This window comes from Triturus cristatus, chromosome 6, assembly GCF_964204655.1.
Source record: "Triturus cristatus chromosome 6, aTriCri1.1, whole genome shotgun sequence".
Taxonomy (NCBI): Eukaryota; Metazoa; Chordata; class Amphibia; order Caudata; family Salamandridae; genus Triturus; species Triturus cristatus.
Window position 1 is genome coordinate 1,607,620,358 of NC_140589.1, and position 288,358 is coordinate 1,607,908,715.

Consider the following 288,358-nt stretch of genomic DNA (forward strand, 5'->3'; position numbering starts at 1 on the left):
CCGAGCCCCCCGTAAGTTCTCAGAATCAAGAGAGAAATCTTGCAAGCTCCCATATCCCATCTGCCATTGAGAGGGTTTCCCTTGCGATCCTGCATTAAGGCCATCAGCATGGATGACTTATTATAAGCCTCTCTCAAAATAGGGTCTGGTATTTTTATGACAGCAACAGATAACATTCAGAGGATGGGAAACTTTATCTGTCTCGACACACCACTTTATCAAGACCTCCAGTGGCTATTGCAGCTCAATGTAGGAGCTGTTGCAACTACTGCAAAGCTACTGACTGCTCAAACAGAGGTATATCACTGTTTGTCCCCATGTTGCAAGTGTTGGTACAGCGAGCCTCCATAGTATAAACTAAACTCATCTGCACAGCTAACAGGAAGGAACTTTCATCCAAATCCAGTCCCTAAATTCTTAAAACTTTAGCAATTTGAAGTTTCTAAAAGGCACGATGACATAAACGTCCGACCACTAGATTTCCTAGCAGCAGTGTCACTGTTTTGGGGAACGCGTAAGTACATGCTTCTCTCTAAGATATCAAATCTTTTGATTTTTAGAAAAGTAGTATTTACTTGCACACTCAAATTTGTCTGTCAGCGGTAATTTAATGCTTTTTTTTTTTAGATGCTGGTTACCAAAGTTTTCCTTAACATTCATAATATTGAACCTCTCCATGATCAGCATACACGTCTAACCACCTCACCTGAGCTGCCTCACGAATGAAGGTTGTTTTTAAGCTTATGGAGGCACCTCTCAAATTATTCTTCAATATTTATTCAGTTGGCTTGAAATATGGTATTTGTGGCTTTAGCTTCGTTTTCACCTGCACTTTCTGCTCAATAGGTTTCCCTTCTAAACCAAGTTATGTTGGAACTACCTTCCTCTTTTGCTAATCAAATGTTTACATAGAAGTGAATTTCTGAAGTACTTTATCACCTTAAGCCTAGCGGGTATTGTTTGTTTGTTGCGTTTGCAAAGTCTCAAACATTGCTAAAGTATTCAATGCAGTGACAATTTAAAACTTGAAGATGTAAGCTCTATGCACACTCCAAAAAAAGGCACGTTCCTGGGGAAACTTTCTGTTAACTGACAAGTTCCAGAGCCACCTGCTCCGAGAAGCATTTCTTTACACACACTCTCTAAACAGACACTGTTCTCCTTCATCTTGCCCTGAATGGCAGAGGAAAAGGGCATCGCACACACATTTCAACTTCTCTGTTTTGCATTTTCCTTCCATTGGATTTTATGAGCCAATGAAACTATGCTGATTTTAATTCTATTTACTCGTCTGTGATAGTGGTGCGTGCATGTGCTGTTCTCGTGGTCTATCGCGGTATTGCAACACATGTAAATGTTTCTTTCTACAGTTCTGCATACAATCTCAAAAGACTACACAATATTGCTAAAACCTGTGCAAGAAAAAACTTCCACTTTCAACTTCTGATTGTCGCCTTTTTTTGCTTCTTTCTAATGTCTGCTTCCTTTCCATTCTCAGCATGCCTCACGTCCCTGAGCACAGCCTACTCCTAAGTGACATGCATGTGTGCCGTAATTCCTATGCAAACTGGCACTTCAGTTTCATAATACTGCCAACCATTGCACAAATTCACAAAGTTCCTCTCTCCCCAAAAAAGATCATACAACTCCTATAATTCAATCTACCACATAGAAACTGGAGTAAATGAATGGCATGCTTTCCTAAAGATTACAATGATTTAAAAAAACATTACTAACCTAGGGTTCTGGAGCAGCGTGCTGCCTGGCATCAAGTGCTGGAACACCTCGTCGGGTAGTAAGTGCTATGGAATGCAATTACAATGTACTTTAGAAGCTACACTAATAATACCTTAAAACTCAGTGGTTGGGTAGTCAATTGTAGGCCATGCAGGCTCGTACACTCACAAAGGATTAAAAAAACTGCTATGGGTCACGTCCATCACCCAGCACTGTACTAGTCCACAGCAAATAAACTAAACACTGCAGAAGTAAGTTGGAAAGTAAAATTGACTTTCACTGGCTATCAACTGATGCCTGTACCACCAGTGCATCATGTTGCAGGTGACTATCTCTCTCCCTTAATCCTAGTGTTTTGCTTTATTTACTCTACTGACCTTCACAGACTCTTTACAGGCTAATGTAGCTACGCTGGAATCCGAACAGGCTGCGACCTAGAAATTAAGCTGTGGTTTACATAGTTTTTCCTTTTTTTTTGTATCCTCCTTCAACTTTGCACCTTCCGCCCACCTGAACTGCTGCAGTTTGTGTGGTGCAGACTGGCATCGTTTTGAAACCAAGTCTGCATTATACAAAGCACAAGTTGGTTAGAAGATTTAAAAAACATAATCTTGTGGCAGCCATACCAATAAAGTACGATGGGACTATATGTGCTGCTAATAAAATAATTTGAACCTGCAACAGTTTGTTTACAGCTTGTCAGGCCGAGTCTAGGCAGTGCTTGTGCTCTCCGTGAGACATGTTATGTATACTTTGTAGGTGTACAGATCACCGATTGCTTTTCTTTTGTTTCTTCCAGTGTCCTTTAAAAAGACTTTGTTCAAAGTAACTAATTTTTCCTATTTGTCCCTCGTTTCTGTGGGTTGGTCCCTCCCACGGAGCACGGCCCCATTACTTGTAGCCTTACACTTATCCCATTTAGGAAATGTTTTCTGGACTACTTGTTTCTTTGTTTAACAGAGCTTTTCACGAGCGCTCGTGTTTTATCCCGCTCCCCTATCTGCACGCACACTAATTGACACAGAGCCACTGTTGTCTTAACGCTGGCTGTGTGGGCTCAAAGCCATACTCTCTGCTCTTTCGGCCCCTTTAGGATGGCACATTCACAGCCTTCTTTCCTCCGGCAGGCTCTCGGTACAAAGTGGCTCCGACTGACTCGCCACTCTGGCCTTGTGACACCCTACCTTCCCCCCTTCTAAACTCTTGTGCAGTCTTCTGCAGGGGGATGTGAAACACTGCCACTCGCTTGCAGGTGTGGGAATGTCCATCGTAGTTGCCACAGTGAGGTCAGGCAAGTAACATGGTACCTCCTTTACATAAATCAACAGACAGCTGATACATACATCACTTAAATCAGCGTGAGGTAAATCTGGCTACTTTATTGGCGCATATAAACAAAGTGGTTGTCATATTTTATAACATGGCAACCAAAAAAAGGCGAGAAACAGATGACATCAGCATACTCTTTTTATCTCTGACGTAATCACGGCCATTGTCTCTTATGGTGACTTACCCGCCATCTTGAAAGAGTATTTGTTACATGCTGTACCATTAGTGTTTCTGCTGTGGTTATTGCACTCCACTGCCAGTGGCGTAACGAAGGTTGAGGTGGCCCCCCTGCAAGGTACACGGAGGGCCCCCCGCTCGGTATTTAGTCCAGAGCTCTCAGGCCTGAGAACTGTGTTGAGGGGACCCCTGCAGCTTGGGCCCCCCACACTGCGGGGGCCTGTGTTACTCTCCTGTCCACTGCACTGGGATTTCACAGCAAAATGTTATGAGTGTATTTATAGACAATTTGCCTGTCTCACTTTAGAGATAAGCAGTCCTGTTGGCTTCAGTATTTGTTGCTTTCTATAGTTTTTGTCAGATATTTATCATCAGGCAGTAGATGAATGTGAATTGTGTTTTTTTATTTTCTGAAGCACTGAGAGAGTGCATGTTCACTAGCTCTAGAGAACAGATTATAGAGGTAAATTAGGAGAATGCATTTGGAGGGCTGGAAGTGTACTCCCCTCAGTATACTCTGGAGCTTGGGTTGCCACTGCTCCGGCTGTATAGCAGTTAGATGCCTGCTGCCTCTTCCTATTGTTCTCCTCCTCTCAGAGCTCTGATTTCAAAGCACATTCATGACAGCTTCCCTTGGACTGTGAAGAATTTCTTGGCTGTCTGCTCTCACCCCCTTTGCAACCTGCACACAGAGCAGCTGAGGTTATGTCTTGGTGTCAGCCGTGTCCTGCTCCCTAAGGTGCACCATCCACACTGACCATGAAGTGGTCTCTAGCTGCCGGCTCCACTATATCACAGTTGAAGTTAAATCTGTACCGTGCATGCAAACTACTTTGGGAATCTTTGAAGGGAAAAGTACAGCATTGTTAATTTGGACATTGTTCTAACTTCTTCGCTCCTCTGTCACACATTCTTCCAGTTTAAAGCTCTGTTAGCATCTGGTTCCTGTTGCTTTTTGCTATGCTGTATTAATACATGCTCCATCTCTTTATAACATGTATCAAGGAAATCACTTCAAGATGACTGCACACAGAATGTTATATAGCTGTTGACTTGCTTTGAGGCACTTGTCTTTCTGCCTGCGCGTTAAGAAGTATTGGAATGTGTCCATGTATGATTCCTGAGGCAAGCATGTATTCCTGAATCAGACTGCTTAACACAGTTTGTAGTAATTGTATAGCTCTTCAGTCCCTGGTGGAACTGTACCCAGGATAAAGCGCAGTAGGGCTAAACCTTTTTAAGGTCCAAAAGGCGAGACCTATTGGTTATGCCAATGCTTATTTTTGTATGGCTGCATGAAACAGTCCATTTTCTGGAGTAGGGGGCGTCAGGAAAGCAGAAAAGCACGTGTCCGTTGGGGAAAAATGAATTTAATTTGAAGTGGCTCTTTGTCCCTGCGCATTGTTCTGGGGAAATTGGTCACAAGGCATATGCACGCTTCAAACTGTTGTAATATCCAGAGCAATCACATATGACAGGAGAACTCACATTTGAAGGAATACATTTACAGGTCCTGCTTTTCTTCTAAAGGGGGTTTTCAAGCAAAACTAGCAACTGTTCATTTACTACTCATCCAGAGGCTCCCCAACAAACGAATACACTGCCCCAGTTTGAACATCACATTGTAAGCTAAAGTCTGCCCAGTTTCTGATACAGGTAAACTCATGGTATACAAACCCCTAGTTTAGAAGTGTCATGTGCATCATGGTTGCTAGTGAAGGCCATTTATTTTGTAAACTGAAATGCTTGAGGTCTGGCTGTCATTGCTCTATATTGTCTGTTTGACTTGTGGCCTTGTACTTGTATCAAACTTAACTTGTTCAGTGCTTGTTCTTACACAGCTCTCCTACATGATTGTAAGTGCAGAGCGCTTTAACGCACAACATGCACATTCCATCATGCCAGGGACTACTGGTGTAATGCGTTTCTACAAACAACTGTGTCTGGATAACAATGTTTAGGCTTGTGTAGTAACATAGTAACAAGATAGATTGTCTGATGTGCTCAGACTTGCTGGAGCTCACACTTTTTTTTTCTCTTTAGGATTGAAACAGCTGCCTTAGTGCTGCAGAGCTTCGTCATGTGATGACCCATCTCAAGGAGGTGCTACCATCGGAGCAAGATATAATGGGATTTTATAAGACACTTGGACTGTAGGACTTCGAGGGCTATTAATCTTCCTGGAAGATCTGTAGCAGCAGCCAATAAAGACCTTTACTGCTAAGCTTGTGGTACATTATTGAGAAATATACAAGGATGAGATGTAGGAGGGAACCCAAATTAGAGAGAAGAAGAGACAATGTCATTAACTGCAGGATGGAAATAGAGGCAAGATGTTTGGAGCTTGCCATCATCATGGAGAATCTTTCAGGGATAGCATTTTGTGATAAATACTTCTGTGGATATGAAGACTGCAGGGGGATTAAGGAAACAAATACTCTTAGGACAGTGAGTAGCCAGGCGATTTATGGGTGGCCAGGGCTTTCCTTAGGATATTTTTTTTGTGGTATGAATTAATAGAGAAAAAGCACCACATTGAGATCACGTGAAAGACTGGAAGGTGCAGAGAAGCAAGACAGAGCAAAGAAGAAGCGGGTTGGTGTGAGACTGAGGAGTTTGGAGAGGGGAGTATCTACCAAGTGTTGCCATTAAATGATTTTGGACTTTCGATGCAGCTGCAATGTGAGAGTGGTATGCATTGTTTATAACGTAGAAAAGGAGTAGAACAAAGAAAGGACACTTTTTGAGTGATGGTGAAATCCATTAGGGAGTGAGGTTTAACACAGGGAGATTTATGATGCTATTTGTTTAGAATATGTGCAGCAACACTGGGTTATGGCCTCGACATGAGTGTGAGAAGGCATAAAGAACTGAGAAGGTGGAAGTTAGGGAATTTTCAGAGGAAACGCAGGAATTTAGAAGAATGAAACGATGGACACTCCATTGTTAAAGGGGCTGGACCTGAGGCCGTTTTTTCAGTTATTAATTGAGTATGGCTGATGACAAGGTTACTGTGCACTGGTGTTGAAAAAAAAATCCTCACTTGTCTACAACTGATTGAAATTGTTAAAAGAACTATGTCCACAATTTGTGACAAGTGGAATGGGGTAGTCTAAGGAGGACCCAGTTGGTACCAAGAAAGGCCTGGACAAGAGGCAGGAAAACAACAGTACTAAACTGAGCAAGGAAGAAAGCGAATAAAAAACAACAGGTGTCTGCAACACCAAGTGTATTGGCTGGGTTTGCCATGAGGACATACAATACAAGAGTCCGGTTACATTTGGACAGGACAACGCCCATCCCTTACTATTACGACATAGAATACAGCTGATTAAGTTAATGGAGGGGCGGTTTGTCAGAATGAGAACAGTTCTTGGAGAGAGAAAGAACACCTCTAGGGAGGATTTTCTGGCGATGGAGAAAAGGCACTGGGAAAGTAAAATGTGTACACATCTTTGTCTAGGATAAAGGAGAAAATTGAATTGAAGAGATTGGGAGCCCTGGGCCTAGAAGAGCAGGTAGGATGGCCTGGAGGCAGAGTTGATTGGCTCAGAAGAGCCACATAGATGGTTGGTATGTTTGGGCAAAACAGGTGGGTAGTAAAAGTTAATGCAATAATGGATGTAATTAGAGAAGGAAAAGGGAGAGGGGATGTTAGGGTGGATTCAGTGTATAGGCACCAGTCTCTAATTTCTTCATAATCAACACCTTGTGATGCACCCAGTCGCCAATTATAAAGTAAAGACATCAGAACCCGATTATTATCAGTTATTGCAGTCAAGTTCTGAAGTCACAATGCCTGCTGCCAGCAGCTAAGGAGAGAGGTAGGTTAGGTTAAGGAGCATAAATGAAGCAGCTGTTTAAAGCTACAAAAACACAACATTGCTTTTCTTTCTTATGCCCCATTATTTAGCATACAATGACAAGTAGAGAGAACATGTTTATTTTTTTAAATCCTTAGATAGTTGGAGAAAAACTAGAACCTTTTTGCATCTTTTTACACATTCCGCAGGAATTTAGAAGAATGAAACGATGGACACTCCATTGTTAAAGGGGCTGGACCTGAGGCCGTCTTTTTCAGTTAATTATTGAGTATGGCTGATGACAAGGTTACTATGCACTGGTGTTGAAAAAAAATTCCTCACTTGTCTACAACTGATTGAAATTGTTAAAAGAACCATGCCCACAATTTGTGACAAGTGGAATGGGGTAGTCTAAGGAGGACCCAGTTGGTATCAATAAAGGCCTGGACAAGAGGCAGGAAAACAACAGTACTAAACTGAGCAAGGACGAAAGCGAATACAAAACCACAGGTGTCTGCAACACCAAGTGTATTGGCTGGGTTTGCCATGGGGACATGCAATACAAGAGTCCGGTTTCATTTGGACAGGACAACGCCCATCCCTTACTATTACAACATAGAATACAGCTGATTAAGTTAATGGAGGGGTGGTTTGTCAGAATGAGAACAGTTCTTGGAGAGAGAAAGAACACCTCTAGGGAGGATTTTCTGGCGATGGAGAAAAGGCACTGGGAAAGTAAAATGTGTACAAATCTTTGTCTAGGATAAAGGAGAAAATTGAATTGAAGAGATTGGCAGCCCTGGGCCAAGAAGGGCAGGTAGGATGGCCTGGAGGCAGAGTTGATTGGCTCAGAAGAGCCACATAGATGGTTGGTATGTTCGGGCAAAACAGGTGGGTAGTAAAAGTTAATGCAATAATGGATGTAATTAGAGAAGGAAAAGGGAGAGGGGATGTTAGGGTGGATTCAGTGTATAAGCACCAGTCTCTAATTTCTTCATAATCAACACCTTGTGATGCACCCAGTCGCCAATTATAAAGTAAAGACATCAGAACCCGATTATTATCAGTTATTGCAGTCAAGTTATGAAGTCACAATGCCTGCTGCCAGCAGCTAAGGAGAGGTAGGTTAGGTTAAGGAGCATAAATGAAGCAGCTGTTTAAAGCTACAAAAACACAACATTGCTTTTCATTCTTATGCTCCATTATTTAGCATACAATGACAAGTAGTTAGAACATGTTTATTTTTTTAAATCCTTAGATAGTTGGAGAAAAACTAGAACCTTTTTGCATCTTTTTACACATTCCGAGCTAGTACAGCTTTTGATTTTCTAAAAAATCTGACTTGAATTTAACTGTTTCTATTATCTGTTTGCAAAAAATAATTAACAGGCTTTTAATGTGTTTAATTTTGCACTTGATGTTTTTATTGTTATTCTTCATGTTTGTTAACATGCTCACTCTTTCATGTGAAAGAGCTACACACCAAGGCTTTAAGTGGTTTGTGGGAAAGGGTGTGTGACTATGTATTATATGCCATAAAGTACCCCCTTGCGTACATGATAAGGATATTTCATGTCACCTTGTAGTTCCATGATCTTATAAAAGAACTCAGCCTTTGGCCGCGTTCCTCTGTATTGTTATGGATCTCCTAAGTGATTTGCAATATCCATATAATGTGTGGCAGGGGATACTTTATCTCTTATATAACAATATTCCCTACTCAATATTCAGTTCCCAAACCTCTATGGATATGGGCCGGACTACAAGCTAAAATCAGCCTAGGTAAGAATGTTCAAATCTGCCCCACCTTGCAAGAAGGTACAACTGAAATGTGGGCATCGTTGGGTCCCCACCGTTGTTTTCTGAGAGCTCACTTTGCTCTGAAAGCAGCCCCTTGAGCTGTAATCCTCCTGGAAAATGCCAGATCAGCAGAATGACCACTCCGGCCCAGCTATCAATTATGAACCTGTAGTTGGCAATATAAATGAAGCTGTACGAAACATGTTCTATGCCATGTCACACATCTCTATAACACTGGCAGTGACAAGCTCACAATGACACAACTATCCTTTGGGTCACACCCTCCTACATAACCTTCAACCTTTCCCATGGATGACAGATTACAATGAAGGGCTCACATTCCCTCAACCACACCATACAGTCAGCCTCTGCTTGCTCGGGAATGTATTGTGACCTATGATATCACTCTAGAGGTGGTTATGTGTTAAACAAATGCTAGAAAACACAACACAAGTGAACAATAAAAGAAGATTAAAATTTCAAATATTGCTCAAACATTATCAGTCTCCATAGAGTTGTGATGCTTTTGTGACTATACTGCTGTTTAAATTACTAGACGGTCAATAATCTAAATGAAATCACAAACTAGAAGAGATGATCAACCAATTATTGTACAATAATATTAACATTGGGCGCTATACAGAGCTAAAACCTTATAACAGTGTCAAAATGATAAGATTAAAAAAAAAAAAAATCCAGGCAAAGTAAAATAATATGATCTTCCACTGTGATTCCTAAGTAACTTGCAGTCAATTCTGAAAATCTGCAACCTAGCTGAAATAGAACCAAATATTCTTTAAACGCAAAAACCCTTATGTACAGAACTGTTTTGTGGTTGTAAAAGGTAAACTCGCAGTCAGTTTGCAACCACAAAAAAGCATTTTGGGTTGTATAAAGCACAAACTGCGATTCAGTAATATATTACCGAATCGCAATTTGGGAAAGTGATTCTGTATCTGGAAGGGCAGTGATTAGGGCATCTCTAACGAATACTCAAGCGCAGCGGTATGTATTAATGTTATGCAACCAACACCTGGTTGCAAAACATTAATATTTTACCAACACCTCGAAGGAGGTAGTAGCCATTTCACAAATGCAAAGGGGTCTCTTATGGACCCCTTCCCCTTTGAGAATGTAAAAAACATTTTTAAAGACTAGTACCCACTCCTAAATAATGAAACTTCAAAGTTTCATTTTTCTTTTTAAATGCAGCCCTTTTTCCTTTATGGAAAAAGGGCTGTATTTAAAGAAAAAAAGTTTGCTTTATTAAAAAGCAATCACAGACATGGTGTTCTGCTGATCTAAACAGGCCTTCATCTCTGTGGTGGCAGCGATTTGTAATGGGTCGCAAATTATAAGATGTAAGTTTTCTTACATCAGGAATTTCAATTTCATAATTGCAATTCAGTAAGAATCGCAATTAGGAAATTGCATTGTTAGATTTTAGTACATCTGGCCTATAGAAAGGAAAATGGCATATTTTGAAGTTTTTTCCATGATGCCAGTTGTCCACATGCACTTCGTCATGATTACTCCTTCAGGAAGTATTGAAACCCAATGACAAACAGTATCTACTGCAGAGGAGGGCACGGTTATTGGAGAATGAACTTAATTGTGAATCTTATACATTTAATCCTTGCACTCTTTCCTTTAACCTTTTTTGGGAATCAGAGTCATACCAAACCAAAAGCAGCACTGGCTAAAATGTTTCCACCATACATTAACTTTCTCTCCTTGTGCAATTTCTCTCAGAATAGGAGGAGCGAACCCACCCATGCTTTACTCAGTTGACTCAGAGGTGATCAATAATGGGCTTAAAAGCCTTCAATTTAGCTGGGGTCCCTGTTGAAAAGTCTTTGAAGATCTGCAGTTGCTCTCATTTGTAGGAGAGGCGCCCCCTCCATAATGTCCATAATTATCAATCAACCAATGAAAGAAGAGGCCTTCTACAAGGATGTCTATGGAAAGTTCATACCATGCGTCATTAGCGGCAGTCTGCAAGATTAGTAGATCTTGATTGGGACATGTCCAACTCTTCCTAGTATGTTGTCAAAAAGTGCTATCACCTATTGGTCTATATTGTCTCCTCTCAAGGATGGGACCTTAGATATGGACACTGTTCCTCTAAGTCTTACCATTTTCCTTAGAGGATTATATGATGCTGACACAGATGCAACATGCATGCACTGAGGTGCTTATACTCAACCATTTGCTCAAACCTGCTCTCGTATAGGATATTTACCCTGTCTTTCACCCCAGAGACTTGTTTGCATCTCTCCTTCAAGCTTTGCTGTTGATGAGATTTGATCTCTATTATTTAATCTCTAATTTCTTTAAAGCGTTGGGCAAGAAATGTTTGGTGATAGCTCTGTTCAAATTTTGGACTGTGGTTTCGATACCTGTTGGTTATTAGCTCACTGTGGAGCTTACCCGGATGGATTTGTCTTCAGTGGTTTTAGAAATGGTTCCCTTTTAAGACAGGTATTTAATGTTTGGGTCTTTTTTTGCATCTTCTCCCAGTCAGTGCAAGAGATGCATGGATTAGGGAGATGGGGCAAGGGACTCAGATGTGACAGGTATAGAAGAACATTTTTGTCTTTAGCTGACCCAGTCGCTAGAGTGTGCTGATGCCGCCTGCTGTCCAGCTCAGATTTAGTATTGAAGTCAGACAGAGACTGCCTTGGAAGCAGGGGCCTTTCTAAAACAGATAGCTGTAAGTCGCAGGCAAAAGCCACCCGTATTCTCATCCTCCTCTCCTCCAGCTAGTTGCAGGGAATCTACTATAGCAGTGACAGCTAGGTAAATAATCAACTTTAGTATGTGAAGTATATGTTCTGTCTTCTAGTGAAATGAACACTGTGCACTAATCGTCATGCTCCCTTTTCAGTGGATGCTCTCCATGTTCTAATAGCACCACGTTATTTAAGTCACTAAGAATGCGTCTGACGGATGATGAGCTTTTAAGTCTATCAGGCTGTATCTTTGAAGCAAGGAGTAAACCAGTCCTTAACCTTCCACTTCAGCTGTACAGCAGTTACCAGGAAGCTAGGGGGCTAATTACAACTGTGTGACCAGGTTTTTAGTACACTGGGATGTATGACCAGTCTAATAGTAAATGTTTTTAAGTTCTTTCTCTCACCCTTCTGTGATTCTAATTTCACTTCTTGAGCACCCCTCACTTACTCTCTTTGCACGTTCCTATTGGAGCAACCTATCCTCCCCAATTTGCTTCAAACAAGATACAGTAAATATTTAACTGTGCACCCTGTGAAATATATATAATAAATACCGGGTGTGAGACATAAGCAATGTGATTGTTGCACTTTCTTCTCCCTCAAAACTAAATTCTGTATAGTATTGATTACTGTGAGCTTACGCATTGAGGCTCTTGAATTTGTTTTTGTACTCGTTACTGTGAAGTTGATATATATCAGTACTAAAAACAGAGGTCCAGGACCATTGTATTCTGTATCATATTGAACCCAGGTCCATGACCATGATTGGGTAACCCCATTTTTGTAATGGACCATGACAGAGTGGCTTATATTATTTTTCTAACTCCGCTGAGTGCAAAATTCAAGACAGGTGCTGGACCATGACGGGTGGGGGGGGGGATATATTACTATTCTAACTCCGCTAGGGGCAATATTCAGGGCAGGTGATGGACCAAGACAGAGGGGCATATATAACTATTCTAACTCCGCCTAGGGCAATGATCCAAGCAAGTGCTGAACCATGAAGGGGGGGCATAAACTACTATTCTAACTCTGCTGGGTGCAAAAATTCGGGGCAGGTGCTGGACCACGATAGGTCGGCATATATTACTATTCTAACTCCGCTCTGGAAAAAAGCTCAGGGTAGGTGCTGGACCATGGCAGGACTCATACATTACTATTCTAACTCCACTGGGGGCTAAATTGAGGGCAGGTGCTGGAAGATGACAGGGCAGCATATATTACTATTCTAACTCATCTTGTGGCAAAATTCAGGGGAGGTGCTGGACTATGAGAGGGGAACATACATTATTATTCTAACTCTGCTGGGGGCAAAGTTCAGGGCATGTGCTAGACCATGACAGGGGGGCATATATTAATATTCTAACTCCGCTGGGGGCTAAGCTCAGGGCAGGTGTTGTAACATGAAAGGGGGGTATATATTACTATACTAACTCCCTGAGCGCAAAATTCAGTGCAGGTGCTGGACCATGACAGGGGGGCATAAGTTACATTATTATTCTAACTCCACTGCGGGTGAATTTTAGGGCAGATGCTGTATCATGACAAGGAGCAATATCTTACTATTCTAACTCCGCTGGGAGCAGAGCTCAAGGCAGGTACTGGACCTTGATGGGGGACATAGATATCTATTCTAACTCCTCTGGGGGCAAAATTCAGGGCAGGTGCTGGACCATGACAGTGGGGCATATATTACTTTTCTAACTCTGCTGGGGGCAAAGCTCAGAGCAGGTGTTGGACCATGATGAAGGGAACGCTTATTCATGATCTAACTCCGCTGGGGTCAAAATTGAGGGCAGGTGCTAAAAAATGACAGGGAGGCATATATTATTATTCTAACTCTGCTGGGGGCAAAATTCAGGTCAGGTCTTGGACCATGACTGGGGGAAATGTTACTATTCTAACTCTGCGTGGGGCAAAGCTCAGGGCAGGTGCGGACCATGACAGTGGGGCATAAGTTACTCTTCTGACACCACTGGGAGCAAGAATTCAGGACGGGTGCTGTAAAATGACAGGGAGGCATATATTACTTTTCTAACTCTGCTGGGGGCAAAGCTCAGAGCAGGTGTTGGACCATGATGTGGGAGCGTATATTAATAATCTAACTCCGCTGGGGTCAAAATTGAGGGCAGGTGCTTGACAATGACAGGGGGGCATATATTATTATTCTAACTCTGCTGGGGGCAAAATTCAGGGCAGGTCTTGGACCATGACTGGGGGAAATGTTACTATTCTAACTCTGCGTGGGGCAAAGCTCAGAGCAGGTGTTGAACCATGATGCGGGAGCGTATATTAATAATCTAACTCCGCTGGGGTCAAAATTGAGGGCAGGTGCTTGACAATGACAGGGGGGCATATATTATTATTCTAACACCACTGGGTGCAAGAATTCAGGACGGGTGCTGGACAATGACAGGGAGGCATATATTACTATTCTAACTCCGCTTGGGGCAAAGCTTCAGGGCAGGTGCTGGACCATGACAGTGGGGCATATTTTACTTTTCTAACTCTGCTGGGGGCAAAGCTCAGAGCAGGTGTTGGACCATGATGCGGGAGCGTATATTAATGATCTAACTCTGCTGGGGTCAAAATTCAGGGCAGGTGCTGGACCATGACAGGGGGGCATATATTACTGTTCTAACTCTGCTTGGGGCAAAGCTCAGGGCAGGTGCTGGACCATGACAGGGGGGTTTATATTACTATTCCAGCTCCGCAGTTGGAAAAATTCAGGGCAGGTGCTGGACCATGACAGGGGGAAATAAATAACTATTCTAACTCTGCTGGAGGTAAAATTCAGGGTAGGTGCTGGATCGTGACAGGGGGCATATATTACTGTTCTAACTCTGCTGGGGGCAAAGCTCAGGGCAGGTGCTGGATCATGACAGGGGGGCTTATATTACTATTCTAACACCGCAGGTGGCAACATTCAGGGCAGGTGCTGGACCATGACAGGGGGCTTACATTACGATTGTAATTCCACTGGGACAAAATTCAGTACAGGTGTTGGGCCATGACAGGGGGGCATATATAACCATTCTAACTCCGCTGAGGACAGAATTCAGGGCAGGTGCTGGACCATGACGGGGGGAATACATTACTATTCTAACTCTGCTGGGGAAAATACATTATTATTCTAACTTTTCTGGGGGCAAAGTTCAGGGCATGTGCTAGACCATGACAGGGGGGCATATATTAATATTCTAACTCCACTGGGGGCAAAGCTCAGGGCAAGTGTTGTAACATAAAAGGGGGGTATATATTACTATACTAACTCACTGAGTGCAAAATTCAGTGCAGGTGCTGGACCATGACAGTGGGGCATAAGTTACATTATTTTTCTAACTCCACTGGGGGTGAAATTCAGGGCAGATGCTGGATCATGACAAGGGGGCATATATTAATATTCTAACTCTGCTGGGGGCAAAGCTCAAGGCAGGTGCTGGCCCATGATGGGGGACATAGATAACTATTCTAACTTCTCCGGGGCCGAAATTCAGGGCAGGTGCTGGAACCATTACAGTGGGGCAGAATGCCTGGAAATCTTTCGACCCCGAACCTGAAGCTGAGATTCTTAAACTGAACTCCTCCTCCAAGCCCGCATCCCACATCCTTGATCCTGTACTCACCCAATTGACCAAAAAGCTGAAACTCTCACTCGCCCCACTCTGGAGAGAAATCATAAACAGCTCCTTGAAAACCGGCATTATACCAGAGTGCCTCAAAGTTCGCCAAGTCACGCCACTATTGAAAAAGCCAGGCCTAGACAACACCGATCTGAACAACTTCAGACCTGTTTCCTGCCTCCCCTTCCTATCCAAATCTTTAAAAAGTGCTTTCTCCTACAACTGACTCAGCACATAGACAACATCAACCAGCTAGATCACCACCAATTGGGCTTTAGAAAAGGCTGTAGCACTGAAACCGCTATCCTTATCATGGTGGATGACATCCACAAGTCTCTTGATACTGACAAGTGCTGCCTACTCATCCTCCTGGACCTATCGGCAGCCTTTGACACGGTTGATCACAATCTGTTCATCAAGGCTCTTCAAGACAGAGTACGTGTGGACGAGGTGGTCCTACAATGGTTCTCCTCATTCTTACACAACCGCTCCCAAAGGATAAAAATCAAAACCTTTACGTCCGAGCTACACCCCGTCAACAGAGGTATCCCCCAAGGCTCAGTGCTTTCTCCTCAACTGTTCAACATATACATGGAACCCCTCACCACCCTTATCAAAAAAGCCAACATCCCCTTTCACCTATATGTAGATGACACCCAGATCTACTAGGAAACCTCCTCCATTAACGATATTCTAAGACTCAACAACACTCTTAGTGAAGTTCAACAGTGGCTAGCAACAAACCACCTTAAACTCAACCAAGACAGAACCGAAATCCTCCTCATCTCCAACAAAGAAGAAAACCCTCAAATCGTAGAGTGGACGAAAGCAATTGGTGCTCTCAGCGGTAATCTGACCCTGGCTACCTCGGTAAAATCTCTAGGAATCAGCCTCGACTCAAAACTGAACATGACCATACACATTAAGATCCCCGCGAAGAGTGCCTTCCTCAATTTGAAGCTTTTCAACAAAATTAAGCCCTTCATCCTGCCCAAGGACCTCAAACAAGACACCCAATCAGTGGTGCTATCTAGACTTGACTACGGGAACGCAGTCCTCACTGGTACAGATCAATCCCACTTAGAACCACTCAAAACAACTCTTAATGCAGCTGCCAGAATGGTCACTGGAGTTACGAAATATGACCACTTATCTCCCGCACTCACAGAACTAAAATGGCTCCAGTCGAAATGCTTGCCAGCTTTAGAACGGCCTGCCTCACGCACAAAGCCCTTTACACAGGGAAACCAGAATACCTGGCCTCCAAACCCAAGAAAGCTGGCCAGACAAGAAACCTCATGAGCTCCAGCACCCTCTTACTCATCCCTATGAAAACACGCAAACAAAAAACCGCTGCATGATCATTCACTGGAAACGCACCCAAAATCTGGAACTCCATCCCAGCCAATATCAGGACTATCCCTTCTTTTATAAAATTCAAAAGACTCCTAAAAGTCCTCTACCTCAATAGTGGCCTCCCAAACCGAGAATCGCCACAGAAACACACAAGCCTGCATTCTGCAGTCACCTAACTCGGTCGGACTGCAGGACTCCGGCTCGGTCGCAAAACACTCCGGATCCGGCTCGGTCGGAGTGCTTTCCGACCCGGATCAGAATTGGCCCCTTCGTTTCAGACTAAAGTTACTGAAAAGGGAAGATCTAATTACTGCAGGAAGAACAGGATGGAGCATCAAGTACCGTCATTTTGAAGAGGAAGAATGATGTTAGGGAAAGTATTTCCAAAGTTCATTTAAATATAGGTTAATGTTTCAACCTTCAACTGATGTATTTTATGTACATTTAAATTTTAGGGCTTTGAAAAGAAATGTATGTGTTTTTTAAATAAATCCATAAACTCAGGACTATTTCTTCGGACAACTGTATTTGGGAAGAGAAGGTTAGTGAGTACAAACAATAGATTTATCTTTTGGCAAACGTAAGAGAGGCCATAGAGCGTGATTTACAATGAAAGTTCAATAAGGCCTGAACTAAATTGTGCCTGTAAAGAGTAGTTAATTACTTTTGGATACGTTTCACAATATTCAAAAGAGTTAACAAAATGGCTGAAGTTAGTGAAATGAGTGTCTAACTAACTCACTCATGTGTGTGTGATTTACACACTCTTATGCCATCTCTTCAGTTTGACTTGTGGGCATTCCTAGGTGTATGGCTGAGGAGTGGTCAAGGAAAGCCCATGCAAATGTGGTGTGCGCCAAGTCAGGTGTTCGTTTTTGTGTATTTAACAACATTTGTAAATGTATTTGCTGCACTTACCTACAAACAAAAGTTATACCTGGAAGATTCAGATGTAACTGCTGAAGAGAGTGTGGGGAGGAACACTAATCACCTAGTTTCCACAGAGGGGATGATGGAAGAAAACATATTTTGGGAAAAATACTTTTAAGTGTGAGAAGACAAGGTTTCTATTGGTAATTATAGAATAGGTGAAAGTTCGTAAACTATTGTACTTTACTCATTGTCTGAGGCAAGAAGCTGTAGGGCTAGAAAATCATAATTAAGTCTGTATGTTTAGTAAACCCTACTGCCATGTCTATTTGGGAAGGAACTTTTAGTTAGTATCCCAAATGGCCTCCATTTGAACATATGTAGATGTAATATGCAAGCATAGTAAGTTCCATCTATTTTCGTCTATTGAGCCCTCACTTTCAAAATATTGTGCCTGACTTATTTAGTTAACTTGATTCTGCCTTGAAGAAGTTTTAATACTGGGTGGCTCTGATGTAGAAAGGGTTTTGCCATGCCTCAAGACAGTCCTAAAAGTATGTTAAGGCCATAAAAAATACTGACTACTAAGGACCCGATTCTGATTACGGTTGGAAAAGCTTCCAGACCGAATCGTTTGGGAAATAGTTTCTTACCCACTCGAATCGGGAGAGTCCGACCGGAGGAGTACGATGCATCTGGATGCTTCCAGATACAATTTGGTTGGACTCCCATTGACTTCAATTGGAGCATATGTTCCTAACCGCATCATAATTGGGCCCTCGGTTGGGAAAACACGTTCCCGATCCGATTTGGAAAGAGCAAATGCCGTTAGGAGGCCTTCCTAACTGCATCAGAATCATGCCCTAGATGGGAATGCTTTCCTAACCGCATCAGAATCAGGCCCTTAATGGGAAGGTATTCAATCGTGGAAGCTGTCTTTCAGGTACCCCACAATGCTTACCTCTGCTTGTGGAGGGATTCCGCAGAGATGACAAGAGCGCCCGCCCCTGTACCCACCTACCCCTTGTGGACAGTAGAACCCAGCAGGGATGAGATGGACGCAGGGAAGGGAGCCAGAAAGAAGGTAGTAGGCGGTGTGTTGGGTCTTTTGACGGTGACTGGAAGACAGGGAAAAGATCCAGTTAGCAAGTAACCCCCACTCCTACTCGTTCTACACCCCGTAATCCACACACACAGAAGAACCCCGTGTTTCCTCTTCTGAGGACTCACCAGTGCTGTACAGACTACGGGTTTCAGTCCACTTGCAGCTCAGGTTGAATAGCGTCTAAGCGAGGTGCTGTAACGCTTGGCTCCTCTGGAAGGCGCACGACCTGAAGTATGCTGTGGTCCTCTGTCCCACCTCAGCGTGAATGCGCGATGGGGCACGACTCGCTCCTGAAGGCGCGCTTCAGCGCTAGGGAAGCAAGCAGGGACGGACACCTCCCCTTGTGTTGTGGTGGAGCTAGAGGACCCCTCAGTGCTCCTGCGCAGTGGAATCTAAAGGTCTTCAGAAAGCGTAGCAAAACAACTGTAAAGCGCTTCCAGCGCGAAGCTAAACAAATAACTATAAAGCGCTCCTGCGCGGTACTAACAAAATAACTATAAAGCGCTCCTGCGCGGTAATAAACAAAACAACGGTAAAGCGCTCCTGCGCGGTGTAAACAAAGACAAGCCCCACAACACTCCTGTGTATGCAAGGCTCCAGGTGCGATGTAGAAATAATACCTCGACTTGGTGTTCAGCGTCGAGATGACAAAAACCTTTCCAACGTTTCTGCAGCAGGGAGAGTCTGCTCGTAATCGACGCGGCTGGGCTCCGGAAACAATCCTCGCGACTCGGGAAACATCCAAGAATTCGAAGCAGTGAGTCGGCGGGAAAACGCGAAGATATGCGTTTTTCCCCGTAAGTGTTTCCCATGACCTTACGTCCTTGGTGAAGACTAGACCGGGACTCAACCTCCACCCGGAAGCGAGTTTCCCGATCGTTTCTGTGTGTGTGTGTATGCGGGAGCACTGGCAAGCGCCGTGAACACGACAGTATCCCCCCCGAAACAGGTCCCCCACCCGTGCCCCCGGAAACCCAGAAAGAGGAAGCAGGACGGGGGCTCAAGGGGTGACTCAGAAGGAAAGCACGGACTAGAACGGGAGCATGGCGAACATGAGACAAAGGCTCCCAAGACCGCTCGTCCAGGCCATAACCCTTCCAGTCCACCAGGTAGTACAGCTTACCCCTTGTACGACAGGACCCCAGGATGGCCCTGACCTCGTACTCAACATGATCCTCCACTACCACCGGAGAAGGAGGAGAGAGAACCGTGCCACCAGAGCGGACCGGCTGAAGAAGGGATACATGGAAGACAGGGTGGATCCTCATGTGCGGAGGCAGAGAGAGCCTCATAGCCACGGGGTTAATCACCTTTTCAATGACAAAGGGACCCACGAAACGGGACAACAGTTTCTTGGGACCATGCACGTTGAGATGCCGAACAGATAGCCACACCTGATCTCCCACGCCGTACACAGGCTCTTTTTGTCGATGAGCGTCAGCACGGGTCTTGTAGGTGTCTTTCGCCTTGGCCAACTCAAACCGCGCTTGCTGCCAAAGGCTGCGCAGGGAATCGTGGTAGGCACGCACTGTCGGCAACAGGCTGGCCCGGGGTACCTCCCACGATGAGGTGCGAGGGTGATGGCCGTGGAGACAAAAGAAGGGAGACATGCCGATGGCCGAATGTTTGCCGTTGTTGTAGGCGTATTCCGCCATCCAGAGTACCTCGGACCATTCCTTCTCGACCATTAGTAACAAACAACGGAGGTACTGCTCCATGGTGTGATTCGTTCTTTCGGTCTGACCGTCGGTCTGGGGGTGGTACGCTGAGGACAAGCGCACCTCCATTTCGAGGATCCTGCACACCTCCCTCCAAAAGCGGGACACAAATTGCGATCCCCGGTCCGTTATAACGATCGAATGGATGCCATGGAGGCGCACCACCTCGTGCACGAAGATCAAAGCCAGTTCCGCAGCCGTGGGTACCTTTGCCAAGGGCACGAAATGCGCCATCTTCGAGAGTGATCGACAATGGTGAGAACCGTGGTATGCCCCGTCTTGGTGAGAGGCAGGTCCACCACGAAGTCCATGGAGACCGTGTGCCACAGGTATGGCGGCACAGGGATGGAACGCAGAAGACCAACCGGGGGTTCCGATCTATTTTTACTCAAAAGACAAATGGTACAGTTCTTTACATGGTTCTTCATGTCGGACACCATAGGCGGCCACCAAAACTGTCTTCGTACGAGCTCAAGCATCTTATGGAAACCGGGGTGGCCTGATAAGACATGATCGTGGCACAGACTGACTGCCTTCTGCTGGCTGGGAGACCCAGGAAGGTATAACCTTTCTCCTCGATACAGCAATCCATCCACGCAAGTTATCCCATTGTTCTCTTCCGCCAGAGCCTCCCGGTTTGACTGCTTCGTGTCCTTTTCCACCTGAGCCATAAACTCCGAGGATGTTACAACGCCCTGGAAGTGTTTCTCCGAGAGTATGGGACCTGGCTCGGTGTGTTCAACTTCCTCGTCGGACTCCCCTAGGCGTGATAGGGCATCGGCTTTGGCGTTTTCTTTCCCGGGGCGAAACGTGATGACGAAGTCGTATTCATTGAAGAATAGGGTCCACCGAAGCTGTCGGGCAGTGAGGGCACGTGCTGATCGTAGAAACTGGAGGTTCCTGTGGTCAGTGTAAATGGTTACCGTGTGTTTTGCGTCTTTCAAGAAGTGGCGCCATTCCTCGAACGCGGTCTTGATAGCCAGAAGTTCCCTGTCGGACACTGTGTAGTTGCGTTCCGCGGGTTGGAGTTTCTTGGAATAAAAAGCCACCGGATGCAATAGTCCTGTGCTGGTGTTCCGTTGGGAGAGTACGCCCCCTAAGGCGTCGTTAGAGGCGTCTGCTTCCACCACGAAGGGCTGTTCGGTGTCAGGGTGCATTAGAACAGGGGCTATGGTAAAACGTCTCTTTAGTTTTCGGAAAGCGTTGTCAGCTTCCTGATCCCAACCAAATGGCACTCCTTTGCGCAACAAGCGTGTAATCGGAGCTACCATCTCCGAGAAACCTGTGATAAACCTCCGGTAGTAGTTGGAGAAACCGAGGAACCGTTGAACCCCCTTTACGGATTCTGGAGGAGGCCAAGATAGGATGGCTTCCCCCTTCTTGTCGTCCATGTGGATGCCCGCCGGAGTGATGATGTGCCCCAGGAACTCAACAGAGGTGACGTGAAAAGCGCTCTTTTCCAGTTTTACATACAAACGGTGTCTTCCCAGTTGTTGAAGGACGGAACGGACATGCTGTATGTGTTCTGCTGTGGACTGGGAAAAAATCAGGATGTCGTCTATGTAGACAACACAGAAGATGTCTATGAAGTCCCTCAACACCTCGTCTATAAAGTACTGGAATGCCGCGGGGGCATTACAGAGTCCGAAAGGCATGACCTGGTATTCGAACAGACCGAACTTCGTCCGAAAGGCGGTCTTCCATTCGTCACCCTTTCAGACTCTGACAAGATGGTAAGCACCCCGCAGGTCAAGCTTCGTATATATGGAGGCGTTTTTCACCTGTTCCAGCAGGTTGGTAATCAGTGGTAGCGGGTAACGGTTTTTTACAGTAATGGCATTCATTGCTCGAAAGTCAATGCAGGTCCTCAAGTCACCCTCCTTCTTCGACACGAAGAAAAGAGGAGAGGAAACCGGAGACCTGGAATGGCGAATGAACCCGTTGTCCAGATACTCGTCCAAGTATGACTGTAGGTGGAGATTCTCTTTCTCTGTAAGGGAGTATATTCTGCTGCATGGCAGCGTAGAACCGGGGATCAGGTCTATTCGGCAATCGAACGACCGATGCGGTGGCAGAGTGTTGGCCCCCTTTTTGTCGAACACCTCGGCTAGGTCCAGGTATTCTTCTGGTATAGCTGCTTGGGAAACCACCCCCATACCTTGTAATGGCAGTGAGCGTGCTTGTATGGAGCGATCCCCCAGGATGTTGTCCGTAGCATAACAGGTTCCACAACAATGTTCTGAGTCCAAACGTATCACTCTGGTCACCCAATCAATGCGGGGGTTGTGTTTCACCAACCATGGTAAACCCAATATCACCTTGAATTGATGAGCGTCAATGACGTCAAAGCTGATGGACTCGGCGTGGTGATTTGCAAAGGACATAGTCATGAGCTCGGTTTGATGTCTGATAGGGCCGGAGGTTAGGTCCGTTCCATCAACAGCCTTGACGTTTTCGGGTTGGGCCTTCGACACTTTGTTCATGCCCAAAGCCCTCGAGTAAACGGTATCAATAAAACAGCCTGTAGCACCGGAATCCACCATAGCAGTTACCTGCCAGGTTCTGCCCGCTTGATTCTGTAATGTAACTTCCACCCCCACGTGGTGACTGCCGTCGAAAATGGCAGGGATCGCTATGGTGCAATAAGGAGAACCCAGAGGACGGATCCCTTTGTCTACTGGGTTACCTCGTTTCCATTCTGGTCGACCTTGGTGATGGGCAGAGCAAAGGGTCTTCGACCCCGAGGTTTCGATGGCTTCACTAGACATTCCCTGACGAAATGACCGCTTTTGCCGCAGTACAGGCATTGGTTCTGCTTCCTCCTCCGTTCTCGTTCTTGACTAGTCAAGGGCCCCCTTACGCCCCCGATTTGCATGGGTTCTGTCGCCTCTCCCTGGGGAACGGGTTCCTCCCTGGTCTTGTCCATTCCTCTGTCCCCAAGGGCCAAGAACCGGTTGTCACTGCCTTTTCCCTTCTCTGTTCTTCGTTCCTGGAGTTGGAAATTAATTTTCACTACAAGATCGATGAAGGGGCAAATTTCGTCCGGTGGGTTGGGTAATTGCGAGATGAGATCCTTCAGGTCATCGCGCAATCCCCGATAGAACACCGATACCTTCTTATCCTCAGGCCAGCGGGACTCAATCACCAGTCTGCTGAACATGGTGATGTAATGAAGCAGATCCTGGTTGCCTTGTTTTAGGTTCAGCAACTCATTGTCCGCTGCTTGCACAAAGGTGTGACGAGCGAACATACGTTGCATGGCTTCTTTGTACGTTGGCAGGTGGTGTAGCATGGGATCATCATGTTCAACCAGCGCTATGGACCATTGAGCAGCGTCTCCGCCCATGTACGACAGGATGTAGGCTACTTTTGATGTGTCATCAGGAAAGGCTGCATTTCTGGCCATGAAATGCAGGTGGCATTGATGGATGAAGATACCATACTTGGTGCTGTCCCCGAAGAAGCGTTCGGGTGGTGCCAGCTGTACGGGATGAGGGGCGATGACTTGAATGGCATTGTTCGGGTTGGTGGTAGTGGAGGACCCCCCAAAGGTGAAAGTGGGCTGTCTCAAAAGGCCTTCCTGCACGACCCTTGGACTAGGGGTGGTCCCCCACGGGCTGGTGAACCCAGCTGCCACCTGGCCCTGTAGGGCGGTCATGTCTTGATGTAATTTGAGGTTTTCTGCCTGCATGGCAGCCAGCATAACGGCTATGTCTTTTAACGTAACCTCCGGGTCGCCCATGTCGTCCAGGCGGAATGGTAAACGTGGGCTTCGAATTCTGTCAGGTACCCCACAATGCTTACCTCTGCTTGTGGAGTGATTCCGCAGAGACGACAAGAGCGCCCGCCCCTGTACCCACCTACCCCTTGTGGACAGTAGAACCCAGCAGGGATGAGATGGACGCAGGGAAGGGAGCCAGAAAGACGGTAGTAGGCGGTGTGTTGGGTCTTTTGACGGTGACTGGAAGACAGGGAAAAGACCCAGTTAGCAAGTAACCCCCACTCCTACTCGTTCTACACCCCGTAATCCACACACACAGAAGAACCCCGTGTTTCCTCTTCTGAGGACTCACCAGTGCTGTACAGACTACGGGTTTCAGTCCACTTGCAGCTCCGGTTGAATAGCGTCTAAGCGAGGTGCTGTAACGCTTGGCTCCTCTGGAAGGCACACGACCTGAAGTATGCTGTGGTCCTCTGTCCCACCTCAGCGCGAATGCGCGATGGGGCACGACTCGCTCCTGAAGGCGCGCTTCAGCGCTAGGGAAGCAAGCAGGGACGGACACCTCCCCTTGTGTTGTGGTGAAGCTAGAGGACCCCTCAGCGCTCCTGCGCGGTGGAATCTAAAGGTCTTCAGAAAGCGTAGCAAAACAACTGTAAAGCGCTTCCAGCGCGAAGCTACAAAAATAACTATAAAGCGCTCCTGCGCGGTACTAACAAAATACCTATAAAGCGCTCCTGCGCGGTGATAAACAAAACAACGGTAAAGCGCTCCTGCGCGGTGTAAACAAAGACAAGCCCCGCAACACTCCTGTGTATGCAAGGCTCCAGGTGCGATGTAGAAATAATACCTCGACTTGGTGTTCAGCGTCGAGATGACAAAAACCTTTCCAACGTTTCTGCAGCAGGGAGAGTCTGCTCGTAATCGACGCGGCTGGGCTCCGGAAACAATCCTCGCGACTCGGGAAACATCCAAGAATTCGAAGCAGTGAGTCGGCGGGAAAACGCGAAGATATGCGTTTTTCCCCGTAAGTGTTTCCCATGACCTTACGTCCTTGGTGAAGACTAGACCGGGACTCAACCTCCACCCGGAAGCGAGTTTCCCGATCGTTTCTGTGTGTGTGTATGCGGGAGCACCAGCAAGCGCCGTGAACACGACACTGTCCCATTTGGACTGCTTTCACCTTGTGACAGTGGTATTTTAGCATTGGGCTCAGAGGCAGTAGTCCAGGGAAACGCTGTCTACTGTCCTCAATGCAATTCACAGATTACTGACCTTTGTTTTTGAAAGCAACCTCTGTTCATCTGAGGGTTCTGTGATGGGAATGCAGGGCTAGAGTTCTGGCAATCTCCTGTGCCTCACCGGCATGCATGCCTACGATTGCAGTCTGTTAGAAATGGGATCTCTGGTTGGCTAAGGCTTGCGCCAAAGCCAGACAGAGACCACCACGCCAAAGATAACTCCTGCTCACCCCCTTGGTAGCTTGGCACGAGCAGTCAAGCTTATCCCGGAAGCAATGTGTAAAGTATTTGTGTAACAAACACAGCAACAACATACTAGGCACACCACAAAAGGAACTCCACACAAGGTTATATCAAAAATAGCCTTTGTATTATCATAAAACACATTAGAATAGTAATCACACAATATACACTGTGCCAACTGGCCCTGGGCAATATTTACAGGGGATTATTTACACATGACAGGGCCACTTGGACCACTGTCAGAACCATCACTTAGTAAAAATAGTAAATGTAGATATATAATAAACATAGAACACAGCCAGTACTCACTGGCAAGCACTGTACTCAGGATTCCTGTAACATAAACCACATTATGCACAGTATCACATTAGGCGCCAAACACAATGTACGCCAACCTCATCAGTCTAACACATTGGACCCTAACCTAAGTATACTCACATTAGGAAATAATCTCACTAGCATAAACACCTTAGAGAATAAACTTAAACATAACACAGTGTGCCAAACCTCATAATCATAAAACCACATCTAGAGGCATAAAACAGGGTGCGTAACTCATACCATATAAATCACATTTCCTAGCACCACATAAATCACATTAGGGCCTGTGCCCTATAAACTTAACAGTCCCCCTGGCCAACTGGCCATCTCAAAAGGGCTCAAATAACCTATGTCCAAAGTGTCAGGGCGGCTGCCAATGAAGCAGAAGTCAAGAGTGCGCAATTGCGGTGACCTAAACGTTGCAGCTGGCACTAAGTGCTGCGAAGCTGTGCAAGTATGGGGCAAAGGAGTGCATCTCACTCCTAACTCAATGAGAACTGCCCCCAAGGAATAAATGGCCTAAACGTTGCAGCTGCCCACTACTTGCTGGGCAGCTGTGAATAAAAATAAAGGCCGTGCACTCACTGTGCCCTCTGAACAAATGTGTGCAAGCGTGGCAGCTGCCCGCGCTGGTGTGATGCAGCTGAGGATCATGGGAAGGGGCGCTGGCACGACTGTGCCTTCGGGGCCCCACTGGGGCTCTCTCAACAAACATGCCCCCAAAACGTGGAACCTGCCCTCTAGCAAGTGGGGCGGCTGTAGATGACAATAGGGGCCCAGCACTATGGTGCCCTCTGGCCCCCATGGGGCTTGTAAATGAACTGGCCCAAACAGGAAGGCACGGGCCCCTCTGGGCCTTGTGTTACCAATTGTGCCAGCAACGTGAAAGCGGCCCGCTCTCCTGGCGGGACCGCTCAGACTGTGCCTCGAATGGGCAGCAAAGAGACATTACTCACCAGCTCTCAGGATCAGCATTACTTCTCCCGGTAGTCTTCATGCTTGTTGGCACCTGCGGGGCTCTCGATCACTCTCGGGAGCCCTGCACAGGCAGGCGCCATCCTCTTCACCCTGGCGCCCTCCTGGGACCCGGCACTCCAGCAACAGCAATTTCCAGCACGGGGTATCCCTTCCTCGCGGGAGCCTCGCTCTGCTCTCGCGTCTCCAGCGGCTGGAACTTCCTTTCCTGAGGTGGAAGCCCTGGCCCGCTCTAGGCATCGCTCTGCCTGACTTCCTTTCCGGCATCCGGCTACGGCGGTGAGATGCAGGGTGGGCTCAGGCTTTAACATAAAAGCATAAGCGGACAATTAAGGGTAGGCTCCCTCCTAATTTCAATTAATAAGCGAGGTGGGCACCCGCAAAAACGATCAATAAGCGGGGTGGGCTCCCGCTTGGCAGCCATCACGGGGGAATCCCTCCGGTGGGGGATTCCCTCTATACAGAAGGCAGCTCAGCGCTGCGGAGCATACACGCTCCTCTTCTTGGACAAATAAAAGGAAGCACAAGTACAGCGCTCCCAGGGCGCAAAATCAGGAACAAGCTCCTCCAAGGTCCTGGGCCCTCTAGCAGGGAGGCAGCCCCCATGGCTGTTCCTCCAGGGCTCCAGCAGCAGCAAGCCCCCCTCCGTCAGGAACAGCACACCAGAACAGGACTGAACATTTTCATGGTGTGACAGCCCCTATATGTATACTACATTTCCCTTTGTGTAAAAGTGCAGGGCATGGGGAACCAGATGCAACTGGTTCAGGGGGGATTTGGAGCACTTTGTTTTGCCCAGATCCTCTCCCCTTTGTCAGGTGGGGTCTCAGTGATCAGACACACCACAGGGGGCGGAGTCAGCATTATACTAGGCAAGCAGCATCCTATTCAGAGTCAGTGGATTGCTCCTCCCACCACTCTTCCTCCTGATGTCCCATTCAGCTCAGCGCTGACTCAACCTGCCCCTCCTGAAGCCACCCACACCTCTCAGCTCCGGTCACTCACAAGCCAGACATGCAATTCACATCAGACAGGCAGTCACGTAGCGCACAGAAATGACAACTTCTAAAAGTGCATTTCTCCACCAGTCACCATAAATCTGCACAAACCATTGTGCAGCATTTATCCTCAAGAGTTCATACATACTAAACTAGACCCTGCACTCCTCTCATACAGGGAATTACCATGGACACACTTATCCCCCATGCATTCTTATGGTAGGGCAGGCCAATCTCATCACATTCACTTAGAGAGCGTGCGCACTTTACACTGGGCCACAGCGCTAAAGTACCCAGGGGCCTAAAACCAATACCACTATGTCAGAGCTTAAGGCAAAAAGTTCAGGGTGAACCTGCCAAAACGGGCCAAGTCCAACAAAGTCTTTCAGAAGGAGTTGTACATTAGGAATGTGCCTTAATGAGGCCGACATTTTGCCAATCCTTGGGAATTGGAATTTTGCTCTGCTACTGCTTTGTACATTAGCTGCAGCTCAAAACTAGGGGGCATATGTACAATTCCCTTACGCCACTGGAGTTCACTTTTTTGATGGTGGTATGCCCTGCATCATATTTACAGAGTGGTGTTAAGGCATATTTTGTGGCTTACTGCAACTTGGTAGATATACTACCGTGAAAGGGGCGTGCAATGGATATTGCTGTGGACGTTCCATCGCTAACCAATGCCATGCAAGTGCAGGCGTTAAAATGGCGCAGGAGGAGAACTGCTTTTATTTCACCTAATTGTTGCTTTTTCTGTATGTGCTGCATTCAGCAGCACACATGCAAAGAGCAAAAAACCATTAATGATTGTTTATGTGCAGGAGGTGTTCCTTCCTGAACATAAACAATCATTAAATAATGGCGATTTGCAACTTCTATGTGTGCTGCAGAATGCAACACACATAGAAGTAACAAATAGCCATTATGGATTGTTTATCTGCAGCAAGGGACACCTTACTGCGCATAAACAATCATTGCCTGCAAAGCAGGCATCCTTGCACTATGGTGCAAGGGCACCTGGATTGGCGCTAAGCAGCTAAGTTTAGCACCAGGGAAAACACAGGGGTGCGCCATATTGTAGTAATACGCTGCATCCCTGTGTTTTGAAAATGTCAGTGCGTGTCACTGCCAGATTTGGCACAGCTCTGCCCTCTGTCATTTTGTTGTATCTATGCCCCTCAGTTCGGGTCGCAAAGCAGTTGGTGTACATAAAAGACCCACTGATATGCGACCACTCCTCAGGTCCTTAAATTCTCGCACTCCATAAAGAGCAGATCATTAGTGTAGTTAATGGTTTAGTACAGGAATCTGGCAACAGCAGCTAACATCTGCAATAAAATTATCTATTACTAGAGACATGGAAAAAATTATCAGGTGCTTTTCATCGTGCAAATTATAATGGTGCCATAAACCTAATGTTTTAACCAGAGCCTGACTTAAATACTACAATAAATAATGCAAAAGCAGCAATCATTTTAGTAGAAATGAAAGAAATAGATACGCTGCTCTAGATAAGCTGTTCCTAATTTTATAACATTTACTATTAGAGGTAACCTCAAGATTGTATGTAATGGAAGAAATTAAAGTATGTGCCAGTGTTACACAAATGTTATTAAATACACTAGCAAGTGACTTTACATTTAAATATATACAAGTCTGTTTTTCAGTATTGTAAAGAGTTGCATTGTTTTATTCATGAAACTCAACTCTTAGAAAGGCCACAGGCTCTGTCACAAAGTAAGCCAAGGGGTGACAGTCTACCTCTTTATTTCTAGAGCCTGGCTCTGGCTGAATGTTTGGCTCTGGCATGGTCCTTGTCTCCTGTGGACTGGTCCACCAAACCACAGCTGAGCCAAGCATTCTAGGCGCAAAACCAGTGGATGTATGATGGCCAGCGGCAGCCGTGCAGGTTAGAGCAGTGGGGCCGTGTTGGGCAGGATTCAACAGATGACCACTCTTACCTGCATGGCCACGGCTGATGACCATGACAGAATCTAAAAATAAGTGTTTCTACTGTGTCTGCAGACGAGCAGAACTGTTAGTCACATGTGCCTAACTGAAGATTTTTCTGGAAGTCAGAGTCCTCTATCTCTGTTAATCAAAGTCAATGCTTTCATTGAGGTGCTCTCCCTCTTACTGTTTAACCAGAGTAAGGTAGTGAAATCACCATAAAACAGTCTCCTGTCATCTTGCTCTTTTTTCAAGAAAGACATGTTGACATGTTATAGTTATATTTTGTCATACTGAAGTGATACTTGGAATTATTAAACACACCACACTAATTGAACTCATGAGATAACTGAATGTTTAAAACTATTTTTAGAGGTAAAATGTAGGGAGAAGGAGATATTTGTCCTGGCTAAATAGCAAAGGAAATGTGGGATCAAACCCTCCCTGCTGTCCCACTTGACTAAACGCAATGCAATGCAAATCAATGTACTTTGCAGACCTCAATTTAATTGATCATCAAATCTGAGAACATCACAAAGAATCCAGTTCAACATGTGAGCTATATAAAAAAAGCACGTATGTAAGATATACATAAACATTTATTAATCTTGTTCAACATAAATCAACATTGGCCATGTTAAGAAAATGGGTTATTGATTGTGGAAGTGGCACCGTTACCAACCTAATAAACACACCCAGGTAAGGTCTTAACAGAAATCTCAGAAAAAAACACTCTACTCAACGCCTGGTAGCTAACGAGTGGGCACAGGCAATTAGCAAGACAAATGTGTCTTAAGGACAAGCAGAACAAACAATGTTGAAGTCAAGAAAATTGCTTTGAATTATTTTTCTCAGTTTTCCCTTTACGAAGATGTGAAATAAATATTTTAATTACCCGTAGGTCTTTCAATGGGAAATCAAAATTACACAGTGAAAACCGTTTTAGAGCTTTAGTCACTGTGAGGGCACCTTTTTCAGAGATATAGGGTGCCACTTTATTATATAATAAACTCTCTTGCCTGTTGGCTTACAAGGCACACTTTGGAGGTAACTTATCAATCTATACAAATATTTTTTCTTACATGGCCAAGGCACTTTTACTATCCTTTTTCCCCACTCCATCCAACTGGCCCTGGTCACTGTCCCACATATTGATAAGACCACAGCCGGAGGAAAATCCATCCCCCTCCTCACAGCAAAGGTCTCTCCAACTCAGGCAATCACCTTCACTGCCTCAATTCAATATGGATCTCAAGACCTGGCTCTTCGACTCTTCGACTGAACCACATCGCTTTTAATGGTTCCACAGCTCCCCCCCATCCCAGTACCTTAAGACCCTTATGGGTGTGTAGTCATGCTTTACAAGACTCCTGATTGATTGATGAATTACTGCAGTGCTTTTAAACTGCAGCCCAGCCAGAGCCCAGTGGTGCTCCTGGAAAACTATGGGCCTCATTAACATGCAATGACACATCGCTGCCACAGCAATGTGTCAAATTAAAATTGCACCTTTGTATGTCATCTTAAAATGCCATGGATGTGCCATATTTACTGTTTGGTGCAACATGACGTAGGGTGGGTCCCTGCATAAAAAATAAATTAAGCAGGTGACTTAAAAGTACTGTAAGGAAAACTGACACATTAGTTGGAAAGCTGACTTAAGGCTGCCTTGTGTCATGCAACGCGAGGCGGACCACCCAAACGTCAGTTTGCACTGCAGCAAGCATCAAAAATAAAAATAACATTACACATTTTGTTAAAAAAAACATTTGGGAGACTACAGTGGAAGTAGCAATGGCAGTCAGTCAGGACAACAACTCCAACAGCCGCAGTTCCAGCCGGGAAGCCCAGACAGGCTTCCAGTGGAAGAGGAGTCCAACTTCAGTGAGGAGGAGAATTAGATCCTGATCAGTGAGGTGAAAAAGCATCGACATCAGCTCTGTGTCTCCTCAAAGTTGCCATAATGGAAGAAAAAGGCCAAATGGCAGTCCATTGTGCAGAAGATTAGCAGTGTGGGGCATGCCAAGAGGACAGTTACCGACTGTAAGAAGCACTGGCATGACTAGAAACGCAGAACAAAGGAAAACGTGCTAATAATCTCAAGGCATCATTGTAAACCGGAGGAGGAAGCCCAGCAAACCAGAAGGTATTGGATACCTTGGAGGACCAGGTGGCAGCTGTCATCCCAGAGGAGTTGGTGACAGGAATTCCAGGACACAGCAGTGCCAGCTCCGAGGACCATCAAGACCTACAGGGTAAGTTGAAAAAAGGGGCAATCTGAGGGAAAAAGTCATGTTGTGTAGTGCAGCTAGCTATATCCCAGCACTCCACTGCACTGTGTGCTTGACAAAAGGTAGGAATCTTGCTCATATACTGTTAAACATCACATAAATGTAAGTCCAATCAAATCAAATGAAATGTTTATTGTTTCAGTTAATAAAAACCATTACAATTTGTCCCCTATATAAAAGAAGTCAACAGTAACATTTTTGTTATTTGCTTAAAACCGTAAAAAGCCTTTTGTTGTCACTTATTGCTATTCAAGTATATACAAGTGTTAGAATTGGGAATCTCTGGTTGGCAGAGGTATGCACTTGTGACAAGCAGGGACTCTTACTTCTAAGTCAGGATAAGGGGATCACCCTTTCAAATAACCCCTGCTCACCCTTCAGGTAGTGTGGCGCAAGCAGTCAAGACTATTCTCAGGGCGTCATAGGTTAAGCATTTGTGAACACATACAGTACTACAATGATACACCACAAATGGACACCAGTCAAGGTTGTATAAAAATAGGTTTCTTTATATAAGGCATAGCACAAGATCAGAGTAACGAGTAAAAATGACCACAGTATTATCTTAAAGTTCAAAGTTCTTGTAGAAAGGCTTAAAATACAAAAATAGGCTTCTTTTACTTAATTACGCTTCGTTCAAGGCTCTGTACGGTTCGTACCTGGATGTGCGACTCGTTGGCATTAAAAACAAGGAAAGTACGAGTCAAACAATCGTACCGGACTCTGGAGTCCGTAGCGTGCACGCTGCGGTGCGAACAGAACAAAGTACCTTGGTTTTGTGGGGTCCGCGACGGACAGTGCGGGACAAGTCGATGGGTCCGGGTCGTAGCTCGGCAGCGTATTCAGATGCTGGTCGGGTCGCGGCGTCGGGACACGGCGTTGGTACGGGACCTTCAGGGATACGTGCCGATGGCCCGGATCGGCTTGCAGAGTCCGTGGCGTTCGACGTTCGAGCCGTACCTTCGGTGCGGATAGGCGGCGACACTTCTCGGCGAGCCATACAGTGTATGGGGAGGATCGGTGTGATGCGGCGTCTCGGCTCTGAGCACGGCACAATGCAGTACATCTAGCAGCGTACGGACCGTACCTGCGGGACAATGAAGCTTGGGTCCGGCGTACAGGGTTCGGCAGTCAGGGCTGTACGACTCGAATCGGCGGGGATGGGTAGGTGCGATGCGGCCGGGAGGGATACGGTGCGTACTAACGCTTTTAAATCAGTGTAGACACACGGTGCCGGGCGGCAAAGACACGGCTTCACAGCGGATGGGGTACGAGTCGTACTGGGGCCAAATCCAGCGGGAAACAAGCAAGAATTGTCCAGGCAACTCAGTTTGGGAAGGCAGATGAGTCCAATGGTCCTGGGACTCAGTTCAGGGGGCCAGCTCTTCCAAGCCCTTGGAGATTGTCGAAAACAAAGTGCAAAGTCTCTTTCAGTCTTTTCCTCTCCTTTCTCAGCAAGGCACCAACTGCAGGCCAATCCCCCAGGTTAGGGAAAGTCACTCCTCCTTCAGCTTCTTCCAGGTCCTTCTGGTCAGGCAGAGTTTCTTCGTGGTTCAATCAGGATCTGATTTCTTAGGAGCAGGGCTCCTACATTTATACCAAGTTTCTTTTGTATTTACAGGCCAGGGGGGCCTTTGCATAATCCCAGTCCAGTTCTTTCCAGTGAGGAGCACTTTGTTGTTGGGACTCTGGCTTCTTCTTTCAGCAGGCAGGGCAGAGACATCAGAAGCTCCCCAGGGGGTGGAGCCAGCATTGTGGTGGCAGACCACAGCCCTATTCAGAGTCAAGATGCACTCCTCCCGCCCATCCTGGTGTAATCACTCTATTCACCACCTGGCAGCCCCAGCCTGTCTCCTGGAACTTCCCAGCCCTGTCACTCAAGCTACACACAAAGAAGATAGCCCCGACCCTCCAGAGGCGGACTGAAATGGTTAGGCACGCAAAGGCTAACTTTCTAAAAGTAGCATTTGCAAACCCAGGATATTAAAATAACCTTTGCTAAAAGATGTATTTTATTATTCTGAGTTCAGGCATACTAAACATGAATTTCTACCATGCTTCCTGAGCCTGCTAGGATTATAGAGTGTTATAATCTAGCAGCCCATTCTGGCCTATGGAGAGCAGGTATCCTTACAATAGTAAAACACGAAAATGGCTGTAATTCACTATTAGGACATGCCACACACTTCAGGGCATATCCTACCTTATCCTTACAATGCACCCTGCCCTAGGGCCTACCTTAGGGGTGACTAACATGAAGGTAAGGGAAGGTTTAGGGACTGGCAAGTGGGGACACTTGCCCAGTCAGCATGACAGTACCAGACTGCATGCAGGTTCTGCAATGGCAGACCTTAGACACATTTTACCAGGCTGCTTCTGTGGGTGGCACAACCAGTGCTGCAAGCCCACTAGCAGCATTTGGATATACAATCCCTTGGCACCCCTGGTGCACTCTACTAGGGACTGATAGTAAACCAAATAAGCCAAACATGGAAGTCAATTCACATAATTCACTTTCTCCTAGGGAGCACTTGCACTGTGGCACTGGATGGCAGTGGCACAGTGCCCTGAGCAGCTAACACCAGCACAAAAATACATTGAGGCACAGACAAAACTTGAAGGGTGACCCACGCCAATGGTGCCAGGTGTAACATGTGTCCCCTCCAGCTGAAATGTGGGGAGAACTACCCTACCCCAGGGAGTTCTCATCACTAAGGCGGAAAAATCTGGAAAGACCATCAGCGTTGGCGTGGTCTGTACTGGGGCGATGTTCCACCGTGAAATCCATCCCCTGTAGGGAAATGGACCACCTCAACAACTTAGGATTCTACCCCTCATCTGCATCAACCACCTGAGGGGCCTGTGGTGTGTTTGAACCTGGAAGTGAGACCCAAACAAGTAGGGTCTTAGCTTCTTCAATGCCCAGACCACAGCAAATGCTTCTCGCTCAATCGCACTCCACTTTTGTTCCCGGGGAAGTAACCTCCTACTAATAAAGGCTACGGGTTGGTCAAAGCCCTCCTCAGTGATCTGTGAGAGAACAGCCCCTACACCATGCTCTGATGCATCTGTCTGCACAAGGAATTCTTTGGAGAAGTCAGGAGCCAAGAGCACGGGTGCCGTGCACATGGCAGTCTTCAGGGTGTCAAAAGTATTCTGACAGGTGTCAGTCCATTTCACTTTTTTGGGCTGCTTCTTCGAAGTCAGCTCTGTCAAGGGGGCAACAATGCTGCCATACCCCTTTAAAAACCTCCTGTAGTACCCTGTGAGTCCTAAAAAGGCCCTCACCTCTGTCTGGGTCTTTGGGGGCTCCCAAGCCAGGATGGTTTCAATCTTGGGTGGTAGGGGCGCCACCTGTCCGCTCCCTACTTGGTGTCCCAAGTACACCATGGAACCCTGCCCGATCTGACACTTGCTTGCCTTGATCGTGAGGCCTGCCTTGCACAGTGCCATCAACACTTCCCAGAGATGTTGCAGGTGTTCTTTCCATGTGCCACTGAACACTGCGATGTCATCCAGGTATGCGGCGCTGAACTCGGTCAGCCCAGCCAACACCTGGTTGACCAACCTCTGGAAGGTGGCAGGGGCATTCTTCATCCCAAATGGCATAACCCGGATCTGGAAATGCCCATCTGGTGTGGAGAAAGCGGACCTCTCTTTGGCCCCATCAGTCAAGGCGATCTGCCAGTACCCAGACGTTAAATCAAACGTGCTGAGGTACCGTGCAGCCCCTAACCGATCGATGAGCTCATCAGCTCTGGGGATGGGGTGCGCGTCAGTCTTCGTGAATGAATTGAGTCCTCTGTAGTCCACACAGAACCGGAGTTCGGGTGTGGCACCCGGCGCTGCAGCCTCTGGGACCAAGACCACTGGGCTGGCACAAGGACTGCTGGAGGACTCAACCACCCCAAGAGCAAGCATCTTTGAGACCTCCTCTTTGATGTAGGCTCTGACCCTGTCAGTTGCCCTGTAAGCCTTGTGCTTCACAGGTAAGCTGTCTCCTGTATCCACATCATGGACTCACCAATCTGTGATAGCAGGAACCAGGGAGAACAGGTCAGGAAACTGCCCCAGCAGCTGGCGGCAGTCATCCTGTTGCTCAGGGGTCAGGGTGGGTGAGAGGTTAACTCCATCCACTGACCCGTCTCGCTCTGAGGCTACCAGGAGGTCAGGAAGAGGCTCAGACTCCTCCTCTGTCCCATCATCTGTGGCCAAGAGCATGCCCACTTCGGACCTCTCCAAGTGGGGCTTCAGTCGATTGACATGGAGGACCCTCAAGGGCTTCCTAGGAGACTGCAAGTCCACCAAGTAGGTGACAGAACTCTTGCGCTCCACAATCTCAAAGGGTCCTGTCCACTTGTCCTGGAGTGCACAGGGCTCCACAGGGGCCAGGACCCATACCTTTTGACCAGGTTGAAGCTCAACCAGAGTGGCATTCTGGTCGTACCACCGCTTCATTTCCTCCTGGCTGGCTTCCAGATTTGCCTCAGCAAGTTGCCTGAAACGCCTAGTCTAGTTCCGGAAAGCCAGCATGTAACTATATACATTCTGGGGAGGTTTCCTGGGAGATTGCTCCCAGCCTTCCTTGACCGGACTAAGAGGTCCTCGTACTGGGTGGCCATACAGAAGCTCAAAGGGACTGAACCCCAGAGACTTCTGTGGCACCTCATGGTACGCGAAGAGAAGGCATGGTAAGAGGACGTCCCACTTACGCCTCATGGGCTCTTCAAGGCCCATAATCATGCCTTTTAGGGTTCCGTTGAATCTCTCAACCAACCCGTTTCCTTGGGGATGGTAAGGGGTGGTGAACTTGTAGGTCACACCACACTCTTGCTAAAGGGATTTCATATATTTCGATATGAAATTGGTCCCCCTGTCAGACACCACCTCTAGAGGGAATCCTACTCGTGAGAAAATTCCCATCAGTGCCCGTCCCACCACGGGGGCCGTCACTGTCCTCAGAGGGATGGCTTCAGGGTACTGGGTGGCATGGTCCACCAAGACCAGGATAAACCTGTTGCCCATGGCTGTCTTGGGGTCCAGTGGCCCCACAATGTCAATCCCCACTCGCTGGAATGGGGTACTGACCACAGGGAAAGGTTGGAGTGGAGCCCTCAGCTTCCTTCCACTCTTACCACTTGCCTGGCAAGTCTGGCATGTCCTGCAGTGAGTGTCAGAACTCCTGCGCATTTTAGGCCAATAAAAGTGGGTGACAAGCCTTTCAAAGGTCTTGTCCTGCCCCAAATGCCCTGCTAACGGAACGTCGTGAGCCAGCCCCAGTAGGAAGGCTCTGAACTTCTGGGGTACCACCAGTGCACGGGCTGACCCAGGTTCAGCAACCTTAGGCTCTGAGTACAGGAAGTCGTTCTCCCAGTAGATTAAGTGAGTAACGGACTGATCACCATTGGCCTGGGCTGCAGCCTGCTGCCGCATACCCACTAGAGAGGGGCACTCCTTCTGCTCCCTGCAGAATTCCTCCCTGGTGGGGCCTCCTTCTTGCTGCCAATGTGTCAGCTCAGGCAGGTCCCCCAGTTTGGCTATCTGTTCCCCGGTAGGCTCCAGGGCTTCCCCCTCAAGGTCTGCTTCTCCTGGGCCGTGGGAACTTTAGGAGACGGTTTCCCGTGCCTCCTGCACCCTCTCCCTAAGGCCAGTTCCTGGGCCTCTCCCTCAGGCTCCAGGGTCCCTTCAACACCCCTACTGGCTGCCATAGACCGGGTGGTCACGCACGCCCAATCAGGTAAACCCACCATCCGCAGGTGAGTCGTCTTCTCCACCTTTTCCCAAGGGGAGCCCTCCAAATCATTACCTAATAGACAATTAACAGGCATGCCTACTCTCACTGCCACTTGCAGAGTACCAGAGACCCCCCCCACTCAAAGGGAACCTGAGCCATTGGACACTGACTCTCTGTGTTGTCGGCGTGGACAACACGGCAGAATGCGTGTGGGACAACCTGCTCTTAAGACACCAGGTGTTGCTTGACAGCAGTCACACTGGCTCCTGTATCTCTAAGAGCCCCCACCCTTTGGCCATTTATGGTCACCCACTGCCCATACTTTTGAGTATTGGGGGGCAGTTGGGCCTCAGCGACCATCCCACTGTCTCCTAATGAGACTAGGGTCATCTGTACGGGATCCCCCTCCCCTTGGACATCTACCTCCCTCCCAAAGGCTACACTAGCCACCTGCTTGGGGGGTGGAGCACCAGGGGGTGCTGGTTTACCAAACATGGGGCACTTGGGATCCATGGAATAGTGCCCCAGGTTGTTACACTTGTAACATCTGGGGGGCGCTCTTTGAACAGGGTTACCTGTCAGGCCCCGGTCTGCTTCGGGGGTGGGGGTGGCTGAGAACCTTTCCCTTGGTTCCCCTGGGAATTACTTTGGGGCCCTCTGTAGAACTCACTCTGTTTACCCTTGTCCCCCCCACTCTTCTGCTGGAGACCCTGACCACCTTTGGCGGGGCCTCCCACGGGACCCTTGTGGACCCTGGTGCTGATCCAGCGGTCCGCCTCCTCAGCAAGCTTCCTAGGGTTAGTCAGCTTGCTATCGATCAGGTGCTGGCCTAGCTCAGGAAAACAATTATCAGACAAGTGCTCCCATGCAATTATATCAAACAGCCCTTGGTAATCATTTACTTTGCTACCCTTCACACAACCTTCTAGCGTTCTGGAAAAAAAGTCACATATTCTACGTAAGTGGTACCAGGTTTCTTGGTGCATTCCCTATATCTCTGCCTGTACAATTCAGGAGTTAACCCATACCTTGTCATCAGAGCTTCCTTCATGTGTGGATAGGATATGGTGACATCAGAGGGGAGATCCAGCAGTGTGTCCCGCCCCTCACTCAGGAACCTTCCCCACAACCCCGCTCCCCAATCTCTCTCTGGGACCCGGTCGGAAGACATGGCTACTTCATAGGCCCTGAACCACTGCCCAATATCATCCTGCTTGTAATACTCTTTCACCACATCTTTAGGAATGTGCATCCTTGACTCTGTTAAATTGCTGCCACCAGAGGGAGAGCGGTCTCAACTCTTGGCCTTGAGATCTAACTCCCTCATTTTTACCTCATGCTCCATGGCCAGCCTTTGTCTTTCCATTTCCATTTGAAGTTTTGCCATCTCCACTTCATGTGCTCTTGCCGCACTCCTGTCGGCCATCTCCTCTGGCGACAGGCCTCTGCCAGGCTCAGAAGCACCTTCTGGGGGTATCACCTCCAGCACATTCTCTGGGAACTTGGATTCGTACCAGGTCCTCAGCGCCTTGGTATACTGCTCCTTGTTTTTCAATCCAGTTTGGTTAATTCTATACTTGGAGAGGTATCCTTTCAAGACTTCACTTGTGCACCTCAGCAGTGCCTTCTCCTCCCAATCTATGTCATTAACCCCAGAGAATATAGAGGCCATCCTGCCTCCATTGACTGAGCTAGGCATGGTTTCCTAAAGTGGAGATTCTTCAGCAAAAACAAAAATCAATACTGTGTGGCTGCGTTATCGGTCTGAACTCACTATGTGGTGTTCACTCAACTACTGTACATGAATCACAAATGCAAATTCAAATCCTCACCGCTGACCACCAATGTTAGAATTGGGAATCTCTGGTTGGCACAGGTATGCACTTGTGACATGTAGGGACTCTTACTTCTAAGTCAGGATAAGGGGATCACCCTTTCAAATAACCCCTGCTCACCCTTCAGGTAGTGTGGCGCAAGCAGTCAAGACTATTCTCAGGGCGTCATAGGTTAAGCACTTGTGAACACATACAGTACTACAATGACACACCACAAATGGACACCAGTCAAGGTTGTATAAAAATAGGTTTCTTTATATAGGGCTTAGCACAAGACCAGAGTAACGAGTAAAAATGACCACACTATTATCTTAAAGTTCAACGTTCTTGTAGAAAGGCTTCTTTTACTTAATTACGCTTCGTTCAAGGCTCTGTACAGTTCGTACCTGGATGTGCGACTCGTTGGCATTAAAAACAAGGAAAGTACGAGTCAAACAATCGTTGCGGACTCCGGGGTCCGTAGTGTGCATGCTGCGGTGTGAACAGAACAAAGTACCTTGGTTTTGTGGGGTCCGTGACGGACAGTGCGGGACAAGTCAATGGGTCCGGGTCGGAGCTCGGCAGCGTATTCAGATGCTGGTTGGGTCGCGGCGTCGGGACGCGGCGTTGGTACGGGACCTTCAGGGATATGTGCGGATGGCCCGGATCGGCTTGCAGAGTCTGTGGCATTCGGCGTTCGAGCCGTACCTTCGGTGCGGATAGACAGCGACACTTCTTGGCGAGCCGTACAGCTTACTAGGAGGATCGGTGTGATGCGGCGTCTCGGCTCTGAGCACGGCATAGTGCAGTATGTCTAGCAGCGTACGGACCGTACCTGCGGGACAATGAAGCTTGGGTCCGGCGTACAGGGTTCGTCAGCCAGGGCTGTACTACTCAAATCGGCGGGGAAGGTTAGGTGCGATGCGGCCGGGAGGGATACGGTGCGTACTAACACTTTTAAATCAGCGTAGACACACGGTGCCGGGCGGCAAATACACGGCTTCATGGCGGATGGGGTATGAGTCGTACTGGGGCCAAATCCAGCGGGAAACAAGCAAGAATTGTCCAGGCAACTCAGTTTTGGAAGGCAGATGAGTCCAATGGTTTTGGGACTCAGTTCAGGAGGCCAGCTCTTCTTCCAAGCCCTTGGAGATTGTTGAAAACAAAGTGCAAAGTCTCTTTCAGTCTTTTCCTCTCCTTTCTCAGCAAGGCACCAACTGCAGGCCAATCCCCCAGGTTGGGGAAAGTCACTCATCCTTCAGCTTCTTCCAATTCCTTCTGGTCAGGCAGAGTTTCTTTGTGGTTCAATCATTATCTGATTTCTTAGGAGCAGGGCTCCTACATTTATACCAAGTTTCTTTTGTCTTTACAGGCCAGGGGGGCCTTTGCATAATCCCAGTCCAGTTCTTTCCAGTGAGGAGCACTTTGTTGTTGGGACTCTGGCTTCTTCTTTCAACAGGCAGGGCAGAGACGTCAGACGCTCCCCAGGGGGTGGAGCCATCATTGTGGTGGCAGAGCACAGCCCTATTCAGAGTCAAGGTGCACTCCTCCCACCCATCCTGGTGTAATCTCTCTATTCACCACCTGGCAGCCCCAGCCTGTCTCCTGGAACTTCCCAGCCCTGTCACTCAAGCTACACACAAAGAAGATAGCCCCCCCCTCCAGAGACGGACTGAAAGGGTTAGGCACGCAAAGGCTAACTTTCTAAAAGTAGCATTTGCAAACCCAGGATATTAAAATAACCTTTGCTAAAAGATGTATTTTATTATTCTGAGTTCAGGCATACTAATTAAACATGAATTTCTACCATGCTTCCTGAGCCTGCTAGGATTATAGAGTGTTATAATCTAGCAGCCCATTCTGGCCTATGGAGAGCAGGTAGCCTTACAATAGTGAAAAACGAAAATGGCTGTAATTCACTGTTAGGACATGCCACACACTTCAGGGCATGTCCTACCTTATCCTTACAATGCACCCTGCCCTAGGGCCTACCTTAGGGGTGACTATCATGAAGGTAAGGGAAGGTTTAGGGACTGGCAAGTGGGGACACTTGCCCAGTCAGCATGACAGTACCAGACTGCATGCAGGTTCTGCAATGGCAGACCTTAGACACATTTTACCAGGCTGCTTCTGTGGGTGGCACAACCAGTGCTGCAAGCCCACTAGCAGCATTTGGATATACAAGCCCTTGGCACCCCTGGTGCACTCTACTAGGGACTGATAGTAAACCAAATAAGCCAAACATGGAAGTCAATTCACATAAAACACTTTCCCCTAGGGAGCACTTGCACTGTGGCACTGGATGGCAGTGGCACAGTGCCCTGAGCAGCTAACACCAGCACAAAAATACATTGAGGCACAGACAAAAATGGAAGGGGGACCCACGCCAATGGTGCCAGGTCTAACAACAAGGATATATAGTAAACAATTAATGAGTCAATTAATAATATTTAAGTATGCACAAGAATTGATGGTAAACAATGAATGGATCAAAGCAATAATTAGTCATATTTCCACTGTGAAGTTAAAAAGATACTTTCCAGACATGATTCTAAATTGGCGAATGGTCTCTGTCTTGATCCAACCATCCCATTACACATTACTGGGAAGAGACTGGAGATTCGGTTTTTAATGCCTGCTCATGTGAGGTGAGGAACTTTATCAGTTGGCAGTTCATTAAGGTATCAGTTGGATCCAACCCAGCTATGATGGCTGATCTGCACGTCTTTATTCTTCTGGTGTTCATTGCGTTGTTTAATAAAGTGACGCGTGCTTATGAAAGTTTGGGATATATACAGATTAAATGAATAAAGTACGCTTTGCTACTGCAACATAGTCTGCATTCTTTAGGACCTTTATGGACCCATGTTAGGTGATCCACGATGGATGGTAATTTGGCTATCAGTTGTAACTTACGATGGACCGAGAATGTAATGTTTAGGTATGGTGGTGGGGTAAGGGTCTTATAATTAGTAATTACCATCCAGGCATGCTTACTCTTGCTGAAGATGTTTTTATCTACTAGCATTGAGTGAAGTTTTGCAGATTTAATTATGGCTTGTTTGAAGGATGAGTACGACAAGTTGGTGTTCCAAAGCTCTCCTGTAAAGGTTGCTGATAAAGCTTTTTGTAAATATTGATTATAGGGAGACTTTTGTTTCTCTGATTTTTCCACAGAGCTTTATGCAATTCTGATTCTGCTGTGTTTAGTTTCAGTCTGTACCATTGCTTAATGGTTGTGTACATCCTCCCCAATGTTTCGTTGTTTATGCCAAATTCTAATCTCACCTGAGCTGGAGAAGCGGACTGATTGATTTGAAAGATCCTTTATATGTTGAAACTTGCAGTTTATTTAGCAGGTCAGCGTCTTTCCCATGTAGTGCAATGCTACCATATGATAGCATTGGAAGCATTCTGGCTGATATTACTGCTAGTAAGGGTTTAAATGGTGGCCCTTTCATTTTTTTTGCTAGTGTACTGAAGGCAAACAATAGGGCATTTGTTCTCTGCATCATGTATGCTTTTTGCTCTCGATGGTTCTGCCTGTTGTCGATGTAAAAACCCTGGTATTTATAATTATAGACTTCCTCTAGCATTTTGCCCTCAAGTTGAAAATTCTGTTGTCGGGTATCTGCTAACTAAAATTGTCTTGCTTTTAGATGTATTTATCTCTAGCTTGTTATCAGCTATATATTCCAGCATACCTGTGAGCGACCTACAAAGGCCAATCTTAGTTAGGCTCATCAGGACTACATCGTCTGCATATGATAGGTGAGATAATGACAGAGTGCCCATTTGAGGTAGTTGGGAGCTAATCTTGTTGAGTTTATAAGCCGGGTCTACAATAAAGAGATTAAAAAGGTGCGGTGCCAGCACACACCCTTTTTGCAGCCCTTTTGTGGTGGTAACCTTCCTTGATAATTTTGAACCATCTCCCAGTTTAACTCTCATCCATGTATTGGAGTAAAGAAGTAATATTCCTCTGAATACTTTTAGGGGAATATTTCAAGCTCGCTTCTTTTCCCATAGGATATAACGATCCACACTGTCGAAAGCCACCTTTAAATCGACAAAAAGGAGGAGCAGTTGTTGTTTCCTCCATTTGTATTTGTCGGCGATCAACGAGAGTGATAAAATATTTGTAATTGTTCTGATTCCTTTTGTGAAACCTGTCTGATTGACCGGTATCAGTTTTAGCTTTTCTGACCAGGTAATCAAATCTACCAGTATCAACGATGCGTAGTACTTTGCATCTACATCCACTAGTGCAATTAACCTGCAATTGGATGGGGACGTTCTATCAACCCCTTTGCGGATCTGTGAAATTACTGATCCTTGCCTGCTAGGCAGAATTTACTTTATGTTCTCCACTTCTTCAAATACATTTTTTAATCTCCCACCCCAGAAATCTGATGCAAGTTTATTGGGAGGATTCCATTAGGTCCTGGAGCCCGGGTTCCTTGTCTCTTCCAGATTATTCTTTTTATCTCCTCTAGTTGATAGGCTGGGCTTTCAGGCATGGCCCCTAAGCCACCTGCGCTCATCACAACTCCATTCCTTTGTACTTCTTCTGCTTTCAGCGCAGTGGTAGGGTATCTGGGCATAGTGCTGGTGTTTTTTGTTCAGAGAACATGTCATTGTTCTTTTGGTCCACTTTATCTCGAACATTTACATGCTCCTTCTCCTTGCCTGCTAGAAAGTTTGGGAGTTTGGAGTCTGTAAATCTTTCTGTTAGAAGCCTGGCCCAGTCTTGTTCTTGTACACTTGAGGCAAAAGAGATGACGGCCGATTCAGATTGTTTATCGTTTACCAGAATGTGTTTGAATTTTTTTTTCAAATTAATTAATAATGTAACCCAGAAGTTATCCTCATATCTTTTTTTATGTTCCCATATCTTCTTTTTGTATTCTTTCCTAACGTTACATATGGCTTCCCAACCTATGGCGCTCAACTCAGTTCTTTTTTGGTCCTTTAGAGTTTTTTTAGTTCTCGTTTGAGTTTGAAAGCATAAATCGATCTTGGCATGTTGTTTTTAAGTCCCAGGACCCGTTTTGATTTGCCAGTCATGATTGTTATTAATTTATCCGTGAAGCTTACCCACTTTTGCATCTTGTTTAGATCACTACTTTCACTTTCCATTTTGAACCTAGGTAATTTGGCTTGAAGTTCATCAATGTTCTCAGCCGTTTCAAGTCAATTGAGAATATGCTTTCTACTGTTCTCTGATGCTTTGGTAGATTTATACAAAAAGTGAATATGTTAGTACGAGTGGTTGCTTTTGGTTGTAAATTTGATGACAAACCGGGTAAGAAAGGGAATTAATGGTAGTGATATTGCTGTGTAATCAAGCCTTGATTGAGATTTCCCTCCGAAGTAAGTATACATTGGCGGGTAGTCTTCAGAAGTTCTGCCGTTTATTACTCGCATGTCAAGGTATTCAAGTGTTTTCACCAGTTGTTGCCCCACTAGATCGGAACGAGCCCACTTGAACTGACATTGAGGTTGTACATTCCAGGACTTGTCTGCTGGAAGTTTCTCTTCCTCTTCTGGTGTATAAATTAAGTTTGAGTTAAAATATTCAGGTATGATGATATTCTAGGATGGTTTAGTGTTTCGTATGTTGATGATTATGTTTGTTAGCAAGGTAATATGGGCTCCTTTTTTTTTTGCCGATGGATGTGCATAGGTGTTGATTAACAGGACAACTCTAGGTTCCTCTTTCATTGGAAATGAACATTTTATTGGTTGCACATTTGATCCATAGGGGGCTATATGTTCTGATTGTATGTTGATTGCTGTTGACACATAAACAGCTGGCCCGCCTTTCGGACGCCCGTGCCTCCTGTGTTTTTCATAAGGTGTAATGAAGTGTTTAAATCCCGCAAGATTCAACTCTTCCAGTGCCCATGTCTCCTGAAGGGCAATTATGTCACATGTCACTCTTGTAGAGGTCTTTCATCTTCTAGCCATTTCTTCGCTCCAGCTATATTCCACGAGATAGGGTGTATCTATGGAAGAGAGAGAGTTCCTATTGTTATAGGGACATTGAATAAACATGTGCCTTGTTACATTGTATTTGATTATGTTTGTTGCTTTCAAGGCGTTATGTATATTTTGTTAAAATATGTCTATGTAAGTCATACTGCCCAGTTACATGTTGCACAGCTCAGTCAAGCTCCGTTACATTTCTCCCTTCCATGTGTGAAGTCTAGCACCAGTCCATGTTCACTTTTGAATACTGCTCCTTGTAGTGGAATGTACAACACGAATGACCAGAACTAAAAGTCCCAGAATACAAAGCAAAAAACACAGAGTGGAACAACACATCATGTATTGACACTTCAACCCTACCTAATCGACAATGACAATGCAGGCCACCTTGCACCATGAGGCCACTGTGTCTAACTTGGGCCCATGCACACAAATCAGGACTGTAAAGCTATGGAATAGACTAGGTTTGCCAGAGGTGAAATTCCACATATGAAAGGGGGTTCAGCAGTAGACCATGGGAAGCAGCAAAACATAGGAACATCCGAACAGACACCAGCATAGGACAATATTGATTCCAGCAGTACCACTATGGTCTTTGTGAGCACGCAGGTGATAGCAGCCATAGTAGGGGCTGTCTGAACTTCTGCCAGCTACTCAGTCTGACTGGGCAGTGGGAGTGCAATGGAGGCTAATTTTTGGAACATGTGTGTTGCAAACAAAGATGGAGCGGGGCCCAGGAGGGAATATGCATAGTAGAGCTTTGTAGCTGCATGCTATTTACTCAGAACTGCCACTGTGTCCCAAAGGCCATACATTGCATAGCAAGGAGGGGAGAAGGGAAATGTGTACTGCAAGGTGGCCTAACCAATATACAAGTTCTGCTGCCTCTGACTGTGTCACACTTGTGTTGGAACTAGGAAGCGTTGACAGAGAACAACCTGTTGGGGGACTACACATCATTGTAACATCAAGGCCTGTGTGAACATGTTCATGTGGCAGGAGGGAGACTATGGGAAATATGACTTACCATGTTGCATGGGTTGAAGTGTGAGGATGTCAAATAGGGCTCTGTCAAAGGGTAGGAAGAACTACCATGTCCCCACAAATGGCACAAGTCAAGGATGGTTACTGACTGATGAGGATGTGCCCAGTTGTGTGTCCAATCTAGGCATGGACATGTACACACACACACAACTCCTCTTCCAGGTGAGTTACTGTCTGACCCATAATCCACAAATAAATGCTGCCTCTGAAGTCCATTGGTTACTGTCATGCACAGTGTTGTGGATGGAGTCATGTGACAGAGAATGCTTGTTCTGGATACCTACACTGTGGGGTATATTTACAAAAAAGTGGCGGAGTGTGTTGTTAGCCTCCTTGGCTTAACGCCCCTCCGTCACTCCTGAAACGCAGTGCTACAACAATATGGTGCAGCCCTGCGTTTCCCCCTGCGCCGGCGCTAAGTTTAGCAGCCTAGCGCCAATGCAGGCACCCTTGCACCATAGTGCAAGAGTGTCTGCGTTCAGGGGAAGATTGTTTATGTGCAGGAAGGTCACCCTTCCTGCACATAAATAATCTTTAAATGCCACTCTGTAAGTTGTATGCGTGCTGCTTAATGCAGCACACACAGAGGTTGCAAAACAGCATTTTTGTTTAAATGATTGTTTATGTGCAAGAAGGGAGACCTTCCTGTACATAAACACTCATTGGCCTCTTGCTGTTTCCATGTGTGCTGCACAACCCAGCACACATGAAAACAACAAAAACGAGGAGAAATTTAACATTTCTCCTCGTTGTGCCAGGATAATACCAGGTTTTCCCTGGTCTTACTTTTGGCGCTGCCTCTTAGTTACGCCTCATTTGTAAATAGGAGGCAGTGTCAGAATCAATGGGTGTTGCGGTGGAATGCCCACAGCAACATCCATTGCCCTCCCCGTTCACGCTAAGCATAGTGTGAAAAGGGCCCTTATTTACAATGCAGCATTAAGCCACGTTAAGTGGCTTCACGCTGCCTTGCAAATAAGGCAAGTCCCCTATCACCATCACAATGTCGCTAAAAGTGACATTGTGATGGCGATAGGGGATTGTAAATATTCATCTATGTGCCCAAAATTTGCTTACCTGGGCCAAAAAGGGGACGGGCAAAGGAGGCACTAATTTGTCCAAGTCTGTGCCCTGGATCCAAAGGAGTGGGCACACGTTGCAGATAGCCAACTCACGGAATGACGACATGGGCTGAATGTCACTGCAAGTCAGCTGACTAGTTGGAATGGGCGTTTCCCAGCAGAATGTTTCCATAGTGATCCCCTAAACAATATAAAGATATTGCCATCAGAAAGGGCAATACGTGGAAAGTAGCCCTTAATACCTATGAGTAACAGAGATCACAGGCATACCTGTTGAATATGAAGGAATCAATTGAAAAGCCTGATTGTAAACGGTAACTCATAGCAAAATCCTTCAGCAATCACCAGTGACCTATCTCTATCTCTTTGCTGAGGATGTTTCCACACCTACTGGTCAGCTGCCTGTCCCATTGGAATCTCTGACATGGATGACAGCCTGTTGACCATCAATTAGGTAATTACCTACCAAATCCTGGACTCTATATGGACACCTTTTCTGGTCACAGGGAAGGTCAACAGCATCGCAGGATCTCTACATGAATGTACACAATCCCACAAATAGCACCTGTCAGCACACAACTGCCACTTGCCTCTGAGGACACACAACTCGTTTTCCAACTGCATGCTGAAGGACTCCAGCGTGAGCTGGTAGATGAGGGGCATGTGGGATGGAGACCGTGGCAGGCACCCTAGTGGAGGTCCATATGTGGATGATGTCATCAGTGATGTCATTTGAGATGTCATCAGTGATGTCACTGGCCATGTCATGAATGATGTAATATGTGACATCATCAGCAGTGCATTGCGGGGGCGCGAGTTATAGTTAGCTGAACTAACTATAATGCTGGAATTTCTATGGTTTTGTACGAGTGAAATGTCCAACTAACTATAACGTTCCTGAAAGCTATGGTTTTTTCAGTTAATTTCTATGGTTTTTTAAATTCTAATTTCTAACTGTAACGTGCCTGAAACCTATGGTTTTTCCAGTGAATTTCAAAGGTTTTTTAAATGAAAATGTGTAAGTCTAATATACCTCAATCCTATGCTTTATTATTTTATATATATATATATATTCACTTAAAAAACCATAGGTTTCACACATGTTATAGTTAGCTGGACATTTCACTCGTAAAAAACCAATGAAATTCCCCCGTTATAGTTAGTGCAGGCAACTATAACACACGCGACCGCAATCCTCTGCTGATGACGTCAGATATTACATCACTGTATTTAGACACTTATTTACCCATGTCTTCTTCCATTAATCTTTAGCTATACATATATTACAAATATTTATCTTTCATAAAGACACATATGTCATCAGTGATGTAATATCTGACGTCATCAGCAGAGGATTGCGGTCGCGTGAGTTATAGTTGCCTGCCCTAACTATAACAGGGGAATTTCATTGGTTTTTTACAAGTGAAATGTCCAGCTAACTATAACATGTGTGAAACCTATGGTTTTTTAAGTGAATTTGCAAGGTTTTTTAAATGCTAATTCGTAACTATAACGTGTGTGAAACCTATGGTTTTTTCAGTGAATTTGTACGTTTTTTTAAATGCTAAGTTATGTATTTATTAATAATAATTAATGCGCACCGAGCACCCACGGTTCGCAGTGCGTGCCGTGCGCGTGCGGTGCGCGCACCTCGCGATTTAAAAAAAAAAAAAAATGTTTTTTTCTCCCTTGGGGGTCCTTCTGTGACCCCCTGACCAAGGCTAGGGGGTCAGGAACTGTCCACTCTGCCCCTTTTTCACGTTCTCCAACTTTTTTTTTCACCCCCTCAGACTGCGAGAGACAAAATGGCGGCCGACACTTCCTGGTTTCGACCGATTCGAATGTTTACCGACATCTAACAACCAATCAGAATTGCACTCGAGCACGGCAGGGTTCGCGCACAGTGCGCGCACGGTGCGCGCGTATAGATATTGATATGCTTTTAAATGCTATTTTCTCAGGAAATACTGAACAGATTTACACCAGATCTGCAAAAGGCACTTCCTTGACCTTATGGCTACCTCTCTGCCAAATTTCACGTAATTCTGTTCAGCCGTTCGGGCTGTAGCTGCGACTCAGCCCCCGCTTGACGAATCACCCCGAGACTTTCAGGGTAGGAGCTGAACGGAGCGCCCCATTTGTTTTGAAAATTTCGCGAGGATTCGTCAACCGGCGCCAAAGTTATTCAAAGTAGAATTGTGAGATTTCCTATGGAAACTAGGTTGTAAGAATAACTATCTACTGGCGACAGCCAGTAGATAATATATATATATATATATATATATATATATTATCTACTGGCGGTCGCCAGTAGATAGTTATAGTTAGGACCGTGTTTCCATGGGAAATATGCAACATTCTATTTGGAATAACTTTGGCGCCGGTCGACGAATCCTCGCGAAATTTTCAAAACTAATGGGGCGCTACGCTCCGCTCCTACCCTGAAAGTCTCGGGGGGATTCGTCAAGCGGGGGCTGAGAAAAAAGGGGGGTCCCAAAACGCGTTTTCCCCATGCATTTTCCCATAGGACCTTTAGTCCGAGCTACAGCCCGAACGGCTGAACAGAATTACTTGAAATTTGGCAGAGAGGTAGTCCTCAGGTCAAGGATGTGCCTTTTGTAGGTCTGGTGTAAATCTGTTCAGTAGGTCCTGAGAAAATAGCATTTAAATCAATATATATATCTGTAAGCGCGCTCCGTGCGCTTACCGCAAGCTTACCGTACGCGTACGGTGCCGTGCGCGAGCTCAGTTCTGATTGGTGGTTACATGACTGTAAACATTCGAATCGGTCGAAATCAGGAAGTGTCGGCCGCCATTTTCTGTCTCTCGCACTGAGAAACAAAGGTGGGGAACGTGAAAAGGGGGCAACGAAGAGAGTTGCAGACCCCCTAGTGATTGTCAGGGGGTCCAAGAAGGACCCAAAAGTACGGAAAATACATTTAATAATTTTTGCGCACAGTGAAAAACCAGAAAAAAAAAAATACATAACATACAGCCTCATGCATCAACCCAAAATCCAGTCGGTAAAATACCGATTCGGTAATAGCTCCCGGTATTAAGTGAAAAATACCCAATCCCAATGCATCAACCCAAAAGCAGAAATCGCTATTTAAGGAATCCTTATATAGCGATTCTTTAAATAGGGATTCCTTAAATACCGATTCCTTAAATAGCGATTGCATTTAAGGAATCCCAAAGTGAGATTCCTTAAATGCAATGCATCAAAGTTAAAAAATTAGCGTTTTCGCTAATAGGGGGAGCAAATTACCATGAAGATGAACTGCATGGTAATTTGCAAAAACTTTGAAAAATGCACTTTTGTGCATTTTTCAAAGTTTCATGTTGCGCACACACATGCCCTTAGAGCATGTGTGTGTGCAACATATGTGCACATATCATTTTCAGGGGTGCAACAGGGTGTCCTTTTGACACCCTGGCACCCTTGAAAGTGCTCCCGCTATTAGCGATTCGGTAATACCGAATCGCTAATACAGACTGGCTTTACATTCATTCCTATGGGCCTCCAAGCCCATAGGAATGAATGGGTAGGTATTCCTTATTACCGATTCGGTATTACCGATTCGGTAATAAGGAATATTAAGGAATCGCTATTTGAATAGCGATTCCTACATGCATAGCCTTTTGCTATTCCTTATTAGCGATTCCTTATTTTTCGCTAATAAGGAATCGCAAATGGCATTGTTGATGCATAGGCCCCTTAGCATTTAAAAAAACGTACAAATTCACTGAAAAAACCATAGGTTTCACACACGTTATAGTTAGGAATTATCATTTACAAAACCTTGCAAATTCACTTAAAAAACCATAGGTTTCACACATGTTATAGTTAGCTGTACATTTCACTCGTAAAAAAACAATGAAATTCCACGTTATAGTTAGATCAGGTAACAATAACTTGCGCGACCGCAATCCACAATGTGTAATTTCAGATGTCATCATTGATGTCATGAGTGATGTCACTGACCATGTCATGAGTGATGTAATATGTGACGTCATCAGCAGTTTATTGTGGGTGCGCAAGTTATAGTTACCTGATCTAACTATAACGTGGAATTTCATTAACTTTTTACGGGTGAAATGTACAGCTAACTATAAAATGTGTGAAACCTATGGTTTTTTAAGTGAATATATATATATATATATATATATTCACTGAAAAAACCATAGGTTTCAGGGGTGTTATAGTTAGCTGGACTTTTCACTTGTACAAAACCATTGAAATTCCCCTGTTATAGTTAGTTCAGCTAACTATAACTCGCGCGCCCGCAATGCACTGCTGATGACGTCACATATTACATCACTCATGACATGGTAGGTGACATCACTCATGACATCACTGATGACATCTCAAATGACATCACTGATGACATCATCCAGTGAATGTGTGTTTTTCTGAAAATTAAATATGTTTTATATATGTATATCTTAAGGTCGATGGAAGAATAAATGGGTATATAAGTGTCTAAATGGATGATTTGTTTTTGAAAAATTGATTGTGTAACTGACTGATTAAGTGTATCATAGTGAATACATGGCTTAGTGAGTAATGTTTAAATATGTAAATATCTGTATCAGTCTCTCACTTTGTGTATAAGTGGCTGCATGGGTTGGTGAGTAGCTACATGGGTGTCTATATAGGTTATTAGTTGTTTTTTAGAGTATCAGTCTGAGTGTCTGCATGGTTCGGTGGGGGGTATTACATAGTGCATAGGTGCATGAATGAGTGACTCACTGTTTCTATGTGTTGAAGACAGCATGTGTGCAGGACTGTATGGGTGGATGAGTGTGTGTATGGGTGTGTTACTGAGTGAATGACTGTCTCAATAGTGTCTTTATGAGTAACTACATATGTTTTAAACTAGTATATGTGACTATTGGTGTATATAAGTGAGTATATGTGAGTGTGAGAGATTGAAAGAGTTCCTGTATGAATAAGTATGTGTTTCTATAAGTGATTGTTTAAAAGACTAAGGGCCATATGTAGGTAGCCCAATACCGGTCGGTAACGGCCGATTTTCGGTAAATATACTGTTACCGACCGGTATTTAGGCTTTTGCTATGTAGGGGGATCATTTCTGTATTCGGTAATTTACCGAATCGGTAAAATTACTGAATCGGTAATTTTACCGATTTGGTAAATACCGAATACAGAAATGAGATGTAGGGGGAGTGTGTGGTGGGTGTGGGGATTCGTTATTTACCACCAACCAAAAGTTGGTGGTAAATGACGAATAGGTGTACAAATGCATTTTTGTGCACTGTGAAGTGTGCAATGTGGCAGACATACATGCCCCTAGGGCATGTATGTGCGCCACATGTGCACACATGGACGAATCAGGGGTGCAACAGGGTGTCAATGTGACACCCTGCCACCCATGATGATGCCTCCCCCCATTACCGAATCGGTATTTACTGATTCGGTAATGGTAACTGGCTTCCCATTGATTCCTATGGGCCTCCTGGCCAATAGGAATCAATGGGAAACAAGTTACCATTACCGAATCGGTAAATACCGATTCTAACATACCGACACTTACCGAATCGGTATTTTTTTACCTACATTACATTTACCGATTCATAAATACCGAATCGGTAAAATTCGGTATTTAAGAATCGGTAAATGTAATTTACCTACATAAGGCCCTAAGTATGTGTAAGTTTCCGTAGAAGTAAGTGTGGTGGTGTGTGTATAACTGTATATGCAAGTAAATGTATGTTTGATTCTTTATTAGCATGAGTGACTATGTGTGTGAGTAACTCTATGGATGAGTGGCATTGTGTAACAGGATGTATAGGTGTATGAGTACATATGATGAGTGAGTACATGTATGAGTGACTGTATAGGACTGTTGGTGAATGAGTGGATGTGTATGTGGATCTTAGAATTACTGAAGAGGTTGTTGTAACGGGTATTGGTATGTCCATTGTTTTGAAAATTTTAGTCTCTATTTTTGAATGTGTGTATCAAAGGTTATATTAGGGTGAGAGGAGGTCTGCCACTCTATCACAAAGATGATGTCATCAGTGATGTCATCAGTGATGTCATTTGAGATGTCATCAGTGATGTCATGAGTGATGTCACTGACCATGTCATGAGTGATGTAATATGTGACGTCATCAGCAGTGCATTGCGGGCGCGCGAGTTATAGTTAGCTGAACTAACTATAACGGGGGAATTTCAATGGTTTTGTACAAGTGAAAAGTCCAGCTAACTATAACACCCCTGAAACCTATGGTTTTTTCAGTGAATTTCTGAGGTTTTTTAAATGCTAATTCCTAACTATAACGTGCCTGAAACCTATGGTTTTTTCTGTGAATTTCAAAGGTTTTTTAAATGCTAATTTCTAACTATGCCTACAGAGATAGGACATGTGAAGAAAGAAGAAAACATGCACAGAAAGAAAAAAAAGAAGTGCAGAAAGAAGCAACAGAAGTCCTCAAAGACGAAGAAAAGTGCAGGAAGAAGGATAACGTGCAGAAAGAACAAAAAGAAGAGCAGAAAGAAGCCTTGTTGCAAAATCATCCTGTACCCTCAACTTCTTCAGACGGATACTGGTGGTAACTGAGTCTGACTAACCAGTCCTAGAGCCAGTGCTATGTTAAAAGACACTTAGAATACAGTGAAAACACCTACATACACTAGGGAACATTATGCGTTGGGGTCCCCCTGTGATTAGCATGACCTCCTCTGTAAGCCCCTAGTATATAATAGGGCAGGGGGATTAAAACTACCTCTTAAAACAGGCCACAGGGCGTTTTTGCACACGTTAACTCAGGCCCCGTCCCCTCCCTTCACCACTGTGTAAACACGCCCTGTGTCCGTTTTTAGTTGGGAGATTAAGTTCATTTGAATCCTGAGGGTCCCTAGGGTCCAACTAGCCCACTAGGTACCTCCAGTAAGTGCCACAGAGCTGCGTTGCAGAGAGGTGTAAAAAGTTGCACGGCCTGGACCACCTCTCTGCAATGCAGCTCAGTGGCGCTTACTGGAAGCACTTGGTGGGCTAATTAGCCCCCAGGGGCCCTCAGTATTGAAGGAAGATTATATCCCTAATTTAAAACGTGCCATAGTGCGTGTTTGCACACGTCACCTCAGGCCCCGTCCCCTCCCTTCACCACTGTGTAAACGCGCCCTGTGGCTGTTCTAAGTTGAGAGAGTAAGTCCCCTTGAATCCTAAGGGTCCCTAGGGTCAAACTAGACCACTAGGTACCTCCAGTAAGCGCCACAGAGCTGCGTTGCAGAGAGGTGTAAAAAGAGGCTTGGCCTCAGAACACCTGTCTGCAGCGCAGCTCCCTGGCGCATACTGGAGATGCCTGTTGGGCTAGTTGGCCCTCAGGGACCCTCAGTATTGAAGAGGAATTAATTCCCCAACTTACAACTCACCAGGGGGCGCGTTTGCAGAGTGCTGCAAGGAAGGGGCGTGGCCTCCGGCACGATGCCAGTCTTTTATTTATTTTAATTTTTTAAGAAGGGGGGCTGTGAGGTTCCCCTTCTTATTCTAATTTATTGGCCCTGATGACCCCATCCCCCAGGGCCTGTCTCCTAATTATATTTTTTTTACCCCAATCCCCAGGGCCGGCCACTGTTTTTTATTATTTTAAAAAAATATATATTTATAGACACACCTAGGACATGCTGGACAAACCGTACGTACCTATCACCATGACGATTTGCGTGATATTCATTAAAAGGTGACTATGCATACAATGAATCCACGTGGAATGTATTTACACCACTAGTGAAGCTCTGACATGTCTGATGCCCTACCGTGCCTAATCCCGGTAGACACCCTTGTCGTTTATTTATACAAACATGGGTAGCTATTGACGGGCACATTTAATACACATGCACACCAAGCCATTCAAAGGGGATTCGACAAAAATTCGACCAAAACTATGCAAGAAACCCCCCTCACGGTTAATAAAACACACATCCACTGCCGGATGTGTAATACTTTTTATTTTACTCTCTGGAAAGGGGTCGAACATCACTTGAGAGTCACAGCACGCTCCTGGCAGAGCCCAATGCTGTGTTACACCCACCATTGCCTGCTGAGTGCCACACACCTCTGTGTTGTATTCCACTAGCTAGTGCATATGCTATGACACTCTCTAGCCCATGTGCACTGTAACACCACCCCGTGAACATGTCATGCCACACTTGTCTTCGCACGGGTTATATTGCCCCATCTAACGTGCCTTCCTCGATGCCTATGTTATAACGCACAGTGCTATGCCATACATATTACAATTTGGGATCCATATCTTTGTCACAGTGCATATGCAACGTTACACTCCCCAGCAAATATTTTATATTACAATTTTAGAGACTAGTTAGGTTACACAACACTGCCCTGTGCATATTACACTCCAAGGCGCATATCGCATAGCACGCGCTAGTGCCTGTGCTATCTCGCGCTCTCTAATGAATCTGTCATCGCGCACAATATATTGCATATTATATTTCACGCCCAGTTCATCTTATATCACACTTTTTGGTGCATAGTTTATACCATACACTATATCTAGTTTTCATTTTCAATCGTGCTCTCAGGACTATGTTCAATATAACACTGTGTTCACCTACCCTTTTCACGGGCATTACATTTTGCGATAGGGGGTGGAGGGTCAGGGGGTGTTTCTGCCAAGTGAGCCCGGAGTCACAGTCACAAACGTCCTCTTCTTCCTGAATAAAAGTGAGATTATGCTGCATACTTGTTCATATTTTAAGTAGTTCGCACAGACACACGTTTTAAAAACAATAAAGTTCCTAATACCCGCCTTCTCTGAACAGTTAGCTTGCTGCCCCATCCCCCTCCTCCCTATCCTCTGTTGTGTGAATCCATGGACTAGCCTCCTCCCTTCTGCCATGCATGGTCTGATGTGCTGCCACTGCCCTCAATTTAGTATGATGTACCAGTCCACTCCTCCTGCCCTCCATTGCCCAATTCTATGCCCCATCATTGACTTCCTGCTTAAACTCTGTGCTTAGCTTGCTGCCCCTATTCTCCTTCCCCCTGCCCTCCGATGTCTTTGTGCATGCCCCTGCTCTATCCTTTTTGCCCACCATGTTCCATGGACCTGCCACTCCTATCGACTCTGAGTGTTCTGTTGAGCTGCCACTCCCCTCCCACCTGCCTAGCATTGTCAGATGACTGTAACCTGTCCCTGCCACCTCCACCCTTCCTGTCCACATGCCATTCCCCTATCCTCTTCCTCCTGTCCTACATGGTCCAATGTACTGCCACACCCTTCTGCCCTCCCTGGTCTGTTGTGCTGCAACTGCTCCTCCTGCCTGCCCCGTGCGGTCTGTTGTGAGGCCCCTTCCCCTGAACTTTCTTGTCTGTGCACAGGTCCTGACCCTCCCTTCTATCCTCCATCGTCCTTTGTGCATGCCCCTGCACCCTCCTTCTTGCCCATCATAGCCATTGTGCTGCCACCACTAACCCTCCCACTTGCCATGCATGGTCTTCTGTGCTGCCATGGCCCCTCCCACCTTCCCTGTGTGGTCAGTTAGCTGCCCCTGACCCCTTCCCACCTTCCCTCCATGGTCTGTGTGTATGCCATCACAGTCTCACTGTTGCTCTTCATGGTGTGTCTTGCTTCTAGTGCCCATCCTGCCTGACCTCCATGGCTATCTTGCTGCTCCTGCCCTGCCCCCTTGCCCCCAGCCCTCTGTTTACATGTGCAGAGCCCTACTCCCTCCCTCCTGGCTTGTCTGTTCCATTGTAATGCCCCTGATCCGTCCCTCCTGACCTTTATGGTCTGTTATGCTGCAGCTTTCTCTCCTGTCTGTCCATTATGGTCAGCTAGCTACCATTGCCTCTTGCCCCTCTGTTCTCTGTTGTCCATGTGCATGGTCCTGTCCCCTCCCTCTTGCTTTCTATGGACTGTTGTGCTGCACTCCCGTCCTGCATGCCCTGTGTGGTGTATTGTGCTGCTGCAAACCCTGATGCCTGCCCTGCAGGGTCAGTTTGGTGCACCTCTCCATGTCCCTCCTGTCCTCTGTTATCCAAGTCCATGTCCCTACCCCATTTCCTTCCATGATCCAATGTACCATACTTGCGAACATTTTGAACTTGGTAAGAGGGAGATTTTGAAAAAAAACTGGGGTATTGATTTTCCCCTTTGAGTTACATTGAAAAAGAGGAGATTGTAGACAGGAGACAGATCAAATAAAGCCCATTTGAGCTTAAAAACATTGGACGTTTCCTGGCTGAATCGGGTCTGTTGGCATGTATGGTTGTACTACCATTGCCTCTTCCTTCTGCCCACAATGGTCTATTACATTGCCACAGCCTCTCTTGCAAGTCCGGTATTGTTGGTTTGTTGCCCCTGCCTCCCTTTCCGCTGCCCTCCATAGTCTGTTGTGCTGTCACTGCCCTTCCTGCCTGCTCAGTGTGGTTAAATTGTTGCCTTGGCACCCTCCTACCTGCCTTCAATTTTCAGAGTCCGTGCCCCTGGCCTCTGCCTCTCAACAGTATCCTAATTAACACCTAGATTGCTAACATTCTATATTTATTACAAAAGTGTGGAACGCCTGACGTCATCTTGATGTAATCAAAACTGTAATACCTAGAGCATTTCCTTTAGAAATTACATATATGAGAGGGTCTTATTGGCATCAAAATTATGGTTAGTGCTCTAAAAGACTAAAATAAGGACATATTTTCTGAGTTTTCAAATAGCGACAAAGCACTTTTTAATTATTTGTTATCTTTATGTTTTTTTATCCAGTTGACCACTTGATTAAATGTTGCACTTAGGGGAGAGGATGTGGTGTTACTTCCAGAACTGCAGACTTTGCAACTGGGGAACCAGGTTGGAGTTTCTGCTTCAGCTCGACATTCTGTGATTCTGGTCAAATCACTTAGTCTCCCCATGTCTACAACCAAAATGAATTTGTTCTTGTGTGATGTAACCAATGCTCATGTAAAGCACTCCAATACCTGACAAGTCGGCACTATATAACACTGCAAACACACAAAATAATAAGTGTTTTGCACACTTCTGTCATTGGGCTATATTTGGGCTACATCTGGGTGATTTTGGGCTACATTTGGGCTCTTTTGTCTCCGGTGGCCATCTTGGGAGATTTATTTGTTATGAAGTTTCCTAATTTCCTCATGTACTGCAGTCTCCTCAGTAGGAAATGCTTTCAGTTTTTTTACTTTGATTCCATCATGAAGGTATTCAGATATGTCACACATTTGCCATAAATTCTGAATGTTAGCACTCTAGTTGCTCATTAGATCACTGTAGTAAAACTACTGTTCACCATGGAAGTCTGCTCCTGGTATTAAAAGTGCATGTTTCAGTCTGCATGTCAGAATGTTTTAATGAAATAGAAGAGGATTTGAGAAGTCACTCAAAATGTGCCCTCATTTTCTTTCTTCAGCATTAATCATAATTTCTATGGCAAAATGAACCCCCTCATTGTGTTCCTTTTTAAATTAAATGTTTTAAGTGTTACCAGTTTATTCCAATCAAGATGGCTTCAGGTGTGCCATACTTTTGTCATAATGAAGACAGTAAGCGCTCTAGTTGTTTTTAACAACACTCTGGGACATTCTGTCATTGGGCTATACTTGGGCTACATCTGGGTGATATTTGGGCTACATTTGGGCTCTTTTGTCTCTGGCGGCCATCTTGGGAGACTTATTTGTTATGAAGTTTCCTAATTTCCTCATTTACTGCAGTCTCCTCAGTAGGAAATACTTTCAGTTTTTTACTTTGATTCCATCAAGAAGGCATTCAGATGTGTCACACATTTGCCTAAATTTCAGAATGTTAGCACTCTTTTTTCTCATTAGATCACTGTAGTAAAGCTACTGCTCACTAGGGAAAACTGCTGCTGGTAGTGAAAGTGCATGTTTCAGTCTGCATGTCAGAATTTTTTAATGAAATAGAAGAGGATTTGAGACATCACTCAAAATGTGCCCTCATTTTTCTTTCTGCAGCACTAATCATACTTTTTATGGAAAAATGAACCCCCTCATTTTGTTCCTTTTTAAATTAAATGTTTTAAGAGTTACCACTTTCATCCAAGCAAGATGGCTTCAGGTGTGCCATACGTTTATCATAAGTAGGACTGTTAGCGCTCTAGTTGTTCTTTGGAACACTCTGGGGAGCTGCAGTAGAACACAAAGGAATCAACTGACAGTCTCTGCCCTTGTTGGATGTACATGTTTTACTGAGAATGTCAGACTTCATTCTCACATGACTGAGAAAGATAATGTGAATTTACAGAAAATAAGCTCTCAGTTTAGCTTATAGATCACCTTCCAAACCTCTGTGGGAAAAGCATGAGAACATTTTTTTCTCTCAATCATGATATCCCAGCAGAAGGCTTTTTCACATGGTGAAATCACCTTAGAACATACCACAATTCCTAAAATGAGTATGGTACCATCAACAAATGATTTATAATGTAACTAAAGTCTTAAAACCTTCTATTAACTGCAATGCTTTTTAATGAGGTGCTATCATGTATATTGGTCGCAAGATGGCTGCCAACACTTCTTGGATGAAGTGCTGACAGCCAATCAGATCTCAGGATGAGATGTGTGGTTAGGCTCCGCCCACATATATATATGATTTTACTTTTGATTTTCTCAGGAACTACTGAACAGAGTGACACCAGACCTGCAAAAGGCACATCCCTGAGCTGAGGACTACCTCTCTGCCAAATTTCAAGTAATTCTGTTCAGCCATTCGGGCTGTACCTTGGACTAAAGGTCCCTATGGAAAATTGCATGGGGAAAACGCGTTTTGGGACCCCCTTTTTTCTCAGCCCCCGCTTGACGAATCCCCCCGAGACTTACAGGGTAGGAGTGGAGCGGAGTGCCCCACCTATTTTGAAAATTTCGCGAGGATTCGTCAACCGGCGCCAAAGTTATTCCAAATAGAATGTTGCGGATTTCCTATGGAAACACGGTCCTAACTATAACTATCTACTGGCGACCGCCAGTAGATAATATATATATATATATATATCCCAACGTAGAAGTAGACCGAAAGAGAAGTGGCCGCAGGCAGTTAATTTTGTTCCGCTTTATTTGTGGCAAACTTGCAAGCTGGTCACAGACAGGTTTCAGCATTCATATTAAAAGATGGCCAGACGCGTTTCAGGAAATAACAATCCTTTCTTCAGTGGCACAACTGCTGATGTGGTCGGGGAGTATCCACAATGCACTGTTATACACAAAGTTCCGCCCATGTGGGCGTGGCCACCCCAGTGGCTTCTTGGATCTCGTAGTGCAAATAGGTAATACTCAAGTGAGTCCCAGTACCATTCAAGCAGTACATTTTGAAAGAGTCTTACCCCAGTGGGTTGATGTTGAAAACTGCTGCCGCACCGCCCCGCTTCAACAGTTGACACAGGGAACTTCGTGTTCGCACCGGACTAGCGCTCACACCCTGCCTCTCATGGAGTCAGCTCCACCTGTTACACCGAGCCTGCTCACCAGCAGTGGGCCTCTTCTCGCGGCTGGCAAAGCCGCTAATATCCCAACGTAGAAGTAGCCCGAAAGAGAAGTGGCCGCAGGCAGTTAATTTTGTTCCGCTTTATTTGTGGCAAACTTGCAAGCTGGTCACAGACAGGTTTCAGCATTCATATTAAAAGATGGCCAGAAACGTTTCAGGAAATAACAATCCTTTCTTCAGAGGCACAACTGCTGATGTGGTCGGGGAGCATCCACAATGCACTGTTATACACAAAGTTCCGCCCATGTGGGTCAACCTGTCTGTGACCAGCTTGCAAGTTTGCCACAAATAAAGCGGAACAAAATTAACTGCCTGCGGCCACTTCTCTTTCGAGCTACTTCTACGTTGGGATATTAGCGGCTTTGCCAGCCGCGAGAAGAGGCCCACTGCTGGTGAGCAGGCTCGGTGTAACAGGTGGAGCTGACTCCATGAGAGGCAGGGTGTGAGCGCTAGTCCGGTGCGAACACGAAGTTCCCTGTGTCAACTGTTAAAGCGGGGCTGTGCGGCAGCAGTTTTCAACATCAACCCACTGGGGTAAGACTCTTTCAAAATGTACTGCTTGAATGGTACGGGGACTCACTTGAGTATTACCTATTTGCACTACGAGATCCAAGAAGCCACTGGGGTGGCCACGCCCACATGGGCGGAACTTTGTGTATAACAGTGCATCGTGGATGCTCCCCGTCCACATCAGCAGTTGTGCCACTGAAGAAAGGATTGTTATTTCCTGAAACGCGTCTGGCCATCTTTTAATATGAGTGCTGAAACCTGTCTGTGACCAGCTTGCAAGTTTGCCACAAATAAAGCGGAACAAAATTAACTGCCTGCGGCCACTTCTCTTTCAGGCTGCTTCTACTTTGGGATATTAGCGGCTTTGCCAGCCGCGAGAAGAGGCCCACTGCTGTTGAGCAGGCTCGGTGTAACAGGTGGAGCTGACTCCATGAGAGGCAGGGTGTGAGCGCTAGTCCGGTGCGAACACGAAGTTCCCTGTGTCAACTGTTAAAGCGGGGCTGTGCGGCAGCAGTTTTCAACATCAACCCACTGGGGTAAGACTCTTTCAAAATGTACTGCTTGAATGGTACGGGGACTCACTTGAGTATTACCTATTTGCACTACGAGATCCAAGAAGCCACTGGGGTGGCCACGCGCACATGGGCGGAACTTTGTGTATAACAGTGCATCGTGGATGCTCCCCGTCCACATTAGCAGTTGTGCCACTGAAGAAAGGATTGTTATTTCCTGAAACGCGTCTGGCCATCTTTTAATATGAATGCTGAAACCTGTCTGTGACCAGCTTGCAAGTTTGCCACAAATAAAGCGGAACAAAATTAACTGCCTGCGGCCACTTCTCTTTCGGGCTACTTCTACGTTTGGGATATTAGCGGCTTTGCCAGCCGCGAGAAGAGGCCCACTGCTGGTGAGCAGGCTCGGTGTAACAGGTGGAGCTGACTCCATGAGAGGCAGGGTGTGAGCGCTAGTCCGGTGCGAACACGAAGTTCCCTGTATCATCTGTTAAAGCGGGGCTGTGCGGCAGCAGTTTTCAACATCAACCCACTGGGGTAAGACTCTTTCAAAATGTACTGCTTGAATGGTACGGGGACTCACTTGAGTATTACCTATTTGCACTACGAGATCCAAGAAGCCACTGGGGTGGCCACGCCCACATGGGCGGAACTTTGTGTATAACAGTGCATCGTGGATTATCCCCGTCCACATCAGCAGTTGTGCCACTGAAGAAAGGATTGTTATTTCCTGAAACGCGTCTGGCCATCTTTTAATATGAATGCTGAAACCTGTCTGTGACCAGCTTGCAAGTTTGCCACAAAGAAAGCGGAACAAAATTAACTGCCTGCGGCCACTTCTCTTTCGGGCTACTTCTACGTTGGGATATTAGCGGCTTTGCCAGCCGCGAGAAGAGGCCCACTGCTGGTGAGCAGGCTCGGTGTAACAGGTGGAGCTGACTCCATGAGAGGCAGGGTGTGAGCGCTAGTCCGGTGCGAACACGAAGTTCCCTGTGTCAACTGTTAAAGCGGGGCTGTGCGGCAGCAGTTTTCAACATCAACCCACTGGGGTAAGACTCTTTCAAAATGTACTGCTTGAATGGTACGGGGACTCACTTGAGTATTACCTATTTGCACTACGAGATCCAAGAAGCCACTGGGGTGGCCACGCGCACATGGGCGGAACTTTGTGTATAACAGTGCATCGTGGATGCTCCCCGTCCACATTAGCAGTTGTGCCACTGAAGAAAGGATTGTTATTTCCTGAAACGCGTCTGGCCATCTTTTAATATGAATGCTGAAACCTGTCTGTGACCAGCTTGCAAGTTTGCCACAAATAAAGCGGAACAAAATTAACTGCCTGCGGCCACTTCTCTTTCGGGCTACTTCTACGTTGGGATATTAGCGGCTTTGCCAGCCGCGAGAAGAGGCCCACTGCTGGTGAGCAGGCTCGGTGTAACAGGTGGAGCTGACTCCATGAGAGGCAGGGTGTGAGCGCTAGTCCGGTGCGAACACGAAGTTCCCTGTATCAACTGTTAAAGCGGGGCTGTGCGGCAGCAGTTTTCAACATCAACCCACTGGGGTAAGACTCTTTCAAAATGTACTGCTTGAATGGTACGGGGACTCACTTGAGTATTACCTATTTGCACTACGAGATCCAAGAAGCCACTGGGGTGGCCACGCCCACATGGGCGGAACTTTGTGTATAACAGTGCATCGTGGATTATCCCCGTCCACATCAGCAGTTGTGCCACTGAAGAAAGGATTGTTATTTCCTGAAACGCGTCTGGCCATCTTTTAATATGAATGCTGAAACCTGTCTGTGACCAGCTTGCAAGTTTGCCACAAATAAAGCGGAACAAAATTAACTGCCTGCGGCCACTTCTCTTTCAGGCTACTTCTACGTTGGGATATTAGCGGCTTTGCCAGCCGCGAGAAGAGGCCCACTGCTGGTGAGCAGGCTCGGTGTAACAGGTGGAGCTGACTCCATGAGAGGCAGGGTGTGAGCGCTAGTCCGGTGCGAACACGAAGTTCCCTGTGTCAACTGTTAAAGCGGGGCTGTGCGGCAGCAGTTTTCAACATCAACCCACTGGGGTAAGACTCTTTCAAAATGTACTGCTTGAATGGTACGGGGACTCACTTGAGTATTACCTATTTGCACTACGAGATCCAAGAAGCCACTGGGGTGGCCACGCCCACATGGGCGGAACTTTGTGTATAACAGTGCATCGTGGATGCTCCCCGTCCACATCAGCAGTTGTGCCACTGAAGAAAGGATTGTTATTTCCTGAAACGCGTCTGGCCATCTTTTAATATGAATGCTGAAACCTGTCTGTGACCAGCTTGCAAGTTTGCCACAAATAAAGCGGAACAAAATTAACTGCCTGCGGCCACTTCTCTTTCGGGCTACTTCTACGTTGGGATATATATATATATATACATATATATATATTTATAAAAAATTGAATAATTCTTAGTTAGGAAAAATATTCATTCTTTTTTTATTTTAAATATTATACAGAAGTCGGGCACCCTTAGCGCACCCTACACAATGGCTGCGTGCATTCCGGTAGCCATTTTGAAAAGTCGCGCTGGGGTTGCGACTTCAGCGTAATTTGTAAAGTATGAAATATCTTGAAATTAATTATAAATAAAAGTTTTCACCCCTTAAGTGTTTGTCTAAATTTATTAATAAAATTATTTTTAAAGTATTATTTTCAGTATCATTTCGACTAAAAATGATTTGAATATTATTGGGTTCGGAGGTTAGGAGGGGTGGCCATTTTGCTCGATCTGTTTTGCAAGATTTTTTGGTCTAGTCAGGTGGATACCCTCCTCCGGGTGAGGTATGGCTTGAGGATTCTATTCAAAAGGTGAGGAATCAACAGGCAGAAGTATCCATCAGAGGAGAAAGTTACTAACCTTCGGTAACGCTTTTTCTGGTGGATACAGTATCTGCCTGTGGATTCCTCACTGTCCTACCCGCCTCCCCATTGTCCACCTGTTTCTACCAAAAAGATGCTTTTAGTGTTTGGCATGAATGTTTTTAATATGTTTTAATCATGCTTATATTTTAATAGTGAGAAATGCTTGATCTGTTGCTATTTCTTTATGCCTTTATTAGTTATGCATTTGTGCGTGTGTATATATATATATATATATATATATATATATATATATATATATATATATATATATATATATATATATATATAAGTCAAACTCCACTTTCGTTCTCCCAGTCTCGTAACAGATGGAGCGTGGACCACAGGATTAGCAATTTGAATAATTTATTATTCGTCAGCAAAAGGTAAAGCAGCCATTACGCGTTTCAGCCCCGAAGGGCCTTGATCACATATATATATATTTATTTACTATACTATGTATGCATGTGAAAATGTGTTGGTCCACTTGTTTACCTCGGTGGCACGGAAAAAATGGGTGGAACTGACGTCAGTATGCCAACGAGGTCCTCTTATGGCTCCTATGACGTCATATAGTGTCGCAAGCGGAGCTGTGCTATTATGACATCGTCATCGGCATGGCAGAGCGCAGTGACAAGCACCACTACCCACAGAAAAGGTAACGAGGGCACTGAATAACACAAGATCTTCTCTTTGAATCCGGCAGGAACAACAAGGTTAAAATGCCCTAGTTTCAAAATGTAGAATTAGTGCTACAGCGTTCTTCAAGAGGACCTGCGATGGATGACACTTCAGCCTTCCGTACACTGGAGGCGGCACATGGGTCACACGGTACAGTCATACTAAGGTGGGACGCACACTTGTTGACCTCTCATGGCATTGCTCCAGACTTCGGGGACAACGCTTTCCATTAGCTGTGTTTTCTGATGATGTCTTGCACCGGCCCCGTCCAACAGCAGAACCCCTTTAGATCCAAACAGACTCTTCCATTCTCTCACTGGAAGTTAAACCACGCCACGCGGACACTTTCACAATACAACAGCCGGGAATGCACTTTTCGGTACAAAAAAACACATTCCTTCCACCTAATTTATTAAATAAACGACTCACTGAAGAACAGGGGCCAGCTTCGATCGGTAAATAGCCGTAACAACGACTATTTTAATTTGTGATACCATTACAACGCATGCATTACCACGCATGCGCTGTACATCGTGAAGTCATTACTATGCATTTTTTTAGAACACATGGTCATTTACCATGCATGCATGCCTTTAAAACAAATTTAGTTGTAAAGGCATGTATGGTAAATGGTTCCTCTGGGTGCCGATGCGGGTCCTGGATTAGGCACAACAGCCGATTTTGTTCCACACACAATTGTGGTAGGAACGAGTTCCTTGACCTCTGCACCCATGAGGCATGCTAACCTAGCTCCGCAAGCTTTTTCCTTTCTAGAATTTCAAGAAAGGAACTATCCCCACTGTGAGTACATGATGGGCTTTCACATTAACCAAGGGTAGGGTACACCTTAGCGTGTGTAGACCGCCCTGGTTACTATCACTGGTCCTGACGAAAACTTGGAGAATTTTCCACAAGGTTGAAACATGTAGACCACTTTTATCTTTCACTTCACCTTTAGATACCTCTGGCCAATCTAACCTCGTATGGTATCCCCTGAATTTTTTACATTGTTCAGTTGCTCCAGAATAAAGAGTTTTATCCACAGAGAGTTAAAACTAGCCAATTTTTAAACCACTTCTTTTCACTTGCACACAACAAAAGAAAATACCAGCTCCACTGTAATCAGGTGTCGCAGCACACCCGAGTGGCATTCGGCTATCCGGGTGGGACCCCGATGATGAAGCATGACACCAACTAGGTTGGTGAGTGAGGGGTCTTCTAAAAGGGACTAATCTGTCCTTTTGGTGCACCTCTCTCTTTATTACGGAGGCATTGAGGTACCTCCAGGGTGTACTCCTCCTATTGTTTGGCTATATTGATTAAGGGGACCAGGGGGCAGATTTATGTTGCACTTGCGCCACTTTTGCGCCGCCGTTGCGTCACTTTTGTGACGCAGCAGCGGCGCAAATCCTGCGCCATGGTGCGGGGTATTTACAACGTGACGCATCTGGGAGATGCGTCACGTTGTAAAGCCCTGCGCCACATGTAGGCGTTCCAGGGCAGGTGGGGGCGTTCCGGCGCAGGAACGCCTCCTAAAAGTGGCTGAGTGAAATCTACAAGATTTCACTCAGTCACTTTTAGGCCCATGCTGCGTCAAAACCCTGCGCCTGCTTGAAGCAGGCGTAAGGATTGACGCAGCATTGTAAAGATAGGGCCCCCCAGATCATTGCTGGAGCTGCGTCGCGCTTGCGACGCAACTCCAGCAATGCGCCACTTTTCGGCACAGATGCGTCACGCATCTGTGCCGTTTTTGCCCCATGGTGCGCCGCATTATAAATGCGGCGCATCCATGGTGGCGCAGCTGTGGCGCATAACAACTGGCGCATCCCTGCTGATATGCAGGGATGCGCCAGTCGTCATAAATCTGCCCCCTGGAGTATTCCCATGCAGAATACCCTTTCTCTCTCATTGTTTTTCTATGTATGTTAAATGACCATGAGTTCTAAAAAAATGTAGATGATCCACGTCATTGTAAGGAAACATAGGCTGTTCCGTGTCCTCACAACGACGTGCACCGCCCCTCAGAGACGACATGAAGCAGGAACCACGAGGAGAGAGGAACCATGAGGAGTGAGAGGTAAAGGGGATTGGGCATGGGGTGCTGGCTACTTTTATAGGGTTTAGGGTGGTGCAGTGGTGTTTGGGTAGTGTAGGGGGTCGTGCTGGGGTTAGTGTTTCAGGGTTTAGGGCAGTGCAGTGGTGTTCGGGCAGTGAGGGGGTCATGCTGGGGGCGGTGTTTCAGGGTTTAGGGCAGTGCAGTGGTGTTCGGGCAATGTAGGGGGTTATACTGGGGGTGGTGTTTCAGGGTTTAGGGAGGTGCAGTGGTGTTCGGTCAGTGTAGGGGGTCATGCTGGGGGTGGTGTTTCAGGGTTTAGGGCAGTGCAGTGGTGTTCGGGAAGTGTAGGGGTCATGCTGGGGATAGTGTTTCAAGGTTTAGGGCAGTGCAGTGGTGTTTGGCCAATGTAGGGGGTCGTGCTGGGGGTGTTGTTTTAGGGTTTAGGGCAGAGCAGTGGTATTCGGGCAGAGTAGGGGATCATGCTGGGGGTGGTGTTTCATGGTTCAGGGCGGAGCACTGGTGTTTTTAGGCAGTGTAGGGAGTCGTGCTGGGGGTGGTGTTTCAGGGTATAGGCCAGTGCATTGGTTTTTGGGCAGTGTAGGGGGTTGTGCATGGGGTGGTGTTTCAGGGTTTAGGGCAGTGGTGTTTGGGCAGTGTAGGGGGTCTTGCTGGGGCTGGTGTTTCAGGGTTTAGGACAGTGCAGTGGTGTTTGGGCAGTGTAGGGGGTAGTGCTGGGGCTGGTGCTTCAGGGTTAAGGGAAGTGCAGTGGTTTTCAGGCAGTGTAGGGGGTTGTGCTGGGGCTGGTGTTTCAGGGTTTAGGGCAGTGGTGTTCGGGCAGGGCAGTGTAGGGGGTTTTGCTGGGGGTGGTGCTTCAGGGTTCAGGGCAGTGCAGTGGCGTTCGGGCAGTGTAGGGGGCTGTGCTGGGGCTGGTGTTTCAGGGTTTAGGGCAGAGGTGTTCGGGCAGTGTAGGGGGTCTTGCTGGGTGTGGTGTTTCAGGGTTTAGGGCAGTGCAGTGGTGTTCGGGCAGTGTAGGGGGTCTTGCTGGGGCTGGTGTATCAGGGTTTAGGGCAGTGCAGTGGTGTTCGGGCAGTGTAGGGGGTCATGCTGGGGCTGGTGTTTCAGGGTTTAGGGCAGTGCAGTGGTGTTCGGAAAGTGTAGGGAGACTTACTGGGGCTGTTGTTTCTAGGTTTAGGGCAGTGCAGGGGTGTTCGGGCAGTGTAGGTGGTCGTGCTGGGGGTGGTGTTTCAGGGTTTAGGGCAGTGGTGTTCAGGCAAAGTGGGGGGTCGTTCATGGGTGGTGGTTCAGGGTTTAGGGCAGTGCAGTGGTGTTCAGGCACTGTAGGGGGTCATGCTGGGGGTGGTGCTTTAGAGTATAGGGCAACGCAGTGGTGTTTGGGCAATGTAGGGGGTCATGCAGGGGGTGGGGTTTCAGGGTATAGGCCAGTGCAGGGGTGTTCGGGCAGTGTAGGGGGTCATGCAGAGGGTGGTGTTTCAGGGTTTAGGGCTGGGCAGTGGTGTTCAGGCAGTGCAGGGGGTCTTGAAGGGGTGGTGTTTCAGGGTTTAGGGCAGTGGTTTTCAGGTAGTGTAGGGGGTCTTGCTGGGGCTGGTGTTTCAGGGTTTAGGGCAGTGGTGTTCGGGCAGTATAGGGGGTCTTTCTGAGGGTGGTGCTTCAGGGTTTAGGGCAGTGCAGTGGTGTTCGGGCAGTGTAGGGGGACTTACTGGGGATGGTGTTTCTAGGTTTAGGGCAGTGCAGGGGTGTTTGGGCAGTGTAGGGGGTTGTGCTGGGGCTGGTGTTTCAGGGTTTAGGGCAGTGGTGTTCAGGCAAAGTCGTAGGTCGTGCTGGGGTGGTGTTTCAGGGTTTAGGGCAGTGCAGTGGTGTTCAGGCACTGTAGGGGGTCGTGCTGGGGGTGGTGTTTTAGGGTATAGGGCAGTGCAGTGGTGTTCGGGCAATTTAGAGGGTCGTGCAGGGGGTGGTGTTTCAGGGTATAGGGCAGTGCAGTGGTGTTCGGGCAGTGTAGGGGGTCGTGCAGAGGGTGGTGTTTCAGGGTTTAGGGCTGGGAAGTGGTGTTCGGGCAGTGCAGGGGGTCTTGTAGGGGGTGGTGTTTCAGGGTTTAGGGCAGTGGTGTTCAGGCAAAGTAGTGGGTCGTGCTGGGGTGGTGTTACAGGGTTTAGGGCAGTGCAGTGGTGTTTGGGCAGTGTAGGAGGTAGTGCTGGGGCTGGTTCTTCAGGGTTTAGGGCAGTGCAGTGGTGTTCAGGCAGTGTAGGGGGTTGTGCTGGCGCTGGTGTTTCAGGGTTTAGGGCAGTGGTGTTCGGGCAGTGTAGGGGGTCTTGCTGGGGGTGGTGCTTCAGGGTAGTTCAGTGGTGTTCGGGCAGTGTAAGGGGTTGTGCTGGGGCTGGTGTTTCAGGGTTTAGGACAGATGTGTTTGGGCAGTGTAGGGGGTCTTGCTGGGGGTGGTGTTTCAGGGTTTAGGGCAGAGCAGTGGTGTTCAGGCAGTGTAGGGGGTCATGCTGAGGGTAGTGTTTCAGGGTTTAGGGCAGTGCAGTGGTGTTCGGGCAGTGTAGGGGGTCTTTCTGGGGCTGGTGTTTCAGGGTTTAGGGCAGTGCAGGGGTGTTCAGACAGTGTATGGGGTCGTGCTGGGGCTGGTGTTTTAGGGTTTAGGGCAGTGCAGTGGTGTTCGGGCAGTGTAGGGGGTCTTGCTGGGGCTGGTGTTTCAAGGGTTAGGGCAGTGCAGTGGTGTTCAGGAAGTGTAGGGGTCAGGCTGGGGGTGGTGTTTCATGGTTTAGGGCAGAGCAGTGGTGTTTTCAGGCAGTGTAGGGGGTCATGCTGGGAGATGTGTTTCAGGGTATAGGGCAGTGCATTGGTTTTTGGGCAGTGTAGGGGGTCGTGCAGAGGCTGGTGTTACAGGGTTTAGGGTAGTGGTGTTTGGGCAGTGTAGGGTGTCTTGCTGGGGCTGGTGTTTCAGGGTTTAGGACAGTGCAGTGGTGTTCGGGCAGTGTAGGGGGTAGTGCTGGGGCTGGTGCTTCAGGGTTTAGGGCAGTGCAGTGGTGTTCAGGCAGTGTAGGGGGTTGTGCTTTGGCTGATGTTTCAGGGTTTATGGCAGTGGTTTTCGGGCAGTGTAGGGGTGGTGCTGGGGGTGGTGCTTCAGGGTTTAGGGCAGTGCAGTGGTGGTCGGGCAGTGTAGGGGTTTGTGCTGGGGCTGGTGTTCCAGGGTTTAGGGCACCGGTGTTCAGGCAGAATAGGGGGTCGTGCTGGGGGTGGTGTTTCAGGGTTTAGGGCAGTGCAGTGGTATTCAGGCACTGTAGGGGGTCATTCTGGGGGTGGTGTTTTAGGGTATAGGGCAGTGCAGTGGTGTTCAGGCAGTGTAGGGGGTCGTGCAGGGGGTAGTGTTTTCAGGGTATAGGGCAGTGCAGTGGTGTTCGGGCAGTGTAGGGGGTCGTGCAGAGGGTGGTGTTTCAGGGTTTAGGGCTGAGCAGTGATGTTCTGGCAGTGCAGGGGGTCTTGCAGGGGGTGGTGTTTCAGGGTTTAGGGCAGTGGTGTTCGGGAAGTGTAGGGGGTCTTGCTGGGGCTGGTGTTTCAGGGTTTAGGACAGTGCAGTGGTGTTCGGGCAGTGTAGGGGGTCTTGCTGGGGCTGGTGTTTCAGAGTTTAGGACAGTGCAGTGGTGTTCGGGCAGTGTATAGGGTAGTGCTGGGGCTGGTGTTTCAGGGTTTAGGGCAGTGCTGTTCGGGCCGTGTAGGGGGTCTTGCTGGGGGTGGTGGTTCAGAGTTTAGGGCAGTGCAGTGGTGTTCGGGCAGTCTAGGGGTAGTGCTGGGGCTGGTGTTTCAGGGTTCAGGGCAGAGGTGTTCGGGCAGTGTAGGGGGTCTTGCTGGGGTGGTGTTTCAGGGTTTAGGGCAGTGCAGTGGTGTTCAGGCAGTATAGGGGTCGTGCTGAGGGTGGTGTTTCAGGGTTTAGAGCAGTGCAGTGGTGTTCGGGCAGTGTAGGGGGTCTTGCTGGGGCTGGTGTTTCAAGGTTTAAGGGAGTGCAGTGGTGTTCGGGCAGAGTAGGGGGTCGTGCTGGGCTGGTGTTTCAGGGTTTAGGGCAGTGGTATTCAAGCAGAGTAGGGGGTCGTGCTGGGTGTGGTGTTTCAGGGTTTAGGGCAGTGCAGTGGTGTTCGGGCACTGTAGTGGGTCATGCTGGGGGTGGTGTTTTAGGGTATAGGGTAGTGCAGTGGTGTTCAGGCAGTGTAGGGGGTCGTGCAGGGGGTGGTGTTTCAGCATATAGGGCAATGCAGTGATGTTCGGGCAGTGTAGGGGGTCGTGCAGAGGGTGGTGTTTCAGGGTTTAGGGCTGGGCAGTGGTGTTCGGGCAGTGCAGGGGGTCTTGCAGGGGGTGGTGTTTCAGGGTTTATGGCAGTGGTGTTCGGGCAGTGTAGGGGGTCTTGCTGGGGCTGGTGTTTCAGGGTTTAGGACAGTGCAGTGGTGTACGGGCTGTGTAGGGGTTCATGCTGGGGCTGGTGTTTCAGGGTTTACGGCAGTGCAGTGGTGTTCGGGCAGAATAGGGGTCGTGCTGGGCATGGTGTTTCAGGGTTAAGTGCAGTGCAGTGCTGTTCAGGCAGTCTAGGGGGTCGTGCTAGGGGTGGTGTTTCAGGGTTTAGGACAGTGCAGTGGTGTTTAGGCAGTGTAGGGAGTAGTGCTGGGGCTGGTGCTTCAGGGTTTAGGGCAGTGCAGTGGTGTTCAGGCAGTGTAGGGGGTTGTGCTTTCGCTGATGTTTCAGGGTTTAGGGCAGTGGTGTTCGGGCAGTGTAGGGGGTGGTGCTGGGGGTGGTGCTTCAGGGTTTAGGGCAGTGCAGTGGTGGTCGGGCAGTGTAGGGGTTTGTGCTGGAGCTGGTGTTTCAGGGTTTAGGGCAGTGGTGTTCAGGCAGAATAGGGGGTCGTGCTGGGGGTGGTGTTTCAGGGTTTAGGGCAGTGCAGTGGTATTCAGGCACTGTAGGGGGTCATGCTGGGGGGGTGTTTTAGGGTATAGAGCAGTGCAGTGGTGTTTAGGCAGTGTAGGGGGTCGTGCAGGGGGTAGTGTTTTCAGGGTATAGGGCAGTGCAGTGGTGTTCGGGCAGTGTAGGGGGTCGTGCAGAGGGTGGTGTTTCAGTGTTTAGGGCTGAGCAGTGGTGTTCTGGCAGTGCAGGGGGTCTTGCAGGGGGTGGTGTTTCAGGGTTTAGGGCAGTGGTGTTCGGGAAGTGTAGGGGGTCTTGCTGGGGCTGGTGTTTCAGGGTTTAGGACAGTGCAGTGGTGTTCGGGCAGTGTAGGGGGTCTTGCTGGGGCTGGTGTTTCAGAGTTTAGGACAGTGCAGTGGTGTTCGGGCAGTGTATAGGGTAGTGCTGGGGCTGGTGTTTCAGGGTTTAGGGCAGTGGTGTTCGGGCAGTGTAGGGGGTCTTGCTGGGGGTGGTGGTTCAGAGTTTAGGGCAGTGCAGTGGTGTTCGGGCAGTGTAGGGGTTGTGCTGGGGCTGGTGTTTCAGGGTTCAGGGCAGAGCTGTTCGGGCAGTGTAGGGGGTCTTGCTGGGGGTGGTGTTTCAGGGTTTAGGGCAGTGCAGTGGTGTTCAGGCAGTATAGGGGGTCGTGCTGAGGGTGGTGTTTCAGGGTTTAGAGCAGTGCAGTGGTGTTCGGGCAGTGTAGGGGGTCTTGCTGGGGATGGTGTTTCAAGGTTTAGAGCAGTGCAGTGGTGTTCGGGCAGTGTAGGGGGTCGTGCTGGGCTGATGTTTCAGGGTTTAGGGCAGTGGTATTCAAGCAGAGTAGGGGGTCATGCTGGGGGTGGTGTTTCAGGGTTTAGGGCAGTGCAGTGGTGTTCGGGCACTGTAGGGGGTCATGCTGGGGGTGGTGTTTTAGGGTATAGGGTAGTGCAGTGGTGTTCGGGCAGTGAAGGGGGTCGTGCAGGGGGTGGTGTTTCAGCATATAGGGCAATGCAGTGATGTTCGGGCAGTGTAGGGGGTCGTGCAGAGGGTGGTGTTTCAGGGTTTAGGGCTGGGCAGTGGTGTTCGGGCAGTGCAGGGGGTCTTGCAGGGGGTGGTGTTTCAGGGTTTATGGCAGTGGTGTTCGGGCAGTGTAGGGGGTCTTGCTGGGGCTGGTGTTTCAGGGTTTAGGACAGTGCAGTGGTGTACGGGATGTGTAGGGGTTCGTGCTGGGGCAGGTGTTTCAGGGTTTACGGCAGTGCAGTGGTGTTCGGGCAGAATAGGGGTCGTGCTGGGCATGGTGTTTCAGGGTTAAGTGCAGTGCAGTGCTGTTCAGGCAGTCTACGGGGTCGTGCTAGGGGTGGTGTTTCAGGGTTTAGGGCAGAGCAGTGGTGTTCAGGCAGTGTAGGGGGTCTTGCTTGGGGTGGTGTTTCAGAGTTTAGGGCAGTGTAGTGGTGTTCGCGGAGTGTAGAGGTTATGCGGGGGATGGTGTTTCAGGGTTTAGGGCAGTGCAGTGGCGTTCGGGCAGTGTAGGGGTCGTGCTGAGGCTGGTTTTTCAAGGTTTAGGGCAGAGCAGTGGTGTTTGGGCAGTGTAGGGAGTTGTGTTCGGGGTGGTGTTTTAGGGTTTAGGGCAGAGCAGTGGTGTTCGGGCAGTATAGGGGGTTGTACTGGGGGAGGTGTTTCAGGGTATAGGGCAGTGCAGTGGTGTTTGGGCAGTGTAGGGGGTCATGCAGGGGGTAGTGTTTTAGGATTTAGGGCAGTGCAGTGGTGTTCGTGCAGTGTAGGGGGTCATGCTGGGGTTGTGTTTTAGGGTTAAGAGCAGTGCAGTGGTGATCGTGCAGTGTAGGGGGTCATGCTGGGGTAGTGTTTTAGGGTTTAGGGCAGTGCAGTGATGTTCGTGTAATGTGCAGTGCATGCGCTGCGTCGCTAGGCGAGACCTAAAAAGCATTGCACCAAGATGGCTGCCAACACTTCCTGGATTGAAATGTTGGCAGCCAATTAGAGCCAAGCTCGTGCTTTTGTAGTTATGTCCCGCCCAGATACATAAATGTTTTTTTCCTTTAATATCTCGAAAACTACTGAACGGATTTACACCATTTAAAAAAAAAGTGCGCTTTCTGAACTAAGCACTACCTTTTTGCCGAATTTGGTGTAATTCCGTTCTGCCTTTTTGGCTGTAACTGTGTCTAAAGTTTCCTATGGGAAAAATGATTTTCTGACTGTTATTTGTTTAATTTCTCAGAAACTACTGAACGGGTTTACACCGTTTAAAAAAAGGTCTCTTTCTGAACCAAGGGCTAACTTCTTGCCAAATTTGGTGTTATTCCGTTCAGCAGTTCGGGCTGTAGTCGTATCTAAAATGTCCTTTGGGAATTAACATGGAGAAAACACATTTTGGGACTCCCCTTTTTTCTCAGCCCCCGCTTGGCGAATCACTCTGAAACATTCAGGATAGGAACTGACCAGAGCGGGACCAACGTTTTGAAAATTTCGGGAAGATTCGTCAACCAGCGCTAAAGTTATTGAGAAAAAAAAAAACGCTTTTTGAATAGAAACAACGTCCGTTAAGTCAAATGTATAGTTAACATTAAGCAAAAGGTAATTTAACTGAAAAGTTAAAGTAACATATGTAGATATTAATAAATACATAAAACAGTAAATCACATAGAAACACATAGAAAAGTCCCAACACCGGGGGGCGTTGCTTGCTGCCGATGAAGATGGCCGCAGCTTAGAGCGGCTCCGGCGCCTAACGCCCGATCACACATCCATCCTGTCACGGATCCTGGCCGAAATCGGCCAACATATTCCCGGTGACGTCCCCTGAATAGCGGAGGCGCCGGCCTGCAAAGTCACACGCCTGGCGGCGGACGTGGGGGCACTGAGCCGCGCACCGCCGAAAGTGCGGCCTGGGACGGAGAGCGACGCCGGGGCCTCGGGTGATGGCCTGTCGGCCCAGGAGAGTCTCGATGGGTGTGGCCTCCGCCTGAAACCCTCGAGTTGCGGACGCCGGCGGCCGGGCTGTTGGGGCTGCACTGGCCACGGGGGAGAGTAACCTGCGGCTGGACTCGCTGCGGCGCCCGGAGGGCCCTGCAAGGTGCTTTGGGGGCGGCCCGCGTTGTTTGGTGCTGGCGAGTAACACGGAGGCGGGGTGCAGGCCTGGACGTTGCACAGTGGAGATCCGGGGCGTCCCTGCCCCCCCTTCCCCCTCGCTTGCCCCTGAGACATGGTCCGGCGACCGGCACACAGCGGGCTGGTGTGCGAAGTGAACGGGGCGGCGCAGGTCCCAACTACGGACTGGGGTGTAGCTGGTGTGCATCGGTTACTTTGGGATAACGGCGGGAATCCAGTGAACCCGACAGGCCGCACGTGGACGGTCCAGTGGCAGGGGGCGGCGACAGCTGGATCCCTGCTGCACCTCCCTCTCGCCTGAAGACCCGGACCAGCGAGAAGACTCCCCGCCTGCACCGGCCATTATGGGCGGCAAGGGGCCCCGTGGGGGGCCGCACACCAAACTTGACAAATTCGCCTACCGGAAGGGCCAGGTGGGCTCCCCCTCCCCCGATGAGCCTAAAGAGATGACCCTGCAGGACGTCATGGCCACGCTGACTCAGATGCAGGTCTCCATAGGGACGATCTCAACGGACATAACGCTGCTGAGAGCCGATGTCGCTAAAATGAATACGAGACTGTCGGAGGTGGAAACGGCCGCGGCGACCCTTACCAGCGACACAGCGGAGTGTAAACAGCGGATACGGATGCTGGAACTTGTCCAAAAGCAGCTGTTGGACAAGCTGGATGACCAGGAAGGCAGGTCCAGAAGGAATAATGTCCGCGTCGTGGGTGTGCCGAGAGCGAGTGGGGGCCGGCGCTGGACCTCTTCATTGAAAAACTTATCACGGACCAGCTGCAGCCGCGTGGGCTGTCAAAATTTTTCTCCGTGGAAAGAGCACATCGGGTGCCCGGAGGACGGCCAAAACCGGGGGCTTCCCCCGCGACCGATCCTGGCACGTATATTTAACTTCCGGGACAGGGACGCTATCCTGCAGGCGGCGCGCACCGCTCCCCCGCTGAAGGTGGACAATTGCACAGTAACCCTTTACACCACAGCAGTGATGAAGCAGCGTCGCGACTTCCTGGCAGTCAAAAAGGAGTTGCGCGCTCGTGAACTCAAATACGCGATGCTCTACCCGGCGAAGCTACGGGTGGAAGCGGAGGGACGAACATGGTTCTTCACCACGCCGACGGAGGCCACAGAGTGGCTTGAGGGGTGGCGCCCGGCGAGAGCAGCGGGCCGCATGGGGCGTGAACGTCGACAGCATTCTGGGTCCACCGGGGCTTCGGACGACGCCGGCCCTGGGGGCATGGAGCTCACACCACCGGAATGAAGCAGAAAGGGGAAGGACTGGATTTTTTGTGGTAAGGTGGTGCGGGGTGTCGGGTGGGCCCCCGTGATTGCAGGGAGCATGGCAGAAATTGGGGCGCTGAAAGACTGAACTTTGATATCCTCAATGACTGGTTTCTCGCATTGACCCATATGTGATGCAGGGAAAGGGCGCTGGGCAGGGAGCAGCTACTCCCCCACACGCAAGTACCAAGTTATGGGATCTAAGCACTCTGCTAGGTTGGGGTGGTGGGTAGTTCCAAATCCACCAGGCAGGGAGGCAGGCAGGGGGGGTGGGGAAATGGGGGGACCACGGGAACGTTTTTTCATGTTTTGTTATGTATGTTGCAGCTATACATTGGCGGTTGTCACAACCTAGGCCTGTTATCACACGAAGGATAGTGTACATGTTCAGCCACATTTCTACTACCCTACATGACGGAAGCGGAACACAAGCCCACTTCGGAGGCAAATACTAGCTTAAATGTGGGGAGTACGCAACCACCCAGCCCCTTGTTCAGAATAATGTCCTGGAATGTGAATGGATTGGGGGATAAAATCAAACGGGACTGGTTCTCCAATACCTTAAGCGCAAGGGGCCAGCAATGGTTGCACCTGCAGGAAACACACTTGGTGGGCACGACTACGAAGGCACTGGATAGATGGGGGTTTAAAATGGTGATACACTCTGCATTCACATCAGGTTCCCGTGGGCTGGGCAAATTATTACATAAGCGCTTCCCCCTGATTATTGTTGACTCCCGTGGCGAGGATCAGGGTCGCTTCGCGGCACTGACCTGCCAGTGGGAAGGGAAAATGTATAACTTAGTGACGGTATACGTCCCCCCAGAGCTACATCAGGACACTTTCCGGGCATTGGGAGATTTTCTGTTGTCGCTCCCACACGGGGAACTAATCATAGGTAGGGACTTTAATGCGACGATGGATCCGCTAATGGACAGGTCGTCCACCAGGGATCATGGTAGTACTACTCCCAAACTACGCGAGTTCACGGAGAACCCGCAGCCCAGATGACAGGCAATACACATTTCACTCGGGGGTCCATAACAGTCTCTCTCGTATTGACTACATATTCGCACCAGCAACGGGGTTGAGGGGAATGACGGACGTCACGCACTTGCCCAGGGGCATCTCCGACCACTCCCCAGTCCTTGTTACATTTGCAACCTTCGCCCCACAGAACCGTAGAGTTTTTCTGATTCACCCTGGCTACCTCAAAATACCTAAAATCAATAAAGCCCTTCAGGTAACAACCAAACAGTATTTCGCAGAAAATAAGGACTCGGTGACCAGCCCAACGACACTGTGGGAGGCGTACAAAACGGTCCTTCGCGGGCAGGCAATCTCGATGGTGGCAGATCACAAGAAAACTCAACAAAGAGTGGTACTCGAACTGGAACAGGGGGTGACTGCGGCATAGGCCGACCATGCTATGCACTCGGACGACGACACCACACATAAAATGCTTCTGGCGCAACAAGAGTATAAATCATATCTTTGGGAGGCGGCACGGGCTAGACACGCTACAACACAGCACACGATCTATGAACTAGGGGATAAGTTGTGTAGACTGCTAGCCTGGCTGGTGAAAAAGGAACGTGCAGCACGATGGGTGGCACGGATCCAGTTGGAGGTGGGTGGCTTCACGTCGGAGCCTCGGCTGATCGCAGAGGCCATGTCAGCACACTACGAAAAGATCTACACTCCGGAGGCCTTGTCCACAGTTGTGGACAATTTGGCGTTCCTGCGGGACATTGCTATGCCAGTGCTGGCCCCGTCCGAGGTCGCGGCCCTAGAGGCAGACCTGACCGCGGAGGAAATTACACTTGCAATTGCCGCCCTCCGCACTGGGAAGGCACTGGGGCCCAATGGGATTCCAGTGGAATTCTGTAAGAAAGCAGCTACTCACATCGTTCCGCATCTATTGGCTATGTACACTGATAGCTTACAGAAAGGGATCCTTCCCTGAGACCAGAGACTGGCCACCATAGTGGCCATCCCCAAACGTAACAAACCACCGCATGTTTGCTCCTCCTATCATCCAATCTCGCTCCTAAACACCGAGGCGAAGATCCTTGCAAAGGTCTTGGCGACGAGGCTGCAGCCCCACCTTTCTGCCGGGATACACCCGGATCAGTCCAGGTTTATGCCTAATCGTAATACCGCCCTGAACATACGGCGGTTGCACGGGGTCCTTGCACATCGCTCCTCGATAGAAGAGGATGCGGTCATCCTCTCACTAGATGCGCGAATGGCATTCGATCTGGTGGAATGGCCTTTCCTCTTTGCGGTTCTTCGTCACCTGGGATTTGGCCCCAAGATATGCGCATGGATCCAGCTCCTATATACTAGGCCGCTGGCGTGGGTCGACGTCAATGGGCACATCTCTAATGCTTTTCCGTTGGGGTGGGGGACACGACAGGGCTGCCCCCTTTCCCCAATCCTATTTGTGCTGGCGCTGGAGCCGCTCGCGACCTGGGTGCGACAGGACCCGGTCATCCGTGACCTAAAGTGGATGATGGGATGGGAGGACCGCATCTCGCTCTATGCGGATGACGTCCTGCTATATCTAGCTTCGCCAGCGCGCTCAATACACTGTCTTCTGGACCTCTGTTCGGCGTATGGGAGGGTATCTTGCTACACGAGAAATTGGGAAAAATCCTACCTGTATGTACTTCAGGGCTCCCCGCCGCGGCTTCCTAGGGGATGCGACATCCGAGTGGTAGAGGACGGATTCAAATACTTGGGAATATATGTCACAGCGGACAGAGCGAAATTTGTTTCTGAAAACCTGGCGAAATCCCTGGCGCGGTTCCGTAGCGACGTCAAATACTGGCGTTCCCTGCCCCTGACACTGCTGGGACGGGCGCTCCCCAGATTTCTCTACTTGCTCCAGAATACACCTTTCCCGGTTGCCTCTGCTTACTTTACCACCATCAATGCAGCGGTGACGAGCCTCTTGTGGGAAGACAAGGCGCCACGGATAGCGCTCCATAAACTGACCAGAGGCTGGTACGACGGGGGTATCGCCCTCCCTAATATCAAGATCTGCTACTGGGCATCACAGCTTATGGTAATAAACCAGTGGCTCCATGTGCCAGGGGACGTGGCTTCACGGGCCCCACGGCACACACTCTGCTGATATGGTTTGAGGCGCAATGTGCTCTTGGTTGGGAGGGGAAGATCACCCAGGCCACACCACTATGGGAGTCGAAACAGTTGGGAGTGCTGCGCACCAACAAAGGGTTTTTACAATGGGATCTGATTGGGATATCGAGGGTAGGTGATCTCTGGAAAAAAGGTGACATTGTCACGTTTGCCCATTTACAAGCTGAATATGACCTGGCAGACGCTGAACGATTTCGCTACCTACAAATCAGGCACGCACTCCGGGCGGCGGTCCCGTCCGGGACTCGGCTGACGGAGTCCTCGCCGTTGGAAGGCAGGCTCCTCGTGGAACACCTGACTAAAAGAGCCACATCCCTGACATACCGGAAGGTGATAAATAAGCCTGGGCAAAGCACTACGCTACGCTCGCGTAGTTTGCGAAGTTCGCGCTACTTCGCACTACGCAAACTGCATGTAGCACAGTGCGAACACGCGTAGCGTAGTGTTGCATAGTGCTGCGGTCATTTTTTGCTTACTCGCGGTCCTCAACGTCAAGTTGGCGACCGCGAGCAAGCAAAATGACATCCCGGCGAGCTTTTTCCTTGTTCGCGATCAGCAACATCAAGTTGGCGATCGCGAGCATGGAAAATAAACCTCCCGGCGAGATTCCCAATGCGAGGAGGTCAGGTTTCTCATTGCGAGTGGTCGCGTAAGCTCGCGACCGCTCGCGATGAGAAACTACCAGTTTGCGTTGAGAAAGCTGCCGCTCGAGTAAAAATCTACTCGAGCAGCAGAAAACTACAGCTCGCACTGTGCAAGATGCCATTTTCAATGATTGCACAGTGCCGGTTGCTTGTCCACACTGTGCAATTATTGAAAACGACATCTGGCACAGTGCGAACAAGGTACTACGCAGTTCGCGAAGTGCTACGCGTAGCTCGCGTAGTGCGAAATGCACTTTGCGTAGCTTCGCGAAGTGCTACTTCGCGAACTACGCCCAGGGTTAGTGATAAACAACCAGCCAGACCCATTCTTGGCCCTTAAGGCCAAGTGGGAGACTGAACTAGGGGAATTCGACGAGACGGACTGGCAGGCGGCTCTTTCCTCCCCTAAGGAGGTTGGGATCTCGTCCAAACTGAAGCTTGTACAATAAAAAATTCTACACCGCACGTACTACACCCGCACACTCCTCTATAAACTTACTCGGGCCGACTCACCGCTCTGTCTCAGGCAGTGTGGCATGGACAGCAATCTTTTCCATACCCTTTGGGAGTGCCCCGTAATTGCCCAATACTGGAAGGCGGTCATGCGCACACTCTCCCAGGTGACAAAAGTTCCAACGCTTCCGGAGCCGAGGAGATGCCTCTTCAACGTGTGGGCGCCCACAGATCTTAGCCGCGTAGCGCAACTCTGGGTGTCATTGGGACTTCTGCTGGCAAAGCGCAACATAGCCCAAAAATGGGGGACTAGGCAGGCCCCTACCCTCGCCCAGTGGTGCAGAGACATGGACGCCACAATGGTTGTCGAAAAAACAGTATACATTCATAGAGGCTGCCCCAAAAAATGGTCCCAGATATGGGGGGGTGGAACGCTTACAGAGGGAATATATGTGAATCCCCGCGTGAGACTTCAGAATCTGAACAGAGTGACTGAGTTTCTATGGCCTAATGATACACCAAATGTGACATGCTAAGCTACTGCGTGATGCGGTAGAAGTCCAATGTGCTACTATATACCATTGATGTACCAATGTCTAATTAAGGTATTCTGTGAATCTATGTACGCTATGCAGACGAATGTGACACCGATGTATGCAATGCCAATGTACGTTGTTTTGTGTTTGAATTTCTTAATAAAAATATTTACCAAAAAAAAAAAATCCCAACACCTAGGCACATGATAACAAACGTTATATTATGCAATGGCCCTCATAAAAAATATAACACAAAAAATATAAAACTCATCAACATTTCCCACCCATTGCAGCTGAAGTCCATGAACTAGAAGTAGTCCTCAAAAGTAAAAATTCCTTAAAATAGCACACCCACCAAAAATGAAAAAACTGCAAATAAGAGGTAAATAATAGTAAAAAATAAAAATCCAAAACTGAGAAAAAGGAATATCTAGAAAAGCTAAGGAAAAAATGACAAATAGAGGACGATGAAAAGTTCTGAAAGTTAAGCAAAACAAAAAAACTGCAAAATAAATTAAAATACTCCCATGCAATATACAAAACATAACCATCACAGATGTAATAGTAACAACTCTAAAAACACATACATATATTAAGCTTCAATTAACATATCAAGTTCAAGTTCAGAAAACTTTATTCGGATAACTTGGTATTCATAAAAGCACAGCAACATGACAAATCCAATGACAAAACGAGAGTAATAATAAAATCCATTAGCAATAAACGATTTACAATTATATAAAATACCAGTTCAAGCGTCAGTTTATACAAAGTATTCATACATAAATATAAAAGCTCCGGGGATGGACATCGTTTTGCGTGCTCGAGTGGCAATTCTCAAAAATGTGCTTATGCGGAAAACCAGCTCTTCGTCGGCCAGAGTGAGTAACCACAAATAGGATTTATCCAGGCTAATAGGCCTTTTCTTTTTAAAAAATGGATTAAAAAGCCACTTAGTGAACTTCAGATAGTATTTATAAAGAAACAAAAAATGTAAAGTAGATTGGCAGCACACCCCATCACATGGACAGGGTACATGGTCAAGATTGGAATGGTAACCAAGAGGAAAACATAATGCAAATTTAACAGTTCCTGCTCTTAGGCGAAATAAAAGGCTCCTTTCCCAGTGACTAATAGGTAAGGTGAGATAGATAGGTAGGGTATGGCTATGCTGTTCTATAACAAAATCAGGGTGGGGGAGAAAGGACCACTTGTCCTGTGCACCAGGGTCTTTAGTTAACGTGGTTGGTCATCGTTAAAAACCCTCATATACGTACACAGGCGTTCGGCGGTATATCTTGATTCTCCGCCTTCGTGTATCGTAATAGCATGATCATTGGGCTTTTTTTTGTCCAAATGCTAACCTCCCCATGGAGGAAGACCAACTGGTTGTGCAGTAGTGGTCAGAAATATTAGGACGAGGGTGTGCTCGTGCTCCGTGAACTGTGATATTTAAAATTCCTTATGTCAAATCCCGTATCCTTTATTCTTGAGATGCATGACAGAGGGAAATTAAAAAATAGTGGTCGTGCATGTGAATAAACTTGATTATTAGTTTAATGCACTGGCAAGGGTCTAATGTGATCTGGTCAACATGTTTCAGCCTCGTGCAGGGTCTAGAGGCTTTCGTCAGGACCAAAAGAAGTATTGGGGGGCAATTTTTAGCTCACCACAAGTGTTCTGGAGGTGGGTATTTTTACTCACCACCTATGATGTAAGGAGTCAGACCCATAGTATCTGTTCCTGTAAAGACAATCATGAATATTATCACAACCTAACATATTACTGGTATATGTACCGTGCTAGAACGATTTTCAAGTGCAATTAGCCCCGTTTACACCGAACTCGGTGGTGGATTGTCGTGCGCATTACTTGCGCCTTATTTGCTGTTCTATAGACATGTAGCTAGAGGCAAGAGATTTTTTAGATTCCATACCAATCCTTCCTGTATTATATAATAAATAAAGTGCACTCCTGAACTCATTTTTGTGCAGAGTTCCATCTGTGCAGGGATTTTTCTGAAAATACAACCTTTATTAACGCTACATAGACTTTGATACACTCCAGACAGCCAGGGGATATCCATCCCTTTCTCACATTTAACACAGTCACTGATAATCTCTCTGGTTAAAGAAGCAGCCTGGTTTTTCCAGACCATTAGCCAAAAAAGAGCAGGACGGCCACTTATAAAATCTTTGATATAATTTAGATTAAGTTCCCTATGGCAAATGTACTGTGGAGTAGAGATTGCAGAACCTGTTCTCTTCCTGCTGAATGCAGGAACTGTTGGCATTACCCCAAATCTCAGCTCCATACGTGGCTACTGGGACACATTTTGATGTAACATTTTTTTAAATAGCTAAAATAGCACCTGTGCTCTTTGGGTGAGGAAGGCTAAGGATTGAATTGATGACCTTCGAGAACTTGCTCCTGGAGTGAGCCATATGCTCAGTCCATGAGCCGTTCACAGCAAAGACCACCCCAAGGTAGGGGAATGTGCTGGTACTCGTCAATTTTTGACTGCCCACAGAAATACAGCTAAGCTGGCGTTTCCCAGGGCCACACAACATTATGAATGATTTTTTTAAGTTGACACATACGTCCAGGCTATCCATATAGTTAACAAAAGTCTGTACTAGAATGTGCAGGGAATTCAGACCGCATCATCTGCGTATAATAGTACAGGAAGAGTTTTCCCATTAATTTTGGGGACGTATTGGGTCGTGGATTTTAGCGATTTATTCAATCCATTAATGTAGATAATAAAAAGGAGTGGGGCCAGGGCACATCCCTGTCTGACCCCCCTTCCTACCTTAATGGCTCCAGTGACCTCTCCCCCACAACCAATCCTCACCTTTGCCTGAAGATCTTTGTGGAGGTGCGCTAAAAAATGTACATATTAAACATACAATAAATTAAGGCCTACCGCACTCGTCTAACACAAGTAAAATATTATCTCAAGATTTAACTGATCCAGAGTGTAGAAATGGAGAACCACAACCACATGTGAACGACTAAACAAATAAATATTTTACAATTGTAAAAAATATAATACTTAAAAAAATATCAATTTGAATTATATATGTACATAGTAATTATTATAGAAAAAGTTATGTTTTTAATTAAATAATTATTATTACGAAACTATGGGCCTGGTTTAGCTCTCAGCAGACAGGTTTCTCCATCACAACGGTAATGGATATCCCCTCTGCCAAAATAAACAATCTCATTATATATTATGGAATTTATATTTCAGTGGGCGGGTTGTCAGTCACTGTTGTGATGGAGTAACCCACCCGGCAATATCTCAATCAGGCTCTAACTTTCATTGATTAGAGAAAAAAAGAATATATAAATAATTATCAAATAAATAAGAACATAAATAAATCAAAATCATCTCAAATATTTCCAATGTAAACTTCATTTTATTGTCATGAATGAATAATTGTTTACTGGGTATAAAAGATAATACAATGTAAAATAGCTATATAGTAATTTTAGTTTTCAAGTATTTGCTTTAAAAGGTTCCAGAATATGCAAAGAAAAATAGATGATCAATATAAATTTCAAAATATTATTTTTTCCAGATATGTAGTCCAAAAATAATTTAAAATCTCACTAATGTTTTATACCACACTGCCCACATTTTCCCTGTATAAACCCTAAATCCAACAATAAAAACATAAGCAAAATAACATTCGCTAAGCATAACAAAAAGCAAAAAGAATGAAAACTTATGTGAATGCTTTAAAAAAATAAAAATAAAAAAGAGTCAAAAAAATTGAAAATTACAAATTGTGTAAAAACATATCCCATACTGTTTTAAAACATCCTGTTCCTAAAACATTTAACCATTTGGAATAAGAATGAATAATATAAAAATAAACAAACATAAAACACATTATATATATAATTATTTTAAATAAAACACCCAACACATATTATTCTCTGTGATATTTAAAAACAATAATATTTGGATAAATGCATTATTTTGGTAACAAAGTATTTTTATTTGATATTTTGGTAACGTGTCAATACAATAGAATTATTATTTGCTGTAATGGAGGATACAAGATATGCTTCTGTCAGAGAGTTAAGCCATGGAAGGGTGATTCCAGAAGTATAAATTAGCAAGTGACAGTTCAAGGTAAATACGACGCTCCCCAAAGTGTAATTGTGGTAAAAGAACTAAAAAGGACAGGAAATGGTGATAAGCAGGAATAAGCAAAGAGAGACTGCTGACAGTTAAGAACAAAGTTTGATCAAAGTAAGGTATGTACTGATAAGAAAAGAGGTGTCTTAGTAGCATAGGGAAACCTTATTGGATTGACACCAGCAGATTTCTCTTAACAACAGTCATACAACGAATCCAAATTTGGGCCTGCTGGTGTGGATACTTTTTTTCTTACAGCAAGTTGGACCAAGAACACTGATACAGGTAAGAATCCAAAAGACCAGGGTGTAACCACCGAAGTACGTTATCTGATCAGAAGGGAAAACAAGATAAAGGATACACTATAGACAGGTAGGTACCTCGATTATAACGTTAGTAGTTGGACCGCCAGGCACAGCGGCGTTGGTCAAGAAAAGGCTGGCAAGCTGGGAGCATCCAGATGGCGATTCCAAACTCATAGTGCTGATGGCGGTGATGCAGTGGCAGTGGCAGTGCCATGGTGTTGGCATGCTTCAGCTCATGGAGCTCATGTGCCTGACATGCAGCGTATATTGCATGTCAGGCACAATATTGCCATGCACCATAATGTGCATGGCACACAGTGCATGCACAACAGTGTAGGCTACCACCATCACCATGGGCTAATTTGCCCTGGGGCCCTGTTTGAGGGCCCTTTCCTTCCTTTCCACCAATCTTTTTAAGGAGGTGGCCCCACCATGACAAGAACGGTGGGAAGGAAGGTTGTAATCACATGGTGTTGTCAATGCCAGCACGGCCTCCTTAGACCACCCATTTCACCACTGCTGCTGCAGCGGGACCCATGATTCTGGGGGTGGCAGTGGTTTTGCAGCAGTCTAACGGTAGTCGCACCTCCCACATCCAAATTTGTCAGTCAGACCGCCAGGTATATGGGCAGTCAGACTGCCAGATCACAACGGTATCCCAGGACTTCCAAAGTCGTAATCGGTCCATAGGGTGCAACAGAAAGTTAACTGAATTTGGGATGGAGGTGGCAACAATAGCGGGAAGAATAATCAGAATACAGGATAGACAAGACAGCAAGGAGATATTGGGAAAACCAAGAAAAGGAATTATAAACAGGTGGAACAAAGTGCTTGGAGTGTGAAGTAAGTAAGCAAGTTATGATTTTAAGTGCCAGGGATCCACTTATTTGTTATCAGCTATTAATTACCGCAGCACAGGAGGCAAGCAGCAGCAGCTGTAGAGGCTGCTTCTGAAAGAGAGAGCCCCAGCCCCCAGTGGAAGCAGCCCGGTTAGTACCGGGTGCGGCTTGCAGGGGTGCCAGGAGTACCCCGCTCGCCTCCGGGTCACAGACTGTAGATTCTTGCGGAAAACATCCATCAATAGCTACTGGTTACCTGCTATTTGCTGCCACTGTTGATACCAATGAACATCAAACAACACTAGCAACTTTGTAAAAACTCCACCTAACAAGAGGATCTACTGACACTGGTCAATGCAGTTGTCCTTGTCTGTTGTCACTTGGTGGCTGTTGCTGTTAGTGGTCTGCTGTCAATAAAATTGCAACACTACAGCTCCTGGCGATTAGCCACCCATTGTTATTAGCAACCGACAACCGGCTATCGACTACCAACTGATAGCAGCAGCCCCCAAAAAAACCTGCGGCACCATATTGGACACTGAAGTTTCATTGTGTGTTGGTTGCTCTTTGCTTCTGGCTATTTGCTTGTCAATACTGTCATCATCTTTAACTCAGGAGATAGATATGAAAAACTAAAGTGCTCAACAATGCGCTCTGGGAAAGCAGGAGCGTCCGTAGGGCAGCAAAGGACTAAGCTGGCAAAAAGAACTAGACAAAAACTCCAGAGCAATATGCCAGGATGACATTTCAGAGTTGGACACATCTATACCTACTACAACAGTCCCAAACAAAAAAAAAGGAAAATTTGCACTCTCCACAGTGAAAAAAGGGGACAAAATAACAGAATAATTAACTACGCAATCAAATGAAGTTCATTTATTAAATTCCAGAAGCTCTGACGTGAATCAACCAATAGCAAATAACACATTATGCAAAAGGTTTAATTGTAGTAAAATAAGCGGCGGGCGCCAAGATCCGCAACAAGATGGGCAACCAGTCAATTCAGGAATAATTGACCTAGACATTCATAATAATATTTTGACAGATTTGTTCTCAATTTTAAACCTTAGTAATCGTGAAACTCAAATGCCACATGGACGGACCAACAAGGCCAACAGGAGCATTTAGGAGGACCAGAGACATGTGAACAAACATTATTCAAATGATCAGTGATGGTTTATTCAATAAATAAAGCAAATATAGTACAGATTAATTATCCAATAGTACCTTTCATAAACCTTGTTGATGGTAGTAGGAGCCAAGGGGATGTTACTACGCCTAGTTTGAGTCCTTTCATGCACAAAATAACAGCTCTCAGTTACTGACAGAATTTATCGATGGAGAAAACACCAACAAACCCCTAGATAATGAAGATACTGATCAAACAGCTAGAGAAGTATCTGGGGATACCTGGGTGCCCTCTTGTCAACTACAGTTGCATTGTCAACGGCAATACATCATCAGGCGGATAAGCAGGAACTGCAGGTGGACCGTTTAAACATCTTGGCAGTCCAAGTAGTGGGTATAGACCAACCCTGGGCGTAGGACTACGCTACACTTGCGTAATTTGCGCAACTACGCGCTACATGAATTGCACATAGCACAGTGTAAAAACACGTAGCGTAGCGGGCATTTTTTGCTTGCTCGCAGTCCTCAACGTCAAGTTAGTGACCGCGAGCGAGCAAAATGATATCACGGCGAGACTTTTTCCTCGTTCGTGATCAGCAACATCAAGTTGCCAATCGCGAGCGTGGAAAATAAACCTCAATGCGAGAATCTCAATGCAGGGAGGTCAGGTTTCTCATTGCGAGTGGTCGCATATGCTCGCAACCGCTCGCAATGAGAAACTACCAGTCCGCGTTGAGAAAACTGCAGCTCGAGTACAAATCTACTCAAGTGGCAGAAAACGACCGCTTGCACTGGGCAAGAGGGTGTTTGCCATGATTGCACAGTGCGGACAAGCATCCGGCACTGTGCAATCAGTGCGAACAGCATTTTCCCTACCGCAATACGCAGCTCGCGTAGCTACACATAGCTTGCATAGTGCGAAGTGGACTTTGCGTAGCGCTATTAAGCAAACTACGCCCAGGGTTAGTATAGACAATAAATTGTAAGCCCTAAATGTTCTGATTCAGAGAGGGCAAAATCACAATTATAAACAACAAGTTATATGTCAATGTGCAATTTTAGGGGACAAGCCACACGTGTTGTCTAAGGGCCGGCGTAGTTGGCAGAGTACTATTATGCAGAACTCCACGAAGTTGAACAAAAACTCTGTGTATTCTGCAAGTGAATTCCACAACTTCACTCCGCCTACAAAGACCTCATATATTTTTGGTAAAATAACAAGTATCTCTGTCTTTAAATGACAAAATTCATATAGTCAGTTAACAAAAGCGAAACAGATAATTTAGCAAGCAGTGAGAGAGGTGATGATTTTGGGATCCTCCCTAACCTAGGGAGAGAACCGAGCAGATGCCTTGAAAACAAAGAGCACATCTTGCTGAACGATTCAGTGATGGTCCCATCCTCTTAGGATCACCCCAAGCACAGTGAATATGGGCAAAAATACAATCCCAACCAAAGGCCCTGCAAAGCATTATGGGACAAGATTAGCAGTGGGCAGTGAATATTATAGTATCCAATATAAAATAATTCTACAAAGAGCTGCAGTTCAACTCGTTGTTACTAGGTGTCCCTCACGAGTCACATGTGCCAAAAGCATTGAATCAAGCTGCAGTTTCACTAGTCGTTACTAGATCTCCCTCACGAGTCAAATGCAAAAGCATTGAAATTATTACATCAAGCTGCAGTTTCTACTAGTCGTTACTGTATGTACCCTAGATGTACCTCACGAGTCAAATGCAAAAGCTTTGAAACCCTGATCTGAGAGCTAATACTAGAAATTCTACAAAGAGCTGAACTGCAGCTTCATGAAAGGGTTTCAATGCTTTTGTATTTGACTCGTGAGGGACATCTAGTAACGACTAGTGGAACTGCAGCTTGATTCAATGCTTTTGCATTTGACTCGTGAGGGACACCTAGTAACGACGAGTTGAACTGCAGCTCTTTGTAGAATTATTTTGATATTGGATACTATAATATTCACTGCCCACTGCTAATCTCATCCCATAATGCTTTGCAGGGCCTTTGGTGGGGATTGTATTTTTGCCCATATTAACTGTGCTTGGGGTGGTCCTAAGAGGATGGGACCACCACTGAATCGTTCAGCATGATATGCTCTTTGTATTCAAGACATCTGCTTGGTCCTCCCCCTAGGTTAGGAGGGACCCCAAAATCATCACCTCTCTCATTGCCTGATATTTTTCAATTTCAAAGCTCACTTTTGTGATTTGGGTATATGTTCTTTAACATGTAAAGTTGCCTTATCAAAGTATTTGTGGGAGCAGTTTAGAAGCTGACTAGGTGTTTTTCATGGAATGCATTCATTGCGCAGGGTTAGTGTTGTTTTGAATTCTTACAAAAATCTTGACAGAGATAGGATCCTAATTGGCCAGTCGGATGGAAATGGTACCTGTGAATGATCATATAATGAAGAAAAAAACATTATGCAAGAAAAAAACAGAGAATCTTGTTTTAATGTCCCAGCTGCATTCGAGACAGGCAAACAGTCCAGTAAATGAGCAGTCATTGAGTGACAGAAAGATCACTCCGTCACAACAAGTAATTAAGGAAAAGGATGATGAGAACCAAACAGCTGAGAGTCAAGAAACAACTGAAGTTGAACAAGTCTTTACAAAAATGGCAAAGAAAAGGCACAGGAAAGGAAATCCATACTGCAATTGTTCTCGAAAAATAGAACATCGTAGTCAGAGCCCGAGAGAATGAAGGTGATGGAAGTAGATACAAAGGATGGTCTGAGGGAAAACACTAAGGACTCTAAGCACGGGAAATTAGGGATAGAAAGGCCCCAGAATAAGCAAATGGATTCCTCGCAGTTAGGCCAAAGGGAACCTTCATAGAAAACCGTGTAGGAATTAACAAAATTAAAGTCTTCACCACGTTTTAAGGGGAGAGATGACGAAGACATACCTAAAGAGGTGCAACAGGTATTAGACCAAGTGCCAAGAAACAAAGGCCAAACTGGAGTAGTTAATTGGGACAAAAGCCGACAACAATAGGAATACAAAGTTATAAACATCACATGGCAAGAGCGGGATAAGCTAAAGATAGGATCAGTCCCTGGTCCTTCTGTGGCAGAATCAAGGCAAAGGAAAGGTTTCTTCAAACTAATGAAACAGTACCCCAGTATCAGAAAGAATGTCAAAAAAACAGTAAATTAGTTCACAAGAGGATGCGAGGAAAAAGGCACCGTATATAAAGAGGAGATGACATTCAGGAAAATAGAGTGATGTTAATCCCTAATTATAATTAGATGGGGGCTTTTGATATCGTAAATAGAGGAACTCTCATAAAACTCACAAATGAAATTAACGACTTGGCACATATTCCCTCTTCAGATTTGACTTCGGTGGAATTTATGCCAAACCCACACAGAAGCAACATAGAGGTGACCCTTACAACTTGAGCGACGAAGGCTACAGCAGAGAGAATAATGGATAATCAAATCATCTTTAACTTGTGGAGCATTGAGCTACAAAAAAGTGTACCTCTGCAATATCCCGGACTACTCCTACCTGACAAAACAGGAGGAGGATCAGTCTTAAAAAGAAGTACGGTGCTAAAAGGAGCAGGTGCCAAAACAAGATCGTTTGAAAATCAAACTATTGCAAAGCCTTTGATCAAGAGCTCTCAAAGTCCCATCCAACATGGACAAAAAGACTCAACGTTTGCCTACAATCGGGGGGGGGGGGTCGGTGACATATGGATCTAATTTGCAATTGATTCTGACAATAAAACACAAAACGCCGGATTGGAGCCATCCTTTCTAATCATCTGTTCATGGAGCACACATGGGTTGAGTAACATCTTCCAAGAGGAAGACGCAAGATCTTTTCTGAAGAACTATGATCTTATTTTGTTTAAGGAAACATGGTGTCTGGAGGCACTACATATAGTAGGCTAAGTAGGGTTCCATTGTCCAGGAGACAAATCCATGAAATATGGTCACCCAAAAGGGGGACTTGCAACATATTGCTCCACCAAATACATCTGGGTTACAAAGCATCTGGACATGGGACTTAATTGGCTTCAAGTCATTAAACTGAACCCTAATGTGGTAAGAACGTTCTGCAAGGTATTGTTGCTTATAAACATTTATTGACATCCAAATAAAGCAAAGAAAGAGGCACATATGGCAATATTGATCAAAACAACAAACATCTTACAGCAGCAGTATAACCATGCAATAATATTGATCAGCGGTGATTTCAATACAGATCTCAGTAAAGTTAGTGCCACCAGGAACAATCGCATGGGGGCAAAATTTAGGAACAAACAAACTGGAGGAACTAGGATTTGGGATTTTAAATGGAAATTCAAAGGAGGATTCCCCAACATCGATCGCTTTCATAAGTGGTACTAAAAGCTTGAAAATCGACTACACCACAATTAACAAGGCAGCATTGTCCAAAGTAGGACACTTTCAAATTTACCAATGCTTTGAGAGTGATAACTTTCCGCAATCAATGTGAATCCTTTATAACGGTACTCAGATACAGTCGACAAACAACTTAGGGCCTTATTATGATGTCGGTCAGAAAGGCTCTGAACGGCATTCAGATTTTCCTAACCTGTGTCGGAACCCATGTTTTCGACCGACTGATTACAATAGGAGGTAACCAATCGGTCTGTCTGACACAGAACGACTGTCGTAAACTGACTTTGGGGGCCCGTAGCACACTCCCCTTTACCCAGAGGCCTCCGGTTGGGGTGTGTGGGGGTACGCATGGGACCCCTCTTTAAAACCATGCACAGTGTGTCAGGCACCATGGGGTGCCTGCGACAGGGTGCATGGTTTGTTTTCCGCAAACACCTCTTTTTTCAATGGAATCCAGGGTTGTGGGTCAGAACTAGGGGTGGGCGGAATTTGCGTGATTGCGTTACGCAAATCTCCGCGAAACGGTAAAAAATCTCCGCGAACACGCAGAAATTCCGCGAACACGCGGAATTGCTTGTTCGCGATGCTTTTTTCCTGTTAACAATTGCTGTTTGCGTGCTCGAGGAGAAATATCTCGCGAACATGCATTTTGAGAACGCGAACAAGCAAAAAATTCGCGAAATCGCGGAAAGCGGACTTTTGAGCAATTTCGCGTTCTCCGCGGAACGCGAAATTACGCAAATTACGCAAATTACGCAAATTCCGCGAGCGGAACGGAATTAGCCGCCCAGGCCTAGTCAGAACACAGGCTCCCATTAAATTCAATAGGCGTCCGACCGAACAGTGTTTGGAAACATTGTAATCGGTCGGACTCGCCACAATGCTTTCCGACTTACATCGTAATGAGGCCCTTAATGTCTCCACTGATATCATATAACTATAGCACTTAAGATGACAGGGTAAGGGGATTGAGAAGTTGATGGCAGAAGTCTATCACCGTGCCAGAACAATTGTGTCTATAAAACACAAGTTAAGAGCACAAGAGGCAACATCATCAGAAATCAACAAGTGTGTAAAGAGGTAGAAACACCAGTGAGTTTTACTATTAGCTAAATTTCTATTAAAATCCCCACAGTTGAAATACCTGCAAGGAGCTAAAACAGGAGGGGCCAGTAAAAGGAACCCTTGGAACAACAAGGACCTACTGAGAAAAAATCGCAAATAACGTGGGAAGCAAGACTAGTAGCTGAGGAGCAAAGACAAGGCAAGAGACCCAATAGTATCCTGCCACAAAAACTGAAAAATTAATATAAGAAAAGTTGATGGAAAGAAAAAAGAATATATTCAGAATCTCTGGGGAAAAAGCTTCTTGAGTCTAGTAAACAACAAAATAGTAATACATTATGGCAAATTGTTATTGGCCTGCTAATAGGAAAGGACAGGCAGAATAGTGCAGGGATTGATGCAGCATCCTGGAAAGCCCACATCCTTGCTATGTACTTAATGCCAGAAACAATGAACAATAATGACATACTGTTGTCCCAAGAAACTGGTAAAGCTACCCAAGGAACTAAAAAAGAAAAAGAGGAAACACATGCCCATATAAAGGAAAGCTTGAATAACCCTGTTGGGCAATGCAGAACAACTTAAAAGAATATTATTATTTTTTAAATCTGAGGTAGGACCAGGCCCAAACGTAATCCTGAAGAACCGGGCTATTTAAGCCCGGCGGCCCAGGGTACGCCTGAAATCTTCTGAGTTCGCCTTCCAAATTACAGAGACACGGAACACTCTGTCTGGCATAGGAACTTCAATTTATTAGCTGCAGCTAGGTACAGTTGTCCTAGAAATACATCATTGGTAGGTTCTCAGGAGACTGCCACTTCAATCCGTGGCTAACAGTCTTTTGTAGCACTTGAATCCCCTAAAGCAACAACCCCCTCCATGTGCAATAAAAATACAAATCATTCACAAGAAAACATTCTTTGTACAAGATACAGGATAATGGGCAATAGAAATTCCTTCCCTAAGGCCGTGTTCTCTACCCGACCCTATAAGTCAGGTGTCATTGCCATTCCTGGGTTAAATCAATTTACGACAGGACGTGTTTGCGTGTTGAAGATAGTGATTCGTAAAACAACTGGAGAGGCCGAGAACAGTCACCAAAGGTCAATAGATGGTTATCTGGGGAATTAGTTGCTTCGAGCCGGGTCTCAGAATGGACTTAGTTCAGGGAAACAGAAAAGGTCGTGTAATATGCGCAACAGTACAGAACGTGAAAGAAACGCTATAGAGATTGAAGGGGCCTGAGTGAGGGCAACAGCGTAATGGTGTTACAAGCAAAGATGGGGCGGTATCTGAATTTCCTCAGACCCTCCTTTTGCCATTACTCAGGCAAAGAAGCCAGAGGCTGTTGTTAATCTGAATCGACTTCAATAGCCATGAAATCTACAAACTGTTGTTGCAACATTACTTTTGTGTCCGCTGCTTTCTGTGCCACCGGATTTGGAACACACAGGGTGGCGCAGAGCCCGCATATAGATGGACCACATTGTAGGCAAAGGCAACATGAGAAGAGAATAGCCAAAGTCGCTCCGACAAAGGTAAGAATCTTCCATCCCCATGTAGACAGTAGTCCCCCAAACCATCCCATCACAGACCAATTCCCTTCATCCTGGTGAACTGACTCAGCGATCTTATGTAGCTTAGAGATGGCTTGGTGTACTGTAGGGGCGTTGTCTGGAATAAAAATGCAACAGCTAGATCCGATCAATCTGCATACGCCCCCACGGTCAGCAAGGATGATATCTAATACCATCCTGTTCTGAAGCGTGACAAGGCGGTCAGCAGCGAGTTCTGCAGTGATGTTACTCAAAGCTCCAGCTGTTTCATTGACAGTGGCTTCTACAACTCAAATTAGTTGTCTTATGTCTTTACTGTTGGCTATTGAGCCCCAGAATGGAAGGAGTCCTTTCAAGACATCCCGACTTCTTGTCCTGACGTATCCTGGCCAGACGCCACCCCTCTTTTCTGTAAATGATGCTTGGCATCTGCTATATATGTAGGGGGCAACAACCAAGCGATATTACAAGTGCCTCTCCAATTACCAGGTAGAGAAGTGTAAGCCTTATTTCCACACACGAAGTATGTATTACGTGAGGGAACCATACGAGGCCAATCTGTCCCATTCAATGTCACAATATGTTGGCAATTGCTTGTACCTTTATATTCTAACCCTCCTTTCCTAATACAGAATGGTGCTTGACCAGGTACCACTAGAAAAGTTTGTCCTTTTCGAGAGGTTCTATTAGAGGGCAGAAAATACAAATCCGTAGATTTGGTTTGGCGATCAGCATATTCTGACTTCTCACTATCCGTCCCATATATCCTTTTTCTGTCTCGCCAACATAAATGGTATAGATGTACTCCCAAGCTCCTTACTTCTCGAGTATCCCCATCTCCAGAAAATACCCAACTGGCGCTCAACTCCCACCATGCACTACAAGAGCCATTAAATGAAAAAGGAAAGGTAATGTATGGCATTCCAGTATTCACCGAACTTGGCAGAAGACCACAAACCCAACAGTTCGTCGCATTCGTGGCCAATTGATGTTGGTGTAGCATGGAAACAAATGTGTTGTTGCGGAATTCACTCCTTCTTGACTCAACATGAGGTGGTAGAGTGCCATGTGTAAGCATTTCAACCGTAATTTTGGGAGCAGGTTGTGAAAAAACGACGTGTAGTCCCCATCCTATACAAGACAATATAATACATATCAAAATCAATATCATTAAAACCACTATAAAACGATTATGCAATTGTTTACAATGCTTTGTGCTCCTTGTTTGTATTTTGTCCATTCCCTTGTTAACAGTCATTTCCAGCTCTAAATATTGCCCGTGATGGGAGGTTGCTTCACTCAGCTGTGATTGTCTGTAGTTCTTTATACTTTCCTACAAGTCCCACAGGCCTAGAGCCACATCTTGGGTCACAAGTCTGAGACTTACGATCACGGCCCTGCAATCATGTGGAAATCGCGGTAAAGACAAAGTCAGTGAAGCACTATTGAGGTATTTTGTTCAGTCTGGGCCTCAAATCGTACCTCCGGGAACCAGGTACAGTGTGCTCTTGGAAAAGGAGATGTGGTTTAGTAGTGTCCAATTTCACTGCCGGTGGTATAGCTGTCTGGAGGACCTCGTCGTCATCTTGTCCTGCTCCGGCAAAGTCTAGGCGCACATCGCTGAATAGTCCAGATATTGGTACTTTTCCGGTTTCAGAGTCCCTAATTCGTTTATGAACCCATTGATCATAAGGCAGTGGTAGGGGCACTTTCTTGCTATGTACCCCATGTACCCAGTTCTTTTTGCCGACCACCTTTACTGCAGTACGCGTTGTCAGTAGCACCTGACGAGGTTCTCGCCAGCGAGGTTCCAAGTTCTTTGACCTCTCGAAGTTTTTGACGCAGACCCAGTCTCCCGGCCGTATGGTGTGACCAGGAGCCGTTGAAGCCTGGGGCAAAGTATCTTGTACCTGTTGGTGAAGGACACGTAACTTAGTGCTTAGATCATGTAAATAGTCAATTAACAATGGATGCTCTATCTCTGAGTATTTCTTTGGCCTTGGGACTCCCCAAACATTTGCAGGGCGTCCAAAGACAACCTCATAAGGACTAAGCCCCATACGGGAATGGGTGGTTGTTCTGGTGGATAAGAGAGCCACGGGCAAGGCATCAGGCCAGGCAAGACCCGTGCTGGCTTGTATTTTTGCCAGTTTAAGCTTAAGGGTGCCATTATAGCATTCCACCAAACCTGCTGACTGAGGATGGTTTGCTGCGTGGAATTTTTGCTGAATGCCAAGGCCTGTACATACTTTCTGCATGGTCTGACCCACAAATTCACTCCCGTTGTCACTCCATATAATTCTGGGTAACCCAAATCTTGGCAGAGACTCCTTCAAAAGGACTTTTGCCGTAGATAGAGCAGTATTATCTTTCAGGGGATAGGCCTCTACCCATCGGGAGAAGGCACATATCACAACAAGAACGTAATTCAGATTGTTCTATCGTTCCATGTGGCTGTAATCTATTTGTAAAACCTCAAAACGGTAAGTTGGGGGAGCAAAGTGTCCTGCTGGTGTTGGTGTTCCCTTCCCAGGGTTATGCATCAAGCATACAATACAATGCTTAACTAGATTGTCTGCACATTTAGGGATCCCCATATTCTTCCATACCGGAGCCAGAAGCTTGCCTATACCTTTAGCGCTAATATGGGCTGGACCATGTGCCATGGTAACTACTGGGAGTACATAAACATCTGGTAACAACCAGCGTTGATGTTCTGACAAGTCTGTCCAGCACCCTGTCACATCCAATCTTCCTATACTTTCTTTCCACATACTCAATTCTTTCTCTGTGGCCTCTGCCTGGATCGTTTTCACACTGTCCACAGTATTCTCACACATCCCTCCTTGTGCAACCCATCTAGCAGAGCCCACAACATACATGCGGCTTGTAGTGTCTCTAGCTGTCTCTTTTGCTATGTGGTCTGCGAAAGCATTTCCTTGACCTACATCATCAGTGATCTTCTTATGTGCACGACACTTCACAAACGCTATCTGAGTGGGCAAGGTGAGTGATTCAAGGAGGTCATTTACCAATTGGCCATGCTGTATCTTAGTGCCATGGGATGTGAGAAACCCTCTTTCCTTCCACAGGCGGCCAAAACTATGGGCCACTCCAAACGCATACTGACTATCAGTATACACATTCACCCTTTATCCTTCAGCCAACACACAAGCTCTAGTCAGTGCTATCAATTCAGCTGCCTGGGCTGAGTTATGTATAATACGCGCTGTTTCTACAACAGTGTATAAGGTAGTGACTGCATAGGCTGAGGTCGTTTCACCATTGGGAAGCTTAAAACAAGAACCGTCCACCCATAAGGTCCCATCCGGGTCCGGGAGTGGAGTATCCTTTAAATCAACTCTGCCTTTTGTCTCTTCCTCCGTGCGGAGGAAGCAGTTGTGTTGCTCCTGAGTGTCATTTTCTACTGGAATTGGCAGCAATGTTTCCGGGTTCAAGGTATTACATCGCTTAATGTGTACGTGGCTAGCCAAGAGCGTCAATTCGTACCCCGAAAGGCGCGCACTTGTGAGATGTTGGGTCTTTGTTCTATTTAGGAGGGTGTCTACAGCATGCGGTACCATGACCAAAAGGGTATTATCTATTACCAATCCAGCAGACTGGCGAATGGAAACTGCTGCTGCTGCTGTAGCCCTCAAACAGCTAGGTAATGCCTTGGCCACTGGATCTAACGTGGCCGAAAAATAGGCACAGGGGCGTTGCTTGTCCCCAAATCGTTGCGTTAAGACTGCTAACGCGCAACCTTCTTTCTCATAAACATAGAGTGTGAAAGGCTTACTGTAATCAGGAGTACGTAACACAGGGGCAGAGCACAAGGCAGTGTGTAAATCAGTGAAACTTTTCTGACATTCCGCAGTCCATGGAAGCGGGTGTGGTGTATCTTTAAGAGTGAGTGCCAACAAAGGTTTTGCCAGGAGGGAGAAATTGGGGATCCATTGTCTACAATAAGAGGTAATACCTAAAAAGGCACGCACCTCTTTTTGCGTACATGGAATAGACATTTGGGCAATTGCTTGGATACGTTCTGGGGTCAATCGCCGTCCCTCCTTTGACAAGAGATGACCTAGGTAGGTAACCTCTTGGCAGCAATGTTGCAATTTTGATGGTGAAACCTTGTGGTTGTGGTCAGATAAGTGGCGTAACAGTGAAATGGTAGCCTTTTTACAAGTGTCTTCAGAATCTGCTGCGACCAATAGGTCATCCACATATTGAATGAGAGTGGCCCCTGGTGGTAAACACAAAGTATCGAGCTGTGATTTCAATGCTTGACTATAAATGGAGGGGCTCTCGCAATAGCCTTGAGGAGCTTGCTTGAACCGGAAGCTTCGGCCTGCTAAGGAGAAGCCAAAAATATCCCTACTTTCCTCTGCAATGGGAATGCTGAAGAAAGCATTCTTGAGGTCAATGACAGAAAACCAGGAAGCTGAGGCTGGTACCATTGTCAGCAGTGCATTAATATCCGGGACAACAGAGAATTGGGGTATCACAATCTTGTTGACCTCTCTGAGATCAATCACAAAACGATAGACAGGTGGCTGAGAAGGGTCGGTTTGTTTAAAAACAGGCAGAACAGGGCTATTGCATACATTTCCCCTAGTCTCTTCGACTACATCGTTTTGTACCAAATCATGAACTATAGTCAAAAGAGCCTTTTCGCCGTCACTGGAAATTTTATACTGTGGAATGCGAGGAATTTTAGCATTAGGCTTGAGTGTTACAATGTAGGAAGGAATCCGCAGGAGGCCCACATCATTTGGGCCGGTGGCCCAGAGGGTGGCTGGAAGAGATTTTAATTCAGGGGGAAGCTGATCTTTAGACAAATACATCGGTGAGGTCAATTTCTTACCTAAGGTAAGACGTACACCAGAAGGGGAACAGTGTAATGTTGCCTACAATCTCATCAATAAATCCAAGCCCAACAAATTTTCACCACAACCAGTTGTTAAAAGGAGCGGGGCCTCCAATTTGTAAGGGCCTATTGAAATGGGAAAAGGGCATGAAACGGGGTTCTGAACTGGGGCGCCAGAAAAACCTATAGAAACATTTGTACAGCCAGACAAAGGTGCCCCAGGGAGTTTAGAGTGAATCATAGAGCTCTTTGTTGCACCAGTGTCTAATAGGAATGGCTCTGTAACACCTAATGCTTCCACATCAACATAAGGCCCGCTTTGGTCCACGGGAACTGATACTACTCCCTTACTTTGTCCATGGCTGTCCTAGCTAGGTTGGGAAATCTGACTCTCATCCTCTGTATAGTAATCATTGTTGTAATAGTTGGTAGACTGAACATTTTGCTGATCAAAATAATTCGTGGAGTTTCCAGGGGGCATGGAACGTTGGTTATTAGGCGGCATACCTCGTCCTCTACCTCTTGGTGCTGACTGATAACCACCCTGGCCTCGTGACGCGGGAATACCGCTCGTGCGCTGTAACAAAACCGGGCAATTATACTTTAAATGGCCTTCTTCTTTACAGTAGGCGCATTGATTTTGGCCCAGTAGGGATCGGGGAACGAAAGGCCCAGGCCTCTGCAACTGTCTCTGGAATTGTGGAGACGGTTGATATTCACGTTGGGCAGGGCGAGGAGGATAAGCTTGTTGTAAAAGAACTTTTGTTTTCAACTCTTTGTTCTTTTTATCAATTTTCTCTCTTTCCTCTTTATCCCTATTTTCATAATACTGGGCAGCAGCCAATATCTGGGCCGAAGAGGAGACCGCCCACACGCTTTCGGAATTTTTCAACTTATTAGATATTTCCGGAACCAAATTTGACACAAATTTGTCTACAAACAATCGTTGGCCACCTTCCGTGCTCATATCCTGACCACTATGATCGATGAACGTCTCCTCGAAACGAGTGAAGAAATCAGAGACGTTTTCATCCGCTTTCTGCTTACAAGCTGCTAACTTATCCCAATTAACTCGCAGAGGTGGCATCATAGTTTTCAGTAAGGTAATGATCCTAGCTGGGAGTTCTGTACTTAGAGCCTCAGGTTTGGCACCACCCACTTGGAGTCTGTCCGCGGCTAGTATGGCAGCCCAATCACCCCCCAGTTCCCCCACATGGTCCTCATTCCGAATCCTAGCCCATAACGGTTGTGGGACCACATTACCCATTAGCATATCTATATCGCCCAAATTCTTAATACATGCATCGACAGTTTGGGACAACTATTTGTTGTACCCAGCAGGATTTTTACGGGGGTCCGGTAAGGACTGTTTAAGGGCCAATACCTCAGATCGTTTCCACGGAACGTGTACCCACACGCGTTGAAAGTGAGCAGGTATGATAGGATTAGCGCCCTGAGCTGCAACCTCCTCTCTCCACACTGGGGGAACCTCTCTCATGGGATAGTGTTTTAATTTTCGCCTGACGGAGGAATCGCGTTTTGGCAAGGACCGGCAGGCAAGCATCATTCTAAAAGTGGCAAGCGTTCCTACCGCGTCCTCAACCTCTGCGCCCACAATCAGCCCTTTATCCAACTCGGCCTGTACATCGAGCAGGCCCTGAGGGGCTCGTCCCAATCCCTTATCCTCCCACTCTTGACTTAAAATGTTACACATAGTATCAAAAACATATCTCTGCGTTGGCGCCTCCCACTGCCGAAAGGTTGCCATAATATCTTGCACACTATACTGGGGGCCATTCGTGATCCACCTTCGGGCTTGAAGATCTAGCACTTCCCGTTCCTCCGGGCCTGGTAGCTGACTACGAGTTTGTCTACGAGGAGGAACAGGGGTCATTTGAAATGTCCCAAAGAGAGGGGACAAAAGGCCAGAAACAGTATCGATCATTCGCCTCCGAGCGGAGGGAGAATTCGTCATTAGGACAGGAGACAGAATATTAGGTGGGCAGAAGAGGAAGTAACATTTACGGAGGGAGCCGAAAGTAAGGGAGAGCTCGGCAATGTCGGAAAAAGCTGTGGTGGGGGTGCGGGAACCGGTTGGGGAGCGACAGGTGGGACAACAGGCGGGACAAGCGGGGCAGGTGCTAACAATAAAGGTGCATTCGCGCCGGGGGCAGGTGTTAATCCAAAAGGTACATTAGCTCCCTGCGCATAGGGTGGGGGTAATCTCAACAGATGGGAAATTAAAGGATCCTTCTCAGGGTCCACATTTTTCTCCGTAGGGGAAGTTGGCAACACTGGATAACATTTATCTACCGCCATACGATGTTGCCTATCTGAGACCTCAATCGCATGATCGGTTTCATTATTTTTAAACTGTTGCGCAGCTTATAAAATAGACATACCCCTCCTCTCTATTTTAGCTTGTTTTATTTCTTTCTGTTTGGCCTCCTTACGCCATAGGCGAAAAGAGTCAAACATAGCCGGCCGGGCTTTTCGCTTAAACAAAGTGTTCTCCAAATTATCTAAAATATTGAGCTCAAAACTGCCGTTCTGTGGCCATCGTAAAACACCATCTTTCCTAGTATAGCGAACCCATGCCTCATTAAAAGCTATGGGGCCAATACCATGTTTAGAATATACTTCATAAGTGGGAGTTCCAGTCGGAGGAATTGGACAAGAGTCCTCCAGTCGGGAAGCCCTATCGCGATTACAACAAAACAATTTTCCAAACTTACTGAAACTAGGCATCGCTACCACAATAGTTTCTTTACAAACTTCAAGTGGTTAATTAGTCACTTTATAGTACAAAAAACTGGACTCACCCCTCGGTTTCGGCTTTTGCAAAAGTCGAACAAAGACAAAACAAAGACAAAGGAGTGGCCACTATACTTAACTTAACCAGATGTTTCCGTACGCCAACAGAGGTCCATCTGATGTCTCAAGATACCAATTACCAAGGGAGCCAAAGCGTGGCCGCAGTCAGGGCAGCAGGTCTTTGCAGCCATTGGAAGGGAGAAGCCACACGGTAAAAAACCTTCGGTCCACTTACGACATGCAGGGGTCGATCACGTGGTGCGCGTCCTCCGGAATTTCCTTGCGGGGCTCCTCGCGATCCTCGGGCTGGACCCACGACCTCTGAAGCGGCCTCACAGAGGGCACCAAATTGAAGAACCGGGCTATTTAAGCCCGGCGGCGCAGGGTACGCCTGAAATCTTCTGGTTCGCCTTCCAAATTACAGACACACGGAACACTCTGTCTGGCATAGGAACTTCACTTTATTAGCTGCAGCTAGGTACAATTGTCCTAGAAGTACATCATTGGTAGGCTCTCAGGAGACTGCCACTTCAATCCGTGGCTCACAGTCTTTTGTAGCGCTTGAATCCCCTAAAGCAACAACCCCCTCCATGTGCAATAAAAATACAAATCATCCACAAGAAAACATTCTTTGTACAAGATACAGGATAATGGGCAATAGAAATTCCTTCCCTAAGGTCGTGTTCTCTACCCGACCCTATAGGTCAGGTGGCATTGCCATTCCTGGGTTAAATCAATTTACGACAGGACGTGTTTGCGTGTTGAAGATGGTGATTAGTAAAACAACTGGAGAGGCCGAGAACAGTCACCAAAGGTCAATAGATGGTTATCTGGGGAATTAGTTGCTTCGAGCCGGGTCTCAGAATGGACTTAGTTCAGGGAAACAGAAAAGGTCGTGTAATATGTGCAACAGTACAGAACGTGAAAGAAACGCTATGGAGGTTGAAGGGGCCTGAGTGAGGGCAACAGCGTAATGGTGTTACAAGCAAAGATGGGGCCGTATCTGAATTTCCTCAATCCCATATGCCTTCTTTAAAGCAGATGTAGATTACTGGGCTCAATATTTAACCCCAATGTTCAATGATCTTTTTAACACAAATCAGATACCAGAGTCGTGGAAAGGCAACATTATATACCTTAAATTCAAAAATGGCAATCCAGCAATCCCTCTCAGTAACAGGCTTATAGCATTAAACGATGTTGAGATGAAACTCTATGCATCCTGTTTATCGCAGTATCTAAAAGCATGGGTAGAATAAAAACAACTAATATGAAAACTCCAAACAGGATTTAGAGCAGGAATGGGGACACTAACTAAGCTTACAGCCTTAACGTTACTAATAAAGAAGGCAAAACATTTAAAAAACCTCATCTATTTACATGTTTTTATTGACCTTAAATCTGCCTTCGACCATGTGTCTAGAGGTCACTTATGGAAAACACTGGAAGGATGAGGAGCTCCACAAGAACTCTTAAGGGTGATTATGGAACTATATATGCAAACATGGGCACAAGTTAAAATAGGGGATGAAAGCCGGGTAATATCCAAAATTAGGAAAGATAACAGCCTGCCTTAAACAAGGATGAGCCTTGGCTCCAAGCCTGTTTAACTTATATCTAGCTGATCTGGCCAATGCTTTGGATTTGGAAAACATCATTCACCAATTCTTGCTGCAGATAAATTGGGCTGTCTACAATATGCGGACGATATAGTCTTATTAATGAAAACACTACTTGGCGTACAATGGAGTATGTAAGCCCTAAAAAGTTCATGGTAAATCAAGGGCTATATCTGAATCCAAGCAAAATCAAAGTGATCTAGCTGGTTGATTTTAAGTTAAAAAACCAAGCATGGTTGTTGGAAGGGAAAAAACAGGAGGAAGTATGCTCATATAAATATCTGGGGTTCACTATGGATAAGCAAATGACTGGCAAATTCAATCTGTTATCCATTCAGGCCACAGCACAATCACTAACATATGGATTCAAAATACTAAAACTAAAATTTAATTGTCAGTCGTTAACTTATCTACTCAAGGTTATGGGGGCTCAGCTAATACCTTTGCTATCTTATGGAACAGTAATTATGCAGGGTTTGGAAATAGACACTTTGAACAGGAGCCAAATAAATGTTTATAGAGCCGTATTCAATATTCCAAAATTGGTCTCACTTACTCAAATTCGTTTAGAGTTTGATCTAAAAAATCGCGCACATCAGTGTGAAAATGCTTTTATGAAATTATGCTGGAAATTTCGAGAATCAGAAAGAGGATCTATTAGTAATTTATGCTGGAAGGAGATAGAAGAACAGAAACATAATAAAAGAAAAGAGTCCTGGGGAAGTTACTTAAGTCTGGCTATAAAGGATTTAGGCATACAAGAAGCTTAGGGACTAACAATGGGGAAAGCATCTTTCAATCAAGTGCAAAGAACTGGAACGTGAATTGCATCAAACCAAACAGATAAAAAAGCATTTGCACAAAGGAGACACACTTGGACAGTAATACATTTGGATTCCAATATAGACCTTCTGGGGTATTTGGTGGAACATTTTTCATTAAGATTAAAACACAAATTTATGTTATTCCGTTTTGGTATATTGGAATCCAAAGGTTGTATTGCATCCTGGAAAAAACAGCCACAGAATTTATCCTAGAGACTATGTGGATGTTAAAAAGAAACATGAACTCATTTACTATGTATCTGTCCTGTACCCTTGGTGAAAAGGGTAATCTCTTGAAATCACTATTAAGGAAGATAGCAATACGCTCATGTAGGCTAGCCGTTATCATCTGGCTTAGTGGATGCTCAGCTCCCCTTGCTTGTAGGGGAGTAAAGCTCATGATGCCATTATTCAAGGAAATTTAAATATAGGATCAAAGGACTAAGAACAGTGCTCATTAGTGGTACCATGCATACGCTTCATAATATTAACTCAATCCTGTTTCTATGTATACATTGTCCTTGAAAGCAGTCCCTTCTGGCTCCGCAGGATAGAGATTATAAGGACTAAGGCTCATTATAGCTTGTTTAATATATTAAGAAGAGGACATAAGGACATAAAAAGCTCCCATCTTATGATTTTATGCTTGGTAAAACGTGATAGAAAGAACAAAAGGGTTAATGCTGATAGCTCTGGGAGAAACTTAATAACTTATTACTTTAAAAATATGGTGGTTTTAGAGTTGTTTAGTTCAAATTGGTGACTGTGAATGTTAATTAAGAAAAAGTAAATAGTGTATATAATGAACATGTAGCTTAAGAAAACCATGAAATGAACTTACAAAAGTTGTAACAACTGTTGTAAAAGTTTTAAATAAACAAATACAATAAATACATTCTGTTTCCGATTTATGAACAGGGCTTCTAAAATCAAGAATAGTAATACTGTGATCAAGAACAGGCTGTACCAACAGGCACTGACACAGGTTAGGGCCTGTAAGTAGTAGGAGACTGAAATATGATTAGAAAAAAGGATTTCAAGCATTTGTGCAATAGGTGCTGTAACAATGAATGGTAATGGAATAACACGGGAATTAAGAAGAGGGCAGGAAAAGTAAATCAGAACAGGGAAGCAAAAGAAACAGCTGCCAACTTAGCAAATACGTGGTCAAAAGCCCCACAGCGAAAACACAGGTTTCAGGATATGATGACAGAAAGGATGGGCAGATAGAAAGGTGAGACTGTGAACCAAGGAAAACATATAAAACACAAAACAATGTGAGGATGTGGAGCAAGAAATCTTATAAAACACAAAGCTTCACAGGGCATTTGCCATAGAAAAACAGGACAGTGCAAAAATCAGCAGCAGGGAACAGGACTCCTCTCAGGATTTCAAAGGTTCAGCAGTGGAGATAACTGGAGAAAAAAGCAGGAGCTCTCTGTAATGGCAGGTGAAGATTACGTTTAAATCCCTTCTTCCAGCTCACACCCACCACGCAGGTTGATTGGAACTCAGAAAAGGTGCGACCAGTTGTAGCACACTGCAGGTGAGAGCAGTTAAAGTCCCTTCTCCACCGCTCTGTCTGAAGGAAAGCACTGAAGTTTCAGGAAGCAGCCAGTGGGCAGAAAAAAACTCGGATTTCAGAATATAGCAGAAATTCTTGCAAAGGAGCAGATGAACATGCTGGAATTGATAACACAGAGTTCAAAAGTATAATGGGATTCCCCAAAAAGCTCCTTTTCAAGTAATAGGTTTGGGGAAGGCATGCAACTACCATAATTCATTAGGAGTTGATAAATAAACCCTTGAATGGACTCTGGAGTGGATCTTATTTCTAAGAGGATTTGAAAAGTCTGTAAATTAGGTTGGAAGTGTAGCAGATGTTTCAAACTAGTGTTCGTGATTGAAACAAACTCACAGAATGTCTATAAGTAGCATCACCCAATGACTATCACTTCTGACAAGTTTTAATTCTAAAAGGCATGCTTTACATTTGAGTAACACATTGAAAGGATGAAAGTAAACTGCTGGTTGACCTTTTCTCAGAAAAGTAAGTCATTTCCTTTCGCTTTTTGGAAATCTGTGGGGTGTGTTACAAGATATCTACAGGTACATGCTATTAGCCCAGCTATGAAAACTACATGCTGATAACCAGATTAGGTTGGAGGGCAGAGCACCTTTCCTCCAGCCACAACATATTTCTACAGAGGTGTCCCCTGCAAACATATCACACATGCAGAGGGGCTCATTTCACTGGTTCTCTGGGACAACCTCCCTGTCAGGAGAGAGATACAATCCTAGGTCCACATGCTGAAGCGTGCACTTGAGCAAATATGTGCAAGCTCATGTTGAGTCATCTACCTGGGAAATTAAGGCTATAAGCAGAGCTTGCATGGAGAGTCACTGGCTTCTGACGTTTGAGAGTTAGAATGAAAGCACATATCAGGTGGCCTTAGCATTGAGGGGAACGTTTAGTACGAAATCATGCAATGAAGAGTTGGAACCACATTTGCTGTACTGCTTTGTGTAAAAGGGAGATAGAGGGACAGTGCTCTATCTACTAGAGTATTTTACTATTGCTCTATTCCCATCTCTGTCATACTTTGCCTCACTCATATACGGCTGCAAAATGTGTGTTGTCTAGTATGGGAATTGTACTGAAAGAGTACCCTTCCTTTTACAAAGTATTATGAATACACATAGTTTAAAAAGTTTATCAAGACTGTGCGCAGTTTTTGTTACTTTATGTGACACTGCAAAGGTAAACATCCTTGATAAATCCAGCCCCAGGCATGTGATTTTGATGGTCCCTGCAGCAGAACACACTTGAGATTTCTACAAGTGATATTAGTAGGGGTAGGCATTCCGTGTTGCATCATTACGCGGATTAACCTAGGAATTCTGAAAGATTACTCAGAATAACTTGAGAAGAGTTATTCTGGTTTTAACACTAACTCTTCTAAGAAATAGTGCTAACTGCAACATAACACAAATGGCAAATGCAAGCTGCCACTCATGCGCGCTAAATGTACTCTTAGGGCAGAATTTACCCAAGTGCATGAGATGGAAAAATATAAGTGCAGGTGCCCTTTACCAGAGTACCTGCTTGTTTCGGAGCTGTAACGGTACTCTCCAATCAAAAGTATTGCACCACTCTTGATAAGTGCAGGTACTCTCCCTCTCAAAATAGAAAAAGTGCTGGTACTCAGTACCAGTCCATTTGAAGCATTTATTTACCCCAAACTTACTTCTGGCATTTAGATCTATTTTCTTAGGGCACAATGGGGCATATTAACAAGCCAGGCGATAAAATTATCAGCGCTTTAGCGGCAGAAAACTGCCGCTAAAACGGCGATAATGGGCTTGATAATATGCTCTATGGAATTCCAATTGAAGCCCATGTTAGATGTCCTTCACATCTAACCTGAGCTTCAATTGGAATTCCATAGAGCATATTATCAAGCCCATTATGGCCGTTTTAGCGACAGTTTTCTGCCGCTAAAGCGGTGATAATTTTATCTCCTGGCTTGTTAATATGCCCCAATGTCCCTTGCATATAAACTGGATGTGAGGGTGTATTTTGCACTAAGAAATAGAGTGAAATGCAACTGAATACAATAGCAAAAGAGAGCAGACACTCACACTCGCCAAATGTGCTATTGAGTTAGGATTTCCACCAACTTTCTCCCAGCATTTAGTGCTGTTTTCTTAGTACAAAATGCACCCTTGTGTCCAAAATAAATGCAATGATGCATTTTGTGCTAAGAATTAGCACTAAATGCAACAGAACAGAAATAGCGAGAGCGACCTCTCGCACTCGCTAAATGTGTTGTCAGAGTTTGATTTTTTGCCCCAAATTACTATTGATTATAAGAGAAGGAGTAAATGCATAATTATTTGTAATTCAGCTTCAAGAGTAAAATGGAATTTCCAAAATTACTCTTATTACTCAAGCGTAGACAAAATCCTGACCAGTCCTAGATATTAGTATTCCATCAGAATATCAACTACAAAATATCATGTGCCAAAATAACAAATATCGAGTATTGTGAAGGTAAGGATAGGATTACTGTACCTAACTTCATATATGTGTACCTTACCCAATTGATATATTATACATACTAATTAACACTGCATGGCGGGGACATGATTTATAGTTACTTTAGGTGAGATGGTATAGTAACTTGAGATAACTATTACTGATTTCAAACACCAGAACCGTACTGGAATGTGCTAACATTTCCTACGGCTTGACTGTCGCTTGTAAAGGGGTCTCAACTAGCTTTGGGCTTGTTTTTTGCCATGATGCAAGTATCTGTCACATCATTAAAAGTGTCTCTAGCAAACCTGTCAAAAGCCACATTCTGTACGAGCAAAATTTGAAACTGTTTCTTTCCACAGGATTACATCCATCAATTGCATGCTAACAAAAATAAATCTCCGTCTGCTACATTCTTTACAATCCTGCATGAAAAATTTACCTTGAATAAAACTTTCTTTTACCATCTCTTCAAATTGTTTATTTTGAATGCACCTCAGATTCCCTTCTACGTTTTGAATTCCTCTCCTATATATAAACTAGGCCTAGGAGAAATTCTATTACAATAGAGTAATTTGAGTCATTTCAGTAATTAAGCATTACTCTTGTGATTCGAAATTATAGAAATTCTGTGATTACCCCAGCTTGAGAAATTAAGAGAAATATGGGGCAAAACTCCTCCAGCAGAAGTACAGGGACAACAAACTAGGGGCCTGATTTATTAAACCAATGTTTATTAATTTTACAGGTCTTGCAAGAGTCAATACACAGCTTACGCGCCTACAACCTGATAGGCCGGCAGCAGACAATCACCCTACCAGGTGAGGTGGCAAAACGTCTCTGGCTCAGGTGTTACCCCTTCCCAATGGTCAAGGCTCTGGAGCGACATTCCCAAAATCCTGCGCAGCATTCCCCAACAGGAATCAGCCTATAAAGTGATGACCCAATGGTACTACACCCCCGCTAGACTTCAAAGAATGTTCCCTAAGACATCCCCCCTATGCTGGCGTTGCACTCAAGCGCTGGGGGATTTCATCCACATCTGGTGGACTTGCCCTCTCCTGACTACCTTTTGGAAAGAGGTCCTTAGTCACATAAAAAAGGTGTTAGGGGCCTGATTTAGATCTTGGCATGACTACTGCTGTCCTGCCACAACGGCAGTTCCAAGTACTCCGCCGATCTGACAGCGATGCGCCCACTGTATTTAGGTGTTGTGGCAATAGACAGGGTCCCGCTGCTGGCTAAAAGTACTCTATCACCGTCAGGCCGACGGGGTTAAGCCCAGTCAATTTGGTTGTTCCCTTTGTAAGTAGTACTTATTATTATCCCAATACACATATATATGTAGTGAAAATGTCATAATGTATATGTAGGCAAAGTGTAATGCCCTTTGTCGCATAGCATTGCAAAGCAACAACATACATGCACTATTGAATGTACATTGTCAGGCACCACAAGCACAACACCCTCAACCACCACCACCATCAACAAAACATTTTAAGTGCCAATACAGGTGTGTAAATTTGACCACAATATGTTGTAACATGGTACACTCATGCATGACACTATGACACTTAGAAAACCTGCCTGTAAGAACACTGTAAAAATACACAAGGCGAAAGCTAATGTTACCAAAGGATACATTTTGAGACAAGTGATACATCAGCCTACCTTAAATTTCGGCGACAACGGGGTAGCTGAGCGTGGTGGTCAAAAGGTAACAGCAAAGCAAGGATCTAGAAAATGGGGTTCAAGTTGGAAACAAAAGTGGGAACCTGAAAAAAGGTGGGGTTTTTTCCTCTTTTTCATTGTTTACGCCAACCCGAGCTTGGCGGTTTCCGTGCCACAGTTGCCTCAACAGAAAGTCACACCGTAATCAGCACTGTGGGAATCTTGGTGAGACTCCCTCCAACAGACTGTCACAGAGAGTTAGGAATGACTTTTATTGGTGATTTAAACTTAATTGCCCCTCTTTTATTGTGGTATAATGTCTGGTCTTAACCAGAAGCTGAGTTACATCTGAATTTAGAGATCGTTTATCTCTGGATGATGTTAACAGCATCCCTTGGTTTAGTTCATTAAAACTCTCTGTATGAACTTGGGCAAGCTAGATTATTTTACTGACCCCCCAAGGTTTGCAGAAAATAGTGAATGAAGATGATTCTGCAGCAATCTTTGTTTGAGTTCAGGGACAATGATCATTTGAATGTTGAAATGAATAAAGCAACTAGTATTCGTCCACATCTTGAAACTCAACTAGATCTTTGTTAGGTGACTATCATGTTTCAGTGATTCCTGTTGATTAGGATATTCATATGCTTTTATGGATGGGGCAAGTTATCTTTTTAATTTACCAGTGTGTCCATGTGAAGATTTTTCTGAACAATCAGTTTTACATCTTGTATTCTTTTATGGTTGTTTTAACTTGCGTCAAGGAAGAAGCATATTTTACCCTCTTTGAAGGGCCTATCTTTTATCCAATGTAGGCCAGCGTTGTTATATCTAAAGCAGCTCTGTTGAGGCCCCCTCCAAGGGATTGTCCTGGAATATACAGGAAGCCTCTTAGAGCTATGTGATCTAAATAAGCAGTGGGTAGATCACACACACCAGCTTGTGGTGTAAATTGACAAAAAGATAGCCATTAAGATGTGCAAAGTTTAGGAGTCTCCTTACCATGACACACATGCCTACTGAATCCCCAGAAGCCAGGTGGGGATTTGTCCCAAGGCGCAAAGGGACAATGGCATTGGCAATCAGACCAAGCACACCCCAGGGCCACAGAATCCAACTTCTGTCACCTCTGACGCATCTCTACAAGTGAGGAAGTTGTGCAGACAAGGCAGCCTATGCCATGCCGTGCATTCCCTGCCCTGATAGCCCCCCACCTGTTACAGAACGCGATACCCCAACAAGTGACCACTGTGGGAATTTTGACCAGCTCCACAAAAAAAACAGCACCACATGTCACACCGAAGGATTCCCATGGACTAAGGGAGGTTGATCGACCTCCAAATCCCCCGTGCAAGGCCCCCCTTGTTAAGACCAAGAGAGGGGGCAAGTCTAAAGGAGCCCCTCTTGACCGGGCTCACAAAAGCATGGCAGGACCACCCTTAAGAAGGCTGCAGCGTTCAGAAGCATGCAAGCTGCACCCTGCCTGAAGAGGACTCAAACATGGAACATGGAACCTCTGAGGGCTCAAACAGAGTCCTGGCGCCAAAGGTCAGTGAGGCTGTCAGCCACCAGACCTAGGAAGATGCTACTTCTGCCAGCCGCCCAGTCCTAGCGGCAGAGGGGAGGGAAACGGGACACAGCCAAATCTCATACAATGCTAATATTGCCACAGAAAGGACCATGAGTCCAAACACTGCCACCTAAAAAAATATTACGAGCAGGAAGGAATCATCTCTGGACAGTTCCCATAGAATGCCCATCCGCAACATCAATTCCAGAACAACTCAAATGCATCGTACAACAAGAAGGGGCAGGGTGGTGGGTTAAGCGTGTGGCAACAGCTGCAACCATTTGAAGCCCAGCCCACAAAACATTCCCTGACTACCCCAGTATACCATTTTAAATCAGCATTGCCCAAAGTCCCTTAAACAAATGCCCAACAGACCCCGCACACAAATAGCCACAAACCCCAAAGTTTCCAGGAAAAGGGTAGGACCTAAACGCCCAATCCCAAAACAAAACCTCATTGCACGCCACGTGCGGAGACAAGAGGTACCTGCACATGACAACAAAAACTTTACCAAATTACCCACAAGCCCTAAAATCACTGCACACCCCTTTCCTTCAACACACGTAGGTCAAAAGCACTGCCCGTATCCATAAGCAACACACATATAGGTCAAAATATACACCAATAAATAAATAGCAAACACATGCATGCTCATAGGTACCAAGCAGTAGCAAACACTCACACACTTGTAGGTTAAAAAGCACCGCCTGTTGCAATAAGTAGCACGCCTCATGTACACACATCAGGCAACATAGGGGCCCAACTCATGAGCCCATAAAAACCCATAGAAAAGCAACTGCAATAATCCCCATGCCTGAATTATTTTTCCACAAACGGTCTCCTCTTCCTTGAGGGGGGAGGAACAAAAATGACCCCCAAATTAGAAAATCAAGGTGATCTGCAAGCCAAATTAACCCCTAATTAGAAAAACTAAGGCAAGCTTTAAACCAAATTCTTTGTTTAGTGAATCACAGCTCTAAATAGGATCCCCCTCTAGTACTCCACTAAATTAGTTTCACAAAATAAAAACTACAGAGTAGCTCCTTAAAATAGGAAGCACAGACATTTCCCAGAAATTGTATAACAATGTGTTTTTTTCCCAGCTAACCGACTAACCCCAGCTCTTATCCAACAGGTCCGTGATTGACCTGTATGCCAACCATCCTACAGCGGGCCACCAAATCTACAGCCGAGGCTCACAAAAGACTCCAAAGAAGCCCAATGGCTCAACCTTACAAATATTTCTGGATGTCCAGTCCTTTTCTACCCCAAGCAAAGACACCTCTGGGTACCCAGACAACACCTTTCCAAGACCATCCCAAACAACAGACCTTCTCAAGGTCCTCCCAGATGACAGACACCGTCCTAAGACCATCCCAAGATCATCCCAGCACCTACAAATGTTTTTTAAGTTATGTATTCTCATATTTTTGTACACCCTTTACTTAGTGTGGATATTCTCATGTCCTTCTAAAGCTAAAAGCATGCCTAGTCCAATGGAATCCATCCCAACCTTCTTACATCACCTGTGTCGGGACCCTTCCCACCTCACATAAACATACACTAACCCGAACTGTAGCATCCAGCATGCACTACATAGGGCACTCCTATAGACCAAACGTTATGAGCACATGACCTCCGTGGGCACACAGACAACTAACAGGTCATGCTATATATATTTGCTGATACCGCATTCCGTAGTGGCTGACAGGCTTTACTTATCACAAGAAATAGCGCCTATTAAAGCGACATGTCTCATCCTCCTGTACCTATGCAGGATTAGGGCCAAGATACAACCAAATAGAATAGCACCCCATAAAGCATTAGTAAACGTCACCCGGTATGAGAAAACCCTACAGCGCTGTACCTTTTTACTGAACTTAGCGACATTCGATCAGAGCTTGACAGGATGTGCAGAATGGGCACCGCACGGGAGGACACGGTTTGGCCACAAGATTTCATAGACAACAGGTTCTTGGAGGTAGCAAAACCACTGCATCTGTGCAAAAATATGTCTGCTCCAGTCTCCATCAGTGGTACTAGGTCAGCCTTTAACATTTTTGATCCAGCCTTCTTTAATGACAAATGGACCCCTAAAATAGAAATACAGTGCCGGGCCATTCACCTCAATAACACTAGGGGAAACAAGTCCCATAGGAGGGGGTCAAACTCTAGCAGAGACACCCCATGCCAGGAATTCTGGGATGCCAAACTAGATAGGTACACATGATTGGAAGGGAATGGGCAAGAACTAATTATACGGAAACTTACACTGTACTCTGTTTTTCAGAGGCAAAGGAACAATTGTGTTGTGCGTCAATGAGCACTGTGAAGTCTTACTGCATGTTCCGGATCTGCAATGGAGCACCTCCACACTGATGGATTTTTACTGACAGAGTGGTGACACTGCCTAAGCACAACTTGTCCCTGGATGGCGGGGCCTCTGCACCTTCATCCCATACACACCCATACTGTCAGACCTGGCATGCAGGATTTTGTTTTTGCTGGTTTAGGTACTCTAGGTACTTTTCCACTGCTGACCAGTGCCAAAGAGCAAGTGCTCCCTGTGTAAATTATGATTTTGATTGGTTATCCATGATTGGCCCATTTGATGTACTTTTAAGTCCCTAGTAAAGTGCACTGTGTGTGCCCAGGGCCTGTAAATCAAATGCTGGCAGGGTACAGCCAGTGCAGTCTAGGTGGAAGGTACACATTCCAAATAATCTGGCACAAAGTTTCAGGAGGGGGGATGAGATACATGCTTGTCTTTTAGCTTATGAGGGAGCACTCCACATGAATGAGATCCCTAGTGCCCAGTGGGAGGGGGCGTGGCCTGTGGAAACACATTGAGATAGAGGGGAGTGATACTTTGACAGTCCTATAAGACTCCTCAAACCTCACCCACGCTATCATGAAGTATGGCTTGTGCACCAGGTATGGTTTACCCCAGAGCAGTATAAGGAGAAGGTTAGGTATTTTAAGAAAACTGGCTCTCATACTTGGTTGGAATGTGGTAATTCTTTTTGTAGAACACTGGATAGTTGGATAAAGGGCAGCAGGATAACTGACGATCAGGGATTGGACAATTTGATTGCTTGGGATCACTTGCATAGTCTTTTTTTGCCAGAGTTCACCAGCATCTAATTGACAGCAAGCTGACTGGCCCCAGGAAGCTTGCTCAGGAGGCAGACTACTGGACGAGTAGCAGGGTCCACAAGGGGTATGTGAGAGACTCAGCCAAGAGTGAGCAGGGTCCCTACCAGAAGAGCAGGGGGGCAAGGGTAAATAGAAGGAGGTCTGTAAAAGGCCCCAAACTACTTTCTATGGTACAGGTTCCTATCCCCATAGTGGTAAAAAAAACTTTGGATCTCTACAGGGTAGCCTGCACAGGAGGCCCCACAAGTGTTTTGCATGTGGTCAGGAGTTCTTTTGAGGGCGGGACCCCAAGTGTGCCAAGTACACACCTACACCCACTGGTATGCAGTCACATGGGTTGGTCATTGTAGTAGCACATCAGGAGGAGTTGGTCCCAGGTGAAGGGTGGGAACCAGCTGAGATGAACCATGTCTCAGTAGGAGGCAGTGAGATGGTCCAGAGGGCCCTTGTACCTGAAAACAGTAAGAAATACAGGCAGTGGGTGACCATCAAAGGATGGAGGTTAGAAGCCCTGAGAGACACAGGAGCCAGTGTGACATCTGTTAGGTTTCAATGGGTGTCTGAGGAGCAGGTGGTGCCCAATACACTTTACCCTGTAATTGCAGTAGACAACTCTGAGCGCCTGTTTAAGGTTGCACATGTTGCCTTTGAATGGGGGGGGTCTCAGATACCTTGAGAGTAGTTGTGAGTCCAACCATGCCTGTTGAATAGCTGCTTGGCAATGACCTGGAGAGTTCCCCTTGGGAGAAGGTAGAACGCCGGTCTCATCTGGAGATGTTGGGTCTGCCTGAGTGGGTGTGTGTGACCTCTCAGTGAATGGCAGACAGTAGGGGTTATCAATAGGACCTGAAGCCTGTATCAGTGACCCGGGTGCCTGGCAGAAAGAGGACAAGCAGGGGTTGTGGGAGACACGGCCCTGAAGTTCCCACAGTCCGGCAGGGGGTTGACCGTGAGGGGGATGCCCCAGAACCTACAGGGGAGCAAGTGGCTAAACTTGGAGACTTACCTAAGCTGACCTATTGGCAGCAGGAAGGGGATTCCATCAGGGAGGAATTCTACAAGGAGCAGATGGAATACCCCACTCTTGTTAGTTTGAGGCAGCAGGCTGGAACCCAGGCGGCTGGTGATCAGTCTGGATCACATTGGATCTACTGGGAGAATGGCCTCCTGTACAGTAAGCCTAAGATTGATGAACCTGGGTCAGCCCATGTGCTGGTGGTACCCCAGCCCTTCAGAGTCTTCCTACGGAGTCTGGCTCATGATGTGCCTTTTGCAGGACATTTGGGGCAGAACAAAACCTTTGATAGAATTGTATCCCACTTCTTTTTTTTTTTTAAATACATTTATTTATTAACATTTTCTTTAGTACATTACAAAGACATTGATTAATAGCAGCACACAGTGGCACCTTCAGCGAGACATCAGCATCATACAAGAACAACAGTGGCAGATGATCTAGTAACTGTTCTAGAATCTTATACATTTGTTGGGAGCATCTTTCAGCTGCATAACCCACAAGTCCATCGCTAGAGATCACTGTGAACCAGAGAGCGACAACCCATAGTGTGTCAACCATGGCTTCCATATTTCCCAGAACTTTTTGGGGCAGCCGCATCCCACTTCTTTTTACCCCAATTGCGAAGGCACTCTGATGCCCATTGTAGGTCTTGCCAAACTTGCCAGACAAGTGGTTTGAGTGAGAGGAAGGCTAAGGCTCTTCTCCAACTTCTCCTCAGGTGAGCACCCCTTTTGGGCGGGTGGGGATTGACATTGTGTGGCTCCTGGAATCCAAGACAGCCCTAGGCAAAGGGTACTTCCTGGTCTTGGTTGACCATGCCGCCAGGTACCTAGAGGCTATCCCTCTCAGAACAATGGCGACCCCTGTGGTGAGACGAGTATGAATGCGGATCTTTTTCCGCATGGGTTCCACAGAGAGGGGTACCTGAATGGGGTACCAACTTCATATCCAAGTATATGACATCCCTTTTGGAGGAGTGTGGTGTAATCTACAAGTTCACCACTCCTTACCACCCCCAAGGTAATGGTTTGGTTGAGAGATTCAAGTGAACCCCGAAAGGCATTATTAAGGGTATAGCAGATCCCATAAGGTGTAAGTGGGACATCCTCTTACAGGGAGGTACCGTTGAAATCCTTAGGGTGTCAGCCCTTTTGAATTGCTATATGGGAATCCTGTAAGAGAACGTCTTAGTCTGGTGAAAGAAAACTGGGAGAAAACTCCCAATAAACTGCTCAGGATGTATTTAGCTCCAATCTGGCCATCAGACACCAGGCAGCGCGCTTCAGGAAAGTCACCCAGGTGAACTAGGAGCCAGCCAGGAAGAGATGAAATGCTGGTATGACCAGAATGCCACTCTGGTTAAGTTTCAACCAGGCCATAAAGTGTGAGTCATGCTGCCAGTAGAGCCTTGAGCTCTCCAGGATAATTGGACTGGACCTTTTGAAGTGGTGGAGCGCAAAAGTGATGTCACCTGTGCAGTGAACTTGCAGACTCCAAGTAACCTTTTGAGGGTCCTGCATGTGAACTGCCTCCAGCCTCACTTTGAGAGGCCTGAAGGGAACATGCTCTTGGCGACACACAATGGGGTGGAAGATGACCTCCTGTCATCCAAGGAGCAAGGTGGGTTGGTGGGAGGCGTTTACCTCTTCCCTGCACTGACCCAAGAACAGCAGAGTGAATGTCACTAGCTGTTGGAGCAGTTTGCCACTCTGTTTTCCCTGATTCCAGGTGTCACCCATTGGTGTACCCATGACATGGACACTGGGGACAGTCCTCCTGTAAACCACTAAATTTACAGATTGACTCACAGGGTCAAAGCCAGCATCAAAGAAGACGTTTCTAAGATGTTGATGTTAGGGGTGATAAAGCCCTCCAACAGTCCTATGGCCAGCACAGTGGTCTTGGTCCCAAAGGCTGCTGCACCTGGTGCCCCACCTAAACTGTGGATCTGTGTGGACTACCGTCGGGTCAATGCCGTCACTAGGACTCACACGCACCCCTTCTGCAGAGCTTATGAGCTCATAGATTGGCTTGGAGATGTCAAGTTCCTCAGTACTTTGACTTAATGTCAATGTACTGGCAGATTGCCTTGACTGATGGGGCCAAGGAGGGGTCTGCTTTCTGAATGCCAAAGTGGCACTACTGGTTCCAGGTGATGTCATTTGGATTGAAGAATGCCCCTGCCAACATTCAGAGATTGGTCAACCAGGTATTGGCTGAAAGGGAGAATTTCAGTGCCACCTCCCTGGATGACATTGTAGTGTTCGGTTCCAGCTGGGAAGATCACTTGCACCACCTCTGGGAAGTGTTGAAAGGTTTGCAGAAGGCAGGTCTCTTTATAAAGGTCAGTAATTTCCAGATAGGGCAGGGATCTGTGGTGCACCTAGGGCACCAGGTAGGAAGCAGCCAGGTGGTGCCCTACAATCTATGATTAACACTATTCTGGCTTGGCATAGCCCCAAGACCCAGACAGAGGTGAGAGTCCTTTTAGGTCTATTACAGGGGATTTGTCAAGGGGTTTGGCACAATTTTGTCCCCCTTGAATGAGCTGACGTCCATGAAGCTGCCAAGGAAAGTGATCTGGACTGATGTCTGTCAGACCGCTTTTGATGCAGTGATATCAGCCATGTACATGGCGCCCATGCTAAAGGCACCCAACTTCTCCAGAGAATTTGTTTTGTAGACAGATGCTTCATAGCATGATGTTGGTATGGTACTCTCACAACTGAATGATGAGGGCATGGACCAAACTTTAGCCATCATTAGTCGAAGATTACTTCCTAGGAAACAGAAGTGGAATGCAATTGATTGAGAAGTTTTTGCTGTGGTCTGTGCACTGAAAAAGCTAAATCCCTACTTGTTTTTGACTCACTCCCAGGCTCAGACAGACCACAGGCCCCTCAGATGGCTGATGCAGATGAGGGGTGAGAACCGAAAACTATTGAGGTGATCTATTTCCCTACAGGGGATTAACTTTACAGTGGAACACCGCCTTGGTACAGAACATGCCAGTGTTTATGGTCCAGATTCTTCCATCATAGTGATGAGAACTCCTAGGCGGATGGGTAGTTTTCCCCACTTTTCAGCTGGAGGGGAAACATGTTAGACCTGGCATCCTTGGCATAGTTTCCCCTGTCTTTTTGCCTCTACCTCCTGTATTTTCTGACTGTGTGCCGAATTTTGTTTTTGCTGGTTTAGATACTCTGGACACTTTGCCACTGCTGATCAGTGCCAAAATGCAAGTGCTCCCCGTACAATTATGATTATGATTGGTTATCCATGATTGGCCTATTTGATTTACTTGTAAGTCCCTAGTAAAGAGCAGTTTGTGTGCCCAGGGCCTGTTATTCGAATGCTACTGGTGGGTCTGCAACACTGATTGTTCCACCCATGCAAGTAGCCTTTCAAATGCATCTCAGACTTGCCACTGCAGTGTCTACACGTACAGTTTTTCACTGCCATGTCAACCTGGCAAGGACACCCCTTTGCAAGGACATAAATGTCCCCATTCTTACATGCAAGTAACTTCTAGGGAAGGCCTAAGGTACCACCTAGGGCAGGGTGCAGTGTATGTGAAAGGGAGGACAAGTACTGTTGTGTTTTACATGTCCTGATAGTGAAATACTGTCAATGTTGTTTCTCACAATTGCAAGCACTAGCACTCCCATAGGCTATCATTTTAGCTGCCTTGCAATATTTTAGAAGTGTATCTTTAAATTTGGAACAGCTAGAGATTTGAAGTTTGGGCTCCCTGAGCTCAGAATTTAATAACACATCTTTAGTGAAGGTGGTTTTTAAATTGTGTGTTTCAAAATGCCAGTTTTAGAAAGGGGCATTTTCTCTTATAGTCATCCTGTGCCTCTGCCTGCGGAATCAGTGTCTGGTTTAGACTGACAGGGTATTGTTTGTGCATTCACTCCAGACACTCACACAAAGGTAGTTGAGGTGTGCCCTGGATATGCTGATGAGTCTTCCTTGGCTAGAGTGGTAGGAAGAGCTGTCACAAACACCTGAATTGGTTGTGGCTGCTTTTCACATTGCTGTCTCCACCCCCTGTATCGTGGCTGGACCTGGGAGGACAAAATTGGTTTTCCTGAGCAAGAGAGTCCTTCATACAAAGACCTCAAAGGATTCAAGTGGTATAAGTATTAGGCCTAAACCCCCCAGGATTTTAGAACACTTCTGGATGAGGAGGACCCTGCCAAGAAGAAGAGCTGAAGAGCTGCAAGGAGGAGTACTACTCCTTTTCTGTGTGCTGCTTTGTTGGGTTGGCCTGCAGTTGATGCTTCTGTCTGTGGGCACTGGGAAGGACTGAACTTTTGCCTTGCTGTGGTATCCTGCTTATAAAGATTCTCCAAGTGCTTGAAGTAGAGCTCGCCTCCTGTTAAGAAGTGCAAAAAAGAGAAATTGTTGGACAGAATGCAGAACAATGTCATGCAGTACAGAGATCTGGGTCGAAATCCATCTTTTTTTGCTCCCCATACTATTCCAGTTTGAACCCTATATGCAAATTAGTCCTGGTCCTGTACCCAATGGGAGCAGTCCAGCCCAAAATGCCAACCAGACCCTCCCCAGACCGGAAACAAGCATCACCCCTCATCTGCCAGGATAGCTTGACTCCAGTGGCATAGAGAGCACGGGACCCACATCTGGACATACCCATCCCACTCAGGGTGACAAATGCAAAAAGAACTATTGATGGACAGAATGCAGAATAATGTCATACTTTCACCGTATGTGCACCGGGTATGCCCAGACATGGGTCCCGGGCTCACCGTGCCACTGGATTCAAGCTTGCTTGGCTGATGAGGGGTGAGGCCCGAAACATGCCCCAGGATGCTTGTTTCCAGTCCAGGGAGGACCTGGCTTGGCAGTTCAGGCTGGAATGTTCCCAAGAGGCTCAGGGTCAAGACTGATTTGCATATGACTGGGTCTAAACTGGTGTGGACTGGTGAGAAAAAGAACAATGGATTTAACCCAGAACTCTTGACTGGGGGTGAATGTTTAATTTTCTCTGAATTCTGTCCATCATCTGCATGTCTTTTGCTTTCTCTCCCTAAGTGTGCCGGGTATGGCCAGACATGGGTCCCAGGCTCACCGTGCCGCTGGATTCAAGCTAACCTGGCTGATGAGGGGTGATGCTCTGAAACTGTTCCCAGGATGCTTGTTTCCAGTCCAGGGAGGACCTGGCTTGGCAGTTCAGGCTGGACTGTTCCCATGAGGCTCAGGGTCAAGGATGATTTGCATGTGACTGGGTCTGAACTGGTGTGGCATGGTGAGCAAAAGAACAATGGATTTAACCCAGATCTCTTGACTGGGGGGTGAATGCTTGATTTGTTCTGCACTCTATCCATCATCTGTGTGTCGTTTGCTTTCTCGCCCTAATTGTGCCGGGTATGCCAGACGTGGATCCCGGGCTCACCATGCTACTGGATTCAAACTAGCTGGGATGATGAGGAGGTGATGCTCTGAAACCGGTCCAAGGATGCTTGTTTCTGGTCCAAGGAAGACCTGGCTTGGCAGATCGGCTGGACTGTTTCCATGAGGCATAGGGTCAAGACTGATTTGCATATGGCTGGGTCTAAACTGGGGTGGCATGGTGAGCAAAAGTACAATGGATTTAACCCAGATCTCTTGACTGGGGGTGAATGTTTGATTTTCTCTGCATTCTGTCCATCATCTGTGTGTCTTTTGCTGGCTACACCAAGACATGGGTCCCGGGCTCACCGTGTCACCGTGTCACTGGATTCAAGCTAGCCTTGCTGATGAGGGGTGATCCCCCAAAATCAGTTCCAGGATACTTCTTTCCAGTCCAGGGAGAACCAGGCTTGGCAGTTTGGGCTGGACTGTTCCCATGAGGCACAGGGTCAAGGCTGATTTGCATGTGGCTGGGTCTAAACTGGGGTGGCATGTTGAGCAAAAGAACGATGTATTTAATCCAGATATCTTGACTGGGGGTACATTTTTGATTTGTTCTACACTCTATCCATCATCTGTGTGTCTTTTGCTTTCTCGCCCTAACTACGCTGGGTATGCCAGACATGGGTCCCGGGCTCACCGTGCCACTGGATTCAAACTAGCCGGGATGATGAGGAGGTGATGCAGTGAAAACGGTCCCAGGATGCTTGTTTGCTGTCCAGTGAGGACCTGGTTTGGCAGTTCGGGCTGGACTGTTTCCAAAAGGTATAGGGTCAAGACTGATTTGCATATGACTGGGTCTAAACTGGGGTGGCATGGTGAGCAAAAGAACAATGGATTTAACCCAGATCTCTTGACTGGGGTCAATGTTTGATTTGCTCTGCATTCCGTCCATCTTCTGTGTGTCTTTTGCCTTTTCGTGTTAAGAAGTGTCAGGGACAGAAAGACTTTACCTGCAGCATCCTTGTACTCCACTGCTGGGAGTTCTGAACTACCTTGTGGTACCAAATCTAGTTCAGGGCCCTTAGAGTTTGTCCTGCTGCAAAGAACTACAAATAACTAAAGAACCTAACAAAAGTTAAGCTTCACCCTTCTTACTGCAGTTTTTTCTGATGCAGCACTGCCGTGTGGGAGAAAATTTTGAACACAGCCCCATGAAGCTGATAAGATCAACATAGCACCTGTCAGTGGCCTGAAGAACCACTGCACACCTCGTTCAGAGTACCAGTCTCCAAAGTCTGTGACACTTCACCGACTCAGACACAGGCCCTGCTGTGCGGCAAACTACACGTTGTGGGAACGTGGCTGAAGAAATCCTGTTGCTGCAGCTGCATCGACCTCCAGTGCACCCGGGACTTCCATACATCGCACCGGTATGCCACGCATCTCTGACGCACCACCGATGGACCAGAATATTGGAATCAACACATCACTTCCCCCTAGAGTCCTTATTCGATGCATCACCTGCAGCAGAACTGTAGCATCGCCTCCCCAAGGACTTGAGAACTGATGGATCGCTGTGCTTTTCAATGCTTCCCTCCTCTGTGGCTGTTTTGCTTTCTGGCTTTGTGTAAAAATAATGCATCCATAGATTTCTATAGACAGAATTGCCTGAAACCTTTCAAAAGTCATATTTGGAGTTGTGCATGTTTTGTTTAGGTCTTGTTTGGCTTTGACAAATATACTTTATTTTTCTAAACTAATGTGGTGTCCATTTGTAGTGTTTTGACTGTGTTACTGTGTGTTCTTTGTACAAATGCTTTACACATTGCCTCTGAGATAGGCCTGACTAAGGGGGTGTGTAATCCCCCTATCCTGACTCGAAGGAAGGGTCCCTATTTGGACAGGGTATACACCACTGCCCACTATGGACCCTCATTTCTAACACATACCCTGAGAAGATCTGTCTGAGTTGTTCCAACACCCGTTACAGAAGTAAACAACTCTGTTGCATCAGGCTTGAAGAAGAAGAACTGCTGATTATTTGGCTAGGTTCAATAGCCAAAATATGCACAATAACTACAATGTTGATAATTCAATCTCCATGATGTCGCTGTATGCCTCAACCAAAATATGCACATAGTCAACATACCTGTAATGCTGACAGTATATGATCCTGTGATTGCAATGATGACAATATATGTTCTCACAATATCAGTAATGACAATGTATGTATAGTATTAGTAATCATCATGCTTATCTATCCATAATGACAATCACCATGTTACATGTACTTGCAATATAGAAATCTTATCAATGTTGTTGAATCCACTCTTGATGACTTCCCCAGTAACCCTGAGTCTGAGATATGTGGTTAGGTAGGCCCTGTGACCAGCGCCCAAATTTACCAATTGACAAGCCACAGGTGGGGTTACACTTAGCCCAGAGACAAACGCGCAACCAGGGAAAACCCAGATTGATTTCCCAGATAGGCAGCTGCCCCCAAAACAGGCCCAAGGAGACTGGACCCAGTAAAACTTGTTTGAGGGGCTCGCATTCTCAAAATACCACAAAGTTAGATGCCACATGTAGGTAGGAATACTTAGCCAATCAGAAAACAGCATGCACAGCACACACACAGTGATCATGAACTCCCCATGCCCGACATCTGGACAAGCACACTGGCCCCCACCATGTCTGAGCAAAGCAGAGAGCCACCTTTGCCTCTTTTTAGATAATTGTATTTATGGTTGCAGAACTAGGTCCAGATTCATGTGATTTGCATTAATATATAATTGATTTATTGCCCTTTGAAACCTTTATAAGTCTGGCCCAAACGTCTGTACATCAAGACAGTTTTCAGACGCGACTCTGATCACTGCCTCCCAGCCGCTGCGTTTAATTCAACAAACTGTTTTCTATTTTGCCAAACACCTCTTGTCTTTTCATTTTTTAATATAAAATTACACCCCAGCAACATCTTTGAAATAGAAGGCAGTACATCTCAGGTCATGTTAGCACATGTTTACTTGCAAGCACAAAAGATAAAACGTTTACCACTGCCCCACTGATGAATTCGAAATCACCACATCTCCATCTTTATTATAAGACAGATTTCATCAGCTTGGGGTTCTTCTCCTACTTTTCTCCCAAATATTTCATAATGTTGTAGAGTTCACTTTCCATTTCTTCAACCTTTACATTAATTCTCTTTCTCCTCTTGTTGCTGACAGCTTCTTATATCCACACCCAAAAACATAGCTTGATCAAAATTTTGGGCAAAATCTCAGGGAAAAAAGTACAAATGCAATGCTGATTAATATAATCAAAAGAGGTTAAAAGCAATTTTAGTAATCCTCCACCTACACTACCTAACCACTCTCCTATCTTAGCAAACCGTATTCCAATAGATCCCAAAAATAATAAGTGCAAAATAAATATGTTATTAATTATATATTTGTTTTCATAATGATACATTGAAAATATATTAAAACATATCATGTAAAATACATATTTTTTAATCATGTTATTCTATCTATCCATCCATCCGTCCATCCATCCATCCATCCATCCATCCATCCATCCATCCATCCATCCATCCATCCATCCATCTATCTATCTATCTATCTATCTATCTATCTATCTATCTATCTATCTATCTATCTATCTATCTATCTATCTATCTATCTATCTATCTATCTATCTATCTATCTATCTATCTATCTATCTATCTATCTATCTATCTATCTATCTATCTATCTATCTGGCTGTCTATCATTACACTTAATTTATATATTAACATATTTAACATTTACTACTTTAACGCTGTTAAAAATTAAATACGTTTGTCTATTTTTTTCTGATTTTTTTGTACTTACCATTATTCGTGTGGAAGCACAATATTGTGGTAAACAATATTTTTGACACAATATTTTAGTCAATGATGTTTCCCACGTTATTGTGTTAGTGATCCTAACATAAGGATCCTTTTTTGGCAACATCAGTGCTCAACCTAGGGAGTGGTTCTTTTAAAATGACCTTTTCTTTCCTAATAATGTACTGTGAACTAATTTCCTTTCCCCTTTTTCATTGCCTGGTCTTATCCTCTCTTTCAAGTTGTTTACAAAAGTTCATTTTTTCTTATTGATTCAACAGGTTTCATCGTGCATGGTTTCGTTAGTAGCACTCATGTTAGTTAAGGGAAACATCCATTACAACGCAGTCATTACAACGCACTACCTTTACAACGCAGCTGTTACAACACAACCGCCTTTATATCACATGCCATTACAATGCAGCCATTACAACGCATGTCACTACAGCGCATGCCATTACAACACAGATCATTACAATGCATGCCATTGCAACGCATTATAAGGTAAGTAATGGGGATTATTTAAGATTTATGGTGGGTATGGGTTTTGGGGCACATGGGATTAGCAATTTTAACCCCTACACTCTCAAACACTTACCCTATTGTTGCACTCACTGGAGTGGGAATAGTAATTTTTATCCCGACACTATCCAACACTTACCCTACTGTTGCCCTAAAAGCATTATGAGTTGTAACTTGTAATGGTATGCGTTGTAATGTTATCCCTTGTAATGAAATACATTGTAAGTGTAGTTTCTAAAAATGAGTTGTGATGTCATGCGTTGTAAAATCATACGTTGCAATGGATGCTGCAATGTAAAAACCGGGTTGTAAAAGCATGCAATGTAAATGTTTGCGTTGTAATGTCATACATTCATTAGTTAAGGGAGTAAAGAATTTCATCATATACTCACGTTGATCCCTTGATCTAAAGTTTCTCTTGCTCACTAACTTCCCTTATTGTCTCTGTTTTTTTCTTACTCATCAGTAGTTTCTTTAAGCTTGTTGTAGTCTTTAACCAGCCTTTCTCAGTCAAGCAACAATCTTTAGAAATGCTTGTGATTTCTGGCTCTGACGAAGCTGATTCACTCTCATGTGTGGAATTTTCTTAAACTGTCAGCTTCCTGTGATTTTGACTCAGGCAAGTTTGATTCAGCCTTCCATAAGTGTTTGCTGTCTCTTTGAATATGTATTTTCAACCCTGTGGTTGGAATCCCATGTGTTGCTGGAATAATGACACCATGACCTGGCTCTCGTTCTTGTTGATGCTCTGCTTTGAGTGTCTGAGAAACCTCGGAAAGGTTGTCTTCCTCTGTGGAAGGCTTGGAAATTTGAACCTAGGGTGACTCAAGCAATTAGTGGATGTTGACGTAAGGCAGCGCCACAGGCCTTCCTGCTGCGCTGCCCTACGGAAAATGAAAAGGGCCGGAATTCACGTATCAATGAGATCAGACCTTCCTGTCCTTTTCCACTGCGCGGGTGCACAATCGGCTCCTGTATGCAAACACAGGCACATTTGTACCATGGTGCAAGGGTGCCTGCATTGCGGGGATCATTATCACAAGAGGCTTACAATTTCTCGCAAATCTGGAGCAGTGTCAAAAAGCCATGGATGTTGCTGGCAACGCCCCCAACAATGCCCATTGCACGCCTCTGTAATGCAGAAAACTGTGTTAAGGGGAACAATATTTACAAGACAGCATTACGTCCTGAAAAATGGCTAAATGCTGCCTGGTAAACAAGGAGCAGGCTATAAAAAACTAAAGTACCTAGGTATGGGAAGCGTTTATCCAGTTTGGAAGAACAGCACACCTCACAGCAGTGTTGGTGACCAGGATCACCTGATAAGGGCCTTGCCAAGGCTCCTCCAGACACAACGTGCTTCATTATGCGAACCCAATTGCTGGCTTCAAATCATATCTTGGAGGCCCTCAATCAGCTGAAGTAGCAGCATCGACCTGATATGGAACATACCACATCAGCCACTCCTTTGCAGTACTTGAGAAACAGATCATCTGCGATATTTGCAGGAGCATCTGCTGGAATGGAGGGAATTTGCATGGCTCTTCCCATCAGTACCTCATGAGGAGATAATCCTGCTCATCTAGAGGGGGGTATGATTCAGTACCAAAGAAAAGACACCTGGCCATTTAAGAGAAGTAGATACACAGGCTTTGGCCAATTTGGCTTTGATTGTCCCATTTAGTCTCCTAACATGCCTTATGTCTCAGGTCTCTAGCTACAGTGGAATCTCTGGTCAATCCCTAGCGCTGTGCACAATAACTGCATCATCTTGTTCTTGAAGTGTCCTCCTTGATCTGATTCAAGATGAATCTGCATCCTGAATAACTATAACTCCCGAAACAACAATTTGGTGACTGTTAGGCTGTCACAACTCTGAGTGGGATGTGCCTTGACTCAACTGGAAAACAAACACATTGCAGAGGATATGCCTCAATTGGCTACTTCGGGGCATTTCCACAAAATTCATCAGAAGTTGGTTGAAGGGACATCAGACTTTCCAAAGTGACTCGTGGTCACCAGAACCTTTTTGCCCACATTCTGTTTTTGACAAATGACACAATGTTGACACAGACTTTCTGCCATTGAATGAAAATGGGAATTTTACCAGTAAAGGCAAAAGGTAGACACCATCCCATCTCTGCCTGCATGTTTTGGACCATGCATGTGTTGGACCATAGCAGGTAGAATTGAATCGCCGGGGACTGGCTTCCCATCACTAGAAATCCAAATGTCACTGGTGTCCTTCATACATCCCAACTTTTCCCATTTGGGTTTCTCTGTTTCTGGGGAAGGGTGCTGTAATTCCCTCAGCTCATTGAAAGTGTGTACAGTGTTCAACAACATATTTGTCACAGTTTGTCCTTCTGCATTACAAGGCTCATCTATGTAAAAGGTGCTAGACTCCAGAGCACAATATTGAGTGATTTCATCCTCGAAGCAGTTGGCTTAGGATACAAAAATGTTGCTGCTCTTTTCAGCACTAAAATTATATTTTGACAATTGTGAAGCTTCCAATAGATTTGAGATATGTAACAAATCAATATGGGGGACCCGAAAGAGGTTATGAAACCTTGCTGTGACCATAACTGCTCAAAATCCTGCACAGGCCTGAATCCATACTACCTGTCAGTATAAATGGTAACTCTTGAACCTCCTGATGCACATCAGGCTCTAGTAAGGGCAATCAAATTGCCTACTTGTGAAGACGTTACATGGCACTGGCAGGACGCTTCCACAACACCACTTAATGTGCACACAGTATAAGCAACTCTTAAAATACCATGTTGCTCTCTCAGACAAGACCAATCAATTAAAAGGGTATGATCCAATTCAGGAAGAGGTACATCCAATAGGTCAATGTTAGAAATTGTGTTTCTTGCTGGCTAGGGTACGCACCTTAGCCAGGCAGAACCCACCACTCTAGTCAGGGTAAGGGTGTTGCATACCCAAGATAACCCCTACTCACTCCCTTGGTCGCTATCGGAACTTAACGGCAGGGCAAATTAAACTAATTGCCGGTTCTTTCAACTTCAATCAGGGCCTTTCCTTTGCTTTTAATCAACTGTTAACACAGCATATCTAAAACATCAACACCACTGGCAACAGCCATATTGGTCAAACATCTGGAAGAACTCTTATTGGAATTCGCTTCCGCAGAAGTCCTGTTGTTGGGCGATTTTAACATCAGAGACCTGGGATTCAACACCCATTTAGTCACCAAAACTAAAGAGCAAGAAGTCATAATCACCTTTTTAACCAATTACAATTTACGTTCTTGCGAAGCAAATCACATTGGAACAAGATCCTGGTGCCCATCTGTCTCCAACATTTAAGAACGCCTTGACCATTGACTACATTTTTTATCTAAATCTCTGGAAAGCAAGTTAATCATGATGGAAATCCCCACTCGTACCGAGAGTGACCATAACCCTTTGACTGTAACAATGGACCTCTAAGCTCCTGTCGCTGCCGAAACAACTGAAGTGGGGCATTCAACGCAGGTCGAACTTCACACCTAGTCACACAAATTAAATGGGACGCTTTGGGTGCCGATAAGGTGGGCACTTGGCTTATGGGAACAACTCAAAATGTTATTCACAATCCTCCCACAGACTACCATTACTGGTGGGACAGCGCCAATTGCTAAATTACAAAACCTTTTAACAAGCCCTGAAGCTCACCACAGACTCCTCAGGCCTCGCCCCCAGCGTAATTTTGACCCGGTGTTAGCCATCCAAAGAAGAGCCCTAAGGGCTCACTGGGGATGAGTGCTTGCAATGTTCAACACTCCATCTATCATCCCCTTTGGTTTTGCTTGGTTCGCCCTAAGTTGGCAGGGTATGCCCAGACGTGGGTCCCTTGCTCACTTTGCCACTGGATTCAAGATAGCCTGGCTGATGAGGGTTATGAACCCGAAACCGGTCCCAGGATGCTTGTTTCCGGTCCAGGGAAGACATGGCTTGGCAGTTTGGGCTGGGCTGTTCCCATGAGGCACAGGGTCAGACTAATTTGCATATGGCCATGTCTGAACTGGGGTGGCAGAGTGAGCTAAAGAATGATGATGGATTAAACTCAGATCAGTTGACTGGGGGTGAGTGCTTGCAATGTTCAACACTCCGTCCATCATCCCCTTTGGTTTTGCACAAATCGAAAGGCACAGAGCTTTCTGCTAATAATATGTCCTCACTGCGCAAAGCCTATAAAAAATCAACATGGGAAGTTAAGAAACAAAAAGAACAGAATGACTGGCTAAAAATATTTGCTGCGTTGAAGGAAAAAAAACGGACCCACTTTTGGAACCACATAAACAAGCTTCGTTCCTCTAACAACAGCAGGGGGAATACAGTCTGTGAAGAAGTCTGGTCCCAGGATGTGATTCAACAATACTGCTGTGATTCCCTGAATCCTGCGGGGAGCGAAATTAGTGATCCTGCTGCTACTACGCAGATAGAAACCCATGAGCTGACTACTCCGGCCGAGGTCGGCAAGTATTTGAAAGCCATGAAAACAATGGTGCTCCCTGGCCCAACGTCCTTCCATCTGCGGTATTCAAATGTGCGCTCCAAGATTGGACTAAGCTATTAGTCCCCTTATACAACTACGCGTTTATTACCAGACTCATGGAAAGGCTCGATCTTTTGCCCAATCTTTAAGAAAGGGGATCCCTCTTCTCCAGCTAATTACCGACTCATTGCCCTATTAGTTCTTGAGGCTAAGGTATATGCCCGGTGTCTTCTCACGTCGCTAGAAAAATGGGTAGCGGAAAACAACATTCTACCATACTTTCAAACTGAGTTCCGATCCTCAGCCTCCACAATAGATAAGATCACCACCCTAGCCATCCTGAGTCAACAAGCAGTGCAAAAAAATCAACTCCCCATCTATTGCTGCTTTATAGACTTCAGCGTTGCCTTCGACATAGTGTCTCATAACACCTTATGGAGGAAATTGGACAAGTGGGGGAGCCCTCAGAGTCTGCTAGGATCCCTCATCACTTTGCATAAGAACTCATGGGTACGAGTCAGAACTGGTCCAACGACGGTCTCTGCAAAAAATCCAACTTCAGACGGCCTAAAGCAAGGATGTGTTCTTGCTCCCCTCTTGTTCAACCTTTACAGTGCCGATCTGGGGAGATTCCTAGAGAAAAGCAGTCTCCTTCCGCCAAAACTGGGCCTCGCAAAAACGTACCTGCACATTCTGCAATACGCAAATAATATTGTCATAATGGATAAGGCAAAATCTGGCCTCCAAAGAGCTTTCAGTAAGCTCCACAAATATAACACTGCTAACGCTCTAAAAATTAACCAGGAAAAGACCAAGGTCTTGATTTTCGGCTGTTGCAAGTAAAAGAAAAGTTTAACGTGGAACATTGGGCCCGCAATGATCAAAACATCTTCAAAACACAAAGGACATTAAAAGCCACAGACAACACCCTTAAAGCCTGGTTAAAAGAAACCCTTGCCAGCTCTGGGAATTCGTGGAACATTCAAATTGTAAAGGCCATAAGAATGCTATATATCGACGAATCATTACTTACCGTAGATACTATTCCATACACAGTCTCGAAAAGGGTTATCAACAAGCAGGTCAGACAAATTTCCTACCAGAAGGACATCCAGGTCCTAAAAACAAAAACTATCCTGCTTCCCCTGAATGACTCATACCTCCCTGGGGTACCTCAATTTTACCTTTTGGATAGTCTGAACACAGTGGCCCGTAATAATATAATGTTCATGCGTCTCTTAGATTTGCACTCCACTGCCTTCAACCGATGGGCTTCTACAAGTGAGGAGTGGGCCTGCAGACTGTGCAACTACAGGTCTGAATCATGGTTGCATCGCCTGTGCTGTTGTCCTGCCCTTGACGCTCCATGAAGACTTCTTTTAAAACCCTTATATTTAAAAAGGGGTATCAGTACATGTTGGGAGGCATCTGCCCTCTGCTTTACTTCCCTAGACATTCAAGTGCTGCAAGGTCTGGAAAATTTGTGAGACTCTTGGAGAATCTGCTTTCACCCTCTCCCGGCCCTACCAGTTACTCCCCCACAAAAAAACATAGCAAAGACTTTTTTCGCCCTCTATCCTAGCCAAATTATTTTACCCTTGGCTTTGGAAACCAGTCATGTGATTTTAATAGTAACTACAAGATTGCCTTGTCAGTAATATGTATATGAACTTAAATTTGATGGTGTTCTTTGTTATTGCTTTTAACGTGGTAACAGCGCTATAATGACATTTTGTTGCAATGGTTTTAACTAACTGCTAATTTATTAATACCTTTAAATTTAAAAAACATTTACTGGGTAATCTCCCCGCCCACAACAGGGAATATGGCAATTTCTGCTCTTGATCGGTACCTCGATCGAAGATTCGCAAGTCATGGAGAATCATGAACATTGCCCCTAGGTATATCTCAAAACTTGTGGGGAGGGGGAAACACCCATGGCCTACTTCGGAAGGGGCGATCACGCTTTGTTCACTGCACAAACCTGTGCTAGGCAGTTACTGATGCTGCAGACTGTCCCACCAGGTTAGTTATGGGACTGGAAAACAAGCCCTCCTGCTCCGGGGCTCCATGCGGACCACCAGGAGTGTCAACCTTGGTCCCTCAGAACCAGGACAGCAACTGTGGTGCTTGCGGACACCCCGGGCATCTCAGAGTTGTGGCACGGGGCCTAGCCAAGAAGAACACCACCATCTAAGTAGAACTTCCGCTCTTACCCCCAGGCTCTCATCAGGGTCAGGATAATCTGAACCACAGAGCAAAGCCTGTGTCGGTCACAATCCCTGCAGCCCAGCAGAGCTTCCCCGGCTGTCGGTCCTGCATGTATTAGGCTGACCTTGGGAGGTTTAGCCTGCTGGGGAAATGTCTGAACCCACAATGGCCTAATGGCAAGGCCATTTGAACAAGCCTTGGGAGCCTGGCTCACCCCTGGCAACAAGCTCACAGCAGTAGGTGGGTGGTACCCAGATGCAACGAGAGACCCTAATGACGCCAGCAGTGGCAGCCCAGGCAGAGTAAGACACAGAGCACTCAGCCCCCTCTCGAGCAAAGAGCACCAATCTGTAAGGGTTAACTCCGGGCTTCACGTCACAAGTTTTTGTATCACCTTGGGCACGCTGGAACTTGAAAGGAGTTCTTCCAAAGCCCCTTACAGAACAGGGGAGGGGAGGCAGACCCACAAGCCCCTCGAGTACACTGTGGGCACAGAGCAGGGCACAGGCAGGCAAACCAGCACAAGGATCCTGGAAGCAAAGTGGCAGTCTCTCAAGCAGGTCAGCCCAACAAAGCAAATGGTCCAAATGGTAGTACCTCCTGCCAGCATAGTAGCCCCTGGCAATGTGCAGAATGTAGAGCCAGCAGCATCTGGTTACAAGTCCCACACAGTGTCTAAAATCATGGGGTCACAGTCCTGGTACTTCAGAATTGTACAACACCCTCATTCAATCCCCAGCCCCGGCTCCAGACACACTACAGGGGGGAGGAGACAGCATTGTAAAAGCCAGGTACTGCCCTATTCAGGTGCAGGTGACAACTCCTCCCACCACTCTAGCCCAAGAAGACTCATCAGGATATGCGGGTCACACCTCATCTCCCTCTGTGACTTTCTAGAGTGAATGCACAAAACAGGCTCCTGTCAGTCTAAATCAGATGTTATATGGAGCCAGACTGCAAAGCCCAAAGGGTCATAAGCACTCAGAAATGCTCACCTCTAAAAGCGGCATTTCTAAAATAGTAATAGAAAATCTGCTTTCACCAATAAGCAGGATTTATCACCACTGTTCCCAACATACTAAACATGACAATGCTACCCCTTTCACATCAGATATTACCACTGAAACATATATCAGGGAATTCCCAATGTAAACCTATGAGAGGAGCACCCTCACACTAGTGAGGCACCAAATTAGCTGCTTGTCAACACCAGAAAATGCCATACAACAAGGGCACAAGTCCTACCATTTACTTACACAGCACCCTGCCCATAGGGCTACCTAGGACCTACATTAGGGGTTACCTATATATTGTAAAAGGGGAGGTTCAGATTTGCCAAGTACTTAATGCCAAGTCACCGTGGAAGTAAACTGCACATGCAGGCCCTGCAGTTGCAGAGGCCTGAGACTGGTTTGAAAGGCTACTTTTGTTGGTAGTGCAAGCAGCGCTGCAGGCCCGCTTGTTGCATTTAATTTACAGGTCCTGGGTATGTAGGATACCAGTGTACAAGGGACATACAGGTACATTAAATATGCCAAACGGGTGTAGACCAATCTTACCACATTTACAGGAGGGAGCACATGCACTTTAGCACTGATCAGCAGTGGTAAAGTGCCCAGAGTCCTACAAATAACAAAAACAGGTCAGAAAAGATACTGGTGGATGAAAATAAGTTATGGGATAACCCTGCAAAATGGGCCAGGTCTAACAGTCAGGCTTTGGTTTTGTGCATACGTCAGTATCACTAACACACTCATGGTCAAAGTCACCCTCCTCATCTCTTTCTGGAATCAGTAACAGAGAACTAGGGTTATGGACATTGCATCTCCTGATAGAGACATTTTCAGGAGCCAAAATGATTCTCTCACAGTGGGCAAAGGGCTTAGTGCCAAAATGCAGCATGCATGTGCGTCGTCATGAGGGTTTCAATCGAATGCAGGACCATTACAATTAGTGAGTAGCCCATCACTATCTCTTCTGTTTGCTGAATTCTGAGGTTCACCGCTGCAACTGTTTTGAGACAACCAGGTGATGCTGTGGCTACAGAATTGAGTCACTGAAAAATACCCAATGGGACACTTGGGAGCATATTTACAACCTCTATTGCCACAGGAAGGTAAATTTTTCTGATGTCCCTGTGGCGATAGGGGCTTCGCCTTATTCACAAGCTGGCATTAAGCATGAATAAAGGCACCTTTTCATGCTACACTTAGTGTGAATTGTGTGGGCAATGGGTGTCGTGGTGGGCGTTTCGCCACAACACCCATTGATCTTGATGCTGCCCCATAATTACAAGGGCAACATAAATATGGGGCAGTGGCAAAGTGAGGACCAGGGCAAACCTGATCGTAAACTGGCAAAATGGGGAGAAATGCTTTACTTCTTCTCGTTTTTGCTTTTTGTATGTGTGTTGCACAATGCAGCTCACATAAACTCAGCAAAACGCTATGTATGATTGTTTATGTGCAGGAAGATGTCCCTTCCTGCACATAACCAACATTTTAAAAATTATGAATTGCAACTTCTACTTGTGCTGCTCAAGCAGCACACATACAATTTACAAATCGCCATTTATGATTGTTTATGTGTAGGAAGGGTCACATTGCTGCCCAGAAAGAATCATTTCCCACAATGCAGGCACCCTTTCAATATGGTGTAAAGGTGCATGTGTTGATGCTAGGCAGCTATCTTCAGCGCAAGGAGAAACGCAGACCTGCACTGAATTGTTATAAATACATAGCAACAATGCATTTCTAAAGTGACGGATCGCCGTTAGCCTTCACGGCTTAATGCAGTGGCTCACCACTTTAGTTGTAAATATGACCCTAGGTCTCCTCGTGGGCCTGCGTTAGCACTGATAAAGCACACCTATTTATCTCATTGCAAAAATCCCAAATTATTTTGCATTATCAGGCATTCCAAGACCCAGTGCACTACAAAGCACTTATTTTAGCTCCTGGAAGGCTTCCATGTTATCAGAATCTCTTGGTACCAGGTATTGACATCAGTGTGCATCAAACTCAGTTAAGGCTTTGCTGCAAAGGAAATGTTCAGTATCCATTGTGTGTAATAGCCAACCATGTCCAAGAACATTCACACTTCTCTGTGTGTGGTTGGGAACTGTATTTTAAGGACTGTTTCAATGTGCTTGTGGGACACTTGTCTGACTCCCGTGTCGATTTGATGTCCTTAATACATGACTTCTTTTCGGCAGTACTGTAGTTTCTCAGGGGAAACCTTAGGCTCATTCTCAGCTAAATGGTTGAGCAATTAAATGGTGGCTTGTCTACAAGCTTCCTTGGTCATTGATCCAAAAGGGAGATCGTCGATGTACTGAATTAGGGTTAGGGTACATGGTGACTGTAGAGACTCTAGATTTTTCTTAACTGTCTGATTGAAATAGGATGGACTTTTGGTGTACCCCTGGGGAACACAACACCACATGAGAGTCTTCTTATGGAACTGAAATGCAAAGAGAAATTGGCTCTCTTTTTGAAGGGGTACTGACAAGAAAGCATGACAGAGGTCAATGACGATGAATCATTCCGCTTTTAGGGGAATTTGGAACATGATCATGGCAGGGTTCGGTACCACAGGTTAGTATGGAATAGCAATTTGGTAAATTTTCCGGAGATCCATAACTATATTTTGCTTTTTGTTTGTAATTTGTAAGGCTTTAATCAGAGAGTTACATAGACCGCTGGTGACCTCTTTCTGAATGCCGTGTTCTATCATTCTCTAAATTATGGGAGTGGTTCCTTTAATGGCTTCTGGGTTCGTTTTATAAGGGCATGTTTGAGGAAACCCAGCATTAGGTCGAATGGTTATCTCTACAGGCTTTGCTCCTTTGAGCAATCCAATCACGGTAAATCTCAAACATCCTCTATGACTGTCTCTCTTAATTCAATGGGTAGGTCCTCATAGGTAATAAACGGATACAGTCTGACAACAGGTGTGCTTGCAACATCAATTCTGCATTGGCTGATTGGGTCTCAATCCTGACTCAATCCTGTGTAAAGTAATGCAGTTAAGTTTGCAAAGGAGATCCCTTCATTACAAGTTTACAAGCTCAAATCTCACTCCACAAACTGATGTTGTTCTTGATGTCCCCTATATTATTAGTACAGGGGCTATAATCTAATTAGAATGCTGCTGATCAGTAAAGCCCACAACTTGGACTTGCTTTCCTGAGAGGGGTAGGTTCAGGACCTCAACTGTTCTAACAAGAAAGCGGGTAGCTCCAGTGTCCATGAGGAAAGATACGGGATGTCCGTTAACATCTCCTTCCACATATGGTCCACTCTGGTCCATTTGTAGGACGCACTCCTCCTCCCCAACCAGGCACTGTCATTAGGCCTGATCAAAGTCTGTGGAACTCTCAAATACCATGGGAACCAGAACATTCTGTGGCCTAAATGGGTTTTGGGGATCTCTGTTACTCCGTTGGAAGTAGGAATTTTCTCGGTGCATAGCACCAGAGGAACTCTGTGGTATGCCAGATTTCTGGATTTTTGGGATTGACATAAGCGGTCTGGGAGTCAGAGGAAGCTCTCCCTGCACCACAAGATTCACAGCTAGGGCATCAATCATAGCTCGATTAGGGCTTTAGCAACACTCCTTCCAGTGCCTGACTTTGTGTTATGTTATGTTATGTTAAATGAACTTGTAAAGCGCACGCACATCGGACTGTTTCATGGCGCTGGAGTCCTGGGAATACTGCAGCAGTGAGAGGATTAAATTATTCATATGCCTGGCAGAACAGCCAGGTCTTTAACTGCTTCCTACACTGCGCGTAAGAGGTCAATGATGTAATCCTACTAGGAAGAGAGTTCCAGAATTGAAGGGCGAATACCGCAAATCTTAGTCCCCCATGTTTCTTATGTTTAAAGGACAGGGTGATCAATAAATTCAAATGAGAGGACCTGAGGTCCCAAGAAGGGAGCTAGCGCTGAATCCCAGAGGATATATATGCTTGACTGTTGCCATAAAAAGCTTTAAAGGTGATATACCCCAGCTTAAATGCACAGCGTTTAGCCACTGGGAGCTAGTGTAGCCTATTCATTAGAGGTCTAACATGGTGCCATTTGGGCTGGTGGTAAATTAATCTGGCCGCTTGGTTTTGCACCAGCTGTAGGAGTTGTAATTGATATGCCTGGATACCTGCATAAAGTGAGTTCTCATAATCAATGCAGGAGATTACCAAAGCCAGGATGACTGGGGTCAGAGCTTCTGTGGAATCTACTGATCTTCCTGATCCTTTGCAACTGGAAGAAAAAGGAGGAGACCACTGTCCCAATCTGGGCTTTCATAGACAGGTCATTGCTGATCATAATACCTAGACTTTTGATAGGACATGCTGGGAGTGGGGGGGTTTCCCAGTTGGGTTGGCCAGAAGTTGGATTTCCAGGTTTTAGCTGGCCCATCCATTAGGATCAGCTCGTTTTTTATCAGGATTTAATTTGAGATGGTTACAGTTCATCCATTCACTGATAAATTTCATGGTGGATTGAAAGTTGAGAACAGAAGATGCTGATTTATCCATTTTGAATATCAATTGGAGATTCTCGGCATAATGGAAGGTTCCAACCCTTCCTTTCTCTGAGAGAGCGGATATGGGGTAATAGATACAAATTAAAGAGAAGTGGTGAGAGAGAAGAACCCTGGGGTACTCCACAAGTCAAATTCATTTTGGTGGAAGAGATATTGGCCAGGAGAACCGCTTGAGAGTGGTTACTAACACGGTCAATCAAAAGGTCATGGTCGACCGTGTTGAAAGCTGCCGAGAGATCAAGGAGTAATACGGCTTGGGTAATTCCCTTATCAGCCCCCCTTCTCAATTTGTCCATGACCGTGAGGATGACCGTCTCTGTTGAGTGCCCCAGTCAAAAGCCTGCCTGGTGAGGGTCAAGATAGCAGGAATGTTCAATAAAGGAGCTAAGGCAACTAGCAATGTGAGCTTCTAGAATTTTCTCTAAATAGGGAAGCAGAGAGATGGGACAATAGTTAGGGTTAGGGGGTCTGAGTCTGGTTTCTTTAGGATTGGAACAATTTCCACATCTTTAAATATATTTGGAACTATGCCCTGCTTAAGGGAGTTATTCAGGAGCAAAAGAGGGGGGTCCAGGCAGGTGAGAAAAGCTTCCCATAATATGTGTGGGGGACAGCAGTCAGTAGGGGAGCCATATCCGACCTTCCTTAGCAAGCCAAAGAATACTTCCCTAGAACTCTAAGGGACCTGATCTAACAAAAGAGGGTTTCTACATATGGACGGTAGGATTGTAGGAGAAGTATTAGTAGGAATGCTAGACTTGATAGTGGCAATTTTTTCAATAAAGTAGGAAATAGGAGATTCACATAGAGTTTGAGAAGGGGCAGGTTTTGCTGTGACCCTATCTGGCTTAGATAGTTCATCCACTATAGCAAAGATTTCCTTGGACTTATTAGCCAAGTTTAAAATCTTGTTAGAAAAATAATCAGCCTTAGTTTGTAAAATACCTTGTTGCAAATGTGACAAAGGGTAACTTTGTTTAGGGCACATATGCTGGTTCCTGGAAAACTACCTCCACCTCATCCTACTTCTGAGGCCTTTCCTCCATATGCCATTGAAACTCCTTGGATGATCGTCCCAATACTAGGGCTAATTTTTGGTCCCAGTGAGGGTACATTAAGTCCCCTGAATCTTCCATTTTGTGCCAATTTGGTCTGCGCTACCATGTACATCTCCTTTATGCCTTTTGTTCTGCTGCTAGCATATCACTACAATATTTTCATACTACAGGATCTCACACAGTGTTTTATTCTGGCAAGAAAGAACACCTTGTACTATCTGATTGCTAATTTCAGGGCTCAATCATTGCACAAAGGAGGTAAGGAACCTTTCCATGTTGTCCAGAGGAGTCACTCAGTCCATTATGCTCCATGTACACCTACATCAACTGTTTGCACATATTCTTTAGGTTCTTGAGAGGTTTGAAAAATCTTAGGCCAATTTATTTCTCTCTGAGGAACCTTAGTATTTAAATGTTTTACGACTTCCTCATATTTGGTTTTAACCAGGAGCGAGGGTGCATTTGTTCTTTGTACCCTAGGATGCTCCTGAGTCAGCCATTTAACCTCCCTAATGCATTCTACCCACACGGCTTTGGGACCGTTGAATGAGCAAACACATCCAGATCCTTCCACAAAACTTTGAAAATAGTTACAATCTGGTCAGTCTGTGTATACCACTTATCAGGATTTTTCCTTATGTTAGGAAAAAAAATTGTAAAGTGGAAAATATATTTTCTGGAACATGGGACAGCCTCTTTCCTTTTTTTCATCTTAACCCTTTCTTTCTTGGACAACAGTTCCCTCAACTTCCAGATGTCGCTCCAATCCATAATGTTCTCATTCAATTCACTTACATGGGTTCTCAATCCCCTTGGCTTTAACATCTTCAATTCCTTTTCACCAATCATCTGTCTAACCTTCTATCGCAACTTATTTTTCTCTGTTAAATCGACTCCGCATTCATCTACCACTTTCTCTTTTCCCACATGTTTCTCTTGTCCCACTCTCACAGCTTCCATACGCATGTAGAACAATTCACCCTTGTTGTAGTGTTCTACAAAATCCATCCCTATGTTCCTTTTAACAATTTCTTCAAATGCTGTTTTCTTCTGAATGACATAGAATCATTGTGGGGTGGGTTTTATATGTGAAGGTTCAACTGATAGTGTCGCTTTTTGCCAGGAAGCTGGTCAAAACCTCTCCTTGCGGAGGGCTTAATGCTATTATGCTGGGTGTTGGTGCGGGGTCTTGAGAGAAGCTTGGAAGGGCCTGGCTCAGGGGGTACTAGCAACTGCATCAGCAGAGGAGATTTTTGGGGTACCCAATAAAAGTGATGTGTTTCTGGAGGGGTGAACAGGGGGAGAAATGGCAGTTTCTGTGTAGCTTTGGGGGGTGCAAACTTTGGTAGGGTTTTGGTATCTACACTAGTCCCAGTTGCCGTTGGAGTGGTAGCACTTTCTGCTTCTGATTTCGTTTTGGATTGCTCCTTCTCCCCAAGTTTCTTCTTTACTATTTCCTCACCCTTAATCAATGGTTAAACTGCAATAGTCTCAATTACTAATTTCCTCAATTTTTTCTGCCTTTCATCATCCTGCACATGTATCTATCAGTAAGCCCTATTATGTTTCTTTAATGCAAAACTCTTCCTTTTCTTTTCATTTGCCACCTGTCTCCAAAGATTTAAAGCGTCAAACTGCACAAATCTAGAATGAGGTTTTATATTCTCAGTCTCAAATTTTCTTTTCCGGGAATATGGAAAGTTCTGATCAGTAGGAAATGTATCTCCATCTTTGAACTTGTATTTGTGTCATTGGCTAATCCACATGCAGGAGTGTAACCCTTTCTTTGCTGCCATGTCCTTAGCTTGCGTGGCTTCGGTGGCAATTTCTCTTCCTTCTTCCCATCTTTCTCCATTTTTGAAAAGGGATTCCCCAGGCTGACAAACTCACAATCACTCTCAGTTCCAATTTCACATGCTCCTAGTTTGGGTTCATGATATGCCGACCAATACCAGTGCATCTCTGTCAAAGGTAACTCAATTTCATAGCGGCTATGGTGTGTACCAGCCAATCCCTGCCTGGCATCAAATGAACCAACACCTGAACACTGGCAGGACTTCCTGAATCACTTTCTACTACAGTTCTTCATTTGTCTATTTTGTCTAAACAGAAATCTCTACAATGAAGAGAAGAGTACCTACTCTCACACAAATGTAGAATCTCAACCTGCGGGAGTCACTATAACCAATGCTCTTACTCCTGTGCACCAAGGAATGAACTGCCACTAAGCTTGATAACACGTGTATATAGGAAAAGGCAAATCCCTACCTCAGTGTGACTGATAGCACCTCACAGCACACCTCACCTTATCAAACAATTCAGTAATCCAACTTAAGGTACCTCACTCCACCTTATACTGTACATGTAACAAACCACATTTATCAAATTAAAAAGTCAAAGTAAATAATCAAGAACACAATACCTACCATCCCCACAATTTCAAGAGCTAAATCCACATAATATTTGTTCTCAAAATCTGTCCACCGCATTTCACCCATTTAAGCCTACATATACTGCTTTGCAGCTCACTTCTCATTCATCATTTGCGTGCATGCAAATCCCTATTAATATTCTCACCATCCTTCTTCTGTGACCTCGTCTTCTGGATCCAGGATCAGGTTGGGACTGGGTCTATTTGAATCTTGAAGAAATACCAGCTGAACCATGAAGATACACTAATAGATTTTATAGCCAATTGGATTTAACTAGTTCTGATTGGATCCAATCTTCTCATATCCTTACCAAGGGCACGCCAACGGCTCAGACTGGGACCAGCGTAGTCCCTATAGTGATTTTGGTGCTTTCTGACTGGACCTGTCTCTAATTTCATAGAGCCCAAACCTGGAGTATTCTCAGCAAGATTGACAGACATAGGACAAGAGTCAAGGAGTTTTATAAAGTATTGTTATACAGAATGCATGAATATCTCACAAGCATGCTTAGCAATAATGAGTACAAACCATGAATGCAAAATCCAGCATAGAATCCTAGTTATGAATGAAAAGTATGTCCTTTTAGAGGACTTTAGACACAGGAATTCATAACTTTACAATCGTGTCCATGATTCTCAGGAAATGCATCAATAAAGAACAATCAAAAAGAAACATTTTATTATAGAATACATTTGAAGATCTTCTCACAACACTACCACCTTGAATATAGTTACTCTCTCATTTATTATTCAAGCACATGAGTTGACACATTGTATTAACAATAGCTTGGGACTGGTTGGGTACAACATAAACAGAAGCTCCTGAGAACACTCGTGATTGCATGGTGTGGTACAGTACGACTTCAAAATGAAAGACAGTACATCTTAGAACATGTAAGCGCATGTTCATTTTCAAGCTTTTTGTAAGCACAAAAGATGAATGAACCTTCACACCAATGACTGAAAATACAGAGAGGGAATCTAAAAAACCAATATCCTAGTTGATGAAGACAAAAGCTTTCACAACACCTAACAGAAAGGCTGCGGCAGGAACTTAAGTTGTGTGTAATCATCTACTGTCCTTGTCAGAAAGTGTGTATTATATGGGAGAAAAGTACCTGACATAAACACATTTTAATCTTTAGAAACAAATCTATGAATTATAGTTGATATGTTATTTCATATTAGTCAAGCTAATAGCTCATAATGAATTTAAAGGAAGGTAACAGGAAATAGGACTGAAGAGTGGTTGATCAGCATAGATATAAATAACTCAGGTAGTGAAGGAACCACTTGCACCAGAAACAGCTTGTGGAAGTCAGAGAGTATGCCATCCTTACCAGCAGCTTTGCAGGTGAGAAATTGGTTAGTGGCTAATGCATTTTCTTCTTCTGTAAACAGAGCAGCTACATTCTTGCTGGGCAACTATCAATGTGAGGCATCTCTAATGTGTTTAAATAATCCTCAATCTGAAAAACATCTACCTGACTGTCAAAACTGTAAATATTGGTGTAGTGCAACAAGAAGGCCTTTGCTATTACTGGACTAATTCTTCAGCCAGTGTACGTTTTACAGGAACATTGATAGCCTTCAGCAAATTTTAGTTCTACCTATCTTTTACATACCACTCCTAAAAGTCCTGCTTGTTCATCCTCCTCAAAAACTGTCCAATTAACTGTACAGTAAATAACTGTTTAAAAGTAAAAATCTTTTTAAATGTAATTTCTTTACAATATAGTCATAATAATAGCTCCTTTGGTAAATTATGAGCAGTAGTTTGGTCGGAGCTATGAGTGATAGGAGGAGGTACAATATCATGGCAACATATTGGCTACGGGGCTTCTATCGAGTTTTGTTGGGTACTGTGCTTAAAGGGTGAACTGTAAGATTGGGACACACCATGGGGTGGGTTCACGAGGGAAAAATTGATATTTGAAGGAATAGTTGGCGTAGCTGTACTGTGTGCAATATACCCCCCACGTCCTATATCAAGAGCACTGTAAATACGTATTGCACTGTTATATGCTTGAGCGACTGTGTTGCCAATAATAACCAATGCTTTGGATTAAAATTGCATTATATACCTATGATCCAGAAAATAAATTGGATTTATGCATTACATGAAAAGAAATACTGGTGAAGGCTATATTATTTATTGTTCACTACAAGTGTTGCTACCACAACCACTTATCTATTGTACTGCTGTACTGTGTGCAAGTCATGTTTCACAAATCTTATTCGAGCTATTTAAGGTACTCTTATAACAAACTCTTCAACTTTCTTTTGAGCATTTCATAGGATGCAGTTAAAATAATGGCTGGTGGAACAGAATTCTATTCACTGGGAATCACTTCCAGAGATGGATTGCTTAAGTGTTTTTGCCTTATAAAGGGTACAATTTCAAGTAGAAGTGTGTGAAAACATCAACGGTGATGCTGGCTGAATGAGATCTCCAATTTCTGGGTAATAGTAAAGCTTCTCACAGTTAGGTACATTGTATGCAATGCAAGGTAGGTTGAATCTACACCGTACATTAAGGAGAGACACTTCAGTCGAACCAGGATTTATAAATCTAGCTGAACTTTTTAAGTGGCTTGTTTGACAAGAAGTGATGCTTTCAGAGGAACCACTTGGGAATTCCTAAGATCGGTGTGTTATCATAGATGGACCATAAGAGGAGGCAGAGTTGAAATAATTATCTCAAATTCAGGTCCGATATAAAGGTTTAATCAAATCAGAGTTTGATTTATAACTGTGCCTCTTTCTACATTGAATTCAGATGTCATTCTATGTTTAAGATTCTCATCTAGATGAAACCAGGAAATAGGGCAAATTCTATCATGTAGGACCTGTGGTTCACTACTGTTGAGCAGTGCAGGACAGTTAGAAGTGGGAAATCAGAAGGAATTCTATTAGGAGTGAGTTATGTCTAAGATGAAGGGCTATTCATTCACTTTTGATTATCATCATGGACTTGTGCCATAAATCCTAGAACTTTAAATATACCTATACTTTACCACATGGAGTCTCCCTATGGTAAAGTATAAGCTTATACTTTACCATAGACTTTACCATAGGGAACCTCCTTGGGCTAAAGTATATGGAAAATGGGGGCGGAGCCTAGCCGTGCAGCAAGATGGCCGCTCCGTATAGATGCTCCACTGGCTAGAAGAAATAATCTGACATTATCTTAACCCATCTGCAATCAACATGGGAACAAACTAATCCTCAGCTGGCACTGAACAAAATGGCACTTGTCTTCGAAGGCAGCTCTCCCCTGGGTCTGTGCGGGTCAAGGAACTCAAGTATTGACCTGATCTTGCCGCTCTGCCTTGGGGTGATCTGCTGGGTGGGGTAGGCCAAGACTGTGTCAGGTCTGTCTTTGAAGTGGGAAGCGGTGGCTCCAGCCCGAACTGTTGCCTTGTGAGACACGAGACTGCTTAGAGGCAGACTGCTCCTCACCTGCTATGGGACGTGGGTGAGTGTGAGGAGACCGCCTGGATTCATCCTGTGGAGCTGACTAACTCTGGCATCTGCCCGGTCCACGGTAAGACCTACATGAGGGGCTGCATGGGGGCCTGGAAGCCTGGTGGGCGCTGCAGTTAGGGGCAGCCTTCCCTTACCGGCCTTCTGGGATGTGGGCACCTCGAGTGCCTCTCTGCTTGGGAGCTTGGGCCGGGGGTGGTGCTGGCGGTACCCCCTGTGTGATTTGCTTGAGCGACGCTTCCCAAGGCAAGCACATGCCCCTCCGGTGTCGGCTGCTTTTCTGGAGGAGAGGCGAGGCCTACTGCAATAACAGCTGGTGCCCCCCCTGGAACCCCGTACCTTTTGCAGAATAAAAACTGCAGCCAGTGTTGCCTTTCAAGAGGGCCTAGAGTAGGCCAGAGAGTAAAAACGTGGCCCTTGTACCTGCTATAACTGCATTAGCACAAGTCCTTGCGTGACAGGGGGCAGTGTGGCACACTAGTGGACTAGGGTGTCCTGGAACATTGCCTACATTTTGCCAACCTCTGAACCCACTGTGCAGACATAAACTGTCCATGGCTCTGTGCTAGCCTGCTGGACTCACCACACACATATGTCTGGATTACCACTGGTGGCAATACTGAGAAGATGGGCAAACATTACACAGGGCAATCTCAGCTCCCCTTTGAAAGCAAGAAAACTAGTCAGCCTGAACTAGAATAACAACAGGGAGCCCACCATTCTGCCCCAAAGATGATGCTATTCAAGATGCGGATATTAAGGAAATCCCAGTGGATGTCAAATCCAGCCTATGTACTATTGATGCCAAGCTAGATCTCATGGGCAGCCACCTAGAAAGGACAAAACAAAGGGTGGACAAACATGATGATCGGCAAGACTATCTTGAGACTAGAGTCTCTGATGTAGATCATGAACAGGCAATAAACAGCAAACACCCACTCAAGATGGAGAAAGTCCTCAAAATAATTAAGGCCAAGAAAGTAGACTTAGAGGCATGCTCTAGACGTAACAACCTTCAGATCATCGGGCTCCAGGTGTACACGGCCATAGAAAATATGGAAGACTATGTAACGAAGATGCTTCAGCAGCTGTTTGGGTAGACCCTATCTCCTGTGTTTATCGTGGAACATGCCCACCACTTTCTCATTCCTAAGTGGCCCCCAGGCACACTTACACTGGCCTGCCCTATAATTGTGCACTTCTTAAATTACAAAAACAGGGACACAGTTCTACATCTCTCCAGAGAGCGCAGAGAAGTACAATATCAAGGGAAAGTGACTTTGTTCTATCCAGACTTCACCTTCGCTGTTCAGTTTGCCCGCAGGAATTTCTGGCCACCAAAAAACTCCTCAAAAAGGCTGAGAATAAATACGCCCTCCTCTAACCTGCAAAACTATAAATCATGCATAACGGCAGAGAAAATCACTTCATTGACGCCAAAGCTGCCCTTAAATTTGCTAGAGGACTAACCACAAAGCCACCTGGGGCTCCCCCAGGGGCCAGAAGACTGCTTATCTAGATGACAATGAATACATCTGAGTACTAGAGACTTACTGCACTATGCTAACTGTCGTCCCTGTGGGATGTAGACGATTCATGTTGCTGGGTAGCTGATTGTAATGATAATTGTTCATGCACTCTAGATTTTGGGCAGATGGGTTTACTCCTAGGAGGGTATCCACCATTTCAGCCACCCAGCTCTACTTCTGCCAGTGGAATGGATCCCACATTTGCTGTAATTGTTTGGGGGGACTTTGGGTGGGGGAGGTTCCAGGTACTCTATTCCATTTCTGGGTTTGTATGGGTGGAGGGGTGTTGTATTGTCTTATCATGTTTTTCTGGTTTAGTAAATCTCCCATTTTAAAGCAGGCCCCTGTCATATCCATGTATGCATACCTCTCCGGCTATACAACTGGTACATCAATTCTCCGCTTGACACCTCACTGTACACTATGCTTCACTTAGGCAAGATTCTCACCGCCCCTATTACATGTACTATATCCTGCTACACTGGCACAACCCCTAAGGGTTACACATCCATGGTTCAATTGAATTTATGGCAGGCCTTAGGTTCCTGACTTGGAACATACGTGGGTTTAACAACCCAAAGAAAGCTCACTTCTTCACAACTATCTTACCAGACACCACATAGATATTTGCTTTCTACAGGAACTCCACCTTACCCTCTCCACTTCTTCCCATCTTAGGATGTTTTGGTGCGCAGAAGTACACCCCTCCTTTTATTGTAACTATGTCCGGGGCACCACTATATTATTTCAAAAAAGGTGTTCCATGGAAACTCATGCAAGTTAAATGTGACTTGGAGGGGCAATATTTCTTGCTCGCAGGCCAACTCCACCAACATCCAATAATTTTGGCCTGAGTATATAGTCCATATACTGACTGTCCCGACTTCTTTACTGAGGTTTGGAGACCAATAAAAAATATTGGCTCTGGGGCATCATTAACGTCGTGCTTGATCCCAGGTTAGACAGATCGGGCATCTCCCGTCATCCCCATACCAGTGCGGCATGGCAAATTCACACCTTAATGCAAGATTTTAATTTAGTTGACATCTGGAGACACTGCAAGGAGGGGACATGAATCAAATCGGCTAATGGAGCCTGGTCACGTATAGACTATTGGCTGACTACTCCTGGCATCAAAACATGGACAGTTAGCATGGGACAACCCCCCCACACATTGTCAGATCATACCCCTGTGCTTTTAGAGATAGTTTTTCCAATGGCTATATTGCACGCCTTCACTTGTTGTCTGCCCCCAGGCGAACTTCGGGACCAGGTGTTCCGTGCTGAGAGTCGCACAGTTATTGTAGACTATTTCACAACCAATGAAGGCTTGGTAAGCTTACACAGATTCTTTGGGAGGCCTTTAAGGTTGTGATAAGAGGGGCATGCATTGCAAAGCAGGCAGGTGTACTGAGAGCAATAAGGACAAGACTTGCTCAGCTCAAACATTACTTGTCCACAATCAAACTCCAATACTACATCTCTTAATCACCTGTCAACTTAGCATCTAGACGTGAAAAACTCACAGAGTATAATGAGGAGGCAGCTTGCGAGCTCCACTATTTGTCCCACAAATGTACGGTGCAACAGTATGATGAGGGAGATCGAGTTGGCAGGACCCTGGCCAATTTGCTTCACACTCCCGGACCCATGATTACGTTATGCAGCTACTGGATGAACAGTCGGTAAGTCAAACCTCACCAACAGTGTCACGTGGTTACTAGAGACATTATTGACATCTTTAAGTTAGCATGAGCCCAGTAGCCATGATGTTGCTTTTGCGCACAACACTGCATGTCTTTGTTTTGCACGACTCTGTTTATGCCTTGAACATGTGAACTCTGCGGTGCTCGTTCTCTGCCTATTCCTTGAGTTTAGTTTAAACATAGTGAGCAAGGTCGATAAACACTTACTCTTGTTATTTTGTTCTGGTCAGGCTCTAGCGTTTAGACAAAACATACCAACGCAGCTGCTTCTGCTGCAGGATCACACTTTGATATTATGAGAATGCATGTTTAGGTAAGACATACTTAGGGAGTGACCTTTCCAGAGAGAATAGCAACACACACCTGTGATGTAAGAATATGATCTATGTCCTAAGGTATGGGGTCGGCTGACAAAGGCCAGAGATCTTCCAATATATAATAATACTTCTGCTTACCAAGGGGAGGATGTTTAGGCTTTATATTCCTTTATCCACTGTCTTTATAAAATTATATCTCATTTATGATATATGGCCTTGCTGCAAAGCTAACTGTATTGATATTATGCATTTTGCTGCTGCTGGTGGCTTGTATACTGCATTTTAGAGCACGTTAGTTAAAAAAATATTTTTAACTATTTTCGTGTTTCTGTCAGATCTTATTGTGGACAAGTATAAAAAAGTGAGGCAAAAGGTATGTCTTGTTACTGTGATTTCTGAGAGATCCGGGAGGAGATCGGGGAGTATTGTGTTGTGGGGTGTCTAATCATTGGTTTCTCTATTTGTGAGTAGGAGAGTGAGTGAGACACTATAGCTATTCGGTCCTGGGCTCGTGGGTACTAAGGTGGTAGGAAGGCTTAGCCCCTATACACTGAGGTCCCATAATCCTGCGCATAGTTCTGTGTATGTGCAGAATCCCTGCAACATGACGCCACCAATGTTTGGCCTGGTACTTATTAGTGAGACCCCTGAGTAGCGCTTGTGCTTGTCCGCAGTACCCTCTCACCAATTTCTGGAGATGTCTATGGTGTGTGGGCTTTACCTCCTATGTTCGCAAATGTAAGTTATTCAAGCTTGGATTTTAAAAAGGTTTCGTTTTTCGTCTTTAATACCCACGGTTGCACTACCTTTTTCATTCTTAATCTTTTCTGTTGTAATAGATAATGGTTATTTTTGTTGCTGCCCATTATCTCGCGGCATGGACTGCTCATTTAACTCAACATGGAGTCCCGGCTACGGGGGCTGACGCTATCTTAGTGGTTAAAGCAAACGCTGATTTTCTCTTTGAGGTTTCTTATTCTTGTGTTAAGTTTTCGGCGGTGGATGGAAATGGTAATTTTTTTCATGAATATGAACATGCCGCGGTTCCCCGGGATTATGGACCTTATCAGTCACATGAAGTTCCATTGTTGGCTTGGGAGCACACCATCTGTATTAATGACCCCTGTATGATGTGTCTGGTTGCACTTGGAGTATTGGCATGTTGGAATACCTGTTTGGCTACACAGTGCCTCTAGCAGGAAAGTTTTATCAAAGATCACGCTATTCTGCTGCTGGATGCATTAGATTATGAGGAACATGAATGCTCAGTGGCTCTGCTCAATTGGATGGCTTCACTCTTTTTTCTTAATGACAATGATGCCCTTTTGGATAGGGGTGGGCGGAATTTGCGAAATTCACTTTCGCAAATTATCGCGAAAATGTTAAAAATCTCCGCAAACACGTGGAAATATTGCGAAGATGCAGAAGTTTTTCCCACCCGTTCGCGGTATTTTCTGCGTGGTCGCGGCTCGCCAACTTACCCATGCGGTTGCTCGCGGACGCGGCCATCTTGTTTTCACTTATCTCGCGGTGCATGATCGCGAGAAGAAAGACGTGATCGCGTGACGAATGACATTACTGCAGGCGCGAACTTTCGCGAGACAGCGCAAATGGCTACCAACAATCCAACATCTCGTGGAGAACGCGACCAGATCGGGAAAACTTGTCGGCGAACACGGGGATTCAGGTAAGGAGATCGCGCGCACGCGAGAATGTATTATTTTACAGCGCGAGCAAGCAAATGATTTCCGGTAAAATGCTGATTTGGCAAATTTTGACATTTTCGCGCTCTCCGCGGAACTGTTATTCTGTTCTGGTCAGGCCCTAGCACTTAGACAAAACATACCAATACAGCTGTTTGAGCTGGAGGATCGTACTTTGATATTATGAGAATGCATGTTAAGGTAAGGCAGACTTGGAGAGGGACATTTCCAGGGAGAAGAGCAACACCCACCTGTGATGTAAAAATACAATCTATGTCCTAAGGTATGGGGTCTGCTGACAAAGCCCAGAGATCTTCTATTATAAAAATACTTATGCTTACCAAGGAGAGGTTGGTTAGGCCTTATAGTCCTTTATCCACTGTCTCCCTTTATGATATATGGCCTTGTTGCAATGCTTACTGTATTGATATTATGCATTTTGCTGGTGGTGGTTGTTCGTATATTGCATTTTAGAGCATGTTAAATAAAATACATTTTTTAAACTATTTTCGTGTTTCTGTCAGATCTTATTGTGGACAAGTAAGAGAAAGTGAGCGAAAAGGAGTCTCTTGTTACCGCGATTCCTGAGAGAACCGGGAGTGTTGTGTTCTGGGGTGTCTAATCATTGGTTTCTCCAATTGTGAGTAAGAGAGCGAGTGAGACACTATAGCTAGTCAGTCCAGGGCTCGTGGATACAAAAGAGGAAGGAAGGCTTAGCCCCTATACACCGAGGTCCCATAATTCTGTGCATAGTTCTGTGTATGTGCAGAATCCCTGTAACAACAGCGATACTCAACACAATGACTTCCTTCTAATCCCGTCTATATTAGACGAATGGTGAGGCGCTAGCTTGCGGCCTAAATAATTATCTCAATATGATCCAGCTATTGTGGCTTGAGAATGCACATCACCTCCATCTAGACTCGCCCTTCACAGAGTAGAAAGTCTTACAAGTTATACGCAGCCTTTAAAATAATAAAGCGTACAGTCTTGACAGGCTAACAACTTCTTTCTATAAAAAATATGCTACCCTAATAACCAATAGGGATTCATGCTGGATCACCTGATGGCACATACCCTTTGCACGCTATTTTCAATATCGCAAAGTATGGAGCCTGGCTTTGCTGCAATCACCGCTCAATTAGACGCCACCAAGGTGTTAGATTCATTAGAATGGTCGTTCCTCTTTGGCCTCCTCTGGTGCCTAGGTTTAAGTTTTCATTTAATTTGTCTCATAAACCTATTATACACCTCTCCGCCTGCAAGGTTGGGCTTTAATGGAATGATATCAAATCCGTTCCCTATTGCACAGGGCATCCATCAGGGCTATCACTTATCCCCAGTGTTATTCAACATTGCCATGGAACCCCTTGCAGCCTGACTTCACCTCTAAAATTCATAGAGGGCTTAATTTTAAAATGCGAATATTATTCCATGTACCCAGGTGGTGTGGCATTGTACATTTGTGAACCCCAATCCAATCTAGACACTATTATACGTGAGTTCTCCTTGATATAGGCAACAGAGCAGGTTAGAAACATAGGTATTTGACTCAGTGGAGACACTGATGAGCTATTGAGCGCTGGCTATGGTAGAACAATGTCCTTGCTGGAGGACAGAATTCCAGTATGTAGTTGTCTTCTCTTATCCTGAAAGTGAGATGTAGCGATAGCTAAAATAGTGTTTCTCCCAAATTTCTATATTTATTTTTAAACCTTCCACTGCCACTCCCCCACATTTATTCCACAGCCTATAATTACAATTAATCTCACTTGCAAGGGCTGGTAACCAATCCAGAATCACTTGGGAGAATCTTACACTCCCTCTGCACCCAGGTAGGCTCAATGCACCTGACTTTATATTATATGCACTGTGTCCCTCGGCCCAATATGACCATTTCTGGTTACATCCTACCAAGTTTCAACCACATGTAGCTGTAGAGGTGGACTTAACCCACTCCACTCCTCAGTCCACAGCTCTATACCACCCATACAAGCACCAACACACAGAAGTTACTACAGTCCACTATTTGAGATGGGCATGGGACGGACTGAGATACTGCACTAAGCTTCAATGTATATACGCTTCATCCATTCCTATTGCTAACAACCCAATGATACCGGCAATGCTGAACACAGGAGCAAGATTTAGAGCACATAAGCGGAAACTGATCACATTCATGGATTTATACCAAGAAGGCCACTTCTTTCCCCGCCTATACAATCTGATGTTCCCCGACTGACAGCAATGTACGTACTCTTATACCATCAACTGCAAGCCACATGCCATGCACTATACAGTAAATTTCCCAAGCCTCCACCCACGTTAGACGCCCTGGAACATTTGCTCACCAATGCCTCACACCATAAGCTGATTACATGTCTGTATGCTATTAAGCAAGACAAGGCGCTAATATGTGTCCCAAAGGACCATGCCTAGTGGATGATGGACACAGACCCACCCATGATGATGGGCGTATTGCTGTGAACAAACCACTGCTCTATCACCCAACTATAGATTACTTCTTATATATTTTACATTTCACCATAGATTATACCACACATGGATACAGTTGCACTGCATGGACTTGAGAGAGGAGGCAAATTGTGTGCGTTGATCGATGCCCCAAGGCTCTTTCCTACATTGTGCTTGGGAATTTCCCAAGATCGCAGATTATTGGCATATAGTACACAATATTCTCCAACAGATTACTGGTCGACCTATATCACAGACTGTGGTAATGATCCTCTTGGCATACGTTAAAGATGTGCCACTGGAACACAGACCCCTGACTGCTATGCCCCTATTACTGGCCAAATGCCAACTTTCCAAACACTGGGGGTGAAAGGCCACATCTCGGGCTGAACTTTGGATGCAAGATGCAGTTTACTGTCATGAACAACTAGCTGCCTATTGGTGTTGAAAACTAAAACAGCGATATGATTAAGCATTCACTAAAGACATGAATTCTCCTTCCTTAGAACATGTTTCTTGTCTTATGTTGACTAATGTCTGGACTCCATCTTGTATTGTCATGTCCCCACGTGCTTTGCACGAGAAGAGTCCTACCTTTTCGCTAGTTGCTCTTGTAATCTGCCTAGGAACAGTCTATAAATAGCTCCTTTGTCCGTCTGGCGCATGCCCAGACTTGACCACATCTGTTCTCAGTTAGTCCTTGTTTGACCATGTTTTCGCGGGCTCAGGAAATTGTTAACTCCACCCATATATTGATCCTGTATCGAAAATGTCCATAAATGGTAATGAATTTTGCTCTATGTTGTATCCACCCACTTATGAGCCCCTCTGTTGTGTATAAAAGGGGACCGTGTACGCAAGTTCTTTGTGCTACTCTATGCAATACTGAAGAGTGTTGTGTAGGTTGTAGGACCACCCTTAAGGGTTAATAAACTCTGTCTTTGTATTTGCAGTTTCCGTGCCAACTTCCTTCTAGCTTTCGTTACAGGAGAGCGAACCCTTGTATTCTGCGGGCCTAGCTGGGGCCTGTATTCTTCATTGGGAATCGCTGCCACCTACGACCCAACCTAAAGATATAAGGGAACCACTTTGACATACCTTAGACTGCGGGATGCTCCCACACCACACATGCATGCTGACAGCACTCAGTAGATAAACTCCAAGGGAAGACTATGGAAGAGCAGTATAGCAACTGGTTATAATGCATGTCCCGGTATTTTGACGTGAGGTCCAAAGGTAACGAAGCCCTAATTGGTGTCTCTTAAATATATCCCAAACAGGCATTACCTTTGATCTGTGGAATGGTATTGATAAAAAGTGTTGGGCAGAATTTGAAATTTGGTGGGAAACTATGATACTAACTGTTCATGACCTCTTTGTTCTCCTCTCTCGCTTCCCCCTTCCCTCTCTTCCCCGCCTAGTTACTTCCCAACCCCACTTACTTGCCTGCTGTAGTTGTTTGAGGATTTGGTCTTGTATTTATTGTTATTCGAAATTCCAACAATAAGAAATAAAATAAAAAGTATAGGGAAAATTAAAAATAAACATGTATTTAACTGGAAAAAATGAATGAAAATATTTTTATGGTAAATATTAAGGCAAATTAATGCTACATGTTTATTGTAAATGTAGAACACAAGAAAAACATGCCAGTGATATTTAAATTATTTCAAATGTATCTAATTAATTATTTAAAAAATATTTAATTTAAAAATATTTTTCTGATGTTTAAATAAATCATTAAATTCCCCCCAAAAGAAAAACATATAAACGTTGTTTTTCTTGTAAAATTAGTAAAAGTGATGTACTGAATTTGTTACAGGCAATTTAATTATGCTTTGATAAAAAATGAATTTATATACAGATGTTTAAATCCTAAAAAGATTGTTGAAATATTTTATGAGAAATAGTAAATATGTACTATTTATAGTCTTTCTTTTAACAATATATAAAATATATTATTTTTAACTATTTTAACGATTTTAATTAAATTGATCATTATCCGCTGTGGAGTTTTATTTAAAATCCCTTCCTCTTTTAAAAATCCCTTCCTCTATTAATTTCTTTGGGAGGGTGATTCAGTACTATATGTTCGCATGTGTAGTATTGGGCTTACTAATGTTCTGAAGTAGGGCTTCGGAAGTGTAGTTTGTGAATAGATATTTACAGTTCATTTGTAGTACAACTTTAGTACTACAAATGTACTATAAAATGCAGTTTGTGAATCAGCCCATATTTCTTTTATATTTGTGTCTTTTAATTTGCAGTTGTAAATGACATTTAATTAAGAAACTTTTATTCCTAACTTGTTCAGTGGCTTTGAGAAATGTCCTCTCTTCATTTAGTTTTTTTGAGTAGTATTGTTCTGATCATTTGTTTGCAACATTTAGAGGTTTTACTGAGGTAATAATGCTTATGATCCCTGAACTTCAACCATTGGGCGGGTGAACATATTGATGTTCTGCTTTCATGAGATGGATTGCAAGGTGTAGGTTACTCCTTGGCCATTAACATAGAGTCCGTATTCTTCAGACTTCTGCCCCACAGTTTAGACCTTTCAATACTGTCTGCGGCTGTCAAGGCGGGTGCTCTTCTGAATCGCTCGGGAGCAGAACGTCGCTGTTCCCAATGCCCCTTCCCAGCTTTCTGGACCACACGTCTTAGATACGAGTTGGCCCAAGAAACCCAAGGGGGGGAAAGGGGGATGGGACAGAGAAGAGACAGTCACTACGTCTTTTTCTTTCTTGAGTGTTGTCGCTCTTTCTATCTTCCTTGCGGTGACAGTAGTGTGTACACTGTAAAAGAAGTAATCACATTAGTAAGTACCCTAATCTTACACTCTACTCTATCTATGCTCAGAGTGATCTTTCCTCTCTAATACCCACCCTGTCTTTAGTGACCAATGCTCCTCTTCTGTTGTGGGGGTGGTGTTGTCTTGGTGTGAAGTTTACTGCAATGACAAAAGTCCTTTCTTTTAGAGTTGTCTTACTCTCTCTACTTATCTCATTGTTCCTTATTTCTTTTCCCTCCTATAGGTTCTCTTACCCAAGATACCACTGAAGGTGCCTCAACTGGATTCTGGATTGGTGAGTACTTCTCCTTAGACTTCTTGAGTAACTGCTATCTTAGTTTTCCTTTCCTTGGGTGTCTACTTAGTCGATACTCTGTACTTCCGTAATCTTCCTAATACGGAGATTCTGTGTTGTACCCCTAACTAGCTACACTCGGGTATGCTCTCCTCACAAGGACTTGGTTCTGTGTACTGTCCTGTTTCTTCTTTTGACGCTCTACTCTGAGGTAAGCAGTCTGTGCTATTTACGAACTCTCTCCACTGTGATACTGTAATCCAGGCTCACTTCTCTGACAGGAACTACTGGAATTTCTCCTGTGATGCTATAAATAATTATTAACGCTGAACATTCTCCTCATGAAATATTGCTCTGGTAGTTGTTACGTATTGTGCCCTGAACAATGATTCAAAAAGGGAAGGAGGAGAGCTTGCGTTTGCTTTTCATTCTCTCGCAAGTTTTTTGAGGAAATACTCTCCACAAATATTCCGCGCCGAACAACGGAACAGTCTTACTGTATTTTCTGGAACCTGGAACTCAACTTTTTCTACAACTAGACGAATATCTCTCCTCACAAGCGCACGGCACACAACAGGTGACCTTCTCTCCTCATAACTCCGGTGAAGTGCGCCTCTCCACCGGGCTGACACCTGGATCTTACTGATTACTATGGAACGCTAGAGCGCTAACCTGTTGCTCAAGCGTTCTAACTGCAGCGGCCATCTTAGATTCTGGTATTACTTTATTTCGCTTAAGGTTCGCTGTCAAGTATGGTCTGCAGGTCCTGACAGCGGCTACTACTTTAGAGGAGTGAAATGAGAAGGGGACAAGGAAATGGTCAGACCAATCCACTGGGACTGGAGCATTGGTCTCAATGAATCGTTGTTCATACTTAGGAAATCAAAGATTAAGGCTTCTTTGTGCATAGGAGCTGCACATAAAAGATTGTGGGGCATATCCACAAGGAACTATTGCCAACTTAACAGCACTTTATCACAGCCAAAGTTGCGATAAACTTATCGCCCCAATCACAAGCTGGTGTTAACAGCCCACAGCAACAGTTTACCTGCGATAGCAGCCGCAAAAAACATCGCCATGGATGACCCCCGCAACTATCGCTAATGAGATGCAGAGTAGGCGTTCCCGTGCCCAAAGCCGCGAGAACCCCACTCCACAACATTCACAACGACCAGACAGAACTGTGATCAGAGCACAAAACAGGCGATAAGGCATGTTAGCTGCTGGAAAATAACACCTGCTCTGACCTGGTGCTAAGTCGGACCACAGCCTGCACCACAAAAGGGAGACCAGCCCAGAGCCACACCTGAAGAATAACAGATGCACTTGGGCAACTGAACATGCAGCCTAGAGGGCTTAAAGGGAAACAACACCCACTGCAACTTCCCCCAGGACCCCCCTCCCGGCACCTCCCTGACCAAAGACATGCCACATCAGCTACGCCCAATCACGTACAAAATTATCTGCATGATGTCGCAGAATCACAACTGGTGACATGCATGTGTGTCAGAATAATGAGCATCACACATTCATTTCCGAAGCAACAAATCAAACTTTATTAAAAGGAACACTGAAATGAAATGAAGATACATTGTGGCACCCCTTGGGCCAATAGGTCACAGCCAGCAAGACAAAAATCATGATGAGAAGGTGTGTCCTGCACACATCAAAGGACAGAGAGAGAGCGAAGGAGAGAGAGAGGAAGAGAGGAAGAGAGAGAGAGCAGAAGAAGAGAGGGGAGAGAGAGAAGAAGAAGAGAGGGGGAGTGAGAGAGAGAAGAAGAAGAGAGGGGGAGTGAGAGAGAAAAGAAGAAGAGAGGAGAGAGAAAGAGAGAGAGAGAGAGAGAGAGGAAGAGAGGGGGGGAGAGAGAGAGCACTGCCCCTGCACACCCAGGCCACACTGCTCACCTGCTGCCACCTGTGGGTCTCCAACCACTTGCAGGCATGTGGTGCAGTCCATTAGGTCACACATCTGAGACAGACCCATCATCTGAAACAGAGTCCAGATACATGTTTGGTACAGGACACACAATTGCACAAGACAACAGCGCCTGCCTGTCCATACACACCCAGGCCACACTGATCACCTTCCATCACCGCTGTGCAGACAGGAGGTCCCACCATGTGCTGCTGCAGGCCACAAGCCCGGGGCCTCAGATATGCCACACTCCACACCATGCTGCCCCGCTCCACAGGCCACCAGGTCTCACGTTTGGTGCTGGGTCTTGATTACTCCATGGCAGAGGAGATACGAGGGCACCCGGCCTCATCGCAGGCTGCACACCCGCTCAGCCCAATAGGTTCCACCAACTCTGTGATCCCAGAAGCGACGCCACGTGGCAGTACGCCTGCATTGCCCGCTGGCTCTGGCCTACACTGCGGTCCAGCAGGGCACACAAATCCTGAGCTGTAGAGACTGCCGGGACAGGGCATCATCGCAGGCTGCATACCCGCTCAGCAGCTTAAGGTGCCACTGACTCAGTGCACCCAAAGTCACCGTCCCGTGGCGGGGGCCTGTGCCAGCCACAAGGCCTCGGGTGCCACTAACCCTGTACGCAACAACTCATGGGCCCTTTATGATTGAGAACCATGGAGCGTCCGTCATCCAGTCACCACCAGCAGAGGGGAATATGACGTAGTCGGCCCTTTATGTTGGCAGAGTCACATGGCCTGTGACGCCTGTGCCAGATGGGTGTGGTGTGTGTGCAAACCTGCCCTCAGGGAGTGGCTGTGACATGCTGACAACTAGACCAGTGACCTGCACACCACCAGCAAATACGCGAGCGACGGGTAGCAATGAGGGCCCCCCTCAGAGCGTAAGTGGAGTGGTCTGGCCTGCCATATGCAGGAACAGTGCAGGGCTTGCAACAATGACTCATAGGATCTGGGCGTGGTTCAGTCCATGTCCGGACATGGAAGTGACTGATGTGTGTGTCCCTGTTGTAGTGTTCACGGGACCTGGAATATAGTATGCAATGTAGCACCCTCTGACTGGAATCCCACAGGATGAGCACCATTGACGCAAGGGACATCACTGTCCCTACATTCACCTACACATTCATACATGGATGATGAACAACATAACACAGCAGTGCGTCACTGGATTTATATTGCACATCAAGTGCAGTCCTGCAGCTGGAGCGGTACAGGGCAATGCCGAGCACACTACACAATTTGGGCCAGTGGAGGGCCAGCCAGAGTCCATCCGGTGATGACAAGTACTTCAGAAGGTGTAGGGTACAGTCTGCAGTCTGGTTGCTGTGTCATTGGTCATCAAACAGGATATGGTATTTCATGTTGCTTTCCAAGGTAAGTGCATCGGAGTGTATCCGGGGTCAGTGGTAGGTCATGGGGCCATAAGCGGCACCAAGCAGGAACAGGCCAGGTGGCGGAAATGAAAGCTAGTGCCTCATGATTAAAAACCCATCCACGTCCTCATCCCCGGATGTGCGCTCTGCCCCACCTGCGGGTGTTGCAGTACCGGCAGGGGTAGTGTGTGCCACTGACACATCAGGGGCTGGAGGAGGGTTGTCGGCCACATTGTGTGGCAGTGACACATCAGGTGCCGGAGTGGATACGCCTGCCGCACTGCGGGGCACTGACACACCAGGTGGCGGATATGTGGATGGTGTGGGGTCAGCAACATTCATCAGCGCCACGCCTTGTGGCAGCAATGCTATGATGATGGTCTGCAAGGCATGGGATATCCCAGCTACATTTCACTGATGTACAGCGGTGGCTGCAATCCTTTCTGCCTCCATCCGCATCATGTCCTTCATGAGCCTCTGATTGTGTGCCAGCTCATGACTGCTATGGCTGGAGGCCCTCTGAGCAGACAGGTGTTATTCTCTGAATGTCAGGACTCTAGCAATGTCAGTCAGGGCTCGTTGGAAGCCATGGAGTGGGCCTAGATAGCCATGATTGGCGTCCAGTCTGGTGGCAATGAAGTCGAACCCCACCCGCCCCTGCTCAGCCATCTCCCTCTGGGCCTCAGGCACACCGCGTTGGAAGGCCATGTGTTGTTCCCAGGGGTCTTGGGAGACTGGCGGGCTGTGGGTGCCTCCTGCTGGGTGGTTTGGGTGGTGGGTGGGGTCTCCTCGATGCAGCTGGTCAGCCCTGATCCTGGAGGTGAGTCGCGGGTTATGTCAATGATGACTAGGGCGGCTTGTGTGTCGATGCTGGGGTTGTTCTCCTCATCATCAGTGAAGAGTGGCTGGGACTGCTCTGCAGGGGGTCTTGATGGTGGCCATGCAATGTGAAGGGGAGATGGTGTATTGCAATGTGTCCACATGTATGTAGCCGCATGGTACATGTTGATATTCAGACAGCATGGCATTGTACATTGTTACAGTCTGTGGATCTGGGCGATGACCAGGAGTCATTGAGGGTGTGCATTGTGTTCTGCTTGATTGTGCATGTGTGCCATTGTGGCCATCTCCACGGTCCCCCCAGTACCTGGTGGTCACTCTTCCTGTTGCAGATATGTTGTGTCCTGTCAAACAATGTCTGGTCACCCGACTCCGGCCACAGAATCCACACTAATGACTGTCGACACCAGCTCCTCCATGTCATCCACCTTGAGCTGTGACGCTGGGCCCTCCACCTCCAGTCTGCATTTCTGCCTTCTGGTTGGCTGCGAGGTTCTCCTTGGTCTTCCGCTTGATGTCATTCCATCGCCTCTTGACCTCATCCATTGTCCCCTTGTGCTCTCCGACGGCATTCACCTTGTCCACGATATCCTGCCATATTCCAGTTTTTGGTGCCCAATGACATGTTGGAGGTGACAAACAGTTGTTGATGGTGTTCCATCACCTCCGTGACTATGATTCTATTCGCCTGTGGACTGAACTTCGTCTTCCTCTTCTTCTTGTCCTTGCCCTTCCCTGTCCCTGAGGTCCCAGGCTGGTCGTCCGGGGTGCTTGTTGGGTTACGCTCATCCTCTGTGCCTGCTCCGGCTGCCTCCATTATGCTTGGGTGTTGGTCAGTTTGTGTTTGGGTGTTTTTTCTACTTTTATGGTGATTTTTCCCACCGGCCAGGTGTGTGCTGCAGGCCTGGCACTGCTTATTGCTGATTTCCTCATCGCGCTTTGGCCCATCGCAGGATTTTTGGTGTTGTGGTTTGTGTTTTAATCTCCATCGTGGTGGTTGTATCGCTGGACATTGTCTGCCGTTTCGGCAGACTATCGCATGGTACTGCCTTGGTGTGACTTCCACCTTGACACAGGGTTATTTTGCCGCGATGGGCTGCGATGTTGAGCTTTGCGTTAAGCTAATCTTGCAGTAGTTATGACACGTTCTTGTGAATATGCCCCTGAATGTATTACTGTATATTATTCAGTAGGCTTCTGCATACCAGGTATTGTTAATATATGCTATACAGAATACCAAAACCTGAACTGTCTTTAATCATGCTCAACAAAAGCTGCCAATAATTAAATATCCATTATGAAAAATGGGATGACCCAATAGTGGTCGTGGACCTGGGTTACTAGCAGTACGAAAAACAATGGTCCTAGACCTATTTTTGTTGGATGATACAAATCATAAACAATTATTCAATAGTTCATAATTAATTCATGAGCCTATATCCTGTGGGCTCCTAGTAATTAATACAATTATATTAAAGTGTACCAACCAGAAGGTTTTTTCTTTGCAAAACAAGGGGGCCGATTCACACAACTAACTTAAGACAAAATCCTAAACTTACTACTTTTGGCATTCACAGACGTTAAGATTTTGTCTTAAGTTTGTCTTAAGACAAACTTAAGACAGACTTAAGACAGACTTAAGACAGACGTAAGACAAACTTAAGACAGACTTAATACAGACTTAAGACAAACTTAAGACTAATTCCTAACTTAAGTCTGTCTTAAGTCTGTCTTAAGTCTGTCTTAAGTTTGTCTTAAGTCTGTCTCAAGTCTGTCTTAAGTCTGTCTTAAGTCTGTCTTAAGTTTGTCTTAAGACAAACTTAAGACAAAATCCTAACTTCTGTGAATACCAAAAGTAGTAAGTTTAGGATTTTGTCTTAAGTTAGTTCTGTGAATCGGGCCCAAGGATTTTAATCACAGTTTATACAAACATCAGATTCCTTACTGCGAGCAATTACGTGGGGGGGCAAGGTTGCTCCAGGGGGCGTGCAGAAAAGAGAGAGGGTGTTCTTGTATTGGAAAGAAGGGAGCAAATCAGAAATAGTGGTGTTAGGGATTAATTACAATTATTCACTTATCAGAGAGATCAACCAATTCGCAATCTTTTTACACTGGCCAAATATATGTAATTTCGAGTCCAATTTCAATTCATTTAGACAATACACAGATCAAAGCTTGTGTTGCACGTTACAGGAAGGGCTTGTGGACCAGATGGGGTGTAGATGGGCGTCGACGTTTTGACCCGACTTGGGGCTCAAGGGGTACTTATGGGCCTCGGCCTGCGGGTCTTCCTCAGGACTTGTAAGGGGCAACCTGAGTACAGATGTGTTGTCAGAGTCACACACCTGTTGGGTAAAAGGAGGGGGTCAGAGGTTGTGCACATAAGGATTGAAGATATTACTTAGCCAATTTTACTAGGGCTTACCCGCTTGAGAAAGCTGGGCTGGGGGGTATTCTTTCGTTTAGATTAGCGTCCTCAACATTGTGAAAGGGAGCTGGAGCGAGGCTTGTAGTTCCGTTTACACATAGCCAATTGTACCAATTAATCACACTTGCTCGTATAGTGATAATGCAATGCCTGTTGCAATTACTCAGGATTGGATCCAGGAGCTGCAATTATTAAAGTTAAAATGTGGTTAGTGAAGGGTCTAGACCACGGAAGAAAATGGGGGGGGGCGTTGGTGGGGATGAGAACCAGGAGCTGCGAGGTGCTTCTCGTATTTCTCTTACCTTGGTGAATCACGTATCCGGCGTCCACAATCTGCGCATGATACTGGAAGCTGGCGGGCCTACCGCGAGGACGTTATTTAAGGCGTCCCACTAGCGTGAGTCGGCACGCTGTTACAGCGGTTTATTAGACATGGAGAAAAGACTCCCAACGTAGGATCCAGCATGTGTGCATGTATCCTAGGATGATTAATTTATTTTAAGGGTGATTAATGTATTTTATCTTCTTCGTTGTCCTGCATATATATCTAATGCATTGCTTGTTTGATTTTGGCCATAGACTCATCTGATATGATTTGACAAAAAACATACAAAAAAGAAGATTGAATTGTTCGCTCTTCTAGAAACTACAAAGTAAGCAATTACCCTTATGTTGATTAAAAATTTCCGTGACTCAGAATGGTTTTAAACTCCACAAGCCTATTGAGTTATGACATTAAACCTTGCTTACTAATTTCATGGTTGTCTGGTAATTGAGTTCTCAGCCTGACTCTAATATGGCAAATCTCCATATTTGATCTAATTTTGCTGCTATGCAGCATTTAATTAGTTGTTTGATTAAATCAATTTATAAGAGACCACTCTCCACACACGGGTTGTCTAGAATATAAAAACTTTTTACTATTGTTATGTATATATTAATGTAATTGTTTGTATTATGTTTATAGAGGGATCAATTGTGCAAATATTAACTGTCCTGAAGATGGTCTAACGGACTTCTGCCACCAAGACCGAAACGTCGACACCGTCATCTAATTCCGTATTATTTGTTAATTACAGTTGATTTCTTTTCATTCATGAAATTAATCTCTGTTATAACTATCTGGAAATAGATGCTCTTTGATGAAATGTGGATCTAACTCAACCCATTTTTCATGTTACACTGCCTGAAATTTATTGTTTCCTTGTGTATCCCCTTTATTTTGATCTTGATTGATATATAAAAAGACTTGTGTTTTATTCACAATTCATTCCCGTGTGTGTAAATTTTTTCATCTTTCATAACATTTATTGTATGTGTATAATTGACCAAAAATACACTTCCAATCTGAACACCAAAGAAATTCAACTAAGTAACTTAAATAAAATCCCTTGTTGGCAATCCCACTACTTCAATATATCTGCCTAAGCCCTCAAGGGTTTATTGGGCTTACCCTTTACGTACTACTAATGTATTTTAACGGCATCAACGATTGTGTGACACCAGTAATTATGGATGACTCCTACCCCGTGAGACAGGACCTGTATTCACATCCATATTTACATAATACGCCAGTGGCATCAAGGAATGTGTAACTGCTGTGGTTATGGGTAACTCCTGACCTGTGAAGTGGGACATGTATTTCACATATATACATATTTACATATTGTGCCCGTGGCGGTGCAACAATCACACATGGTCTAATTCAGTAACTGTTGTCAATAAGGTGGCGGGCTGTGCAATTGTCCATTTCTCATGTACATTGTGTAAACATTTCGACAGCACATGTCATTATCGAATTTGTGTGGTTACATGAATAAACCAATTCAAGTCGATGTCATCAGTACATCAATGGATATCAATTGTATTGCGGCAAAGAGTGTACTTGTGAAAAACAGCCTGGCATGTTGAGTGGGTTAAAAAGTGATATTTACAATCTGGTGACAGGAGTACAAATACTTCCACATTTACTTAACTTGCAGGCATGAAGACACATCGAGTTACACGGATTATATGAAAACCAGAATCAGTGAGCAAATATACGGTGAGGATAAAATACTTGTCAGAAACTCAACTGAGCTCGTCATTTATACAATGTGGGAGGTTACATGTTTCCAGCCTAAATTCCTAGGGGGTGATCAGTCCCCACATATATCTCAACCATTGTTAGGTACAGCCACTTGTTTATTGATCTCTTTGTATTCGTTGAGTCCCCGTGTTATGATGTCAAACAGATTTATGAATCTGCACTCACGTGTACTCAGAACATTGCTGAAGTCACCTCCTCTTGGGTTTGGTTTAACCTTTCTATAACCCACCACTTAAGGCTCTCTGGTGTGTGTCCAAAAGTGGTGAAATGGTCTACTATAGGTGCACCTTGTGTTTGGCATCTTATGCCGCTGTAGTGTTGTAGTATGCGGCACTTAACTTTTTGGATGGTCTGGCCCATGTACATGAATTTGCAAGGGCAAATGATAGCATAGATCACCCCAGTTGTGTTACAGTCACTGTGGGGCATATTAGCAAGAGCAGCAATAAAATTATCGCCAATGGGCTTTCTAATATGCGTTATAGAATTCCAATAGAAGCCCAGGTTAGATGTCCTGCACATCTATCCTGGGCTTCTATTGGAATTCTATAATGCATATTAGCAAGCCCCTTATCGCCATTTTAGCGGCAGTTTCCTGCCACTAAACCGGCGATAATTTTATTGTCGGTCTTGCTAATATGCCCCTGTGATCTTGTACAGCATGTGTGTGATTGTATGTGTGAATTCTTTAGTTTCTTGTACCATAGGGCAAGCTTTACATTGGCCGCATTTCCGATGGCCTACCACTGGCAGCAGACCCCATAGTGTGGTTTGAAGAGGGGTGCTTACTGGTGGTAACAGCGATTTCACAACGTGGTCCCTCACATTTTTACCTTTCTTAAAGGCATGCAGGGGCTGTGGCATATTGCCCAACTCGTCAGAGATCAAGTGCCAGTGTTGATTCATAATCTTTTTCATGGCATTGCTTTTGGTTGAGAAAGTCGTTGCACAAACTATCCATTTCTCATTCCCGTTATTCTTCTGTCTGGGTATCAGTAGGAATTCTCTGTGGTTGTGCCAGGCATGCTTACGTCCTTTTTTGAGGAGTCTGATGGGATATCACCTCTCAAAAAGACGTGACATAAAGCCTGTGCATTCCTCAAAGTAGTCCTCCTTTTTGGAAAAGTTGCGCCGCAACCTCAGAAATTGCCCAAAGGGGTGGTTATCCCTGAGGTTGTGTGGGTGGTGACTCTGGTACCGTAAAAGTGTATTGCGTTCGCTGCTCTTCCTGTAGAGGCTAGTGTACAGTGTATCTGACTCTACATTGATGGTAATGTCTAGAAAATGAATGGTCTCTCTATTGAATTCTAGGGTAAACTGGATGTCTTTTGAGCATGTGTTGAGCCAAGTGTGGAAGGATATGAGTTGTTCTTCATTCCCTTTCCATATGATCAGCACATCGTCTATAAAGCGCCGCTACAGTTCTATATGCCCGGCATACAGATTGTAATCATTCAGAACATAGATCTGTTCGAAAGTGTCCATATAGATGATGGCAAGATTCGGGGCGAAGCTTGCCCCCATCGCCACGCCCTTTGTCTGCAGATAATGATGGCCTTGGAAGTAAAAGTAATTCATAGTCATAGTGATGGTCAAAAGTTCAATGATGAACTCAGTAGGGACTTTGTGCGGTGCTGGCCGTGTGTTCAGAGCTGATTCAATGCAGCGGATTGCCAGTGTTTGGGGGATGTTGGTACATAATGGTTCCAACAATGACCCACAACCGAAAATTATGGGTCTTCCTGTTGTGTTTTGCATTTGTTGATATATTTTCAGGAGGGTGTAGATGGTAGGCATCCTAGGGTGTTTGTTGTTGAGGTAATCCAACTCATGTTTCCTAAGGTAGCCTAGCTCAAGACCTTTTCGGGTGGTAGTTTCTATAATGTTACTTATTTCTAGGGTGGGGTCTTTTTGCAGTTACTCATAGTTGCCTTCAATGAGCAACTGAGATAGAATCTCCCTTCTGTAGTCATCAGTGTTTTGCACAACTATCGCCCCTCCTTTGTCGGCAGATTTAATTACTATACTGATGTTGCTTTTAAGAATTCTTAAGGCTAGCCGTTCGGCATTGGTTATGTTATACTTTAAATATTGCCTGTTCGAGAGAATTTTGTTCACGTCCCGCATGACTAATTGTTCGTAAGCAACGATTTTGGGTGGCATAAGGTGTCTAAGGGGATTGAATTTGGAGGGTGGTCAGAGTCTGCTCCCCGAGAATGTGGGTTGGTAGGGGATCTTTTGGAAGTAGTGTCTCAGTCTTTTTTTGCGGAAGAACTTGTGAAGTTCAACCTTCAGGTTGAAGTCATTGGAAATTGATGTTGGGACAAAGGAAAGGCCTTTTTCTAAAATGTTTTGCTCATCAGTTTTCAAAGGGTAATCTGATAGGTTTACCACTGGGTTTGTGGGTGCATATACTACAATCTGTAGTGCTGCCTCCGTGTCTGTATGTCCCCGTGTGTATCCTGTTGGAAGTGAGTCTGCCTCCTGGTTTTGCCCCTGCCTCTGTTCCAGTTGGATTCTCTCTGTCCCCTGGGCCTCCCCCAGGGGTGGCCCCTCCCTCGTTGTTCCCACCATGGCTCTTCCACTAAAAAAAGTTGCTGGTCTGGGTTGGTGTATTCGTGGTTGGGTGTGTTAGTGCTAGGGCCTGGGCGTTCAGTGTCACTTCCTGAGCTGCTTCCTGCCGATGATCCTGCACTCAGGTTGCCCCTTACAAGTCTTGAGGAAGACCCGCAGACCGAGGACCATAAGTACTCCATGAGCCCCAAGCGGGTCAAAACGTCGACGCCCATCTACACCTCATCTGGTCCACAAGCCCTTCCTGTAACGTGCAACACAAGCTTTGATCTGTGTATTGTCTAAATGAATTGAAATTGGACTCGAAATGACATATATGTGGAAAGTGTAAAAAGACTGAGAATTGGTTGATCGGTCTGATAAGTGAATAATTATAATTAATCCCTCACACCACTATTTCTGATTTGCTTCCTTCTTTCTCAATACTAGAGCACCCTCTCTCTTTTTCTGCATGCCCCCTGGAGCAACCCCCCCCCCCACTTAATTGCTCGCAGTAAGGAATCTACTGTTTGTATAAACTGTGATTAAAATCCTTGTTTTGCAAAGAAAAAACCTTCTGTTTGGTGCACTTTAATATAATTGTATTAATTACTAGGAGCCCACAGGATATAGTCTCATGAACGAATTATGAATTATTGAATAATTGTTTATGATTTGTATCACCCAAAATAAATAGCTCTAGGACCATTGTTTTTCGTACTAATAATTAAATTTCATCTGGTGAAGAGTCAATCTTTTAACTACATTCTAAATCTCAAAGATCGGGAGTCATGAGATGGATGCCAAGAGGCAAGAGGAGACAACTAGACATGTGAGGTTAGCTAATACACATGCATTTGTGGAGTCAGTGATATAAATAGACAGATATGCTTCAGGCTAATTAATGGTATCCTTTGAAATGGCAGAGTTATTCTAGGACAACCATCACAAAGGATGAGATTGCAATTAGAATTCACAGTCTCCTTCACCTCACATTAATTTTAGACACTTTCTAGTGTGGTGCTCCCGTGAGGAAAACCTTGATGTTGTCTGTACTCTTGCCATGACGTTTTAGTACATTTTATGTTCTGCCCTGTGGGAAGAATAAACAATCTACCAATCAGTGCCAGAACCAAGGCATGAACATTCAGGAGAGACCAAAGATTTGTGCTCAATTATGGTCTGAGTAAATATGAAGTAATTGCCAGTACCGGATCTTGCATAAGACTGCTTCTCCTGGAAGGACTCCAATTAAAGGTATCTTGGCACCAGCAAATGTGTACATAGGCCTCCCAAAGAAGGCCAGAAAACAGACAGATTACATATCGGATTAATTAATAACAATAGACCTAAACTTGATCACGAAAATATTTTTAGGCTGAAATCGGTTCATGTATTTGTTCTTGTTCATCTTTCTATTTTTGCAATACAGTTCTCAGCAGTTTCTGTAAAGATTGAAAAAAGTGGGAAGAAAGAGAGAACAAAAAGAAGAAAATAAACAGTGCAAAAGGCAATCATTTAGTTTTCTCTATGTTAATTTGAAAACTTGGGGCCCGATTCACAGAACTAACTTAAGACAAAAACCTAAACTTACTACCATTTTCGTATTCACAGAAGGCACTTACTCATTTTGGTATTCACAGAAGACACTTACTCACTTCGGTATTCACAGAAGTTAGGAGTCCTAACTTTAGGACTCGTAAATGCCTTCTGTGAATACTGAAAGTCTTAAAATTAGGATTTTTCTCAGTTTAGGAGTCCTAAAGTTAGGACTCCTAACTTTACTACTACTAAACTGAGAAAAATCCTAATTTTAAGGCTTTCGGGAGTCACAGAAGGCATTTAGGAGCCCTAAAGTTAAGAGTCCTAACTTTAGGACGACTAAATTGAGAAAAATCCTTATTTTAAGACTTTCGGTATTCACAGAAGGCATTTAGGAGTCCTAAAGTTAGGAGTCCTAACTATACTACCACTAAACTGAGAAAAATCCTAATTTTAAGGCTTTCGGTATTCACAGAAGGCATTTAGGAGTCCTAAAGTTAGGAGTCCTAACTTTACTACTACTAAATTGAGAAAAATCCTAATTTTAAGACTTTCGGTATTCACAGAAGGCATTTAGGAGTTCTAAAGTTAGGAGTACTAACTATACTACTACTAAACTGAGAAAAATCCAAATTTTAAGACTTTCGGTATTCACAGAAGGCATTTAGGAGTCCTAAAGTTAGGACTCCTAAATTCTGTGAATACCGAAATGAGTAAGTGCCTTCTGTGAATACCAAAATGAGTAAGTGCCTTCTGTGAATACCAAAATGGTAGTAAGTTTAGGATTTTGTCTTAAGTTAGTTCTGTGAATCGGGCCCACAGTAATTACACCAAATACATATAATGAGAGAATTATTCTATTAAATACATTTCTGCCACACTGAGTACTGTCTGCTTCTGTCCTATTTGAAGTATGAAAGCCTTACGTTGGTACTGTAAATAGGCGTGTGGGTTGCTGCAGCACTCCCAAAAAAACCATGCTTGAGTTCAGGAGACTGAACAATAAAGATGCCTTTAAATTTTGTTTTTATTTTGTCATATTAGATGAGCTTTCAACAACAAAGGCAAATTTCAAGCAATGACTTCTATCAAACTGCTGCTTACTCTTTTAACATGGATTTTGACATGTACTTACTATGTGACAATCTTGCTGCAGAAAATGAAATGTGGAAGGAAAGACTGTAAGATGTCATTTTTTTTCTAAAACACAACAAAATTTAAATACCTGTAAATGAACTGTACAGTTTATTCAAAATACACCAGCAGTTAGGAAAGCACAAAGAAAGCACATTTATTTCCAATTCTGAAGTGTGAGGGAAACAAAGATTTTAATTTGATCAAAACAAATCAAGGCACTTTACTTGGTGAAGCACAAATGATAAATGCTCAGGAAAACATATTTCTATGCATTGTCATTTGTGTGCTACATAGTATTATCAGTAAAACTGCATATCTGTGCAAATTAATCATTATTTCAATAGACAATGTGCTCTCTCTATATGACAGTGTCATACCACACCATGCTTTAGTAATATAAGCCAAAAATGTACCATTGGCTAAATACTAAACCATTACCTCTCTCCTCCTAAATGGTTGTGCTAAACTTCTTCTTTGTGTTAAGCTTGGATTTTCCTAATCCCTATTACTTCATTGATGTGACATTGATGCTAGCACCCCCACTCTAAATATTATTCCAGTACCACTGCAACCTCAATAAGTTATGTTCATACAACCACATTAGGAGTGCTTCAGTCTTTCTGAATAGTGTTGTTACTGCCTATATAATGTACAACAGCTTTGCTGATCAGCAGGGGAATTGTTTCACTAAAATGTATAGAAGCCTTACTGAAAACTGCTGGGACAAACCCAGTAAAAGTATAGCAGACTTACTGTAACATCTGTACTGCCTGCACAAAGTGTAGAAGTCCATTACGATAAGAGTTTTCTAGCATAAGTTATTTTAAGACTGCTCAATTACAACTAACCCAGCATTTGGAGCATTCTTGACACTCTCTTAATAAATATATAGCACTCTTGTTAAGTAGCCTGAAATGCTATGATTATCTAGGACTGATTTGAAGGGGAGGTGTTTGGGCCGATCTGCGCAGGTCAAAAGAAACTTCAGCTACATAGAAATATGTGATAAATGTGGATATATGGTATGATTCTTCTGTTGTCGTGTTGAACAGAATACCTGTTCTATTTGTGTCTATAGCATGTTGTGGCCATCAGGAAATGTAGTATAGCATTATCCAAGCCAATGAACGATAATAAGGGGAACCCAATGACTGTCTGCCTCTCGATGTGCATCACTCATGCTTAGGAACTTTGGCCCTTATTTATGAGGCTCTTACGCTGCTGTTGCTTCACTTTTTGTGACTCTGTTGTGACAAAAATGCACCACTCTGTGCCATATTTATAAAGTGACACATCTAGGCAGATGAGTCACTTTGTAAACCTCTGTGTTACATTATACCTGCAACAGGTATAATGCATGCCGGGTGGGCGTTTTGGCGCAGAAAAGGCTTATAGAAGAGTTGCAGTGAAATCTCTGAGATTAAAATTCTTATGCCTGCTTGAATCAGGCATAATGAGTGACGCAGACTTTTTCACATGGGGCCTACCCAATGTGAAAGGACACATTGCTGGAGTTGCGTCTGCTTCCAGACAAACTCCAGAAATTCGACATTTTTCTGCTGAAAGATATGTCATGATTCCTGACTCATCAGTCAATCCTTGCGACATGGCGTTCCGTACAGTATGGCGCATCCACGGTGTTGCAAGGAAGGTGCACTGAAAAGTATTGCATCGCTGTTTTACCGCAGTGATGCAACACTTTTCATAAATGAGCCCCTTCAAATTTAGTTCAAGCTAGATAGCCATTCAATCCATGTCCTCGGTGCTGAGACTCTTACAGCTCCGTAAAAACAGCACATTTTCTCTTTCACTATACTAAAATCATATTGATTCAGTTTAACTTTCCTATGACCACACAAATTATTGTTTTATTTTATTAAAATCTTGCAATTTATTTTTTAAGTCACTTGTTAATATTTCATAATTCTAAAAATGCTCTTGATCCACAGTTATGCAGCTCGGAGGCAGTTGTTGCCCATTTAGTTAAGAAGCCTCTATGCTATAAGTGAGTCATCCTGAATGCTTCCCAAGTACCGAGTTTGGTGCAGGTTTTCAGAGAGAAGACAGTAAGGTGCCGATTAGGATCCTGGAAAAACCGGGTACGAACCGTCGGTCGGAGCGTTTTCTCCGTCCGACTCGTACCCGGGACAAAAACATTACAAACATGGAAGTACGATTCGCACGGAAACACCATTTCTGTACGAGTCGTACAAAACACCGACCGACGAAAATATACATACAAATGTGATCCGGGAATGCTCCGACGTGACGTCGGGACGCTTTCAGGCAGCGTTTCACGACCCAGGAAGTACGAATCGAACCGACAGCAGTCCGGACGGCAATATTTTTACGGCACCCAAAAAGTGCCGGAAAAGCGAAGTACGCCGTGAAACGGCCAGATTAGGGGGCCCGGTACGCGCCGTACCCCCCCCCCCCAGCCCCCGTGAGTACGTGTCGAACCCCCACCTGTGTATGTACGGTGCGTACCCCCAGCGTGTAGCGCTGGGGGTACGCACCGTACATACACGGGTGGGGGTTCGACTCGTACGTACACGGGTGTACATACACAGGTGGGGGTTTGACTCGTACGTACACGGGTGTACAAACACGGGGGGGTTCGGTGCATATATACGGGGGCTGGGGGGGTGTTCGGCACGTATGTGGGCACATGTCTCCATGGTTGCTATGGGAGTTCGGTGCGGACGGTGTTTTTTCCATACGGTTGTGACATCGGACGCACGGGATGGATCGTACTTGCGCGGTCGGACTTCACTTTTCACGTTTGTACGGTAAATCGTCCGGGGACGTGTCGGACACATTTTCCGACCCGAGGACCTGTGGGGAATTATTCCCAATGCGATTCGTATGGAGTTTTTCCCATGCGAATCGTACTTGGCAGTTTGTACGGCACTTGTCGATTCGTACGGTAAAAAGACCGGATACGAGTCATACGGGGAAACATTTTCCAGGATCCTAATCCGCACATAAATGTCTCAAAATATGAGCATTTTGCATTAAAAATCCGTTTTCTTAAGTATGTTTTTGGCAGAGGCTAACTCGTTATAGAGGACTTAGGAGATTTCTTATAGTCAGTCACTTGTTAGAGTCTGAGAATCTGGCAGGGCCCGAGCAGAGGCAGTCACATGAAGTAAGTCACTAAAAAGTCAGCAGTCTTGTACATAGTCTGTCATAGCTCTCAACCTCTAAAGGTCTGGCATGGCTGGGGAAAAGTCAGACATTTTGTATTACCTTCTGAATAGACATAGCAGTACAGAATGAGCCAAATGTTGCAACGTATGTAATATCAGAAGGGCAGTTAGTGACTTGGGGTCAACCTCTGAAAGTTCAGAAGGTTTGCACCAAATATATTGAGTGTGACCATTACTTTGAATGTCTCTGCATCACGAATACCAACCTGTCAGAAACACAGACTTCACTGAAATTTGCAAGGGAATTTTATTCCAGCCAATTAGCTATCATGTAAATGTTATTCAACATATCCAACTCCCACCAGTTTTCATAAAGATATGCCCCAGTGAAACACTGGTTGATGAGGTTTAACAAGAGGTGTGATATTGCCTTCATGGCTCTAGAGTCGAACAAGGAGTCCCCTTGAAGTTCAGGGGGAGTTCCTCCAGGTCAGTTTAGTTGCAGAACTGGCAAACTAATTTGAAAAAGATGAAGGAGTTAACAAATTAACCCAGTGATTGCACCCAGCCCAGTAAAAGAAAAGGTAAGCACAGAAAGTTACCTGATTTGCAGAAAGACACTGATGATTTTTTATAGGAAATGAAAATGAAGGTTCATTTATTTGAAATGTCTGTTTTGCAGGGTGGGTCCCTGTCTGTCTTGAGAAGTACTCCCTATTCATCCACTGTTGGGATGAATGAGTAAGAAAAGACCAGCATGGTACACTGACTGGCTCACAATATGCATTTGGAGAACCATTTATGGGGTGAAGCAGTCCCCATCCGCTTATATGACAAAATACTAAACACAATTATCACCACACAAAAATTTCATGATAAAAACATCAAGAACAATAATACTGTCTGCACATAATTCATATGTGAACTACACACATCTCGAGCAAAAAATATAATGGAACAGAATATCATCAAAAAACATCAAAATATGGAATTTGTTATCTATAGCATTAAAGGTTGTTATAGATGGAAAATAGGATTTTAGAAAACCTTAGAAATTCACTGAAAAAAACAAAGGTTTCAGGGACATTATAGTTAGGCTGACATTTCACTCGTACAAAACCAGAGAAATTCAGAAATTATAGTTACTTGAGCTAACTATAACTCATGCCCCAGCAAGGCACAGCTTATGACCTCACATATTATAGAATTCATGACATGGTCAGCGACATCAATGATGACATCTCAAAAGACATCACTGGTGATATCTGAAAGTACATCACTGATGACATCTGAAATAACATCACTGATGACATTATCCAGTGATTGTGAGACTTTTCTAAACCTTTCTGAGTATAAAACATAAAAAACTACCACACAGATTTGCACCAAATAACTAAAAGCACAATCTATGTAACAAGATCTACCTTTATGCCAAATGTGGTGTAATTCTGTCCAGCAGTTTGGGCTGTACGTTTGACAATGTATTCCTATGGAAGTTAACAGTACAAACGCACCCTTTTTTTACACCCCTATTTCTTACTCCCCACTAAATGGATCGCCCTCAAACTTTCCATGATACACTAAACCTCATTTGACACTTTTTTGGAAGAATTTCATGAAGGTTAAGCAAACGATGCCAAAGTTATAGGCAAGTCCAAAAATGTTTTCCATATATATCAGCTCCGACGCTTGCAGTAATTATGCACGCATAGGCACTCACGGTGGCTGTTGAAATGCGCTTTTAATTAATAGCAGACGTGTTTCAGCAGCAGCTTTCTTCAATGCTTTTAAAAGGTGTATCAATGTCTAAATGCACAGTGCGTCTGTTTTAAACCACATAAGTCTCTTGTGATTGGCGTTTTCAAATGTTGGTAACTAAGGAAGGATTCCGATGAAATTCACCTCCACAGGCCACCCTCTCAGCAAGACAATGTTCCAATATATGGTAACCTTGGCCATATCGACTTTTATACAAGGTAAGTGTTTTGTTATGCAAAAATCAAAGTTCTTACTGGTGTGGCATGCCTACTGTTATCCAAAGCATTTCCGATGTTTTCATCACCACCACACCATGCATAACAGTCCCTTAGCCAAGCCTTTGTTTAAAAACCAGGATGATTCCAATAGCAGCAATAAGATTACTGTGAGCCTTGAATTTTAATAATCTATGACCTTCTGGTCGATGGAGACATCTCGTAGAGATGGTTCTCGCTCCTGCTACGAATCACTGCTTCAATTTCCACCAAAAGCAGGTTTTCGTCAAACTCTTAAGGCGGGTGCCATGTAGACTGTGAGGATGGAGCTCACATTTAATACCAGCTCCGACGCTTGCAATAATTATGCACGCATAGGCACTCATGGGGGCTGTTGAAATACACTTTTAATTAATAGCAGATGCGTTTCAGCAGTAGCTTTCTTCAGTGCTTTTAAAAGGTGTATCAATGTCTAAATGCACGGCGCGTCTTTTAAACCCCATATAGTCTCTTGTGATGGTGGTAACGTAGGAAGGACTCTGATGAAATTCACCTCCATGGGCCACCCTCTCAGCAAGACAATGTTCCAATATATGGTAACTTTGGCCATATCAACTTTTATACAAGGTAAGTGTTTTGTTATGCAAAAATCAAAGTTCTTACTGGTGTGGCATGCCTGCTTTTATCAAAAGCATTTCTAATGTTTTCACCACCACCACGCCGTGCATTATAGTCACCTCACCAAACCTCTGTTTAAAAACCAAGATGAATCTGATGGCAGCAGTAGAATTACTGTGAGCCTTGAATTTGAATAATCCACGACCTTCCGGTTGACAGAGACATCCGGTAGAGACGGTTCTGGCTCCTGCTATGAATCACTGCTCCAATTTCCACCTAAATCAGGTTTTCGCCGAACTCTTAAGGCGGGTGCCATGTAGATTAAGAGGATGGAACTCACATTTAATACCAGCTCCGATTATTGCAATAATTATTCACGCATAGGTGGCAGTCACCAGTAGATAGTTATAGTTAGGACCTTGTTTCCATTCAAAAAGCGTTTTTTCTTTTCCCAATAACTTTGGAGCTGGTTGATGAATCTTCGTGAAATTTTCAAAACTAGTGGACCTCTCAGGTACCTCTAGTAAGCGCCACAGAGCAGCATTGCAGAGAGGTGGTCCGAGGACCTCAGTATACAAGTGGACTTCATCCTCTGAGCACCAGGCACCAGAAGCCACGTTTGCATGGTGGTGTAAAAAGGGGCGTAGCCTCGGACCACCTCTCTGTAACGCATCTCTGTGGCACTTACTGGAGGTACCTGGTGGGCTAGTTGGCCCCCTGGGACCCTCAGGATTCAAGGAAACTTAATAGGAATGTTATAGTTAGAAATTAGCATTTAAAAAGCCTTTGAAATTCACTGAAAAAACCATAGGTTTCAGGGACGTTATAGTTAGTTGGACATTTCACTCGTACAAAACCAGAGAAATTCCACCGTTATAGTTAATTCAGCTAACTCACGCCCCCGTAATGCACTGCTGATGACGTCACATATTACATCAATCATGACATGGTCAGTGACATCACTGATGACATCACTGATGACATCACTGATCACCATAATAAAACCTTTTATACACTCACTCTAAAATACAGATTACCAATATCGTAACCATAGACAAACCAATAGAAGTTAGTACGTACCCATTCAGTGACTCCTAGGTCTACACACACACACATCCACTCATTCACCCATACAGTAACTCATACATGCAGTCACTCATCAATACAGCACTATCATATGCACTCATACACCTATACATACACTCACACACTGCCACCCATCCATAGACTTAGTCACACACCTACTCAGTCATGGGAGATTGCAAACAGAGCACTTAGCAATTTATTATTTATATAACTATGAACTACTCCCATTGAACAGTATCAGGACTAAAATTCCCAGCATGCCTGGCACTAGATTTAAGGCGCGGCATATTGATCACAGTTAAGATTCGCTACCACCTGACGAAGATGGAAATCGAAACGCGTTGTGGAATTCTAAGAATCTTACAAGAATAAAGAGCTGAATTACTACACTTCTGGGAGTGCGGCGTAATCTTTATTTTGCATCACATGTTCAGGAGTATGTGGTCTCTACCCCCAAGCCGCTCCAGCAGTTGAGCGCGCCGTCCATTGACCACAATTTGCTAAACCATATATATATATATTTAGTATACTATGTATACATGTGAAAATGTGTCGGCCCACCTGTTTACCGCGGTGGCATGGAAAAAATGGGTGGAACTGACGTCAGCACTCCGACGAGGTTCTCTTATGGCTCCTATGACGTCATACGGTGTCGCGATTGGAGCCGTGCTATTATGACATCATTGTCGACGTGGGAAAGCTAGGAAAGAATTTCCACGGAATGCTGGCACAGTGGATATTCACCTAAGTGTTCAGGCTAGGCCTTTGGGAGCAACTGTTTATGTTACCACTCCAGAAACCGAAACCAGTGATCCGAGGACAGAGACCCTGCAGATGGCACACAAGGTGAGCAGCCCAGTCGTGTGCACCGGCGGGGCAGCGAAGTGACAAGCCCCCCTACCCACAGAAATGGTAACGAGGGCACTGAATAACACAGGATCTTGTCTTTGTATCTGGCAGGAACAACGAGGTTAAAATGCCCTAGTTCCAAAATGTAGAATTAGTGCTGCAACGCTCTTCAAGAGGACCTGCGATGGATGCCGCTTCTGCCTTCCGTACACTGGAGGCGGCACGTGGGTCACGCGGTACGGTCATAATGCAGTGGGATGCACACTCGTTAACCTCTCATGGCACTGCTCCACACTTCGAGACAATTAGGGGTGGGCGGAATTTGCGGAATTAACTTCCGCAAATTATCGCGAAATTGCAGAAAATCTCCGCAAACACGCCGGAAATATCGCGAAGACGCGGAAGTTTTTGCCGCCTGTTCGCGGTATTTTTTGCGTGATCGCGGGTCGCCAACTTACCCATGCGGTTGCTCACGGGCGCGGCCATCTTGTTTTCACTTGTCCCGCCCTCTCGCGATGTTTACTTCCTGTTCCGGGTCGCGCAATGCATGTTCGCGGTCGATATTTCCTGTTCGCGACCGCTTTTACTTGATCGCGTTGCTTTTTGCTTGCTCGGGGAGAAAATATCGCGCAAACTTGCGCACGTGGGCGCAATGGGCACGGCCATCTTGTTTTCCACTCTATTGCATGGTTCTGGGGCCTGATTTTCAATCCTCCCTAAATCTTTTCAATCCTTTGTTTATAGCCACTTTTTTTGGATCTTTATTACTTATTATTTCTCTAACTATTTTCCTGCTTCTATATTTTTGGTTTTTGTCTACTTTTTTTCTGTTTTCTAGCTACTTTTTCTCTTTGTATTGCGCGCTATTTATTTCCTTTACTCCTTTATTTATTTTACCTTTTCTTTCCCGCCCCGTCCCCAGAACCATGTCCAAGGGCAGGGCTGTTCGCCGGCGCAGCCAGAGCCGCGACCGCCTTCCTTGCGGAAGGCGGCGCCCACAAGGGGTGCAGGCACGGGCCTTATTTGGGGAGGCGGAGTTGGCTGCACTAATTTTCTTTGTGCAGCGCCCCCTCCCCTCAACCCTGGCAGCAGGTGGCAGGCCTGGGTCCGGGTACGGCCTCCGGGAGCGTCGGCAGCGGTGGGGGAAGGTGCGCCGGGCAGTGTCGCGCATCTCTGGGGTCCGGCGCACCCAGGCACAGCTGACGCACCGGTGGTCCGACATCCTGGACCGTGAGCAGGACCTGCTGGACCTGCTAGGAGTGGAGGTCCCGGGGCTTGGTGAGTACCTATTTAATTATTACAACTTTGTGTCTGTTCTTCTGCTCTGTGTTATATATTGCGAATATTTTTTTTTCCTTCCAACCAGCTAGAATGTTGCTGCTTACAATACATTCCAGGTTAATAACGTTTAAAAGTCTTCTGTGATTATGGTGCTCTTCTGCGCTACTACTAATCTTACTTGTTTGTAGCTTTGCATTTGCGCTTGCTTAGCGTGATTCTTTACGAGTTTATTTTAGAGAAATTAAGTTACGTAATGCTACAGTGACTCTAGTCCACTCCTTACTTTGTCCCGTCACTAATAGATAGGGGCGGATTGATGTTTAGGTACACTACTTTGTATGAGCTTCTAATTTGTTAGTGGTATGCGTGATGCCCCCTCACTCAGTTATGTGACGTGCTGCTAGTACGGCAGTCTTTAGAACCTTTTCTAGTTTGTTCAATGAGTGGTGGTCGGCTTAGCAGTTACTTAGCAGTAGCAGATCAGCATCAATCAAACCAAAATTTGGTGTATACAAAAAATGTAGTCATGTTCATGTGTCCTCCATGATTTGACCATAAGCATTGTTGAGGAATACAGTGGAAATGCATACTTAATGCACAAGTGGCATGCCTGGAATAGGTGGGCTAGGTTGGGTGGTACGTTGTACTTAGGCTTAGTTGTAAGTTAGTTTTCTGGAATCAGAATGGAAGACTGGATTACTGTTGATAAATAGTAACTTAAGTAGTCGAACTGCGAATCCCCCGATATTACATGTTGACCAGATGAGATCGGTCAATGTAGTTATTGCAATTGTTGTTTACATAAGTGTTTTTTGACCGTTGTTGAAAAATATTGTATTTGTTTGACACCATCCATCAATGTTTGTCTCTTTCTTATATCTTTCCTGTTCATCAGCACCCAGGGGCAGAACGACAGGGACTGGACAGTCGGTGGTACAGGAACAACATTACCAGGAGGACACCGCTGAGGGCTCCTCTGCTGGCCCCAGTAAGTCTTCTTGTTTTTAATAATATTTCTTATTCCATAACTTTTACTGCCCCATATTTTTCCTGAACTATTGTTGGTTTCCAAATGCTATTTTTTTACCACCAATTATCCTTCGATCTGTACGGTTTCAAAAATCTTATCCCTGCCTCCGCTACGATGACTCTGAGTACTACTACTACTACATACTATCAGTCTGTCTGTACTGTAGTAGCTAGTCTTGCCCAGTTGGCCAGTGCCACTCTTTGTGAAAGGTTGTAATATAAAACTCATATTCACCAGTAGCTCGAGCCATTGAGTCCAATCCGTTGGGTCGTCGTCTTGTACTACTTTTACTCTTATTGATCTTGAGGCATTGAAAATTCACAGCAACAACAGCCCTACCAGATTTATTACTATTTTGATATGATACCCTATAGGACATACTACTGTTGTAGAGATCTTGCACATATATTTGCACCAGAAAATAGGATGTTGGTGATGGTAGGTTGGACCTTCCTTGCACACCTCAATCAGAAATTCCGCACCCACCACAATTCCACTGCTTGACTTTAGTACTGTCTTGTCATAACTATTAGGTCTCGGAACCCTCCCCCCAAGATACCCAACAAGTAGACAACCCAGAACATAACACACCCAACCTCTCAGTCGTGGAAGCAATTCACATGCACACCCTTACTTTAATTTGCTCACTCGTGTAAGTTAGTCCACACCAAATACCACCAAGTCTATGTAAGTTCAAAATGTTTATTTCAATTTGAGAAGGTCTGTACACTGTTTTCTTAGCAGCACCAACCGGAAAATCAATAACATTAAAACAATATACATTGTTATACTTATACAGTTGGGAATTAAATCATGATAACTGAACAGTGGTGGAAGGCAGCACCACTATCCCATAGCAATTTAGTTTATATAAATTTATGAAAGATGTGAGTGAAGGGACCCCTCACCTTAGAAGAACCTAGTACTGGTAGTTGTTGCATCATTCAGAAGCTCTGGTTCGTAGAAGGGAATCTTGCGTCTGTAATGCGAAAAAAGGAATGGTGTGCGTTAGTATATTGCAACTTGCAAGCATTTCTCAGCCGTGCCAACAAGTGTAGCATCTATGGATAAGCAATATGGACTAACAGTAACAGTAGTACACCAGTACTTCCTAAAAAAGTGGCTTGTTAATGTTTGTGGACCGCTTGTACGCAGCGCGTAGACTAGACAGTAGCAGTGTGAGGCAGGTCATGTGGGCTCAAAGGTGTCTTAAGAAGCTGCAAGGTAAAGGTAATGTCACATGTGCAAAAATAAAAGCCACAAAGGTAAAATGGTAGCATGGCTAGGGCTAATTAAGCAAAGGCTACAATGATCATATATAACTATTAGTGTCTACTCTACTACTACCTAATTTGTGCTAGTGATGTATGTTAGTATTAACTCATTTTTCAACCTTGCAACTGATCAATAGGGGGGAGGTGTATATGACACCTAATAAATGTGTAATGTTTTCTAGGCGCACTACCGACCACCAGTGCCGGGGCCATCGAACAAGGTGACGCGGAGGGAGAGGATGCGGCAGTTGCTGCCGATACCGACGATGGAGCGGTAGGGGGAGTGGCAGCACCAGTGGCAGGCGGTGGTAAGTTAGATTCATAATCCTTAACTATTGTTGAACTTGACAGCACACTCACTGCAAGGGTGTACTGTATGTATATGTATACTGTACAGTTGTGACTTAGGGCCCCATTAGGATGGTGGGCGTATTTCCCCCGCCGGGCCGGCTGGAATTCACTGCCGACACCGCAGGGGCAAACCTCCGCCATCCCTGTAGAAATTATTCAGACCCCCCACATGTCAACCAGGCGGAAAAGGGGTCAATATGCCAGTGGTGTCTCTCTGAACACACCGCCAGCCATATAATCTGCATTTTGGAATGCCTTTGCGTGGCGGCATTGCCGTCCGCCACGGAAAGGCATACAGACATTGCAGAGTATGCTTGGGTGCCCCCATAGAGGGTACCTACCTATGCTATGGTACCCCCCCGCCTTTCCAAGCAAAACGTGACAGGCTCCGTGCGGGGCCCGTCATGTTGTGCTTGGAAAAGCAGCACAACATGTATTTTTAGCATTGCTTTCGGCACCGCCAACCAGAATGTAAAAAAAACAGGATGCGCCAGCCACTGTGCCGGGTGCCTCATCCTAATTAATTGTCCCCACGGGACCCCCACACTTTTTAGCGTGAGGATGGCGGGCGGACAAAGTCCGCCCGCCATACGATGTCGTAGTAGTAAGTATGAGTTGTTGTGAACGTTTGAAGTGTGAACTATAAGACTAGAATCCCTTTAATTGGCATAGGAGCGGGAGTATTGAGTAACCAATGGCCTCATCTATCTAATATCAACTCCGCTTTGAAAGATTTATGGAGAAGAGCACCTGGTGCACTGTTCAACTAAAAAGTGAAAGACGGGTGGAAGGAAGAAGGACAGGCGCGATTTAAAATGTTATGTACTACTGTGCTTTATTGTGCTACACAACCATGCCACTATGTGTATAAATAATTAACTTGTCTTACTGTTTTTCTAAGAGTATATTTTACAATTGTCTTGTTTTTTTCTTTTTGATACACAGCTACTCCTAAACTAAATCAAAGGGAGTTGGCCGCCAAGGCACGGCGCCGGAAGCTGGAGGCAATCCAGCGAGAATACCGGCGGCTGGTGGTCTTAGCCAAGGAGGAGGAGGAGACTGCGGCTGCAATTGGGGAAGCCTCCTCCCGTGGCCCGGACCCCAGCCACCACCCTCCAGCGGTACGGCGCCACCGTCTGGCGGCTGCCCGCCGCCACCGTGCCATCTGCGGTGCCCCCCCACTGTGGCTGCAACTGCCGCACCCTTAGACGCCGCGTCGCCCGTTTAGAGGGCGAGATGCGCCAGATGCGTGTCCTCCTCGAGTCCCGCCCCACCAGTTAGTCCCTGTCATCCTGTTCTGCCCCTTTTTTAATTCTTGTTCTTAACTCGTTTGGGCGTTACAGGCTTTTTTCTACTATGGACAGTGGTTGGGTTTAGGGAGGGGGGTGGGTCAGCTTTTGTGGGTTTAGTTTATTTTTAGGGTAAATTAAATTTATTTTTCTATGTTACATGCAATGTTGTTAATGTTTTGTCGGTGGGGTAACTGTTTAACATCACACTCTTTCCTTGCTGGTGCATGGCCGCCCATAGCCTGTGTTTGATTTCAATAATTGGCTGACTGTATAAGACACGAACAGATAGATGAGAGACACACCTCACTCATTGACTGGTCCTTCTAGTACTTTGTCTGTCCTCTAGTCTATGCATTCTTTGTACTGGTGTGTGAAAACAAAATCATTGACATGTCCATTATTAATTCTGCCTCCCCCAAACTTGTCTCTTACCGGTGCTTGATGTTTATGTCCAACTGTGTCACAGCACTGGCAGGATGGTGAAGATGGTTTCCTTTTTTATACATGCCATGATTGGGGTGGTGGTGGTGGTAGTATAGTAGTAGTAGTAGACACTGGCAGGGCGGCAGCATTTCCAAAAAAAGAAAAGGAGACAGTCAATCGCCTTTGAGAGACTGTTAGAGGAGTAGTTGAATGAAGTACAGTACAGAACTTACCGAGCAACAATAATATGCTCAAATATTTGACAAAAAAACTGAATGGTGGTTAGGTGGATAGCCTACTAGACAGAGTTACAAACTATAGTTGTGTCGAGTCACTTGACTATGCCTACAGTCTAACAGTTAGTGCTGTATATGAGGAATGACAACAAACACATCCAATCAATGCCGGCAATTCATGCTGAGGTATATGTTCCTTTGTTAAATAAAATAACCTCTGAAATATCCTACTCATGGGTGGCCAAGCAGAAGATCATCGCTCTGCCTTGAAATTGAAGTAGTGTTGCTTTCACCACATCCGCCCCAGCAAGTGTGTGATTAAGTATTGGTGTACATTTAATTTAGTTACACCTCGACAATAAGTCACACAGCCCGGGGGAAGAGGGTTAGGGTTTGTTGAATGGATGGGAAGGGGGTTTTTGGGAAAGGTTTGACATAGAAAAACAGTATGCATACATAGACAAACAAACGGCAATCATTGAAGACTACCATATCCATATGTTAAGGGAGAAAAAGGCAATGCATGCATGATGATGAGAGACCCGGATTACATACACTTCTAGTTCTTGTTCTGTTGTTCCGGCCTTAATACTTTAACACATAGCAAATAGAAATTTTAAATATTGGTAGGGAAGAAACGTAAACACAGAGCAAACCTAATGATGATAACAACTCCAAAAACACACTGTTGTAAAGATTGTATACAAGATATTAATCAAATTATTTAAAAGAAGATAAAAGTGGATACTGTTACTGTCTTATCCCGGTCAAAAATCTGGACTGGATTTGCATCTCGGCATTCCTCTTGCTCCTCTCGTCCATCAATCTTGGGTGTGTCGCCTCGCCACTGCCCAGCTGGAAAAAAAAAGGTGATGGATTGGTAAGGTAATTAATATGCATTGTAATGTTTTACAAAGTTTAGGGCAAGGCCCGGCCTGTAATTGTAGATGGAAAACCAAAGGGGATATTGAGAAAGAAAGTGAAAACAAATGCACAAGTGATGGTGTAGTGCAACAAGAACACTTTCCGAGGTGGCATGTATGCATCATCTCTACTCTAGTCTGTTTCCAGCATTGACCTTCAACAGTAACAGGAGAGAGCAGGCCCACAGTGCTTAGCATTAGCACATCCTACGTTAACACTTTAGAGACTTTTTTTTTTCTCTCAAAGAATTGGACAAACGCAAAGCACATTATCCATTCCAAACATAGCATTTTACAGTTTAAGTTAGTAAAATCAATGCACTGCAGTCATCCCACCGCTACACTCTATTCAACTTCTACACAGACATTTGGGTCTGCTGTGGTTGTTGTTGACGTGTTTACCTTTAGGCTTTTCCATTTTATGCCACTCCTGAAACACCCTCTTGACTTCATCATCATCTCTGATACTTTTACTGACTGACTGTGAAGATCGGCCTGCAGTATAAGTAAAATTTTTATGACACAACAAGAGTAGAAATATAAATATTACTGACTTGAGTCATTCTTTATTGTGTACAGAAAGATAGATTACTACTAGTACACTTTGACATCACTTTGTGCACAACAAACAAAGAACGCAAACACAAAGACCAATAGCTCAGAGTCAGGTGTCCAATGCATGCCATTATTTGTCATCATTTATTACCTGTTCCTTCTCATCTTAAGTTAACGGGCCATCTCTTTCGCCATCATCATGATGGACGGTGCTGTTGTGTCACAGTCATTTGCATTGCGCAGATTGAGTGAGTCCCCTTCCTGTATTGAATTAAAAGCAATGTATCACCAAGATGCAGGAGAAGTACACATTTCTTATTTGTAAGAAGGGGAAAATTAGTGTGTTCTGTAGAAAGTTGATTAGTGGCAGTGCACAATTACATAAATTCATGCGCAACAAACACAACAAAATCTACATCATGCAGTCTGCGACTCTGCGGCCAATGCATGGCATCAATCATTACCTGTTCCATCTCATCTTGTTAACGGGCCGTCTATTTCGCCATCATCATCATGGACGGTGCTGTTGTGTCACAGTCATACGCATTGCGCAGATTGAGTGAGTCCCCTTCCTGTATTGAATTAAAAGCAATGTATCACCAAGATGCAGGAGAAGTACACATTTCTTATTTGCAAGAAGGGGAAAATTGAATTCACCTTGAGTTAAGTTTAGTGTGTTCTGTAAAGTTGATTAGTGGCAGTGCAAAATTACATACATTCATACACAACAAACACAACAAAATCTACATCATTCAGTCTGCGACTCTGCGGCCAATGCATGGCATCGATCATTACCTGTTCCATCTCATCTTGTTAACGGGCCGTCTATTTTGCCATCATCATCATGGACGGTGCTGTTGTGTCACATTCATACGCATTGCGCAGATTGAGTGAGTCCCCTTCCTGTATTGAATTAAAAGCAATGCATCACTAAGCTGCAGGAGAAGTACAAATTTCTTATTTGCAAGAAGGGGAAAAATAGTGTGTTCTGTAGGAAGTTGATTAGAGGCAGTGCACAATTACATTAATTCATGCACAACAAACACAACAAAATCTAAATCATTAAGTCTGCGACTCTGCGTCCAATGCATGGCATCAATCATTACCTGTTCCATCTTATTTTCAGTTAATGGCCAGTCTCTCTCGGCTCTGAAAGGAGGATAGCTATAGTAGTCATCTGATTCATGGTCCACTTGTTTTGGAAGGACGAGGAAAGTTTGAATTTGTTGTTACCATCATCCAATCATCATTCATGAGGGAAATGGAATTGAGCAGGAGATTCAGTATGATCGAGTGGAGGAGCTGGATTCAGAGGACTGTACTGTCAAATGGCAGACACCTGAAACTTGTATATTAAATTAGAAGAGTAGAAGACGGTGATAATGGATTTGCTGCAATTCACAAGTTTATAACCGGAACGACAGACACATAAACAAAGGGGGAAAAAAGGGAGGAAGACAGTAAGTGCGAGCCTAATTGTCAGGGAAGTATAGCTCGTCCTCAAACTCTGGGGGTTCTTCCAGTAGTAGGTAATCATCTGACACAATACTTCCGTCACCTGAGCCGCTGTCCTCATCTTCCTCTGTTGATTCATGTATTGTGTAATTCGGTGGTATGAAGTGCTGATTCATTTTGATCATTGTTAACCTCTCCACGTTTTTTGGAGATAGACTGGTCCTTCTCAATGTTACAATGGAACCAGCAGCACTGAAAACACGTTCAGAAGAGACACTTGCGACAGGGCAAGCCAGATAGCTTATCGCCAGCCTGCTGAGGTGTGGCCATTCAGACCTTTTCCTATACCAATACTGCAATGGGTTTTGATCAACGTACACCTCTGTTGGGTCGTCCAGATAGGCCTGGACCATCCGCTCAATGTTCAGGGTTGCTGATGGTAAGCTTTTGTGCTTTTTTTTCTGTGCATCAGCACTGTCCTTACAATAGCCCATCTTTACATACCAATCCTGTAATGATAATGATTGTACTCGGCCTAATGATCCAGTTTTTGTTTCTGTAGTCGATAGTGATGGTGAGTGTTGTGATTGTGAGCCAACCGCACTACCCTCAGCCGACGAAGTTGCACTTGATTCTGCATGGCCTGCTTCAGTATCAGTACTTGTTGTGGGTTGATGTGGCGGGCTTTTAATTAGCAGCCCTTCGTTTTCAAACTTAATGGCTGCTTCAGCTATACAACTTTTGTAGCGGGCAACATCATTGTCGGAAAAAGAAAGGAATGTCTTCACTAGTCCTAATTTTGCACGTGGATCCAGAATTGTGGCACAAATGTAATGTTCGTGTGACAAAATTTTATTTTGTAGCCTTACATTTTCAGTTAAGCGCCTGGATAAGCTCTTCACCAAGTCATGGGCTTGCCTTCTGTCCTCTACACCTTTGTAGGATTCAGACACATTATTCAGCTCATGCTCTAGCATTTGCAACAATGGGATAGCTTTGCCCATTGTACAGTCCTCCTTGCTGACTTCACGTGTGAAGACCTCAAAAGGAGACAGCATCTCAGTCAGGCATTTAATTAGGGTCCATTGCTCCCTTTGAAGGGTCATGCCTTTAACACTAGCATCACTGCTTCTGTACCAGACATATTCATGGAGGGACCTGTGCTGTTCGTACAGACGATCAAGCATGTAATACGTTGAGTTCCAACGTGTTGCCACCTCCTGGATGAGTGCCTTGACTGGCATCCTAAATTCACGTTGGATGATCCTCAGCTGCTTCCGAGCTTTAAAAGAATGGCTGAAATGAGTGCATATTCTTCTGCAGATGGCCAGTAAATTGCTGACTATGGGTTCTTTTTTCAGAAAGTCTTGCACTATAATGTTTATGCAGTGTGCCAAACACGGAACCCTGAAATAAGAACCAAGTTCCATGGCCTTAAGTCCATTACTGCCATTGTTTGTGGCAACAAAACCAATACCAAGCCCTCTGGGCCGCAGCCATTCCAAAACCTTGGTGCGAAACTCTTCTAAAATGTTTTCAGCCGTATGAGATTTCTCCATGGCGAACATGGCTACAGTTGCATGTTTCCGAGTACCTTCAAAAATCGCAGCTGTGTCAACAACACCTCGTGCAGATAGTTTATCTCTTACCCCCACAAAAGAGATCCAGTGTGCAGTGATGCACATGTAATCTGTGGCTTGGCAACTGCTCCACATGTCTGTTGTCAGGTGGATATTGTGCACAGCACTCTGCTGCAAACCCTGACCAACCAATTCCAGCACATCATGATGTAGTGCCGGAACAGCATTCTTGCGAAATAGGACCGGCTGGGAACTTTCCATTTCGGGCAGATGGCAGACACAAATTCAAGGAAACCCACCCCTTCCATAAATGAAAAAGGAAGAAGGTCCAGCGCTAACATTTTAGCCAGCTTTGCATTGTACAATCGTGCCGTTGGGTGGTTGCGTTGGAACTGCCCCTCCAACCTAAACATGCTCTCAATGGTAGGCTGGCTTAATTTCCTTAGTGGTGCTGTTTTCATTAACCCACTAAGGCTCAACGACACAGATTGTCTCATTGAGGTACTCGCCGGTCGCCTTGGTGTCTCACCCACACTCTGAGTATGGCTCTTACTGCGGTGCCACTCTGATGTTACTGAGGAGGATGTGGGTGTTACCACTGCAGTGACTACACTACTGGAGACAGGGCTAGAAATGCCTCCCTGTTCTTCACCTGCCACCACAATAATATCGCTCCCTGATTTTGAATCCTGACCAACTTCAATGGGTTTAGTTTTTCTACTTTCTTTTAACTTAAGTAGGTGATCCTCCCACACGATAGTGTGGTGTATTCTCAGATGACTTGCTTGTCCTCCGGTACCATAGTTTGTACCAAGCTTACCATGCCGAACACCTTGCCGACAAATTGAGCATATAGCAACGTTCTCCTCCTTGGCACTAACAGAAAAGAAGTCTCAAACTGGGGAGGAGAACTTTCTGGCACTGCTGGATGTGCCACTTTCAACACCAGATGAACTTGAGGGGGTGCTTGAAAATATGTGACCCTGTCCACCTACACTGTGACTTTTACTACCACTTCCTACTGAGATGGTTGAGCTGGATGTGGGTCCCTGCCGGGCCTTGGAAAATATGGCAGCTGGAGGTAGTGGTGGTGTAACCTGTGTTGGTGAGATCCGTGCTACATCCCGCTCAGTAGCAGCCTTTCTGGATAGGGTGAGAATGTCGGTCTCCAATCCCTTTGGGGCGGGAGTAATGTGCGTGATGACTGGCTCGTCTTCATCAACATCATCACCCCCCTCTTCTACATCTACCTCCATAACTCTAAGTTTTTCTGGGACCTTCCTTTTCAGAAGCATTGTCTTGTGGCGTATATCACTCTCAGACGGAGCTGGTGGGACCCAAGTGTCATCACGATCATCAGAAGCGGGGCTTGAAGAAGAAGATGATGGACTAAGCCTCCTTTTCCTTGCTGGTGGTCTGGAAGACAATAGATCTTCTGAAACAGTGGTTTGACTTTGCTCCACTTTGTCTGCAGGAAGCTCGATTTCCTAAAATGCCCTTACGTAAGGAGCAACAACTACTATGGTGGGCTGTTGCGGCAGCTGCTGCTGCTGCTGTTCTTGTTGCGGAGGCTGCTTCTGTTCTTGTTGCGGCGGCCGCTTCTGTTCTTGTTGCGGCGGCTGCTTCTGTTCTTGTTGCGGCGGCTGCACACTGATCTGCTGAGTTTGCGCCTGCGTTGAACTTGATTGTGTACTACTTTTCGGTAATTAAATTTCTTCAACATCGCTGCTCGTTAGTAAACTGGCTACCTCTGCGACACTAACGCCCTTGGGCCTAGGTTGGTGGGGTTGGACTGCTGTGCTGCTCCCAGCTTGGTTCCCGGACAACGCTTTGGTGCCAAAAAAAACATTGGCCGGCACACCACCAGTCGTGGTTAATGGCACTTCCTTTTTCTGTTCCTTCTTCTCACCGGCAACTTTCTTGGTACTGGACCTGGTACCTTTCTTTGGGGCCATCTTCTTCAGATGTCAGGCAGGATGCAGATGCACAACAAGTTCTGGTCACACGTGGACGTGATGCGCAGCAGGACTTCTGTCTGGCTGGCAGTACAACAGGTAGCCGGGTGATGCTGATGACACCTCCTACTCTGTCTTTTGTGCACCTAAAAGCAAATAAGACAGGAGAAGAACATCAGTGAAATGTTGCATTTGTTGTTGTGGTTCAGTTACTTAGTACTGTACTAGTGCAAGCAAAAGATAGTCTAGCCTTTTATGACTTTTTTTTTAACTAGAGCTATGTTATACTACTGTGTACAGCCACACACTACACTCTCAGGAAGGATAGGAAAGTTAATAATAACCACCAAAATAAAAATGTAATGAAAGTGGGGTGGACCATTAAATTATTTGAGCATCTCAGCATCCATGGAGCTGCTGCTGGCAAAGGGGGAGGATGGATGGAAGCAGTAAGCCAAATAGCCAATAGGAAAACCATGCAGGCCTATGGCAAAAGCAGGACACTAATAAATCACAGTCAAAACACCACAAAAGGCCACCACCCACATGGACACTCACAAATCACAAACAAGCCGGGGGCCTCGGAAACACCAGGAGCTGACAAAAGGCCTATAAAAGCCAGGTAAAGGATGCATGCTAAACCACACTGCTCTGCCTTTTTAATGCAACAAAATGGAAATATGAACATTCACAGGCCCCCAAAAGGTCTGCAGGGTGCATGCATTGCACACCAACACACCAGACACATACAACAAAAGCATGTATTTAAGACAACCAACATCAGAAAGGCCACCCCAAAAAACAAACTTCCCCAACTCAATCCAATGCCATCCATGCCCTAAATGATGTCTAAATTCAACAGATCACTCAGAAAACACTTGATTAATAAAGCTGTGGCTACCTGCTCTGATCCTAGTGGATGAAAAAGCAGGCCTGTTGGCAGACAAGGCCAGGCAAGCTTGCAGGCCTAGACTTCAAAATGGCCACCAGCCACATGGCCAGGCCCAACAACATCACAAAGGCCACCCCAAAAAACACACTTCCCCAACTCAATCCAATGCCATCCATGCCCTAAATGATGTCTAAATTCAACAGATCACACAGAAAACACTTGATTAATAAAGCTGTGGCTACCTGCTCTGATCCTAGTGGATGAAAAAGCAGGCCTGTTGGCAGACAAGGCCAGGCAAGCTTGCAGGCCTAGGCTTCAAAATGGCCACCAGCCACATACATGGCCAGGCCCAACAACATCACAAAGTCCACCCCAAAAAACACACTTCCCCAACTCAATCCAATGCCATCCATGCCCTAAATTATGTCTAAATTCAACAGACCACACAGAAAACACTTGATTAATAAAGCCCTGGCTACCTGCTCTGATCCTAGTGGATGAAAAATCAGGCCTGTTGGCAGACAAGGCCAGGCAAGCTTGCAGGCCAAGGCTTCAAAATGGCCACCAGCCACATGGCCAGGCCCAACAACATCACAAAGGCCACCCCAAAAAACACACTTCCCCAACTCAATCCAATGCCATCCATGCCCTAAATGATGTCTAAATTCAACAGATCACTCAGAAAACACTTGATTAATAAAGCTGTGGCTACCTGCTCTGATCCTAGTGGATGAAAAAGCAGGCCTGTTGGCAGACAAGGCCAGGCAAGCTTGCAGGCCTAGGCTTCAAAATGGCCACCAGCCACATGGCCAGGCCCAACAACATCACAAAGGCCACCCCAAAAAACACACTTCCCCACCTCAATCCAATGCCATCCATGCCCTAAATGATGTCTAAATTCAACAGATCACACAGAAAACACTTGATTAATAAAGCTGTGGCTACCTGCTCTGATCCTAGTGGATGAAAAGCAGGCCTGTTGGCAGACAAGGCCAGGCAAGCTTGCAGGCCTAGGCTTCAAAATGGCCACCAGCCACATGGCCAGGCCCAACAACATCACAAAGGCCACCCCAAAAACACACTTCCCCAACTCAATCCAATGCCATCCATGCCCTAAATGATGTCTAAATTCAACAAACCACACAGAAAACACTTGATTAATAAAGCTGTGGCTACCTGCTCTGATCCTAGTGGATGAAAAAGCAGGACTGTTGGCAGACAAGGCCAGGCAAGCTTGCAGGCCTAGGCTTCAAAATGGCCACCAGCCACATGGCCAGGCCCAACAACATCACAAAGGCCACCCCAAAAAACACACTTCCCCAACTCAATCCAATGCCATCCATGCCCTAAATGATGTCTAAATTCAACAGACCACACAGAAAACACTTGATTAATAAAGCGGTGGCTACCTGCTCTGATCCTAGTGGATGAAAAATCAGGCCTGTTGGCAGACAAGGCCAGGCAAGCTTGCAGGCCTAGGCTTCAAAATGGCCACCAGCCACATGGCCAGGCCCAACAACATCACAAAGGCCACCCCAAAAAACACACTTGCCCAACTCAATCCAATGCCATCCATGCCCTAAATGATGTCTAAATTCAACAGATCACACAGAAAACCCTTGATTAATAAAGCTGTGGCTACCTGCTCTGATCCTAGTGGATGAAAAAGCAGGCCTGTTGGCAGACAAGGCCAGGCAAGCTTGCAGGCCTAGGCTTCAAAATGGCCACCAGCCACATGGCCAGGCCCAACAACATCACAAAGGCCACCCCAAAAAACACACTTCCCCAACTCAATCCAATGCCATCCATGCCCTACATGATGTCTAAATTCAACAGACCACACAGAAAACACTTGATTAATAAAGCTGTGGCTACCTGCTCTGATCCTAGTGGATGAAAAAGCAGGCCTGTTGGCAGACAAGGCCAGGCAAGCTTGCAGGCCTAGGCTTCAAAATGGCCACCAGCCACATACATGGCCAGGCCCAACAACATCACAAAGTCCACCCCAAAAAACACACTTCCCCAACTCAATCCAATGCCATCCATGCCCTAAATTATGTCTAAATTCAACAGACCACACAGAAAACACTTGATTAATAAAGCCCTGGCTACCTGCTCTGATCCTAGTGGATGAAAAATCAGGCCTGTTGGCAGACAAGGCCAGGCAAGCTTGCAGGCCTAGGCTTCAAAATGGCCACCAGCCACATGGCCAGGCCCAACAACATCACAAAGGCCACCCCAAAAAACACACTTCCCCAACTCAATCCAATGCCATCCATGCCCTAAATGATGTCTAAATTCAACAGATCACTCAGAAAACACTTGATTAATAAAGCTGTGGCTACCTGCTCTGATCCTAGTGGATGAAAAAGCAGGCCTGTTGGCAGACAAGGCCAGGCAAGCTTGCAGGCCTAGGCTTCAAAATGGCCACCAGCCACATGGCCAGGCCCAACAACATCACAAAGGCCACCCCAAAAAACACACTTCCCCACCTCAATCCAATGCCATCCATGCCCTAAATGATGTCTAAATTCAACAGATCACACAGAAAACACTTGATTAATAAAGCTGTGGCTACCTGCTCTGATCCTAGTGGATGAAAAAGCAGGCCTGTTGGCAGACAAGGCCAGGCAAGCTTGCAGGCCTAGGCTTCAAAATGGCCACCAGCCACATGGCCAGGCCCAACAACATCACAAAGGCCACCCCAAAAACACACTTCCCCAACTCAATCCAATGCCATCCATGCCCTAAATGATGTCTAAATTCAACAAACCACACAGAAAACACTTGATTAATAAAGCTGTGGCTACCTGCTCGGATCCTAGTGGATGAAAAAGCAGGACTGTTGGCAGACAAGGCCAGGCAAGCTTGCAGGCCTAGGCTTCAAAATGGCCACCAGCCACATGGCCAGGCCCAACAACATCACAAAGGCCACCCCAAAAAACACACTTCCCCAACTCAATCCAATGCCATCCATGCCCTAAATGATGTCTAAATTCAACAGACCACACAGAAAACACTTGATTAATAAAGCGGTGGCTACCTGCTCTGATCCTAGTGGATGAAAAATCAGGCCTGTTGGCAGACAAGGCCAGGCAAGCTTGCAGGCCTAGGCTTCAAAATGGCCACCAGCCACATGGCCAGGCCCAACAACATCACAAAGGCCACCCCAAAAAACACACTTGCCCAACTCAATCCAATGCCATCCATGCCCTAAATGATGTCTAAATTCAACAGATCACACAGAAAACCCTTGATTAATAAAGCTGTGGCTACCTGCTCTGATCCTAGTGGATGAAAAAGCAGGCCTGTTGGCAGACAAGGCCAGGCAAGCTTGCAGGCCTAGGCTTCAAAATGGCCACCAGCCACATGGCCAGGCCCAACAACATCACAAAGGCCACCCCAAAAAACACACTTCCCCAACTCAATCCAATGCCATCCATGCCCTACATGATGTCTAAATTCAACAGACCACACAGAAAACACTTGATTAATAAAGCTGTGGCTACCTGCTCTGATCCTAGTGGATGAAAAAGCAGGCCTGTTGGCAGACAAGGCCAGGCAAGCTTGCAGGCCTAGGCTTCAAAATGGCCACCAGCCACATGGCCAGGCCCAACAACATCACAAAGTCCACCCCAAAAAACACACTTCCCCAACTCAATCCAATGCCATCCATGCCCTAAATGATGTCTAAATTCAACAGATCACTCAGAAAACACTTGATTAATAAAGCTGTGGCTCCCTGCTCTGATCCTAGTGGATGAAAAAGCAGGCCTGTTGGCAGACAAGGCCAGGCAAGCTTGCAGGCCTAGGCTTCAAAATGGCCACCAGCCACATGGCCAGGCCCAACAACATCACAAAGGCCACCCCCAAAAAGCACACTTCCCCAACTCAATTCAATGCCATCCATGCCCTAAATGTGCTTGAAAATGAAATACATTCAAGAAACAACATAAGGAACAGTTGCTTCATCATGCACACACACACCCATGAGGCCATGCCCATGGCTAGCTCGGGCCTACTACTACTACCCACAAAATAAAAAATAAAAAAAAGGAATGATGTTAATTAATTATCAAAAATAAATTGTAGTTACAACAACTGCAATGCCCACAATCAAACAAACACAACAACCACTTACTTGTAAAATATCCTATTCCAAAAATCCTCAAATCCAATTGCAATGATGCAGCAGACAAAAAGAGTGATCTTTCCAGCTCCAAATCCAAAGGCAGAATGAGCAGGAGATGGACAAAGCACTGGGAGGAGCCTGCTGGACAGGAACAGGAAGTTGGAGATTCTGTGTCACTACCTCCCTCTCTCCACCTTTTAAAAAAATGACTCCTTGCACAAAAAAGGAAAGCCAAATGTCAATGTAAGGAGTTGTTTTCATCCAAAATCAGCATTTGCAGAAGGTTTCATGCTGCTAGAGCCGATATTCCTCTCCAAATTGAAAATTTTACGTTGTTGAGTTCTCGAGCTTCACATTACTTCCGCCGGCGTGTCGAAAACGACATGATCGCGTTCTCTTCTTTGTCCCTGTCGCGTTGGATATGACGTGTTCGGGGTCTCTTTCTCCTGTTCGCGTTCGATTAGACGTGCCCGCATCCTCATCCTCTGGCTCGCGATGTAGAATGACGTGTTCAAGATCTCAATCTTCTCATACTCGCGCGGTGCATGATCGCGAGAAGAAAGACGTGATCTCGTGACAAATGACGTGATCGCGTGACAAATGACGTTAATGCGGCCGCGAACTGTTGCGAGACAGCGCAAAATGGCTACCAAAATCCAACATCTCGTGGAGAACGCGACCGGGTCGGGAAAACTTGTCGGCGAACGCGGGGCGGGGATTCAGGTAAGGCGATCGCGCGAACGCGAGAATGTATTTTTTTACAGCGCGAGCAAGAAACAAATTATCGCTAAGCTGCGGAATGCGAAAACTTTGACATTTTCGCGCTTTCCGTGGGACGCAAAAATGCCAAAATATCGCAATTTCCGCGAACGGAACGAAATTTTGGCCCAGGCCTAATAATTACGACTGTGTGTTGTGGTTTGTTTGGTAATTGTTCCATACAACTATTATTTCACTTCCTTTTCGAGCTTGAAAAATAAAAGTAATCCCGGTACAGCATGTAATTTGGTTCGGTCTGAGCTCTGAGGGCGGCAGACAGGCAAGACAAATTTCATATTAATAATTTCTTCCCTGCACTGTCTCATTGGGTAATAGTAGTTAGTAAGTACAACTCATTATCATTAACCTCAGCATGCATGCATTTGCTTTTTCTCACTTTATACTTTGATTTCTTTGATAATGGATCATGGTCGTCTTACAAGATTGTGTTTTACTTTTGTTGTGTCCATGCATACTGTCTGTTTTTCTTTCTCAAACCTTTCCCAAAACCCCACTTCGCATCCATTCATCAATCCCTAACCCTCTTCCCCCGGGCTGTGTGATTTATATTGATGTGTGATGTGACTACATTAAATGTACACCAACAATTGATCACACGCTTGCTGGGGCAGATGTGGTGAAAGCAACACTAATTGAATTTCAACTAAGGCATTGCAAGGATCTTCTTCTGCTTGCCCACCCATGTTGTAGTTTACTTTGTTCTACTACTCCTCCCACAGTCTCTCAGTCAAGTGACTTTCTCTTTCTTTTTTCAAATGCTATTGCCAGTGTTTACTACTACCACCACAATAATGGCATCTTCTCCGTTCATTTGGGAAACCAACCATGCAGCCATCAGTGGGCCGAACTTCATCATCATCAATCACAGGTAAGATACGTTTGGTGGAAGGTATGGACTAGGAGGAGAGACTGAAAGTACTATTATGACAATTAAAAATAACTCAGTGAGGGGTACTGCATCTATCGGTTTGTGTGTTACAAAAACGGCAGATCTTTTAAATCAAACACTGGCTGTGGGCATGCAGCAGCACGGAAACAAAGTAACAAACCATGTAACTTAGATTGAATTCGGAAAACAGTAACCCACCACAGAACATTAACATCGTATAAGTAATACTATAAAATTTAATATCCCCTAACAAAAATAAACTATCCCACTCTGACCTAACCCACCCCCTCCCTAACCCCAATCAATGTCCACAACGAAAAGAAAGTCCAAGAGTCCCAATGTTCGAATGAATCCCCAATGCCCAAAAACCCACCCACCAACAAAAGGAATTAAAAAAGGGGCAAATGACAAGGTCCTCTATAGTCAGCGGGCCTTCAGGTGTTTATCCACCAGGATTTTTACCTGCTCCTCTAGGTTCTCCTCTAAGCGGGCCATCCGGCGGAGCAGCTGGCGGCAAAATGCCCTGCAGTTACATGCAGGGTGGGGGGCAGCAGTGATCGAGATGGAGGCGTGGCGGCGGGTGGCTGCCGGACCACGGCGCTGTGAAACTGGAGGCAGGGCCTGACTGGGGCCTGGGGCATTGGAGGAGGCTACAGCTGCAGCCGCCTCCTCCTCTGCCTGAGCCACCAGCCGGCGATATTCTTTGCAAATGGCCTCCAGTTTACGGCGCCGGGCCCTGGCGGCCAACTTCTTCCTAGATGTTTTTTTTGGGGTGGAATCGGATGTGGAAGGAGTATCTATATCAAGAAAGAAAAAGAACATGTTGTAGCCAATACTCTTAGCAAAACAGAAACACTAAAATCATTCAACACATATTGTCACAGTATCACTAGCAAGCACACTACATAACATTTGTAATTTGGTGGTAAGTATCTCTACTCCTACTTCCTTGGACTCTAATATTTGTGGGAGTTCCAACATTATAATCGTACTATGTACTCCGGTACACCAGTCGTGTTGTTCTTATCTGTAGTTTAGCGCAATTACATAACCTTGTTGTAGCCGCCATACCAGCTCAGTCAGCTAAGCTTGCACCCAAGAGAAACAGATATGAGACATATGATGCAGACTCACGTTAGTTTTATTTACTATTACTGTCTGCATATTTTTGTATGACGCCTTACGGCCGGTGGCACTGGCCATACTCTGTCTGTTACATGAGGGCAAATGAGCAATTTCACTTACACCCTGCCCTGGGTACTACAAAGAGGCTGATTATTTATCTGATCCGATGATCATTGCTTATATTCATATTATAGATGGTAATACGACATAGGGTCAGTAGCGGTCGGTGGTGGGAGTGCTGCCGCGCGGTGACGTGGGTAGGTGCAGGGTGGGGATAGTAAACTATGGATTTGGACAATCACAGGTAATTAAACAATACATTAAAAAAAAAAAGAAAATTGTTGCATGCACTGCATCGTATTCGGCGGTGCAGTGCACACAATGAAAATAATTTTATTTATTTTTATGTTGATTACCTGTATTTGGCCGTAATACACAGTTTACTCGCCAGTGCCACCCACCCTGCCCCTCCCCATGTCACCGCCCGCCAGCACTCCCACCACCAACCTCTACTGCAGAGGGTACTTTGCTTTCAATGATTGTGTAACCATAAACAACAGATAGGTAGGCTGGCTGACCCAATCGAAAATACATTAATAGGTAGGGAGTGGTCCCCAGAGTGGGAGGAAGGGGCTTCCGCTTGATAATATATATATATATATATATATATATATATATATATATATATATATATATATATATATATGACTTGCTTGCAAACTACTGCGAGTCTACTGTATTCTGATAATACTACCTATATTCCCCTACGCTTTGCTACTGTGGCGCAGTTTCTTTTACATTTTCTTCAAAGTAAGAATCTCCAGTGACACTTTCCACCTATACTGTCTATTGATGATAGTACATCCAGTAAACGTTTATCCTTCTTTTTTATATATCTCATACTTAGTTGGTTTCACCAACAACCACCCATGCTTCCGCTCCTTCCTTGCTTGCCTTGGCTTTGAGTTTGAATTTGAACCAAACACCGCTGATTCTTGCTATCTAGCACTATCCACCCATACTGTGTCGCCCACCCAGGCAGGCATTCTCTTTCACCTTCCACCCATCCTTCAACAACCCATGCATCTGATCCGATTACTATCAGCCACCTATGCATGCTTCCAACAACATATCCTTCTCTGCCAGTCAGTCATATTATTTATCTCACCCGTCCTTCCACCCTTAGTTCTTTCCCTCTTTGTTCAACACATCCATCAAGGTCATCTGATCTGAGTTTGTCATAAAACCTTCACAGCTGATTTTGGAGTCAAATAGAAGAGGCCATTGGTTACTCAACTAACGCTGCTAATGCTAAGTAAAGGGTGTCTTCTTCAACCGTTGTATAATGTTCACTACAACTTAATAAGTCGCACAGTACAGTGAAAAAGTGAACACACTTCCATCTAGTAGTAATGTCAAGAAGTAATGAATATAACTTACCACCGCCGGCCACTGCTGCTGGCTCCCCCACTGTCTCTCCTGCAGGTGCCGCCAGTTCTCCTGCCCCCTCCGGAATGGCCGCATCGCCGCTGGCCCCGCCAGCACTGGTGGATGGTAGTGTGCCTAGAAAAAAAATCACAAATTTTGAGATGCCTGGAAACCTCCCCCTATTTTATTAGTGTTCACTTGGAACATTGAAAAAAAAGTTAATCCAACATACATCACCACTAGACAATAAGTACAGTCAGTAGACAGACACTAGTAGTGATATGGTTCCTAGGGTCATCTAGTCCTACTCTACTCTTTTGAAAGTTAGCCTGAGCCATGTGTAACCCTTTTAGATTCATCATGTCAACTACTACTCTTTTGGCGCATATTTAATTATACCTGCCAGCTTATTGACATGTGCAGTAGACGCCTTTGAGGCCACTTGACTGTTGCGTACAAGTGAAGAGGTCGAAAAACAACCCACTTATTGAGTTTGTTTAGTCCATATTGCTTAGCCATCACATACATGTTACACTTTTTGCCATGACTGCAAAATGCTTGCATTCACCAGTATACTATCTAACGGCTAACGCGCAGCATTTTTCTCATATAATAGGTGGAAGATTCCCTTCTACAAATCAGAGATAGATTTACAGAGCTTATTATGATGCAAGATGATGTAACCAGTATTTCTACGTTCTACGGTGAGGGGTCTTCCAGAATTCAAAAGATCTTGGCTCTTGTTCTTGTTGTCATGCACTTACAAATGTTTACTGTTTTAATCTTAGGCTTTTTGCTGGCTTATTGACTATGGCTTTAGTAAATTAAATTTCATATTAACGATGTACAGAGTTTGTTACTTGTTTCAAATAAACCTTTTGAACTTACACATAGACTCTGTGGTATTTGGTGTGGTGGGGTGAAGTGAGTGAGCAAAATGGTGTTATTATGTTCTGGGTTGTATGTCTCAGTCATCATCAATATTGTGTATCTTCTTCGTGGGGGGGTCGGGAGTGGGACCCTAATGTGAGGCACTATAGCTAGTCGGTCAGGGGATCGGGGGTTCTTTGGACTGAGGTGTGATCAGTAAGGTCCAACCTCCCATCACCAACATCCTATTTTGTTGTGCATAGTTCTGTATGTGGCTCTGCAGAATCACTAGACAATAGTAGTATCATGTACTATCCGATCCAAAATACTAGTCAAATATCTGGTTGGCCATTTTGTTTGTGGTAATTGTCAAAGCCTCAACATTGAGAAGACTAGAAGAGGACAACCCAAAGGACAGGAAACAGTGGCTAGAGCTATTGGTCAATCAGAGTTTTATTATTCCAAAGAAAACCTTCAATAAAGAGTGGGCAACTGTGCAAGCTTCGCTACAGACAGAGTAATAATAGTAATAGTAGTAGTAGTAGTACAGAGATTCATAGCAGACAGAGGCAGTTAGAAGCAACTTAGTTAGAGGCAGGGATAAACAAATTTGGAAACAGATAGTCAAGGTCAAAGAAGTAAGCTTTTGTAAAAAATAGATTTAGAAAGTGGAATCATAATTTATAGTTCGGAAAAAAAAAGATGCAGTAAAAGTTAGGGCAATATAAATGTCTATATAACCACTGGAGGACTTACTGGGGCCAGCAGCAGGAGCCTCGGTAGAGGAGCGGTCCTGTGGTTCCCTGGCCAACTCCGACCCCGTCTTCTTGCCCCTGGGTGGTGCTGATGATCATGTAAAATATAATAGAGAAAGAGACAAACATTAAGGAGTGCTATGAAACAAATAATAATAAATCATTTGGAAAAAAAAGTCAAACAACATTTTAGGAAACAACAATTGCAATAAAATTGACCTATCTAATCAGATGGATCGACTACTGGCTTCTTCCTGCATTCATGGATCGTCTACTTATTTATGAACACTCCAGTGTTCCATAATCATTCTGATTACAAATACTAACGAAGCATAGTAAGTACCACCTGACCTACACCACCTATTCCAGACGGGCCAATTGTTCACTAAGTCTGCATTTCCATTTTTTTCAGCCATCAAATGCATAGATGAGATGGAGGACACATGCATACATTTCTGCATACATACATACAACAAATTGTGGGTTGGTTGCATGATTCTGATCTAGTTCTGCTACTGACTGACCATGCTAAGCCTACCACTCACTAAACAAAGTACAAAAGGTTCTACGGAGGACTGGGGTAAACAGCACTCAGTGACAGAGGAGGCGTCACGCAGACCGCATAAAACAATTATTAACTAATACTAACAAACTAAACCTAGTATCCAATATCCATCCACCACTATTTCACAGTAGGACAATGGAAGGACTAGAGTCTCTCTAGTAAATCGCATTATCTAACTTCAGTTCTGTAAAATAAACTCTTACATAATCAGCACAAGCTAGCGCAAACTAAGTTGCAAACAAGTAAGAGTACCACCGAGCACCTGGGTCCTTAAGTCAAAGAAGATTTTGCTTTTTGGAATGTAATTTACCAGCAACGCTTGGCACGCAGCAGTAATCTTGTTGTTCATCAAATTTAATTTCTACACAATAAGTTACTCACCAAGCCCGACGACCTCGACACCTAGCAGGTCCAACAGGTCCTGCTCCGGTCCAGGATGTCGGACCACCGGTGGGCTAGCTGATTGTGGGTGCGCCGGACCCCAGAGCACCGGAACACTGCCAGGCGCACCTTTGCCCACCGACGGTGCCGCTCCTGGGTAGCGTACCCGGAGCCGGGCCTGCCGCCTGCTGCCAAGGTCAAGGGGAGGTGGCGCTGGATGAAAAAAACAAGGGTGCCACCTCCTCCTCCCCAAACAGTTGCCGGGCCTGCACCCCTGCAGGATGCATTCTGCCACAAGGCAAGCGGCCCTTGTCTGCTGCTCCTGCAGGTCCCTTGCCCTTGGCCCTAACTGTGACCTTGGCCATGGTTCGAGGGTGGGTGGGAGGCGGAAAAGAAAAGTTAGAAGGGAAAAAAAAAGTTAGGGGGAAGAAGGAAGAAAGAACTTTATAAAAGTAAAAAAAAACAGTAAAAGTAGAAATAAAATGCAAAATATAAACTTAGGCAAAGAGAGAGATAGATGATAACTAAAAAAAGTCAGAAAAAATGCTTTAAAGACAAAGGATTGCAAAGATAACGGGAGGATAGAAAAGTAGGCCCAGAACCCTAGCATAGAGTGAAAAACAAGATGGCCGCGCCCATTCGCGACCGCGTGGGTAAGTTTGCGCGATATTTCTCGGGAACATGCACTATTCATCGCGAACAAGTAAAATGTGCTCCCGAACACGTCAATGCACATCGCAAACACGCTATCCGCGACCTGGAACAGGATATAAGGCATCGCGAGCAGGAGGGACAATTGAAAAACAAGATGGCCGCGCCCATTGGCGACCGTATGGGTAAGATCACGAGATATTATCCCGCGAGTATGCAAAAGCTCCCCGAACACGCTCACCGCACTCCTGAACAAGAAAAAGCCATCGCAAATGGGCGCCCCAAGCAACTACGCAAGCTTGCGAAGCTACGCGTAGCTCGCTTAGTGCAAGTACATCTTCGCGTAGCTTCGCGAAGCTCGACTACGCAAACTACGCCCAGGGTTAGTTGTTTTCTTCATTCTGCCTCCCGTTCTCTGTCTACACCAAATTTACGTCTTTCACCTCCATATCTCCTTCCTGCCTCTATTCTCCCATCACTTGTTTTTAGTTATATCTGCTTTTCCTCTCTTTTCTCCTTGCATATTTTCTCACCCTTCCTGCTACTTCCCTCATTTTTTGTGTCAGTCTCTTCTTTCTGTGAACCGCAGCACAACCTTCCCCTCTCTCTATTTTAAGCATATTTTGGCCCGGACTCTCAATTTACTGGAGCAGCACCAGCAGCAATGTCCTAAAAGTAGCAATGTGGTAAAGGTCAGTCATGTACCGCCCTGGCGCTGGCATGAGCTGTGGGGCCTAAAGGTGCTGAATGGTGACATATGTCTTTGCAGGAAAGAAACAGAATTTTCGCAGGCCTGCTCATCTAAGGCCAGCGGAGATGGGAGAAAGTCATTTACATGTCCAGTGACCCTCATTGTCCCAAACCAGTTGGTCTTTAAGAGACAACACCGACATTTCTCAGTTTCAGGAGAACTAGTTGCTAGCTGCTATGGATGAATGCACACAAATCGAAATATCAGGAATGAAATGTCAAAGGTCGTATGAGGTCGACATCTAACAATAGAGCACACTTAAATACAGGAATCGGAAATCTTATTTGTTTTAAAAATCAGTTCTGGAGAGTGTGCCAGTATTGTATTAGTATAATCTGTTTTCTTCGTCTGGCGATTACTATCTCAATGTCACCTAAGTGGCATCCACACGGTGAATGCTGCCACCTGCAGGGAAAGCCAATGCTAACAATCGCCGGATGCCAAGGCCTTAATTGCCCCCAGCTTTCTGTATTGAGGTTGAAAATTCTTCAACAAAACTTGATTCCTCGTACGGCCAAATCAAAGATGACATGTTAGCTATGTTTTACTTCTACTTGTCTCAACCAAAAAAATCTGAAATCAATCTGTCCTTTGCCAAACCCACCTGAGAGCAACAACGTATACCACACACTTTGTTTTGAGAGATATATTGATATTAACTTTAAAAAAAAAACAACATTTTAGTATCTTTGGGTTAGAAGGAGTTCAGACTGTCATGGTATAAAGGTAGCGATCTGTTCTTTCTGACTAAACTGTAGTGCTACCTACATGGTCCTGGTAATGCTTAATTTGAGCGGGTGGTTTCCGGTGTTCGGCACCAGGGCGGTTAATTTTTAGAAGTAGCACTTATGACAGACAGTCTGCCACATGCTGGCACCGTTTGTCTAATTTAGAGATGAGCACAACAACAGTTGTTTATTAATTCAATACACAAAAATGACTACTACTTACCACTCAAACCACTCTTATAGCTTTATTGGTCTGGAATAGTCTGCCTTGTCAAACTTAAAAGAGTGTGATGGCTAGTACCTGTTTTGGTGCTGTTATTGGCAGCGTTGGTAGTGGCAATGGGTGGGGCAAACTGCAGTGGTCTCCTGAGGCGGGCCCTAGCATTTGTTTTTGTTTTTTTACATATTGACCACTGGGGGCCCGTCCTCGCTGTTTAAGCAATCATATTTTTGCTTCCTTTAACTCCCTGGATCCAATTGATGAAGCTATTGGCACATGTAACCTCCACTTGCAGGTACAAATGTGCATTTAAAGGTATAAAAACACTTTTGCAATTTACAAAAGGTGTTTTCACACTCATACACAGATTTACTCCCATGATTGTGTTTGTTTGCTCATCTCCACTCCTAGAGTTGGCTACTGAGTGTTCCAGTGCAGGATTGGCAATTTTTTCATGACCCTCCCCATCCAGGAAACAGTTGGAGATTTCCTTCCATTAAGGGTAGGAGAAAACCACTGACCAGTTTGAAAATAGCAAATGAATACTTCTGTTGTCTGTGGTGCAGGGGGGGATGTTCGAGGCTAATACTGGCTTTCTGGTGTACTCCTAGAAACCTGTGCATATTCCTACAGATCTGTAATCTGCACTCGTGTGAATTAGCAAACTGCCACATTCAGGTTTCATTTTTGTAAAGAATCGAGAAATATATTATTGGGCTGTCCCAGTGCTGCACTTTGAAGCAGCGGTTCAGTGAGTTAAGATATCACAGCAACATCATCGAACCACAGGAAGTTCATCCACTGTGAGAATCCAGAATTTGACTTTACACATCTTTATTCTATTCCTTAGATGGCTCTACCCCAGTTCTCACCAAAGAACCATAGTTCCTAATTCCTAACTGGATCACTGACAGAATATCGGAAACAGAAATACGTGTGGACAGAATATCATGTTAATAATATGGAGGCCTAAAATATAGAGACAAGAAGTGCAGATAGGTAAGTATAGATTTACAATTCTTAACTCCACCTCTATGTACCTTGAAGATATACATAACATAAAGGTACATAGAGGTGGAGTTATTTACAGTATAAGTTTGCCTACACATAGAGCTACTCACCTTCACTATATTTGTGTCCTCAGTATTCTTGATACGATATTTTGTTCCACGATGTTTCTGCTTCCGATATTCTGTCTACATGCCGCCTACCTAGCATATATCCTTTTTACTCCACTACATCTCTGGTAGAGTCATACTGGACTCTAACTCAATCCTGCTATTACGCTTCTTCCACCCACTGTTCCTCCAACTACACCCCACCAACAGGCACATTCCTTCCCACTCCAACATACCAGGTTCTATCACTCCTCATATTTATGCAACATGTTGCTCTTCCAGGACAGAAGACACCCTATTTTCCAGTACAGCAAGACTCCCCAGCTAGTTTATCTGTGCTGTTAATACTAACCCTGGGCGTAGGTCACGTAGTAGCTCTACGCGTAGCTAAGCAAAGTGCACTTCGCACTACGCGAGATACGCGTAGCACTACGCAAACTACATAGTGCGCTGTTCGCGATGATTGCACAGTGCCGGATGCTGGTCCGCACTGTCCAATAATTGAAAACGGCATCTTGCACAGTGCGAGCTGTCGTTTTCTGCCGCTCGAGTAGATTTTTGCTTGAGCGGCAGCTTTCTCAACGCAGACTGGTAATTTCTCATCGCGAGCAGTCGTGAACATACGCGACCACTCGCAATGAGAAACCTGACCTTTGAGAATCTCACTGGGAGGTTTATTTTCCACGCTCGCGATCAGCAACTTGATGTTGCTGATCGCGAACGAGGAAAAAGTCTCGCCGGGATGTCATATTGCTCGCTCGCGATCGCCAACTTGATGTTGAGGATCGCGAGCGAGCAAAAAATGTTAACTACGCTATGCTACGTGTTTTTGCACGGTGCTACGTGCATTTCGTGTAGCACAAAGTAGCACAAACTACGCAAACTACGTGAGCATAGCGTAGTTGTCCACCCAGGGTTAGTAAATACTTTTCTGGCGAAAGGCCCGTCCCATTAAAGTAAACACCGTTTCACAAGAGAGAACACCAATTCCAGCCTGACACAGCGATTCCTACTAGATTCTCTTTCCTTCAACAATTCTTCATCAAAATGACCAATCCTCAACTCATCAGACGTTATCTAGTTTTGTAAGACGAATTTACCATAACTAAAATGAGGCTTTCTCCCACTACACTAAATCTTCTTCGCTTAGATCTCAACTCTTTGCACTTGGTCATACTTATTGCTGTTAAACCATATGGATTCTCACTAGACCAGTTCTGTTCCCAAAAGCACACTTGACCATACCTCCTTATTGCGCCCCCCTTCCATTACACCACACCTCTTGTTTAAGACTACATCTCCTCCCATGAGTCGATTCCCACTTAATCAAAGCTCCGTTAAACAAATCACGTATTCTTCCATTAAGTCACACCTCTTCACCTTTCTTCCTCCCAATAAAAGACTGCAGCCTCATTTCAATAAGGAAATAAAGGTTGCAACTTTGCTTCATTTTAATCTCGGACACATTTCAATTATGCATTACCACAAGTGGTATGTAGTAACCACTGCCACTAAATACTGCTGATGGTAATTGCCACCCTGCCTCACTGATGGTTAAAACTACAACACTTTGGTCACATTTCCAGTAGCATCAAAGTACATCAAAGTGTTGAGCCAGCCGGAAAGATACTTACATTTCAGGGACAGGAATTTTTATACTGTAGCACAAACCACTCCTGCTTACTTTACTGAGTGTTTAGTGGGCACACAAAACCATGTTCCACCTTGTGTCAGGTGACTGTTGGTTTTACTTCTTGAAAGAATAAGATGACACCTGTCCCAGTACGGGCACAATCCCTCGACTGAACAACACATTCTAACACTAGAGCATATCTCGCCCAGGTAGTCCACACCTCTTCCCACAAGAGCACATTTCACTCCTCTAGGCCATATCTTATCCCATCAGCCCACAGGTTATGCTACAACACCACACTTCAATGCAACTGACTCCACCTCGTCCCACTAAACTACAAAACCTTAGATTAGGCCACACCACCTTATACAAGCCATCACTTTCTTCTTTATTGAGTCCCACCAAGAAGGATGGACCATGCCTCTTCTCAATGTATTGTATCGGAGCCTTTTTTTAAAAATATGTATATATTTGCGGTTTTCAAACAGTATAGACCTCATCACAGCAATTTCAGCACATCAGTATACGTATAGCAATGGTACGACTTGTCCATGTAAACGGAAGGATGAAGAATGCAAAAAAAGACAATAAAGGAAATAGGAGCACAAATAAGAATAAGGAAGGCAAGGCATAGATTGAACAGTGCATTCTACACAACTTATTGCGATCGTGTCTGTGCAAGGGTCCCTTAAACAGTATAACATGGCGGATACAACAAGATTCAAATGTTACAAAGCCATGAGAGGTGGGCACATACAGGCCACCTTGGTGGGCCAGCCATGTCAGGGCAAAACAAGCATTGGCATAGCCAATAGGTCTAGCTTTTGGGACCTTATAAGTATTTAGTTATGCAGCACAATATCCTTGGTGCAACAACATTAACTGTTGCATGGCTAAACACGTATACGGTCCCAAAGGCGAGACCTATTGGCTATGCCAATGCTTGTTTATGTATCTCTCTTGCCTCTTTCTGCACTTCTCTTGCCACTTTCTGCACCTCTCTTGCCTATTTCTGCACCTCTCCTGCCTCTTTCTGCACCTCTATTGCATCTTTCTGTACCCCTCTTTCTTACTTCTGCACTTCTCTTGTTTCTTTTTGCACCTTTCTTCCTCTTTCTACACATTTATTCCTCTTAGTGCACTGCTCTTACTTCTTTCTGTACCTCCCTTGCTTATTTCTGTACCTCTTTTGCCTCTCTATGCACCTCAGTTGCCTCTTTCTGTACCTGTCTTATTTCTGCACCTCTTTTGCTTCTGTCTGCAATGCTCTTGCTTCTTTCTCCAATTCTCTTGCTTCTTTCTATACCTTTCTGCCTTTTACTGTGCCTTTTTTCCTCTTTCTGCACCTTCCTTTCTCTTGCTGCACCACTCTTGCTTCTTTCTGCACTTCTTGTGCTTCTTTCTACAGTTGTCTTGCTTCTTTCTGCACTTCCCTTGCCTCTTTCTGCACCTCTTATGCTTCTTGCTTCATTTCTCATGCGTCTTTCTGCACAGTTCTTCCTCTTTCTGCACATTTCTTGCCTCTTTCTGCATTTTTGATGCTTCTTTCTACAACTCCGTGGCTTCTTTCTGCACCTCTCGTGCCTCTTTCTGTACCTCAATCTCTTGTTTCTGCACCTCAATCTCTTCTTTCCAAACCTCCCTTTCTTCTTTTGCACCTCTCTTGCTTGTTTTGTTACCTCCCTTGCTTCTTTCTGCACCTCCCTTGCCTCCTTCTGCACCTCTCTTGTCTCTTTTTGCACCTCTCTTGCTTCTTTTTGCACTTCTCTTGCCTCTTTCTGTACCTCTGTTACTTCTTACGGCAGTTCCCTTGCCTCTTTTTAGACCTCTCTTGCCTCTTTCTGTATACCCATTGCTTCTTTCTGTACTTCTCTTGCTTCTTTCTGTGCAGTTCTTCCTCTTTCAGCACTTCTCTTGCCTATTTCTGCATTTTTCTTGCTTCTTTTTGTACCTCCCATGCTTCTGTCTGCACCTCTCTTGCCGCTTTCTATACCTCAATCTCTTCTTTCTCCACCTGTCTTTATCCTTTCTGTACCTCTCTTACTTCTTTCTGCACATCTCTTGCCTCCTTCTGCACTTCTCCTGTGTCTTCGTGCATTTTTCTTACTTCTCTCTGCACCTTTCTTGCTTCTTTTTGCACCTCTCTTGACTCTTTTGGCTCCTCACTCTCTTCTTTCTGCACATATCTTGCTTCTTTCTGCACCTAACTTGATTCTTTCTGTCCCTCTCTTACTTCTTTTTCTACACCTTCAGCCTCTTTCTGCACCTGCCTTATTTCTGCACCTCTTTTGCTTTATTCTACTGCATCTCTCTTGCCTCCTCCTGTACTTTTATTACCTCTTTCTGTATGTCTCTTGCTTCTTCATCCACATCTCTTGCTTCTTTCTGCATTTCTCTTTATTTTTTCTGAGCATCTCTTGTCTCTTTTTGTACCTCGCTCTCTTTTCTATGCATCTTTCTTCCTCTTTCTGTACTTTTCTTCCTCCTTCTGCACCTCACTTACTTATTTCTGTACCTCTCTTGCTTCTATCTGAACCTTTCTTTCCTCTTTTATACCTCAATTGTCTCTTTCTGGACCTCACTTTCTTCTTTCTGCACCTATTTTGCTTCTGTCTGTAACTCTCTTGCTTCTTTCTATAATTCTTTTGATTCCTTCTATACCTTTCTTCCTCTTTCTGTGTCTTTCTTCCTCTTTCTGCACCTTTTCTCCTATTTTTGCACCTCTCTTGCTTCTTTCTGCACTTCTCTTGCCTCTTTCTGCACCTCTCTTGCCTATTTCTGCACCTCTCCTGCCTCTTTCTGCACTTCTCTTGCTTCTTTCTCTACCTCTCCTGTGTCTTTCTTTACCTCTCATGCCTCTCTATGCACCTCAGTTGCCTCTTTCTGTACCTCAATCTCTTCTTCCTGCACCTCTATTGAATCTTTCTTGCTTCTTTATACACATCTCTTGCCTATTTTTGCACCTCTCTTGCTTCTTTCTGTACCTTTCTTGATTCTTTATGTACCTCTCTGGCCTCTCTATGCACCTCAGTTGCCTTTGTCTGTATCATAATCTCTTGTTTCTGCACCTCTATTGCATATTTCTGTACCCCTCTTTCTTACTTCTGCACTTCTCTTGTTTCTTTTTGCACCTTTCTTCCTCTTTCTACACATTTATTCCTCTTAGTGCACTGCTCTTACTTCTTTCTGTACCTCCCTTGCTTATTTCTGTACCTCTTTTGCCTCTCTATGCACCTCAGTTGCCTCTTTCTGTACCTGTCTTATTTCTGCACCTCTTTTGCTTCTGTCTGCAATGCTCTTGCTTCTTTCTCCAATTCTCTTGCTTCTTTCTATACCTTTCTGCCTTTTACTGTGCCTTTTTTCCTCTTTCTGCACCTTCCTTTCTCTTGCTGCACCTCTCTTGCTTCTTTCTGCACGTCTTGTGCTTCTTTCTACAGTTGTCTTGCTTCTTTCTGCACTTCCCTTGCCTCTTTCTGCACCTCTTATGCTTCTTGCTTCATTTCTCATGCGTCTTTCTGCACAGTTCTTCCTCTTTCTGCACTTTTCTTGCCTCTTTCTGCATTTTTGATGCTTCTTTCTACAACTCTGTGGCTTCTTTCTGCACCTCTTGTGCCTCTTTCTGTACCTCAATCTTTTGTTTCTGCACCTCAATCTCTTCTTTCTAAACCTCCCTTTCTTCTTTTGCACCTCTCTTGCTTGTTTCTGCACATCCCTTGCTTCTTTCTGCACCTCTCTTGCCTCTTTCTGCACCTCACTCTCTTCATCCTGCACCTATCTTTCTACTTTCTGCTCCTCCCTTGCCTCTTTCTGCACCTCTCTTGTCTCTTTTTGCACCCCTCTTGCTTCTTTTTCTACCCCTACAGCCTCTTTCTGCACCTGCCTTATTTCTGCACCTCTTTTGCTTTATTCTACTGCATCTCTCTTGCCTCCTCCTGTACTTTTATTACCTCTTTCTGTATGTCTCTTGCCTCTTTATGCACATTTCTTACTTCTTTCTGCATTTCTCTTTATTTTTTCTGAGCCTCTCTTGTCTCTTTCTGTACCTCGCTCTCTTTTCTATGCACCTTTCTTCCTCTTTCTGTACTTTTCTTCCTCCTTCTGCACCTCACTTACTTGTTTCTGTACCTCTCTTGCTTCTATCTGCACCTTTCTTTCTTCTTTTATACCTCAATTGTCTCTTTCTGGACCTCACTTTCTTCTTTCTGCACCTCTTTTGTTTCTGTCTGTAACTCTCTTGCTTCTTTCTGTAATTCTTTTGATTCCTTCTATACCTTTCTTCCTCTTTCTGTGTCTTTCTTCCTCTTTCTGCACCTTTTCTCCTATTTCTGCACCTCTCTTGCTTCTTTCTGCACTTCTTTTGCATCTTTCTGTACTTCTCTTGCTTCTTTCTGCACTTCTCTTTCCTCTTTTTGCACCTCTCTTGCTTCTTTTTGAACTTCTTTTGCCTCTTTCTGCACCTCTGTTACCTCTTACGGCAGTTCTCTTGTCTATTTTTAGACCTCTCTTGCTTCTTTCTGCATATCCATTGCTTCTTTCTACACTTCTCTTGCTTCATTCTGTGCAGTTCTTCCTGTTTCTGCACCTCCCTTGCCTATTTCTGCATTTTTCTTGCTTCTTTTTGTACCTCCCTTGCTTCTTTCTGCACCTCTCTGGCCTCTTAATGCACCTTACTCTCTTCCTTCTGTACCTCTCTTGCCTCTTTCTGCTCCTCTCTTGCTTCTTTCTGCGTGTTTGTTACCTTTATCTGCACACGTCTAGCTTCTTTCCGTACCTCTCTTGGTTCTTTCTGTACGTCTCTGGCCTCGCTTTGTACCTCAGTTGCCTCTGTCTGTTTCTCAATCTCTTCTTTATGCACCACTTTTGCTTCTTTCTGTACCTCTCTTGCTTCTTTCTCCACTTCTCTTTCTTTCTGCCCTTTCTTCCTCTTTCCTCACCTTTCTTCCTCTTACTGCACCGCACTTACTTCTTTCTGTACCTCTCTTGCATCTTTCTGTACATCTCTTGCCTCTCTATGCACCTCAGTTGCCTCTTTCTGTACCTCACTCTCTTCTTTCTGCACCTCTTTTGCTTCTTTATGTACCTCTCTTTCTTTTTGCTGTACTTCTCTTGCTTCTTTAAGTGCCTTTCTTCCTCTTTCTCCACCTTCCTTTCTCTTTCTGCAGTTCTCTTGCTTCTTTCTGTACTTCTCTTGTCTCTTTCTGTACTACTCTTGCTTCTTTCAGCATCTTTCTTCTTCATTCTACACTTCTCTTGCCTCTTTTTGCAATTCTCTTGCTTCTTTCTGTACCTCTCTTGCCTCTTTCTGTACTACTCTTGCTTCTTTCTGCACCTTTCTTCTTCTTTCTACACTTCTCTTGCCTCTTTTTGCAATTCTCTTGCTTCTTTCTGCACCTCTCTTGCCTCTTTCTGCACTTTTCTTGCCTCTTCCTGCTCCTCACTCCCCTCTTTCTGCACTTCGCTATTTCTTTGGGGTCCTCTGTTGCTTCTGTATGTACTTTTACTTCTCTTTCTATACCTCTCTTATTTCTGTCTGCAACTTTCTTCCACGTTCTGCACGTCTCTTGCTTCTTTATGCATTTTTCTTCCTTTTTAACGTACCTCTCTTGCCTCTTTCTGTACTTCTCTTGCCACTTTCTGCACCTCTCTTGCCTATTTCTGCACCTCTTGTGCTTCTTTCTGCACCTTTCTTCTTTTTTGTACCTCTTCTGCCTCTTTCTGCACCTCTCTAAATTCTTTCTTCACCCCTCTTGCTTCTTCCTGCACCTCTCTTGCCTCTTTCTAGACCTCTCTTCCTCTTTCTGCACCTTTTTTCCTCTTTCTGTAACGTTAATCCTCTTTCTGCATCTCTCTTGCTTCTTTCTGAATTTTTCATGCTTCTTTCTGCACCTCAATATTCTCTTTCTATACCTATACTTCTTCTTTCTGCAACTCCTTTGCCTATTTCTGCACGTCCCTTGTCTCTTTCTGCAACTCTCTTGCTTCTTTCTGCACTTTTCTTGCCTCTTTCTGCACCTCTTGCCTCTCATTGCAGTTCTCTTGCCTCTTTTTAGACCTCTCTTGCCTCTTTCTGCATATCTTTTGCTTCTTTCTGTGGAGTTCATCCTCTTTCTGCCTATTTCTGCATTTTTCTTGCTTCTTTCTGTACCTCTCTTGCTTCTTTCTGCACCTCTTTTGCCTCTTAATGTACCTCGCTCTCTTCTTTCTGCACCTCTCTTTCTTGTTTCTGGACCTCTCTTGTATCTTTCTGCACCCCACTGTCTTCATTTTTGCACCTCTCTTCCATCTTTCTGTACCTCTCCTGCATCTTTCTGTACCTCTCTTGCCTCTCTATGTACCTCAGTTGCCTCATTCTGTACCTCAATCTCATCTTCCTGCACCTCTTTTAAATCTTTCTGTACCTTTCTTGCTTCTTTCTGCACATCTATTGCCCCTTTCTGCACCTCTCTTGCTTCTTTCAGTACCTTTCATGATTGTTTCTGTACCTCTTTTGCATCTCTACGCACCTCAGTTGCCTCTGTCTATATCTCAATCTCTTCTTTCTACACCTCTTTTGTGACTTTCTGTAACTCTCTTGCTTCTTTCTGCACTTCTCTTGTTTCTTTTTGCACCTTTCTTCCTCTTTCTGTACCTTTCCTCCTATGATTGCACCTCTCTTGCTTCGTTCTGTACTTCTCTTGCTTCTTTCACTACTTCTCTTGCCTCTCTATGCACCTCACTTGCTTATTTCTGCACTTCTCTTGCATATTGCTCTCCCTCTGGTGCCTCTTACGGCAGTTCTCTTGCCTCTTTTTGGACCTCTCTTTCCTCTTACTGCATCTCTCTTGCTCCTTTCTGCATTTCTCATGCTTCCTTCTGCAAAGTTCTTCCTCTTTCTGCACTTCTCTTGCCTCGTTCTGCATTTTTCATGCTTTTTTCTGCACCCCAATCTCTTCTTTCTATACCTATCTTTCTTCTTTCTGCAACTTCTCTAGGAGAGTAGGATCTGCTTCAAATGTTTATCACCACTTTTTGCTGGTGTTTCACTGCTTTTTGACTGTAGTCTGACTGGGACCCTGCTATTCAGGGCCGCAGCCAAGCTGCTTCTTCTCTAAATTGATTGCATGTACTTTAGGTACACTCCAGATTGGATACTGAGGTACCCTTGTGAGTCCCTAATATTTTGTATACTATGTACCCAGGGCATAGGTACCCGTGACGCCTACTAGGGGCTGAAGCATGTATTATGCCACCCCTGGGAAGCCCTCCAAAATGACACCACAGGTCTGCTACTGCAGCCTGGGTAAGGTGGTGCATGCACCCCTTACTGAGATATAAGTTCACTATACCTCACCTATCACTGCACATAGTAACCTATCAGTCACCCCTATGGCAGGCCTTATCAATCCTGTAGGCAGGGTGCTTGGTTATAGGTAAGAGGGTGCCCAGGCATGAGTTGAGCCCTCCTGCAGCCTTCAGAATCTCTTCTCCGGGGTTGTCAGTGGTGCAGCCTGACCATATACTCTTAAGTGCATTATATCTTAAACGGTTAATGCTAACTTTGGACTGGCTACACGGAAACATGTCGTGTTTGGTGTCAAACACCTTGAAACCATACCCCCACATCAGTTCTTGATATGAGGATATGATCCCACCCTTCTAGAGGGAGAGACATGGCAGTACTGGTATACCCGGTAGAAACTTAACAGAGCCCTGGCATCACAAAATGGATGCTACAGCCACAGATACTGGTTTGGCCTCCTGCTGCTCACTGAAACTCCGGCAGGGGAGGCCTGGACAATAGGTTTCCTGTCACAGAGAGGTGTAACCACCTTGCGTAAAGGATGATGTGTATTGGGGCTGGGTGGGAGCACTCTCAGAGTGCTTTGAAGTCCTGCACTGGGGGCACATTTGGTGTCCCTGTGTATAGTCCAGCTCAAACTGGTTCAGGGGCTTCCAGCCCATGCTCTGGTGTGAAACTTGACAGAGGAAATGGGTGTAGCCACCCCTCTTTCCAAACCCTCCCATAGGTGGGTCCCCAGAGCTAGTCCAACCCCTTCCTTAGGTATAAGCTAGGAACCTCTGTAACCAGAACTTTACATATCCCTGGACGAAACTCTGTATCTGAATCCTGGAACTTCGACACACTACTAAAGACTAGAGGACTGAAGAAATCTAACTTGGGGTCAAGGAGTGACTTCCCTGCTTGGCAGGCACCAATGAGGCAATTTGCCGGTCTGCATTTCCGAAGCTCCCGCCAGTCTCAGCCCAGGAAGAGGATCTCCAGACATCTCAGAGGCTGACCCGAGTCCCCAGCAAAGCTGAGACCCACAGCCCTCGTGAGTAGCATGGAACCGGAACTCCTGGTCACCGTGCACTTTTGCAAGTGCATTGACTTCTCAACGTCTCTTGAAGTCGTGCTTGCGGTTACTTGTAGCCCCCACCTCGAGCAGAGAATCCACTGAAGATTGTCAGCCTAGTCACCCTGAGTGACCTGTGGGCCGCCATTTTGTATTTCCTCTCAAGGTCCCTTCACGATTCCTGGTCCGTTGACTGGTGGGTTCCCTGAGGGGGTAACTTTGATTTTCCTTGGGCTTCCCTGGTTGCTCCAGACGTGCCCTGACTCCCAACCAAGTGGTGAGTCCCTCAGACCTTGCATCTTTCTCCTTTCTGCGTGGGTTGCTGTTGCCAAGGCTTGTTGTGTCTATTCCGGGCACCAATGCTGCAGCACTCAACATCCTTCGTGGGACAGCTCAAATCCAGCTCCTGGTTGTCCTCGACACCTCCTAGTTCTCGTGGCTGAAGAGTCAAGCTTCACCTCCTTCACCTGAAATCACCCGGCATACAAAAACTGAGTAAGGATCTCAAGAAATTCTCAGTTGAGAAGATGCACCCTTACTCCAGAGAAGACTACACAATACCTGACCAATATGATGATGATTCCACTGGCGAAATATCCAGCAATAACTCGGATTGGAGCAGCGATGAAGGCTCTTACCCCAGACGAGGAAGAGGTCGATACAGACGAAATCAACGACGACGAGGCGCTAATTGGTCTACACCACAGTTTTACGACCAACCACAACAACTATATCAACCATTTGCACCCAATTTCCAGGGATGGATGAACCCGGATTTACCAGGACTACACATGATGGGCCCTATGATGAACACCCAACGTCCCCCTTTTTTAGGGAGAGGTCGGTTCACCCAACGAGGAAGAAAAAAAGAGGTATCCTGGAACGACCAAGAGAGACAGATATACACCAGGAGCATGTCCAGAGACCAACCAGGCCCCAGCAACACGAATCCCTGGTGATAAATCTAACTGACACCACGATTACTCAAGATCAAGAAGAAATATTAAACAAAGGACTAGGGTTTGTTCCCACACCTCCTTTAGATATTTTCAAAATCAAGTGTGAGCTATCAGAATTCTGTAGAAAAATCAAATTGAAAGCTTTCTTCAAAAACAAACAGAATGATGCGCCCACAAGTGATACCAGTCTCAGACCAAAATCGACCTTCTGTCCACCCAACCACCTGGTACCTATAGAAGTACTAGCCTTCGAACAAGCTATTCTCAAAGAAGTGGACAACATCAAACCCTCATCCAAAAAACCATTTGTAAACATCACAAAACGTGAAAGACTAGCAATAAAAGAACTAAGCAGTAATGAAAACATAATTGTTAAACCTGCTGACAAAGGGGGAGGAATCGTCCTCTTGAATAAATCAGGATATGACACCCAATGTCAAAACCTCCTATCAGACCACAAATTCTATGAAAGAATTACCAATGATCCAACCAAGAGACTACAAAGCATCATAAATTCCATGATAGAAGAAGCACAGACCAATCAGTGGATATCAAAACACGAAGCAGACATCCTAATAACCAAATCACCCAGAATACCATATTTCTATTCTCTGCCAAAAACACACAAGAATAGATCTCCACCACCAGGACGACCAATTGTCTCAGGAATTGGGTCGGTTTTGGAACCTCTATCACAGTTTGCCGACCATTTCCTCAAACCCCTTGTACAACGCACACCTACGTACCTGAAGGACACACGTGACCTCCTCATTCAACTGGACAACCAGATATACAATGAGAACACTATGTATCTGGTGGGACTGGATGTAGAAAGTTTTATACACCAGTCTCCCACAACAGAAGACCCTAGACACCCTAGAAAACGTGTTGTTCTCGGAACCTTGGACTCATTCAACACCGAGACACTTCGTACTACAGTGTTGCAAATTGGCCCTGACCGAGAACTTTTTTGAATACGAGGGTACTCTCTACAGACAACGCCACGGTACATCTATGGGCAGCACCTTTGCTCCCAGTGTGGCGGGTCTGTATGTCAGTGATTTGGAGCAAAAATACATTCACAATCCCGTCAATCCTTACCTGGCCAAAGTAAAATTCTGGAAGCGTTACATAGATGACGTCATAATGATTTGGGAGGACACTGCTGAGACCCTAGAGATTTTTCTTGGATGGATTAACTCCAGAGATGAGTGCTTAAAATTTACCTGCACTTTCGATAGACACAAACTTGACTTCCTTGACGTCACTATCTATTCAGAGAACAACCTCCTTCAGACGAAGACGTATCATAAACCAACAGCAAAGAACAGCTTGCTGTCTTACAATAGCTTTCACCCACGCCCTCTCAGAGACAATCTACCATTCAGCCAGTTTCTCAGACTGAAGAGGAACTGTAGCAATCTCCAAACTTACAAAACTCAGGCCAAAGAATTGGGCGAAAAACTAATCAAAAGAGACTACCCAGTGAAAATCATCAGGAAGTGCCAAAAAAGAGCACTGTATCAACCAAGAGAAAATCTTCTACAGATGTCCACACGGGCAGAACCAGAGGATCTTCTAACGTGTGTTACCACATATAACACCGTGTCCAACACAGTGAAAAAGATTGTGAATAAAAACTGGAGAATCCTAACTTCTGATACATTACAATGGCCTAAACCAAGGTTTGCGAACAAAAGGACGAGGAACATAAAAGATCTTCTAGTACATACTAGACCAGCTCCGCAAACAACTACAGAAACTATAACAGCAACATGGAACCTTGAACCGATCACAGGACACTATCCTTGTGGGACGTGCTCAGTTTGCAATTTGACAAAAGTGACCAAAACCATCCAACTTCTTCCTAATCTGACGTGGACACTTCGACAGCATACTAATTGCAATACCACCCATGTAATTTACATGATCACCTGCACCTGTGACCTTAAATATATTGGAATGACCTGCCGAAAAGTAAAACTAAGGATCACAGAACATAAAAGCAATGTGAACTGTAAAAGAGCGACAACCAAAATGAGCAGACACTTCATAGAGAACAACCATGCCACCAGTGACCTAAAGTGGGTTGTCCTAGAGAGTCTGAGAACCGTTAACTATAATGCTGAACGTACTTTGTATGAAAAAGAACAACGTTGGATTGACCGTCTGTCCACAGACAAACAAGGCCTCAACGATAATATCCCTTGGTACACTTTGGCCTCATAAGTCTGTCATAATATGAACAATAGATCAAAGATGAAACAAACAAGATCGAAGCACTTGATTAACCTTAATCCTTCTGATTAATCAAAGTACGCGAATTACACATAACAAATGTTTATCCCATCATCTGTTCTCAGACCTACGAGGGTGCCATAGCTTCTCCACATCTCGATTAGAGTATCATATTCTAGCTCCGATTGTTTCCCCAGGGAACATCACATATTAACAAAATATCATTGTAAAATAACTATGTATAAATTTACATCCCTAACAGTAATGTCTTCAATAGATTAACGTATCCACATCCCATAAAGTAAAATCTTTGAGAGTTAAAAACACGATTGCACTTTGCCAACCACGACAACTTGCCAATCTTTACCGTGCAACACAGAGTCTTTCTTTAACCTCTATCACCGTTGCACCTCTTAACGGTAAGCCTACACGGACGAATCTGGTTGGATGCACCGCGGGAAGAGGCAGAAGCAGACAACGAACGTGCGAGAATCGGTAAGCTCCGATGGCCGCCGTTGTTTGGAACAACGTCCAAATTGAAGTAAGACCTTTCTAATTTACCTCATTTGTCTTTTTCATTTAACCATAGCAATGAATTCTCAACCTGCCCCCGGGCATCCTCGAATGAATGCTAATAATTCTGTTTAAGGTAAACAAGCTTTGACACATTATCGTAACATGTCTTGAAACACTAGTGACTTAATTAATGAAAGATGCGACTAAGCTCATATTACCTATGTCTTCAAAAGCGGCATCTCTAGCGACTCGCAAATTTCCATATTAATGATGACACCAAAAGTCTGTCGTAGAACCTTGTGCACACCTTGAATGACATTATTCACAGCGCTCTGTATTCTGTACCCACTATGTGTTTCCATTTACTAATTCGAACTAGTGAAAACTCTCACAATGATTCTTCAACTTCACCTCGCTAAGACAAGCATCCCTTAACCTCTCGTAACCGCCCCTGGTATTCCCCCTTTTTGCTTAAGATTATCTTCTCCTTCACTTACCTCCCCCATACAAGTAGTTGCCCCAGATGATCTCATGAAATAGCATTTCATGGTCTCGAATTAAGAAAATTTAGTGAATGCAACTTTTTCTACCTTTTCCAGGTACAGATACTATTGATCTGACCCCTTCACACAGAACAAGTGATAAGTTTTTTCACTTTAGGAGCGACAAAGCGCCTTCCTACAAATATCGGTCCTGATGAAAGCCTTTAGACCTTTGCAGAAGGCTGAAGCATGTTGACCCCTACATCATGAAAAGTACGGCAGACCAGTAACTCCGTCTCACCCCGCACTTCTTTCTTTTAATTCTCTGATCAAGCTTTCAAGAATAAAGTTACTATGGAAACAATGACCAAGAGATTTTAGCTCACTAGATACGAACCCTCTCACATTCCCCTCCTTTGTTTTTCATGTCTGGATACTACTGTTGAACCAGAAGGTCTTCCTCCAGGTGGAGGGCAGCGTACATTCAAAAAAGACCCAATGATGATGCTGCACTAATACACATAAGCGGTAATTCAGTTCATGCCGCCTTTTGTACCTGTGTATAGTTATGAGGGTTCTTTTATGAAGGAACTAACAGAGAAAAGACCCTGGCTATACAGGACAAGTGGTCCACTCTCTTTTTGATTTTTTGTATCACTGGGCATTCACCTATCATCTTCCTGGTCACTGGCAAGTGACCCAGACTCTGTCCCCTCTGCATTCAGGTTCTTGTCATCTTCGATCCAGGCTTGGATCTCTTTGGACACTTCGCATCTTCCCAACAGAAGCACTTCTTTGCTAGCTCCCATTGAAATCGATGATGCGACCCGACACCATTTGACACCTATGCACCTGGCTTCACTGGGTGAGGTAACACGAGTACTCTGGTGCTCCCGTGGGTGTTGAGCCTAGAACTTACTAAATCCCAAAGGGGTTGGTCCTGACTGATTTCTAAGTGTCCCTAATCTTTAAAAATCTAACCACGACTTTCCCCATAGAAGCTAATGGAGTCCCCTGTGTCACTACCTTGGGTGGTTCCTTGGGGTCCTCGCGATTCTGCAGGCTCTAGGCCTTGTGTATATTTAAGTTGTGGTTCTTATACCACTATTTTAGTATATGGTTTGGCTCGCCCCTAGGGCCTGATGTGTATTTGTGCTATTTTACTGTAATAGTTGAAGTGTAACTTATGTGTTTTGACCTCTAGTCTCATAAAGAGACTAGGAGGGTGTGTTTGGAAATAAATACATATATTTTATATATATACCTGGTGTGGTTGTCTTTCATTTAGCCATTCAAGAGATTATAGACTGGTAAAACAAGCTGCTTTACATTCCTTCAAGACTTAGCCTGAAGGCTGCTCTCCATAGCTATCACTAGGATAGCTTTCAACAAAGGTTGTCTTTAGCTATCATCAATAAGGGGTTGTTTGGACTGGTACTGGGTGCCCACTGTAATTAGGGGACAGCATATACCAGGTCAACTTCTCACATTAGTGTTCTGCGTGTGAGATTCCAGCTTGCTATTGTTTTACCAGATAATCATAATTGAGTGACTAACTGAAAATCACTAAAGGTACCCTAGGTACTTATAATACAAGCTTTAGAATACAGTAAGTTCTACTCAACTTAGAGTTGTGTGTTAAGGGCTTAGCACACCCATTCTACAACTCAAGAGACTTTAGTAGGCCCACTAGAGTAGGTAGTGCAATACACCACACCTCACTAGTAATGTATTCAAGGCCAGGAACCAGTGGGTCCCTGACAGAAGCCAATGGGCTTCTAGTTTCCAAGTATGATAACCTCCCATTCATGGAACTGAGAGCATTATGCACAGCTAGGAAACTGAGGACAGGCTAAAGTCCAACCACCCAGCATCTCATTGAGGTACTCAGGCTGGGTGATCTCAGAAGACCTATAGGGTCTGAAGGGGCAGGCAGAGTGGGAGGGACAGCACATGAGGAAGGATCTAGGGGTGGCCCCGTGGTGGCAGCAACATCCCTAGAGATAGGGAGAGGTCTCATGACCATAGAAACCTGAATAAGATTGTCTCTCCCTACCAGAGTGGGGATGACATCCACAAATGGATCACTGCACTGAAAAGGGCATGCAAAGTTCAAAGGGTCCCCCAGGAGCAGTGGGCAGCAATCGTATGACTCGCTTTGCAGACAAAAGTAGAGATAAGCTCCTCACTGTTAGAGAGGAGGAGGCAGATGATTATAACAGTCTGAAAAGCGCATTGATTGAAGGGTTTGGCCTAACCACTGAACAATACAGGTTAATGTTCAGAGATACCCAAAAGGCACAGAATCAAGACTGGGTAGACTTTGTAGATTGTGCTACTAAGGCTCTGGACGGTTGGTTACTTGGCACCAAAGTGCATGACTTCCAAGGATTGCACAATTTGAATATGAGGGAGCAGATCCTAATGACTGTCAATATCAGCTTTTGCACCAGTACCTGGTGTACTCAGATCTGACCTCTCCCCAAGAATTGGGAAAGAAGGCAGACAAGTGGGTCAGAACCAGGGTGAGGCAGAAGGTACAGAACCAAGGTGGTGAACCAAAGAAGCAAGATCCTAACAACTCTGACAAGGGTGGGGAGAAAGGTAAAGACCAGAAGTCTTCACAAGTTCCCTAAATATCTTCTTCAGGTGGGGATTCACAGTCTAACAAGGGAAAAGGCTAAAAGAAACCATGGTACAAAATCTGTAAACAGAAGACTCACTGAACAAGTGACTGCACCAAGTCCAAAAACTCAACTCCAGCCACCATTGCCCCTAAGGCAACTGTTCCCCCTAGTACAGTTACAATTGGTGGTGGTAATGTTCAGAATAAGGGTGTAGTAGGGTTCACCCTGGGTTCTGAGATGGACTCTGGCCTAGTCAGAGTTCCAACTCAGGCTGTCCTTATCTGTGATGGCGGCATGGATATGTCCTCCTTTGTAAGTCCCAGTCACTCGGGCAAATACAGACAGCAGCCTTTGATTAATGAAAAAGAGGCTTTGGCATTCAGGGACACAGGAGCAAGTGTCACAATGGTGACAAAAGATCTTGTGGATCCTGGGCTGTGTATACTTGGTGAAATGTACCAAGTGACCAATGCTAGCAATGTCAGAACAGACCATTCTCTGGCAGTTGTTAACTTCTCCTGGGGAGTGGTAACTGGCCTGAAGAAGGTTGTGATAAGTGCAGACCTACCAGTAGAGTGTTTGCCTGGCAATGATATAGAAACTTCAGCTTGGGCTAAAGTGGAGCTCAGGACACATGCAGAAATGATAGGGATCCCTGCTCATGTCTTTGCTGTGACTAGGCCACAGGCCAAATTGTCTAACACTGGACAGGCCCTGGATTCTGGAATAATGGACCAGGTGCCTCCCAAGAGGAGGAGCAGTAGGGTTAAGGCAGTGCCCTCCCCCCTGACTCAGAGTACAGAAAAGCCTGCTCAGGGAGATGATCTTGAGCCAGAATAAACTGTCCCAGAGGAGCTTGAACCTGACCAGGTTGAGTTCTTGGGGACAGGGGTCCCTTCCATGGAAGAGCTGAGCCAGGAGCAGAAAACCTGCCCCTCTCTTGAACCCCTCAGAAAGCAAGCTGCTGATGAGGCTGTTGGGAATGCTAATGGTTCCCATAAGATATATTGGGATGATGGACTCCTTTACTCAGAGAGTAGAGACCCCAAGCCTGGTGCTTACAGGAGGTTGGTTATACCTCTTAAGTTTAGGGGCTTCCTATTGACACTCGCCGATGATATTCCTTTAGCAGGATACCTGGGCCAGAACAAGACTTGAGACAGAATATTCCCTCACTTTCACTGGCCCCACATGTCTGAAGACACTAAGGAGTGTTGTCGCTCCTGTGTGACCTGCCAAGCCAGTGGCAAGGCAGGTGGAACCACAAAGGCACCCCTGATACCACGACATGTGGTGGTGGTTCCCTTTGAGAGGGTTGGGATTTACATTGTTGGTCTCATGGATCCTCAAACTGCATCTGGGCACAAGTTTATCCTGGTGGTAGTGGACCATGCCACTAGGTACCCAGAGGCAATCCCACTTAGGACCACTACAGCACCTATGGTGGCAAGAGCCCTCTTGGGTGTATTCTCAAGAGTGGGCTTTCCTAAGGAGGTATTATCTAACAGGGATACACATGTCATGTCTAGTTAATTGACTGCAATGTGGAAGGATGTGGAGTGAACTACAAATTCACCTCACCCTATCACCCACAATGCAATGGTTTAGTTGAAAGATTCAACAAAACCTTAAAGGGCATGATCAAAGGTCTCCCAGAAAAGCTTAGGCAGAGATGGGACATACTTCTGCCCTGTCTTTTGTTTGCCTACAGGGAGGTACCACAAAAGGGGGTTGGTTACATCCCTTTTGAACTTTTGTTTGGCCACCCTGTTAGGGGTCCTTTGTGTCTAGTGAAGGAGGGATGGGAGTTACCTCTCAAACCCCCTAAACAGGACATGTACTTGGTCTCAGCTCCATGATGGCTGAGTACATGAAAAAGGCAACCAAAAACCTTGAGGCTAGCCAGGAATTACCAAAGGCCTGGCATGACCAAAAGGCTGTACTGACTGTTTATCAGCAAGGACAGAAAGAGTGGGTTTTGGAGCCTTTGGCCCCAGCAGCCCACCTGGACAAATGCAGTGGCCCCCATACCATTGTTGAACAGAAAGGGGAGGTCACCTACTTGGTAGAACTTGGACTAAAACCATATATAGTCACTAGGCTTGACTATGACATCACGGGGACTATCACTGCCAACAGAGACCTCAACAGCGGCAGAACCCATCATGGCTCAACAAACAGGGCGCTCAGACGCTATGACAGCAATCATGTTTCACCCTGAGTACACATCAAGGGGCCAGGTCGACATACTAAACAGGGGTAACATCTTGCGTTTACTGTGGTCCATTAACACTCTTGAGAACATAAGAACCACTGACCTGGAGTCAGTTGAGTTTATAGAGTCACCTGACTGTCCAGGATCAGAGCTAACAAAAACAGTATGGGCCTCACCAGACTTAGCCGAGAGAGTCTTAAAGGAACAAAACAGGTTAAATGAATGGGGCATCAAACTTCAACCATTACCAAAACCAAGGTATCCTGACCCCCTATTGGCCGATTTAAAGCACCAAGAAGAAAACCTCGGTCACAAACTTCTGAGCCCACGAATTTTCTCAGTTCTGCGAGGGGCACGCAGTAAAAGCATAGAGCACAGGGCAAACGGAGAACACAATGTATTGAGGGCACCTGTGGACAGAAGCAGGTCCACATTGGAATGGAGCAGGGTCTCCAGGACAATAAACACCAAAACTGGAAGACCATGACACATTAAGCACAATGAACCCCCACATAAGAACTCATTGAAAATCTGTTCCTGGAACATCAACGGGCTGAGAGACAAGACCTCTGACCCAGAACTGCTAGCCTATCTACAGAAATTTGATATAATTACGCTTCAGGAATCATGGAGCGAACTACCTACGGCTCTGCATGGCTATAATATACTCCATTTACCGGCAACTAGAAATGCAAAATTTGGTCATAACAAGGGAGGTCTTGTTACATACACTTCCATAAACAGCATTTACGCAATAGAACCCCTACCATACAATCTAGCGCCACCAAATGAAATGCAAGTAAACCGAATCACCCTACAGGGGAAGACATGCAAAGAACATATAATACTTGTAAATCCCTACCTACACCCACGTGACACAAATAAAGGGAGCCAACAACTAAAGGAGGAGCTGGTGAAAATTATAACAGGAGAGAAGACAAACAATTGGATAATCACCGGAGACTTCAATTTAAACAAAACATGCTGAGGAGACGAGCTAACGACATCTATCCAGAGGAGGACCCATTTGCGTGGGAGGAAATGCCCCAAGACGTAAGCACAGTTGGAAGAACCACTAACACCTCGAAAAATCTTCTATCGTTTCTAGAGCAACTGGGTGTACGTGCATTAAATGGCAGATTCCTGGGAGATAGCCCGCAAACAGCAACGTTCAATAACACTGCAACAAGGTCAACAATTGACTACACATTCTGCTCTTGCAGCATGTTCACTAAAATAAAAAACTTTTGCATTGGGAGTGAAGATTTTAGCGACCATCTACCCCAGGAAATCACGGTAGAAGAGCCATTACTATGTAAACTGCCCTTAGCAAAATCACTCTGCTCAGAATTTACCAACAATGAGAGAAGAGTAAAATGTAGTACTAAAGACCCTGAAGGTCTACTCTCTCGAGCGAAACAACTCTGGGAAGAAGGGAAGGCAGCCACCCCCGATATAATTGGATGCTGGGAGGCATTCACAAACGCCCTACGTAATAGCTATGGCGCTATAAAGGGTAACCCTCCAAACAACAGCGCCCAATTCTGGAAGAAAATTAATGCCCTATCTAATCCTCAAGGACAGTGTATCAGTTCTAACGTCACAGAAGAAGCTTGGACTACTTTCCTTGAACCACATTTTAATAAAAATCAGATCCCCCAAACTGGCTCAAATACTCCTGTGTCCAGCATGGAAATCCAACCGTCCCAGCTGAATCTGATTACAGAAAATGTGCATAACTGTACAATTACAATAACAATCATACAAATTCACAAAAGAATCTTGAAGGGTAGACTTGAAGGAGCTCCTGGTCCTAATGGGATTCCGCCGATATTATTCAAACAAGACCCTGAATTTTGGGCTACTGCCCTAAAACCGGTTTTTGATAGAATTCTGCAGACGTCGATAATACCAACATCATGGAGAGGTTCAATAATCTCTCCTATCTATAAAAAAGGCAACAGGAATGATCCAAGGAGCTATCGATTGGTAGCTCTTTTGGACAATGACGCAAAATATTATGCCGGGTGCTCCTCCAAAAATTAACAACATGGTCTACAGAAATTAAAGCAATTCCTTACAACCAAACCGGCTTCTGTGGAGACATGGGTACTGTTACCAACATCTCTGCCCTCTCACTAATGATGGACGCTGCACTTCTAATCAAACAACCTTTATACATCTGTTTTATCGACTACAGCTCCGCATTCGACCATATTAACAGAAACATTCTGTGGCAAAAACTAAAAAAGCTAGGTATTCCACCATTGCTATTAACACAATTAATCCTTCTGCACAGTAACACCTGGGTACAAGTAAAGCTGGGGGCAGGAGACCATCTATCAAAAAAGATGAATACAAGCTCTGGATTGAAACAAGGATGTGTATTAGCCCCGACACTATTCAACTTATTTATGGCCGAGCTCTCAATCAAACTCAATGGAAGCAATGCGCATGCCCCGAAGTTGGGAGGTTGCCAGTTATCTAACCTCCTATATGCAGATGATTTAGTTCTCATCAGCCGGACACCCATAGGATTACAACGCCTGCTGGACATCACATCCCAATACTCAGAAAACAACAAATTAAGTATCAACCAAGACAAGACAAAAGTCATGTGTGTAAATTACCGAAAAATAAAAACAAAATACAACTGGCATAAAAACAAGCTTGAAGTCGTCCATGATTATAAATATCTGGGGGTTATGATAGACAGCAGAGGCAACTACAAAGCTCAGCTCGATGCAATAAAAAAGAGGTGGTTAATAACAGCAGTAGCTTTAAGAAACTTGAAGAATATAACCGCTGGACCAAGTTACCTCCCACTGACCAAGGTGATTCAGGCAAAATTGATACCATCAATCACCTATGGAAGTGAAGCCATGAGAGGGAGGGATGCGGAAATATTAAATGGCACCATCACAAGAGCACTGAGAATAATTTTTGGATTGCCTGTATTTACCTCTCCGGCACAAATGAGGTTGGAATTTGGGATACAAGGGCAGGAGTTAGCCAGAAAAGGAGCCTTTGTTAAAACCTGGTTCAAGATAAAAAAAGGGCGCCCAGGAACGCTGAATTTTTACTTGTGGAGAGAAGTGGAAACAACAGGATCTTGCCCAGCCAGACATTACTTGAACACTGCACTGGACCAGCTGGGGCTACGGCAACTCTGGGCATTGCCCGGGACCATGGTTAGCTTCAAGAAAATTGTAAACAAGATAGTCAAAAAAGAGTCCATTTTACAAGATAAAGCGACCTTGATAAAACGCTCACACGGCTGGCTTACGATACAAACCTATAGGAAAGCGACTCCTCAAGCCTACCTCCTTTCTAACTTCTCTAGAACTATTAAAGAAAAGTTTTTGAAATTTCGGCTAGGTCTATTACCGACGGCATACCATCTGCCTCCTTGGCTGCGCCCTCCTAAACCGGCAATGTGTCGTCTTTGTGGTAAAGGAGAGGAGGACATAGTTCACATCCTAACGATTTGCCGTGAGCTGATGCGAGAACGCCGGTTACTACTTAGGCCTATTTTTAATAAAAACCAATTACGGTCGTGCAGACAAGCGGTGCTTGCAAGCTTCGCTGGTGAAGACATTCAGCTAAGCTGTTGCCTAGTAAAGTTCTTATCTGTAGCTGACCTTCGTTTTAAAAATAAGTGTACTGCAACAGTGTTTTAAGTTTATTACCTCAAGCTTTTTAGCACAAGTAAATGCCCTAAGTAAATCATCAAAAGGTCATCTAAATGGCCACCTCTCATCCTTGTGGCGGCACTATGCACTTTAAACATGTATTTTAATCCTGCACACCATGGCCTGATATCATTCTGCAGTTAAGACTTTGATTAAGGGGGTAATTTTACCCAACAAATTGCTGCTAATATCTCCAATAGAAATGAAGAAATAAGATTATGGGCTACCAATGCAGGGGGAGTGGATATTGTGTGCAATTTTAAAATGTATGGTTTTCATTAACTATTTATCTTTCCATTTTTTTTTCATGTTAATAAGAGATGGTTATTTTTTTTTTTTTTGTAATGGTTTTAATTAACTGTACAATAAACATATTACTTACTTACTTACTTACATATATTGACAGGGCAGACATGGGCTTGCTCATCGCTACAGATGAGCAACAGGAGTAAGAGAGTGACCCACTCCCTGGCCTGCTCTTTCAGAACCCTGATGATGGATCAGTAGATGGTGTAGCCTTAGCAGGTAGCCTCACTGTCCAGCAACAAATTAACTGCAGAAAACGTCTCAGCCAGTTTAGACATATTTTTTCTCTGACTCCAAGTCAGACCACCTGGTGCACTCATGAAGTGGACACTGGGGTCAGTCTGCCTGTGAAGAATAAGCTCTTCAGGCAACCTGACCATGCCAGGGTCTGTATAAGTACAGAAGTCCAACATATGTTGGATTTGGGAGTCATTGAACCCTCAGATAGCCATTGGGCTAGTCCAGTAGTCCTGGTACCTAAACCTCACATCACAGATGGCAAGAGAGAGATGAGTTTTTTTGTGGATTACAGGGGTCTCAATGCAGTCACTAGGACTGATGCCCATCCCATCCCAAGGGCAGATGAGCTAATAGATACTTTAGCCTCAGCCAAGTTTCTCTGCACATTTGACATGACAGCTGGCTACTTGCAGATCAGACTAGCTGATGATGATGCAAGTCCAAAGACAGCATTTTCCACCCCTAGAGGGCACTATCAATTTGTGGTAATGCCCTTTGGTTTGAAGAATTTACCTGCCACTTTCCAAAGGTTGTTGAATCAAGTCCTTACAGGCCTGGAAGACTATAGTGCAGCATATCTAGATGATATTGCTGTCTTTAGCTCCTCCTGGGAAGATCACTTGGTCCACCTGAGGAATGTTTTGGAGGCCCTGCAAAAAGCAGGCCTAACTATCAAGGCTACTAAGTGCCAGATAGGGCAGAGTTGGGTTGTGTACCTGGGCCACCTTGTAAGTGGAGGCCAGTTTCAACCATTGCCGAGCAAAATCCAGACCATAACGGACTGGGTTGCTCCAACTACCTAGACTCAGGTGAGAGCCTTCTTAGGCCTGACTGGGTACTATAGAAGATTTGTTAACAGGTATGGATCAATAGTGACACCCCTGAATGACTTAACCTCTAAGAAAATGCCCAAAAAGGTTCAGTGGACAGTTAGCTGTCAAAAAGCTTTGATGATACAACACACAAATAACCTCTCGGGTCTGAGCAACTTTAAAACATGAGCATGAAAAGGAGAATATTGTGATCATGCTGTGTCTAGAATGACGGTGCCCTAATAAGGAAAATAATCCCTTTCAGGATGAATGCCCTCACTCACCAGAAGGTGACATGCTTCATCATTTGGGCTTTCTCCTCTCAGTGGGAAAACCTAGTCCCACTGAGGGCTACAACCACCGCACTGAGAGGTGAGAGCTCAGGGATGTTTTTTTATGGAGAATTAGGATACTCAGATCCCAAAGACAAGCACTTATGTGATGTGAGGGCGCAGCGCAAAAAAATTAGAAAGATATGTGGATGTGATCTAAAACTGGCTAGTGCTAGTGAAAAAATTATTTTTTATTGGCTCATTAGCCCTGCCAGGACTAAAAAACAGTGCAAAGCAGTTACTATTGAAGACTGCTTGGTGACAAAAGGTCGACATGTTTCAGCCAATAACCATCTCGAGAGTATGTCTGGCTTTCATCAGGACCAAAAACAATGCTGCTGCTAGGAAGTGTTACACACGTGCAAATAAAGTTTGAAAAAAAGAGACCAAACCAGTTAATGCTCTTGCGGATACAATCTCGCTGGAACTTGTCCAATTTGTTGGACAAGTGAGCCCACCTCAACCTGGTTATAACTCAGGAAAGGGAGCCCCGCTCTCTCTGTCGGTACTCCGTCGTAGTACAGAAATTGCAACCTAGACTCAGGTGAGAGCCTTCTTAGGCCTGACTGGGTACTATAGAAGATTTGTTAACAGGTATGGATCAATAGTGACACCCCTGAATGACTTAACCTCTAAGAAAATGCCCAAAAAGGTTCAGTGGACAGATAGCTGTCAAAAAGCTTTGATGACCTGAAGCAGGCCATGTGCACTGCTCCGATTCTGCAAAGTCCTGACTACTCCAAAAACAGATGCATCTGAGTTGGGGGTAGGGGCTGTACTGTCACAGTAGAATGATGAAGGTCAGGATCAACCAGTAGCTTTCATAAACAGAAGTTTGACCCCCAGAGAGAAACGTTGGCCTTTGCTGTGTTTTGGGCTCTGAAGAAGTTGAGGCCATACTTGTTAGGTACTCAATTCATTGTTCAAACAGACCATAAGCCCCTTTTATGGCTAAAACTGCTGAAGGGTGAGAACCCCAAACTACTCAGGTGGTCCATTTCCCTATAGGGGATGGACTATACAGTGGAACATAGACCTGGGAGTAACCATGCCAATGCAGATGGACTCTCCAGATATTTCCACTTAGAACATGAAGACTCAACTGTTCAAGGTTAGTTTAATGTCCCTGCGTTTGGGGGGGTTGTGTAGGAGAGTCGGATCTGCTTCACATGTTTACCACCACTTTTTGCTGGTGTTTCACTGCTTTTCGACTTTAGTCTGGCTGGGACCCTGCTATTCAGGGCCCAGCCTAGCTGCTTTCTCTCTAAATGGATTGCATGTACTTTAGGTACACTCCAGATTGGATTCTGGGGTACCCTTGTGAGTCCCTAGTATATGATATACTATATACCCAGGGCATAGGTACCCCAGAGGCCTACCAGGGGCTGAAGCATGTATTATGCCACCCTTGGGAAGCCCTCCAAAATGACACCACAGGTCTGCTACTGCAGCCTGGGTAAGGTGGTGCATGCACCCCTTACTGAGGTATAGGTTCACTATACCTCACCTATCACTGCACATAGTAACCTATCAGTCACCCCTATGGCAGGCCTTATCAATCCTGAAGGCAGGGTGCTTGGTTATATGTGATAGGGTGCCCAGGAATGAGCTGAGCCCCCCTGCAGCCTTCAGAATCTCTTCTGTGGGGTTGTCAGTGGTGCAGCCTGACCATATACCCTTAAGTGCGCTATATATCTTAAACGGTTAATGCTAACTTTTGACGGGCTGCACGGAAAAATGTCGTGTTTGGTGTCATACCCCCACATCAGTTCTTGATGTGAGGATATGATCCCACCCTTCTAGAGGGAGAAACATGGCAGTACTGGTACACCCGGTAGAAACTTAACAAAGCCCTGGCATCACAAAATGGATGCTACAGATAGTCTGGCCTCCTGTTGCTGACCGAAACTCTAGCAGATGAGGCCTCGACAATAGGTTTCCTGTCACATGGAGGTGTAACCACCTCCCAGACAGGATGATGTGTATTGGGGCTGGGTGGGAGCACTCTCAGAGTGCTTTGTAGTCCTGCACTGGGGGCACATTTGGTGCCCCTGTGCATAGTCCAGCTCAAACTGGTTCAGGGTCTTCTAGCCCCTGCTCTGGCTTGAAACTGGATAAAGGAAATGGGTGTAGCCACCCCTCTTTCCAAACTCTACCATAGGTGGGTCCCCAGAGCTAGTCCAACCCCTTCCTTAGGCATAAGTAAGGAACCTCTGTAACCAGAACTTTAGATATCTCTGGACAAAACCCTGAAGCTGAGTCCTGAACCTTTATTGCTCTACTAAAGTCTAGAGGACTGAAGAAATCTCCCTTGGGGTCAAGGAGTGACTCCCCTGCTTTCAGGCACCAACAAAGCAATTTGCCGGTCTGCATTTCTGAAGCTCCCACCGGACTCTGAAGTATTTGCATCCCAGGAAGAGGATCTCCAGACATCTCAGAGGTCCACCCGAGTCCCCAGCAAAGCTGAGACCCACAGCCCTCGTGAGTAGCGTGGAACCGGAACTCCTGGTCACCGTGCACTTTTACAAGTGCATTGACTTCTCGTCGTCTCTTGAAGTCGTGCTGAGGGGGTAACTTTGATTTTCCTTGGGATTCTCTAGCTGGATGGCGGTTAGTCAAGCAGCTCTGTGGAGAAAACAGATAGTGGATATAGATACCACTAATGGATGGGGTTCACTTGGTTTAGAACCCCTCATGTTCATAGTGTGGAACATTCAAAAAGCGTTATGTTAAACGCAGGTGTGTGCTGTCTGGACCGGACACATGAAACAATCTCAGGCGTCAAACAAGGATAAGGTACAAGGGAGATAATACCAAGGTTTGTGACTATTTGCGAGTTTATGACCATCCTGCACTGTTTGTGTCAAGGTAGGTAGGTACTACTACCTGTGAAGGGGTGTGATTCTTATCTAAAGATTAGTGGTGTTTGTGGTCCTCTACATATTCTAGGTGGTTAGATTTAGCGACCTTAGTTCATTAGTGTTTGAATACATTCACGCTACGTAGGCCCGGTGGGAATGATCATGATTCAACCAGATCCTGGATCCCGAATTGGATGTTTGCCAATTACCGCATGAGCTCATAGGTGAATGACTTTTCTTAAGTAAGTTCTATATCTAATGGGTTGAAGTAGTAGCCAAAATGTGCTCTGTGCGCGTCATTTTTAGCCGTCTGCATTCCATCATTGTCGCAATGTGCACGTAGCCAGAACTGGACATCCCAAGTGAAATGTATATAACTGCCATAAGTGCTCTTTTATAACATGGGGACGTTAATCTAGAACAGGGTGTGCTTTAATCCCCAGGTGGAGTCGCTATCTCTGTTGTTTAGTAGAGTTGATACTGTGAGTGCACTAAAGAGACCGGGGCTATCTAGCGGTGATGAATGTGACCACCGCATGGGTTCTGTTATAATGTAAGGACGTGATTTAAATACAGTCAAAAAATATTACAACTCAAAAATGTCACAACGATAACAAGTATAACAACTCATGCCCTCCCCACATTGTAGAAGGGCCGCGTCGGCAGGAAATCAGGCCCCCCGAGTGAGGAAGCTGTGTGTACAAAAGGGAGAGAGTAGAGAGCAAGCTAATCATTAAAACTTAATCTCAGGTTCAATTCATGCTAATTCGGAATGAACCGTTCTAACTCTCTTTCTGTCATGTTTGGCAGCCGTCAGAACTCACCGATATGTCCTCGTGGTGGTCCCTGTACACCTATCCCTTGATACGGTGCCACCGGTAGTGAGTAGAGACTCGGGCGGTGAAATTTAAACAAATACTTCCGTATACTGTGGAAGAAGGGGGTTGCGGCATCGCGTGGTAAATACGTACGCGGAGACGATTCGTTGTAGGGATAGAGTGGATAGTTAACTTAGTCACCATATTGGGGGGGTATTCGTACCCGGTGTCAGAAGGCACTGCGGCAATAATTACATGGGATCTGTGCTCGCAATGAGTGTGGCGTTGAATAAGCTTTAGATGGGGAATAAACAGATCTCCCAATAAGGAGTCTGACGGGAATTCTAATAGTGCTACACCCAGCTAGCCAATTGATGTCTCTGTATTCATGCTAAGGTGATGGAATTCACATAGTGTGCTGTGGATGCATTGTCCTAATCTTCATGTTTAATGGGACTTAAAAATGGCTAAAACGTCCGTGTAGGCAGTACTCAAGGTAAGACGAAAGCTGGTTATGATGTAACCTCCTACATAAATAGGTGGTGATAGTGTGGATAGAGAATGGTCGATGTAGTGACAATGTCATATTCTAAGGAAGGTCCCTTTACATCTATGGCATACCTTTTGGTCCCTGTCTGTTACTTTAAAAATTGTCCCAGTTAGTTCACACTGATCAGGAGACTATTTCTGTCCAAAGGATATCATCAGTCAATCCAATTTCACTGCTCTTAAGTCTGAACACCCATCGCTGTTCTTGGCGGAACAGTGCTGAGGGGGTCCAATGCGGGTTAAAGTGGATTATGGTCCACCTTAGGCTTTCTGGTGTGTGATTCTTCTCTTGGCAATGTGTCTGTAGTTTCGTATTAGTCTTGTGGCATCGGATGGTGCTCTTATGCTCTCCGATGCGTAACTTCACTGGTCTTGTTGTCATTCCTATGTATTTTCGTGAGCAAGGGCACGTCAGCAGATAGACGCAGTTCTTTGTGTTGCAGTTAGTATGGCGTTGTTGTTGCCATGGTCTCCTCATCCCTAGGTCAATCTCTTTAGATGGTGACATCTGAGGACAGACAGAAAATGACCCACAGGGGAAATGGCCTACTACCGGAGGTAGGGCCCACAGAGTGGGTTGGGTCTGTACATGCTGTCTGGGCCGTGTGTGTACCAGAATGTCTTTAAAAAATGTTGTTCGTTTGAAGGCAAATAGTGGTATTTGGCCTGGGTTGAAGGCCCCTGTTTCCAATATCTTCCAGTGTCTTTAACAATCTTCTGGATTCTGTTCGAATAAGGTGTGAATGTGGTCACACATGTCATTGTTTCAGTCTTCAACTTCTCTTTTGTTTCTAGGAGGGCTCCCCGATGGTTATTTCTTGCTCTTTTTTGGGCCTGATTGATAATTATCCTAGGATAATGTCTTGCTGTGAGGTTATCTGATAGGATTTTTGCCTGAGTCTCGTATTCAATCATGGTGTTGCAATTTCTCCTTAGGCGGAGGAACTGGCCCACTGGGAGGTTATCTCTCAATGCCTTGGGGTGGTGACTCTCGTACATGAGAAGGCTGTTCCTATCTGTGTTCTTTTTGTAGTTGGCAGTGAATAACCTTCCGTCATGTAAAGAGATACGATGATCCAAGAATGGTATGTTGTCGTCTGAAATAGAGCCCGTGAATTTGAGGAAGGGATCGAGGGTGTTGACCCAGATAAAGAAGTTCCGGCATTCTTCTGCTGAGCCCTTCCAAAAGACTATGACGTCATCGATGTAGCGGTGCCAAAGTAGGATGATGTCATTATAAGGGTTCGTAGTTTTTAGAATGTGTTCAGACTCGAAGTTAGCCATGTACAGGCAGGCCAGACTCGGTGCGAAGGTGCTCCCCATGCTAGTACCCTGTATCTGATGGTAAAGTTTTTTCTCGTAGGTGAAAAACTTCTCTTTGAGTGCAATGGTAGCACAGTTACAGATGAAATTGATCTGTGTTTCATAAGGCCAAGGGTTTAGGTCAAGGAGAGCACGTTCTAGAACCTCGATGGAGGAATCCTGGGGGATATTTGTATTCAAAGCCTATACGTCCAAGGTGACTAGTAGTTTGACAGAGCTAGGATCTTCAAAATTCTCTATGAGATTCAGTACCTCAGTGGTGTCCCTCAAGTAAGTAGGGGTCTTCACAACCAAAGGTCGTAAGAAGAAATCACAGAATTTGCTGAGGGGTTCTAAAAGTGATTCAATACCGGACACAATCGGATGTCCCGGCGGAGGATTCAGGCCCTTATGGATCTTAGGGAGGTTGTAGAAGTAGGGGATGCGCGGTTCACCATTAATTAGAAAGCTTGCTTCATCCCTCGAGATCCAACCTTCGGTTTCTGCCTCGATAACGAGACTTTGGATCTGGATGGTTAATCGTTTCATGGGGTCTTCTTGTATCAGTTGGTAGTACTTTGTGTTTGATAGTTGGCGGAGGCATTCCGTATCATAGTCCACCATGTCTTGTATCACGATAGCACCGCCTTTGTCTGCAGGTTTTATAATGATCTTGGGGTCTTCTGTGATGCCCTTGAGATGTCCTCTTTCTTCTTTCGTCAGGTTGTTAAAGGGTTGGTTCCTTATGATGTCCTTTACGTCTTTAAGAATGGCTTGTTCAAACGTGAGAACTTCATTGGGTGTCATTGCAGCAGTGGGGGTGAATTGTGATTTGTTCTTAAGGCAGGTTCCTGCCCCTGGTTGTTCAGGTTTATCTTGAAAAAAATGCTTTTAGTCGCACTTTCCGGAAGAAATGGTGTAGTTCCTGGTAGAGTTTGAAATTGTCTTCCTTTGGTGTGGGGACAAAGCCCAGGCCCTTCTCCAAGAGCCTGTACTCACCCTCTACCATAGACCTGGAAGAAAGATTGACTACTAAGGTCTGGTCGTTTTGCTCCTTAGTACCATCTGGTCTTGGTCCTGCCACTGGACCTTCTTGGGCCCTCCTCTTCTTCTGCCTCTTCCTCTGCCCCTCCCTCTGTTGAAAAAAGGGGGGTTCGGTAACTGTTGGTATTGTGGCATCTGGGGATGGTGTCTACTACCTTGGGGGGTTCCTTGGGGTACCAGCGATTCTACAGGCTCTAGGCCTTGTGTCTAGTTAACTCGTGGTTCTCATACCACTATTTTAGTATTTGGTTTGGCTCGCCCCTAGGGCCTGACGTGTATTTGTGCTATTTTACTGTAATATTTGAAGTGTAACTTATGTGTTTTAACCTCTAGTCTCATAAAGAGACTAGGAGGGTGTGTTTAGAAATAAATACGTATATTTTATATATATACCTGGTGTGGTTGTCTTTTATTTAACCATTCAAGAGATTATAGACTGGTAAAACAAGCAGCTTTCCTTTCCTTCAAGACTTAGCCTGAAAGCTGCTCTCCATAGCTGCCACTAGGATAGCTTTCAATAAAGGTTGTCTTTAACCTATCATCAATAAGGGGTTGTTTGGCTGGTACAGGGTGCCCACTATAATTAGTGGACATCATATACAAGGCCAACTTCTCACAACTCCCTTGCCTATTTCTGCACCTCTCTTGTCTCTTTCTGCACCTCTCTTGCTTCTTTCTGCACTTTTCTTGCCTCTTTCTGCACCTCTTGCCTCTTACGGCAGTTTTCTTGCCTCTTTTGGACCCCTCTTGCCTCTTTCTGCATGTCTTTTGCTTCTTTCTGCAGAGTTCTTCTTCTTACTGCCTATTTCTGCATTTTCTTGTGTCTTTCTGTACCTCTCTTGCTCCTTTCTTCACCTCTCTTGCATCTTAATGCACCTCACTCTCTTCTTTCTGCACCTCTCTTGCTTCTTTCTGCACATCTCCTGCCTCTGTCTGCACTTCTCTTGCTTCTTTCTGTACCTCTCCTGCATCTTTCTGTACCCCTCTTGCCTCCCCATGCACCTGAGTTACCTCTTTCTGTACCTCAATCTCTTCTCCCTGCACCTCGTTTGAATCTTTCTGTACCTCTCTTGTTTCTTTCTGTACATTTCTTGATTCTTTCTGTACCTCTCTTGACTCTCTATGCACCTGAGTTGCCTCTTTCTGTACCTCAATCTCTTCTTTCTGCACCTCTTTTGAATCCTTCTGTACCTCTTTTGTGTCTTTCTGTACCTTTCTTGCTTCTTTCTGCACTTCTATTGTTTCTTTTTGCACCTTTCTTCCTCTTTCTTCACCCTTTTTCCTCTTATTGCACTGCTCTTACTTCTTTCTGTACCTCTCTTGCTTCTTTCTGTACCTCTCTTGCCTCTATATGAACCTCAGTTGCCTCTTTCTGCACCATACTGACTTATTTCTGCACCTCTTTTGCTTCTGTCTATAACACTCTTGCTTCTTTCTCCACTTTTCTTGCTTCTTCCTATACCTTTCTGCCTCTTTCTGTGCCTTTTTCCTCTTTCTGTACTTTTCTGCCTCTTGTTGCACCTCTCTTGCTTCTTTCTGCACCTCTTTTGCTTCTTTCTACAGTTCTCTTTCTTCTTTCTGCACTTCCCTTGCCTCTTTCTGCACCTCTTATTATTCTTGCTGCATTTCACATGCTTCTTTCTACACAGTTCTTCCTCTTTCTGCACTTCTCTTGCCTCTTTCTGCATTTTTTATGCTTCTTTCTGAACCTCTCTTGCCTCTTTCTGCACCTCAATCTCTTCTTTCTGCATCTATCGTTCTTCTTTCTGCACCACTCTTGCTTCTTTCTGTACTTCTCTTGCATCTCTCCGCACCCCTGTTACCTCTTACAGCAGTTCTCTTGCCTCTTAATAGACCTCTCTTGCCTCTTTCCATCCATTGCTTCTTTCTGCACTTCGCTTGCTTCTTTCTGCGCAGTTCTTCCTCTTTCTGCACTTCTCTTGCCTATTTCTGTATTCCTTTTGCTTCTTTTTGTACCTCCCTTGCTTCTTTCTGCACCTCTCTTTCTTCTTTCTGTACCTCTCTTGCCTCTTTCGGCACCTCACTCTCTTCTTTCTGCACCTCTCTTGCTTCTTTCTGCATACATCTTACCTCTTTCTACACCTCTCTTGCTTCTTTCTGTACCTCTCTTTGCACCTCAGTTGCCTCTGTCTGTATCTCAATTTCTTTTTTCTGTGCCTCTTTCATGTCTTTCTGTACCTCTCTTGCTTCTTTCTGCACTTCTCTTCTTTCGTTCTGCACCTTTCTTCCTCTTTCTTCCTCTTTCTTCCTCTTATTGCACCTCACTTAATTCTTTCTGTACCTTGCGTCTCTATGCACCTCAGTTGCCTCTTTCTGTACCTCACTCTCTTCTTTCTGTACCTATTTTGCTTTTTTCTGTACCTCTCTTGCTTCTTCCTGTACTTCGTTTTTTCTGTGCCTTTCTTCCTCTTCCTGCACCTTCCTTCTTCTTTTTACAGTTCTCTTGCTGCTTTCTGCACTTCTCGTGCCTCTTTCTGTACTTTATCTTGCTTCTTTCTGCACCTTTCTTCTTCTTTCTACACTTCTCTTGCCTCTTTTTGCAATTCTCTTGCTTCTTTCTGCACCCCTCTTCCTTCTTTTTGCAGTTCTCTTGCTACTTTCTGTACTTTTCTTGCCTCTTCCTGCTCCTTACCATCTTCTTTCTGCACCTTGTACTTTCCTTGTGGTCCTCTCTTGCCTCTGTATGTACTTTTCTTCCTCTTTCTATTCCTCTCTTTCTGTACCTTTCTTCTCCTTTCTGCACTTCTCTTAATACTTGCTGCACCGTTCTTCCGCTTTCTGCACCTTTCTTGCTTCTTTCTGCATTTTTCTTCCTTTTTTATGTACCTCTCTTGCCTTTTTCTGCACTTCTCTTGCCACTTTCTGTAACTTTCTTGCTTCTTCCGGCTCCTTTCTCCCTCTATCTGCACCTCTCTAGCTTCTTTCTGTACCTCTCATGCCTCTTTCTGCACCTCTTTTGCCTATTTCTGCAGCTCTCCTGCCTCTTTCTGCACCTCTCTTAATTCTTTCTTCACCTCTCTTGCTTATTCCTGAACCTCTCTTGCTCTTTCTGCACCCTTATTCCTCTTACTGTACCTTTCATCCTTTTCTGCACCTCTCTTGCTTCTTTCTACACCTCCCTTTCTCTTTCTGTGCATTTCTTCTTTTTTTCTGCACAGTTCTTCCTCTTTCTGCATCTTTCATCCTCTTTTTGCACCCCTCCAGCTTATTTCTGCACCTCTCCTCCTTATATCTGCAGTTTTCCCATTCTTTCGACACCTCTCTTGCCTCTTTTTGCACCTCCCTTGCTTCTTTATGCACTTCTCTTGCATCCTGATGTACCTCTGGTGCCTCTTACAGCAGATCTCTTGCCTCTTTTTGTTTCAAAATCTTTTTGTTGAAGTTATTCGGAGCACCACAGTAAGAAATACATGGCGGGTACAATCATACAATAAACAGGTCAAATGCTATAGAAATTCTTTCTGTACCTCTCTTACTTCTTTCTGTATATCTCTTGCTTCTCTATGCAGGAGGAAGATGGAGGTATATACCGATACCTCAGGGCACGGTAATTACAGAGTACATAAATGGCTCATATTCAGAGTTGTCAGCTGGAAAGTGAGAAATTACAAGTGGAAGCTCAGTTTACCTGTGCTGAATTCCGCATTTAACATAATTTATTGCACATTTCCCTGCAGTATATTTCAGCAGGATTGACCTGCCTGAGTTTGCCTGTGCCAGATGTTTTGGGCTTGCTGTCACTTACGCAATGTCCAGAATTCCAGTCCATAGTGCGCCCTTGTTTGCGCGGGGTTTGGAATTTACGCCAAAGTCATAATATGGGACCAGGTCCTCACTCACATAGGTTCCAGTCCTTGTTTTTAAACCCACCATTATTGCTGTCACGTGTTTAAGGCTACTTGGTTTAATGATAGCAAACTAAGACTACAACTCCCAGGATGCATTTGAGACTAAGGCTGCAAACAGTGTCCATGATGATGTGTGGGGTCTCACCCCTTCAAAAACTGCACACCTGCATAGCTGTTAGAATGACAGTGCGCTGTTCATATAGGAAGGGGACAGAACAGGAACATAAGCAAAGTGCCAAGAGCTTGACTCAGGAGCCAATACAACTCTGTGTCCCAGAATTTGGATGTTGTTGCACTTTTTTGAAAGTCTACACACTTGCATGCCTAAAATGCTGGGAACATAAAATTTCCATGATAAAAAAACAGAATGCAAAATCTTGGTGACCATTAGGCCGAACTTCTGCCGTGAGCCTGAGCAGTCACTGACGCTTCTAGGGGTCCCTTTCTGGGCGAGAGGGGCTGTTTTAGGGCCCAGGGGGACATTGAAGAGGAAGATATTAGTGGCCTGCCACTTCAAGAATACTTGTGACGAGACTTCGAATCTGGGAGTTGTAGTTTAAAAACAATACAGTTTGACTTCTTGTCACATATTTGTTTTTTAACTGAAACACTATTTTTAGGAGGGACAGGTTCCAGCCATGATGGTGTAAAGTAAGTAGGGAGGTGGGAGCAGGAAACCCTGATATTTGGAGGATCCATATTGATAACTGATCCCTGCTGTGCTCTCAAACAAATTATTTTCTGCTCCTTTCTGAACTGTAGAAGTGGCGGCTGAGACTGATATTACTGAGGAGGATGTTATAGATATTGATTAGGGGTGGGCGTAATTTGCGTAATCGCGTTACGCAAATCTCCGCGAAACGGTAAAAAATCTCCGCGAACATGCAGAAATTCCGCGAACACGCGGAATTGCTTGTTCGCGATGCTTTTTTCCTATTCACAGTTGCTGTTTGCGTGCTCGGGGAGAAATATCTCGCGAACACGCATTTTGAGAACGCGAACAAGAAAAAATTTCGCGAAGTCGCGGAAAGCAGAATTTTGAGCAATTTTGCGTTCTCCGCGGAACGCGAAATTACTGAAATTCCGCAAATTCCGCGAGCGGAACGGAATTTACCGCCCAGGCCTAATATTGATGCACACAGCAAGAGGGCATGCCTACTGCTTTTTTCTTTCTTTTGTTTCTCGATTGTGAGTCTGGACATTTCATGGCTCCCTGTTTCATTGGGTGTATGAGATACTTCGTGTTTCAGCCATGCATGCCCTCGTGCTGCCTGTTCCTTCTTTAACAGGTAAATCACTACTCAAAACCAGCCATGTGCACCAACATTCAGCTAATGTTTCGTTGATACATTTTGATACTTTGAGCAAAATGAAAGCCATGCTTTTACAACAAACCGTGCCGCTGACCGAGATTGCGAAAGCTCTCCTGGAAAGACATTACCGTGAGTGCATGATACAGCATCTCGGTGCACCTCGCCTAAGGGAACTAAGGGCTTCTTGGTTCTTATCCTTCAGACCAGTCTTCGAGGACTGCATCATACTTGTCTTCCGATGTCTGTTCTACGGAAGCGAATGCGAGACAGGCATCTGTCTGAGACCTCTGATGGAGACGCCAGCGGACTTAGACTCCAGGCTGGAGCCCTGGTGGTCCCATGCATGGCTCTGTCCCCAGCATATTCCCATCTTGATGCATACCTTCCTTGAGGAGCCGAAGGTGCATTTCACGACTGAATTACATTTTACTTCCAGCATTGACACCGAGGTTTCGAATCTGGTAACGGAAGCGTACACACCAGTTACTGGACAGGAGAAGTTACATCAATGCACACTTGACGTGCTATGTGAGATACTTCAATATTTGTCCCCTGCTGTAGCAGGCAGTGATAATGTTATGTCTCCCAGCCAGGACTTCTAATCTGAATCTGGCTCCCCGTGTGCTGGGAACAACTATGGAACTTTTTCCTTCCCGTTCTATTTTCAAAAAACCTCTTGCAAATTGACACTTTCTAAAGTATGGCCTTCTACAAACACTTACAGAAGTTCAACTTGTGTGATTGAACTCGTTTAGACCTGTGATTTGTGGACTTTTGCATCATTTTGCAAACATTACCAGAGAACATTTTTTCATCATTTTTAAACTGTTTTTAAGTGACTTTTTATTTTAACGTTTTTAGAAATATTTTAAATGAATGCTTGACAAATTATAGGCACTGACACTGTTATGCATGTGTGTTTCAAGTAACGCGTATTATCATTGTTAAGTATAGGGTGGAGTTGGTGTTATATTTCATATCGGTACCCTACTATAGGTCCAGGGAATATCGTACACTTTCTCTACATCAGCGCCTGTTATTTCATATGAACAAGCCTTATAAGGACATAACTCCAAATAAGGACAGAATGCCTTGTATGGACATAACGCATTATAAGGACTGTTGCTTTTTATGGACTAAACCTTTCACCTAGTTCCATGCAGAGAGTGGGGTCTTCCCAATCGATATTGCTAAGACGTCATCCTTAGCGCATATGAATAATTGATGAGTACACTCTCCAGGAGGTGCACTTCACCTCTCACATCGATGAGCAAGGTTTAATCCCTAACGTCATCCTCATACTGAACAATAGGTAAAACACGTACATAGACTGTATAAATACAGCACCTCTTGCTATCAGAACAAGGCAGGAGGAACCCGAGATTTCAAGGCCAACACACTGACCAAAGAAACTGTGGCTCCGGCATGCCATAGCTCCAGCTAACAGTGGTCTGACAATCCCTTGTGGGGTGACCAGCTCAAGTCCAGGATGAAGTCCCACACTTTCACTATTAAGGTAATGGGGTTCGACTAAAAGCCTAGTGGGATTCTTGGCTCTTAGGCCCTTAGGCTTAGGCTCTATAGCACCTACTCACATACTAGGTACACTTAGGTACATCTAGATAGGCATCTTAGTAGTATGCACTTTATTTTATAAATGCATTCTATATTCATGTATTTGTTCATAACTATTACACAATGATAGAACAATACTATTTCTTTTTGTTCACTGTACTGCTGGTTCTATTTCTCTGCTACTGTATTACAGTCATAGCAGCACATGTATTTTACATGAGAAGAACAATGGTGCAATACACTCTTATTGTGAAAATGCCTGACTGTTTCTTCTGGTATCTCTCTCAGAGCAAAAACAAGCCTGCACGAGTGACTGGGTGAAAAGTAATATATTGTTTTCACGAGTCTGAGGTTAGTGTGTTCTGAGGTTGCCAAAACTAATCTCTCTGATAGTAGGAGAGTCTAGTGGCACTGCGAGCTAGCTAATGCAAACCATGGGCTAACACATGCGGTGGGGTGTACGGAGTTAGTCTGACACCAGACCCACAGTATATGTTATCCGTAAACGACATAGGTCCTGCATGACAGGGTACTTTTGGGACTACACTACAACAGGTGGGGAAGCTGTAGTCACAGAATGATGTTATTTTTCTAATATGGGTCACCATACTCTGTTACATCAATGGCAACTGCTCAGTTTCACTTTCACCTTGACTACTACAACAAGCCAGATGATAATGACATCTGATCCAAATGATCATTGATTATATATCGGACGACATGAGGTACTTTTGATCGATTGTGCCATGCAGCCGATAGGCCACCCATAGCAGGGTGACACAGTCGAAAATAAGGGTAAGGAGTGGGCCCCAGAGTCAAAGGGAGGCACTTAAAAACATACATACACAATATATATGATGTGCTTGCAAACTACTGTGAGTCAAGGGAATATTCTGACAATACATCCTTGAATCAAAGAACCTTGCAAACAAACAGTCTTGTTGTTTCTCTTCCCAGCGATTTTTCCATTTATCAATCATTGTATTTTTCTTCTAGCCTTATATTTTTTTAATTCTAATCTTCTATTCTCTTCAAAGACTCTTCATCCAGTGATAGTCTCCACGTATGCTAAGATGATTGAATACCATCCAGGCATCCAAAGTAAACATGTCTATCATTCTTCTTAATCTCGCCAAAAACCTTAGTTTCACCATCAACATGCATTTGTAAAAAAAAATTGTACCACCCCCCATGCGTCCTTCCTTGCTTGCCTTTGAGTTTGACCCATTAACCCCCCCCGGAGGATTCTTCCTATCACTCATACAGTTTCACCCACCCAGGCAGGCATCTTTTCTTTCACCTTCTACCCATCCTTCAAACACCCATGCATCTGATTCCTTTCGGTCACCAATGCATTCTGCGCATCTGTCTCTGCCAGTCATATATTACATCTTGCCCATCCTTCCTCCTTCCATCCTTCTTTTCCCTTTTCGTTCAACGCATCCATCAAGGTTGTCTAACTCTTAGTCTTCTCCATAACACTTTCCCAGCTGAGTTGAAGTCAGGTAGAAGAGGCCATTAGTTACTCAACTCCAGCCGCTAATGCTATTGCTAATGCTACATAAAGGGTGTCTTCTTCTTCAACATTTGTTCACAACAACTAAGTCTCTCTCAACATACAGTGTACACCCATGCAGTGAGTGTGTAACTATTGTCGATAAGTAAGGAATATAAGTATAACTTACCACTGCCCGCCACTGCTGCTGATTACCCCTGCGGCAGCTGTTGCATCCACTGCTCCCTCCTAGCTGGCGTCACCTGCCCCGCCGCTGGCCCCGGCACTGTGGTCGGGATCCCTAGAAAAAACATTACACATTTTTTAGGTGCCATATATGCCTCCCCTATTTATTCTTTTTCCAAGATTGAAAAAAGTTAGTACAATACATACATACACCACATACATCACTAGTAGAGATTGGGTACTTGGCTACTAGACAGAGTGCGGTAGACAGTAGCAATATGTCCTATCCTATCACAAATAGTAAAATATCTGATTGGGCATTTTGTTGGTGGCAATTGTCAAAAAGTCTCTAAGATTAAGAAGAGGGCAACCTAAAGCACTGGACTCAGTGGCTAGAGCTATTGGTGCCTCTGAGTTTTAAAACTTAAAAAAAAGAGTGGCCAACTGGGCAAGCTACAGACAGACTAATAGTAGAGTCAGAGGCAGTTAGAGGCAGGGATAACAAGAATTTAGAAACAGATAGATCGAAGAAGATTTGGTGAAAAATAGAATCAGAAAACGAAAATAATAGTGCAGAAAAAATAAGGTGCAGTAATAGTTAGGGAAATATAATTAATAATATTAACAACAGGAGGACTTACTGATGCCAGCAGCAGAGCCCTCGGTAGAGGAGCTTTCCTGGCCCTGGGAGGCATTTCCAGCTCCCGCCTCAGACCCCATCATCTTCCTGCCCCTGGGTGCTGATCATGTAAGATATAATAAAGAAAGAGACAAACATTGATGATTGATGTGAAACAATTAAAATATTTTTTCAAACGCTGTAGAAACATTTTTAGAAACAACAATTGCAATAACATTGACCTATCTAATCTGATCAACTAGTACTATCGCGGGATTCGTGGACCGTCTAGTTATTATCTGTTAATCCAGTGTTCCAGTCTGATTCCAGAATCCTAAACCTAAGTACCACCTGACTAGCCCACCTATTCCATAGATATTGGAAACGAATTGCCAAAAATGTATTTGCTTCTTCTAATTTTCAATCTCATTCGAAATTTTCAATGAATCAATCCCCTTTGATGGGCCAATTGTTCACTAAGTCTGCATTTCCATTCATTTTAGTCCTCAAAAATGCATAGATGGATGCATCCATAAATTTGCATACACCAAATTGTTTGTTGGTTGCTACTGATGCGCTGATGACCTAGTTGCTATATTAGTCACTCACTAACAAACTACAAAAGGTTCTACTAAGGACTGGAGTCAGCACGTGATTGACGTGACAGAGGACGCATCATGCAGACCGCTAAAAAATTACCAAGTAACTAAACTACCTATCAGTGCACCACTATCTTAGTGACAGCAGGACAAAGGAAAGGAATGGAGTCTCTCTAGCATTACCTAACTTAAGTTCTGTAAACTCTTTTACATAATGGTCAGCCCAAGCGAGCGCAAAGTTGCAAACAAGTAAAATTAGGAGCGCCGAGCACCTGTCTAATCTCTAAAGGAACAACAATAACATAAGATGTTTAAATGTAACATGCCAGCATGTAAGGAGTAGCATTCTTGCTATTTGGGAAAAAATATTATTCGCAATAACACAGAACAGGACACACATTAGTGATGAATTAGCTACTCACCAAGCCCCATGACCTCAACACCTAGCAGGTCCAGCAGGTCCTGCTCCCAGTAGAAGACGTCTGACCACCGGTGACTCAGCTGGTTATGGGTGCGCCGGACCCCAGAGCAATGAAACACTGCTCAACGTCCGCTCACCCACTGGTTGTGATGCTCCTCTGTAGCTTAATCGGAGCAGGGCCTGCTGCCTGCTTCTAAGGTTAAGGGGAGGTGCCGCTGTACAAAATAATCGAGGGCGGCCACCTCTGCCTCGGTGAAAAGGGCCCGGGGCTGCACCCCTTCCGGGCGTCATCTGTCGCAAGGAATGCGGCTCTCGGGTGCAGGCATCTTCCCCTTACTAGACCCGGTAGAGGTAGCCTGGGTGGGCAGGGGGCGGAAAAGAAAATGTAGGAGTAAAAAATAAAGTCAGGACAAGAAGTAGGAAAGTAAAAAAGCAAGTAATATAAAGCAGTAGAAAAAATTTAAAAAACACAGTAAAAATAGAAATAAAACACAAATTATACACTTAGGGAGAGAGAGGGATAGATAATAAATAAAAAAGATCAGAAAAACAGTGTAAAAAACAAAGGATTTATAAGATTAGAGAGGGATGAAAAACAGACCCCAGAACCATGCAAAGACTAGGAAAACAAGATGGCCCGCCCATTGGCAACTGCGCGGTGAAGTTTGCATGATATTTCCCCCAAACAAGCAATCCACGTTGACAAATGGCCAAAACATCTTGTGAGCATACGGAACAAGCAACTCTGCATGCTTGCGAACTCCACCCGGGGTTAACCTTGAACTCATCCTTTCAGTCAGGCAATTTTTCTATTTTAAACCAGTTCCGTAAGAACTGTTTTTTTTTTAACAATTTTGGAATTATTTGTATTTTCAATCAAATTTTTTTGGGGTGTGTTTTTGACTTTTTGGCAAACAACAAATAAGGGAACAGTCCAACATGACTAGTTAAAAAAAAAAACAGGAAAAACAAGATGGTCAAGAATATTAAAAAAAAAACCTGTGTGTTTTTATTGAGTTGAGAATTACATCAATGCATTGCTCCCCAACACAGAGGTTAGCTTGACATTTACGACAGTTGATGGAAGCATCTACTAGCTCCAGAAAAATATATGACTGAGGTGAAGGTGGAACTGCTGCACCCAATGTTGGTGGTGCATTAGGATCAGCCTGGACAGCTTGCTCACTGACGCAGCATTAGTTCTTTGGCCAAATGATGTAGATACCGGGGTGCCGCTCGTGCCAGGATTTGTGAACTCATCGTATATCAGGTCATCGCTGGGCGCTTGTACTGGGTGTGAGGGACTGCGAGGCGCTTGCAGCGTGAAGATTGCAAACAGCTGCTGCCTCTTCCTGGACACTCCCCCCTCGCTTGTTTGCCCGCCTACCTGCCTTCAAAAGACGACTCGCGGCCCCCGCTCCGCGGGAGCCGCTCGTGCCAGGATCTGTGAACTCATCGTATATCAGGTCATCGCTGGGCGCTTGTACTGGGTGTGAGGGACTGCGAGGTGCTTGCAGCGTGAAGATTGCAAACAGCTGCTGCCTCTTCCCGGACACTCCCCCCTCGCTTGTTTGCCCGCCTACCTGCCTTCAAAAGACGACTCGCGGCCCCCGCTCCGCGGGAGCCGCTCGTGCCAGGATCTGTGAACTCATCGTATATCAGGTCATCGCTGGGCGCTTGTACTGGGTGTGAGGGACTGCGAGGCGCTTGCAGCGTGAAGATTGCAAACAGCTGCTGCCTCTTCCCGGACACTCCCCCCTCGCTTGTTTGCCCGCCTACCTGCCTTCAAAAGACGACTCGCGGCCCCCGCTCCGCGGGAGCCGCTCGTGCCAGGATCTGTGAACTCATCGTATATCAGGTCATCGCTGGGCGCTTGTACTGGGTGTGAGGGACTGCGAGGCGCTTGCAGCGTGAAGATTGCAAACAGCTGCTGCCTCTTCCCGGACACTCCCCCCTCGCTTGTTTGCCCGCCTACCTGCCTTCAAAAGACGACTCGCAGCCCCCGCTCCGCGGGAGCCGCTCGTGCCAGGATCTGTGAACTCATCGTATATCAGGTCATCGCTGGGCGCTTGTACTGGGTGTGAGGGACTGCGAGGCGCTTGCAGAGTGAAGATTGCAAACAGCTGCTGCCTCTTCCCGGACACTCCCCCCTCGCTTGTTTGCCCGCCTACCTGCCTTCAAAAGACGACTCGCGGCCCCCGCTCCGCGGGAGCCGCTCGTGCCAGGATCTGTGAACTCATCGTATATCAGGTCATCGCTGGGCGCTTGTACTGGGTGTGAGGGACTGCGAGGTGCTTGCAGCGTGAAGATTGCAAACAGCTGCTGCCTCTTCCCGGACACTCCCCCCTCGCTTGTTTGCCCGCCTACCTGCCTTCAAAAGACGACTCACGGCCCCCGCTCCGCGGGAGCCGCTCGTGCCAGGATCTGTGAACTCATCGTATATCAGGTCATCGCTGGGCGCTTGTACTGGGTGTGAGGGACTGCGAGGCGCTTGCAGCGTGAAGATTGCAAACAGCTGCTGCCTCTTCCCGGACACTCCCCCCTCGCTTGTTTGCCCGCCTACCTGCCTTCAAAAGACGACTCGCAGCCCCCGCTCCGCGGGAGCCGCTCGTGCCAGGATCTGTGAACTCATCGTATATCAGGTCATCGCTGGGCGCTTGTACTGGGTGTGAGGGACTGCGAGGCGCTTGCAGCGTGAAGATTGCAAACAGCTGCTGCCTCTTCCCAGACACTCCCCCCTCGTTTGTTTGCCCGCCTACCTGCCTCTTAAAACCAGAACTTTCTGACGCAGCGCGGGATGCGCGCCGGGCAAAGCCCGGGCCAAGGGCGGGCCCGTTGTAGCCCGTTTGAGACCGAGAGAGACCGGACCGGGCCACCCCTTTTTCATCTGCGGACTAAATCGTATGTGTATATTTTAAGCTATTCGATTGTATTGGTTCTTAATTACCCCTTATTATTTCACTGTCTTATGCAGGGTATATTGTCGCTTTATTACTACGATTTACTCACTGTGTTACACCTCATTTGAGTATGGCATCCAAAGAGGGTAGGAATCATGTGACCAAAGGTAACCTCACTGGCACATTAGATCAGTTTATAGTAAGAGCCAATTCGGTGATTGATCAGGGTATTGTTCTTATGGAGCGCAGAGTTTCGCAGGATTTGGCCCTAGCAAGGAGATCTTCTCTGGGCCCTCTTGCATCTGCGCGCACCCCCAATGGTATTGGTGCGAGCAATACAATCCTCCCTCTGACTCAATTTGTTGATGATACCTCATCTAGTGAACTCTCGAGTGATAATGATCTTACGATTAATTCTAGAATTATATCCCCCCCAGTGACTAGACATGGACCGATCCTGCGCAAAAAAAGGGTCACCAAAGAAGGGTTGACATCAAAAGCCAAGCCCAAAGCCACTAGGCAAGTTAGTACCAAGACAGGGGGAGCTAAATCTGTAAAACGAGGTGTCGGTGCAGCCCCAGAGGCCGACTTAGCGGTCAGAGAAGGACAGGGTAGCCGCACCCCTCCTCCAGTTTCTATCTCTTCTAAGTCCCTTGGGGATCCCCCTGCTCAGGTACCCGCTTCACCTACATTTCTGCCACAGCCACCTGGGGATGCAATACCTCCGCAACAATTAGACCTATTGCTGCGCACCCTATTGGGACCCCTGGAATCTAGGTTGGATGGTATGGTGACCCTTCTTACTAAGCTCGAACAACAAATTAAGGGTCTAACTGAGGGTGTTAACAACAAAGTACTCCCCCCATGCCTCTGTAAATGTGGCTGTACCGTTACGGCCGGGGTCTTGCCAGTCCCTACGGTTCAATGTACAGCCCCACGGCCATCAACCTTTCCACCAGCTCCACCACTGGCAGTTCCAGCTACCTCTCACATTCTCTCACAAGTACAACCACGAAGCTAGGCCCCCCACTGATCATCATATAGATAGCAACACCTTGGGAGAGGCCCCTCTGGTCAATAACAGTGACAATGCGAGGATTGTGAGGAAGCGAATTCAGGGTGAGGCTTCCAGGTCTATCTCCAGATTAGACCTGCCCCCGGAAGCAAGTCCCTACCTGGTTGTTCTCACAGGGGTCCCCGAAATTAATGACCACAGTACTGAGGAGTTTTCCAACCTGAAAAATAAGGCAATTCACTGGCTCACCAATCACAGGCCCTTGCCACCGCATGTTAGTTGCGAGATCATTATGGTTAGAAGGGTGGGGTGGGTGGGGCACACTCCTAAAAACATAACTGGCGATTGCGTTATAGTTAATTTCCGGGACGCCAGGACAGCAGATTATATCTGCAATTGGGAAACTCCCCGTTTAGACACAAAAATTGGGGTGCGTCCCCTCTCCTACTTTTATCCAAATGGTCAATTGAGGCCAGAAGAAAGTGGTTGGACCCATATTTCGCATCCGCTCAGGGGTGGTGGTGGGAAATCAAGACAAGCTCCCTTTGACCCAAAATGGTCCTATTCCCTCTGTTCCAACAGGTTCAGTTGCCTTGACCAGGTTGACTGACTGGCTAGGCACAACCACACAGCTCAGGGTCCACCGGGGGGCAGTATCCTAGGCTTAGAGCCCACTGAGTCGTCTAGGGAAAGGAGCTTGTCTCCTGGTAACAAGGGGAGCACCTCTATTACTGTGGGGATTTGTACTAGTAATAGTATTAATATCCCCCAAGAGTACTCTACATTGTCTTTTGTTCCCCACCAATCGCCAGTTACTCTCCAAAGTGCCAGTACTACCCCTATTGGGCCAACTGATCCACACCAGAAGAGTAGCTCTTCCCCTCTACCGGACCCCCCACTTCATCACCCGTGTCATCCTCAGTGTATGAACCTATTATCATGGAATGTGGCAGGTCTAAAAAATAAGCTAGCATGTCCAGCATGGGGCTCTTTTGTGGACACTGCTGACGTGATTTTATTGCAGGAGACCTGGGCTAGGGAGCAGGTTCATAGAGTTGGGTTCATGACCTTTAACATCGCAGCCCGTTGGGGAGGTAAGGGCCGCCCTTCGGGTGGACTGACAACATGGATCGGTGTACACCTGGGCTGCAGGGTGGATTTGATTCAGACAAATTCGGACGACATTTTATGCGTCCTAATGACCTGGCCCAACTTACACAAACTGGCAATAGTGAATGTATACTCACGTCCTATTGCTATGGCAAAGGAATCCAACACCGTTGGGGAACTAGCGTTTTTTCTTGAATCTTTAAACCGAGACATTCACTATGTGATTGCAGGAGACTTCAATTGCCATTACGAGCCCCTTCAAGAGCTGAATGAGGGGGCACTGCTGGATGAAGATGAGTTTTGGGGTATCCCGCAGTGCAGGTCCACTTTCGCAAAGGCATGGACCCCATTGGCCATGCAGATTATGACCCTAACTTTGCAAAACTCAGTCAGGGCGGTTAACGGTCGGATGCCCTCAGATATTCCCTCCAAATGTACTTATAATAAAAAAGATCAGGAATCCCATTTAGACTACGTAATGGTCCAGACCAGGATGTGGTCTATGATTGTGGATCTGGAGGTTGTGAATAGAACGGACAGCGATCATAACGCACTGCTGTTGAAAATGGAATTGCCCATATCTGCGAAAGCCCACATGGAATCAACCGCCGACCCAGGCCTGGTTCTTACTAACAACAGGAGGAGGGTAAAGTGGGCGACCCTGCGTGAAAGGAGGGATGTACTTCCAAGTTTATATTCATCCATCCTTCCCCTGCTCAAAATGGCAAGTGACATCTGGGCTCAAGGGTGGTCCTCGGACACTTCTGTAAACCTGCTTACTGTTCATCAGGATCTGGTTGTTACCCTTGCAGGCATTCTAAATCCTATCGCTCCCCCCAGGCAACCCAGAACCATCTCCTCGTCATGGTATAACGCCACATGTAGGAGAGCTAAATCTGATCTGATTAATGCCATCAAAATTGGCAGTGACAAGCTAATGATCCGCTCACTCAGGATTGCCCACAAACAAGTATTAAAACAGGCAAAAATAGATTGGGACTGGGAGAGATGGGAAAATTTAGCCTCTGCTCTTGCCAACAAGGAACCGAGCAGATTCTGGGCTATTGTGAATTCAGGGTGTGCGGAACCCCGCAATGCAATTGAAGTCAACCTTGATCCGGGGGTGTGGGAATCCCATTTTAAATCCCTATATGCAGCCACCTCTGATTTAGACCTTCTGCCCTTTCTTTTACCTCGTACTGGGGATGCCGAAGTTCTGAAATTCTCCGTAGAGGATGTTACCATTGCCCTAGGAAAACTGGCAACGGGCAAAGCAGCAGGTATAGACAAGCTACCTGGGGATATGTTCAAAGAACAGCCTAAGATATGGGCGCCGTACTTATGTGCACTCTTCAACACAATTTTGTACGGTGCAGAGGTTCCGGGCTCGTGGTTGGGAGCGGAAATCATTCCTATATATAAAAAGGGTTCTCCCCTGCTCCCCGTCAATTACAGGCCCATTAGTCTCATTGACGTCCCCCAAAAAATATTTGCGCGACTTATTTTAGATCGTTTGCAGGACTGGATCAATGAGAATGAAATCCTTTCTCCTTATCAGGCTGGCTTTAGAAGCAAAACATCTACCATGGACCAGATCTTCCGCTTAATAATGCTGTATTGGAAGACTGTGGTAATAGAGGGTGGCACATGGTATTTGTTGACTTACGCTCCGCGTTTGACACTGTCCCTAGGGGTAAACTTTGGGCTGTCTTACGAGACTTGGGTGTACCCAATTCTCTATTGGGAATATTGGTGAGGTTGCATACCCAGAACTTTGCTCAGGTCAGGTGCGCAAGAGGAGGTGTATTGTCCGCCAGGTTCACCGTGAACAAGGGAGTCAGGCAAGGGTGTGTCCTGGCCCCCACCTTGTTCTGCATATATGTTAATGGACTGATAGCTAGCCTGGACGCAGTTCCAAACAACGATGCACCCAGGCTGGCAGGCAGGAAAGTCGCAGCCATAATGTTCGCTGACGACACCTTGCTCTTATCTAAGTCACCAATGGGGATCCAACGTATATTGGAAGGATTTAATAACTTCTGTCGTGAACATGGTCTACAGATAAATGTAGATAAGACTAAATACATGATTTTTAATCCTCCCTTACACACCAGACCACCCCCTACCTTAGACTCGGTTGCACTTGAGAGAGTTCACACTTTCCAATACCTAGGTGTCACACTAAGTGAAAAACTTTCCTGGGGCCCACACCTTGCCAAATCACAACTTAAACTGACCCAAATAGCAGGGGGAATATTAAAAATGACAAATGCCTCCACTTACAAACCCATCAGCCCTAGTCTTGAAAATTATAAAATGAGGGCCAGAGCGGCAGCACTGTATGGAGGGGAACTTTGGGGGCATGCCGTTAGACCTGGACTGATTAAAGTTGAGAACAACTTTCTGAGGCAGTTGCTCTCGCTCCCCCAAAGTACATCTCTATTACCGCTGAGGCTCGACTTGGGTATATTTCCCATCCAGGAGGAACTAGCCATCAAACCCCTCAGGTTCTGGAGGAGGATTTGGCTGACCCCCGAGCTTGTGCAGTACAAAACTGAGCTACAAGAAATACTGAGATTAGGCAAGGTAGTGCATATCCCTTGGCTTTCTTATATCAAAGACGAACTCTTGAAATTGGGTCTTGCAGACATGTGGGTGAATCCAGCAACAGCCTGTAGTGAGATCTCAGGGAATCTATTCACAGAGTTATACAGATCTCGATGTTCTAATGCATGGCTCCACGACTCACAGAATGGTACCATGGTAAAATCATTCATAGAGATTAAATCTGTATACTCATTTGAAGATTTCCTGGATGTAATTGTTCCTGTCATGGCCAGGAAGCTATACATACAATGGAGGTTTGGTGCACTTCCTTTAGCGTGCCTAACCAGCAAATGGTCCCCGTCCAGGTCCTCACACTGTCTTGGCTGTGGCATGAATAAAGAGGACGAATGTCATATTCTCTTTTTCTGCCCTCTCTACAGTAGAGCAAGGAAGAATTGGATTGTACCCATCTGTAGGAATCTAGGATTTAGGAAGTGTTCAGATGCATTAAGGGTTTTTAAAACTGATACCGCAGGACATATTGTGTTTGCTCTTGCTAAGTATCTCCATGCTATCTGGATCAAAAGGAGTTTTATAATTTCAAATAGTGCCTAGCAGCCCGGGCTCATATCTGATTATGTAGTTCCAGTTATTGCTGTAATAATGTACTTCTAACAGTGACTTCCACCCCTGCTTTACACTTGACTATGTAATTTTAGATATTGCTTCAACATTGTATTTTTAATGTATATATTATTTTATGTGTTCTTTTATGGCTGAAATATTGCCGAAATAAAGATTCAATTGATTGATTTAGATACATTGTCTCAGGGTGCTTTTTCATAGATGAGGTGCTGCACGAATATTTTTTGTCTGAACCTCGAGAAAGCACTCTTTGACACAGAGTGCAAGTGACATTTCTGGTGTTGACTTTCTTCTCCCCCTCAGGCACTGTAAAAAAAGCACATGTTATACTTTCTTTTCTTTTTTTTACAGGCTCCTCCACTTCCTCAGGCTCTTCTAGCAGATCTTCCTCAGGATGACTGGATACCATTTCAGTGAAAAAAAGTCAAACTACCCCCCAAAAAAGGAATTGTAAGAGCCTACAAAAAACAGGTCTGGACAGGAAGACACACCCAAAATAGGAGGAATAAAACAGGTGTTAGATCCTCCCTCTAAAAGAATGAAAAGCTTTTAAACCAATCAAAAGCTTTCTTTCCATGTCACATGGATTCATGTAAGGGATGCTCACCCATCGCGTAGATATCGCTCACCGGTAAAATCTCCTACACATAAGTCTAATTATAAATTGCTGTTTATAAATTATTTTGTAAAGTATATTAGTGAAAGTCTTAACCTAAAAATGATATTTAAAGTTTCCACAGTGAGATTTCAGACTTCTGAAATTATGGCCGAGTCACGTCTCCTACGCGAACCTGGAAATACGTACCGGTAAGGTTGGTGGATCCAATGCGTATACGTTGCACACCCGTAAAATCTGATACAGTTAATTCTAAAGTATAAAATTCGATTTATAAATTATTTTCTAAAGTATATTAGTGAAAGTCTTCAAGCAAAACTAACATTTAATGTTTCCATAGTGATATTTTATTCTTGTAAATTATGGAGGAGCCGCGTCTCCTACGCGACCCCGGAAAATACACGCTGGCAGGGTTTGCGCACCCACCACATAGAACCGCATCACGTATGCGATACCATCACATCAACAAAAATCTGACAAAAACATTTGAAAACAAATTTAAAATACCTTTATTACTATTTTTATGTAGTCAGTAATACACCTCTACGTCTAAAACAAATATTCATTTGTTCAAAATATGTTTTTGAGATTGAGATTCGTATAGTCGTTCCGCGCACCCATCGTGTAGGTTTGCGTAGGGGGTGCGACTCCTTTAAAAAAAAAATACGTTTTTTTCAAAAAGGTAAAAAATATAGGTATCATAATAATACAACAAAACAACTTTCATAGTATTAAAAGCATTATGTTACGGTAGTAGACATTTGAATTGTTCAAAATAACACTATAAATCATTAATAGTCTTTGAAATATATATTTTAAAAAGTGATTATAATTATTAAAGAAGATTTTAGAATTTTTTAAAATAATTTTAAAAAGAGAAGATCCAGAAAATAATTTCAAACATTTTGAAATAAAAGGAATTCTATAAAACACTCAGAAATTCTGTGAAAAAACATAGATTACAGTAATTTTAAACTTAAGGTATAGCATTAAAAAAAACTTTGAAATTCACTGAAAAAAAACATAGGTTTCAGTGTTGTAATAGTTAGGAATTATCATTTAAAAAACCTTTGAAATTCACTGAATAAACCATAGGTTTCAGGGACGTTAATGTCAGGAAATAGCATTTAAAAAACCTTAGAAATTCACTGAAAGAAACACAGGTTTCAGGGACGTTATAGTTAGTCGAACATTTCACTCATACAAAACCAGAGAAAGGGGGCCGTTTTAGTTAGCTGAGCTAAATATAACTCGCGCCCCCGCAATGCACTGCTTATGACCTCACATATTACATCACTCATGACATGGTTAGTGACATCACTAATGCACCTATTTAATTACTGATGGACTACTCTTTCACTAATACAATCACCCCAGCAGTAGACTTACTTTCATCCAATTTTTCAAGGTTTAACAATGGAGTCATGGAATCACTCAGACACTAGTGATGCACTCATGCAATCAGTAAGGCAATACTGATGCACTTAATCAATTATCTAGGCACAGCCCATGTAGGTAGCTAAACACCCAGTCACTACCTGTTCACTGAACCAAAAACACATGGGCAGCAGCCAAGTAGTTGCGTAATCACTGAAACACTACTCATGCACTCATCCAATTTTCTAGGTGCTATACATGTACATAAACAATCATGCATGCACTATCCATGTTCTCTATAAATAACCTATTCACTGTCTATGCACTCCTGAAATCATCCAGGCACTAAAGTTGCACTCATTTAATTATCCAACCACTATCCATGGATGTATTGAATTATTGAGCCATTAGTCATGCAGTTATCTAATCATTCCGGTACTACTCATCCAAACACCCAGATAGTAGTGATGTATTCATGAAAACATGCAGGCAGTAACTATGCAGATATGGAATGACCCATTGAGTTCTGATATACTCAGGGAACATCTAGGCACTATCTGTATCCTCAAAGAATCTCATATGTGCTCTCTATGACCAGTTCAATCATCTAGGGAGTATTCATGTATTCAACCACAAATACATGTTTTTGCAAGTTTTACTGAGGAACATGAAAGCTTTTAGAACGTATCTGGTGAATTATATAGGCACGGTGTGGCACACTCTTTGCATGTAGTTGGAAGAATTAGTGAGGTATATGCTTTGATAAAGATTAATGTGCAGATTGCTATAGGCACGTTTCCCAAAATGTAAATCCAATACATTTAAATAGAACAGTATTGAGATAGTAAATAGGCCACTAATACAGTGATAGAGAGGAGTTCTACAGCTCGTATGTTGTGCTTTCATACTTTTAGTGTTGAGGCACTGTATGTAATGTACACTTGGGGCTAAATTTAGAAAAATGGAACACAGTGTGGATCTGCAAGCTATTTGGCTACGCCATGCTGCATTACTTTCAAAGCACATGGATGCATTATATTTACAGCCGTATGAAGGATTCCTATGCTGTTTACTGTGCTGGTGCACAACTGGCTGCCATGCGCCTACACAGGCACCCTTGCACCATGGTGCAAGGGTGCCTGTGTAGTGGGGAAGACTGTTGTTGTGCAGGAAGGAACACCTTCCGATGGAAAAACAATTACAAGAAGTATTTTCCTCTTTGTATGTGTGCTGCAGAATGCAGCATGCATAGAAACAGGAAAAAGGAGGGGAAAGAAAAGTATTTATCTGTGTTGCATCTCCCTACGTATCCCCTGGAGAGGTTTAGGATTCTGATGCATTCCCAGGTTTCTGAATTGTTGTAAGTTTGGATATGTGGCTGAATCCTTGGTTTTGTAATTATGGGGCACCATGGTGCCAGTGTGTCAAAAAATGTGGCACTACGAAAGTGCATGAAGCTTGTAAATAGGCCTCCTTGCCTTGACGTTCATTTAAAAATGTACTATATAAGGGATAAACTGTTCTTTTACCATGTATAAGTGAGAAGTGAGATATGCTGTAGCTCTGTTGTACAAAAGGGTGCTAAAATGTTAAAAGGTAAGTAACAAATAAAGTTTTGTGTTTTTGCTCTGGGTTTGTTATATTGAAGTAAATGCATGTAGTATTATATCTAGGTTCATCTGTAGATTTGGCTTGGAGGAAAAAGCAATAGAAGCAACTACAGTATGTTTTCAGAAATGAGTTACAAAAGGGACAACATTCTGAAAAAGTGATGAAGGAAAAAAGAGCTACTGGTAAGAGGACATGGTCACTTATTAAAAGTATATGTGGACATTTGCAAATATTAAAAAACAAAGAAAATAAAATTATGACTATGAGAAACAATAATAGGAGTGGACAAAGTGTACATTGCAAGGACAGAAAAGATTCTAAAAGACATGGACGCACCTTAACCAGGAGAAAGAAGACGTTTAAACAAATCAGAGCCAGAATGTTTCATATGAGAGTGGATATAAATATACAGAGAACTATGAAGAAGTATACAAGAAGGAGAGTGCCACTGAAAGAGAAAGAACGAGTTGAGAGAGTAGTTGAGAAGACCTTTACTTTAAAGAGGAGGTTTTTCATTTTGATTCTAAATATTTTATTTATTTATTTACTTAGAGTCATGTATAGCGCTCAAATCCCCCCTTAAGGGTATCTCCGTGCTGCTGGAGTGCTAGGAGTGGCAGGGAAGGAAATCAGAAGAGTGCGGTTTTCAAGAGCGTTTCGGAATCGAAGATAGCAGCACAATTCCGGAGGTGGCTGGGAAGTGAAATCCACAGGAAGGGGGTCAGATGGTAAAAAAAATTCCCCGCTTTCCAGGATTTCTTAATACGAAGCACCAAGAGGAGTGATTGAGAACTAGAGTGTAGAGTTCTAGAAGGTAGATAGCGAATGAGTCTATCTGCTAGATAGCTAGGGCCTTTCCCATGGATTGCCTTATGCACTATGCAGCAGATCTTGTATAGAATGAAGCCTCTTGACAAAATAGTGTTGTGCATGCAGAGACAAATCCAGAAGAAAATATTAGTGAATAGAAGTAACTTTTGTATAGTTTTTAGTGGAGAATGGATACATACTTCTACTACAGAGCCTTCCGTTAATGAAGAAAGCTATCTCCATGATAATGGACTAGTTTATGCTACTGATGGAAGCAGACGATGTTATGAAATGAAGAACTGCAGTCCTATAGCAAAAGCAGATATTGTACATAGAAATGTAGAATAAGTTATTGGAGAAGAGGTACAAGGGAGGGGGCATCAGGCCCATGTATACAAATGGAATTGTAGTTGAGTTTGTAGTATTAGATAGCAACTCCACAAAAATGTGACGGGTGCCCTTATATCCGAAAGGGGCAAGGTCAGCTATAATCAAAACAAAAGAAAGTCCCTCTTGTGTTACTTATTCTAATAATATCTTGCACTCTCGTACACACTCTCAAATACATTCACTCCGATATCTACACAATGAACTTCAATATATGTAAAAATGTCTCATTTATTTTATATTCTAACAGAATATAAAAATATATTTATTAAACTCACTTCAATGCTATATTAAAAGGACACATACATTGCTCTATATTTGTCACAAATAAACTTTCTTCTGGTAGAATTAAAAACACAATTCATACATTTCTATATACAGTTTTACTATAAAGACACAGAGATATCACATTAAGCATGTGATTGATTCTTTATTGTATGATTACCAAAAATCATTTACAAATACGGTGCATGATACGTCATAAAACATACATCTGCATATTAAAATGTCTATAAAATTATAAAAAAATGTGTGTTCCATATAAAATGTTAGGACCTCTGGAGGTGCAGCAGAGAAGCGAAGAAGAGTCACCAGGCAAAACTGAAAGACATGGGTGTTTGAACATGCGATTAGGTGTCATACAGGCATGCGTGTGATTATTGTACGCATAGCCAGGCATGTGGAATAGAATTTACAAATAAGGTGCATGATTCATCATAAAACATACATCTGATTATTAAAAGGTTTATACAATTGTAAAAACATGTGTGTCTCATATAAAATGTTAGGACATCTACATCTGGTGGTGCAGCAGAAAAGCGAAGAAGAGTCACCAGGCTAAACTGAAAGGCATAGGTGCTTGAGCATGCGATAAGGTGTCATAAAGGCATGCATTTGAATATTGTAAGCAGAGGCAGGCATGTGGGATAGATTGTGAAACTGTACTTCTCCCAAAATAAACTGTACAATGTGAAAAAGTAAACAGTGGTGCAGGTAAATGGTATATAAAATCATATAGTGCCAGTGTAGCTGCCACGTAGATGATCAGTGGCTCATGTTTTGTTTGCTTTCATCATCACTTCTTACGTTGTTCGCAGAGTCCTTCCAGCTGCTGCATAGAACTTTCCAATTCATGCGAGGTCCATCAGCCCTGTGGTGGTGTAGATGAACTGTAGAGCCTCCTTGCATGAACTTACACCGTTTTGAAGGAACCTAGTTCTTAGATGTAGTCGCCTTGGACCCAGCAAAACTAGGCAACAACAGATGATATGGTCTGATGATTCCATATGATATTGGCACAAGTAACATCCACTGCTTCTTGACGGTGTGTTTCTCCAGTGGGCCCTGTAGCCCTGTATTGGTAGTGTTAGGAGCCTAGTTCTCAAAACATTCTGGAGGGCTTTCCTTCCCAATCCTGCCTTCAGATATGGTTGACATGAAGTTGCTTTGTGTGAGTAGACAAGACCCTCTGCACCAGGGATATGTCTAATCTGTTCAAGATCCTGTTGCCTTGAAGTATTCTTGCCCTGCTTCTTCAACAGGCTTTTTAGGCCGGCCATTGTTAAGGGTGTGTCCGTTAATAGGTCTGCTGGCAGGCCCAATGTCTAGTTAGCCATCAAGAGATACCGTGCCCAACGGCTATTATCATCAATAAGAACTGTTTGTAATGCGTCTCTGATTGTGCCAGGGCCTGCCTTGATCATGCGATAATGGAATTTGAATATGTCTTATTTACATTCAATGTCCATTGCTGAAATATTGAACTCCAGGCAGATCAGTGTGCGCCTTGTTGAGTATGGAAGATTAAAAACCTTTCTAAAAGCCATGGTGAGCAGGCGCTCAAATTTGTCGGTGGGCAAGCAAGGAAAAGCGAGATGGCCACAGCTCAATGTTGGAATTAGCTTTGCTTGCATTACTCGTTGGATGCCCTCTGTTGAGTGGCTTTGGAGCTTATGATTTAATTTCCCAGATAAGTGTATTTGTTAGCAGTAGCAATCCTTAACGGGCCGAGAGTCCAACCCAATAGTGATTTATTTTTGGTTTATGGCCAAAAACCAGCACCTTCATTTTTGTTGCGTTGGCTTGAAGTTTATTTTCCACATTATAAAGTGTAGTGTCTCCAATGCCATGTTCATGCCTATTCTACTTTGATTCGGTAGAAGTAGAAAAGGTGGTCTGTGTACTGCATAATTGGAAGTCTAAGATGGCCTAGTTTGTGCGGAAAGGTATTGGTTTTTAGGAGTGCCTTCCCCAGATCCGCAGTGTATAAGTTGAACAATGAAAGGGCAATCACATAGCCCTGTTTTAGCCCTTTGTTCATGTAGATCTTAGCCATTACAGGATGTCTGTGTGAGCCTTGTGCGAACCCAAGTACTGGTGTAAAGTGTCATGATGGCCACCAGAAGTTTCCTTGGGATGCCCCACTTTGCAAATTTTGCCCACAGTATGTTGCAGTCAATGCTGTAAAAGGCGGAACTGTAGTTGACAAAACATGCATAGAGTGGAGGGGTGGTAGCCTCTGTGGCCTTGGTTGCCAGGTATGATAGCGCAATGGCGTGGTTCAGCGTAGATGAATTGGCCTGAAATCCTGTCTGATATAGCGGTATAATTTGTTTTTTTTGTTATCCATGCCTCCAGCTCTTTCAGTAGCACTTTTGTGAATGCCTTCCTGTCAACGTCCAACAATGCAATCAGTCTGTAGTTCTCCGGGAGGGAAGCATCCACTTTTTTATAAATGGGATGCAAGATAGAGCCTTTCCATGAGTCCCGTACTACCAAGGTATTGTAACATTGGTAGAACAAGCTATGCATGTGGGGGGCCCAAAAAACTTGATCTTCGTTGAAGATGCTACCTGGTAGCCCATTAGGCCCGGGAGCCCCATCCTTCCTGATCCCTTGAGAGTAGTTAGGGTTTCTTTTTCTGTTGGGGCAAAAGGCTCTGCCTCTTTCTCGCCGGGGTGAGTGCCCGCTACTTCCATGGTTTTAGCCATGGGTTTATCTTGGTTGACATAAAGCCTTGTTGCTTGGGCTGCCCATTTGTTGGCGGGTACCGCATTATCTATATGACCTCCACCATTTAGACTGTTAACATAGCTCCAAAACTCCACGTTCTTATTAGGTGCTAACAGTGCATAAATATGTTTCCATTTTTCTTCTGTATTGGTTTTTTCAACTGGCAGACAGTTTTGTTATGAAGTTTTTTGTTGTTTTCAAGATGTTTCCATCCATGGGCACTTTTCTCTCCTGGAATGTAACTCTGCCAGTCAGCACCTCTTTTTAATCTCTCTGAATTCTTTGTTATCGAGAAGATAAATTGGCCCATTTCCAGTAGGTTTGCCTTTATGTGTGGGTTGCCTTGCTGCACTCAAAGCTTTAAATAGCGAGTCCATGATTTCTGACCAACTTTTCTGAAGGCCACTTGTACATAGTCATGTTTCCACTTGTTATATCTGGCCTGACTTGAGGGTCCCTATTTAATTTGTTTTATCAATGCTGGTTCACGGGTTGGATTAAGCATTTTACCAACAGTAAGATGTTCCTCATTCATCATGGTGCTTACATTGATAAGAATGGATAATGGCGATGATCGCTTGCAGTGGTATGTGGCACTCTTATATTCTTGAGTGATTAAACAAAGAGGACTAGCTTAAGTTGACCGAAGTGTTACAGTACTCAAATTAGTTCTGTCACGGGCACCTTGTTGGTGTATTCATGAAGCCCTCACCCACCAACCTAGTTGGTGGCATGCTTCATCATCGGGCCCACCCAGTGACACCTAGTATGTCCCGGGTGTGCTACGACGCCTGATTACAGCGGAGCTGGTATATTGCTGAGAGTGCAGTGAGGTTGGGTGAGTTGTGATTTAAAACGGCTTGGTGGTGGTCCCAGTACCCGAGGGTAAATTAAATTTTAATAACTGGGCCGTCACCAGCGGTTAAAAGTAAGGCTACAGGATGCGTGAGGGTGGCGAGTTACTGCCCCCTGCGTCCTTCAGATGGTCGACATGTTTCAGCCAGTGCCTTAGAGTATTCTGGCTTTCCTCAGGTCCGGACGACGGCGGGACAACAGGTACAAGGCAGGCACTGACCAGAAAGACTGGTCATCCCCTTACCGCTTCCCTCCAGGAAGCCTTGGCTAATAACCCAAAGCGTATGCATGAGAAGGGAATCCCCCTCTCACATATAGAAAAACGCCTTAGTGAGTGTATCACATAGTCTGTACCACAACACTAAGTCTATTTTATTTCACCACACCTTTTTTAAAAAAACGGTCCTGAGGAAAGCCAGAATACTCTAAGGCACTGGCTGAAACATGTCGACCATCTGAAGGACGCAGGAGGCAGTAACTCGCCACCCTCCCCTTTGCTGTGATCCAGGTGCACAGGTCTCTAATGTTAAAGTCCTCGGTAATGCTACATTAAAGCCCTGGGTTCTCGTAAAGATAGTCTCTAATCAGTCCAGTTATCCTCCAGGTGTTTGCAGTTTTTGCCTTCTAATTCTGATTAACATACAGGTCAATTACTGCGATTGTGATTGGGATGCCCTCTAGTCCAATTTCTTTTATATTTATGATCTGAATGTCAGAGGAGTGCGTAGGCCATTTCTTGATTCAAATTTGCAGGTTTACTTTTACAAAGATTGAGACCCCACCAGTTGGTCTGCCAAAGAAGTTTTCTTATTGGCCAATGTGTGGGTTGCCTGGAAATCTTTAATAGAGCTTGGTGCTATTATCCATGTTTCCTGTAAGCATAGAATGTTTCCTGTTTTGAGGAGTTCCATGGCTTCTTTATTAGCTAAAGTCGATTTGAGCCCATCCACATTCCAGCTTATTATTCTGATCTTGGTTCTTGTTGTCAGCTCTTTTATGCCTTCGAAGTTGTTCGGGTTTAAGCATGTCCAATTGCCTACATAATGTCACCATAAAAATGCACAGAGATATCACAATAAGAATATAAAGTTGTTGATGCAGAATTTCATTTAATGAAACTCAATAGACACCACCTTCTTCGGGACAAAAACGTTTTGACAACAGAAATCTCTCTATGAAATATAAGATATACACAATTACATATAAAATAATCATAATCACTTATAAAAGGTCAGTGTTACTAGAATCATTGGTGCTTGCTGTCACCACATAATTATACTAACACGCCCTTTCATTCCAATTCCCAACGATTTCTACCCTGAAGAATACACCTAATCCTTGGGTTGGGTACAAAGATACTAGTTGTCTTGAACCTCATAGTATGTCTATAATTGCTTTCTCGATTTATTGCCATCCAATATCTTAAACGTTATATCCCAAGTTTATTCTTAGCTTTCAACTAATTAACAACTTTACTCAGTTTGTGATGGCCATTATTAACCTGCACTCTGTTTTTCTATGACCACCTCCTGTTGTTGCAGTTATAAGAGAAGATTTTAGGGTGTATTATGTTATAAAATAAAAAAAGAACCTGGTTATGGCCCACAATTGATTAACTATAAACCGTACACACAAGCCCAGCTTTTTTTTTAAATTACCTTAAATATGGATTCTTGTTACACCACTAAATAGAATTGCATTTATCCATTTTCCTTAATCTCCTCCACAGGTTGTTGTAGGGTGAGTCACTCTATTATAGGATAAATATATACTTATTAATCTAATATCCCTCGGGCTCCTACTTTCCGTATATAAACCTGAGGTACCTTTAAAATCTTACCTATATGTGGCCTTTGTGTTTCTTTATATGCGGGGTCCCTCCCTGTTCAATCTGCTTTGTTAGGAAAAATCTGCACCTACAGATGCTCAATAACAGAGCAGTAACAGTATACTTTATCTGCCTATCTGGCGTAATCTGTGGACAATGCTAGAAAAAGGACACATATAGTTCTATATTGCTATATATATATATATATATATATATATATATATATATATATATATATATATATATATATATATATATATGTATATATAGGCCAATCAAGGCATTAGTCTCTATGCTCTTTATTGTTTTACTTCTATATAAAAGAAGGATTATATTAATTCCCCCTCCCTTTGATTAATAATATATTTAACTAGTGGTGCTATCAGCTTTATTGACATAGTACCCACTGGTCTTCTAGTTCTTATGGGGATGAACTTTAATTCCTGTTATGTGTTCCGAGTACACAAACTCTGTCTTTCTTAATTTATTGAATCTTAACTTAATGAGCATTCTGTATCACTCTAAAATGGTGATTTGGTAGTTTTTAAGATCATCCCCTTTATCTGTATGTAACAAACTGTCCCTGCTAGAAAAGCTTCATTACACACCCTCTTCAATTAAAAATATCCTCGCTAAAACTCAGCATTTTCATGTTTTTTAAATTGTCCCCGTTACCTGTACCCTCTTCAGTTCAAAATGTCCTCGCTAAAAGTCACCTTTAAAGTTCTCAGCGTTCCCGCCATGGCGATCAAGTGTTCATTTAGTTTTCTTAAAAGAACGTCATGGCGGGAGTCCTCTTTTTATTTCTAAATCTCATGCTACGTATGGAGAGTTTGCAGTCATAAGACGCTGCCCTATTGTAGTCAGGCACAATTTTCTCATGTATATTACCCAGTATTAGTGTAAAAAATACAATCTTTTTCATTAAGTAAAAGGTGTTAGAGATTTTTCCCTTTAATACGAGGTGATTGAGTTTGAATGCAATTTATGTATTAGGATTTAAATTACCCCTAATTTTATGGACTCACCCAATTTATAAAGTGTACAATCGAGTAATTTGAACTACAAAGTTAATCTCTTTTTATAATAACAAGTCAAACTCCTTTAATGCTAAAGGATATACATTAATGTTTCTTTATATGTTTCACTCTGTCACAATTAGTGGCCATGTTCACATCAGGCATCTCAATTTATATATTCAGACGTAAGTTGCCTCTAATTTTATGAAATCATTTGATTTCTAAAATATGAATTCAAGTAATTCAAGCTATACTATTGGTCTCATTTTATAATAGACAATTGTTGGGAAAAGCAGTAGAAATGTTTGAGAGAACAGTTTAAAAAGGAATAGAGGATTTACTCACAAAAAATGCAGATTTTTTTCCCACTGTTTCATGATGAGTCTTCATACAAAGCACTGTTGAAAGTGAGAAGGAATGAAAGCTCAAAACAGGAAAAAACAGTATACCATTTGTCTATTTTGAAATAAAGTTTTGGTAAAAAAAGATGTTGTTAGGTTGCCTAATGTTCAAACGGAAATTCTAATATATTTTTGTCTGCTTCTATTTGTTCAGAGTGGTTGGAGGTTGATATATATTACGTATGTCACATCACTAATCTAGTGATGGATTCATTGAGTATTCGTGTACATCCCATCTCCCAGGCAGTTACACTTGTCCCAATTAGTCAGCCACTACCTAAGCAGTCTTACAATCACTCAGGTACTGCAACTGAATTCATCTAATCTCCCAATAACTACTCAGGCACTCATCCAATCACCCAGGCACTATGTATGCACTCATCAATTCACTGAGGCACTACCCATGCACTCATACACTGACTCAGGTACTACTCATGGACTCATTCAATCATCCAGACAGTACCCATGCACTCATCCAGTCACCAATCCACTAGCCTTGCACTACTCCAATGACCCAGAATCTAATCTTGCATTCATCCATTCACCTATGCGCTCTCCACATACTCAATCAACCAGGCAGTACCCATACACTAATGTAGTCACCCAAGCAGTAACCATGCACTCAGCTAATCACTCAGGCACTATCTATGCACTCTCACAATCACCTACCCACTATCCATTCACTCACCCTATCACCCAGACACTACCCTTGCACTCATCTATTCACTGAGGCACTACCCATCTACTCATCCACTCACCCAGGTACTACTCATGCACTCATCCAATCACCCAGTCACTATGCATGCACTCGTCCATTCTCTCAGGGATTATCCATACACTCATCCAATGACCCAGGCACTATACTTGTGCTCAGCCATGCACTAACCATGCACTCATCCATTTACCCAGGCACTGATCACGCACATATAAAATACTCACGTAGTACCTATGTACTCATACAGTCACCCAGACACTACTCTTGCACACATCCATTCACTCAGCCACAACCCAGGCAACCAACCCAGGCACTATGCAATCACCTAGATACTAACCATTCACATCTCGAATCACTCAGGCACTATCCATGCACTCTTCCATTCACTCAGGCACTACCATGGCACTCATTCATTCACTCAGTCACTATGGATATGCTCATCCATTCAATCAGGCACTACCCATGCAATAATCCAATGAATGAGGCACTACCCTTGCACTCTTCTATTCACTAAGACATTACCCATGCACTTTTAAATTCTCTTAGGCTCTACTCTTCTACAATCCATTCACCCAGGCACCAACCATGAAGTCATCTATTCACCAAGGCACTACCCATGCACTCATTCTTTCACCCAGCCATTATCCAAGCACTAACCCATTCACTCAGGCACTACCATTGCACTCATCAATTCACAAAGGCACCACTCATGCACTCCTCCATTCACAGAGCCACTACCCATACATTCATTCATTCACCCAGCCATTATTCATGCGCTCATCCATTGGCTCAGGCACTACCCATGCACTCATCCATTCACCCAGGCACTATCCATGCACTCACCCAAACATGCAGGCACTATGCATTATGTCACCTAATCACCCAGGCACTATCCATGAACTCACACAATCACCAAGGCACTAACCTTGCACTCATGAAATTACCCAGGCACTGCCTTGTACTCATCAATCACTCAGGCATTACCTTTCTACTCATTAATTTACTCAGGCACTACCCTTGCACTGAGCCATTCACTAACACACTACCATTGTACTCATCTATTCACCCCAGTACTAACCATGCACATATCCAATCACCCAGGTATTACCTTTGCATGTACCCATTCACACAGCCACTATGAATGCATTCATCCATTCACTTTTTAAAAAAAAAATATCTTTATTCAGACCAATTTTTAACAGCAAGCTGTTTTTATACCCTGCCCCCAACCCCCCTCCCACTCAAACAGACAGGTATACATACGTTTATATAACAAAAAATCAACACAATGAGAGCAAAAAAAGAGGAAAAACAGGTTATACTTTACACTTTAAAGCTCATTCCTGGCCTACAGTTTGGCGCCATTCTATTAATGGGGCCCATATTTTTAAGCCACTTTTCCGTCTCCTTCTGCCCTTGCATTTATAAACGGCAATTTCGATGTTAGTTATAGCGAGAAATCTGGACAACCATTGTTGGAAGGTGGGGGCGGCAATATCTCTCCAAGCAGAGGCAATGCATATCCTAAAGACAGCCATTGCAATAAAAATAACTTTGTGTCCTACACTAGAATTTCCGGGGTCTACAACCCCTAGTAGAATAACCCCGCTGGATAGCACTGTTGTATTGTTTAAAATTGTAGATAAAAATTTCCCAATCTCTAATTTATTCAATTTTAAGCCTTCACAGGTGGAGAAAATATGAATGCAATCAGCCTTATACAACTTACACCTAGGGCAACACGTGCACGCCCGGTACCCCACTTGGCTATTCTATCCGGAGTGTAATATTAAAAAAAAACAGGTTTTAAAAAATTGTGCTTGAAGCTTGGTTGACATTAATATAGTTTGCGACATTCCATAAGCATAGTTAAACTCATCATTAGAGATCTCTGCTTTCTCTAACCTTGTATCCACTAAGTATTATTTTAAATTTTACCTTTTTGTAATGACTATCATACAACTGTCTCCACCAATACCCTCCACTCTCCCTACCTAAAAGTAGTTGAAAGGTAGTTGGCGTATATGTCTCCCCCTATAAATCTAATCTAAGGAGGCAAGATGGCGACCAACTGACATCGCCGCGAGGAAGCTCCGCTGTGTCTCTCCTAATGAAGTGGATTTGAGTTTCTGTAGATCACGCTTCTAATAGCAGTATGTGTAGGGGAAGAAAATAGCGTATTTGCCCCCAAAGGTAAATTGAAAAACTGGAATAAAAAATATGTTACCGGAGTCCGAGATCGGGCAAAACCTACCTGTGTTGCTCATTGTCGCAATCGGTTTCGGCAGCAAGGAAGCTCGGAGTTCATGGATCAGCATTGGGCTGCGTGATTCTCTCCCGGTACAGCTGGATGGCGGAATGCGGGCAGGCAAATGAGCAGAACACAACGTGGAGCGGAGAAAACTGCACTCTGTTTCCTGGAACCAAGACGGCTACGGACAAAGGAACAGAAGCCTCGCAGAGCTACATTGTTGCATCAAGCATACTAAAAGTATTTTCCGTCAATCCACGCAAGTTAGGATGACCGGTAAGGGGGCAAGAGGTGGCAAGGTAAAATTTCGACAGATACCCTCACAGTTAAACTCGGTGCCGGCAAATACATCATCGGCACTTCCACACATGGGGAAAAAGATGGATTTTGCATCTGCAAGCGGCAAAGGTGGGGTGGAAAGGGTGAAAAGGGCGATGCTAGGAGTAAGGGAATGCAGGAAAAGGACTCAGCTTCTAGCTCTAAGGGGAGGAGACGCAACCTGCGCTCGCTCAAAGAAGCTGACGGCTCACAACCCCTAATTTCTAGTAGCTTTGAAGTAGCAAGTGAATCCGTGATAAACGCATCAGGCGGTGCTCCTGGTGATCGGTATACAAGAGAGGTGACGGGCCCAAATTCTCTCGCACCTGAAGCATCATTTGAAACCCTTGCTACCATCGCAGCGGCAGATGACAACCTCAATACCAATGACTTTATGACCAACAGTCACATTATTCCCCCTACTTTGATGAATAATTATAATAGCTTGATTACCACTACCAATGTTACTATCAGTACTAAAGACAGTGATCCTACTCCTCTATCTGCAACACACAATGCTTGTGCACTTATAGATCCGATTAAAAAAACACCATATAATCAGGATAAGTTCTACTCGTTGACTGATGATTCTGAAATATCCGACATCAGTATTTCACTGTCAAGTGGGGAGGAAGGCAAGAAGTGGTATAGCAGCCCTAACACTGATGCCCAGAGAATTAAAATAGCAGCTAAAAAACTATCCAAAAAGAGAGGTCAAAATCGGGTACAAAGAGATAATGACTTGTCGGAGAATGAGAGCGTGCGAGAGTTGAAATAGGATTATAATAATACTCCTCTTACATTAGTCCCAAAATCCTCCACAACTACTGGGCTCACTCCAACCCACAACAACCCAACAGGCAGTGACAGTGGCAGCAGCAAAACGGGAGATCACGGAGATCACGGTGCCCCCAGCAATGAACCCGCTTTGGCAATTATTTTGCAGTCAATCAAACGCTTCCAGGATGAAGTCAAGGCTAACAATCGAAGATCCCGTATGGCAGCTAAAAAACTTCAAGGGGCAGTTAGAAAGGTCGGTAAAACCTGTGCCGATATAGCAGATTGGATGACTATGGTGGAAGGAAGAACCGAACAACTTGAAAAAGATGTGGCGACACTTCAGACACAGCATGATGAACAACATGGGGTGGTAAAGGATTTGATGTGGAAGATGGAGGAACAGGAAAACCGGCAGAGACGTAACAACCTTCGCTTCTTAGGAATTCTGGAAGGAGTTGAAAAGGATGACCCCAGGAAATTTATGATCAACTTTCTAAAAGGGGCGATCCCAGAAATACAATCATGGGACTTGGAGCGGGAAATACAAAGAGTCCATATAATATTTCCCTTGTTTCCTGGCAAACATACATCAACGGCACAACACCCACGTGCTATACTTGTATTCTTTGGAAACTTTCTTCTCCGTCAAACTCTTTTTGATCTGGCTATACCGACAAAGAAACAAAATTTTGAGGGAGTAACTTTTTTTTACCAGACCCGATTTCGCTCATGCCACAGTTCTTTGATCCATTTCAGTTCAGAAATTGGGGGCTGAGGTGTATTTGCAGAAACCTGCCAGACTGAAGATAGTTTTCAAAGGGGCCACCCGCAGCTTCATCTCTGAAATTCAGGCGCAAAAATATCTTGAGGAACTTTCAGGGCATAAATAATATAAAATAAGCATTTAAAAGCTTATTAGGGGACGCTTTGCTAAGTATGCCAAGTCGGTACCTGTTAGATGAAGATATATAGGGTGATATAGCTAGGAGCGCAGCCAGGGACACTAGATGGGCGTAAAGGCCTATAGGCTTAGCAATCTGCTGTGTGGTGGTCTCTGATTTTGGTAAACGCTGCGCTGCTTAGGCTTGGAGTGCCGACTTGGGTCTTCCGTCTAGGGCTGCTCTTGCGCTATCTTTTTTCTTTTTCTTGTCTATTATTTTGAAGGTTTTGCTCTCCTGTTTTTTTGTCTACTGGTCTAATTGCTACTTTTGTGCGGGGCTTGCTTTTTTTTTTCCTTCCTCTTTCTTTGGCTTTGTAAAAGTGTGATTATAGTTTAAGGTGGGAGAGACCCAGCGGGCGTGCGGGGCTCTGCACGTCGGATGTCACAGATGGAGGGGGAGACAGACAGGGCAGACAGGATTCCAACAACAACAACAAAATTAAAACAAAAAATAAAAATAAAAAAGAGAGAAAAAGGGGGAAATATGTGTATGTGTACAGTGCACATTAGTATATTAGGATGGGGTTGTTAAGAATACTATCTATGAATATTTGTGGCCTAAATGATATTAAGAAAAGGCAGGCAGTTACGGCTGGACTGCAAGCTTGGGGCACCAATATTGTTTGTCTACAAGAGACACATATCGAGGGGTCACAAATGCATATTTTAAAAACGTTGGGATATCGGTTGATACTTCACTAGGAGCTAGGGTCAGGGGGGTAGCTATTTTAGCTAAGGGAAATAGGATCATCGTTATTCATTCTAAGGCAGATAAATCTGGCCGCTGGGCAATCACAGAATGTCAGTATGGGAGTGGGCTAAAGATGGTGATGAAGCATCCGTGTTTGATGAGATCTCAAATGAATTGATGCATTGGCCACTACCTCTAATGATCTGCGGCGATCTTAACATCAATCTCCCTAGCAATTGGTCACTAACTGAGGGGTGGCACTACACTGGCCGTAAGCCCAAAGTGTTTAAAGCACTGAGGCAAATGTGCTGTACTCATGGCCTAGTGGATGGCTGGCAGACTTTAAAACTTGATGATTGTGGGTTTACATATTGTTCTAACCCGCATCTCAATCATGCTAGACTGGATTATTTTCCAATTTCCAATACAATTAAATCAAAGTGCCAATTAATGAAACTGCCCCGGATTCTTTTGGATCATAATCCTCTTATCTGTGCTCTAGAAATAGATAACAGAAACCGCATACCCAATTCATGGACTTTTGAGAAAGCGCTACTATTAGACGAGAATTACCGCAACCACATGAGGGAATGGATCCCAAAATTGTTATCTGACAATATGGGAAGCGCGTCGATTGAAGTAGTATGGGACACCCTAAAAGCGGGGATACATGGGGAGACTATGCAATTCTCTCTAAAAACTAATAAACAAGCTAGGGAAAAGATGCAGGGGCTACAAGACAACTTGAGGATTAAGGAGGAAGGATTAATAAGTGTTACAATGGGCGACAGACCAGTTACAAAGGAGGTAGTTGAAAAAGGGCAGAATCAAGTGATGATCGCTAAAGCTCAGATCTTGAATGTCTTTACGGTTAAAGCAATCAATAAAGCGCTGGCCCAGAAGGAGAGAGTATACGAAGTAAATGAACAAATTGGACACAAGCTAGCATCTCGTATGAGACAACAAGTCACTTCCAATATGATACGCGAAATCCAGGACCCCTTGGGGAACCGTGTAGTGGACCCTTTTCTCATAAAAGATGCCTTCTGGCGATTCTACCAAGATCTATATTCCGAAAGTGGGGCGGGTGACCAGGCATGTGTAGAGGACTACCTAGACAGGTCTTGTCTTGGAAAATTTGAAGATGAGGATATAAATATTTTAGAGGAAATCCCCATGCTGGATGAAATTATAGGCGTAGTTAGAAATCTACCCCCAGGGAAAGCTACAGGGCTAGACAGTATTCCATCAGAATTTTATGCCCTTTTTGTAAATCAAGTTAAAGATATTTTTGTAAACCTCATAACGCATATTTTTAAGGGAGGTCACCCCCCAGATTCCTGGTCTAGGGCGAAAATAACTATCTTTACTAAAAAAAAAAAACCCTGGAACAGCTTGGGTCATATCGTCCCATCACACTCATTAACGCAGACTCCAAGATCTATGCGAAAGCTTGATGCGGAAAAAGCTTTTGATAGGGTCTCCTGGCACTTCCTCTGGGCTGCGGTAACTAGAACAGGGATCCAGGCAGGGTATATCCAGGCAATTCAAAAACTATATCTGAATCCAGGGGCCATAGTTATGGTAAATGGTAGCCCAACAGAAGAGCTGATAATATCGCTAGGAACACGGCAGGGCTGTCCCTGCTCGCCTCTGCTCTTCGCGATCTATATAGATCCATTTATCAGGCGCTTAGAAGAGGACAGAGCAATTAAACCTATAATATTACAAGGCTATCCTACTAAAACATTGGCCTACGCTGATGATATTGCTATTGTGACCGCCGACCCAAATGCGGCCATGATCGCAATAGCGAAAGAAGCGAAGCAATTTGGGATGGTGGCTGGGTATGCACTGAACCAAGGGAAAGCTCAGATGGTTTTTAACAAAAAGTGTGTACTGAGGAATGCCCGGGTGGTGGAACAAGCCATTTATTTAGGTGTCTGTATTACATCCAATCTGGGAAACTTGGTAAATATGAATATAAAACCAATAACAGCCGCAATACAGAAAGACCTTAAACGTCTAGACAATTTACACCTCTCTATTATAGGCAGAGTAAATGCGATCAAAATGGTTTTCTTCCCAAAAATCCTGTATTTGTTTAGAGCAATATGCTTAGAATTCTCTGTACCATGGCTTAAGTCAATGGAATGGATGTTTTCTAGCTTTATCTGGGCTTACTCACAACCGCGCCGGGCTTATAAATTACTTACTCTTCAGAAAGATCGGGGCGGCTTAGCTCTCCCAAATCTCCAGGCGTATTATTGGGCAACGGTACTTTTGTACAGTAAGGAACTTCTACAGAATAACAGGGAAGGTATAGAGGGCGAGACCTATATGCCAACTACATTTCATCCATTCACACAATCATTTCCCATGCACTCATCTAATTACCCAGGCACTATGCATGCACTCACCTAATCAGCCATGAATTCTGCATGCACTCATCCAATCACCCAAGCACTATGCTTGTACTCCTCCATTCAATGAGGTGCTACTTCTACACTCATCCAGTCACCCAAGTGCTACCCAGGCACTCATACAATCAAGCAGGCACTACCCATTCACTGCTGCCATCAAACAAGGAGTGCCCATATATTCATCCATTTACTCAGGCACAACCCATGCAGTCATGCATTGAGCCAGGCAATAACTATGCATTCAACCATTCAATGAGGTGCAATACATGCACTTATCGAATCACCAAGGCACTACTTTTCCACTCATCCATTTCCCCAAGCACTACCCATGCACTCATCCAATCATTCAGGCACTACTCCTACACTCATCCAATTGCCCAGGCAGTATCCATACACTCAGGCAATGGCCCAGGCACTACCCTTGCACTCCTACAATCACTCAGGTGCTATCCATTAACTCATCCATTCACCAAGGCACTACCCATGCACATATCCAATCACCCAGTCACTACCCGTGCACTCATCCATTCACTTAGGCCCTGTCTATACTCTCATCCATTCACTCAGGCACTACCCATGCACTCATCCAATAACCCAACCAGTACCCATGCACTCATCCATTCAGTAAGGCACTGTATATGCACTCTCCCAACCACCTAGGCTCTACCCATGCACTCATTCATTCACACAGACACTAACCTTGTACTCATATATTCACTAAGGCAATACTCGTGCACTTGTCCACTCACCCAGGCACTACTAATGCACTCATCCAATCACCCAGGCAGAACCTTTGCACTCATCCATTCACCCAGGCACTACCCATGCATACTTCCAATCACCCAGGTACTACCTTTGCAATCATCCATTCACTCGGGCACTATCCATTCACTCATCTATTGACTCAGGCACTACCCATGCACTCCTCCAATCACCTAGGCACTACCCTTGCACTCATCCATTCATTCAGGCACTATGCATGCACACATCTATTCACTCAGGCACTACCCATGCACTCATCCAATCACCCAGGAACTCCCCTTGCACTCATCCATTCATTCATGCAGTACCTCTGTATTCATACATCAGCTCAGACACTGCCCATTCACACATCCAATCACACACACACTACCCTTTTACTCATCTATGGCAGTACACTTGCACTCATCTATTCACCCAGGCACTACCCATGCACTCATCTATTAACTTAGGCACTACCCGTGCACTCATCCACTCATGCATGCACTACTCATGTAGTCATCCAATCTCCCAGGCAGTACCCATGCACTCATCCAATCATCCAGTCACTATTCATATGTTCTTTCTATCATCAAGGTAATATCCATTCACTCACACAATCACCCAGGCACCACCCATGTACACATCCAATCACCCAGGCACTACTCTTGCACACATCCATTTACCCAGGTACTATCAATGCGTACATCCAATCACCCAGGCACTACCCTTGCACTCATCTATTCACTTAGGCACTGTCTATGCACTCTCCCGATCACCTAGGCACTACCCATGCACTCACTCATGCACTACACATGTGCTCATCCATTCACTCAGGTCCTACTCATGCATTTATCCATTCACTCAGGCACTATCCATACACTCGTTCAATGACCCAGGCACTATGCTTTCACTCATCCATTCACTCACACACTACATTCACTCATCCAGCCACTAACTGTGCACTCATCCAATTACCCAGGTACTACTCTTGCAATCATTCACTACTCACGCATTATGCAATCACTCAGACACTAACCAGGCACATGTCCAATTACTCAGACAGTGCCCATGCACTCATCTATTTACTCAGACACTATCCATGCTTTTATCCATTCCTCAGGCACTACCCATGCACTCATCATTCACTTAGGCACTACCCATGGTCACATTCCATCACCCAGGCACTACCCTTGCACTCATCCATTCACTCAGGCACTATACATGCTCTCATCCATTAACTCAGACACTACCCATGCACTCATCCCATCACCCAGACAATCCACATGCACTCATCCAGTTACCCGTCCCCTAGCCTTACACTCCTCCAATGATCGAAACTCTACTCTTTTATTCATCTCGTCACCTATGTGCTACCCAAACACTCAGACAATGAACCAGGCAGAACCCATGCACTAATCTAATCACCCAAGCAGTACCCATGCACTCATCCATTCACCAAGGCACTATCTATGCACTCTCAAAATCACCTAGGCACTATCCATGTACTCATCTAATCAACCAGACACTATTCATAAATTCTTACAATCACCAAGGTACTATCCATGCACTCACCCAATCATCCATGCACTACTCTTGCACTCATCCATTCACCCAGGTAATATCAATGCACACATCCAATCACCCAGACACTACCCTGGCACTCATCCATTTACTCATGCACTGCACATGCGTTCATTCATTCACTCAGGCACTATCCATACACTCGTTCATTGACCCAGGCACTATGCTTGCACTCATTCATTCACTCACACACTACCATTCACTCATCCATTCTCCAGGTTCTATCCATGCACATTTCAAATCACTCAGCCACTACCCATGAACTCATCCAATTACCAAGGCACTACTCTTGAACTCATCTACTACTCATGCAGCATGCAATCACCCAGACACTAACCAGGCACATATCCAATCACTCAGCCACTACCCATGCACTCATCTATTCACTGAGGCACTATCCATGCTTTCCTTCTTTCACTCAGGCACTATCCATGCATTCATCATTCACCCAGACACTACCCATGGACACATTCAATCACCCAGGCACTACCCTTACACTCATCCATTCACTCAGGCACTATGCATGCTCTCATTAGTTAACTCTGGCATTACCCATGCACTCATCCACTCATGCATGCACTACTCATGTAGTCATCCAATCTCCCAGGCAGTACCCATGCACTCATCCAATCATCCAGTCACTATTCATATGTTCTTTCTATCATCAAGGTAATATCCATTCACTCACACAATCACCCAGGCACCACCCATGTACACATCCAATCACCCAGGCACTACTCTTGCACACATCCATTTACCCAGGTACTATCAATGCGTACATCCAATCACCCAGGCACTACCCTTGCACTCATCTATTCACTTAGGCACTGTCTATGCACTCTCCCGATCACCTAGGCACTACCCATGCACTCACTCATGCACTACACATGTGCTCATCCATTCACTCAGGTCCTACTCATGCATTTATCCATTCACTCAGGCACTATCCATACACTTGTTCAATGACCCAGGCACTATGCTTTCACTCATCCATTCACTCACACACTACATTCACTCATCCAGCCACTAACTGTGCACTCATCCAATTACCCAGGTACTACTCTTGCAATCATTCACTACTCACGCATTATGCAATCACTCAGACACTAACCAGGCACATGTCCAATCACTCAGACAGTGCCCATGTACTCATCTATTTACTCAGACACTATCCATGCGTTTATCCATTCCTCAGGCACTACCCATGCACTCATCATTCACTTAGGCACTACCCATGGTCACATTCCATCACCCAGGCACTACCCTTGCACTCATCCATTCACTCAGGCACTATACATGCTCTCATCCATTAACTCAGACACTACCCATGCACTCATCCCATCACCCAGACAGTCCACATGCACTCATCCAGTTACCCGTCCACTAGCCTTACACTCCTCCAATGATCGAAACTCTACTCTTTTATTCATCTCGTCACCTATGTGCTACCCAAACACTCAGACAATGAACCAGGCAGAACCCATGCACTAATCTAATCACCCAAGCAGTACCCATGCACTCATCCATTTACCAAGGCACTATCTATGCACTCTCAAAATCACCTAGGCACTATCCATGTACTCATCCAATCAACCAGACACTATTCATAAATTCTTACAATCACCAAGGTACTATCCATGCACTCACCCAATCATCCATGCACTACTCTTGCACACATCCAATTACCCAGACACTACCCTGGCACTCATCCATTTACTCATGCACTGCACATGCGTTCATTCATTCACTCAGGCACTATCCATACACTCGTTCATTGACCCAGGCACTATGCTTGCACTCATTCATTCACTCACACACTACCATTCACTCATCCATTCTCCAGGTTCTATCCATGCACATTTCAAATCACTCAGCCACTACCCATGCACTCATCCAATTACCAAGGCACTACTCTTGAACTCATCTACTACTCATGCAGCATGCAATCACCCAGACACTAACCAGGCACATATCCAATCACTCAGCCACTACCCATGCACTCATCTATTCACTGAGGCACTATCCATGCTTTCCTTCTTTCACTCAGGCACTATCCATGCATTCATCATTCACCCAGACACTACCCATGGACACATTCAATCACCCAGGCACTACCCTTACACTCATCCATTCACTCAGGCACTATGCATGCTCTCTTTAGTTAACTCTGGCATTACCCATGCACTCATCCAATCACCCACGCACTACCCATGCACTCATCCATTCATTCATGCACTACCCATGCACTCCTCCATTCACTGAAGCACTAAACAAACACTCATTTATTCACCCAGCCATGTTCTATGCGCCCCTCCATTTACTCAGGTACTAACCATGCATTCATCCAGGCACTATCCTTGCACTCATCCATTCACTCAGGTACTTCACATGCACTCATCCATTTACTTAGCCACTACCCATGCACTTATCCATTCACTGAGGCACTACCCATGCACCCATCCAATCAACCAGGTGCTATTCAATTACTCATCCAATTACTCAGGTACCACTTATGCACTCTTAGATTCCCTCAGGCACCACTACTGCACTCATAACATCCATGCTCCAGTCATACACTCATTCAATCATCCATACGCCAGTCATACACTCATTCCAACATATATACATACTTTGTCTTTTTTAACTGTAAAAATTGGTTCCAACAGGAACCTTTTTTTAAGGGATTTATAGAGTTAAAAAAAATCTTCTTTTTTCTAATTACAATATTGGCAACTGGGACAGCAGGAATTAAAAAACCATGCATTGAAAGATGTGTAAAACATGTAAAAGAGAAAAGAAATGAGCAGGTAGGCTGTTTTGCAGCATTGTGAATAACTGTAAAGCACTGCTCTCCAGGGCATATAACAGCACTACAGTCCATGCAGTACATGGCCATTCTTGACAACTCTGGAGCCATATCTGTTGTAGTGGTCTGCATATCAGAAAGGACATTCTGGCTGGCAATTGTTGCTGCTGCCACAGTAGATGGTCCTCTAGCTTCCATCTGCCTGATTACCAGTTTTAGACTTTTTTATGTTAGGTTTTTAGGTGGTATAACGTGGACTTTGCCCCACATCAATATGTCTTGTTCATCCCTCTAGAGAGGGTCTTGTTGCAGATTGTCTATTGCACAAGTTTGGCAGCAGTTTCCAAATCAACATTTTTTATTTGACTCGGCCCTTATCTGAGGTCAACAAATACAAATACATAATTTAAAAAATTGTATTTATACTTTTGAACTTTCTTTAAAAACATGTTGTTGACATGGTCATTTACATTTAACGATTACAAATACATAATCTGTGGTTATTAAAATTGTAACTTTTTTTGCAACTTTCAAAAACTCTTTAAGATCTTGTACAAATTATAGCAAATAATTGCATTTAGAGGAGACTTACACAATGATATTAAACCTTGAGATAAAATAGCGTTATAGCTGAGGAAACCAGGGTTTCTACCAGTGTCAAATTTGGCCAAATTAAAAGTGCATGACAAAGGTAAGGCACTCCACCGTTACACATGTCACAGATACCTGATGAACATTCAGAGGAATTCCATCTGGAAAAGTAAACTTTGAATGGAAGAATTCCTAATCGCAGTAGAAGGATACAACGCCTTACTCATTGTTCAAGCTGAAACCCTAAGTAATGCTCAGGAGTTTTATATACTATAGTGTCCGCATATTTTTTGTAATGTTTTAATTGAGTACAATACCCCTTGTCTGAGTCAAAACGTATTCTCAGCATCAAATGTTTTAAAAAGAGCTTTAAATGTGCTGGGGACCAATCCTGCAAAAGTGCTATAGTGCATTGTTATGCCTCTAGGGCTGCTTTAAGATTCCTATTGAAAGTAAGCGGTGCTGATACTTCTCTAAAAGTCTCAAATTTTAATATAGCAGCAGTTTTCGATTCCCCTGATGGGATTTTGAAAAAATTCCATGCCACACTGGCTCTCTTTTGTGGCAGCTCCTCTTCCTCTAAATATTCAGTCTCCACCTCCTCCACATCCTGGTCTAATACACAATATTCAATTATAGAAAAATGAAGGAAAATCTTTGAGGTTCACTGAAAAAAAATGGACGTTACAATTAAGAAATGGAATTTAAAAAAACCTTAGAACTGAAAAAAACAAAGTGTACAAGAACTTTATAGCTAAGTAGTAGCATTTAAAAAACCGTATAAATGCACTGAAAAACAAATGTTTCATGGACATTATAGTTAGGAAATATAATTTGTTTTAACCTAGAAATTAACTGAAAATGCCAAAGGTTACAGGGATGTTATATTTAGGGTGATATTTCACTCGTAATAAACCAGAGAAATTCAGCAGTTAACTATAACTCGCATCCCACAATGCACTGCTTATGACCTCACTTATTACATCACTCATGACATGGTCAGTGACATCACTGATGGCTTCACTGATGACATCATCCACAGAATCTCTGATGCACCCACTCACACCCCCAAGTAACCTTTCATACACCCACTCCAACTTTCACACTACCATTCTCAAAACCATTGACACACCCATATCAGTACTTATATACCCGTTCACTGATTCACGAGTCTACACACACATCCACTCAGTCAAACATAGCCGCTTATACACCAACTTGCTCACTAATACCGCCAGTGATATATCCACTCATACACATATTCAGCCACTCACACATGGTTTGTCACCCACAGAGCTACTCACTCACCTAGAGAATCATTCACAAAGCCATTTACTCACCTTTACAGTAACACACAGTCAGTCACTTATTCATACAGATCCTAACACATACTCCCTCACCTATACAGTCACTGATGCAAGCACACAATCACTCATACAGCTACTATCACAATCCCTCACTCACACATACTTCCTCATATTTACCAACACTCAACCATACTGCCTTTCACATATCTAGTTACTCACCCATATACCACTGAAACATACATTCAATCAATGACACACTCCTATACACACACTCAGTCACCTATATAGTCCCTTACTTACACACTCACTAACCCATACATCCACTGACTCATCCATGCATGCAGTCACACACCTTCTCACCCATCCACACAGATACTCATATACCCATACAGGTGGTCAGACACCCAATGATTCACCTATACAGCCACTCACGTACCCACTCACCAACCCATACTGCCACTTAGACACCATCTGACAGATAATGCTGTTAAACTTTATTGTTTCACCCGTAATCAAGGAGTACAAAAACTGAAACACATTTTTTTTGGGGCTTAGTACCAGGAATAATCACCCCATGCACTTACTGGATTGAGCCTTTTAATTGCGGAAAGGAGTGTGCGCTTTGAAGCTTTGTTGCGGAGTGAATATATATATATATTGGTCACCAAAAAGTCCCTACATCAGGAACCAAACCAGAGCACTCAGAGGTGACTCAGCATGACGCGTTTCGGCGATTCTGTCTTTTTCAAAATTTTGAGTTAAAATCATTGTAGTGCTGGTGTTCAAATGGTCCACTTGACTCCTCCTGCACCACAGACAACAAAAAAGGACTCTGTAGTCCCTTTCATTCATGACGTCACCATCATTGTATATGTTTCAGTTCAATCATAGTGATATTTCATCATCGTGATGGTATTCGTTAAAGTAACTTGTTCCCATTTTGGATGCGTTATAATCATGCCAAAGTGAGCTGTCAATGTCGGAGTGGCTATACTGCATGATTCCCTCTCATCAGCCGCATTACTGTCTCATAGAAGATTCATACCTGAAGGTGCTTGTTACAGTAGCTGCTCCTTTCCATGTGGTCATGTCCCAATTTATAATTAGCAGGCATATTTCCTCATTGGACTGCAGCGGTTCAGGCAGATTTACTTATAGAGTCCATAAATTGCTCACACTCCACCAAACTCTTTGTAGACGGGTGCCTCCGGTGTGCATGTGACCTGCACCAAACATAAATATATATATATATATATATATATATATATATATATATATATATATATATATATATATATATATATATATATATATATATACTTGGAGGGGCAGTGTATCCCTACCCTGCTCCCTTATATCACTTTTTTAACACACACACTCACACATATGTAAATATTTTATATGGACGCCAGAGCCAGTACTGCCTCATGTGACAAAGGCAGAATGTCTGTGTTTCCCCTCACTATGTACCACTCATCTGTTGTGTACATTGTTAACACCTTTAGATTTACCAGTATGGCCCATGCAATTGCTAAAATATCGGGAAGTCCACTAGGACAGTAACCCCAGGCCACTTTCATTGTCGAGGGGTGTCTACGATATATTTACAGTTACTATGTGACCACTTGAAGAGCTTTGAACTACGCAGTTCCCAGGGGACACACCCCACATGTACTACGAGTGCCCCTCTAGTATACGTTTGCAGTTAGACATGCAGGCCAAACATTACGTCCCCGCTACCACAACTGGCGTACTTACTAGCCTCTTTTCTTCTTCTGTTTTTTTACAAATCTGCCGGCTTCAGCACTGGCTATTTTGACTCGAGAACCCATGCAGAACAAAAACGGACTGCTATTAAGTCTGTTCTTCCTTTATTCTTTCGATTCTTCACCTTGGTATTCCTCGTTTTATTTCACGACTTTCACACCATTATATGTGTATCTTGATTACATGCACTGAGATTATATCAGTATATGTTCTGTTATTTTTTGTCACACTGATTGTTAAACATTGTATAAAAATTTCAACTTTTATGTTCATGACATCGGTTGCTGTGACAACCACGAGTGTGGTGACTGTGCATTTAAGGCTCATTTCAAAAGACTCCCTTTACTGTGAACAAGGCGGCTTGCCGCCGAAACCCGTCAAGGTTTTCTGTTGTGACAGCATTAAAACTACAGTGTCATACTTCCACTGAGTCAGTGCCTGGCATTTGTTACTGTTTGACATGTGTGAGAAAACATTTAGGAAACATAATAGAAAGTGGACTTGTAAATATACATTTAAGAATATGCAAACACCCAGACATTATTCCATATCAAAAGTCAAATTTGTATTATTATTTTTTAGTAGTTCATTCTATTATTAAAAAATTGAGAATTATTATATAAAAAATGTATACTTTCACATGTATATCCATCACATGATTTTTCAGACAATTACTAATCTATGTACTTCAGACATGCTTGTGCATTCATACTTGTCGGTCTAATCTCGCAAGTTTCTTCAGAATTATAATTCTTCAAATCAAATACTGTTTAGGAATAACCCTGGGCGTGGTGGGCGTAGTGGGGCTACGTGGAGCATCGCGTAGTGTGGCCAAATCTACGCACACTCGCACGCTCCACATAGCCCCACTACGCGCCGCCCGCCTCCCGACCGCCCTCATTTTAAAATAATTTTAACTATTTTAAAGAATTAAAATTCCTTACCTGAGGTCGGCGTCCCAGGGCTCCCTCTTCCTGGTGCAACCTTAACTTCTTCCTCGCAAGTGCGCATGCGCGGACTCCCGACCTCAGGTAAGGAATTTTCCTACTTTAAAATAGTTAAAATTATTTTAAAATGAGGGCGGGCGGGAGGCGGGTGGCTGGTGGTAGGCAGCTCTGCTCCGCCATGCCGTGTGCGTAGTGCTGCCCGCTACGCCTACTTCGTGGAGCATGAAGCAGGCAGCACTACGTACACTCCGTGGGCGGAGCGGAGCACTCCACCCACCCTTATTTAGGAATAGAACAATAGTCAGTTTAATCAAAACAGTCGAATCAATGAGTTGGATGTAACTCTATTTGATGCTTTTTCTCTAGACAGACAGTATAATCTTATTCAAAACATTATCACATCTTTTGACATCTGAAATTACATAAGATGAGCAAGGACATTCATATCACCAGCAAATCCCACAACGCACAATGATCCGTTCCCCGCAAATGTAGAGAACCTATACAGACGCAGAGAGAAGCTCGGGCGAGCTTCTAAACTCTACGGCGACATATGCCCGGCATGTTCAAAAAGTGATAGGGATGACCTGCCCCCCAAGTCCCATGGGGGAAGCCAGAGGGATCCCCTCTGGGGTAAAAATAGAAAAAAATCAGATATTTCTGCAGAGTAAAATGGAGTTCAACCCAGGGGCTCCATTCGATAAGGGGAGGGGGGTATGTGGCCTCCCTCCCGAGACCATTTTGCCTCCAAGGACCACCCCTCCCCACTGGGGCTCAAAGTAGTTTTTTACAGGAGGGAATGCCTAGCCCTACTCTTCAGGCCTCTTTCACCCCCTGGGACTCTATACTCTGCAGCACCATTTATTAAATTAGGGGAGTGGGGCATGATGCCCCCTCCCAAGCCATTATTGGCCCATGGACACTATCCCCTGGAGCTGATTAACTTTTTAAAAGGGAGGGGCCTACTCGCCCCCCCTGAACTGCTTATGGCCCAGGGGAGCCGCTGCTGGTCCACCAGATTTTCTTTTTATCGTGGGTTGACCTGCTGAGAAGAGAAAATAAATAGAAAAAAATATTAATTTTTAAAAAAATATATTATACAAGACATTATAATATTGACGAAAAATATATTGTGGTTGTGAACATTTATTTTTTTGCAAAAACACCAGTACATAAAAAAAATATAGACAAAAATGTTATGCATTTTTATCTAGCAACACAGTTGAAGCTCCCATGTGTTGATATGTGAACTGTGGATTTATTTCAAGTACTTTATAATAAATGGGTATTACAAGTCTTTATATATTGTTCAGTTATGAATTAAATCATTTTGGTAAAATTGATATTCAAGCATACTTTAATCTTGATTATTGCTTAACTTTAACGTAAATAAATATAATTGTTTAAAAATCTGAGAACAATACTGACAAATAAAAAAAAAATCATGACTTGCATAACATTCATGGATAGTTATGTTCTTTAAAATATGCAATGCAATTCCCCAAAAACCTTTTAAACTTGTGATTTTACCACATAAAGGCATGTTTGGTCATTAATTATATTCAGAAAAAATATACAACTGTTTAGTCCTTTAACACATACATTGTTTTTTTAGAAAACTATAAAAGCAAACTTAAATTATTATAACACTTTTAGATACTGAAAACATGTTATCATTTTTTGTATGCGTATTATTATGATACATGTGTGTACATTTTCATAACTGCAATAAATACTTCTATTACAAAAAACTGATCACACATGCAAAAGAATGGAAAAAAATGGCTAATAAATATTAACCCAGTCTTTGTTAAACACTATACATCCATTATTTTGATAATGAAAATCACAATACCATTTCTCGATGGTAGTTTTAAAATATATTTGTTAAAGCTTTCCTATCCACTTCTAAAGTTAATTTTTATATAATGTAAGCATAAAAAACTTTGAGTTCAACATAAACTTGAGCAACATATCTAATTGTCCCAGTCATGTATTGTATTTTAAAACATAGAATTATGTTTATGGCACAGTATTTATACTGCTTTTCTTTCATTTTGATTTGAATCTCAACCTTTTGATTGATATTCCATTTTCAAAATGATTTTCAAATAAATGCAGATATTTAGTCCAACATGCATTGGACTAGCATTAAGGAAAGCATAGCCTTTTAAAAAGTAGCACTATAAAAGTATAATTTTTATGACCTACCATAAAATATTTAAGCATATTTTCAAAACACCCTCTTACTAAAGGATCATACAACTGGCTGTAGTTGGTCTAGGCCAGAATATTAAGTTCTTCTGTGAAGTTAGGGGCCCTCTCATCGGTAGACTGGACTTTGTAGGTTACAGCTGAATCTATTGAGAAGCAATGGTTGAGGAGGGTTGTGAAGTTGGAATGTAGTGGGCAAGTGGGGAAATGGCTGCGGAGATGCATCTAAGCCAACGTGATAGACACTTATGTCATTGCACATGTAAATACACACAGCATACAACGTCTGTTAAAAACTTTCTACTAATCATTGTTTTTTGGTTGACTATAACAAACAGATAGTCTCAACTTAAAAGTCTGTCTTCCATAACAGATATGTCGGTCATTTGTCATGTTGTGAATTTCAACGCAGAACTACATTATCTGACTTTATGATGCCTTATGATTCACTCAGCCTTTCATCCTTCTGAGCTTGATAAAATGAGCAATAATAAACATCTGTTATTCAGCTCCAAGATACCCAAGGGTGTACGTGCACTTTACAAATACACATGTTATGGTGTGACTATATGATAAACCACTAGTACAATGGTGATACAAGAATATGTTTGATATTGGAAACACTATAATACGACACTGAGATGAATCATAGTCTATGCATCCACCATTTCATACATTGACAAACAAATACATTTGTGCCAACTTAAGGTTTAGATTGTAAAACAAAAACCCAAAGCTTGTCTAAATATTGTTTGAAACTTTACAAAAGAAAATAAGATAAAAATATACGAACATTTAAAATGTAATAAAGATTGCATAGGAACACCGAAATATAATTAAAAACACACTATAAATGATGAAAAATCTAGATGTGCGGAACAATTAATAGTTATTATGCAATTTATTTTCAGATATTTCTATAGAGCACTGCAAGGGAGAAGAGAAAAAAGAAAACAAACAGTGTTCCAAGCTCTTCCTGAAATGGAAACCAAGCCAGAGAGACATATTTCCAGAAAATATTGTTTAAAATGTGCTACTACTAAAGCATTAGACCATTAATTGGAAACAGATTTGATCCTGGGGAATAGGAATTCTACTGCTATATATCCTGTTCTGGTAAATCTGGGAATA